The sequence below is a fragment of the Rhinolophus hipposideros genome (genome assembly GCF_964194185.1).
Source record: "Rhinolophus hipposideros genome assembly, chromosome: X".
NCBI lineage: Eukaryota > Metazoa > Chordata > Mammalia > Chiroptera > Rhinolophidae > Rhinolophus > Rhinolophus hipposideros.
This window is the reverse complement of record NC_138046.1, coordinates 8,079,115-8,367,472: the sequence shown is the minus strand read 5'-3', so window position 1 is coordinate 8,367,472 and position 288,358 is coordinate 8,079,115. Positions and strand designations below refer to the sequence as shown.

At 39.2% G+C, this 288,358-nt stretch overlaps 3 protein-coding genes and 1 pseudogene across 6 annotated transcripts in view; 1 reads left to right on the top strand and 3 right to left on the bottom strand.

Annotated features, from left to right (window-relative positions):
- The window catches only part of GABRE (gamma-aminobutyric acid type A receptor subunit epsilon), a 17,824-nt gene extending 15,353 nt beyond the window's left edge, over positions 1-2,471 (bottom strand). Inside the window, exon 1 of the mRNA XM_081042448.1 lies at positions 2,305-2,471. Coding sequence (XP_080898574.1) covers positions 2,305-2,360 — 56 coding nt within the window. The 5' untranslated portion in view covers positions 2,361-2,471. The remainder of the gene's footprint in view (positions 1-2,304) is intronic.
- A 36,373-nt stretch (positions 2,472-38,844) lies between these two features.
- LOC308494508 (nuclear factor erythroid 2-related factor 3-like) lies at positions 38,845-40,694 on the top strand (annotated as a pseudogene). Its single transcript has 2 exons — positions 38,845-39,033; positions 39,119-40,694. The product of its transcript is annotated as a nuclear factor erythroid 2-related factor 3-like (transcript).
- Positions 40,695-50,502: 9,808 nt separating this feature from the next.
- On the bottom strand, positions 50,503-51,591 carry MAGEA10 (MAGE family member A10; the record flags this gene model as incomplete). The annotated part of the gene is made up of 1 exon (XM_081042280.1): positions 50,503-51,591. The coding sequence occupies one exon, from the start codon at positions 51,589-51,591 to the stop codon at positions 50,503-50,505; it is 1,089 nt and encodes a 362-aa protein (XP_080898406.1).
- Positions 51,592-79,771: 28,180 nt separating this feature from the next.
- GABRA3 (gamma-aminobutyric acid type A receptor subunit alpha3) lies at positions 79,772-271,541 on the bottom strand (the record flags this gene model as incomplete). 3 transcript variants are annotated; one of them, XM_081042973.1, is made up of 10 exons in its annotated part: positions 79,772-80,867; positions 94,357-94,568; positions 103,878-104,030; positions 116,546-116,689; positions 128,981-129,063; positions 154,367-154,587; positions 168,019-168,086; positions 190,538-190,659; positions 201,602-201,767; positions 271,346-271,541. In XM_081042973.1, 9 exons carry the CDS (start codon positions 201,739-201,741, stop codon positions 80,532-80,534), a joined length of 1,479 nt encoding a protein of 492 aa, XP_080899099.1. In that variant the 3' UTR covers positions 79,772-80,531. The 3 variants fall into 3 exon arrangements, with proteins under 3 accessions (XP_080899099.1, XP_080899097.1, XP_080899098.1); XM_081042971.1 differs by lacking the exon at positions 271,346-271,541 and adding an exon at positions 249,539-249,665; XM_081042972.1 differs by lacking the exon at positions 271,346-271,541 and having other exon boundaries at positions 201,602-201,780.
- Between the last annotated feature and the right edge of the window lie 16,817 nt (positions 271,542-288,358).

The following is a 288,358-nucleotide window of genomic DNA, read 5'->3' as shown; positions in this document are numbered from 1 at the left end:
AGGGGCCTGAGACCTCAAAAAATGAGTGCTGTGGATGGGAGTATGGCAGACTCCAGAATGGTACTGCCGGCCAAGACCACCCATGTACCTGCAGTGGCCCCTCCCAGATGTCTGGAGCCAAAAACAAGAACCCCGAGGTTCAAGAGGCAAACAAGTAAACAAGCAAAAGCCCAGAACTAACAAAGCACACCTGCTCCCACACTAGTCTGCAATGAAAACGATATCAGAGGGTCCTGCGGTTGCTGTAATCCTACAATTCACTTTTCTCAATAAAAACAAAGTGATCCCCCTGATAAGTCTAGCACCACTTCGTAAATTATAGAAATGTCTAATCACGATGCTGTACACTTGAAACTAATATAAAATAATATTGAATGTCAACTGTTAACTGGAAAAAAATAAATAAATAAACAAACAAGCAAACAAAAACATGCTCATCCAGGATCCTTGGGGTTCAGGAGCTGCTGGCAATGCATACTTATCCTCAACTAGCCATTAAGCCCACTTTCAGGACAAGAAACAACAAAAACTTGAAAAACACTCATGCTCTGGACTAGCGGGAATCTTTCCATGGGGGCTTTTCAGGCACCCACATCCCTCTAGATGTGATGGTCCAAGATGGAGGTGAATTTCTGCAGCCCTCCCCCCACTGAGGATGTTCATTCAGCTGGCTGGGGGGAGGGAAGGGAACCTGAGAAGAGCCACTGCGTTGTTGTTGCTTTTTTATCCAAACAGCCCTGGTTTTCACCTTACAGATGGAGAAACTGAGGCCCTGATGAGGGAAGGGCTGTGGCCAAAGTCACACAACTGATTTGATGCTGAGCCTTGACCAGAGCAAGTATTCCTGGTTCGATGTGGCCCTTGCCAGCACACCCTACTGCCACCTCCCCAGCTCTTTCTTGACATCATGGGTTTCCATGTTGACTGTTTGAACATCAGTTACTGCAGCGCTCCCTCCCCAGCTGGAAGGTAGTTACCATCTCAATAGCCCCTCTTCTAGGCTGTTTTCCTCTCTGCTCCCCCTTCCCTCCTCCAGATTCCCTCCTACCCCTCTTTTGCCCTAGCCAGTCATCATGTCGGTTCTCCCAACCACTATCCAGTCGATTTCACATCTGGATAGATGTGGATGACTGGAAATTCGTAGCACGCATTTAGAAATATTTACCAAGCCCCTGCAGAGGCCAGCCGCCCCCCCCCCTTTCCCCAGTCAGGGCACCAGTGAGTCAGCAAGGAGCCATACAGCCCCTCCCTTGAGGAGCTAAAGCACTCTAGGGTGGGGAGGGACGCCATCTTCCCTCTCCCCAAAACAGATATGCAAGAACATAAGCCCAGTGCCATGGAGACTTCGAGAATATTCGACAGATCAGGAAGCTTAGGAACACTTGATAGTTCACTGTCAGCGGGAAACCGTCTCAAAAAATGTGAAGCAGTCATGTTCCACCCTACAAAGCCAGAAATGCAGGGGACAACCTTCTTAGCAAAGTCCTAGGGCCAGAAGAAGGTGTGAGGGAAGCTCTCTGCTCAAGGGAAACCTGCTGCTAGCTTTTGGAAAAGTGGGGAGGGATTGAAATACAGGACCCAAACCACAGACCTCAGAGAATAACATTCCTGGCCTCGGGCTCCAATCCGCCCAAGACCTAGCAGGGTGTCAGCGGTGGGGGATGAGGAAGTAAAGGGTAGGCTAGGGGCGGAGGAATGGGGTGGATAGCTGGGGCCTAGCTGGGGTCGGAACCCTGAGATTAACTAGGGCTCATGCCTGGGACTGGCACCAAGAGGAACGGAGGGAAGGTAAGTAAGTAAAGTCAGAGTTTTCTGGCACAGTGCCTAATACTCGGTAGGCAAGAACCAAAAAAAATAATGCGACGACAGACTAGCCAACCCTTAAACATTTTGGATGCAGTTTTGCTCCCCTAACCCACGCGCCTTTCTGGATGCCACCTTCGCAAAGACCCCACCGCCCCAGTCCCCAGAAGCTCGAGCCTGCCCTGGCCGGTGGCCCCGCGGGCCGCTCGCCTCTTCCCACGGAAGACACAGAGAGAGAGGGTGGCGTGCTCGTTCCCCGGCCGCCTCACTGGTTTGGAGCCAGGGAGTGCGGGCATGGGAGCAATCAGGGGACAGGCGTCCCGCCTTCCTTCCTGGGCGCCCTTTCGGAGGCTCAGCGCGCCCGTCCTAGAGGAAACGGGGTGAAGGCTGGCCGCACAAGGACCGGGGCAAGGGGGGCGCGGGGCTCCCGGGAGCCGGCCTCGCTCCGGGGGAGACGGAGCTGGGCGACGAGGGCTCCTGGGTTCCAGGATGGAGACTCACCTCGACGGAAAGATTATGGACATCCACAGGAGGATCAAGAGAACTTTGGCTAACATCGTGGCGGAGACCGGGGCGACCACACGCGCGGAGGTCGCTGCGCCAGGTCTCGCAGCACACAGCGCGGTGTGGAGGGTTTTGTTGGGCTCCAACTTTCACTCCTCCCACTCGCCCCGCCCCGCCCTGCGCTCCCCACCCTGGTCCCGCCCCCTGAGCCCCGATGGAAATCTCCGACGACTTGTTCACTGCTGCGGCGGAGAGTGGCGGGGTAGGCGGGGGCGGCAGGGGGAGGAGGAGGGAAAGGAGGAGGGAGCCCAGTTGCCAAGGGCCCCCGCCACCCCCCGCCGCCACCACTGCGGCGCTGCCAGACAGCCAAAGCGGGGGACGGGGGAGGGAGAAGGAGGTGAGCAAGAGGCGCGAGGGCCCCAGGCGGGGGAAACCGGCGGCCCGCGACTGCGGCAGGGGCTAGATGGGCGGGCTGGGGGGGCTTCTTCCTCTATGACCCCCTCCAGCCCTTGGCTTCCCACCACCAACTGTTGCATCTTATCGCTTCCCCAAGTCGCCTGGCCTCAGAGATTTCCCCCACCCTCATTCCATACCTGCCAATCCTTCAGAGCACATCTGTTGGCATTGAAGGCAGCAGGGTAACTCAGCACCTTCCTTGGCACAGGGCAAGGAGAGAGACTTGGGCTTCTCCCTAGCAAGCTCCGAGCTGCAAGATAATGAGCTGTTACACAGGCCAGTTTTCCCAGGTATTTGGGGGTGGGAGAGGACCTGTCAACAGGACCAGGCTGAGGCACTCACTGGAGGATTTTTCTCAGCACTCAGCAGACATTGACAGTGGCTTCTGGTTCAGCCTGGGGGCCTGGGTGTGAGATGGGCCACCTGGAGTGGAGTGACCTTGGAAATCTCCTCTCCTAGACCAGCTGCTCAAATCTTTCTGGAGACTTGGCTTCTGGTAATGAGAGAAGGAGAAGTAAGAAGACACTGGGGGCGAGGGTGGGGCTTAGTGCCCCTATTCAGGGGGAACATCTGGAGAGTCTCAAGCATCCTTAAGCTTCATCTTTCTTGCCTAGACCCTCATGGTTCACTTCAGAGGGGAAAGGATTGCAGGGATTTCCGTATCAAGCTGATGCCAAACATTAACGGCACTCTCACCTGTTGCTCTGGAAGGGTCTATTTGCATCCCAGCTCACCTGGCTCCTTGGAGAGGCTTTGCTGTACCAGGCTAATCTAATATACCCTTTTCACCACCCACCCCCATCCCATCACTCCGCTTTGTCATCTTCACAACACCACTCACTAACTAATGATTCCGGGCAATTCTTTGTGCGCTTGTTGATGGTGGGTTTTCCTTACTGGAGTAAGAAAACAAAACAAAAACTGTGTCTGTCTGGTTTTTCACCATCTCCCTGAAACTTACAAGAGTTCTGGGCATACAGTAGGCACTTGCGAGGATTTGTTGCTGGCCTTTCTGCAGCTGTGTGTCCAAGTGCCACTGAGTTCACTGTGACCTGGGCTCCCTTCAGACTCCGTGCAAGAGAGATGAAAAGGCTTCAGGACTCATGCAGTTCTCCTGTGTGTGTGCACTTCCTAGCCCAGCGGCAGGGCCGCCTTCATGGCCTTGTGACCCGTGCACTTCCACAGGGCTCTGTATACAGAAAGGCCCCACACTTTGTTTAATGCTTTGCTGTCTACCTTTTGAAATTCTTAATAATTTTTTTCCTGTAAAATGTTTTTTATTTTTTTTGCTTTTTTTAAATTAAAGTTTATTAGGGTGACAATTGTTAGTAAAGTTACGTAGCTTTCAGGTGTACAATTCTTAATAATTTTTGAACAAGTGGCCCTATATTTTTATTTTTCCCCGGGCCCTGCAAAGTACGTAGCCACTCTCGCCCTGAGCCTCCAGACAGAAAAAGCTACCTGGCTATCTGCCTGCCTTTCTGTGCAGCACCAGACTGCTGCAGAGGGGGTGGTTCTGCACTTATTGGAGCCAGCCTTGCACTTGAAGTGTGTTATATTCATGTCTCTTCCTCCATGGACACTGGAGCTCCGGGAGAAGGATGTTTGTCTGATTTACCTGTATTCCCCTGGCTTGAGTGCAGTGCCCAGTGACCGGCATTAGTTAAATTTGCTGAGTGAATGACTGAATCCCAGGCAGCCAAGAGGCAAGCTGTTAGAGCCTCCTCATCGGAGGACACACCCAGGGCACCTTTCTCCTAAGGGTTGAGATTAATCACAGTTTACATTCTCCAAGTATTTTGCACATGCTCGTTTGTGCTGAGCCTTGGACTTGGTGATGAAGGAACATAGAGAAAGGCCTCACATGTGTGGTGCAAGACAGGAGAGGGAACTTCTCTTGGAAATTACTAACACAAGGTAGAAAGTCATGATTGCGCTGGAGTTCCCAGGAGGACGGGCCCACCTCTGGCTGGGCAGTCCTGGAATCTGCATGCAGACAGGAGGAGCATGGATTTGATCTGGTAGCAATAGATGGCTCTTACAGGCAGAGGTGCAGAGAGGGGCACTCCAAGCAGAGAACCAGCCAAGGTGTTGAAATCAGAGATGCGTAGTGCTTGATAGGGAACAAGAAGTTAGCCGCGAGCATTTGTATTATGGGAGACAAACCTGCAGTGGGAGGGAGGACAGGATAGTGCTGAGCCCTGAATGCTAGTCAAGAACTTGCACTTTATCTTATAGGCAAAGGGGAAGTTACAGAAGAGTTTTGAACAGGGACATTGCAGGTCAGAGCCGTTCTTCAAGAAGATCCCTCTGGTTGGGGCAGGCAAGAGTGTTTGCAGGAAGGACAGACTGCAGCCTCTTTTCTTCCAGAAAAGGAGTTGTGCAAATCTGAATGAGGGCAGAGCCACAGGGGTGATTGGAAAAGAGGGAGCAATACGGGGCAGGTTTAATCGATGTAATTAATGGCTCATGACATGGAGTGAGGGACGAGGCCAAGGAGAGAGGGTTGCTGGAGAAGATGCAGGGTCTTCCTCATGTAACCAGGGTGGCAGAACAGAAATGCAGAAGGCAGCGTGAGGGGAAAGAGCTTTAAGTCACAGTTATGAGAACAGTCCCCTGCATTTTGCATCTCACTTCCTAATGTTCCAAGAACCTTCACATTTATTGCCTGTGTGTGTGTGTGTGTGTGTGTGTGTGTGTGTGTGTCTCCACTTCTCTGTCCTGAGTCATTTGTACTCCAAACATGTCTCGCTTCAACTTGATATTCAAGCTGGATATAAACAGAAAAGTTAACATAGAAGCTGCATTTTCATAACTAAACCAAACTACCCAGTGATCAGAATAACCGTGAACAACCCCTTTGTCAGTTGTGAATGATCGCATTTCATAACCAACATCAGATCACCATGTGTCCTGCTAGACATGTGGTTTAGGGGTCAAACCAGAGCTTCTAGTCCTAAAGTCTGTGTGTTCCTGACCTAGTTAGGCCCAAACTGTAACCCATGTACAACATGCTTTTCCTATTAGGCCGAGGAAAATTTCCAGCCCCAACAAGTTCTGCAAAACTCTTAGCTTGTGAAGTGTCTGGGTTTGCAGCAACCCTGAGCTGGAGAAAGGACTATCTATCTCACAGGGCATCTGTGACGATTCAATGTCATCGCCTATGTAAAGCATTTGGCACAGTGCCTGGCACATGGTCAGTATGCCATAAAACTTACGTGCCATTCTCAGCAATACTATTATGTGATAATAACTGGTAAGTAGCAGTGCATGCGCACCTGGTATTCCTGAGGTCTTGAACAGCACCTCAGACGTGTCTGACCAGGGAGCAAGAGCCCAGTCCCAGATGTACACCACAGAGCAAGGCTCCTGTCCCAAGAAAGTGGAAATGGAGTGGACAAAACAAGACTCTGGACTTCAAGGAACTGGACCACTGAGCAAGCCCCCCAGGCTGGTAGTAGTCAGATGCAGTTTACAAGGGAGAAGAGAGTCATGGCTGGAAATGGAGATTGAGAGTCACCAGCACATGGGTGCTAGTCAAAGCCAGGGGACCGGATGTGATCACCCAGGGAGAAAGAGTCCCGAAAGGGCTTTCCCAGCAACCAATTGAAGAAAGGGACATTTCTATTAGGATAGCGGATTCAATAGTGTTCTAGTAAGATGAGGATTGAATGGTACACACCGGATTTATCAACATGGAGGTCCTTGGTGAGCTTGGCATCAGCTGGAGCAGTGGAGCAGTGGTGAACGGCCACTGTCTCCCAGACCAAGTGTTGGGAGTGCAGCGGCTGTGTCTGATTATTCTCTGGGTCCTTAGAGCCTGATCCAAAGCCTGATCCAAAGCAGAAAAGAAAGAGATTCAAGTAAGGAGTTAACAATAGTGGCAAAAGCTGCTGGGCAACAGTTAAGAATGACGAGGTCTGGGAAGTGTCTTCTGTGAGGAGTGAATGTGTGAGGTGAGGATATGAGGTCAGAAAACAGACAACTTAATAAAAGGTGTCCAAATTGGAAAGGATGAAGTAAAACTGTCATTTGCAAATGACATGACACTCTACATAGAGAAGATTCCACCAAAAAACTATTAGAACCGATAAATGAATTCAGTAAAACAGCAGGCTACAAAATCATTATTTAGAAATTGGTTGCATTTTCATACATCAATAACAAACTGTTAGAGAAATTAAGAAAAAAATCCACTTACAGTTGCATCAGTAAAATAAAAATAAAATAAAATAAAATAAAATAAAATAAAATAAAATACCTAGGGATACATTTAACCAAGAGGGTAAAAGATCTGTACTTGGAAAATTATAAGACACTGAAGAAATAAATTGAAGAAGATACAAATAAATGGAAGCATGTACTGTGCTCATGTATAGTAAGAATTAGCATCATTAAAAGTCCATATTACCTAAAGCAATCTACGGATTCAATGCAATCCCTATCAAAACACCAATGGAATTTTTTACAGAACTAGACTATGTAACCCTAAAATTTATATGGAACAACAAAAGACCCTGACTAGCCATAGCAATCTTGAGAAAGAAAAACAAAGTGGGAAGTATCACACTGCCTGTTACCAATCTATACTACGAGGCTATAGCTATCAGAATAGCATGGTATGGGCATAAAAACAGATACATAGATCAGTGGAACAGAATAGAGAGCCTGGAAATAAACCCACACCTATATGGTCAATTAATCTACAACAATGGAGGGAAGAATATATAATGGGTAAAGACAGTCTCTTCAATAAATGGTGCTGGGAAAACTGGACAGCTACATGCTATTAGGTTGGTGCAAAAGTAATTGTGGTTTAAAGGTTAAAAATAATTGTAAAAACCGCGATAACTTTTGCACCAACCTAATAAAAAAGAGAAACTAAACCATCTTCTTATACCATATACAAGAATAAACTCAAAATGGATTAAGGGCTTAAATGGAAGACCCAAAACTATAAAACTCCTAGAAGAAAACATCAGCAATAAATTATTTAACATTGCTCTTAATATTTTGGGGGAGATATATCTCCTCAAGCAAGGGAAACAAAAGAAAAAATAAACAAATGTGACTACATCAAACTAAAAAGTTTTTGCACAGCAAAGGAAACCATCAACAAAATGACAAGACAACCTACCAATTGGGAGAAGATATTTGCCAATAATAAATATGATAAGGGGTTAATGTCCAAAATGTATAAAGAACTCATACAACTTAACACACACACATGCACACACACATGCACACACACACACAAACAAACCAATGAAAAAGGGCAGAGGACCTGAATAGACATTTCTCCAAAGAGGACATACAAATGGCCGATAGACATATGAAAAGATGCTCAAAGTCACTAATCATTAGAGAAACGCAAATGAAAACCACAATGAGATACCACCTCCCACCTGTTTGAATGGCTATTATCAGCAAGACAAGTAATAACAGTATTGGAGAGTCTGTGGAGAAAAAGGAACCCTCATCCACTGCTGGTGGAAATGTAAATTGGTGCAGCCGTTATCGAAGAAAGTGTGGAGGTTCCTCAAAAAATTAAAAATAGAACTACCTTAGAACCCAGAAATCCCACTTCTGGGAAGAAATCCAAAACACTAGTTTGAAAAGATATATGCACCTCTGTGTTCATTGCAGTATTATTTACAATAGCCAAGATATGGAAGCAACTTAAATGTCCATCGACAGATGATTGGATAAAGAATAGGTGGTACATACATACAATGGAATATTAATCAGCCATAAAAAAGAATGAAATCTTACCATTTGGGACAACATGGATGGACTAGAGGGTATTATGTTCAGTAAAATGAGTCAGACAAAGAAAGACAAATACCATATGATCTCACGTACATGTGAAATCTAAAAATCAAAAATAACAGACAAAACAGGAACAGATTCAGGGATTCAGAGAACAAACTGGTGGTTGCCAGATTGGAGGAGGGGTTAGGGGACTGGGTAGAAAAAGTGAAGGGATTAAGAAGTACAAATTAACAGTTACAAAATAATCACAGGACGTAAAATACAGCATAGGGAATACAGACAATAATGTCGTGATAACTGTGTCTAGTGCCAGGTGGGTACCAGACTAATTGTGGGGATCACTTCGTAAGTTATATAAATGTCTAACCACTATGCTGTACACCTGAAACTCATATCATATTGAATGTCAAGTGTCATTGAAAATGTTTAAACATTTTTTTAAAAGGAAACGGACCACTTCTCAAGACATTTACCATGAAGGAGGACGTAATGCAACAGGTAGAGGGAAGCAAATATTTTAAACATTTTGACTTTTGCATTTTAAAGATGAATGAGACATAAGCATGTTTATAGGCTGAGAGGGAGAAGCCAGTTGAGGAGAAATGGGTGAAGCTCTAGAAGAGGGAGGGGAGGAAGAAAGTCCTTAAGGAGTTAGTTGGGTACAGTCAGAGCCCAGTGTGCAAAATTAATCTATAGTGGAGGACAAGTGCTTCTTCCTCAGAGGACGGAGGGAGGAGGGAAGGAAAGGAGAGGAAAGAGACAGTCATTCAAACAACGTTTGTTACTACTACATACCAGTCACTGTCCTAGACGCTAAAGAAAGGAGAAAAACAAAAGTCCTGCCCTTGTGGGGTCTACATTCCAGAGGGAGGATGCTGACCATAAAAAATACATAAAATAAGAAAATTAATAGCACTTTAGAGGGTAATAAATAGTTTAAAGGAAAATATCAAACAGAGCAAAGTAAGCAGGATTGGGAGTGCTGGGGAGAATGGGTTACAATTTTACATTGGATGGTCAGGGAAAGTATCACTAAGAAGGTGGCATTGGGCTATGCAAATGTCTGACAGAAGAGTGTTCTAGTTCAAAGAAACAAACAATGAAAAACTACCTTAAGGTCAGAACATGCTTGGCATGTTTCAGGAACAACAGAAAAGCCAGCGTGACTGGAGTAGAGTGAACAAGGAGGAAATACTAGATGAGGTCAGAGAGATAATGGTGAGTAGGTGGTAAATCATGTAGTGTAATGTAGTCATTGAAAGAAATGTAGTCATTATTTTGCTTGAAAACAAGAGCCATCGGGAGGGTTATGAGCAGAGGAGTGACATAGTATGGCTTACTGTTTTTTAAAGGACCACTATATTTAGAATAAAGTGATGATGGCAAAATATAAACAGGAGGCAATTGTAGGAATCCAGAAAAGACAATTGTAGTAACCCAGAAAAGAAATGATGGTAGCTTGGAACAGGGTGGTAGCAGTGGATAGATAGTGAGAAGTGTTCGGGTTTGGGATATATCTTGAAGGTGGAACCGACACAATTTCCTGACAGATTATATATGACGTGTGAAAGAAAGACAGAAGTCAGCTGAAATAGGCAAGGCTATGAATAGAACATGGTTTGTTTGTTGTTGTTTGTTGTGTTGGAGTTTTGTTTTTGTTTGTAGGTCAGAAGTTCAGTTTTGGATATGTTGAGTTTGTTCTCCAAGTATAGATGCATTTATGAGTCTGAATTTTCGGTGGGAGAAAATTGTAGCCTACAGGTATAAAATTGAGAATCATCAGCATAGAGAAGGCATTTAAAGCCATGGGACTGGATGAAATGAACACGGGAATGAGTGTAGCCAGACAAGATAAGTGAACCAAGGATTAAGCTCCCAGGTAATCTGACATTAAGAGACTAGGGAGAAGAGAAGGAACCATCAAAAAAGAGTGAGAGACTTGACCAGTGAGGTGGGAAGACAATCAAGAGAGCAAGGCATCATAAAAGTCAAGATGGAGGGAGGAATTCAATTGTGAACAGTTGTTGGTAGGTCCGTGGGCTAAGGCTAAGAATTTACCATTGTGGTTAGCAACATGTCATTAATAACCTTGACAAAACAAGTTCCTATGGTATGGGGACAGAGTCCCAGAGAGCAGTTTCCGGGCTCTCAGCCTCAAGTGGAAAGGTGCTGGCTCGGGTAGTAGATGACCATCAACTGTGACTAGTTGGCCATTAGCTGTTACCAGTTAGCCATTAGCCACTGATACAACTACCGTGGCTACGTTGGTTGGTGGGTTGTTTGGCAGAGAAGCTGACGGCAAGTTGTGGATCATGTGGCTCCTGCTTTCTGTGTTTCTAACCCAGCCGCCAGTGAGACTATAGTGGTATGACTAACCTATCTCTGGATCCGTTGGTGTTCCTTTTTGGCCTCACCATATCCTGCGTTCTGGTGCGGGGAGTGGGACCAGAGTCCCTGCATGACATATGGTGTGTGTATTTTGGGAAGGGTGAGGAAAGAAAAAGACTAATTAAAGTAGGTTCATCAAAGGCTAGGGATTGGAGATAAGGAGCAAAGACAACTTCTTGGGGGAGGTTTGTTGTAGAGGACAGCAGCAAAATGGGGCAGTTGTTGGAGAAGGAAGGAGCTTCAAGAAAAGGTTATATGGGAGGAGTGACAGCACGGGTATATGCTGATGGGAATGCTCGAGTACAGAGTGAAAACTTCGTGCCAGAGGGGAGTGGAGATGAGGGTTGTCGGGATATCTTTGAGTGAGCAAGTGAGGATGGGATGTAATGTTTCGGAAGCAGCATTGGCGAAGGTGATAAACCTACCTCAGACCCTGAGGGAAATGGAGTGTAGGAGGATAAACTGCTTCCAATGGCTCCCAGAGCTGGTCCCCAATCACAATGTATTGACCGGATTAATGACTAAGTACATGAATGAGAAGATTTCTGGGGAAGCCATGTCCTCCAGGTGGAAAAGGAGCTAAGAGTAGGATTTGGACAAACAGGTGGAGGTAGTGTTCATCAAGAGGTGGGAAGATGGAGGCAACTGTGTCATACAGCAACATGCTGGTGGGCTAGTGGGACATTTGGAAGATAGGGAGGTGCAGCCAGAGTGGTCAGGGGTTCAAGGGAAGTTGCAGGAGCACACAGCAGTTCAGGGACAGGTGTGCTAGCGAGCAACAAGCACACACGCTTACAGTGGAGGACTGGGTTTTCGAGTGTGCTGGATCTTGTTGAGGTTTCAGGGAAATGGTTACATGCAACCCTCTCTCCTCCCCTCCAAATTCAGAGTAATTTAAAAATAAGATATAGAGGTCAGACAGACACAGGACAGATACTTCTCCACATCCCCTAATAAAGGAACGGAGGATCCAAACTGTTTTCCAGAAATACTGCTCCATCCCTCACCCTTAGCTATACTTCCAGAGGATAGGCAGCTGCAAAAGGCAGGTGACCCTCCTGTGTACCTCAGAAGCCTGGCACAGTAAAACCAAGGAAAGGGGATCACTGCATTTCTTACTGCATGTGCTCTGTCTTACCAATTAGGTAAGCGATCGCTTTTCCCTGGGGAGGAGTAAGAGAAAGAGCAGAAATGTTTCTCTCAGAGGGCAGGAAACAGATATTTCTTATTATATGGGCAAATGGGAGACACTAAATAGAAGTGGAATCATTTCTATTACAATTTCCAGTTTTCACTCCTTTTTAACTTAAGCTTAATAATGAAGTCTGTGATTAACCAGAGGTGAAGCTGCGACCCTTGTGCGTAGCAGGGGTTGGTGGGAATGAGTCAGGATATAGAAAATCCCCTGGTTACAGAGTCCTGTTCTCGCCTTCTTGAGGCCCTTCCCATTACCAACCTCTGTCCCCTTTGTAGAGAAGGGGTAACACTTCCAACCTCCCCTTTCCTTTCTCACAAATGCTGTCCTGGGGCCCCAGGATATGGTGACAAGCTAGACTAAGTCCCTGCCTTCACACAGCTCATATTCTTATGCAAGGAAACAGGCAATACACAAATGAGGAAACAAATCTGATAATTTTCCAGAATAAAATGCCATGAAGCAGTTAAAATTGGTAATGTAGCCAAAAATGACTACAGGAGAAGGACAGGGGACTGTCAATCTGGCCAGGGTAGAGGGACTGTCCTGGGCTCCTCCTGCGCTTTCGGGGCAGCTTGGAAACTCAGGGCAATCAGTTCTGAAACCACTTTTGCCACCTACAATTCTAATGTGGAATAAAGGGTGCAGGAGGTAGGTAAAATGACAAGGCTATTAATATACGAGAGGCTGTCAAGCCATTATTGTTTATTTCAAGTGGTGGTAAAAGCAGATGACTCATTCTTCAGAGCTGCAGGACTTTGCACCAAACAGTCTGGTTTGCCTATTTTCAGGGGACATGTTTTTTGAGCATGAATAACTCTGAGGATCCATATTTCTTCACCCCACCTCTAAGAAAAAGTTTCCCAACTGTCAAAGGTTCCAAGGGAACAAACAGAGGCTTCAATAATGACTGGCAGCAGGGTGATTTCCTGGTAGAGATGGAACTAAGCACCTAGATGGAAAAGTCTGTGTTTTCCTTGTACTCCCTCAGCAGACACAATCCCTTGCCTTGTTGTAGGTTAAGGGGGAAAAGAGGGAGTCTCTTGTTGGAATTCCGAGGAGGAACAGATTTTCTGGGCAAGTGTAGCCCATATAATGTAAGACCTTTCTCCTCCCGGGGCTTAGAAAACCAATTGGTGCGTTCATGATGCCTGCTGGGCCTAGTTGCCAATCATGTGTAATAATGGGAATGCTGAGCTTGGTCAAGTGCTCCAAGAGGCTCCTTGGATGGAAATTCTGCCATTGAATCTACCACACAAAGCAGTCTCTTCTACAAAAGAGATTTGTTCCAGCACATTGGGAGGTGCACTCAACAAGGAAGTATGTAGTTTCCATTTAAAAAGGTCGTTGTAAAGAGCAGATGTTCTCTTTTTTCTGATGCATCCTCAACAATATGATTGGTTGAGCCTCAGTTCCAAAATCATTAGGGCTAGTGCTCTTGTATGAAATAAAAAGGGGTTCATGGTGGGCTAAATCAATTTGAGACATTCTATTTCTGTGGCCAACTTCCTCCTGAGAGAGTAGAGGGGCCAATTGGAATCCTCTTGCTTTTCAACTCTAAGTTGGCCAGGACAAAACATTTCAACTTGAACTTAGAGAGCCTGTCCCTACCAGTCTTTTGCCCTGCCACAGAAGCAGGCGTGGTTTGAGTCCCCCTCTATAGGCATCCAATCTGTGACATTCAGTAATCATTTTCACATGCAAAAATAAATAAATAAATAAATAAATAAATAAATAAATAAATAAATAAATAACAGATTATCTTAATACTATGTGGACCAATGATTAGGTAAAAATATAGAGACGTCACACGCATCTGGGTGCCCCCAAGTCAACACTAAGGCTTCTGCCATTTCTTCATAGGCAAGCCCTTAGGACTTCACTCAGACCCTGTTTACACTTAGTCTACGTACAGTTCTACATATCCTATGGGAATCTGGTTACCCAGCCCACAGCAGCCGAACAGCACAATTAGAAGGAAACAGAGCTTATTCACCTGATAATCAAGCCTGCAAGTAGTTTTTTGTATTGCAACAATAACGCAATTAGCCATAGAATTTTTACTATGTTCTTGAGGAAATTGCTTTTCTTCTCTGAGCCTCAGTTTCTATATTTGTTTGTTTGTTTCATGTGAGAAAGATGATAGCTCCCTGTGCATAATTCACAGGCCTGTGCGATTGCTCAAGTCAGCTATTGTGTTGGATTATTTACAGTGCTTTTAGCTTCAAGTACTGAAAACACTTACTTAGACTGACTTGGACAACAAAAACATTTATAAGAGGAAGTCTAGAAGTACATCGGCTGGCTGCTGGGTTACTTCATTCAGCAGCTCAGCAACAACACAGTGTAGTTGGCTCTTTAGTGGCAGAACTTGAACAAGACTGGCACCTAAAGCCATCTAACAATTAATTCAGAGTTCTGTATAGTGCCTGTGCTCTATTAGGATTGTGGATATTCCAAAGTCAGCAACTGCCTTCTGTGTGAGGCTTTGTTGGAGAGAAAAAATGACCAGAAGTTGGGGCTGTGAGGGGAGCTCTTGCTGTCCAATTGGCTGCAAAGCCCCATAACTCCAGGAAGGATAAGTTCTATGATAAGAATCAAGGTATATCAGAATGGAAAAGGATCAAGGAGGCTGGAGAGGACATGGTCTGTTTAAGATGCTTCTGATCAGGAGTGGTGAGGACATTGGATACTTAAGAGGGAAAGAGTGGGAAGTGAAGCTGTCATGTATTTCTAGTGACAAGGTGCTATGATTGGGTTTTCTCTTTTAGGGGACATTGCACAATACAAGTAGAGGAGTTTGACATGGTCAGATTTATGTTTTTGAAAGACTAGTACGACTGTGATGGAAAGCAGGGATTTGGGGAGGTGGGATGTGAGACCAGGGTAGCTGGTTTCTTAAGATGCTGTCGCAACACTCCAGGACAGAAATCTGACCTATGTCAGGGCAGAGGGGCTAAAGAAAAAAGGCTGAGAGTCCTTCAGTTATTATTCTCAGACTGGTAGTTGGTGACAGATTGGATGTAGATGGTGAGGAGTGTTCAGGCTATGGGGACCTTCAAATTTCAGGTGTGGCCCCCAATTTCCTCTAGTGCCCTTCGCTGAGATGGGCTCCATAGGAGAGAAAGGATGCCCGGTGATAGAAGTTAAGATTTTGGTCACTTGGGATGTGTTGACTCTAAGGTGTCTGTGGTAAGTCTAAGTGGAAATTTCCAGGAGGAAGTTGTGTATATCAGAATGGAGCTCGGGACAGAAGGCTAGGCTAGAGATGGACTTATCAATAGCATGGATGGTATTATATAGCACTTAGTGTTTTAGAAAGCACCTTCATGCTCACGATTTTATTTAATCCTTACCCCAATTCTGTGAAGTCGACATTAGTTTTCCCATTTCTCAGCTGAGGCAACTGAGTCCGAGAGAAATTAGATGACTTGCCTAAGATCATGCACTCAGGAAGTAACAGAGCTGGGGCTAGAATGCAGGTCCCCTAATGCTGAATGCCACTTTTCCCATTGTTCTTCAAATAGCAGAGTCAGCTGCACAGAGGTGGTGGGAGAAGCCATGGGAATTGCTGAGGACCCTCAGAAAGCTTACAGAGAACACAAAGAGAGTTGGGCACAAGATGGAACCGTGGAGTTTTCATGGTAATAGATGTGAACTGCTTTGTAGCTGGGCCTACAGAATTCTGATCAACGGAGCATTGTGATTGCACTTGCCTTTGGACCTTGCCTGGGCTCTTGGCCCTGGACATGTTGCAATTTCACCTTCCCAGGTTTCCTCCCATACCTACTTTACCCCTCCTCCCTGTATTTCTACTGAAGTCACTCAGTTTGTAGTTCAGATCTTGGCTCTGTCACCGGTATCTTGAGGTTCTGAACCCTGGCTGCCTCCCTACATTGTTGAGTCACAAGACAAACCCTGGGCCTCCCTATTTGGGTCTTAGACTCTTTCCAGGGTTTAAGTTGGCTTGGTTTCAAGTTCTGGGTGCCAAGGCCCAGGGAATGTTACAAGGGAGAAATGAGTTCAGACATTTCTTCATCCCCTCTTGGGCTTGCTTTCTTGCCCAGTAGGTCATGGAGGAATGGCTGTGACCTGCTTGATTGACAAACAATCCCCAGTGAAGGTACACATGGCACGTTAGATAGAAATGAGGGCTTTGTAAACTGGAGGGCAATTTTCCAGATGGTCCTTGTGGGGAGGCAGTGAGGGAAATCCAAAAGGCAAGCATCAAGTCAGAGGCGAGTCGGAGGAGGGATAGTGCCGAGGAAGACGACGGGAGCTTTGGTTTCTGTCTTCAGGTAAACCAGAGGTAATGTCTTCCTGTCCTGAGATCGGGGAAAACTGAACAGCAAGACTGTGCTGAGGACAAAAATACTTCTTATATCACATTTTCTAGCCTGAGGAGTAAGGGATCTGCATGAAGGTGTCTAAAGGAAGTTCACCACTTTAAGCATCAAGGCTTTTGAAAAGAGTTATTTAAAACACACATAGGAAGGGAAAACCCTGCAAATATCTGAAGTATGGCACATTTTTCTACCTTAGCAAAATGAAGCACACCGGACATATCTAATGTCTTCCTAATGCTCCTAGTTCTTATTGTGAACTTCATGTCATGTCCTTGGCCACGACAGTTGTTTTCTTGGTGGCTACTTAGGTGTAGTCACTCTACTCCTATGGGAAAATGGCGCCAAATGGATGTGTGTTTTGAGTGAGTGTATCTCTTTTGACAAGGTGTCTTTTCTTTCTTCACTGTCAATCATGCCGCTTCATGATTGTCAGCAAGCCTGCTTCTTGCATTAAATCACTTCTTGCTATTTCTCATTTACTTTGAGATTGGAATTTAGATGCATGTTTTATAGAACTTTATGTGAAGTTCTGGGCTAAAATCCTGAGGGACCCTCCCTCTGAAAAAAGTAAGGAGCTTGGGCTTCATGATGGCCATTTCAGTTGTTCTGAGGCTTTCCTTACCCCCACCCCCACCCCCGTTGTGTTCTCATTAAGCACGGCTTATTAATTCTTTTAGGTAATATTTTCCAAGCACCGACCATATGTCAGAGATTCTTTCAGAGGCTGGGGATACAGAAACAAGCAAAATAGAAAAAAGGTCCCTGGCCCCATGAAGCTTGAATTTCATCGGAGGATACACTTTAAAAAATAAATATGTCACGTGATATTAGAAGACGGAAAACTACGCAGAGAAATAAAGCCGGGGAAGGGAATGAGGTAGTGCTGAGGGGAAAGCATTCCAGACAGAGGGAGGAGGAATGCAAAGGTCCTGAGTCAGGTGGGTGCATGCCTGCTGTGCTGGAGAAGAAGCCATGGGGCCAGTATGGCTTAAAGGAGGTCCGGCAATGGGAGAGTGGTAGAGGGATGAGGTCAGGGAGTTGCCTGGGGGCTGCATCCTGAAAAACCTTCAGAACCATTGAAAGAACAGTAGTTTGTACTCTGAAATGGGGGATTGTTACAGAGATTTTGAGCAGAAAAGTGGTGTGACAGACTGAATTGTGTTGATGTCCTAACCCACAGTACCTCAGATTCTGACTGTTTTGGGATAGAGGGTCTTTAAAGAGATCATTAAGGTTAAATGAGGTCATTGAGGTGGGGCCCTAATCCGGCATGACTGATGTCCTTAGAAGAAGAGGAGATTAGGACACAGACACACACAGAGGGACGACCATGTGAAAACAAGATGGCCATCTGCGAATGAGGGAAGGGATTCTCAGAAGAAAAGAACCCTGCTGACACCTTGATCTGGGACTTATAGCCTCCCAAAGTATGAGAAAATAAAAATCTTGTTAAAGCCACCCAGTCTGTGGTACTTCTTGATGGCAGCCCTAGGAAACTGATACAGGTGGCATGATCAGCCTTAACATTAAAAACAGCGCTGTGACCCCTGTGTGAAGGAGGAACTATTGAAGCACAAGGGTGGCCACATAAGTGGCCTGTGGATATGAACATTGAGGAGGTGTAGCGAGTGTTGTTCAGAAGTGTGTACTGGACCCAGACTGGAAGATGTTGATGGACAAAGGCTTTCCCAGAGCAGAATGGAGGGTACGCTAGGGAGTGAGTGACATGTGCAAAGTGATTGAGAACCTGTTTTAAGCAATAGAGCAAAGGACATAAAACATCTTGGTCTGGCTATACCTACTGATCCCTATTGGGAGCACATGCCATCTATCTGCCAAGGTAAAGAAGGTGCTATTCTGTGGGTCTTTGTCCATGCTCTGGGAAGTATGAGGAGGGGGCAGGAGACAAGTCCAAAATGCAGGTGAATAGCTAAGAACCATATAGCAGATAATGATTAGAACGGCGGAAAGATAGAATATAGGATAGTGAAAAAAAATTACAGGTGCTTGGAGTTGGAAGATCGGGATTATGATCTCAGGTTTGCCACTTGTCGTGCAGATAACTTCTTCTTTGAACCTTGGTTTACTTCTCTTTCCATTGAGGCCCCAAATTCACACTTGCTTGCCTCGAGTGTGCTGGGATGAGCGGGTGGAATAAAGGCAGAGGAAGTTCTGGTGTCTTTCCCCTAACTCCCTTTGGTGGAGCACTCCAAACCACTTCCAGTTTGGCACTGCCTGATTTTAATGGATTTTTGCTCAAATAAACTCTTAGATATTTCAATATGCCTCAGTTTATCTTTTAACGGCTCTATTATTAGTTCTTTCTTTAGTAGCTTCAGTTGACCATAACTAATACAAAAGATAAGGGTCTTCAGTTTTGTGCTCCCTCTCAGCCACCAATCTGGAATCTGGAAGCTCACACTTAAACATACTGAAGGAAGAAGCCACCAATTCCTCAAGATTTGTGGTTATCACCTCATTACCTGGCCTCACTCAGAAAAAAAGGGCCTATATGTGGCACTTCCTGTCATGCCAATAATTGGCAGTTGGCTTTCCAGGGAAGTCACTCTTACCAAAAACGCTCCCAGTAGAGTGAACAAAATTAGGCTGAAGGGATTCAGGCCTGGTTCTGAGATTGGGGTACTCACTGCGAGATACTGAAAGGTATCTTCTCGACTTCCAGCTTTCTTGACTTCTCCAAGGTTACTAAAGATTTTGTGTCCTCCAAAGTTTATGTGCATGGTGCCTCAGGCTTTGAAGTAGGGAGACCATACTCTTTCACTCAGATGAAATAACGCTTTGGTGTTAGGAAGGCCCCAAGATGAAGACTATCTCCAAATTCTTCAGGCTGCTTTATACTTTCCAAGAGCATCATGCCTTATTTCAAGAAAGTTTAGGGAGCTAGAAAAGAAGCGAAACAAATACTCACTGAGCTTTCTTAGAAGGAAAGGAGGTCTGAGCCGGCCTGGTGACTCAGGTGGTTGGAGCTCCGTGCTCCTAACTCCGAGGGCTGCCGGTTCGATTCCCACATGGGCCAGTGGGCTCTCAACCACAAGATTGCTGGTTCAACTCCTGGAGTCCCACAGGGGATGGTGGGCTCCGCCCCCTGCAACTAAGATTGAACATGGCACCTTGAGCTGAGCTGCAACTGAGCTCCCGGATGGCTCAGTTGGTTGGAGCGTGTCCTCTCAACCACAAGGTTGTTGGTTTGACTCCCGCAAGGGATGGTGGGCTGCGCCTCCTGCAACTAGCAACGGCAACTGGACCTGGGGCTGAGCTGCGCCCTCCACAACTAGGACTGAAAGGACAACTTGAAGCTGAACGGCACCCTCCACAACTAAGATTGAAAGGACAACAATTTGACTTGGAAAAAAGTCCTGGAAGTACACACTGTTCCCCAATAAAATTCTGTTCCCCTCCCTCAATTAAAAAAAAAAGAAGGAAAGGAGGTCAAGTTATGAGGGTTGTTCAGTTTTGTAAAAGGCTGCCTCTGGAGACTGGAACAGACTGGCACTTGAGTTAGTAGCTCACTGAGGGAATTTTGGAATGCCACTGCTGATGGACAGGGCTCAGAATCCAAATTCATTGATGTAACAACTGGGATATCAATGCCCAGAGAGGGCAAGGGAATTGCCTGTGGTCACCCAGCAGGTCAGTGTTAGAATTGCTATAAGAACTAATTTGCCTACCTCCTGGTCTCTTCACTGTCCTAGCCCAAATCCAAACATAAAATCTAGCTTTCTGGAAATGATTTGTTATGTCTATGGATTTTACGCAAAACTTTTTCCTCCGTCAAATTCTTGCTGCTTGGGAAGCTTAGAAGAGTTACTAAGCAAAAACCATGAACGGCCTCTAATCAGTGGGGCCGATACTTCGGGGACATGTGTGAGAATGGACTTTGCTCTATTCTGCTAATCCTCTGAGTTAAAATTGTTGGCCATCCTTCTACAAAAGCACCTTAAAAACACTATGTCTCGTGCTTCTCATGAGTCTTGTCCCTTCCTGCTCCTCCAGCCCGACTGGTATTGTACCTGTACATGTGAGATGTGGGATCTGGCATTGTATTTGGCAGACATGTCTTTGTCTGTCTCTGACGACCCTCAGCAGGAGCCTAGCATAGTTTAAAGGCTGGAACCTCTCACCAACTGTGACTCTCTAAGGGAATATATGACAAAGATCATGCAAATGAGTCAGCAATGTCTGGTGAGCAGTTCTGAAGAGCTTCACCTAAGGCTGAAAACTGGTAAATAGACTGTTTAGCAAGCAATCGGACTATTTTTTCACAATTAATAGTGCAGTTTGATCTGTGTGACAGTTCAAGATGGGTTTGAGGGAGTGGGGCCCACCCAATTTCTCCAGAAACAGGTGTTCTCTTTAATGAGTCAGACCATCAGCAGAGCCAAGTATTAGAGAGAAATGAGCCCCAAAGCTAGGGAAAGTGCATAGTATGTAGGCAAACAGACAAAGCAGGTCTCCAACCTCTGTGGCCATCAGGACCATCTGAGGGGCTTGTTCAAAATGCAGATTCCGGGCTGGCCCTGTGCCTCAGGCAGTTGGAGCTCTGTGCTCCTAACGCCGAAGGCTGCCAGTCAAATTCCCACATGGGCCAGTGGGCTCTCAACCACAAGGTTGCCGGTTCGATTTCTCGACTCTCACAAGGGATGATGAGCTCCACCCCCTGCAACTAAGATGGAACACGGCACCTTGAGCTGAGCTGCCGCTGAGCTCCTGGATGGCTCAGTTGGTTGGAGCGAGTCCTCTCCACCACAGGGTTGCCGGTTGCCAGTTCAACTCTGGCAAGTGATGGTGGGCTGCGCCCCCTGCAACTAACAACAGCAACTGGACCTAGAGCTGAGCTGAGCCCTCCACAACTAAGACTGAAAGGACAACAACTTGACTTGGGAAAAAGCCCTGGAAGTACACACTGTCCCCCAATAAAGTCCTGTTCCCCTTCCCCAATAAAAAAAAATATTTTTAAAAAATGCAGATTCCTGGACCTTGCCCTGGACATTTTATTACAGTGGGTCTGGGGAAGTTAATTCCATTGCTGATGGCTCAAGGGAGAACTACATGTTGGTCTCAATTACCCAGAGACTCACTTTGTTGGTCTCAATTATCCAGAGACTCACTTGAGCCAGCAGGATCAGGAGAGCTGGAAGGTTCTTCTTTCCATCTTCTAATACATCCAGTTACTCCAGTTGGCCAGCTAGTCCTTGGTCAATATGCTACCTGAACCTGTGAACAATAGCCTCTAATACTGTACAGGCCTTCTCAGTTTTTTAAAATTATGTTTTTTAAACTGCAGTTGGCATTCAGTATTATTTTATATTAGTTTCAAGTATACAGCATCATGGTCAGACAGTGATTCCCCTGATTAGTCTAGTCCACCTGTCCCTGTGCATAGTTATCACAATATTATTGATTATATTCCTTATGCTTTACTTTACAACCCCCTGAGTATTTGTAACTACCCATTTGTACTTCTTAATCCCTTCACCTTTTTCACCCAGCCCCCCAACCCCTCCTCCCCTCTGATAAGCATCAGTTTGTTCTCTGTATCTGTGAGTCTGTTTCTGTTTTGTTTGTGTATTTTGTGCTTTAGATTCCATATACATAGACCTTCACAGTTTCTAAAACATCTCCTGGCCACACTTTCATCTGATCCTCGTGTTAGCCATGGCGTGGGGCTGGCTTACTGGCATGAGTATCTCATTTTACAGACCCAAGGCTTCATAGGCAAAGTTGCCAAGCTGTGATTCAAACCCCAGTCTTCAGATTCTAGCTCGAGTGTCCTGCTCCCCCAAGCTGTAACCTGTGTAACCAAGAGGCATCGAGCTTCTGGTTTTATTCAGCTGCAACAGGATTTGCCATTTCATCTAATCCCTCAAGTATGTGGAAAGTGACTTTGAAAAGTTAGACTCAGAGGTGCTCTTGGCAGTGAGAACTGTGGAGCAATCCCTTGAGGCCAAATCTCAAGAAAATACTCCTTTGTCACTAGGCCACCGATCGCCCTCTCATTACCCAAGATCCTCCCTGAACAGGGCACCACGTGCCATACCTCTCCTTACTTCTTTCCATCAAAGCGTGCTGTCCAGGACTGGGCTCCTTCCCCTGGAATCACCAGGTCTAATGGTGTACACTAGATGACTGAGGTCAGGGAAGTCTAGCAGGCGTGGCTTAAAGCCCACCTAGTCCTCAAGGAGGGGCTTTTTTCCATGTCTGCCAATCATCTTTCTAAGACTTACAATCCAACTCTGTATTTTAAGATATTGGCCCCAAACATGGGCTTCAGAGTAGGTCCCAGCTTCCCCAATCCCCTCTCCCAGCTCTGAGGGGTTAAAGGCTCTCCTGTCCTTTCCCATTTACAATGTGCAATTTGCTTATGGGGAAAGTCTTTGGGGCTTGTTTGGAGCCACTGGTACTTGCACAAAAGCCCAAATGAGGTCATACTCCTCCAGTGTGAGAAGACAGTTTGCCAATTGACTTCTCTCACATTTCCCTTTCCAAGAAGGTCCTCGTTTCAGCCTGAAGATTACTTCTTTGTTTCACAAAATTTTATCGAGAGCCTGATATGTTCGTTCCAAGCACTGTAGCAATCTCTGGCAATATAGCAGTGAACAAAACAGAAAAAAATCCCTGCTATTGTGAACCCATTCTACTCAGGAGGTATGGACAATGACTGACACATACGATGTGTAAAGTATGTACTACTTTTGAAAGTGATGAGTGCTAAGGTGAAAAGGTAAAAAAGACGAAGGGTAAGGTGCCTGGTGAGTGCTAGGTGTGTGTGTGTGTGTGCGCATGCGTGTGTGTGCATGTGTGTGTATGTGTGTACATGCGTGTGTGTGTGTGTGTGATTTTTAATAGATGATCAGTGAAGGCCTCATTTAGAAGGTATCATTTGATGATGACCCACAAAAGATGAGAGGTGAGCCATGTTGTGGATATCTGAAAAAACTGTACTGCAGACAGAGGGAAGAGTGAGTGCAAAGTCCCTAAAGTGAGAGCATGCGTGGCGTGTTCCAGAAAAAGCAAGGAGGCCAAGTGTAGCAAACGTGGAAGGAGCAAGGCCAAGAGTATTAAGAGTTGGAGTCAGAGAGGTTGGAGCAGGGAAGGAAGAGCAGATCATTAGGAACTTTTAGGCCACTGGAAGGATTTTAGCTTCTACCATGAGAGAAAATGGGGAGCCATTGTATGACATGACAAGGGAAAATGACAATCTGGCCATTTTAAAAATCTACTTCATTGAAATATATATATATATATATATATTTGACATTCCTGTGAGTGTTTTATAGTTGTCACATTCATGTGACAATTTATAGTTGACATTCAATATTATTTTATATTAGTTTCAGGTGTACAGTGCAGTGGTTAGGCATTTATGTAATCTATGAAGTGATACCCCCGATAAATCCAGTACTCATCTGACACCATATAGAGTTTTTACAACGTTATTGATTATATTCCCCATACTGTATTTCATGTCCCTGTGACTATTTTGTGACTACCAATTTGTACTTTCTAATCCCTTCACGTTCTCCGCCGTCCCCACAACCCCCTCCCATCTAGCAATCATCAGTTTTTCTCTGTATCAATGAGTCTATTTCTGTTTTATTCGCTTGTTTATTTTGTTCTTTAGATTTCACATATCAGTGAGATCACATGGTATTTGTCTTCTTCTGTCTGACTTATTTCACTTAGCATATTACTCTGCCATAAAAAAGAATGAAATCTTACCATCTGCGTTGGAGTATTTTTTATATACAAGAAAATGCACCCAGTTTCAGTATAGTACAGTTGAATGAGAAATTTTTAAATGTACACAGTTATACAATTACCAGCACAGTCAAGATACAGAATAGTGCATCACCCTAAGAAGCTCCTGAATGCTGTTTTGAAGTCACCACTCTCCCCTCCCATCCCAAGTAATGCCATTTATCTAATCACAATGCAATAGCTTTGCCTATTCTAGAATTCACTTAAGTGGAATCATACTGCATGGATTCCTTTATGAATGCCTTCTTTCGCTCAATAGCATGTCTCTGATGTTCACCCATGTTGCATGCAGCACTAGTTCATTCATTTTTAGTACCAAGTAGTATTCCACTATATAGATATACCACAGTTTGTTTATCCATTCACTTGTTGATACATAGGCATATCATTTTCAGTCTGGGGCAAACTTGAATAAATATGCTATGCAAATTTGGGTACAAATTATTTGTAGATGTGTATTTTCAATTCCCTTAGGTAAAAATCATACAACAAAGTAAACACTTTTATTATACTCCCATCTAGATTCTACCATTGTTTTATTATATTTGCTTTATCACATCTGTTCATCCCTCTATTGATCCATTTATCTTATTTTCTGTGTGCATTTCAAAGTAAATTAGAGACAATAGTTATTCTCCTTATAAATATTTCATTGGGCATTTCATTAACCAGAACAATATTTGTGTAGAGACTTTTTCTTTCTATTTAAAATTTACAGACAATGAAATGCACAAATTTAAAGATTTGTGCCAAATCTTTAATTTAAAGTAAGCCAAATCCTCAGAAAGATGTAGAATATTAATTATCCTTACCAGTACCTCATGCTCCTTCCCAGTCGATCCTTGTCTATGCCACCGTCTGCAAGCAACTACTGTTCTAGCATCTTTCCAGGATGATTATTTTGACTTTCTAGAACATCATATAAAGAGTCATACAGTATGTACTGTGTTGTGTACGTCTTCTTTTGCTTGGGTTGAGATTGCTCTTCTTTGCTCTATTTCTGAGACTCATTAACGTGTTTGTATGCACTAGTAGTGCTTTCCTTTTTAATCACTGAGTAGTCTTTCATAGTGTGAATATGCTATGTTTAGTTTATCCATTCTCCTACTGATAGACATTTGTTTTATATTTCAGTTTTGACTATTATTAATAAAGTTGTTATGAACATTCTTGTACAAGTCTTTTTGTGAACATTTGTTTTCATTTCTCTTGGATAAACATGAGTAGAATGGCTGGGTCATATTGTAGGAACACGTTTAGTTATAAGAAACTTCTAGAAATTTTTCCAAAGTGTTTGTAGCCTTTCACATTACAACCAACAATGTACAATAGCACCAATTTCTCCCTATTCTTTAAATTTTAGCCATTCTAATGTGTGTGTAGTAGTATTTTCTTTTGGTTTAATTTTGCATTTCCCTAGTAACTACTGATGTTGAATAGTTGCTTCATGTGTTTTAGGGACTTTTTTTTTCTTGCAAAATGTGGGTTTAAATATTCTGCCCACTTTTGGGCCGGCCCAGAGGCTCAGGTGGTTAGAGCTCCATGCTCCTAACTCCGAAGGCTGCCACATGGGCCAGTGGGCTCCAACCACAAGGTTGCCGGTTCAGCTCCTCGAGTCCCGCAAGGGATGGTGGGCTCCGCCCCCTGCACCACCTTGAGCAGAGCTGCCACTGAGCTCCCAGATGGCTCAGTTGGTTGAAGGGTGTCCTCTCAACCACAAGGCTGCCAGTTTGACTCCTGCAAGGGATGGTGGGCTGCGCCCCCTGCAACTAGCAATGGCAACTGGACCTGGAGCTGAGCTGCGCCCTCCACAACTAAGACTGAAAGGACAACAACTTGACTTGGGAAAAAGGCCTGGAAGTACACACTATTCCCCAATAAAGTCCTGTTCCTCTTCCCCAAGAAAATCTTTTAAAAAAATATTCTGCCCACTTTTAAAGTAATGTATTTGTCTTTTATTATGTTGGGTTTTTTTTGTTTTTGTTTTGTTTTGTTTTATTTTAGTGGGGAATATTGGCAACAGTGTGTTCCCAGGACTCATCAGTCGTTTTCCTTCAATCTAATTATGGAGGGCGCAGCTCAGCTCCAAGTCTAGTCGCCATTTTCAGTCTTAGTTGCAGGGGGCGCAGCCCACCATCCCATGTGGGAATTGAACCGCAACCTTGTTAAGAACTCACGCTCGAACCAACTGAGCCACCCAGCCACCCCTCATGTTGTTTTTTAATATATACCCTGAATAATAATCTTTTGTTAAATATATGTTTGGGGAACACTTTCTTCCAGCCCCAGACTTGCCATTAATTTCATTAATGGTGTCTTAGTATGAGCAGAAGTTTTCATTTCGATTGAGCCCATTTTATTAATTTTTGTTTATCGCTATTTCTTTCTGTGGCCTAAAGAACCTTGGCCTACCCCCAATTCTTAAAAACATTCTCCTTCATTTCCCTTTAAAAGCGTTAGGGTTTTAGCTTTTACATTTAGGTCTGTGATCCATCTTGAATTCATTTTAGTTTATGGTGCATGATACAGGTTCAAGTTTATTTTTTCAATATCAATATCTGGTTGTCCCAGTATTGTTTGTTTGAAAATTTTTTTTAATTTATTGGGGTGACAATTGTTAGTGAAATTACATAGATTTCAGGTGTACAATTCTGTATTACATCATCTATAAATCCCATTGTGTGCTCACCACCCAGAGTCAGTTCTCCTTCCATCACCATGTATTTGATCCCCCTTACCCTCATCTGCTCTCTTATATTGCTTTGAAACCTTTATTAAAAACCAAATGCCTTTGTATACATATGTATACATATGCCATAAGTATACATATGTTTCTCGGCTCTGAATTCTGTTCCGTTGATCTATGTGTCAATCCTTATGACATGTCTACACTGTCTTGGTTACTGTAGGTTTATAAGAAAGTCTTGAAATCTGGTAGTATAAAAACTCTAAGTTTGTTCTCATTTGTGGAGGCTTTTAATTTTGATAAAGCTTGATTTATTTTTTTTATTTTTTTATGGTTAGTGTTTTTTGAATCCTGGATAAGAAATCTTTGCCCGTTCAAATTTATGAAAATTTCTCCAACATTTCCATTTAGAAGTTTTACAACTTTGGCTTTTATATTTAGGTTTATGCTAAATTTTAAATTAATTTTTGTGTATGGTGTGAAGGGTTAGAGTTCATTTTCCTCCCATAAAAATATCCAATTCCTATAGCACCGTTTATTAAAAAGACGTTTCTTCCTCATTGAATTGACTTGATGCCTCAATCTAACATCCATTATATGTATGTGTGAGGGTCTATTTCTAGACTATCTCTTCAGTTCCACTGATTTTTATGTCTAATTGTTATGTCAATAACATACTGCCACTTTGCTGCAGCTTTATTTTATTTTTAAACTACTTTACTGGGGTATGGTTGACATATAAAAATACTGTACATATTTAATATATACAACTTAATGAGTTTAGAGGTAAGTATACACCCGTGAAATCATTATTGCTATCAAGGCCAAAAACAGATCCATCACTTCCTTTACTTGTGTGTGTGTGTGTGTGTGTGTGTGTTAAGAACTCTTAACATAAGATTTACCCTCTTAGCAAAATTTAAGTATATAATACAGTATTGTTAGCTATAGGCTGTGTGCTGTACGATAGTAGATCTCTAGAATTTACGAACTTTACATTACTGAAACTTTGTACCCTTTAACCATCACCTCCCCATTTCTCCCTTGCCCCAGCCCCTAGAAACCATCATTCTATTCTCTGCTTCTGTGGGTTTGACTATTTTAGATTTATCTTTCTGTGTCTGTCTTATTTCACTTAGCATAATGCCTTCCAGTCCATCCATATCCTCATAAATGGCAGGATTTCCTTCTTTTTTATGGCTGAGTAATATTCCATGCCTGTATATATCACATTTTATTTATACATTTATCCATCAATGGACATTTAGGTTGTTTCCATATCTTGGCCATAATGAAGAATGCTGCAATGAACATGGGAGTGCAGATATCTCTTTGAGAGCCTAATTCCAATTTCTTTGGATATATATGCCCAGAAATGGGATTGCTGGATCCTATGGCAGTTCTATTTTTAATTTTTAAGGAACCTCCATGCTGTTTTTCTATAATGGCTGTACCAATTTACATTCACACCAGCAGTGCATAAGGGTTCTCTTTCTTCCATATCCACACCAAGACTTGTTATAAATTGGAAGAATTAATGTTGTTATTGTGGTGAACACACAATGCAATATATAAATGATGTATTATAGAATTGTATAGCTGAAACCTATATAAATTTACTAACCAATAAATTTAATAAAAATAAATAAATAAATAACAGTGCTTTCTATTTAAAAATGTCAATACTACCAAAAGCCATCTATAGATTCAATGCAATCCCTAGCAAAATTCTAATGACATTTTTCACAGAAATAGGAAAAAAATCCTAAAATTCATATAGAACCACAGAAGACCCTGAATAGCCAAAGCAGTATTGAGCAAGAAGAACAAAGCAGGAGACATCACACTTCCTGATTTCAAATTATACTACAAAACCATAGTAACCAAAACAGAATGGTACTGGCATAAAAACAGATGTGTGTGTGTGTGTGTGTGTGTGTGTGTGTGTGTGTACCAGTGGAACAGCATAGGAACCCCAGAAATAAATTTATGCATATATAATCAACTGATTTTCAACAAGGATGTTTAAAATACACAATGGGGAAAGGATAGTTTCTTCAGTAAATGATGTTGGAAAACTGAATACCCACATGCAAAAGAATAAAATTGGACTTTTAGCTTTCACCATACACAAAAAATCAACTCAAAATGGGTTAAAGACTTAAACGTAAGACCTGAAACCCTAGTACTCCTAGAAGAAAATGGGGAAATCTCTTTAACATCAGTCTAGGCAATGATTTTTTTGGATGTGACACCAAAAGCAATAATAAACGAGAGGGATACACCAAAATAAAAAAAGCTTCAGCACAGCAAAGGAAACAATCAACAGAATGAAAAGGTAACTTACAGAATGAGAGAAAATATTTGCAAACCATATAACTGATAAAAGGTTAATATCCAAAATACACAAAGAATACATAAAGCCAATTAACCCAATTTAAAAATGGGCAAAGGACCTGAATAGACATTTCTCCAAAGAAGACATACCATTGGCCAACAAATATATAAAAAAGTGCTCAACATCACTAATCATCAGGGAAATACAAATAAAACTCACCACACACTCATAGGGGACACCCATATGGGCTCCTGGGGTCCTCTACTTCACGCAGCTTCCTCCTCTGTGGTACTCTGCCCCTCAAATTTCAGCCACTTCAGATACCCTTATCTCTGTAGTCTGCCTTCTCTATGAGAATGCCATGCTTTGCTTTGACTCTAGTTCACTGCACAGTGATGGGAAAGCTTTCTCCAGGCCAAGAGTTAGGTGACTTGAGGCTTACCTTGTCAGTTTACTTTATCTTTGTTAACCAAGTCATGTGCTTTCTGCTCTCTAATGCCTGCAAACAATTGCCTCGTATATTTTGTACATTTCTACGGTTTTTAACAGCTGGAAAGCTTGTCTATTATACAAAAATTGTGCTTATGGTATAAAATGTATAACATATCAAAAATATGGAGAAAATAAAATGATCACAACATCACCACCACTCAGGGAAATACACTGTTGCATTTTGGGCTCTCCTTTCAGGCACCTTCTTATATATACAAACAAACTTTTATGCAAAAGCGAGATCAGAGTATATACATAAGTTGCATCCTGAGTTTTTCACTTGACATTATATGTTGACTTATTAGAAAATCAGCACATGACATTTATGTAAGTTTTGGAAAATATACAAGGATAAAAGATGAAAATAACAACTACTCTAATCTCCCCATCCAAGGATAACCACTGTGGGTGGCCAATTTTCAGTGACTGAAACTTTCTGTGTCTGGCTTATTCTTAGATAATCGAAATCAGTAGTGTTCATTCCTCTTCCTGTTCCACGACACCAAAGGAATATAAAGCACTCCCCTGCCTGGTTTGCAAGGTCTTCTCTCTAATCTTGTTCTAATCTCTTGTTTTCCAGACGAAAAACTGAAACCCAGAAAAGGTAGCTTCTTGCCCATGATAATTGAGTCTACTGCCCAGATTTTCTATTCCTTGAAACACAACTCATATTGCTACATCTGGCTGCTTCCTCCTCTATAGACAGGACAATCTCCAGTGTCACCCCCCACCCCACCATCAGTGCCCTGAGCGACTTGAAGAGAGTGTAAGGAAGTCAAATTCAGCTTGAGTGAATTTGTGGCAGAATAAAGGGCAACTTCTAGGGGACGTGGGAGGTAACAGTACGGCTGCTTATTTGATTGGTGAGCAGGCCCGGAGGTCTTTCAGAGAGGAGAGAAGATGGCTTCTTCATTCGATTATTCATTTGTTCATTTACAGGAGGAGGGAAACAACGATTGTTTTAAGAGCTAGCTGCAGTTTGAGTGTGTTGGCCCTGGAGGGAAGCTGAATTTTACAAGAAAAAAATTCCTTGTTTATAAAATCATTGTACAGGGCCACATGGCCATAAGAGGCAGAGCCTGTGGCCAAAGTGGTGGTGGGAGAGACGAGATCAACAAGAATTAAATAACTCGGCATAATAAAGTAACAAGTGTTTTCCCCTCTCGTCTAGTGAGCCAGGAAGAATGGAGTTTGAAAACAAAAACTGATGGAGAACCTTGGAGAGAGAAGGAAGAATTTAGAGAAGTAGCAGACAGGGTCATAGGGTGAGGGTGAGATGCTGTGGTACTGTACACTACATGCCATGGTTTCACAGAAGAGTCAGGTCTCATATTTACTTTTAATTTGTTACTGTGCTGGGCTATAATGTCTCTCTGCTTCCTGCCTCCACCCCAGGTTTTTTTCTTTTTTTGGAATTAAAATTTATTGGGGTGACAATTGTTAGTAAAGTTACATAGGTTTCAGGTGTACAATTCTGTATTACATCATCTATAAATCCCATTGTGTATTCACCACCCAGAGTCAGTTCTCTTTCCATCACCATATATTTGATCCCCGTTACCCTCATCTCCCTACCCCCACCCCCCTTACCCTCTGGTAACCACTAAACTATTGTCTGTGTCTATGAATTTTTGTTTCTCATTTGTTTATCTTGTTCTTTTGTTGTTTTTGGTTTATATACCACATGTCAGTGAAATCATATGGTTCTCTGCTTTTTCTGTCTGACTTATTTTCCTTAGAATTATACTCTCAAGATCCATCCATGTTGTCACCAATGGTCCTATTTCATCTTTTCTTACCGCCGAATAGTATTCCATTGTGTATATATACCACAACTTCTTTATCCATTCATCTATCGAAGGACATTTTGGTTGCTTCCATGTCTTGGCCACCGTAAATAAAGCTGCAACGAACATCAGAGCACATATTTCTTCTCCTCCTCCTCCTCCTCCTCCTCCTCCTCCTCCTCCTCCTTCTCCTTCTTCATCATTATCATCACCATCATATTTATTGAGCATGTATTACATGCAGGCACTGTGCTATTTAATGTGCATTATATGATTTAATCCTCACAACCGCTCCATGAAGTACAAGTTATTGATATTCTCATTTTTCAGATGAGGAGCCAAGCACAGAGTAGCTAAATAACTTGTTCAAAGTGAACCATCTAGTAAGGGGTTCAGTTAGTACATAAATCTACGTCTGTGCTCTAACACAGTAATCTTCACACTTTCATGATTTCCCATCCAATCAGTTAAACATATTTGATCATCTATCCCCAATATATAAATATTTATTTATAACTTATATACATGTACCTCTGGACAATTTCTATATTATAAATATATTGTATATCTACATTATAAAGCATATTTAAATCTAGAATTTTAAGAAGGACGATATAAATATGAGCTAATTAATACCTGTAAATATGTAAATCCTAATGGCTTTATCCCACAATTTGCCGATTTCTCAAGGCATACTATACAGTTGATGCAAGGTTCATCATTTACAATGGTGATGAAATATCACATTTCATATTGTCTTGATAATTTCCACTTTTTGCCATTTTTTTTGTCACATATGATTACCTTGTCATGTAGCTTACAAAGGGTTTGTTCCCAGACTAGTTGAAGTGTCAGTGGTGCCATTTTCTTGTCATTCGTTTATGCTTTTATTGTTAGTGTTACCTTCCATCTGCTGTTTCATTGCAGAAAACTTTTTAAAGTACTTATCTACTTTATGAGGATGATTTAAGTTCAAGTAAGATGATGCCTTTGTGATTTTAGTCATTCTAGCGTGTGTGATTCAGTACCTGACTGTGGCTTTGATTCATACTTCCCTAATACCTAATGATGTTAGCATCTTCTCATGTGCTTTTTTGGCCACTTGTATATTATCTTTGGATAAAGGTCTACTTGGATATTTTGTTCATGTTTTAGTTAGACCATTTGTCTGTTTTGATTTGTGAAAGTTCTTTTTATATTCTAGATACAAGTCCAATATCAGATACATATTTTGCAAATATTTTCTCTCATGCTGTGTGTTGGAGAGAATGTGAGGAAATAGGAATCCTCATACATTGCTGATGGGATTGTAAAATGGTTCCGCTGTTTTGGAAAACAGTCTGACAGTTAATCAAAAAGCTAAACATAGTTTTCATATGACCCTGCAATCCCACTTCATTTACCCGAACTGAACTCACCCTCAGCACTCAAGGCCCAGCTTCAAGGTCAGCTACTTCATGCTTCCTCTACTGAATGCTTTGGGAGGATTTAATAGCTCCTTTAGCTGTGGTTCCCTTTTGCTTACCCCTCAATCTAGCACCATATCCATAGTCATCTTTTGTGGTCTTCTTGTCTCCCTCCTTAGACTGTGAGCTCCTTGAGGGCAAGAACTAGGTCTTGTTCTCTTTGGCATCTCCTCCAGTGCCAAACATGTTTCCTAAGTGGGTTTTCAGAATGTGTTACGGATATGTAAGAGGGCTTGATGGCATAGGCCCCATTCCTTAGAGGGAAGGCAATTCAAGGAAGGTAGGCAGAAATGGAAGTTGTGTCATGGTGAGATCAGGTTCACCTGGTATTTATTTATAGGAGTAGTGAGGCATCTGTGTACAGGGTTCATTCTCAGGGGCAATGTGTATGACGAACCTTCCCTAAGGATTGGGTACAGAGCAGGGACCGTGGAGATTCTTGAAAAAGTAGATCCTCAGAAAAGAGGTCTTTCCTTCTTCAGAGAATCTCCCATTGTTGTTGTGAGATTTACAGAGTTCTATCTGGTAGGGGATTGGCTGCTCAGAGTTGATAGATCAGAGCAAGTGGGCAGCTGCGGGAATACACCACCATGTACCACCAGATGGTTAGGAGTTTGAAATGGCCCTTCACATATGTCCTCACTTGATATGCCTGGAATGAGCTCTTGAACATATAGGCCTGGAAATCCTGGCTTGAAGGTTATGGGGTCAGAGAACAATGAAACTCAGAGAGAAGGAGAGAAAGAGGGAGAGAGAGAGAGAGAGAGAGAGAGAGAGAGAGAGAGAGAGAGAGAGAGAGAGAGAGAGAATGAGAGACAGACAGACAGACAGACAGACTACTATTGTACTGTAACATTTACTTAAATGGGCTCAGTTCCTCCAGTCAGTCTTTCAAGCCTGGGACCTGATTTACAGTTCAGCATGGATTATGACTCTTCCTAGAAATTCCCAGCTCTTCCCCAGGATGCAGTGAGGAACTGTCAGACCTTCTGCCTAACTCCTGAGGCATGGCAGCCTGACTTGTCACATGCTCTGAATAAGACAAGATCTTAGTTTTCCATCTGTAAATCGTGAGGCCTTGGCTGGCTGGTATCTCAGGCCGTGCCTCCATCAGCAGTGGCTGGAACTGAAACGGAGCCTGTGGCCTCTCCCTCTGAGGAGGCTCTGGCTCCTGGCAACCCCATGAAACTGGGCATTGGCAGGTTTCCAAGGACAGATCAGGACTTCTGTACTTGGCAAGGCCAGGGGGCCAATTAACAGTAGGTTAATCACAGTTTAAAACGCCCAATCTACTTATTTACTGAGTAATTATTTGATGAGGACAATTAATAGCTTTTGAATGGATTTTTAATCCCTGTGAGGCACCCACGATGTGAAGGTACAATTAATTGACAATGTGCAATGAACAAGGCAAGAGGTGATAAATGGCAGTGAACTTACAAGGAGAAGATCGTCTCATCACCAGACCCCTTGGTTCCATATACAGAGTTAGCATTTTGAGAAAGTCACAACTGGGGATAAAGGGGATGCCAAGAGAGAAAAACACTTTGTAAACCTCATCGTAACTGATGCAGCTTTAGAAAACTCAAATTTTTCTCATCTTTGTGGCATTATTAGAAATAGAGCATCCAGACCAAGTAACTATTAGGTGTAGCCTTTTGTGTTGGAAGCAATCAGACTCTTCCAGTCACGGTGTCTCCAAGAGGTCCAGGAGCCAATCTGGGGTCAGCGCTGTGGGTATTTGGGGGGAGTTCGAAAGGCAGGTATCAACATTGTTAGGGGGAAGTATCTGTCAATCTCAGCTCTTCAGTGGAAGAAAGCATTCATACAATCTGTCAGGCAGACACCCTGCATGCCAAAGATGTGTGCATCCTAAACTCTCAAGGTCCTTCGACCACGAGAGTGCTGGAGTCCACGTTTTAGGAAATGCCCTTTTCTGTAAATAAAGGCTAGGGTAGGAAATGGCCTGTACTGTGGCCCAGTGGGAAAAGAATGAGATCTTGCCTCTCTGAGCCCACCTCATTTTATTGGCAAAATGGCTGTGATAATAACCCCTAGCTCTCAATGATTGCTGCCAGGGCAGCCCAAGCTTAGGGAGAACCAAGAACCCACTCAGGAAGGCAAAGCAAGGAAACATCTGAGAGGCCCACAGTTCTGGGGCTCAGAATGCACATGGCTTAGATTTTCCACTCTTCCTCAGGCCTCCACTTGAAGCAGGCTGTTCTGTTGATGGCACTAAGTCTGGTGGGCTTGCCTGCCCTGCAGTCTGAGAGCATTGCACGTGTGACACAGCAGTTGCCAAGTCAGGTTCCAGGGACAGAGTAGCTTTGGAGGCTTCCCATAGAAAGACCATTAAGCAGGCAAGCCACCATGGGGCCATTCAATTGGGGAGAGGCAGCTTGCATTTTATCAACAACCACACATCTGTGCCTTAGTCCATCATGCCCTAACAGCTCTTAATCTGTGCCTAAAGCCAGATGATTACACATCTGCCGCAGGCTGAATCCCAGGTAGGGATCTATGCTACCCAAGGCATTTATCCTTTCCAGCAATTTGCTGTCAGATATTAATGAAAAAGTTATTTTCAAGATTTCCAAAACAAGCCAGCTTAGTTTGAAAAATTCTCGATGGAGGAACGCCAGATTTGCAACATACACTATAAAGTGCCTGTGAATCCCCTGGGGATCTTGTTAAAATGCAGATTCTGACTCAGAGGGTCTGGGGCAGGCTTGAATTGCTGCATTTCCAACAAGCTCCCAAGTAATCCTGCTGCCAGTGGTCCCAGGCCACAGCTGGAACAGCCGAGATCAAACAAGGTCCAAGCCAAACCCTAGCTGGGTCAGGCCAGGGAAGCTGCTGGGTGCCTGGTGGGAAATGCCCAGGTGGGAGTTCCATCCCTGGGCACCAGGTAAATAATGGTCATGGCAATGATCACAGTACTTAGCTCAGAGTGCTGGGACCTGATCTGTAGCCTCTCTCGTCCCCTATGGAGTTCTGGGCTGGAGAAGCATATATATGAGTCAGGTAGGTAGAGATGGAAGTAACAGCTCCACTGCTGGTAAAGCTTTGATGAGAGGCCTGGCCTTAGATGAGCAATTACCATGAGCTTGCCAGTCCCTCTTGCAATTCTGCAGGTGAATCCACCCAGGCATTGACACAGCTGGTTAATCCCCTGCTTTCTCCTGATGGCCAGATCCCTTTCTGCTTGGCAGATAGCAGATCATAAAAACGTCACTGCATCCTGTGAGAGGGTTAGCCTTTAAAACAGAGAGGGAGAAGGAAGCTGCTGGGGAGGAAGGAATGTGCTCAGCTCCTCCTCTTAAACCTTCCAACCTCGAAAAGGAGAGAAGGAAAAGCTGAGGAAAATGGCCATGAGTGTCACCTCTGAAGTTTCTCAACAAGTTACCATGAAGCCAAGGATATGGAGGTTCCTGCTCACCCCAATCAAGTTTGAATGTATTCTGTGTGCCAGACACCGTGTAGGGTCTTGAGAAGCAGCAGCTTTCTTCTTGCCCCCCTGAATCTCCCCTTATCCCTCTGCAGTCTATTCATTTCACAGTGGGCAGAGTGGCCTTTGTAATCATGATCAGATCGTGTCATGCCTCTGTTCAAAACCATCCAGTGGCTTCCAAACACACGGGGAATGAAGTTTGAATCCCTCAGAGAGGAATCCCATACCTGACAAAACTATCTTTTAAAAATGGATAAGTAATTGTCACATTCCCAGATTAATAAAAGAAAAACTTGACAGAATGTATCCCCAGTAGACCCACCTATAAGAAATGTTAAAGGGTCCAACTTCCAAAAATAAAAGGAAAATTTTATTTTCTAGATTTAAAAAAGAAAGAAAGAAAGAAATGTTAAAGGGGGTGGCTAATGTGCTCAGGGTTAGAACACAGTGCTCACAACACCAAGGTCACGGGTTCGATTCCCACATGGGCCAGTGAGCTGCGCCGTCCACAACTAGATTGAAAACAACGACTTGACCTGGAGCTGAGCTGCGCCCCCCGCAACTAGATTGAAAAGAACAATTTGACATGGAGCTGATGAGTCCTGGAAAAACACACTGTTCCCCAATATTGCCCAATAAAAATTTTTTAAAAAAGAAATGTTAAAGGGAGTCCTTCAGGTTGAAATGAAAGAAAAGTAAATGATTACTCAAAGCCATATGAAGAAATAAAAAAACTCTAGAAAAGGTAACTACATAGCAGTATATATAAAGCATACATTTTTGTATATTTGATTTGTGACTCATCTTTTTTCTCATATAATTTAAAAGACAAATACATAAAACATTTTAAATAAATCTATATTAATAGATATACAATGTATAAAGATGTAATATGCAATAATAACAGTATAAGGGGGCATAGACCTGTATAGGAGCGGAGATTTGTGTGTTATTGAAGCTAAATTGCTATCAATTCAAACTAGATTGTTAACAAACTTAGAATATTAATTGTAACCACTAAGAATATGGTTTTTAAATATATATATACAAAGAAAGGAAATGAATAGGGAATCAAAATGGTACACTAGAAAAAGATCAACACATTGGGGTGTTTTGGAGGAACTGAAAGAATAGTAATGAAGGAATTAATGAACAAAAATGATATAGGATATTTGTCTTTCTATGTTTGACTTATTTCACTTACCATAATACCCTCTAGGTCCATCCACGTTGTTTCAAATGGTAAGATTTCATTCTATTCTATGGCCAACTAACATTCTGTTGTATATATGAGGTCGGACAATTAAGTTTGCCAACTCATGCTAGAAAAAGTGCTACATACCTCATTGCTGAATATCACTACAGTCACCTTGGAAGTTCTCCCCTTGGGAAGTTATGCACTGATGCCAGCGCCTAGTCCACCTTCAAAGCAATTTGGAACTCTTTTTCTAGAATGGCCATCAGAGCTGTCATCATATTACCCTTGATGTCCCGAATGTCATCAAAATGTCTTCCTTTCCATATTTCCTTTATCTTCAGGTAAAGAAGAAAGTCATTGGGGGCCAGATCAGGTGAGTAGGGAGGGTGTTCCAATACAGTTATTTGTTTACTGGCTAAAAACTCCCTCACAGACAGTGCCACGTGAGCTGGTGCATTGTCATGATGCAAGAGCCATGAATTGTTGGCAAAAAGTTCAGGTCATCTAACTTGAGATTTCTTTTATATATTCTGGATTCAAGTTCTTTATCAAATATGTAATGTGCAAATAGTTTTTCCAAAGCTGTGCCTTGTCTTTTCATTCTCTTAGTGTCCTTTGAAGAGCAGAAATTCTAAATTTTGATGAACTCCAATTCATCAAATTTTCACTTATGGTTCTTTCTTTTTGTGTCCTAAGAAATATTTGTCTAACCTAAGGTTTCAAAAATTTTCACCTATGTTTCTGATATAAGTATTACAGCTCTTATTTTTGTATTTAAATCTATGATACAAAGCAAGTTAATTTTGTATATGGTGTGAGATAATAATCGAGGTTTATTTTTTAAATGTCCAATTGTTTCAGTGTCTTTAGCTGAAAACATTATCCTTTCATTGTTGAATTTCCTGTACATCTTTGTCAATAATTTCTTGACCTGATTTTTGTGTGACCTTGGAGTGATACAATCATGGTAACTTCTGGATATTAATGCATATAACTTGTCTACTTTTATGTATGTGTGTAATACTTTTTTCAAAATATTTTAAAATGAGAATACAAAATGATAATAAAGAAAATAAGGGTGGGGCCTGGCTCCAGCAGAGCTTCGAGGCGGCTCGAAAGACTGGCTCCACACGCAGGTCGCTTCTCCTTTTCTTCTCCTAAGCTCCAGGCACCTTGCGGACCTATGAAGGAGCACTTTTGTGCCCTGCTCCGGGAACCCTCCGCAAACCCGTCCACGACGTTGGACGCCTGGGTCCATTATTTAGCTTCTCTGTCTCTTCCTGGCAGGTGCCAGCTGCTGCAAGAGGAGACCTCAAGTGCCACAGCCACTGCTGGAGTGCTGGGGCTTATGGGTGCCAGCAGGGGCACCACTGTGTGGCTGGGGATAAAGTGCCTGAAGCTGTGGTGGTCCGTTGCTGGTGGCCTACTCCACCTCACCATTCTGCTGAGCTTGGCAGGCCTCCACCTTGACCTTGACCCCTGGGGAGGAGGAGAAGACACCCGCGGAACCCATGACTCAAGCACCCAACACCAGCGGACACGTGAGCGAGGAGAATGAGGTACTAACAGCTGTCACAGTTCCCAGCATGAGGAAAATGAGCAGTGTCCCAGAATGAAACATCAGTACAGCAAAACAATGAAGATGAAAATAAAGTAGCAGATAAATCTGAGTGGGAGACAGAAAAGACCACCGAATCTAGAAATGAGACACATCTAAATGAGACCAGCACATCTTTCCTTCTGGAAGACTTATTTCAGTTGCTTTCATCACAGTCTGAAAATTCACTGGAGGTCATCTCACTAGAAGATAGTTCTTCTTTTCTAGGAATTGTCAATGATGGCATGAATTCTTGAGCACATTATAACAAATTTTAGCCAGGTTACAAGTCACGATGTGAGTGTCCATGAGTCTATATTTCTGTATCCTAACAACACATTTAGAAGAGATCCAATAGCAAGGACTTCACGGCCAGAAGAACCGCTTCTGCAGTTATATTCTCATACCACAGAACCTTCCTGGAACTAATTTGACAGGATTTCCTCCACTTAACCGTCAGATGAGGAATCTAACAAGCCAAGACCTTCTATGTGACCTCGATATAAACATATTTGATGAGACAAATTTAATGTCTTTGGTTACAAAAGAAGGTTTTGATCCAATGGAAGTTTCTTACCTTTTTAAAGAGCTAGATTCTGATCCTGGGCTTTCCTGAAATTCAAGCCACAATAGCACCTCTGCCACCAAGTCTAATTCCTCTGTTTGTGAAGAAGAAGGTGCTATAGTTTCTAGTAGTGACCTTGAATCTTTTTCCCATCATGCCTTAGAAGAGGCTGTACCCAGAGCCCAGAAAGCTTTATCACATGGAGCACAGGAATTATTCTGGTTTTCATGGGGGTCTTGCATTTCAACACATATTCCATAACTACAGTTATCAATTACAGTCAAGTACACTGGAATGCACTCCTGAATCTTTTTCATGGCCTAGGAAGCTCATGGGAAAATAAGAAGCATGTACCTCAGTGACACCAACAGAAACTTAAGCTGTGATGAACGCCACACTAAAGCTCTGCACATCCCTTTTTCTGTAGATAAAATTGTCTCCATGCCTGTTGGTTCTTTCAACAGCATGCTAAGCTGGTACTACCTGACAGAGTTACAAGTGTCACTCATTTGTGATATTAGAAGAAGAGGGAGGAATAAAGTTGCTGCTTAGAACTCGTAAGTGTAAACTGGATATAATTTTGAATCTAGAAGATGATGTATGTAACTTGTAAGCAAAGAAGGAAACTCTTAAGAGAGAGCAAGCCCAGTGTAGCAAAGTTATTAACATAATGAAACCGAAACTGCATGAGTTTTATCATGATATTTTTAGCAGGTTAAGAGATGAGGAAGGTAGGCCAGTCAATCCAAACCAATATGCTCTTTGATGCAGCCATGATGGAAGTGTCTTGATTGTACCCAAGGAACTGGTGACTTCAGGCCACAAAGAGGAAAACCAAAAGGGAAAGAGAAAAACTGAAAGAAGAAATTGAAGATGGATTCCATTAATGCCGTGTTTCCCTGAAAATAAGACCGACCTAGCTGGACCATCAGCTCTAATGCGTCTTTTGGAGCAAAAATTAGTATAAGACCCGGTATTATATTATATTATATTACATTTTTTATATTACATTACATTACATTATATTATATTATATTATTTTATATTATTTTATATTTTTTATATTTTTATATTTTTATATTTTTATATTTTTATATTATATTATATTATATTATATTATATTATATTATATTATATTATATTATATTACATTATACCGGGTCTTATAGTAAAATCAGACTGGGTCTTATATTAATTTTTGCTCCAAAAGTCGCATTAGAGCTGATTGTCCAACTAGGTCTTATTTTCGGGGAAACACGGTATGTATAAAGTAGTGCTGTTCAGAAGATGATATATGGATCACAAACCACTGAAACTGCTTTAACTTTTACCTGAATTGTTATGTAAGTACTTTTAAGTACTGCTACTTGAATTACTCAGTTAAGGCTACATTTTGAATCTTACATGGACAGAAGTTTAGGACTTCAAGATCAGACTTGTGGGAAATCTGTGGAAAGTCACAATTTTTCATGAAGTCCTGCATTATATGCACAATTCATAAATATGTACAAACAATAGGGTGGCCTAAAAACTTGACATGACTATGCAGTCATTTTGGTAGCCATTTCTTTAGTAAGATGATTACTTCAAAGAGAGCAAACAATGAATGTAATTATTTTAAAATGTGTTTCCGTTTTTATGACTTGAGATGCAAAGTAGCCTTAACATTTTCATTTAGTTTGCTAGCACTGAAGCATGGTGAGCTTTTCAAACACTGTTTTAGTTTAATTTTTATGAATACTTAAACTATAGCTTTTTCTGGGGAAATAAATTTTATGTTTGAATTTATAAAAAATTAACTAGGGCAGCCAGTTAGCTCAGCTGGTTAGAGGGCGGTGCTCTTAACAACAAGGTTGCCGGTTCGATCCCCGTAGGGGCCACTGTGAGCTGCACCCTCCACAACTGGATTGAAACAACTACTTGACTTGGAGCTGATGGGTCCTGGAATAACACACTTAAAATAAATAAAAGCTTTTAAAAAATTAACTTTTACAGAAATTCTAAGCAAATTTACCTTGAATATTTTTTCTTCAAAACACTTATATTCAGGAATACAGGTGTGTATCTAGCAGATGGGGCTGCATAACGCTAGACTCAAGTCAAATTGAAGTCCATATAGTATGCTAAACTGATAAAGAAAGCCCCCTTCTTGGACTTAACAGAATGCTACTGTGTTTCTCCAAAAATAAGACCGGGTCTCATATTAATTTTTGCTCCAAAAGACACATTAGGGTTTATGTTCAGGGGATGCCATCCTGAAAAAATAAGCTAGGGCTTATTTTCCAGTTAGGTCTTATTTTGGGGGAAACACGGTATATGAAATAAATAAAACTATAAATAGCCAAGCTCTAAACCAAGGTTTCAAAAACAAAACATAAAGGTTTAAAATATTGGAGTGCATTGGGTTTTAATGGCTGAGGACAAAGACCTCTACAGTCAGAGAAGGTTTTAAAGACAGAACAGAGTTACCTACATACAGGAAAATAGAACTCCCTGGCAAGTAAAGCCAGCCTGTAAGGATGGTTTCACATCTATAACATTGATGTCTTACAAAAAAATTCATATACCTTAATGTGAAAATATTACAAGCCAAATAAGAACACAAACCAACAGTCAGAGAAGAGTCAATCAATAAGCATAGACTCTATAACCAAAGAATTGGAAATACTGAAACCGTATGAAACAAGACAATGAGAAACAAGTGGAAATGGGGCTGGTCAAGACGGCAGAGTAGGTAAACGTTATGCTAACCTTCTTTCACAACCACATCAAAATTACAACTAAACTACAAAACAGCCATCATTCAGAATCTCCTGAAGTCTTGATGAACCAAAGCCCTACAACTAAGGACATACAGAAGAAGCCACCTCAAGACTGGCAGGAGGGACAGAAACATGGAATGGTCTGGTCCCGCACCCCCGTGTGACCATTAAAAGTTGGGAGGGCTATCTCAGCTGTGGAAGTCCCCCCCTTACCCCCAAAGGAGCAAAAGGTTCCAGCGCCACACCAGGTTCCTCAGCCCAGGGTTCCAGAGACTGGGAGAGAAGTTCCCATAATTTCTGGTTGTGAAAACCAATGGAAATTGTAGCTGAGTGAGACGGAAGACGGCTGGAGTCCCAGGTGCTCCTTTTAAAGGGACCACGCACGGACTTACCAACAGAATCACTGGGTCTAAGCTCCAGCACTGGGTCAGCAGCTGAAGAGGTGACAGAAACATACAGGGGAGGAACTAAGTTGTCTGACTTCAGGATAAGGGCTGGAGGGGCAGCTTTCTCCCAGACGGAGCAGCACATGGAAACCATTGTTTCCTTGCTGAGCCCTCCCCCTTCCCAGAGTGCAGACACAGGTGGCTGCCATATCTGAGTCTCCATCAAGTTGGCTAATGCCGTTTATTTGCCACGCCCTGTTGATTCTGAGATCCTGCCCTACAGAACTTTCAGGCACACCTAAGCTGCTTCTAGTGGCTTTTTCATACAAACTGCCTGCGTTAGCTCATGCTACAGATTTTCCTAGGGTCTCTCAAAGGTTTATGGAACCCAGGCAAGCATTGTCTGACTAGGGCATGTCCCATATCTCTGGCTGAGCAACCCTGGGCCCAGCACTAGCAGCAGCTGGCCTCGGTTCATAGCTTGGCCTCTTGAGGCACTTCCAAGCAAGGTGTGGGCAGTGGCCATTGTTAGATTGCTTTGGGGCTCCTGCCAGGTGGCCCCAGGTGGGGCATGGGCTGCGGGTGAACCTGACCTGCAGTGGGTCCCCTCCCAGGTGGCCCTGGGGCTGGCGTGCCTAGTGGCCAGCTTCAAAACAAGCTGGAGCCTCACCCAGCCACCTCCAAGAATGACACACCCAATGGGAGGATTGGACAGGCACCAGAGCCCTGCGGAGGCAGATCCTGCTCTGTAGGGTCAGTCCCTGCACCACAACTCCTCCACTGTAGTCACAGCCAGTCCTCACAACCAATCAACTGAGGGTCAATCCGTCTCATTGACGTGTAAACAGCTACCTCAGTGTGTATGCACCTAAAAGCAGAGTTTCAAAACACATGGAACAAAAACTGAAAAAACGAAAACGTCAAAGTCAAATCTACAATTATATGTGGAGACTGTGACACTCCTCCTTGAGTAAATGATAGAAAACGTGGACAGAAAACATGCAAAAATACTGAAGGACGCAAACAGCACTATTAACTAAATTAATCTAATTGGCATTTGCAGAACACTCCACACAACAGAAGAATATACACTATTTTCAAGTACACATGTAATAGTCACTAAAATAAGCCATAAAACAACTCTTAACAAATGTAAAAGAATTTAAATCAGACAAAGCATATTCTCTACTTATAATGGAATTAAAGAATACAACAAGAAATATCTACAAATTCACCAAATACTTGGAGATGAAACAGCACATTTTGACTAACTCATATTTCAGAAGAAATTGTTCAGGAAAATTAGAAAATATACCGAAATCAAAGAAAATAAAAATACAACATTAGAATTTGTGGCATTCAGCTAAAGTAGTGCTTAGAGAGAAATTTATGTCATTATATGCTTATATAAAAAAATGCTTATATAGAAAGCAAGACAGAACTCAAATCAATAATCTTAGCTTCCACTTTAAGAAACTATAGAAAGAAAAGTAAATTAATCCCTAGGCAACAAAAGGATGAGAATCATATAGATAAAAGTAGAAACTGATGGAACTAAAATTAGGAAAACAATAAATAATATCAATGGTAAGCTGTTTCCTTGAAAAGATCAGAGAAACTGAAATATCCAGTGATATTTAAAATCTCTGGATATTGTTACAGTATGTATGATATACGAGTTTTCAGACAGGGTAGAAATGACAACTTATATTGTAATCATATAAATAAATAAATGTCTTATGATCTAGTAGTAATGTGTAATTATTTAAAACTTTGGAATAGCCGGCAAATCATTTAGATCTATAGCAAATGCATAAAAAGGAACAAGGTGATAATATGCAAAAATAAGGAACAGTTATAATTTTGCAAGGGGAAAATGCTGATTAAGTATAAAGGGTTGGTAAAAAAAAAGGTATTAGTAAAGATACTGGTGTTTATTATTTTCATTTTATTCTTTTTTGGCAAATGTCAACCTATATTTTAAAGGGAAAAATAAAAACATAAGATTATTTTACTGCAAATGAGTTATATGCAGCCTTTTTATAACTGAAAACTGTAGAAATGCTGTAGAAATTTAGATCAAAATCATTTGGTAAAAATCAGAAATTAATGAGTTTCAAAAGAACAAACTACAAATGATATACTGATAAGAAAATTCTTGAGGCTCAAGAATAACATGAAATCATAATATCAGAGAAACCATTCATGACTTTGTTAGGACAGTGTGTGAATGAAACATTAAAATGGAGGAATTGTCGATGCAGAAAAAAGGATGTGAGATATAACTACCAATGAAGCACGTATTACCTACAATAGAGAAGTATTAACAAAAAATAATGAATCACAGTACACTTTACATGGTGTTCAGTTTGTGAAGATAAGTACAAGTTAACTTAGAAGCTATGTGTTTAATCATAGTTCATTAAAGAAAATGTGGGTCATTGTCATGAAAATAGTGCATCATTTTTATGAAAATCAGTATTTTAAAACAGTACATTTTCATTCATGATTCGGAATTAGTGGCATTAATGACTGTAAAACATATTTTAAATAACAATTTTATTGTGCGCTGTTACAAGAGATATATAAACAAGTTTCGACAAGGCACATATAAACAACACTTATAATAATGAAAGTAATCATGATAATTCTTCCTTCTAAGATTGCATACATACAAACTTTCCTATAAATATTGGATTTAATATCATGTCATTAGGAATATGACTTAAATATAAATATAATCTTCCCTTTTAAAATGTTATTTGTTTTTCTCAAGGGATGGTTTTCAAAACGAAAAAGATGCTTACCTGTGAAGCATTGTATTTGTAAGTCTGAGAGTATGGGGTGGCCAGTTAGCTCAATTGGTTAGAATGCAGTGCTCTTTACACAAAGGTTGCCGGTTTGATCCCCACATGGGCCACTGTGAGCTGCACCCTCCACAACTAGATTGAAATAACTACTTGACTTGGAGCTGATGGGTCCTGGAAAAACACACTTAAGTAAATAAAAGTGAAAGAAAAAAGAAAGTCTGAGAGTATGTTAGCTATATTTTAATAAAAATCTTTAAAAAAAAAAAAGAAGTCTGAGAGACCTTGCATGACTACATATAGCTGGCTAACTGGATTTCAAAGTTTTTTTGGTTGTTGTTTCTTTATTGTTACATAGCCAGCCAGTATGGCAGGTGCTCAAAAGAATCCAGCATGATGTTGGTCAATATTACCAACAAAACATATAAATAATGAGCATTTATTTTTGATAGTCAAAATCATATTTTAAAATATTTACAGTAATTTGTTTGTTATTATAATGGCAATTTTTATGTGCCTTAGAAATGTTAGAAATCTTGAAAACATAAATAAGAGAATAAAAATTGCTGATATTTCCATAAGCAGGAGAAAAACATTGTTGCTATTTTGCTGTATATCCTCTGTTATTTGTATGTATGTCTATATTAATGTGTGTGTGTGTGTGTGTCCCACAGTCTTTTCAATCTGGTTTTAATTTGAATAGCTTGAAATACTGGGACAGCTCTCATATGTAGATAATTTAGGTTTTAAATTTGGATTATTGGACTTTTGATTCTGGCCATGATGGAGCAATGGGATGAAATTTGCACACCTAAACAACTAAAAAATAGGCAAAATACATGAAACAATGATTTTCAATTTATTAGCTTCAGGCAATGAAAAACAGTGTTCCCTGAGATTACAAACAAGTGAGGTGAGCCCTATGATTGCCCAAGCTTACCTCCTAGGAAGAGTTTGAGGACCTCAATGCACAGTGGAGAAGCCTGACCATCTCCTTGAGTTGAGATGAAGCTGGGTGTCTGGGAGTATTAGGTGGATAGAGTTTGCAGGGCAAAATTCCAGAGAGGAGAGAACTCCAGAGATCATGCATGTCTGGGAATCCTTCTTGCCATTAGAGTGGAAAACCTCCTAATTCATGGGGCTCAGTTAGAATACACAGAATGGCTTTGCCTTAGAAGGGAGAAATACCAGCCATAGTCTAAATACTGCTTTTATCCCACCTAAAAAGTTTCAAATCAAGACCCAAAAGGATAATACTGTTTCCAAGTAACTTGTATTCCAGAACAAAGCTAAAGAATATTTATTTATAGAAACACAAAAATATCCAGTAGTTAACAAGTTAAAATTCACCATGTCTGACATCCAGTCCAAATTATCAGCCCTTCAAAAGAATCAGGAAAGTAGGATCAATGATGAGGAGAAGAATAAATTAAAATTGATCTAGAAATGATACATATGATAGAGTGAATAGACAAGGACATTAAAACAGTATTATAGGTAGGAGATGGGGAAAGCCGAGGTTTGGGAAGTTTGAGGGCACCAGGCCTTTTGGGGAGAGTAGGGACGTGGGGAAGCCGAGGTTGTTCCACCTGGAACTTTTCAGAACCCGGCAAGATTGCTGCGTGAATGATAGGGCCTGGCCCGAGCCCTAGAGGCCTGACATGAGGTAAAACGTGTGTTGCCACGCATTGTGCATAATCAATAACAACTCTGTAGATAAGCATGTATATGCATGCTTTTCTTAATGGAAAATGTAAAAACGATTATTAAAATAATAACACTTCCTACCGGACAACGGGATTAAAGTGGTTTTTAAAACTTTTTGGCTCTTAGTATTGAACCCTCGTTTAAAATACATGCACATGTAAAATAAAGTTGCTGGAAGGAAAAAAAAACACAGTATTATATATAACTGTATTCCATATGTTCAAATGAAAACAGGAAAGGTTAAACATGTTAAATGAGGCCATGGAAGATATAAAAAATACCCCAAGTAAACAGAGCATTGGTGAGTAGTGAAGCAATTTCAAGTGGCCTATGCACATAAATTTGGAGACTCCAAAGGAGAGGGAAAATGGGGGCATGGGAAAAAATATTTGAATGAAAAATCTCCAAATTTGATAAAAACTAAAAATCCAGAGATTTGAAAAGCTAAAAGAATGCCAAGAAGAAGAAATATGCAGTAAACTATACTCAGGCCCATAATAATCAAATTACTTAAAATCAGTGATAAAAGAGAAAATCTTAAAAGTACCCAGAGAAAAAAGACCCTTTACTACAGAGAAACAAAGACAAGGATAAGAGTAGATTTCTTGTTAAAACAATGAAAGCAAAGAAGAATGGAGTAATATATTTCAAGTACTGAAAAATTAAACTGTCCACATAGAATTCTATATACAGTGAAAACATATTACAAAAACAACAGTTAAAGGATTTTTCTGAAACACAAAACCTTAAAGAATTAATTACCAAGATACATGCACTACAAGAAATGTTAAAGAATGTTTAAAAGAAATGTCCAAGTCCTCCAGGCAGAGAGAAAATTACACCAGATAGAAAGGAACAAAGAGCACCAGGAATGGCAACTTCATGGATAAACATATAGACGAGATAGAAGGTTGGCCACAGGCTGGGATGGGTGGGAACAGCATAGACTCTAGATGAATTCAGGCCAGGGGTCCGTCTCCGCCCTGTCACTTACTAGTCACATGATCTTGAGAAAATTACCAGGCCCTAGGAGCGTCAGGTTCTTCATCTGTGAAGTGAGTGGGTCTCATGAGCCCTGTCCTGTAGGACTGCAGGAGAGTATGGAGTATTTGTAAAGTGACTCGCACAGTGCCTGGTGTACATTGCAACTTTGGTGAGTGGTATTTATTTCTAATAGTGGTATTTATTTCTAATATTGTTTTGATCCCAGACACTTCCATTCTCTCCTCTGGGACTTTGGTTGTTTGTTACCCAGGTCATATTAGAGACTATTAGAGACTATGAAGCTCAAAAGGACATGGACTAGCCAATCTTCCAAAAGTGTTGTTTCATTAATAAAACTAAGTAAATTTTCCCATTTAAAGGATATAAGCTCAAATTCAGGTGTGGGGTTATCCTCTCAGCTGGATAAAACACAAAGCTCCTAGATGGAAGTAAAGAACCAACCTTTCCCCCCCCCCTCCCATCTGCTCTTCCATCCAAAGCACCCCTTTTGTTCATTCCCCCCCCCAAAAAAAATCTAGCCCTTGGTTATAATTGGCCAAATTATATTCAAGACCATTAAAATCCTAATTAAAACCTAATTAATGCTGTGGGCTCTGGCTCTCCCACACCACAGAGAAGACTGCCTGTCCAATGACTTCTGGGCCACACCAGAAGAGAGAGTGACCGTATTTCTCCAGAAATCCACGCACATGATGGGGATAAAACCCCTGGGCCTCTCACTGGGTCCAAAGGCACTGGGACTGAGTGCAGGCACCCACCCTTGCTACCCAGGTGGAGATTTCTCTCTGGTTTCTCCATGATCCAAGGGAACTTGTCAGAGCAATTTTCCATTTCAAACTTTCCTCTCGCGCCCAAGACACACCATCTGCCCACTCTGGCCGCTTCCACCACCAGCTTCATCACAATCATCTCCCACACAGGGAACCAGTTTCCCAAAGCCCCAAACGGCCCTGGCTCGGGCCTTTTACACTTGAGTGCTCTCCCCTGGAGCCCCACCGCCTCTCCCCTTCTTTCACTTGTTCTCTAGGACTGAGGGGACCCCTCACCACCTCCCTCAGAGGACTGGGGCTCCCACCCTATCATTCTATGTGTGGGTGTGGCCTGCTGATCTTAGTGTCCCCACTACTAACACAGGGCCATCCAGAGGACAGAGGCTCAATGAACCTCAGGTGATAGAAATGAGCCAGTGAGCAGAGATTTTATTTATTACTATTTATTTTTTCTACATTGTTGAATAAGCTGAGAAAATCCAGGTATATATATTTTACTTTAACAGAATGACAGACTAAAAATATCTAATCACTATGTTGTACATTTGGAACTAATACATTGTAATTTAAAAATATTACTCTGCCAAATGTTATAAGATTTTTTATAAGATTAACTGGAACATTATACATTAATTAAAATGATCCACCACAAATGCAGAGAATCATTAGGAAGAACAAAGTTTGCTCAAACTAGTTATTTTTTTACAACTTCAAGAATATTTGAATAAATGTCATATTCGATTCCAAAAAAAAGAAAAAGAAAACAATTATTTTTAAAAGAAACACACATACATAAAATCTTTTAAAAAACAAACTGTTTTCTTACATTTAAAAAATTAAGTATTTAAATTTTTGTCTATTTACTACTAAGTTCTTTCACATTTTCAAAAAAAAATTCCTATTCCAATGCCATGTTATCTTGTTACAAACTACAAAGAAAATGTAAGGTTTCCCAATTTGTTTTACAAAATAGCAAAACTCGTTCTCTTAAACTGGATAAATAGCAATAAATGTGCAACCTATGTAATTTATAAAGTTAGATTCTGAAGCTAATAAGCATTATACTTAACGTAACATTTAAAATACCACAAACAAAAGATACATTACTAAGTCACCCATATGGAACAGGAACGCAAAAATGTTATTCATTATGACTCCTTCAGCCCCAGCCTAGCTAGCCCTCCACTACTTAGATCATTGACTGCCCTCTTAAAACACAAAATAAAGAATCTGCGTTGGACTTTACTCAAGGCAGGAGAACCTACCGGACATGGCACTAGAACTTGCACTGGCCATGTCGGTGGCAATTCTGGCCTGGGCTCTCTCTTCCTGATCTCTTACAGCCTTCGCATACAAGATTGGGAAGGATCTGGGGTCACGATTATTGACCTCAGCCAAAAATTCCAGGATTTTCATCTTGCTAGTTTCAGCGTGGGCCCTGGGACCCCACAGGAACTCATAGCGAGCAGGATCACTATTAGGCACCTGCTGGTACTTCAGATACTGTTCCTGCACCAAAATTCCAGTAATGAGCTCCCTGGGCTCCCCATAGATGGAATGCTCACTCCCAGCATAGATCCCTATGCCACTTAGCTTTTCCCAGATCTCCTCTTCAGGGACACGGTCACCCTGCATGAAAATTATGCTCAGGATAAGTATCAGGAGACCAGTCTTGGGCATGCTGTGCTCATCACTCCCCATCCCATCATAGGTGAGGCCCAGGTTGGTGACCAGGACATAGGAGTGGTTGATGGGGTCCACTTCCTTCACATCAACGCCAAAGACCAGCTGCAGGCACTCACAGGCTTCGCTAAAGATCACAGGGAAGTGATCTTGATGCTCTCTGATAACCATACTTAGCATTTCCGCCTTTGTGGTCAGCTCCTTTGTGCGATACTTCAGGAGCAGGAACCACACCAGGGCACCTACCTTGTTATCCATCACACAGGTGGGCAAGGACTCGGTGTCTGGCAGGGCCTGCAAGGTGCTAGAAACCTCCACTTCTTGGCTGCTGGATTGGCTCAAGGGAGTGGGGGAAAAAGGGCAGGAGTAGCTGGAACTTACAGGGCTCTGGGGAGGACTTGGTGTGCCAAAAATAATACAAATATCCTCCCAGGTGCTTGGAGAGGTTGAAATCAGAGCATAGTAAGGGGAGGAGGAGGAAGAGGAGGAGGAGGAGGCGGAGCAAGAGGAGGAGGCAGTAGAGGAGGATGAGGAAGCATCCTCTTCCACAGCCTCGGGAATCTGTGCACCCAAGAGGCCCTGGGCCTCACTTTCGGAGTCAAGGTCTTCCTCAAACACGTCGCGTCCTCGCTTCGGAGCTCTAGGCATGATGACTCGTGTCAGGCAGCCACAGGAGTGTGGGCAGGAGGTGGGTGATGGGGACCCACGGACCTGGGGGAGACAGGGAGTGTGAGTGGCCTCAGCTGAGAAACCCACCTTAGGAGCCTCTGACAAAGGCGACTTACAGGTCTCCTCTTTGTGGGTGCTCTCGGGCCTCACTGTCTCTCCTCAGCGGGCTGTCCTGTAAGATCCTGAAGGAGGAAGTGAGATGTCTCCTCAGGGTGCAGCCAGCACTCCCAAGATCCTGGGGCAGACACTGGGGTCCCCTCTGTTCTGGGGTGGGGGAGCTCCTGGGGACACATTCAGGGTATGTACCTCACGTTGACTTCTGACACTGCTTGGGCCTCCTCTGCTCTAGGACCTGCGGCCACGTGCCTCAGATTAAGGTCTTCACTTCCCAGTTCCTGGAGCCCCTGTAACAGGAAACAAGGGGACTCCTCAGCTTGCAGGTGGCATGCACAGCCCCGAGCCCCCAGTGCTGACAAGAGGGGTGAGCTGGACTCTGTGAGGTACCCACTGGTCTGGGGTGTGGGGTCCCCTCTGTGCTCCCTTAGGGTCCTCACCTTACTTCTGGCAGGGCCAGCTCACCCCTCTGCTGGCCTGAGGGGACACTCTCAGAAGAAGACCACACACCCCTGATGCTGAACAGAAGGAAGTGAGGGAGCCCCACATGTAGCCACACCTGCTCAGGGCCTCCCAGGGGGACCAGCGAGGGATGAGCAAATACTGTGGGGTCCATCTGTCCTGGGATGGGGGTCCACTCACTCTTGAGCTTCATGCCTGGCAGGCCTTCCCCCGTTTCCCTGAGGCCACCCTCCTTAAACAAAGGTCTCAGCTTTGTGTGAGACCACAGATGGAAATGAGGGGTCACCTAATGCAGCCACACAGCTTCAGGTCCCCTCCTGGCTGACAGAAGGGACGGGGCGGGCGGGGGTGCTGGGCGTTTGTACATTGCCCTGTGGCGCACTCAGTCTTCTCTCAGTGGTCGCCATGACTCCTCAAGAGGCCTGGGCCTCCTCCCTCTGCGTCCCTTAGTCGAGCCCTGTGTGCTGCCACCGCACCTTCCTCAGATGCCCAAGCAGGAAGTCAGGAAACGTGACATTGGGAACCACCCCCCACTCCCAGCTGTACCTGCCCAGGGTTCACAGCAGGGGAGCATTTCTGTGGCCTCCCCTCTGTTCTGGGTCCCGGGTCCCTTCCTTCCCCTCTGCATTCTCACCTGGACTCCCAGCAAGACCTGGGCCCCACCTCTGCCGACCTGAGGCCCTGCTCCCTCCCTGTACCAAGCGGGCAGTCTGGCTCAGACCCGGATGTAGACGTTAGGGCAAGCCTCGTGTGGTCATGCCGCCCTCGGGGCCTCCCAGGGCTGATGGCAGGGGCGGGCTTCGGTGGGTCCCTTCTCTCGTGGGGCCCGGGGACCCTCAGTCCTTCCTCTGTGTCGTCACCTTGCCTATGACAGACCCTGGGTGTTCCCACTGCCGACCTGAGGCCCTGGTCCCTCCTTGTACCAAGTGGGCAGTCTGGCTCAGACCCGGATGTAGACGTGAGGGCAAGCCTCGTGTGGTCATGCCGCCCTCGGGGCCTCCCAGGGCTGATGGCAGCGGCGGGCTTCGGTGGGGTCCCTTCTCTCGTGGGGCCCGGGGACCCTCAGTCCTCCCTGTGTGTCGTCACCTTGCCTATGACAGACCCTGGGCCCTCCCTGCTGTCAATCTGAGGCCCCGCTCCTTATACCAAATTGGTAGTTTTCTCAGATCCGGATGTGAAATTTAGCAAAAGCCAAGTTTGGAAATCCCATCTCGGGGCCCCCCAGGCCCGATTCTGTTCTGAGGTCTAAGGTCCCTCAGTCCTTCCCTTACGTGCTCGCCTCGACACCCGGATGGACCTCGATCCTCCCCTCTGCGGACCTGAGGCCCTGGTCCCTCCCTGTACCAAGCCGGCAGTCTGGCTCAGACCCGGATGTAGACGTGAGGAAAGCCTCGTGTGGTCATGCCGCCCTCGGGGCCTCCCAGGGCTGATGGCAGGGGCGGGCTTCGTTGGGGTCCCTTCTTTTGTGGGGCCCGGGGCCCCCTGAGTCCTCCCTCTGTGTGGTCCCCTTGCCTATGACAGACCCTGGGTGTTCCCACTGCCGACCTGAGGCCCTGGTCCCTCCTTGTACCAAGTGGGCAGTCTGGCTCAGACCCGGATGTAGACGTGAGGGCAAGCCTCGTGTGGTCATGCCGCCCTCGGGGCCTCCCAGGGCTGATGGCAGCGGCGGGCTTCGGTGGGGTCCCTTCTCTCGTGGGGCCCGGGGACCCTCAGTCCTCCCTGTGTGTCGTCACCTTGCCTATGACAGACCCTGGGCCCTCCCTGCTGTCAATCTGAGGCCCCGCTCCTTATACCAAATTGGTAGTTTTCTCAGATCCGGATGTGAAATTTAGCAAAAGCCAAGTTTGGAAATCCCATCTCGGGGCCCCCCAGGCCCGATTCTGTTCTGAGGTCTAAGGTCCCTCAGTCCTTCCCTTACGTGCTCGCCTCGACACCCGGATGGACCTCGATCCTCCCCTCTGCGGACCTGAGGCCCTGGTCCCTCCCTGTACCAAGCCGGCAGTCTGGCTCAGACCCGGATGTAGACGTGAGGAAAGCCTCGTGTGGTCATGCCGCCCTCGGGGCCTCCCAGGGCTGATGGCAGGGGCGGGCTTCGTTGGGGTCCCTTCTTTTGTGGGGCCCGGGGCCCCCTGAGTCCTCCCTCTGTGTGGTCCCCTTGCCTATGACAGACCCTGGGTGTTCCCACTGCCGACCTGAGGCCCTGCTCCCTCCTTGTACCAAGCGGGCAGTCTGGCTCAGACCCGGATGTAGACGTTAGGGCAAGCCTCGTGTGGTCATGCCGCCCTCGGGGCCTCCCAGGGCTGATGGCAGGGGCGGCTTCGGTGGGTCCCTTCTCTCGTGGGGCCCGGGGCCCCCTCCGTCCTCCCTGTGTGTCGTCACCTTGACGATGACACACCCTGGGCCCTCCCTCTGCCTATCTGAGACCGTGCTCCCTCCTTATGCCAAGTTGGCAGTTTTCTCAGACCCGGATGTGAAATTTAGGAAAAGCCAAGTGTGGAAATCCCGTTCTCCCACGCCTGATTCTGTTCTGGGGTTTAGGGTCCCTCAGTCCTTCCCTTACGTGCTCGCCTTGACACCAGGATGGACCTCGATTCTCCCCTCTGCCGACCTGAGGCCCCGCTCCTTATACCACGTCGCCAGTCTGGCTCAGACCCGGATGTAGACGTTAGGGCAAGCCTCGTGTGGTCATGCCGCCCTCGGGGCCTCCCAGGGCTGATGGCAGGGGCGGGCTTCGGTGGGGTCCCTTCTCTCGTGGGGCGTAGGGTCCTTAAGTCCTCCCTCTGTGTGGTCCCCTTGCCTATGACAGACCCTGGGTGTTCCCACTGCCGACCTGAGGCCCTGGTCCCTCCTTGTACCAAGCGGGCAGTTTGTGTCAGACCCGGATGTAGACGTTAGGGCAAGCCTCGTGTGGTCATGCCGCCCTCGGGGCCTCCCAGGGCTGATGGCAGGGGCGGCTTCGGTGGGTCCCTTCTCTCGTGGGGCCCAGTGCCCCCTCAGTCCTCCCTCTGTGTCGTCACCTTGCCTATGACAGACCCTGGGCCCTCCCTGCTGTCAATCTGAGGCCCCGCTCCTTATATCACGTCGCCAGTCTGGCTCAGACCCAGATGTGAAATTTAGGAAAAGCCAAGAGTGGAAATCCCCTTCTCGGGGCCTCCCACGCCCGATTCTGTTCTGGGGTCTAGGGTCCCTCAGTCCTTCCCTTACGTGCTCGCCTTGACACCAGGATGGACCTCGATCCTCCCCTCTGCCGACCTGAGGCCCCGCTCCTTATACCACGTCGCCAGTCTGGCTCAGACCCGGATGTAGACGTTAGGGCAAGCCTCGTGTGGTCATGCCGCCCTCGGGGCCTCCCAGGGCTGATGGCAGGGGCGGGCTTCGGTGGGGTCCCTTCTCTCGTGGGGCCGGGGGACCCTCAGTCCTCCCTCTGTGTCGTCACCTTGCCTATGACACACCCTGGGTGTTCCCACTGCCGACCTGAGGCCCTGGTCCCTCCTTATACCTCGTTGCCAGTGTGGCTCAGACCTGGATGTATACATTAGGGCAAGCCTCGTGTGGTCAAGCAGCCCTCGGGGCCTCCCAGGGCTTACTGTTGTGGGGCCCAGGACCGCCTCAGTCCTCCCTCAGGGCCCTTGCTTAGCTTCATGTCTAGCAGGGTCTGGGTCTCTACCCTCTGCTGACCTGAAGACACACACCTCAAGCCAAACACCCGCGCTTCAGTATCCCAAGGTGGAAGTGAGGTAATACTACATCCGACCAGACTGCCATGGGCTTCCCTGGGCTGATAGCAAGAGTGGGTTTCTGTTGCAGGTGGGGATACTCTCTGTTGTGGAATCTAGGGTTCCCTCAGCCCTCCCTGGGTTCCTCACCTTGATTACTGATAGGTCATGGGCCCTCCTCTTTGATGACCTGAGTCCAGTGCATTCAGGTTAAGATCTTCCCCTCCTTGAGACCTCTATCCCCAGCATAAGTCAGGGCCACAATACCTATTGGGTTACGTCTTTCTGGGATCTCCCAAGTCTGATAGCAGGGACAACAGTTGGGTGGGAGGTAGAGGTAGGGGCTGAGGATCCCTCTGCTCTGAGATCAGGGTCACTTCAGTCCTTACCTTGGCTCTTGGCAGGTACTGGGGCTCATTTTTCTGCTGATCTGAAGACACATCCTCTGTCCAAGCCTCACTTCCTTGAGAACTGCATCTCCTCTTGCCCAGGAGGAAGTCAGGGGCCTCCAGGGACTCCTAGTACGGACAGGGTGTAGATGGGACCCTCTTTTCTGGTTTGGGAGGTTTCTTTAATGCTCCTTCAAGATTCTCACCTTGACTCCTGGCAGGGCCTGAGATTCCTCCCTCTGCTGACCTGAGTCCATCTAGTTCCAGCCAGGACCCTCACTGCTCTGATAGCCCCCACAGGCAGTAATGAGGTCAGCTCTCAGCCTGATAGCTATGGGGTGGGAGGTCTCCCAGGGCTGTCAGCAGGAGCTAGATTCTGTGGGCCCCCTGAGGAGGGTGGACTCAGCAGTCCCCTATCATGAAGGCCCTCATCTTGGCTCCTGGCTCCTTGAATAAATGCTAGCAGTGATCTGCCCTCTCCCTGTCAGCTCTGAGTATTTGCCCAGCTGCAACGCTTGCAATTGCAGGTCACACACAGACTAGATGCTAGATGGAGAACTGTAGTGCTCATGACTGTGGGGAAGGGTTAGAGAGGAAGCACACCTTCCAGGGGGGTCTCTTCACCAGCCAGCAGACTTTGGAAACATTTTATTTTCTACATAGAGGCTGAGCCAAAGGATTTCAGGAGGGCCTGCTGTTTCAAGGTTATCTAACATTGTATCATCAGGTACAGAGGTTTTCATTTTCTTAACCCTCATTTCTAGTAAAAAAATATATTTTACATCTCCACCAAATGTACACTTGGAATATATATACAATTTCATGAAAGAATATCTGATCACTCTGATACTTCCTATTCTATTTCCAGTCCATTCTTCATCTTCTATTAAAATAATTTTTTGAAACGCCAGTCTTCACCCACTGTCGAAAGTTCAGAAATAGCAGGAGTAAAACCAATGAATCACCAAAGTAGTAATTAGTAAAAGTTTATTGTGCACACACCAAAAAGACAGTTTGTGAACTAGGAGCACCGAAACCAAACATGGAATGAGGCTCAGGGGTGTATTGTTTAAAACAGCTTAAATAGTGAGAAGGCACTTATTATTCTTCACAGAGAGAGGTTACAATATTAGAATTTTCTTAAATGATAGGGAATTTGTTACTGGTTACCTGGAATCAATTTGGGGCAACAGTTCAAGTTTTCCTTATGATTTCCAGAGGCATAAGCAAGAAATGAACCAGGTTGTTAGTCTTGCAAAATAAACTGAATTAATTTTTGCTTGTATGACTAAACTGGATTTGTCTGCTCGGGAAATTTTCAAGGCTGGCCTCCATTTGTTTATTTTAACACACTAAAATGGTTTCAGGTGGTTATTAGCACAGACTTTGGGGTCCTACTACCTCAATCATCCCATCTTTTATTGTGCTTTGCTTTATTGTGCTTTACAGATGTTGCAGAGTTTTTGGTTTTTTTACAATGAAGGCAAAACCCTCCACCAGCAAAAAAGATTACAATTAACTTTATTGCGAGATTTGCTTTATTGAGGTGGTCTAGAACTGAACCTTCAGTTTCTCTGAGTCTTGCCTGTATTACCCAAGGGCTACCGGCATGTGTGGTCTGAGGGCCTGCCTCAGATTTCCACAAGAAGCAGGGGCAGATGTTTAAACTTTTCCTCCTACCTACCCTGTCATCTGCAACATGGAGCCTACAGCTCCACCCAATTTCCCTGTTGCTTTCCACGCCCCCACCCAAATATAAGTACCAGCTCAGTACAGTCTTCAGTTTCCCCCAGGGCTTTCTTAATGTTTCCGTTGTTTTGAGTTTGTTGTTGGTTTTTTTCCTCTCCCTTCTGTAGTTATTGAGGTTTGATTTGGGGAGAAGAAGTCAGCAGTCTGAACTTGATGGTCATCTTGGTCATCACAGGTAAGGAACTAAATCTGTAAATAATTGAAAGAGAATTCACATCTTTATAATATTCTGTTCCCGATTAATAAATAGGTTTTACTGCTTTATTTGGGAATTATTTTAGCTAACTCTATCAGCAAACTTTTATATTTGCCTCCATTAATATCTTGCACATTTTTGTTGGGATTCCTTTTAGGTAATTTTTTTTTGGATTTTGTCGTCATTGTGAATGGAATATTTTCTATTCCATGTACTAATTAGTTATTCATTTGAACATTTCACATACCTATTCCTTTGACTATAGATAATATTACAGATAAAAATATTTTATAGATGATATCGTCACCAGATATTATCTTTTCCCAAAATTCATATCTCTTATTTATTTTGACACCCATAGCTCTATGTGTTCCAGTGCAGTTTTGAAGAGGAGAGAGCATACATTTTTTGTGTTGTCTGTTCATGGCTTTAACCGGAATTCTTCTAACATTTCACATTTAAGTGTTTGCTATAGACTTTAGGAAATTTAAGTGCTAACATTAGTTTGCCAATTATTTTTTATTACCATGACCTTGTGTTGAATTTCTTTCAAAGGCCCTTTATGTATCCATTGACATAATGAAGTGGTTTTTTCTCTCCTAATTTGTACAGGGAATTATAATTGAAAGTATTTTCTAATGTTAAATCATATTTGTATGCTTCAGACAGAGCCTGTTTATTTAATTCACTGCTATGTTGAATGTGCTATTAAATTATTTAAAATATTTGCTGCTGTTTGAGTGAGCATGTCTCAAGTGTTCTTTTCATGGGGTGTTCTCATATGCTTTTTGAATCAAGGAGCATTAGCATGGCAAAATGAGTTGAATAATTGCCCATTTCTGTATGCTTTGGAAGAGTTTACATAAGGTGGTAATTTGTTTTTCCCTGTTTTGAAGAACTGGCCTCCAAAACTGCCTTGTTCTGGAATATTTGATGGGGGCTTGAGTTTTGAATAGTTTCAGACTGTATCGTTTGATTCAACTTTTAAGTGGTCAATGTGGGGACAGAGTCCCAGAGAGCAGTTTCCAGGCTCTCGACCCCACGTGGAAAGTTGCTGACTCAGGTAGTAGATTGCCATCAGCTGTGACTAGTTGGCCATCAGCTGTAACCCATTAGCCATTAGCAACTGATATAGCTGCCATGGCTGCTTTGGTTGGTTGGTTGGTTGGTTGGTTGGTTGGTTGGTTGGTTGGCTGGCTGGCAGAAAAGCGGATGGCGGATTGCCGCTCCTGCTTTCTGTTTCTCCAACCCAGCTTCCAGTGAGAATATAGTGGTATGACTCCCCTATCTATGGCTCCATTGGTGTTCTTTTTTGGCCTCACCATATCCTGCGTTCTTGTGCGGGGAGCGGGACCAGAAATCCCTACATGACACCAACAAACAGGATTTGTGCTCTGTGCAGTTTCCCATGGTATGGATTTTGTTGAATGCAACATTTGTGGTGTCCCTTAACATGTTCTTCAAACCTGACTTTCTGACACTACAAGATACCTCAGGCTCATTTGTATATTTACTGCCCAAATTCTAGAATCAGCCATTTCTCCAGAAAGCCCTAGTTCCTTTTATTGGATGACGGTTTTAAGTGACCTAGATCTTAGTGCAACTATGCTTATTGCTACTGGGGAGTTGTTACTTATAGGTCCTCTCAGCTAAGAGACCAATGAAATATGTATGTGTATATTAACCTGTTTATATACATATACCTATGAATATATATATGTAACCCATTTGTGTCTACAAGGTCTGACAATTAAGTTCGCGAACTCATCCTGGAAAAAGTGCTACATACTTCATTGCTGAATATCACTATGGTGACCTTTGAAGTACTCCCCTTGGGAAGCTATGCACTGATGCCAGTGCCTAGTCCACCCTGCAAAGCAATTTTGGAACTCTTTTTTTGGAATGGCCATCAGAGCTGTCGTCATATTCCCCTTGATGTCCTGAATGTCATCAAAATGTCTTCCTTTCAATATTTCCTTTATCTTCGGGTAAAGAAAGAAGTTGGTCTGGCCCGGTGGCTCAGGTGGTTGGAGCACCGTGCTCCTAAATGCCGAGGTTGTTGCCAGCGTGAATGCCACATTCTGCATTCCATCCTTTAATTCCTTGACCTCCTAAATTAATTTTTTAGAGTCTTTAGGGATTTTGTACATTAACTCTTAGTGCTTTCAAGTTCCTTTTTTGACAAATACGTGTACATACTGTCATGTATGAGCCATTGTGGTATCATACAAAATAGCTTCACTGCCCTAATAAATCTCCTGTGCTTAAACTATTAAACCTTTTTCTATATGTTTACCACATCTATGATTTTTCTCTTTCCAAAATGTCATATAAGTGGAATCTTACACTCACTAGCCTTTTCCAACTGGCTTTTTATCATTTAACAATATGCATTTAAAATTCATTCATGTCTTTGTATATCTTATAGGTCATTCTTTTTTATTGATGAGTTGTGTTGCGTTGTAAGCTTGTGCCAGAATTTGTTTATCTATTCATCTATTGAAGGACATCTTGGTTGCTTCCAGGTTTTGGGCGATTATCAAATAAGCAGTGGTAAAAATCCATGTGCAGGTTTTTGTGTGGACATAAGTTTTTAAATCAGTTAGGTAAATACCCAGGGATGTGCTTGTTAGATCTTAGATCTCATGGTGAGACTGTTCGGTTTCTTTTTTTTCAGTGCTGGAAGTACTGCTTTTGCTACAAAATTTTGTGGTTTTATTTTAATTTAATTCAAAACATTTTAAAATTTATATTGCGGTTTCTTCCCTGACCCAGAGGTATTTGGAAGTGTGTTGTTTAATTTACAAATTAAATTATCTTTCTTTTCCTTCTGGCATTCCAATTACTTAAATGTTACACCTTCTGAAATTGCCCCACAGTTCTTGGATATTCCGTTCTGCTTTTTTTTCACACATTTTTTTGTTTTTAATTTCAATTTGGGTGTTTTCTATTGACATATTTTCAAGTTCATGAATTCTACCTCAGCCATGTCCAGTCTGTTGATGAGCTCATCAAGAGCATTCTTCGTTTCTTACAGTTATTTTTTATTTCTAGCATTTCCGTTTGAATCTTTCTTAGAGTTCCCACATCCCAGCTTACATCTGATTACCTATATCTTGCATATTGTCTACTTTTATGTTACAGTCGTTAACATATAAGTCATAATTATTTTAAATTCCCTGTCTGATCATTTCAACATCTTTATCACATCTGAGTCTGTTTCTGATGCTTGCTTTGTCCTTCAGACTGTATTTTTTCTTGCCTTTTAGCATGCCAAGTAATTTTGTTTGTTTTGTTGAAGAGCCAGACATGTTATGTTGGGCAGTAAGGACTGAAGTAAATAGGCCTTTGTAGTGTGAGGTTTTATGTCAGTCTGGCTAGCATTGCAGCTGTAGGTGCTAGAGACTTAAAATTCATATAGCATCCTTGTTGTACTTTTCTCCGCTGTTGTTTTGGGGTTTCCCTAGGAACTATATCTTATATTCTGTCTCTTGAACTTTTCTCAGCTATAATCTACTGTTGTTACTATAATGGAGACATGTAGATATGATGGTAAGTTATGGGAAAAGGGAAGCCTTCTAGAATATTATGATTAAATCTGAGTCTTCTAGTTTGTCTGTTTTCTTGGGCTGTGTCCTTCAGAAATTTTTCTTACTTCTCCTCCCAGCTTATGTGCGACAAGAGTGCTAGACATAGGCTGGCCCGGTGGCTCAGATGGTTGGAGCGCCATGCTCTGAGCTGCTGTGAGCAGCCTGAGGGGAGCGCATGGCTCATAATACCAGCATGGGCCAGGGAGCTGTGTCCTACACAACTAGACTGAGAAACAATGGCTTGAACTGGAGTGGGGGGCCAGGGAAGAATGCTAGACAAGGCTGGAGTAGGATAACTGCCCTTCTGCGTATGTGAGATAGGACTCTGGTACGGTCATTATTCAGTAGAGAGTAGGTCTTTGTTGTGGAAAATGCAGTATGTATATTTAATTTAAAAGTGGTTATTTTCCCCCTCCCACTGCCAGAGACAGGGATTTTCTTGGCTCCTCACTGTGAGAGTCTGATGTGGTTCTTGAAGGTAAAAGCCATGAAAATGTGCCCCCTCCCACAAAGACTGTACATCCAGGAGTTTCTCAGTCTCATGCTAGTTCACATTCAGCCTCCAGCAATTTGTCAATGTTTCCATTGTTAAAAGATAAACTAAGGCATATTAAAATTAAGAGTTTATCTGAGTAAAAGTCAATTTTGATTGGGCAGCGCCAAACCAGAAGTAGTTAGGAGCACTCCACTGACAGGAGCTCAAAAAGTCTTTTACAGAGAAAAGGCAGAAGCCGACTAAGGAAATTATTGATTGGCTATACCTTCAAGCCTAGTTGGATGTTTGCAATTGGTTGTCCTTAGGTTTCAATTTTGTAGCCTTGAGGCGTTTATAGGCTTATATTTTCATGTGCTTGCATAGGCTGCCACAACGTTAAAGACCTCCTTGATAATATAACACCATTTAAGTGTTCCTACCAGTTTATAGCTCCAATTTCTACTACTAGTAAGCTGCTCTCAGCTGTATTTGGCTTCATACAACTGTCTTTCCCAATTTTGGAGTAGCAGGTTTACATGCAACCTCAATTCTCTGATGAGCCAAGGAAAGTCATTGATTTTCAGTGTATTCAGCATTTTTCTTATTGCAATGATGGGAGTGAAAACTGCGAAGCACTTTACATGTGATGTCTGAAATGGAAAGGCTACCACATTTTTAATGAAAATTTAGAACATTTTGATAAATTAAAAAAAAATAAGTATAAAATTATGATACACACACCTGTGAACCCACTACCAGGTTGATATTTTGAACAGATTATTATAACCAACAGCTTATGGCTTAATTTGAGGGGCTGAGACTGTCTCAGGCCAGTCAGTCTGTAAGTCTTTCTGGGTCTGCACTAAGGGAGGTCCAGTATTATCAGAGAAGTTATGGCTTCAATACATTATTAGGTTATTTCTATTCTTTTGCTGTTACAAACCTTGGCACTACCAGTAACCTTGCATGTGTTATTTTGCATATATGTGAGTACATCTTTATTATTTTTTAATTAACATTTTTATTAGTGTCAGGTGTGAGTACATCTTTAGAATGAATTCATAGTAGTGGAATGTTCCTAGATCAAAGGATATGTGCATTTTCTTTTATTTTCCATTTTAAGAAACCATTTTATATATACTTATAGAAAAAAGAAACATATGTACAGAGCACCCCGATTACTGTGTATTTCCTATTCCTCAGTCAACCTTGGTTATATATTAGTGATTTCCTAAAATATTGTCTATTTAATATAAATTGTCAAGTCTTCTGGCTACAGGTGGTTCATTGTATTACCTTAAGATTTAAATTCTCTAATACATTTCTGTATGTCACTTTTTCTTTTTCATGTCCATTTGAGTTTTATTTCTCAAGATTTGCCAGAGGTTTGTCTTATTATTTTAAAGAACTACCTTGACATTTGAGTTTATTTATCACGTTTATTTTTCTTGTTTGCGTATTTTCTATTTCATTAGTGTCTGATATGTTTCCTTTGTCCTATATTCCTTTGGTTATTATTGTTGTTCTTTATCTAGGTTCTTAAATTGCATTCTTAATTTATTAAATTTCAGTGTTTTATGTTTTATAAATAATTTATTTTTTATTAGTTTCAGGTGTACAAAACAATGTAATAGGTAGACATTTACACCCTTCACAAAGTGATAGCCCCCTCCCCGAATCTACTACCCCTCTGACATCGTATATGGCTGTTACAGTTCCATTGACTCTATTCCCAATGCTGTAGTCCACATCCTGTGAATATATATATATATATTAAATTATAGTTGACATTCATTATTATTCAGCTTCAGGTCTACACTGTATTGGTCAGGCATCTACACTGTCTGTGAAGTGGTCTCCCTAATAAGTCCAGTGCCCACCTGATACCCTATAAAATCTTTATGACATTTTATTCCCCAAGATAATATTCCCCAAACTGTCTTTCATATCCCCATGGCAATCTTTTTTTTTTTAAGATTTTATTGGGGAAGGGGGACAGTGTGTACTTCCAGGACTTTCCTCCAAGTCAAGCTGCTGTCCCCTCAATCTCAGCTGTGGAGGGTGCCGTTCAGCTTCAAGTTGTTGTCCTTTCAGTCTTAGTTGTGGAGGGCGTAGCTCAGCTCCAGCTCCAGTCGCCATCGCTAGTTGCAGGTGTCACAGCCCACCATCCCTTGCGGGACTCGAGGAGTTGAACCAGCAACGTTGCGGTTGAGAGCCCACTGGCCCATGTGGGAATCGAACCAGCAGCCTTCGGAGTTAGGAGCACGGAGCTCCAACCGCCTGAGCCACCGGGCCGGCCCTCCCCATGGCAGTCTTGTGATTACCAATTTGTGCTTTCTAATCCCTTCACCTTCTTCCTCATCCCCAACCCCCTTCATTCTAGCAACCATCAGTTTTTCTCTGTATCTCTGAGACTGTTTCTGATTAGTTTGCTATTTATTCTTTTCTTTAGATTCCACATATAAGTGAGATCATATGATATTTGTCTTTCTACATCTGACTTATTTCACTTAGCATAATGTTCTCTAGGTCCATCCATATTGTTGCAAATGGTAAGATTTCATTCTTCTTTATGGCCAAGTACTACTCCATTGTATAAATGTACTACAGTTTCTTAATCCAGTTATTACTGATTGGCCTTTCAGTTGTTTCCATGTCTTAGCTATTGTGAATAGTGCTGCAATAAACATAGGGGTGCATATATTTTTTTGAATTAGCATTTTGGATTTCTCTGGATAGATACCTAATAGTAGAATTGCTGGGTCATGAAGTAGTTCCATTTCTAATTTTTTTGAGATACCTCCACACTGTTTCAATAGTGGCTGCATCAATCTGCAATCCCACCAACAGTGCACGAGGGTTCCCTTTTCTCCACATCCTTGTCAGCACTTGTTGTTTGTTGATTTATTGATGATAGCCGCTCTGACTGGAGTGAGATGGTTTCTCATTGTGGTTTTTATTTGCATTTCTCTAATGATTAGTGAGATTGAGCATTTTTTTCATGTCTGTTGGCCATCTGTATGTCCTCCTTAGAAAAGTGTCTCTTTATGTCCTCTGCCCATTTTGTAATTGGGTTGTAATGAATGCATTTAAGACTATAAGTTTTCTCTGAGTATTATTATTTGCATGCATCCCACAAGTATTCATATGTGGTGATCTTATTGTCTTCAATACTCACACATTCAGATATTTTATTTTTTATTTCCTTTTTATCCAAGAGTTATTTAGAAGGACAGAGGTATTGTTAATCTATTTACCTACCCACCTACCTATTTATTTATCAATCACCTGTCACTTATCTATAATTCATCTACCTATCTCATTATCAGTCCATCAAATGTTTGTTTAGTTTTGCTATTCGTTATTGTGCAAGAATATGGTTTGTATGTCTCTATTTGGGAAAACTGAGGAATTTTGGGTGCCTAAGTACATCATCATCATCAACTATTGCAAATGTCCCATAAGAACATATTTTGTACAGTTTGGGTACAAAGCTCTTTCTATTTAGGTATATCTAAATGTCTATCATCTGTTTATCTATCACCTATCTATGGTAGCCCAAGCTGCTGTAACAAAGATATCTTGAAACATCACGACTTAAGGAAAATACTTATTAATTTCTCTTTCATACAGCAGTCCTAATTGATGTAACCCAGGTTTGGGCACAGCTTTCCTTCACCTGGTCATTCTGATGCCCATCATCCTTTCATTTTGCTGCTTTACTCTCCCTGGAACATTATCCTTGTTTGTATGATTTGAGCTGCGACTCAAGCATGTCTTTGTTCCAGGTATTAGGAATGTCCAAAGCAAGGTTTTTCTTCTTCTTTTTTTAAAATGTCATTAACTCAGGCAGGATTTGGACACATCACAGCCACTTACATTGCATTCAAAAGAGCTTAGTCACATGGCCTCACCTGGATGAAAGGGAGGCTAGAAATGGACCTTACCAGATAGCCAAGTGTATTTACATTTTTATACCTTTGTACATATGTGAATTCAGATTTACTAAATGATATTTATCAAATCTTGTATGTTTCTGTTATTAGTTTCACTTCTTTAACCTGATCATTTCTGAGAAAGAATTGCTAAAATTTCCCATGATAGTTATATGTGTCCATTTTTCCTTGCATTATGTTTTTTGCTTTGCACATTTTTTAAAAAATTATTTTTTTAATTGAGGAATACTGGGGAACAGTGTGTTTCTCCAGGGCCCATCAGCTCCAAGTCGTTGTCCCTCAATCTAGTTGTGGAGGGCGCAGCTCAGCTCCAAGTCCAGTCGCCACTTTCAATCTTTAGTTGCAGGGGGCACAGCCCACCATCCCATGCGGAAATTGAACCGGCAACCTTGTTGTTAAGAGCTCATGCTGTAACCAACTGAGCCATCTGGCCACTGCTTTGCACATTTTAAAGTGATATTGTTAGGCGCATAAATGTTAAACATTATCAAAAACTAGGTTTCTAACATGTTTAATGAAATTTACCTTGACATCTAGTCTGTATGATGATAATGTCTCTACTGTTTCCTTTGTTTTGGCATTTGCCTTGAGACTATTTCCCATTCGTTTATTCTCCTACTTTCTTAACCATTTTGTTTTAGCAATGTCATGAAAATGACATGCAACTAGATATAAAAAAAATAAATCTGAGCATCTGTTTCTTTTAATAGGATAAATTTAATCAGCTTACCTATATTTAAATCACACATATATTTGATGTAATTTTTGTGACAGCTTTATTGATATAATATTTTAAAAGTCACATGCCATACAATTCACCTATGTATATAATTCCTTGATTTTAGTATATTCCCAGGTATGCGCAACTACCACCACAATCAATTTTAGAACATTTTTATCAGCTCAAAAGAAACCTTATACACTTATTACTCCTCAACCTGTCCTATCCCTGCTAGATACAGAAGACATTCTGTCTTAGAAGACATCTACACTCTGTCTCTATAGATTTGCCTACTCTGGACATTTCATGTGTGTAGAATTGTATAATATGCAACATTTTGTGACTGGCTTCTTTCATGTAGCATAATGTTTTCAAGATTCATCCATGTTGTAAAATGCATCAGTACGTCATTCCTTTTAATGGGTGAAAAATATTCTATTGTATGGCTAGACCATATTTTTAATCCACTCATCTATTGGTGGACATTTGGGTTGTTTCCACCTTTTGGCTATTATGAATAATGCCACTTAAACACATACACAAGTTGTTTGCGTGTTTTTATTTCTCTTGGGCTTATACTTAAGAGTAGAATTTCTCTGTCAAATAATACCTATATGTATAACTTTATGAGGAAATGCCAAACTGTTTTCCAAAGTACTATTTTACATTCTCACTAGCAGTCTATGAGGGTTCCAATTAGTCCACATGCTCATTAACGCTTGTTGTTGTTATTATCTGACATTTTTATTGCAGCCATCCTATTAAGTGTGAAGTGGTATCTCCTTGTGGTTTCAATTTGGGATTCCCTGATGACTATTTATATTGAGCATCTTTTCATGTGCTTGTTGGACATTTGTGTATTTTCTTGGGAAAAACGTCTATTTAAGTCATTTTCTCATTTTTCAAATTGAGTTATCATTTTGTTGTTGAGTTGTGAGTGTTCTTTATTCTAGATGCTTGTTATCAGATACGTGATAATATTCACTATCAAGAAATGCAAACGTTTTAAATTTTGAGGAAGCCTAATTTATCTACTTTTTCTTTTGTCGCTTGTGCTTTTGTTGTCATATCAAAGAAAACATTGCCAAATACAAGGCCATGAAAACTTACCCTTTTGATTTCTTCTAAAGGGTTTCAGAATTTTACCTTTTACATGTGGGATTTTACTCCATTTTGACATACTTTTTGTATATAAAGTGAGGCAGTTATCCAACTTCATTTTTTTTGCATGTGGCTATCTAGGTAGTTGTCCCAGGACCATTTATTGAAAAAACTGTTTTGCCCTTCTAATTGATCACTCTTGGCAACCTTGTCAAAAATCAAATGAACATATGAGGTCTGACAATTAAAAACTTGTTGCAACGATGTTGCTAACTTTCTTTTGATATCAGAGGGATTATTCATCATGAATTTGTACCAAGGGGACAAACAGTTCACCAAGTTTACTATCTGGAAGAGCTGAAAAGGCTGTCTTGAAAAGTTAGATGACCTTTACTTTTCGCCAACAGTTCATGGCTCTTGCATCACGACAATGCACCAGCTCACACGGCACTGTCTGTGAGGGAGTTTTTAGCCAGTAAACAAAACACTGTATTGGAACACCCTCCCTACTCACCTGACCCAGCCCCCAATGACTTCTTTCTTTACCCGAAGATAAAGGAAATATTGAAAGGAAGACGTTTTGATGACATTCAGGACATCAAGGGTAATATAACAGCTCTGATGGCCGTTCCAGAAAGAGTTCCAAAATTGCTTGGAAGGGTGGACTAGGTGCTGGCATCAGTGCATAGCTTCCTCAGGGGTGTACTTCGAAGGATAGTGATATTCAGCAGGTAGGAGGTATGTAGCACTTTTTCTAGGATGAGTTCGCAAACTTAATTGTCAGACCTCATAGATGTAAAAGTTTGTTTCTGGACTCTCAATTCTGTTCCATTGATCTCTATGTCTATCTTTGTACCACACACTGTCTCAATTACTGTAGATTTGTAATAAATTTTAAAATTAGGAAGTGTGAGTCCTTTAACTTTATTTTTTCTTTTTTCAAAATTGTTTTGGTTATTTGGGGTCCCTTATGATTCCATACAAATTCTAGGATGAACGTTTATATTTCTGGAAAAAAAGCATTTGGATTTATGATCGGGAATATATTGAATCTGTAGCTCAATTTGTGTAACATTGCCATCTTAACATTATTAAGTCTTCCAATTCATAAACATGGTTATGTCTATTTATTTAAGTCTTCTTTAATTTATTTCAGCAACGTTTTGTAGTTTTCTGTGCACAGGTATTACACCTCCTTAGATTCATTTGTTCCTCAGTTTTTATTTTTTATGTTCTTTTAAATGAAAATTCTTCTTAATTTCATTTTCAGATTGTTCATTGCTGGTGTATAGGAATAGAATTTATTTTTGTATATTGATGTTGTATCCTGCAATCTTGTGAACTCATTTATTCTAGTAGTTTTTTATTTGACTCCATAAGATTTTCTAAATACAATACCATGTCATCTATAAATAAAAGATACTTTACTTATTTCTTTCCAATCTGGATGTGTCTTTTATTTCTTTTCCTTACCTAATTTATCTAGTTAGAGTTTCCAGGACAATGTTAAATGGAATGGCAAAAGTAGACATCCTTATCTTACCCCTGATTTAAGGAGAAAATTATCCAATCTTTCACCATTGAGTATTATGTTAGCTGATTATATGTTAATGACAGGATATAATTGGATCTCTTAAAAAATTCTAGTATGACAATTCCTGCCATTTGACTGGATTATTTAATGCATCTATATTTAATGTCATTATTGAATCATTGAAATTATGTCCGTATTTCACTTTTTTTCTGTAAATCTCATGTTTCTTTGTCCCTCAATTAATCTGTTATTTCTTTCTTTTTCATTTAGTGAATATTTTCTAATGTGACATTAATTTCTTTAATAATTTTTCATTATATTCTTTGAGTTACTAATTTTTAAAATGTTTTTATTAAAGTATACTTAGAATACAATACTATATTAGTTTCAGTGATTCAACATTTGTACATCTTACGATGTGAGCAACACACTAAGTTTAGTAACAATCTGTTTTCATGCAAAATTATCACATTATTACCCTTCACCTTTTTCACCCATCCCTCCACCCCCTCCCCCTCTGGCAACCATCAGTGTTCTTAATATCTAAGAATCTGTTTTTGTTTTGTTTGTTGCTTTGTTTTGATTTTTTTAATTATACATATAAATGAAATCATCTGGTATTCGTCTTTCTCTGACTTATTTCACTTAGCATAATACCCTCAATTCCTTTATGAAGAGCTTCAAATATCTTTTCTAATGGATTGCCTCTTCCTGGTCAAAATCTCTGAGCCATGACTCCGGAGCTGGAAGCAGGGACCATGGAATACTTTTTTCTAAATTACTTTAGTAGCTAGGTGCTTGGCACAGAGAGGGGGTGGTAAGTAGTCTTGGGTATTTTTGTCTTGCCACTTCTGGCATGGTAACTCTGCCAGGGTGAGGAAAATTGAAGTTTTAGTATTCACGGTGTACTGCTCTCAAAGTAGAGTCTCCATCCCACAAGTGGGTGCTGGGTGGAAGAAAGGAGTGTCTACTTCTCAGTCTCACTCTCCTAGAACTTAGCTTCTGCAACAGGGATGGATGAGAAATGCTGATTCGCATCCTACCCAGGAAGATACTAGAGCCCTTGACTGGGAGCTGGGGGAGATGTGCTTGACTGCACCCATCTGGAGTGGAGTTTTCTTCACACTGTGCTGGGAGGGAGGAGACAGAGTGGGCCATGGTTCAAATGCCGTAGATTCTCACTGTCCTTACGAAGTGTCAGTAAACATTCTTGAATAAGTGTTCCTTCATTTGTATATGCCCTTAGGACCATTTCCAGAGATTTTAAAAATAATTTGCACAAATTCCCCTGGGATGTGGATCCATGGAACTCTTCATGTTGCCAGTACAAAAAAATGGAACTCCCCTGATGTAATTTTTGCTACTTGGTTTTAATTTTTATGTTTATCTTAGTTTCCTTATAATTTCTTTCTCCATTTTCTTTTCCCTTCGCATTTGCTAGATGGATAGCATTGTATTTCTCTCCTCTACCATAATCTACTGTTTCGTAAGTTTTTACTATTTCTTTCCATTCTGCAAGTTGTTGCCTTCCAATTTCTAGCAAACGTATTTAAACTTATAACCTCCCCTCACCAAAGAATATTAGTCAAATTTTGGCTTCCCTCCCCAATAAGAGTTTTAGTAAGCTTTTATTTTCTGCCCCTCCCACATTACCCAGGCTTCACTGATATCTACTGAATTTTTATTTCAAATTATTATTTTCAATAGTATGTCACTTTTATTTGATAAGCCATTACATACGATATTATATTAATTTTATAGCCTTATTGTCATTAATTATTCATTGTAAGCTGCCAGTTTTATTTTTTGCTCACCATTCTTTTCTATATTCTGCCTCTCTTTGCTTGGATTCTGTTTTCCTTTTTGCCAGAGTATGTCTCAGAATAATTGTTTCAGTGAGAGATGCTGGACGGCTTGTCAGTTACCTGAGCCTTTGTATGGGTGAGAAGGGTACTATTATGTCATTATACTTGATTGATAATTATCCTGGCGAGGGAATTCTGCTTTAAAAATCCTTCTCACTTGGCATTTTATAGGCATTACTCCACTGTTTCTAACATCCTGCATTGCATAAGAAATCTGATATGAGTCAAATTCACTTTTTTTTTGGTCGGTACCCTCTTTTTCCTCTGTAGAAAATGTCAATGGTTTCTCTTTGTCCATGGAGTTTGAAAAATGATCTAGAGTGTTCCTAGGTTTCTTGTGATAAGTCATTAGTGCTATTGTCCAAATGGTACCGTGCAAAAGGTCCGGATGCTTGCCGCACAAAAGCCAAAACTCAAGAAGTGAGACTGGTGGAAAGAAAAGCAGGTTTATTCCAAAATGCCAGCATTAAAGGAAGACAGTAGACTCCCTGTCGCAAAGACTGCTTTCCTGCTCTTAATACCACCAAAAGGTTTTAGAGGCACACAATGAGAGGCAGAGCAAAGAAATAAAGGAGAAGCTGGCCTCGCAGCTCCAGGAAAAAGATGCTTCCTGGAGGCTGGTCAGCCACAGGGTCAGGAACAGATCCCTTACAGATCAAAAACCTCCCCCAAATCTCAGGGCCAGGCATGCACTCAAAGCAACCACACTGTCAAAATGAATTACATCAGAGGTTTAAATCTCAAAATAGGAGATATAGGGTCACCGTTACACAAATGTTTTTGGTTCTCCTCCTTGGTACGTGATAGATTGTACTTTCCACACCTCTTGAAGTTACTTGTGGCCATGTGACATGTATTGGCTAATAATATTTGAGAAGAGGTGACACAGAACTTCCATAAAGAAGCTTTTAAGAGCAGTACCCAATTTGCCACATCCCCTTCCGTGTGCAATAGCAAGTGTGAAAACCCAGGTTGAGCTAAAGCCTCTGGAAGCTTGTTCTCTGAGTAACTACAAAGCTCTCTTGTCCAACATTGAACAGGGAGCATGAGAAAGGAATCCTTTGTTGTGTAAAGCCACTGATATTTTGGGGTTGTTTACTATTACAGCATAATCTAGCCTATCCAGACTGCAACAGGAGGCAATAATAATAATAATAATAATAATAATAATAATAATATGTAGCATTGGCTGAGGTATCAGAAACACAATGGAAACACGGACCCAGAGAAGCAAAGAGTTTTTAAAAGAGGATAGTGTTATTGAAAGCAAAGGGGGCGAGGGTCCCTAATGGGGGTGCCCGCTGACTGAGGCAAATCTCTTTTATACCTTCCCTTGCACTTCCCTGTTTGGGGAAGGGGGCGGAGCCTTCTAATGGAATTCGTCTACCAGGTTTGTTCTGCTTGCCCATCCTGAAGGAATTAGCAAAGTAACCCACTCTTCTCTATCAGATCTGCTTCATCTCTTGGGCCAAAAGGAATTTTATGATTAACCTCAAAGCACTGTTACATTTTGTCCTGGAGCAAAGGAGTGATTTCAAAACCTGTAATATGTCTGTCTTTCGTTGATTCCACCAGGGACCTCCCTGTCTACCTAATGCCATACTAACTAACCTGTCTCAGAATCAGGGCTTAAACAAGGAAAATTCTCACTCCCCAGGCAGCGAACTCTTTCGGGATCTGTCTAGCAAGATTTAAGAGTTGCTGTTAACCAGCGATTATTGTGATTCCTGTTTTTCTCTCCAGAAGGGGTTGTTTATTGTGGTTATCTTTCCCTATTCCACCACTGAATATTGGATGTGAGGGGACAACTATTCTTTTTTACTTCATAGTCATCTGGATTAAGAGGGCACCCCTCCAGAACAGATAAAGAAACTTTTAAATACCCGTCAGAGACCTGTAACAGACTGAAATGCTCGGTCTCTCTGACTCTATTTTAATTCTAGCCCACATTTTCCCATGGCCTTCAGGAAAATAGCTCCTGCTATGGATATGCTAAGCATTAGAGGAATTCTGCCTGTGGCTTGAGTTTTGGGAAGAACAGCCCCTGGTCAGAGCGTGCCTCTACAGAGGCGGTGGAAAATTGTTCATCGAAGATTTGCAGGAACCTCAAGACCAGAATCAGATCAGCAGGGGTGAAAGGACCTGGAACAAGGAGGCTTAGAGATTTCTCGCTCTTCCTTGGATCCCTGTTAGTGTCCAGATGTCTGGTCATCAATCACCTTTTACCCCTCCCATTCTCCCTTCCCTTGACATAAAAGAAGCCGAATTCTGGGCTCTTTTAAGATGGATTTGAGGAATCTGTAAAGGCCTCCATCTTCTCGAGCTGGCTTCTTCTTGATCAATAAACTTTTCCTCACTCCAAACTCGGACGTTTTGAGTACTGGCCTTTTGAAAGGTTGGGCACATAGATTTTAGACCAGTAACAATCCTAAAATTGGAGAGTTAAAGAGTGATTGAACGCGACTTTTTTATTCCTCTCATGGGGAAGGGGTACACATGTGTTTTGCATGAAGAAAGGCAAGTAGACAACATATTTGGTGACAAGAAAGGAAGACTGAGGTAGAGATTCGTACTATCGAATGAATACTCAAGTTTTATTCTCAAGTGAGTGGTAGGATTACTCTTCCCCACCCCCTGAATTTAGGTGTTGCCATGTGATTTGCGTTGCTTAAGAAATGGGAATCATAGTTATATGTTTCACCCAAAGACAAATTTTAAGAGCCAGTGTGCAAGTTTCTACACACTGTTCATTCATTCTTTTACCCTGTTATGTGATCATAGAAGTAGGTGTGATGAAGTCTCCATCAGTGTGAGTCCCTAAGCAATTATGATGAAGAGTCCCTGTGTTGACCTGTGATGTACACATAGTTTGAGAAGGAAATAAACCTTTGTTGGGTTAAGTTCTGTGGTTCAAGGTGGTCTACTACCACAGCATAACAGGCACTAGCCTGACTAATGCAGTTTGCTCTTTTGTCTTCTCTTCAGTACTCTTCCCCATTTCAGCTGTACTGTGTGCCCTTTGAGTGGCCTTTCCACCCATTCTGACTCTTTGGGTAAGCATGGTTCTCCTTAGTGGCAATCAAGACTGTCATAAACAGTCAAAGCAGCAAGACGCAGACAATTCTTGTTTATCCAAGGCAATCCACAGAAGCTAGGAGGAGAATATCTCCCATCTTCCATCTCTGGGATTTCCTGCTGTGTAGCAAAGGAACTGGTGGAACACATGAAGTAATTAACATTGGTGCACAAACATCTGATCTACTTAGAGTCACTGTTAATGAGGGGTGAAGAAGGTCCAGAATTTGCAGGCTGTTAAGTTTTTAATATCCCTATTTATTACTGTTATCCTGAATGGACATATGAGATTTCTGGGGCAGAGTAGATTAATTATTATTTACTTTCAAGCAAATAATAACTTTGTAGTTCTCCTGTGCCCCAGTTTCTTACACTTGAGATGACAAGATGAAAGTTGGATGTCACCCTACAGACACAATTTATATTGCCTGCAAGGAAGAAAGGGGGTTGGCTGTCCCCATGGAAAGGAGGGAGAAAATCCTTTGCTCCTTGGGAAGAATCTGGTGTTCTTACTATAACCTTTTGGAATGTAAATAAATCTCTTTAGGGTAAAGAAAAGACCATTGTCTCTAGCTTCACAATCTAGGAATGAAATGTAACATACCTCTGATGCTAAATCTCTCTAGAGTTCTCTGTCTATATAGTTGTAAATTACCTTTCCAGGCTTGCCCTTTTATCCCAGGTCCCAGGTTTCAGGAAGATTTGCTCAGCAAGCCCTCGCTGTTCAGAAACATGAACTATTTCTCTACAGGTCCACATAGGCCCAGTAAATCCCTTTCATTTACCCAAGAACATACCCATGTGATCTTATCCTCTCTCTACTGCACAGTTCTGGCCAAACCTTTTGCCCTGCCCTTCCTCTAAAGGGAAGCTGGGTAGATTATGTGATATTCTCTCCCTAGTTACTGTTATTTTACTTACACATGGCTCTTCTCACTGTAATTCATAAAGAAGAAGCCTAAAATTGGGACATGTAGCACTGATACGTGTATAGTCAAGTCTTGCTTAGACACTCAAGTTGAACTTCAATTGTGTTCTTGGCTTGTCTTGGTTACAGGGATAAGGACACATTGCAGCCTCCTTATTAACTTATCTATTTCTCTCTAGATCTCTCTTGATCTCTCAATTCAACACATTCTGCTTTCCTTAACCAAACCTTTCCCATTTTCCTCCTCACATAGATCTATTTCTCCCAGGTCAACACTATCTAATGAGATGGACACTTTCTATTTTAAGACAAGTCTCTCTCTAATACAGGGAAATTTTAGCTCACTGTTATGTATTTAGTTCACCGTTATTTCATTCTATTCTCTCTGTTCCCTCCTTCTGGAACTCCTATTATAAAACCGAGTGGCTGCAATAGGATCTTGCAATGTTATTATCCTTCATGGACCTCTGTTCCATTTGATCCTTTAATGATCTTAGAAAGGGCCTATAGGCTTGGGAATAGTGTGAGTGAATGTGCTTGTCACACAGCAAGGCTGGATAGTGGCTTCAAGGAAGGGAAACTATAAAACGCTGGGTCTGGAGAAATGCCTTTCTCCTCTTTGCCTAGCAAATTCTGAATCATCCTTTAAAGCCCAGCTTAGAAGTTGTTTTATTCAATAAGTACTTGCTCAATTCCGACTACGGTTTTGGCCCTACCAAGTGTGTACAGGGGCAACTGGCCCTCACAGGGCTTAGCCTGGTGGGTGATTGCCATGAAATGTGGTCAATGTTGGGATCATGAGAGCAACACAGAGTGGAGTGGAGGCAAGAACACAGCTACTTACTATGATGGAGGACAGGCACGAGAGACATGACCTCTCAGGTGAGAAATGAGGGATAAGTAGGAGTCAGCCAGGTCAAGGCAGGAAAGGAAGAAACATTCTAGACTAAGGGAATATCCTACATCAAGGCCCCGAGACGTATTTAGTACTTGATATGCAGTTGTTATGGCTGTTGCATTGTGAGTAAGGCAAGAATTGTGGTAATAGGAGGCTGAGCAGGACTTTTGAGGCCAGGGCTAGATTTTGGATTTTATTTTAGGTACAGCAGGATACCATTGAAGGGTATTAAACAGACAAGTGATCTGGTTTACAGTTGCAAAGGCTAGCTCTGTAGTGATGCAGGTGAGAGATGATGGGCCTGGGTGTTAGCAGTGGACGTGCAGAGGACAGAGTACAATATCGGCTTTAAATTCGAGGCTGAGCACAAAAGACTGTCAGATGTGCTGGAGGTAGGGATGAGAGACAGGTGTCAGGAGTTCCTCGTAGGTTTTTGGCATGAGCATCTGGGCGAATGATACTTCCATTTATTGACGATGAATGATCAAGGGAAGAATTGTGTGGGTTGAGGAGTCAAGACTTTGGCTTTGCACATGTTCAGTTTGATGTGAAAGAACTAGGCGAGAGATGGTGATTTGGCAATCACCAGCATAGAGGAGACATGGAGGTTTTCATATATGTCTGCAAATTTGTAGGCACTTCTCCTGTTAGGAGGTGAGGCCTGTGCCCTCCTCTTGAATCTGGGCTGGCCTTAGTGGCACTGTTGTCACCTATAGAATGTAGCTACTTCTCAGGCTGGACAGTAAACACAGCTTCCACCTGATCCTCTTAGAATGCTTGTTCTCCAGAGGCCCCTTCTGGAGAAACTCACTTTCAATCCCTAGCTGCCATGCTGTGAGAAGTTGTAAGGAAAGGCCATGTGTAGATGTTCCAATCAACAGTCCCGGTGGAGCGTATCCTTCAACCATCACAGCCCCAGCATGTGAGTGGAGGACCCCACCGCCTGGTCTGGCACCCAGAACCTCCTTCATATTCTCAGTTTTAAGACCCAATACTTTCCCTGCTGAACAGGACTGGAGCAGGGCAACTAATACGTCTGCGTCTCCGCACAGAATCTCCTTCCACATGGAGCTTGGAAGTGGATCCTCCATGCGCAGAGGTTGCAGTCAATTAAGTCATCCCCGCTTGTTTGAGAATCCCTATCTGAGGTCCCGGGCATTGTGGGGCAGATACAAGTCATCCCTGCTGTTCCCTGCCCACATTCCTGACCCATGGGAATGATAAAGAGTTGTTTTATGCCACTACATTTTGGGGGTGGTTTGTTACATAACAAAAGATAATTGAAATATGCAGTTACTGAAGCCATCAGGACAGATGAGATCATTTGGGGGGAGTGTGTAAGAGATGGGAGAAGTTAAGAAAAAAACAACAGAAAGGTAGCAGGGAACAAAAAGGCTATCATGTCATGAAACCCAAAGAATAGTCATCGTGTATAATGTTAAATGCTGCTCACAAGTGGAGATAACTGAAAAACACCTTTCTGTTTTAGTAACCAGGGCAGTGGTGACTCAACAGAGCAGCTTCACTGAGAGCAGGTAACAAAAGTAGAATTCTTACATTAATAGACAAGAAGTAGGGATGAAGAACAAAGGAGGATTGGTCTCAGACAGAAGGGGGGCCAACTTTTGCCTATGACAGAAGGGAAGGCAGAGACTGTGCAGATCCCATGAATTCTTTTGATATGGGGAAAAAAAATTTAGGGAGTTCCCTTCTGAGGCTTTTTGTTCTTCCTTACCCTAGACGGTTGGAGGTGTGTTTTGTTCCCAGTCTGTGCTCTTGGCTTACCTGGAGGCCCCTGCCTGGCACCAGCACCACTTAATCCTCTTAATTTAGGATCCAGCTTTAACCACACTGGGCCTGGGGCTTGGCAATGAATCTCATCACAGGACACGCTGCCCCATGAAGCTCAGGCCAAGGATATGGTGGGGGAATTGAGGTCACTACCAGACCTGAGAGTTTGGCCTCCTAGCTGTCCTTCATTGGTGTTTAAGCAAAATTTTTTGAAGCTGCCAACCCATCTGGTTTGTGTGACAGGCAACCAAAGAATGGGGGTTTGTATTCCTCGGTTGGGCTAGTATGGGGGCCCCAGGACGTGGTGACATTCAGGAGTAGAGCGGGACGCCAGGGCAGCTGCTGGAAAGGGCACTCTGTTGACTTGGCTCTGATCAGAACCCCATTTTACCAATGAGGAAACTAAGTCTCAGCTCAGGGGAGGGACTTGCCCCACATCGCACAGCAACTGTGGTGGGATTGAGCCCTGGTTAAAATCCAGGTGTTCATTTTGAATAAATTTCAAACTCTCGGGGAACTCAGCAATGGAAGCACTGATGGGAACAGCGTGAGCTTTTCTCTAAGACTAGGGGAATGGTTTTCAGAAGCAAAGTGATTTCTGCAGTTTCTCAAAGAAACAAATATTGGTATCAGGCAGTTTCCCTAGGGAGGCGGCCATGTGTGCCTCATGTGCTTGTTCTGGGGGTATGGTGAAATTGGGCGGTGACTGGGATTGCTGCAGATGGCATCCATCAGATGACCACAGGGCTGGACATGCCCTGAGGGTCAGACTGTCCAAGTCCCTGATTGTATTTCAGACCAAACAAACTTCTATATGATTTGAAATGCTCTCCCAGGAGATTTCCCCCATCTCTTAGGATTCAGGTGATTTCCTCAAGCAGATCTCATGAGATTATTTCCCCAATTTTTCCCAAGTCTGTAGTAAGGGTCACCATACATTTCTCAACACATGGATCAACCAACCAGATACTCATTCTCCCTCTGCCTAAAAACTATTTCCTAAGGGGATTCTTTCCTAAGGGAAATAGTAATCAATGGAAAAGAGAAAGCCTTTAGAATTGCAATGAAAATATATTTTTCTATTTCCTGGGAGTGGGTGAAATTTGCAGAGCAGGCAATACAGGCATTTCCTTCTCTGTCATATTGGGTAATAAGACCCCTGAGTTAATCAAGCTGTATTTTCACCTGGGTTCCATTTTGGATCACTGTAATACCCTGTTCCCCCGAAAATAAGACCTAGCCAGACAATCAGTTCTAATGCGTCTTTTGGAGCAAAAATTTATATAAGACCCGATATTATATTATATTACATTACATTATATTATATATTATATTAAAGACTGGGTCTTATATTACAATAAAACAAGATCAGGTCTTATATTAATTTCTGCTCCATAAGATGCATTATTGCTGATTGTCCACCTAGGTCTTATTATCGGGGAAACACGGTAGGTGCCTTGTTCTGGGTGGGTATACATTTTTTTCCAACATATTCTAGTGGTATTAAAAAGTGGAAAGTAAGGGTGGCACAAGAGTGGAGGTGAATGCCAAGAACAGAGGACCACCTGTGTTAGGAAAAGAGTGATCTCCAGCCTGAGTACAATTCAGAAAGAGTTTAATAAACAGCCGCGGAACATTGCACCAAAGCATTTGGAAACACAATTTCTACAAAGAGGCAAAGGTCAGGCTTCCATTCTAATTCCTTAAGACGATCATCAACAGCCCCACCCCCACCCCCCACCCCCCCATCCCCACATAGCCACAACACTACACTCTTCTAGTCATGAAGTTACTTACAGACACAGTATTAGGAATAATGGGACGGGCATGCATTGTCCCAGCAATGGCAAGGAAGCAGGGGATGGGGAAGGATGGGTGAAAAGGCATCCGGCAGCTCAGGACAGACCCCTTGGGAGCTTTGTTCAGGGGGTGGACAGGGAGAATCTGTTTTTGGTACCATCTGTGGCTTTACTTTGGGCTTCTAGGATACTCTGGATGAGTGGCTGCGGCTGCCATCTTAATCTCATTCCCTTGAGCCGAGACTATTAGAAGTGGTCTCCTTGGGGTAACACTCTGTAACTTTCTACAACTACATTTGAGACCCAGCAGGCTAAGAAGAGCAGCTGGGCAAACGGCAGTGTTTGGCTCTGTTGGGGGAACACTCAGCAGTGTTAGCAGGACAAGTCATTTTTCTGTTAATTGTTTTTGTCATTGAGATTTATACATATGAATTGACAGTCACAGTTTGCTGAGAGGGTTCAAAAGAAGAGTCCTGAAACACATGAAGGGGAGCCCCGGGGTCTGGGTGCCTGGACGCTTCCTAGGGTATCCAGTGCTCTGGTTGCTGCGCCTTCACTATCTACTGTTTGCGGATCATGCCCTTGATGGCCGTCTCCCGATTGACATAGGTGGCCCAATAGACCAGATTGAAAATGGCGAAGAGCACAGGAAAGATGATGCGGGAAATTTTGTCAACCTTGCTGACACTGTTGTAGGTCTTGGTCTCAGTCGGGATGTCCTGCACGTAGGTGGTCTTGGGCGAAGCAATGAGTGTCGGGGTTGAGGAGGCACTGGCAGTGGCGGCCTTGGAGATGGTGGCGAACTCAGTGTCCTTGGCCAGGTTGATGGGATAGGTGGTCCCCACGATGTTGAAGGTGGTGCTGGTTTTCTTTGTCGGGGCTGCTGGTGTTTTCTTCTAAGGGCCAGAAAAGGTAGGGGAGAAGGGGGCACAAAAGAAAAGCTAATTAATTCTTTACACAGACCACCTTCAGAGGCTGTGGGGAGGAGGAACCACGAGGAAAGGTAAGAACTAGGGGCCATGAAGCCAATAGCATTGAGTAGCCAGGTTTGTCTCTAGGGCTAATTGAAGATGAGTTTGCTAAGAGAAAACGTGCATCGTCCTGGTTTACTAGCTATGTGGCTTTGGCCAAGTCGCTTCTCCTTTTTGAGCTTCCGTTTCTTCATCTGTAAAATGAGAATCACAATATTTGGCAGACTTGTTGAGAGGATCACATGAGAGAATGGTGGTAGAAATCACGTGAAAACTGTAAAATGTTAGTCACATGGAGGGTCCTATGTAATCATGTGATTTGATCCTCGCAGTAACCCTAATGAGGTAGGTGGGTCAGATGACTCCCATTTGACAGATGAGAAAAAGCCTCAGACTGACTGGCAGAACCCACAAAAGCCACCTGGGCTCCTGACTTTTCCCCGGGGCTGCACTGTGCTGTTTTCTATAGACGCGAGACCCTTTTTGGTTACCCGAGAAATAACTCCAAAAGGCTTCAACCATCAAGTGGCACATCTCCTGTGGGGAAGAGAGCTCGGTGAGTCTGAAAGTCATTTCGTCTTAGAGACACAATAAATACTATGGCATGTTTACATGCATCATTACAACAGTACGTCACCCGTCATGCACCGTAAATGTGTTCAATAAGCTGGGGGGAGCACACCAGGGTTTTCCACACTTGCAAGGCTTCAGGCAGGAGCCACAGCCTCCCCAGGGAGCTATGCAGATGCTCCCTCTGCCACAGCAAAGGCAGGGACCACTGGGGGAGTGCTAGGATATTCCCCTTTGGATTTACTTTTCCAGAGTAAAACAAAAAACTCATTGGGAAACAAGCATGCACACATGTGCCCATTTGCTCTCACATCTATGACCTGTGTATACGTGGACCCTCCATGTAGGAAACAGAAGAAGAGACAAAGCTCAGGCCTGGATTAGAAGAGAGAGGCTGAGGAGGGGAGGCCCTGGGAGCAGGCCAGTCCCAGCCCCAGGCCAAAGGCAGCGGCCCAGCGCAGTCTGCCGTTTGCTGCCTCACTCCCCACTCTGGCCTTTTCTTCCTTCCATCCCTCTTTGTTTCTAGGGAAAAGTGGAGACAGATGAGCTTCAGAAATGCCCAACAATATCTGATGAAAAGTGTTGCCTAGTTGTATCGCCCGAATTTCACACATCTCACCTTTCCTCAGTGTTACTTTGCTTCCCAGCGTCTGCGTTTTATCTCTTTACTCCCCTTCTTCCTACTTTTTTCTTTCCTGGGTTTCTCTGCTTCCACCCTCTTACTGACTCCTTTCTCCTAATCTCTTTCAATTTCTTTTCTTCTTTACTTTAGTATCCCCATCCCTTTAATCCTTTTTTCCCCCTTTAGAACTCACTGCCATTTACTTTCCTGATCGTAATAATAACTTTTACCAAATATTTACTGAGTATCTACTGGGCCAAGAACTATGCTAGATATTTATGGACAGGTGGGAAGGTTAGAAGATGAGTCAGTTTTAGCCCCTTTTTTCCGGGAGCCCACAGTCCAGCAGGGGGGAGAGCCTTGTGAACACGGGATTGCCACACAGTGTGCTCAGAGCTATCAGACTCGAGCAGAGTGTGATGGGAATTTAACAGAGGGCGGGACAAAGTACCTGCAGGTGTTGGAAATGGTGGCTCAGAGAAGGCAATGACCTATGTGAGCTGGGCTGCAAAAGAGGAAGACGCAGCACAGGCCGAGGATACTGCTTGTCTGAGGTGTGACGTGGAGTGTGCTTGGCTAAGTAAGGCCTTGGTTGTCATGTTCTCCTCTTCTGCCTGCCTGCGCTGGCTTCAGGGTTTTCAATCAGCGAGGGGGAGTGGGGCAAATGAGGGTGTGTTAGTTTAAGTAAATGAACAGTCTGACTAATAGGACATTTAAAAAGCAGTGCTTTGAGGATTGCAATCACATTACAAGTGGAAGGGGGCAGGAATAAGGCTTCCAAAGGTCTTGTAAATGCTTTAAATACTACATGGGACTCCTTTATAATTAGCAAATTCATTGTGTGACTAGACACCTGCTGCTAAATGTCCCTGCTATTAAATAAAAGAGCATTTTATGTGTTTGCCCACTTACTTATTACTTCGCTTGGTAATCTTCTTTTTTCATGGATAGACAGAAAAAAAAAAAAAGGAAAAAACCTACTACCCTGACTTTGCTGGAAGCTTTCCCATGTTATTTCCTTTAGTTATCTTATAAACTGGTTATGACCAAGTCTCCGAAACAATCATTCTGAACAACAAACACTGTCTTCAGCTCCATGGGCACTTTGTATTCTACGGGTGGGGAAAAGCAGCGGTTGATTTAATTGCAGATTTTATAAGTAATAAAGGAAATGGACATTTTGATTTCCCTCGCACTTTCCCACATGGTACATTTTAATCAGCCAGTATAATTTTTTTTAATAAAGTTGTCAAAGAAGGAAATCAAAGCAAAAGTTGTAAGTGTCTAGAAGACAGGGGGAGGAGGCAGAGATTAATGGTTAATATTTCTGCATTTACTTTTCTGATACTTTACTTTTCTAATACTTCTCTATGCTCTGGAATTTGAGGCATACAAATTCAAGTGACTTAACTTTGAGTTGCAATTCCATTCCTACCTCCTTGTCTAAGTGCCTAGTTCTTCCGCACATGATAGATGTTCACTGAAAGAAAAAACGACCCCCCACCCACTGAAGATTCTCCACGTGATTTGCAGTTTGTTCCTCCTGGGTCTTGACTTCTATACAGAGAGCACATCTATATAATTCAGCCTGGAGCGATTCCCCTACCACAAAACTGAAACTGACTCATCCAAATTCCCCCAAGCAGTCTGAGCCCAGGACAAGGATACTTTCCCTTCTAGAAAGCTACCTCATGTGGGTTTAGGATGAGGCAATGAAAACTTCTATGGACCAGTGCATGTCCAACTCAAGAGTTTTTCTATTGTTTCCCGAAGTACACTTTAGCTGTAGCTCTGAATGTCCCAAAGACCCAGCCAGAACTGCAGAGTATATGCAGATGTCGCCCAGTGCCTCTTTGTCAACCTCCCAACAGCCACCCAATTTCCGGAACTCCAGTTTTCAGAAGTGGAGCAAAGTAATAGAGTGTATGCTATGTGGGATTCAAAGACGAATCAGAACAATGACAACAACCCCCCCCCACCGCCAGTTTTTTAAATGGGCAAAGGACTTGAATAGACAGTTCTCCAAAGAAGATGTACAAATGATCAACAAGCACATGAAAAGACACTCAACGTCACTAGTTATTAGGGGAAAGCAAATCAAAACTATAACGAGATATCACCTGGCACCCATTGGGATGCCTACTATCAACAACAACAACAAAACCCAGAAAATAAGAAATGTTGGCAAGTATGTGGAGAAACTGGTATCCTCAGGCAAATATTGGGAATGTAAAATGGTGTAGCCACTATGGAAAATGCTATGTTGGTTCCTCAAAAATTTTAAAATAGAATTGAGATATGACCCAGCAATTCCACTTCTGGGTATATACCTCCCCAAATTGAGAGCAAGGTCTCAGATATTTGCACACCTACTTTCACAGCAGCATAATTCCCAATAGCCAAAAAGTGGAAGCAACCCAAGTGTCCATAGAGAGAAGAATGGATGAACAAAACATGGTCCATCCATACAATGGAATATTACTCAGCCTTTAAAAGAAAGGAAATTCTGACACAACTTGGATGAACCTTGGGGATATTATGCTAAGTGGAAGAAGCCAGATACAAAAAGACAAATACTGTGATTCCACTTACACGAGGGTACTTAAGAGTAGTCAGATTTATAGAGACAGAAAATAGAATGGTGGCTGCCAGAAGAAGGGTAGAAGGAAGAATGGGGATTTGTTTTTTAATGGGGACAGAGTTTAGGTTTTGCAAGATGAAGACTTCTGGAAATTGGTTGTACAACATTGTGAATATAGTTAACACTACTGAACTGTGCACTTAGATTAATTAAAAAATAAGAGAGAACTAAAATATAAGGGAGAAAGCACAAGAAACATATGGAGAGTCATAAATGAGTCACAGGAATTCAAAAGCAGAAAGGAGCATGCGGAATTAGGAGGGCGTCAATCAGCCAGTAGAAAGGGGAGAAAATGCAGCTAGAAGAAAAGTAATCCCTTGCACCAGTTTTCTGAGAGGGTGGGAGGTATCCAGAGTATAAGTGGCGAATTACGTGGGGCCAGATCACAGCTAAGGAAAGCATAGATGAGATTCAAATACTATCTACGTATGCTTTGGTGGGAAGAAAAGTAAGTTAAGGCAAATGTCATACAATGGCTTTTACATTCCCCATGGAGAAGGTGTAGGGGCTAGTCAGGATTTAAAATAGATTATAGGGAATAGAAGACAGAACTGCTTAGGGACACAGGGAAGGGGTACAAGGCACATGTGAAGTAGCAGCAGAATCTAAGAGCATAAGCTCATAAATGTGAGCAATAGTACGTCAATGTCTGTGGATTTTTTCAGAGAGAAGCACCAGAGTTGAACTGAAGTGAGTGAGGAGAGTGCTGGGGAGTGACAGCAGTGTACTCCATGTAGCCAAGACTGGACAGAAAAGCAAGGAAAATAAGCAACTGTGGATTTTGAGAAACTATAGAGATCATTCATTCACTTGGTAAGTATTTACTGAGTGTCTACTACATGGCAGGTTCTGTGCTAGGTGCTGGGGGTACGGCAGTGAACAGGAAAACATGGCCCCTGCCCTCAAGGAGCTCTCGCATTTCAGAGAAGGGGGTCATGTGATAAACATGTAAGCAACTAAATATATGCAGCAAATGCTAGTCAGAGAAAGTCTCTCTGAGAAGGTGAGCAAAGATCTGAATAAAGTGAGAAAGCAAACCATGAAAAGATCTGAACAACAAAACTTCCAGAGAGAAAATAGTAGTGACAAAGCACTTGTGGTTGGAATGAGAATGGCTTGTACAAGGATCATCAAGGAGGCCACTTGTGACTTAAGTGGGGTAAATGGGGGGAAAAAAAAGTTAAGAGATAGTATCACAGATCTGGGGACCAGATCCTGTTAGGCTTTGAAAGCCATGGTAAGGATTATAGATTTTGATTTCAGTGTAGCGGGAAGCCATTCAAGGATTTTGAGCAAAAGTTTTCTAATTTACCATTTTATTTTATATTTTTTAAAACTTTTATTTATTTTAAGTGTGTTTTTCCAGGACCCGTCAGCTCCAAGTTAAGTAGTTGTCGCAATCTAGTTGTGGAGGGCGCAGCTCATAGTGGCCCATGTGGGGATCAAACCGGCAACCTTGTTGTTAAGAGCACGGCACTCTAACCAACTGAGCTAACTGGCTGCCCCAATTTACCACTTTAAATGATCATTCTAAGTGTTGGGCAGAGAATGGACGGTTATGAAAGTAGAAGAATAAAATTAAGAGGCTAATCCAATGAGGATAGTGAGAGATATGGTAATTGAATGCAAAGGAAAATATCAAGGAACTAAGGGAAAAACAGGCAATCTTAATGTATGAGAATCCAGGTGAAGATCTGGAGCTTCAAAGGAGACATCTTTAGTGTAAAAGATGGATGATTAATGGTCTGAAAGCAGTATTGGAGACCAAGAGGATGAGAACTATACTTGTAGGAAATGGGAGTGAGACGATCAGCAGCTTCTGCCAAGCAGTGGGACGGATATCTCAGCTCAGAAACGGCTGTTAGTTAAGAGAGGGTTAGCTGCAGGGGTCATTCAGTCAAGAAGCTGGTGGAGCCGAATGGCATATTTTCCAATGAACGGGAGTTCCTGGGGGAAGTTAAGGAAAGTTTATGAGGGGTAGGAGAATAGATAAGTCTAGAGAAAGGCGCAGCAGAGTACAAGGCTATGAAGTGAGGGGAGGACACATAACCACAAAGGGACTGACAATTTGAGCACTGACCAAGGATGACATGGAAGTGAGCCCTGTAGAAGAGATGACCTCACGTGTCCACAAAGAAGTTATCGTGAGGCTTTCTGATACCAAGTAACAGTTCCAAACATACTAATGCCATTGGCTGACTTAACTGTGGTGGCCTTCCTAGCAAAACAAAACAAAAACCAAAACAACAAAACACTAGAACAAGTATTACAGGTAGTCCGGTTTATTCATTTCCAAAGCCCTTACCTACTAGTGGAAACAGTAGTTGTGACTGGTTGGGGGCACAACTCAGAGCTCATGTGATAGAACTGATGTCAGGCTCAATTCTAGTTTGTGACGTCAGATGGGTCATTGAATTGAAAAACAAAGACAGAACTTAGAGTGGTTGCGAATAGTGTAACGCAGTTGTGAAAATCCTACATATGAAATGAGCATGGAGAGAATATTGTTGGTAAGGTGATGAAGAAAAATAGAGTGAGATGGCCAGGTGGGGTGAACATCAAAGTTCAAGGCAATTTGTGTGAAGTCAAGGAATAGGTAAAGCCCTGGACGCAGCAAGGAAGGAATGGAAGGGTGGCTTCCACTTGCAATGGCAGCTAAGGAAGTAGTTTCCTCAAAAACCCAGCCAGCTTACGGTTAAAAAGAGAAAAAATATTGAGAGAGCATTGGTTTTCTCTCTCCTATGACCCTGAGCACTTGGTCCTGTATCAGGGCTCTGTGTGTATATATGTACATATACCTTACTTTCCTCCTTAGACCATCAGCAACTGAGTACTAGGGTCATGCAATGTTTAGTCTGCATCCCACAGATATTCCAGAAATGACTGTTGGTTTTGTTTGTTTGTTTGAATTGATTCACCAGTGGTGGAATATGATTGTTTTCAGGGCATTTATGTCTACTATAGAAGAGGATGGGAAGACAACTTAATCCACAGTGACTTTCATTCATCCCAGAGAAAATACCAATGGGTGACTTGATTTGTGGCTATGCTCACAGGAATGACCCCATAGGTTTAAAAGCATGCATGGTAAGAAACGAAACTTTTTCAAGATCTGGACAGAAGTCGAGCATGTTCTCTAATGTGAAATATGATAAAATATCATTCCACAGCACTCAAATAGTCGTATTTGAAAATTAGAAAAAGAGCCTAAGAATGACTGTTTCCAAAATTAAGGTAAGAATTGATGAATATTTTAAAAGCAGCTCTAAGAATAATAATTATATTCTTGTTAAATATACAGATTTATTTTTTCTTTTTAATTTGCTTTCATTTTTAATTTTCAAAAATTTAACCAAAGTAATAATATAGTTTTTACTAAAATAGAACTTAAAGGCTTACAATGAAAACCAGGAAACCCACACCCCAATGCCCCCCAACCTTGTCCAGAAACAAGTAATTATTTTTAATTCTCTTAGTTGATACTTCTAATAGTTATTTCTATACTTCTAAATAATGTGCTTTTACGTTTATCAGTTTTACACATAATCATCTTTTCATGATAATGATTTGCCTCAACTTGTGCAACCTTTCTTCCATCCTCCAATAAAATTATAGCAATATTTTCACTTCAATCAATAATCAGTGGTGATGTCATTATAGAGTACTATATAAATATCTCTAGCCTCCTGCTCCAAACTTAGGACTTGCCCTCATTTATCTCCTCTGTCAGACACTCTCTTTTCTGGATCCAATGTCTTTCTCTTTATGTTTTACTCTCGTTTTAACAGAACATATCCTCCAATATCTTCAGAAGGTGGAGTGCTGGGGAGTGACATTTCTGAGTTCTTCTAGGTCCAAAGATGACCACTTATTTACTCTTTACGTAACTGATACTACTTTGGCTAGGCTTAGGATTCTAGGTTGGAAATCATTTGTCCCTCCAATTGATGAGATTTCCTGCTCCACTATCTTCCGGCATCCAATGCAGTTGAGAAGTCTGATGCCATTCTGCTAATAATTTCTTTGTAGATAACATCTGTTTTCTCCTCAAATCTTTTTAGACTGTCGCTTTATCCCTGATTTTCTGAAAATTCATGTTGATGTGCCTTTATGTGAACGTATGAGGGCACTTTCAATCTGGAGGCTTATGTCTCATTTGTAACAAGTGTCTTGTATTAGTTCTTTAACTTCCTTCAGTCCCTTTCCTCCGTTCACTGCAGCTTCTGAGTTGGATGGCCTTTCTGGATTCATCCCTATGTCTCCTAGCTTTTCTTTTACATTCTCTCTCTCCCTCTCTCTTACTCTTTGCCCTGCTTGTAGGGAGATTTCCTCCAGTTTATTTTCCCACCTCTCTATTGAAAATTTCATTTTGGCAATTCTTTTTAATTTTAAGAGCTCTTTCTTTTCTCTGATTTCCTTTTATATTAGCATTGTATTCCTGTTTCACAGATATATTTACAAATATAAGATACCAGTTAGTTTTGTTTTTCTTAAATACTCTTTAATTCCCTAAATTTTCTCTCTTCCCTCCAAGATGAGTTGGTTTTGAGTTTTGGGTTGTTTTTTTTGTTGTTGTTGTTTTTCAACTTTTGCTTTTCTCTTTCACATCGCAAACTTCACTTTGGTAATCCTTGCTGTCTCAATATTATTTGGCAAATAAAAGATATCTGTCTCTGCTCAGTGTCCCTGAGCTGGATTTGTTGATTGGTAGACTATGATTTTAAGACCATCAGTTGGAAGCAAATCACTTTATGGGGTATTCCCAATATGTTAAGGACTTTTCTTTGGAGACATTCAGCTTCTTTAGAAAGAAGAGAAACTTCTGCTGTTCCTCTGGAAAGTATACATCTGGTTGCAGACATTTCATGTTGGGCAGGCTCTGAGGTCTTAACTACTCTGTACACAGACTTTTAACCAACCCCCTTAGTTGTTTTATTCTCTGCTGTACCTAGCACCTCCAACACCCAGTTTCTCTGGGATTCTATCTTATTCCAGATTGCTGAATCAGTTCTTATTCTCCTTCCACATTTATTATTCTAAAAAATGCATTAAAACTCTTGTCTAACTGCAATCCCTTCTCCAGTTCTTCTGGTGGCTGTGGGTTTATATCTATTTTATTTCTTTACTCTTATTGTAGTGGGATCTTTAAAACAAGCAGTGCTAAACATGAAGTCGATCCTCAGAAGCCCACACATCATCTATTTTTCAGAGTGTTATCATAAGCTACTTTTTTGTCTTCATTTGAAAATCAAGTTATGTCTCCACCTGTTCCTTCTTTTCCTTTACAATATCCCCTGTTACATTTTATCTTATTCTTCATCATAGTACAGATCAGAAATAGATTTTTAAATCATTTACATTATTTTTAAACAGTTTCATGCTTACCCATTCTAGCTCTATGAAGTAAATAAGGTCTAATATGTCTCTCTAAAGTAAGAAAAAAGAAACTGAAGTAAGTTAAGATTAAATTCCAAAATGTTTACTTTCAGTGCACTTCATTTTGTTTTCTGTGGGTCAGTGGTTCTCCGTGTTCGTTCCTTCACATTGTAGCAGTGTAGACAAAGTATAGCATCCTCACATTAGAGATCTGTTTTTATACATTCCATAGGTTTTTTTTCAAATCTCATAATTAACTTCTTTTAGATAAATAAATTGACATCAGAGAGGGACTGAGGAGGAAGACTGAGATCATCATCTTTGCAGAAGAGTTTTAGACAATTCTTTTTTTCATTCTCAGCACTCTTTCGAATTGGGAAATGGTCATCATTTTTGACATCTACAGCCTCTTAACAATCTACTCTAGTTCTCTCTCTGCCTTCACACCACCCACATACTTCTTCTCGGACAGAAAAGTACAAATCTATCACATTTTTCACAAGACATCCCTGATAGCCCTTCAGAAATCTGAAATGAGCAATTATCATTTGAGGCATTTCTTCCTCCTCCATTGTAGTAACAACCAAACTGGAACAGTGTGTTTAAACATGGCCCAACCAGTACAGAATAAAAAGAGCTTCCCAACTCATTTACTCTAGGTAATTCTTAACTCAATCTCCAATCAAATTTGCCTTTTTGAGAGGTATATCATGTGGAAAGCTTACATTAAATTGGCTTCCCCCTGTATCTCAGCATCTTATTTATAATATACAATTATTAAGTTTTTCTATCCCAGAACTATTTCTCTATCTATGTGTAAGAACTTGTTTGATTTAGCAAATGTTAATCTTTAGATTTTAGCCTGTTCTCTCAAACTTCAGAAATGTTTTGATTCATAATTCAGAAGATACTCCTCTCCAACCAATGTTCACTAACGGCAGCTTACAAATTTGAATCTGCTGTCTTATATGTCTTCATTTGAGTCATTGATGATCACATTTAAGAGGGAAGGGTCAAAGATGAAGACCTGTGGATTATCACAGGGACATCCATTTAGGTTGATGTCCACCCAACTGTCAATTCTATTTGACTCCAATTGATCAACCAACTACATCGGCCTGAGTGTAATATTTTTTCAACTGCTGTTTCTTCTTCATGAAGGCATAGTTTAAAAAGTTATGCAGATGTCTTGATAAAGTCTATGCTATTTCCTGTCACCAGTCTAGCAGACTTTTCATATAATTTCTTAAGATTAGTTTGGCATAATTTCTTCTTAGTGAACTCAGGCTGGATATCAGTAATTAGTGCTAATTGGTCTTAAAACATCTATTTAATGATATAATCTAGGGACCTTTCAGTTTAATATGTCAGAGTGAAGACATCTTCCCTTTCTTCTCCTCTCTGGAACTAACCAAAAACTACAAGGAAAATGAGATAGAAACTAAAACTCCATCTTTGATGAAACTTGAATTTTTAACCCTGATCCCCCAAAGTAAAAGCTCCCAAATACAGTAAAACTTGGATCAGGGTGAAGAAGACACTGGATTCCAGGCTAAGAATAGAGTCCTGACACACTGGAGGCACGATCTGAGGAAACAAATGACCCCTGTTTTGAAACAAATCAGTTTTTTGGCTGGTAGTGAGACTAGCCTGGAACACGGTTTGGCTATCACATAATGGCAGAGGAGGTAGACACTGAAAAAATGAAAGGATATAATACTACACTCACTCACAAGCATACACCCCTGCACCTAACACAGAGGGCTTTCCTTTGAGCAAGGGAAATTTCTTGCTAGTTAGAAGCAGAGTTACAACTACAAAGAGGCATACTCATAAGAATTTATGTAGACAACAGATGGTGCTCCAAATACTCACTCTCAAGTATTCACTCTCAACTACTCACTACTACCCTACTCACTCTCTCAGTCCCTCCGCAAAATGATACTTTCACACAAAGCAGGGCTAGTAAAGAACTTCTCTAATGAAACTTCAAGTAATAACTGAAAACAAACTAATATGGTACTGATGCAAAATATAAAGGATTGTGGAACAAGACACAAAACAAACATAGGACAGATTAAAACTAAGTCAGCAGAGATCATAAAATTAATGTAAGGAAAAATAATACTACCATAGAAATGAAGGTGAATAGACACTCGTGAAAATGGTCACAGGCATGGAAGACAGGCTTGAGATAAATGAGCAAAATGAGAGTTAAAAATTATTAGAGCAAAGTGGTAGACAGGGAAGACAAAGTTCTATGATATGTGTACTTCATGCTTCTAGGAAGAGAATACAACAAAGATGTGTTTCAGGAAAGCTTTCCTGAAACAAAGACAATTGTGAATCCTTTGGCTTAAAGGGCAAAATGCTGTCCTGGGAACAATTCACACAGATGGATCAAGATATATCCTTGTAAAGTAACTGGAATTTGTAAGTAAGAGAAACATACATATTGGCTTGTAGGCCATAAAATCAAGTCCCCTATTATGTGAGAGATTCTCGGGCTGGTTTTAAATTTCTCCATAACAACATTCACTGCTAGAACTGAGTCTAACCGTCAATGTCTACATGGACACCAGAGAAAGAAAATGTGACCCACGAACTGTAAAATAGCCCAACTATCATTCAGGTATACATACAACTGACAATTTTACACATGCAAGATAGTAGGAAATATGGTTCTCAAGAGCCTTTCTTAAAGAAACTTCTAAAGCATAGCCCAAGGGAACCAGGCAATGAATGGGAAAATCAATAAAAGGAGTATTTTGAGAAGAGAGCCATTTAAATGCAGAACTATGACTAATCAACTATAGGAATTATGGCTGCATAAAAGCATGTAAATTATATAAAACTTGACAATTTAGAAATAGTATAACAAACAAAACTTAGGAGATGACACAGACTGGTAGAGAGAGAAGGTAAAAGGTAGGATAAGTATACTAATTTCCTTCTACCTTGTAGTGGGTGAGGGGTCTTCTGTTCATAGCTGATAAATCAAGTATTAGATAGGTAAATATGCTTTCAGGACACAAAGGTAACAACTAGACTAAGTGTAATAAACCAACGAAAAAATTCCTATGGTAGAGTAGATGAAGTAGAAATACGATTATTTCTTCATAATTTGTAGCAAAGAGTTGATAAATTCTATCAAAATAAATAGCTAAAATCTATTCTAAAATTTTGCCAACTCATCGGTCTGTATTCTATGGAAGACACATCTTTTCGTCCAGTTTGAAAAAAAATTTTCATGATCTTTTCTCCGTGATTCTTCAAAGTACTGGAATGTTTCTGGGATCACATCTGCCAGATTTTTTTTTTTCATCTCTGGATAATCTTCATCTAATCTATATCTAGAGATCTGAAATCTTTTAAATCAGCCAAAGACAATTGAGTTCACTGTATTCGTGTTTTATTCTTACCAATTCCAGTTGGTTTATTTTTTTCTCTCTCTTTTCTTCCTTCCTATCCATCCACCAATCCAACTAAATTTGTTCTGTTTTTACTATAAGTCAGATGCTGTACAAGGATGCTGGCTAGTTAGAAAGATGATGCAGACAAGTCTTTGCCCTCAAGAAGTTCAGACTAGGGAGTAGGCAAATAACTCGAATACAAATAAATGCTTTTAATATCAGGGGCACCTTCCCCACTCTGCTCCCCAAGAAAAGCTAAAGCTATCTGGATGATTCTGGAAAGACTCTGTGGAGAAAATAGCATTTCATCTGGGTCTTAAAGAATGAGTAGGTCTTCACCAGGCAGGAAAAAAGAAAAGAACATTCCAGGTAGAGTAAAAACTAAACAAAGACACAGAAGGAATGATGATCACTGGCTTGACTGTCATGGGAACATACTGGAAAGTGAGGGGCAGAGGTGACCCTAGAGATTGTTCCTGGGGTTGAAGACAGAGTCTACTCTTCTGGGTGACTTTGTCAGTACAAAGGGGTCCCCTTGAGTCTAGCAGTATCGCACTTAGGTTTGGTCCCTCACCACGAGACATCAACCCTCTACAGTACCCACCCTCCTTTCTTTGCCCCCAGCAAACACTCCACGTTGCCAGGAAGCACTCCAGTTGAGAACTGGATTGATCACCCCAGTGAATAGCACACAGCCCTGGCCAGTTCCCACAAGCTGCAGGCTACCCACTCCTGGTTCCAATACAGTTCTCGCAGGGAGTGCTTCCCAGCCCCCATCCTTGCTTATCTCACCTTCATCTCCAGGGCTTCTGGCACCTTCTTGCCTTCCCAAGCCCAGCTCCGTTTGGTGAAGTAGTTGACGGTGGCAAATTCAATCAGCGCAGAAAATACAAAGGCATAACAGACAGCTATGAACCAATCCATGGCCGTCGCATATGCCACTTTAGGTAAGGAGTTTCTAGCACTGATACTCAAAGTGGTCATGGTGAGAACAGTGGTGACACCTGGGGAGAGAGAAGAGAACCAGTTGCCTCTTACAGACACTTATGGCACATCTGACGAGATCACCAATTTCCTACTTAAAAGGAGGAGCTATACCCCACTGGAAAAGCACCTTTCAGGTGGAAACCAGAGAATGTCAAAATGGGGTGGTTCTACCCCATCCCAATTCTCACAGTAATAGGAATCTCCAGTACAGCATTACTAAAAGTTGTCCTCTGGCCTCTGCTTAAACATTTCCATTGGAAAGTCAGTAACATTTCATTGGAAGAGAGCATTTTAATTAGAAAAACCCACCTTATGAGCTGAAACCTGCCTTCCTCTAGCTCCTAGCCCACTGACTGATCTCAGTTCTTTGTCTGGCAACACAGGAAAGAAAAGCCCGTTCCCTCCTCTTTGGCCACAGTTCCTCATGAATCTGTTCATCTCCAGAATGAACACAGCCAGTTCCTTCTCTTGCTTCTCCTCCTCCCTCATTCTGGTATTTCTCTTCAGAACAGCCCAGAGCTGAGCCCAAGACTCAGGACATGGTCTGAGGTCAGAAGGATATTCATTCACGTCCCGAACTGTGGACACAATTCGCCTTAATAATGCAAAAAACTATTGTGGAAAGTGGTTCTTTAGATACATCACAGTCTAGGTCCTATTGAGCTTCGTGGACAACCAAAGCGACTCCAATATTTATTTCTTGTGAGTTTTTGCCAAACCGCAACTTGCGTTTAGATCCATTGATTCTTTTTCTTGGTATTATTAACCTAAACTTAAGGCTTTCCTTTATTCACTTTTAAATTCTATTTTAGTTTTTTCTAAGCTGTTCATATTTTAGATATACAGCTGAGTTATATAGGGTTGTGGTTAACAGTATGAGTTTTAGAGTCAGGCTGAAACACTGGCAATCCCACTTTCTATGATCTTGAAGAAGGTGTTTTACGCCCTCAGCCTCAGTTTTATCATGTAGAAAATGTGCGTCATGATACCAGACTCAGAGATTTGTTTGGGGTCCGGTGAGATGATGTTTACAAAGCCTATGGCATAGTATCAGGCACATGGTAATCACTCACATAGTAGCTTCTATAATGAACATTAATCTTATTTATAGTATTGTCATATGTTTAATTATAGTAGTATAATTATAAACACATTTTCACAATATTGTGGTAATTTTATAATTGTTAGCAACAGTAGTCTAGTCTTGAATACCTCCACTAGAAGTTAGAAGTCCTGAGTTCTGCCACTCACTTGCTTTGTATCTTGGGCAATTTCCTTAATTTCGCTGTGCCTTCATTCCTCTATATAGCTATATAAGTGCAAACCCAGACTGGAAAAGTCTCAGTACAGTTTCAACAGACACCCTAAAGGAGCACTAACGCATAAACTACAGAGCGTCATCAAGGCTGATTAGCAAAAACACGTTTTAAGCCGTGTCAGGATTCAGCCGCAGGGCTGGTGCCTATTAACGAATGATCAGAATTGGTGGCCTTGTAAGCTCTGAGAGTGGACCAAAGGCTCAGTAACCTGCTGACCACACTGAGCGAGGAGTAATTCATGGGAGAAACAAGTCGCCGCATTTCTGGTTTTGAGTGGATGCGGTTGTCCCCTCCTGGCACATCCACAGCAGTTTGCCAAATGCATGGACAGAGAGAACTACACTGAAACACAAGTGTGTCTGTGCCATATTTCAGCAGAGACTTTTAGAGTGCTAGCCTGTCTGGCTTAGAATTGTTATCCTGTGACAAGCTCTTAGCAAATCCGAGCTGGGAACACTCTCAATAAAGCATTTGGTACACTTCATGGATGGACAAAGAGGTTTGGCATTTTAAAAGAGATCCAGGCCTGCCACTCAGCGCTTCTCTTTCCAGACGCTTCTGCATAGTTATTTTTTGGTGACTGCCCCGCCTCACTTCCTTTGAGAGCTTCTAAAAGTCTAGTACACTTCCTTGATAACACATGTCTGTTCCACCAAACCGGGGAGTTGCCTGAGAGCAGGGGCCGTGGGTAACCCGTCTGTATGTCCTCAACCCCAAAGACATACATGAGTGGGACTGCCCGTGCCTGCTCCCATCAGTGAATAACGCCCTTTTCCCATAGTAACTATAGCGCTGTTATTCTTATCATAATATACCATATTTCCCTGAAAATAAGACCTACCCCAAAAATAAGCCCCAGTTAAGAAAGATCTCAGACAGATGGACTCATTGAGTACGTCACGACAATGTTCCAGAAGAAGATGACGTGACTGTAATTGAATAAATGTAGATTGTTGTACATGAAAAAAAATAAGACATCCCCTGAAAATAAGGCCTAATGGAGCAAAAATTAATATAAGACCCGGTCTTATTTTCGGGGAAACACGGTACTTCTGCTTTCCCCCAACATTAACTGTCTGTTTTGTGTCTTGCAGAGTTAGGCCCTAGGGATACAAAAACTCAAACATTTCAGACTGCAGCATTCAAAATGAGCACTCACTCTTCCCAGGAGACAACCTGAGTTAATCATACTTCAGAAACCTGTTGAGCTCAGATACTACCACAAGGAAAAGGCTTTTTGTGAATTCACTGTCCGTCAGGCTTACTCCTGTTTTACAAATTATATTACCAAATATGACCTTCTTTTTTGTTTTCTTAGATAACAAAATTTTATTTTAAAAATATATATCAGTGACAATGAAATACCAAAAACTGGTCATTGTAATAAAAAAAAGAGGAATTCGATTGTTGTTGTTTTTTTCTGAAAAATACAAAATTATCACTGTAATATGCTGCCACTCTCCTTGATCTGTATTTGAACTATTCATTTGATGGATACCTTTCTCCCAAGCTCTTCTAATTCTACAACTCTGTTGGTCTGACAAGCAAGTTCACCTGTTTTCTCAACCTCTTCTCCGAATGCATTCCTCTTTTTATATTAACTGAAATCCGACTTGCCTATTGAGTGTACCATTTTGGTTCTCAAAAGGTGGTGATCTTTCAGAATCAAGAGTTCAAGAGGTAGAGCTCCATATTTTCCTTGACCTCTATTACTCCTGAGACCATTGCACTATCATGTCATAGTTATGTGGTAATCTGTGCTCCTGTGATAGTTCTACTATCTGGTGATACCCCTCTTTACCCTTTCTCATAAGTACCATCTATAGAATCCTTCCATCACCCCAAAGGTTCCTTTGAGACGATTCCATTCTTCCTTTGGCCCCAGGTAACCACTTCATTCTTTTTATAATGCACTGCTGTTTTCTTTCACTGTGGATCAGATTTTTCCCCCTAGAGTTCATATAAATATCATACAGTATGTACTCATTTGTGTCTGGCTTCCTCCACTCAGCATAATATTTTTTAGGCTCTATTCATATTGTATCTATATTTAGTTCATTCCTATTAATTTCAGAGTATTCCATTGTATTGATATAACATAATTTGATTATCCATTCACCTATTAATGGACATCTAGACTGTTTCCAACGTTCAAGTATTATGAATAAAGCTGCTAGGAGATTTACATAGAAGTCTTTGGACGAGAATATGCCTTCATTTCTCTTGGCAAACACCTAGGGATGGGACTACATGAATGCATGATAAGCATATGTTTAACTTTACATAAGACTGACAAATGGTATTCTAAAGTGGTTGTTACCATTTAACATTCCCATCAGATGTATGAGTTTCAGTCAGCATGAATCTTTGACTTAGGAAAACTAAGTATTAGTTGGTACTTATACATTTCCCTGACAATGAAAGTCCTTAGAACGTTTCATCTCCATTTCAACTTATACAGATTGCGTTATGGTCTAGTCTTTTATTCTAAATACATTTTATACCCAATAAGCCACTGTTATTATTTTATACATTCAAGTCATTTAGCGTTACCCACATATTTATTATTTTCATTCTTTTAAAGTGCATCTTAAACCTTCCTTCTGGGATAATTTTCCTTTTGCTTGAAGACTGCCTTTAGTGAGGGTTTGATGATAATGAATTTTTAGTGTTTCATTTTTTTCTCTGAAAATGTCTTTATTGTTTATGTTGGAGTCAGCTGGTAGTCTGTTGATGATTATGACTTTAAAGGCAATGTACTTTTTGCTCAGGCTACTTTTAAGATTTTTCTATTTTATTTTTTCCCCGTAAGTTTCACTATAATGTCTCTCTGTTTGTATGTCTTTTAATTTATCCTATTCAGGTTCATAGGGCTTCTTGTAATTGTGCCTTTATGCCTTTCATCAGGCTTGAACAGTGTTCAGCCGTTATCTCTTCAAAAATTGTTTCTGTACCATTCTTTCACGTATCTCCTTCTAAGATTCCAGTTATTCTTAGACCTTCTCCATAAATCATATGTTGTTTCTCTCTTTCAAGTATCTCATGCATTTTTGTCTTTCTGGGCCTCATTCTAGTCTCTTCCAGTTCATGGCTTCTCGATTCAACAGTATCTAAACCGCTGAGTTTTTGGTCTATATTTTTCAGTTTTAGCATTTCCAATGTGATTGCCCTCTCATGTGTGCTCGCTCCCCACACACCATTTATATGAATGGAATTCTCATGTTTCTTTCATCCACTTAAACATATTCATCATGACTATTTGAAAGTTTGATGTCTCAAATATCCGTAGTCTGAGAACCCAGAAATAAAACCACATAAATATGGACAGATAATTTTTGACAAAGAAGCAAAAAACATACAATGGAGGAAAGACAGCCTCTTCAATAAATGGTGCTGGCAGAATTGGATAGCTACGTGCAAAAGAATGAAACTGGACTGCTATCTGTCACCATGTACCAAAATTAATTCAAAATGGATCAAAGACTTAAGCATAAGACCTGACACAATAAACGGCATAGAAGAAAACATAGGTACTAAACTTATGGACCTTGGGTTCAAAGAGCATTTTATGAATCTGACTCCAAAGGCAATGGAAGTGAAAACTAAAATAAACGAATGGGATTATATGAAACTGAAAAGCTTCTGCACAGCAAAAGAAACTATTAACAAAATAATGAGGCAACCAACTGAATGGGAGAAGATTTTCGCAAACAGTTCCTCTGATAAGGGGCTAATATCCAAAATATACAAGGAACTCATGAAACTCAACAACAAAAAAACAAACAACCCAATTGAAAAATGGACAGAGGACCTGAAGAGACATTTCTCCAAAGAGGACATACAAATGGCAAATAGACATATGAAAAAATGCTCAACATCGCTAATCATCAGAGAAATGCAAATGAAAACCACAATGAGATATCACCTCACCCCAGTCAGAATGGCTTTCATCAACAAAACAAATAGTAACAAGTGTTGGAGAGGCTGTGGAGAAAAAGGAACTCTCATACACTGTTGGTGGGAATGCAGACTGGTGCAGCCGCTATGGAAGGCAGTGTGGAGGTTCCTCAAGAAATTACAAATGGAATTACCATATGACCCAGCAATCGCTCTCCTGGGTATCTACCCCAAAAATATAAAAGCATTTCTCTATAGAGACACGTGTACGCCAATGTTCATTGCAGCTTTGTTTACGGTGGCCAAGACATGGAAACAACCAAAATGTCCTTCGATAGATGAATGGATAAAGAAGTTGTGGTACATATACACAATGGAATACTATTCGGCGTTAAGGAAAGATGATATAGGAACATTTGTGACAACATGGATGGATCTCGAGAGAATAATGCTAAGTGAAACAAGTCAGACAGAAAAAGCAGAGAACCCTATGATTTCACTGATATGTGGTATATAAACCAAAAAGAACAAGACAAACAAATGAGAAACAAAAACTCATAGACACAGACAATAATTTAGTGGCTACCAGAGGGTAAGGGGGTGGGGGGTGGGTGATGAGGGTAAAGGGGATCAAATATATGGTGATGGAAGGAGAACTGACTCTGGGTGGTGAACACACAATGGGATTTATAGACGATGTAATACAGAATTGTACACCTGAAATCTATGTAAATTTACTAACAATTGTCACCCCAATAAAATTAATTAAAAAAAAAAAAAAAAAAATCCGTAGTCCCAGTACATCTGTTCTTTTAAATTGGGTTATACTTTATATACAATAAAATAAAAAGAGTTTGTACGTTTCAAAGTGTTTGGGCAAAGGTATACAGTTGTATAACTACTATCCCAGTCAAGATGTAGAATACTGTACTACACCAGCAAGTTCCCTTATGCCCATTTGCAGTCAATCCACCACCCCAGAAGAACGCACTATATATCCCCGTGACTTTTAAAAAAATTATAGTTGACATTCAATATGATTTGATATTAGTTTCAGGTGTACAGTGTAGTGGCTAGACATTTATATAATTTACGAAGTGATCCCCTAATAAGTCAACTGACACCATTATAGTTTTTGCTCTGCCATAAAAATAGAATGAAATCTTACCATTTACTACAACGTGGATGGACCTAGAGGGTACTATGCTAAGTGAAATAAGTCAGACTGAGAAAGACAAATGCCACGTGATCTCATTTATATGTGGAATCTAAAGAACAAAAGAAACAAAAAAACAAAACAGGAACAAACTCATAGATACAGAGAACAAACTGATGGTTGCCAGATGGGAGAGGGGTTGGGAGGCTGGGTTGGAAAGGTGAAGGGATTAAGAAGTACCAATTGGTAATTACAAAATAGTCACAGGTGTGCAGAATACTGTATGGGGAATATAGTCAATAATGTTGTAAAAGCCATTCTAGTGTTTATTAAGTGATGTCTCCGTGTGGTTTTAATTTGCATTTCCCTGATACAAAATGTTAACTATCTTTTCATGTGCTTATGGGCATTTATATATTTTCTCAGTGAAGTGTCTGTTCATGTCATTTTCCAATTTTTAAAATTGGACTCTTTGTATTTTTATTATTTAATTGAAGGAACTCTTTATATTTTTGCAATAGATGCTTTGTCAGACATGTACACATATATAAAATATATATAAAATATATTCTCCCAGTCTGTGGTGTGCCTTTTCATTTCCTTCATGTTATGCTTTGATAAGTGGAGATTTTTAATTTTGATGAAGTCCAATTTATTCTTTTTTCTTCAGTTATCACTTTGTGCACTAAAGAATTTCTGCCTTCCAAAAGTTGCAAAGATATTGTCTTACGTTCAGTTCTAAGAGCATTATATTTTTAAGTATTTATATGTAAGACCCTGATCAATCTCAAATTACTGCTCTGCAATGCCATCTCTGTCATAAATCAAGTTTTTATATACCTAGGTCTACTTTTACTCTCTGCGGCATTTCATTTATTTATTTTTCTTTTTCCTTGTGCCAGTAGCACATTGTCTTCATTACTACAGCTTTTTAATCATTCAAAAATGATTGCTCCATTCTGTGGAGCAAGTTTTCCACTCTGTTCTTCTGTAGGAGGATACTGGCTATTCTTGGCTCTTTGCTCTTACATATAAGTTCAGCAATCACTTTTTAAATTAATGTTTTTATCTTGGAGGCTCACATCACTCCAGTTAGCATTTGTTTCTTACAGCTGTTATTAACTAATTACTACAAATTGAATGGCTTAAAACAACAGATATATTCTCTTATAGTTCTGGAGGCCATAAGTCAGAAGTCAGTTTTACTGGGCTCAAGTCACGATGTCAGCAAGGTTTTACTCCCTCTGAGGCGCTAGGGGGAGAATCCAATGTTGTTTCCAGTTTCTAAAGCTGCATTACTTGGCTTGTGGGCCCCTTCCTCCTCTTGTCTTGCGCTCTGTAGTCAAGTACCCTCTGCTTCACTCTTATAAGGACGCTTGCAATTACATATAGGGCCCATCAGATAATCCAGGAGAATCTCATCTCAAGGTCCTTAATTTAGTTCACATCTTCAGTCCCTTTTGCCATATAAGGTAACACTCACAAGTTCCAGGGGTTAGGACAGGGATACACATATCTTTGGGGGCCATTGTTCAGCCAACTGCAGTCCTAATTCTAACCCTTAACTTCATTTAGGTGCCAAGCCTTTCTTGTGTAACCTTAAATCTCAAACTCTTACTCACCAAGACTACTAGTAGTCCATCTACCCATCTTTCTGCTATAACAGTATCAGCTCATGTGATGAACACTCCAGTTTTTAGTTCCTTCTTCAATTTGGGTCCATGAGTATTTCTTTTAATTTCTTATGAGCCCAGATATTTAAAAAAGAATGATTTCTATGTGTGTTTCAGCTAGCCTTTCTAGGATTTTGTTAAGGAAAGATTTTTTTTAGGTTAGCTAGTTTGTTATATTTTCAAAAATGGGCATCTTTCACCTGCTCGCATATAGATTCTGCTCCTTCTACTTCACTAGAACTGTTCTTTTTCAAGATCACTAACAACCAAGCAAATCACCATACCCAACAGACGATTTCTATCCACATCTTACCTAAAGACACAGTAGAATTCACCCCAGATCATTATTCCCTGCTTCTTGAAACACTCTCCTATCTTGGCTCCCATGATATCACACCCCTCTGGTTTTGGGTTTTTTTCCCCCCTACTTTACAGGTTACTCTTTCTCTTTCTCTATTGCTGTCTCCTCCTCTATCTGACCTAAAATGCTCCTTCTTTCTGAAACATCATTTACTATGTAACTGCACAGTATAGCTTCAGGATATTGGCAGGGAATATTGACCTTCTGCGTGGGCACTCAGCACATCAAGTCTATGAGTCATAGCCACCGCGCCATGGAGGCAGTTTAGTAGACCCAAAGAGTTAATTAATGTTTATCTCCTGAAAAACAGGCAGAAAATGTTTTCTATGCTGTAAGTCGCCCAGGGAAAAGTGCTAATGATATGCAAGTCTCTTCCTAGACATCAGTAAATTCACATGGAGGAAAATTTCTCCGCTTGTAGGCACTATTGAAAAACCCTTCAAACTTGTGTAGCCTTTACTGAATATCAGATAATTCATACTTTCAAAAAGACTAGAGAGGAAGCAGCAAAATTAGATTCACATACCAAACATGGGTCATAAAAAAGCCCCCAATCCGCTTATCTGTTGTCCGCTTAGTTTCCCACCCTTCACCTGCTTTCTCCAGCCTTGCCCACTAATTTCCTCTCTTTTCCAATGAAGGCTCCATCCCTCCTCAGCTCTTGGAGCAAACCTAATTGAGACAGGAAGCATCTCACACATAACCTTACTACTCCCACACTCTTATTATTCCCACTTCCTTGTTAAGGACTCAGTTGCTTGAAATACCAGGACCCAATGACTCAGTAAGTAACGCTGGGCTCAGGTGTTGTTCCCATTATCTCCACTAATGGTTCTCCTTCCTTCTTCACACCTACTGTGACTACCATCATAAGACTTTGCAAAAGTCTCCCCCCTCATTCTCCACAAAACAACACTCACCAAAGACCGTGCGTGCAGGGACCGACTCTCGGTTGAGCCAGAAAGACACTTGTGACAGAATGACAGTCATAATACATGGCAAGTAGGTCTGGATCACAAAGTAGCCAATTTTTCGCTTGAGATGGAAGTGGGTTGTCATGACGACGTATTCTCCTGGAGAGAGAGTAAAATTAGGTAGTATGTAGTCAAATGAACATTGTTTGATCCAGGTGGGCTCCAATTCAGTTCACAAAGCTCCTTTATATTCAGAACAAGACATCCCAGCACCTCCCAAGTTCATGTCACCAGATCTCATGAAATAGTGAGGGGTGTGTGTGTGTGTGTGTGTGTGTGTGTGTGTGTGAAAATATATGCTACCAGTGTACCAATGCAGCTTGCTCAGAGCAATTTTGATACAAAAAAAAGTCATTCAGAAAAATTAAGGTTCTCATTTAAATAAACTTCATAAGAAATAATGTCTTCTACAGCATTTGCTATGTAATTGGCACTCTTCTAGCACTGAGTCATTCTTAAACCACTTAATCTTCACAACCCTATGAGGTAGGTACTACGTATTTTTTTCCTCAGTTTATAGGTCAATAAATCGAGGCAAAGAGAGATTAAGCATCTTGCACAAGGTTACCCCGCTAGTAAGTAGTGGAGCCAGAGTTCAAGGTCAGATGGGTTGGCTCCACAGTTTATGCTTTCTAACCACTATGCTCTGCTCTTTCAATAGATTTATTGAGTTATAACCAAAAGTTCGCAGAGCAGGGTGTGTGCCTACATCACTCCACTCCCAAAAAAGAGTGAACTTACTGAGATCTTACTATGTGCCAAACAACTTTGAGTGTCTGGGGAATATTAATTTTACACCCACTCTCCCAACAACCCTGTAAGATAAGTGATTATTACCCCTTGTTGTTAAATTCAATAGTTAATCATCAGTCATACTGGATTTGTCAGCAGCATTTTACACAGTTGAGCACGCCACCCTCTTCACCAAAGCTCTAGGTCATGTTCCTTTTCTGGTGTCCCTCCTGTGTTATATCTCCGGTCTCCTTGTTGGTTTCTTTACATTTCTAAACACTTGAGGATATCAGGACTCATGCTGTCTCACTCACCGCTTTATTTCTTCTCAGCCTGTGTCTTTAAATAATACCTTAAACTCTGATAACTGCCCAGTGTATATCTTCTGCCTGGGCTTCCTATTCGTTATGAGTTGAATTGTGTCTCCTAGAAAAGTATGGTGAAGTCCTAACCCTGATATGTGACCTTCTTTAGAAATTGGGTTGTTGCAGATATAATTAGTTATGATGAGGTCATATGGGAGTGGGGTGGGCTGTAATCCACCATGACTGATGCTCTTATAAAGAGCGAGATGCATGATGACAGAGCCAGAGATTGGAGTGATCAATCCACAAGCCAGGGAATGCCAAAGATTGCCAGCAACCTTCAGAAATTAGGAGAAAGGGGCACGGACAGATTTTCCTTCAGACCTTCCAGAAGGAACTAACCCTGACAATTTGCTGGTTTCGGACTTCTAGCCTCCGGAACTTGGGGGACAATAAATTTCTGTTGTTTTAAGCCACCCAGTTCATGGTACTTTGATACAGCAGCCCTAGGGTTCCCTATACTTCTCTAGATCCATCTAATCAATTACCTATTAGACAGCACCACTTGGGGATTTAATAGGTATCTTGACCTAAGATGTCCAAGTCTTAGCTGTGACTCTCCCCATCTCCCAACCCCTCCAAACTGGCCCCTCCAACAGACTGTTTTTTCCACCTTAGTAAATGGTAGCTCTCAGGAGCACAGGACAAAATCAAATTCTTCAAATTTGATCAGCATCATCACTGATTTCTCTCTCTCTCTCTTTCCCTCTCTCGTGTATGCCTTGACACATGCATGCAAACAGATACCCAATAAATCAGCAAACCCTGACCTTTCTTCAAAATAGATCCATAATTTGACCACTTGTCACCACCTCTGCCACTACCACTCTGGTCTAAGCCACCTATATGTAGTACTATAATAGCTTTCTAACTCATCTTCTGTTCTTGCCTTCTTTAATGCATTCTTAACACAGTAGCCAAAATGGTCCTATTAAAATATAAGTCAGATTTGGTCTCTCTTTTGTTCAAGACCCGGCAATAGTTTCCCATCTCTCAGAGAGTAAAAGCCAGATCCCCCAAATAGTCCCCAAAGATCCATTCAATCTGAATGCTCTACTGCCTTTCTTGTCAGAGATTCTTATTTCTCACTTCTCTCCCTCCACCCACATTTAGTTTTGACAGGTCTCCCAAATGAGGCAATTTCCCACTTTCCTACCCCACATACTACCTTCTACCTAAGCCCAGGAAGAAGCACCATCTGGCCATCCAAACCTCAGTGTACAATACGTATTGCGTGTGTATTCACTACCTAGCTTCTTTATGTGAACATTAAAAATATAAGTAGGTTTATTTTTAATTTACCAAAGAATTCTCATACAAAATTATGGAATGTGTTCTTCATTATTACTTTGGAGTTTCTCTTTTCTTTCTCTCTGTTTCTTTTTCGATCCTTTTATTTCTGTCTTTGTTCCCCACTGCCTCCTGCTCTCTCCTTCTTCCTCTCCACCTCCTGTCTGTGTCCATTTCTATTGCGTTTTCTCCCTGTTCTCTCTCTCTCCTCTCTCTCTCTCTCTCTCTCTCTCTGTCTGTCTCTGTCTCTGTCTCTCACTCACTCTCCCCACTGAGAAAGCATTGAGGATTTATTTTTAAGGAAAGTTGGACTTTGATTAGCTTGGGCAACTCCCCCCTTCCCTATCTTCCCTAACACCCCTAAACTCCTGTCTGTTAAACTATATCTGATCATGTGAAATGTTCATTATATATAAAATATATAGTACATGTTATTCATAAATTAGTTATATTCTGTAGATATGAAAGGAAAAGCAAGTGGAGTTTGCAAGAGCTTATCAAATTAGCCATTTGTTTTAATTAACTGAATATATTTTATTCAATCCTCTCCTTTCATTCCTCTTTCCTTCACTTTCTGTCTTGCTGTCTCTCTTCCAAAGAAGCAAAGAGAGTGATTAAGATCAGCAAGATGGTGGAATAGGACATCCCGGTTCTAGTACCCCATCACAAAAATATGGATTAGCAAGTATCCACAGACAAGAATGCCTTTGTGAAAATCCCACAACTGGTTAGTAAGGCTAAAGCACCCTCTTAGAGCACAAAACAAAGCCTCCCGCCCTCCCAGGCCAGCTCGGTGTGGTACCTAGAGAGTTCCTCTAGGTCTGCGGTTTCTCCAGTGGGGAAAGGAGAGCCCACGTCAAATATCCAGCTTCCCCAGCATTCTGAGGCATTCCCCTGGAGACCCATTTCTGTCTAGCCTCATGGGGAACACTGGGGGCGCTGGCAGGGCTGAACCACTTCAGGTTAGGTAAGAACAAAGAAGAGGAGTGAAACTTACAGCCACCAGTGCGCAGATCTTTCGGTGGTACCAACTCCCTGCCAACAACTTCTGATCAGACTCCAGCAGTCTGGTCTCGCCTGTGTAGAAACTCAACCTCTGAAAGCAGCCTGCGGCTCCCCAAATAGATAAGTAGAGGCGGGGACCCCGCCCAACAGCGGAACTCTGGCCAACAGCAGAACTCCAGCAGAGGCCTCGCCCAATGGGGGTGGGCCAATTAAAAGGGGCACACCCCCTGGAGTCCTGGCACCCCTCCCATGGCTAAAACGGCGACCTCTGGTGGTCAAAACCTGCCAGCCACGCAGCCTAGGGTTGGTGGTATATCTGCCCGCCAACCGGGCCATCCCTGGTAATCAGCACCCACTGCCAGCGCAGCCTGGGAGCAGCAGGTCCTCTGTCCACTGGCAAGGTGATCCCTGGGGATCAAAAAATACCTGCCGCGGAGCCTGGGGGCGGCAGCTCCTCTGTCCATCGATAAGACAATCCCTACAGGTCAAAACCCGGGTTGCACAGCCTGGGGGCGGGACGCCTCCACTCCCACCCACAAGGCGATCCTTGGGGGTCAAAACCCGCTGCTGGCTGTGCAGCCTATGGGCAGCAACACCCCTGTACAACCCACAAGGTGATCCCAGGGAACAAACCACGCTAGACACACAACTTGTGGGCGGCAGGTCTGCTGTCCGCAGACACGGCAAACCCTGGGAATCAACCCTGCCTGCCGCGCAGCCTGGGCGTGGCAGCAATCCAGGTCCACGGCAACCCTGCCCACCAACACGGTGAGCCCTGAGAGTCAAAACCTGCTGCTTGCGCGGCCTACAATCAGCAAGGCCAACTGCCTGCCGCAGACACAGCAACCCCTGGGAGTCAAACCTGCCGGCCATGTAGCCTGGGGGTGGCGGTGATCCCTGTTTACAGAAACGGCAACCTCACTTGCCAATATAGGGACTCCTGGAAGTCAAACTCGCGGCCGTGCCGCGTAGAAGCGGCAAAGCCGCCTGCCGGCACACAAAACGATCCTTGCAGAACAAAATGAGCCAGTGATGCAGCTTGGGGACGGCAGCAATCCTGCCTACTCAGTAACCCTTGGGAGTCAAAACCATTGGCCCCAACAGCCTAGAAGCGGCAAGGCCGCCCGCCCGCCCACCGCAGACAAGGAATTCCCCTGGGGAACAAAACATACCTGGACGCATGGCCTGGGGGCAGCTGCGCCCGGGCCTGCAAACAAGGCAAACTCGGGGCGTCAAAACTAGCAGGCCGTGTAGTCTGGGGGGTTGGCGACGGGCCCCATCCTCCGACAAGTTGTCCCCTGGGGGTCAAAACTCTTGAGCCGCGCAGCCTGGGTGCCACCCACAACGTGGCGTGACCCCTGAGAGTCAAAATACTCTAGCCATGGAGCCTGAGGGCGGCAGCAACGCCCTTCCACAGACACTGCAACCCCTGGAGGTCAAAACCCGCCGGCAGCAGCACCCCCCACCTACCAGAACAGCCCATGGCGGGCCGCTGAGCTGCCTGAGGACCGCCCCCCACCAAAAAAAAGTGGAGCATGCCAGAGGTAGCCATTTGCAAAGCAGCTGGTGTGGTGAGGGTATCCAACAGCTGCAAACAGCTAGTCCCCCATCTAACAGAGGACATACAAATGACATGCATGTACATGAAAAGGAGCTCAACATCACTAATCATCGAGATAATGCAAATCAAACCACAATGAGGTATCACCTCACACCCCCTAGTGGCCAAGTGGAGCATGGCCCGTTGAATCTTAAAGAAACAGAAAACCTGAACACATCAATATGGTGAAAGGAGACACTGTAATCAGTAATTAACACGCATTTGATTAAAGACTTAAATGTAAGCTCTAAAACCATAAAATTCTCAGAAGAAAATATAGGAAAAAAATATCCTTGACATTGGTATTGACAATGAACTTTTAGAGATGACACAAAAAGCATAAGCAACAAGGTCAAAATAACAAGTGGGATTACATCAAATTATAAACCTTCTACATAGCAAAGGAAATAATCCAAAAACTGCAACGGCAACCTGCAGAATGGGAGAAAATATTTGCAAACCATGTATCTGATAAGAGATTATTGAAAAAAAATTAAGAACATCTACAAGTCAATAGCCAAAGGAAAAAAATTAATTAAAAGATGGGCCAAGGACCTGAATAGATATTTTCCCAAAGAAGACATACAAATGGCCAGTAGGTCCATGAAAAGGTACTCAATATGCCCTATCATGAGAGAAATGCAAATCAAAACCACAATGAGATATCACCTCACACCTGTTAGAATGGCAATCTCAAAAAGACGAGTTAACAAGACAAGAATAAAGGAAACCCTTGTGCACTGTTGGTGGGAATGTAAATTGGTGTGGCCATTATGGAAAATAGTATGAAGGTTCCTCAAAAAATTAAAAGTAGAACTACTAGCGTAGGGTCCAGCAATCCCTCTTCTGGGTGTATGTGCAAAGGAAATGAAATCAGTATCTAGAAGATATATCTGCACCCCCATATTCATTGCAGCATTATTCACAATAATCAAGACATGGAAACAACCTAAGTGTCTATCAACAGATGAATAAAGAAACTGTGAATACACACACACACATACCTACAATGGAGTATTATTCAGACATAAAATATAAGAAAATCCTGCCAGTTTTGATAACATGGATGAATCTAGACATTATGCTAAGCTAAATAAGCCAGACAGAGAAAGACAAATAGTGCATGGTATCCTTTGTATGTGGGATCTAAAAAAGTTGTACTCATACAAAACGCAGAATGGTGGTCTCCAGGGCCAAGGAGTAGGTAGGAGAGATGGGGAGATGTTGATTAAAGAGTATAAACTTTGAGTTCTAAGATGAATAAATTCTAGGGTTCTAATGTACAGTTAATGATGACTATAGTTAATAATACTGTATTATATAGTCGATATTTTCTGAGAGTAGATGTTTAGTATTCTCATCACACATGCACGCAAAAGATAACTGTGAGGTGGTGGATATGTTAGTTAACCAGATTGTTGTAATCATTTCATAATGTATACATATACCACCACATTGTATCTTAAATAAGTACAATTTTATTTTTCACTTATACCTTCATAAATATGGGGGAGTGGAAGTGGAGGCAAAAAGAATTCTCCTTAGAACTGAAGCCTTTTGCTCAATTGGGAAGATTTCCCATTTCTGCCCTCGAACTGCAGACTACCTGAGTGAAAGGGACAATAGAAAGCCACTTTAAGCCCCTTTAACACATTCACAGGTATTCACAGTCTAGAAATTTTCTGTGGGCAAAATTTATAAGTGGACATTTAGAAAGCTTTAGCAAATTAATTCATTATGTCAATTAACTGAATAGGTTCTGTTAAATACAACTCTGATTACTTTGTATCTCTTTATATCCTCTTCTCCACCAAATTGGAACTGAAGCTTTCATCAGATTAGAGATTTTTTCCAAGTTCCCCATCCCATTTCTACCCTTTTGTCTCAGCTTATTAAGTACCATGTGTGTTGTGTGTGAAAAACGGTAAAATAAATGTCTAACCACTATGCTGTACACCTGAAACCAATATAAAACAATACTGAATATCGACTGTAAAACTGGAAAAAAAAATAATTAAAAACATACAATATCAAGGGTACAATATAAAACGTATAATGCTTATGTATTCACAAATTAGTTATTACCTATGGATCAGAAGTGCAGAACACTTTGGCAAATTAATTCTTTATATAACTGCACATATTTTCATAAAGATCACTATATACCCCCTCTTCTTGCCTCTGTCACTACCTTTCTCTGTGTGTCTTATTATGAAGGATAATCCATTAAGTGATTTGGGGAATTTCCCCCTGCCTTTGCACTCCATCATATTAAACTCCATCTGCGTTAAGTGTGAAATATTTGAAAATACAATATAAAATACATTCATAATTTAGCCAGTTTCTAAGTTGTGAAGACACAAGAGGATTGTTTTAAGAGCTTGGCAAATTAACTTATTATACTGAGTGGATGTATTTGCTTAAATTAATGTTTGGTATTTTTCCAACTCTCTATGTTCCTTGAACTTTATCTTGCTTCCTGTATTCTTTTAACCTTCATCTCTCTGACTTCTCTTTATGTCTCTTTCCCTCTCTCTCTCATTTCCTGCTTTGCCTTTACTTACCTATGCTACATGTCTAAATAAATAATATATACAATGACAGTAATAAGACTTATTCTAACAAATGGTCAATTTTCTAGGGAGATGGAAAAATAAGATCATATATCCAACTGCTCTTCTTAGAAAATTAATGCAATAATTTTCCAAATGAGGGAACATGAAATCAGTGCTGAAACAGGGAATGATGTGAACAACTAGTCAGAGATTTTGAGGAATTTCGTTCATTTATTGAACACACGTTTGAATCTGGAGCAAAGAACAGGAGACCTCTGCTTAGAATTACTTCATACTGAGGACTGGCAGCATTCAGAGAGAAAGCCACTCATATAAAACAGAACTTCCACGGACTTCTGGACTTCCCCTGGCCCAGCTTCCCATTAATATGCTGGACCCCACAGAGAGAGTAGCATATTCAGAATTCAGAAAGGAATAGCCATAATTTGTAGTGACATAAAACAATATACATATACAAGGGGTGCCAAAAAATGTATACAAGTGGACACTTTGGTCAACGTTGCCCAAGCAGTAGTTTGCCATAATCAGAAGTGTCTGGACGCTGACGGTAACCACTTTGAGCACCTCTTGTCATTGCAGAAGTCAAACGTGACTTGTGTTCATCTTTTGTTATTGGTGTATATTGAGTATTACAATTTGAGTACAGTTTTCCTTTCTTAAAATATGTATACATTTTTGGCACCCTCTGTACTCGTATGTGACGTAATAATATTTACATGGTTCCCAAACCAAAGGGTATCAAACGATGTACAGCAAAAAGTCTCGCTCCCATAGCTGCCCTAAACCAGCCATCTCATTTCTCCTTCCTTTAAGTAACTACAATTAACAGCTTCTTGTGTATTTCTAGAAATATTATCCCATACAAACATATATCCCTCTGCTGTTCAGTGTTCTGTGCTTTGCTTTTTTCACTAAACAATATATCCTGCAGATATTTCCATTGAATAATAGCACATAGAGAACTTTCTCATTCCTTCTTATAGCTGCATAGTATTGAATTGTACGAATGAATTTTAATATATCAAATCACCTTTTTACTGATGTACATTGTGTCATGTTTTCAAAACTAATTTGAGATGTAATCTAATTACATCTGCAATGACCCTATTTCCAAATAAGGTCACATTCTGAAGTACTGGGGGTTAGGACTTCAACATATCTTTTGGAGGGGACATAATTCAACCCGTAACATCTGCACTGCTAAGAGTGCAGGGGAAGTGACATGCTCATACACTGATAATGGGAGCATGAATTGTTTAACCTTTTACAATGGCAATTTGTCAATATGTATTAAAAAAAATTTTTAATGTGTCTACTTTCTGAAATAGCAATCCTGATATTTTGCCTCTATCCTAGGCAGATAATTACACAGGAACAAAATGCTATACAGAAAAAAGGTCTATACAGTGTTGATTATAGCATTAAAACACAGAATAGTAGATAATAGGTTAATGGATTATGATCTACATATATGAGGCCATTAAAATGAAGATATTATTTTACTGACTTTCACAATGAAATGCTACACTTCCCAGTGATAACACATTGCATCATCGTCAAGAATGCTGTGGCCTCGGAGGAGGAGGGTTTTTAAATTTTATTTTTAAACTTAAAGTACCTAAACAAAGGTAATAATTAATGTATGTGCACTCCAGTTGTTAAAATATTACTATTTGTAACTAACTAACAAGAAACAACAAGTGTTGGTAAAGATGTGAGGTAAAAGGAACCCTCGTGCACTGTTGGTGGGAATATAAATTGGTGCAGCCACTATGGAAAACAGTATGGAGGTTCCTCAAAAAAATTAAAAATAGAACTACCTTATGACCCAGAAATTCCACTTCTGGGTATTTATCTGAAGAAAACAAAAACACTAACTTGAAAAGTTACACGCACCCCTATGTTCACTGCAGCATTATTTACAAGAGCCAAGAGATGGAAGCAACCAAGTGCCCATCAATAGACGATTGGCTAAAGAAAGTGTTGGTACATATATACAACGGAATAGTACTCGGCCATAAAAAAGGATGAAATCTTACCCTTTGTGACAACATGGGTAGACCCTGAGGGCATTATGCTAAGTGAAATAAGTGAGACAGAGAAAGACAAATATTGTATAATCTCACTTATATGTAGAATCTAAAATAAAACAAAACACAAACAATCAAAAAAAACAAGCTCAAAGGTACAGAGAACAGGTTGGTGGTTGCCAGAGACAGGGGTGGGGGGAGGTGTGGTAGGTGAAATGGGTGAAGGAGGTCAAAAGGTACAAACTTCCAATTATAAAATAAATGGGTCCTGGGATGTGATGTACAACAATACTGTATTGCTTATTTGAAAGTTGCTAAGAGAGTAGATCGTAAAAGTCTCATCATAAAAAAAAAACAGTTTGTAACTATGTATGGTGATGAATGTTAACTAGACTATTGTGGTGATCATTTGGCAAATGGTCATTTTGTAAATATCAAATCATTATATGGTACCCCGAAACTAATAAAAGGTTATATGCCAATGACATCTCAATTTAAAATATTACTAACTTGTTTGTACATTCTATTTGGATGCTATACATTGATTGATAAGAAAACATGCTTATAAAATTAAATAAAAAACAGCTTGTAAAACTCAATAAATAGTATGTCCCCTTTTATGTCAAAAAAAATGTAAAGGGAAACTTCTTAAAGGTTATATACATACTAAAATGTACAATAATCATTTTGTACCAAAATCTTCTAAGATTTTTCTAGATGGTGTAATTAAAGAATACTTTAATTTCAATATTTTGCTCCTCTGTATTTCTAATTTTCCTATCATGAACGTGCATTGTCTGTGTGCTGAAGACTAAACAAACAGTGGTTTAAGCGAATGAAATGGGAGCTGGGGCTGCCTGGACAGCTAAAGGTGGGTCTCAAAAGTTGTACAGGTGAGCGGTGCTGAGGAGGGGTCCAGATGAGGAGGGCGAACGGAGGCAGTGACCCTGGGAATTCTCTCTCTGGCTGGGTGGACATCCCAGGGGCAAGGGGGACGATGCCCTGGGCCTGTAGGGCCCGATGTGTGCCGAGCTGCTTGGTGCCTTGCTGAGGGCACACAAGGCCTCCTGCAGGAGCCTCCGTCCTCTTTGCCCTGGAGCTCAGGCAGGGAGGGAGAGCAGGTGGTGCGTTGAGGGTCTGATCTCAGAGCAGGAGGTCGCAGCAGCGGCAGCTGCCGGCAGCACAAAGCCGAGGCACCCCAGGGAGCAGGAGGCCGGCCTCCCTCAAATGTAAGGGGCATGGTAGGACAGAATGAATGCACTTTGCAGGTGCTGAAGACACTCCCCATCCCAAGGCCTCCCCCACCTCCCATTCCCCGATGCAGGCTGTGGAGCACTGTTCCCAGGGAGAAGGAGGCCATGGAAGGGGGTGCTCTGAGCATGGGCGTTGGCAGCGATGGTGCCAGAAGACCCGAGTACAAGGATGGGTACCTCGGCCCTGCCCTTCCATGGGGCCCAGGGCCGTGGATTGCGAGCTCGCTAACAAGGCAGGGGCCCAGTCCAGGGGCCAGGACACGCAAGCCTGGCAACAGGTCTGCCACCGGCTGGCCCTATACTGTCATCCCCGCTTTGCCATGAGCAAAGGAGCCCGGGGAGATGGGGCGACTGGCCCCACTTCCCACTTCCCGGGGGCGGAGGGCACAGCCGGAATCTCAGCTGCAGCCCCACAGTAGCCCTGCTGCCCCCATGCTCCCCGGCTAGAAGTGCTCCTCGCAGCAAAGTGCCGGGGGGTGCAGGTGGCCCAGGCACACTCCCTCCTCCACTGGCACCTGTACACATGCTCCAAAGCCAGGCACTTGGCCTCAGCAGCTGACTGCTGGAGGGAGGGGACTCGAGAACTCCAGCCGGCCACCCACTCAGTGTCTGCCTGGCTGCTCAGCCTGGTCCAGCCACTAGTGACTCCAAGCACCGGACCCCAGAATCCCCTCCGAGGAGGGCGGCCCACACCCCTGCGGCCCCCAGACTTTGTCTCTCCTTCAGCTTTTCCAGCAGGTCATGCTCTCTTGTACCTCTGGCCTCTTCACACCTTGGTATTGCCTTTCTCAAGAATAGCCTTTCCTCGAACCAAATTCCAAAGCTCTAAATCCTATTGTTCTTTAAATCCTTTTCAAATGCAGATTTTTTAAGGTACTCCTTGACGCCGGTCCAGGGGTGGAAGGAGACTACAGGGGTGCAGACAAGATGACATGCTACAGGATATCACAGGGAGATGGAACAGCAGTGGCGAGGTCATGAAATAAAAGGACAAGAGTACCCCACTTCATTTATAATTGTGGATTCAGAGATCTTTCAGGGTGACAAGTGGTGAAAGCGCCCATCCTTTTACAGCAAAAAATATTCTAAGTGGGCTCCAAGATCTACTCCATTTTACTAAATACCCTGAGGTTAGTTGGGGATGAGGAGGCCTCCTGCAACTGGAGAGTTTCTAAATAGACAGGACTTAAGGCTACGGAACAAGTTTCTATGTTTTCTTTGTCAATATCCAAGGATTAGCCATTGAGAGGAGTTGGCAAGGTTTGCCTCACAGACTTGTTTCTGAGATGGCTGATTCACTTAAGGAAACAATTTCCTGGCCCTCCGGGTTGTGTATCTGGCCTCTCTTGGGATTATTAACTTGCCACCTCAGTATTGGCACCGTTAAGCCAATGTCTTCGCGAAACCTTTAGGATCAAAGTTCATCTCTCCCACCATCATGGCTGCCCTCTGCCTTCTCTTCTGCTAGAATCCAGTCCTCATTGCCTTGATCGAAATCCACTCCCCGAGAGACAGCAGGGCATGGTGGTTAACAGCATGGGCTTATAGGAGCCAACCTGCCTGGGTTCAGATCTTGGCTCTGACATTGTATAACTGTGACCTGGGGCACATTACTGAATATGTCTATGCCTCAGTTTCCTTCTGATAATAGTACCTACATCACAAGGTTATGTTGAGGATTCCACAGGTTATTATAAGCATTTAGAACAATGACTGGTATGTGGTACAGGTTACATAAAATGCTTGTTAAATTAAATAAATACCTGTACTAGAGCGGATTATCTCTGTCCCAACAACGTGGCCCAGCAGGTCATATTGATTCAGGCGAGAGCCATCCTGTGCCACTTCCACAGATTTGTTCTTCCCAAGAGTCCAAGAATAAACCACTTCGGCTGTTGTATAGGCATCTGAAGCAGAAAAGGGTCAAGAAGAAGAAGTTGAAAGGAAAGAAAATTGATTATCTTTGACACTAAACTTGCATGAGACTGAAATACAACTTCCATCCCAAAAGATTTCTTGGTATGTGCTCCCTCTTCAATTGAAGTACAATTAGCCATTCATACAATAAGCAATCACTGTATAATGACTACAGTTTATGCTGGGTACACAGAAATGAACCCAAAGTGGTCTCTTCCTTCAATGGCTCAGTCTTTTGAACTGCCAACAAATTGTTAAACCTTTCCTTCTCTTGGAGGGTAGAGAGTAGGAGGAATGGCTAAAATATCTAACGCAGTTGTCACAAATTCAAATGCTTCAGGAGCTACAGGGATATCGTAAACGAGTAAGGCAGGCTAGTTGTAAGAAAAATTAACTGCCAGAAATGTAACAAATTTTTTTTAAAATTAATTATAGGGTGACCATCTGAGAGAAGGTTTAGAAAATCATACTAGGGATATTAAATTTAAAAATAAAAACAAAAAATTCCAAATTGAAATAGCAATAATTAATGATTATAATTTTCTTTTGAAAGTTAATACCACTTTGATTGGCAAACCAGTAACCTGCCACCTTTTTTTCTGCACCGGACTGTTAATATCAGATCTTGTATTTAGAATTCCAGTGTGGAGTATAGAATTTAGTACAGTTAGTTTTAACAGGAGGGTGGGTAAGGGGAATGGTGAGGTAATGAGGGATGAGTTTCTTTAATTTTAGTCAGTATCTTAAAGGAAGAGACTTGCTTTCTTTCCAGACATGGATTGACGCTTTGCACAGTGGGCTTTTGATTTGGGGTGAGCATCTTGCCCTAACTCAGGCACATTGGCTCATAAAAGGGAAGCTGACTACCATACTATTCACCCAATTCATCCAAGTTTTGAGCTGTCTGTTGTTCAAGTCAGTGGAGGGTCTTCAACTCATGTGGCAGCTGCTATGTCTATAATATGCTCTATTTAAACCTTTTACCACAAAGCAAATAATTCCTAGTGAATATACCAATGAACAAATATAAACTCTCCCTACAAAACCTTGCAGCGTTGGATATACATTTCATGACAGTATGACATTAACACTTACATGTACTAATTGTGATCTGTTTATATAACATTTCTTAGGACTTTAAAAAGATATATAACCAAGTAGACCATTTCCTGATTTGCTTATCATGGGCAACACACCAAAAAGTTCTTCATTCACATCGAAATTCTCACTGAAATCATGAAAAAATATACATAACTCTATGGTAGTTTTTTTACGTATCTGTGACCTCATCAGCTACAACAGAAAATACCACAAGAAATCTAACTTTTCCATATAATATGTCCTGATCGGTCTCAGTCATTTCTTTAGCACACTAACAAAAATACTTCTAGTTCAACATATAATTTCTGCTGCGATTAATAGACATTTTTATGAATTTTGCATCTATAAAATATTTTGATACCTGGGAAGCTTTGTTGTTTTATGCATAATTGCATTTCCGAGCAGCAACACTTAGTGTATGTATTCAAACACAAAACCTGTTGAACTTTCAGGTTCAACAAACAAACAATAAACACACAATAAAGAAATCAATCTGGATTTTTATGGGACATTTCCCAAATTTCAAATCTTGGCAAATAATTTTGAAAGTTATAAACACTGCATATGTTAAGCAAATCACATCTGCAAACCACCAATTTGCATGCAACCCCTGGTCTGGAGACTATAGATGGCTGTGGTCTTTTATGTGATTCAGCATCCTCTACAGTCTAGGGCTGCCAACTGGAGTTGCAGATCTTTCCACTACTATTACCAAGAAGAAAGGGATAATCTCCTCAGGACTCTTCTCACACCCTTACCCCAAATTTATTCTAAGACTATTAAGTGAGGAGTATAACAGGCTATTAGTAAAATGTGAATTCACGAGGCCCTCGTCTTCTCATTTTCCCCAGTGCCTTCCATCTTTAGTATACATGCTTAGGGTTCCACGACTTCAGAGAATTACCTGTATGTCTTCTTATATTTGCTGTGTAGGTGGTTGTAACTCCCTGTGTTTAAAGGACAATGCAATATTCTGCCCAATATACCCAAGAGTTTGGCAATGTAAAAACTACAACAGGTCTGTCCAGAAAAAGGGTGATGAATGGAACATATTTTCCACCCCTAAGAAAGAAAAGGAATTTCTTGCTGGATGTCTTAACTTAAGCTGAGTACCTTGAGCAGACAATGTTGAATATTAGCCCCTGAAATCCTAACGTGTTCTAGTACAGATGTGGCAATAAATTGTGCAGTTACCTGTACCTTAGAAATGTCACTGGGCCTAGAGTGGCAACTTGCTTTATGCAAAGTGTAAAGGTTTCATCTCTTTGCAAATAATATATAGGAACAAAGGGATTTATGGAGGAAAAAAATATTCTTTTCTCATGTGATGGAGGCCAAAGCAGGAAAGGCATAAACTAATAAAGGAAGAAAAAGAAGAGGGAGAAACATTTTTTTTTAATGACAACTACTTGATTGTCTGCTCGTACACAAAGGTTAATAAAGGCTCAATAACTACCATCAGGGTGCCCACAATCTATTGGGGGAGACAGTGAGCATACAACAGTCATAGTACAAGCCTGAACACGAAAAGTATGCACACTAGTGGAACAAAAACAAGTGTTAAATGAAACCAGAGGAGGGCGCTATGGCTTCAGCTCAGATTGGAGTGTTAGAGAAGGATTCAAAAAGTGGGTGATACTTAGAAGATGAGGCCACCTTTCGGAGGTGAAAGGCCATTCATAGCAAAAAACAACAGAGCAAAGGCAAAAAAGCTGAGATAATATTATAACGTATCCTAATTGCGCACACTGAGAAGTAAGGGTTTGAGTCCATAAGTTGTTGTGGACCTGCCTGAAGTAGAGAGGTGACATGGCCAGATAACGTGCTGGGGAAGGATGCTCCAGCTGCAGTGTGGATAGCTGATTAGAAAAAGTGTAACTGAAGCCAAGACAACAGTTAAAAGGCCATCACAATACTTGGAGTGAGTGACCCTTAGGGCATAAGATATAGGCTGAACTGAGTGCGACAATGAGGATATTTCAGAGGTAGAACAGATTATTCATGACGGTTAAGGAAAGAAGGAAGTTTAAGGATACTAGATGCCCCCGAGACTGTAGCTTTTGCAAGTCCGTGGATAATGATGGAATTCATTCACTCCTGGGGAACAGAACTCTTTCCCTTCAGGCCTTCTCTTTCTTCTTTCCTTCCTCCATGCCCCTTCAGTTCCTTTAACCCTCAGCTTCCCTCCCAAAGAGTCCTGCCTCTTTTCAGTTCCAACTGTTCTATTACTATGGAGGAGCAGAGGAAGAGTGGTATGGGGGTGGACACTGCAGAAAGGATATCTATCAGACCATGAGAACTACTGCACTCCCAGAATGGCCCCCTGGCAATGTATGTTGTATGGGCTCTGATGGCTCAAGCATCTCCTTGCCTTTAGTTGCTTCGCCAAATATCTCCTGTTACTTGAGCATTGGTATGTATTAGGGCTTAGGGACATAGGAAGGAAGAAACAATCGTGCCACAATAGCTCCAATGAGAAAACATTCCCTTTGAACTCATATTGTCAGAGATTGCATGCTTGACTCAGTCAGTCACTCATTTAACACATATTAAGAAACTTAGATTCAATAGTGGCCATAAAATACTTGAGGTCACATCCCTTCACTGAGCTTATAGTTTAGTTTGGAAAGACAGAAAATAAACAAGAAAATAAATAAAGAAGTTAATATCAGATAAAACAGAGTTTATGAGGTAGGGAGGGGTTTCATTAAGTACAGTGATCAGAAAAGACCTTTTTGAGGGGGTAGCTTTTAAGCTGAAACATGTAAAAGGAAAAAAGCCCCAGAGATTGATGTAGAATATTTCAGGTCAAAAAAACAGCAAGTGCAAAGGTTTCTAAGTGAGAAAGGTCCTGCAGTGTTCTAGGAACTGGCAGAAGGCCAATGTAAAGGGGGGAGAGAGAGATGAGATGAGGTTAAAGAGGTAAGTAACAAGACTGCAGGATCTAAACCAAGAAAGGGAACACAAAAGAAGCTTTTAAAGAAAAAATAATCAGTTTAATTTGGGCATATTCAGTACAAATACAGGGGTTTGGTGAACCTAAAAACTACAGCCTAAGGCAGGCATACATATGAAATCAAATGGAAACAGACACTGTATAGGTTTATAATTAATACAAATACTTATAATTCTTAGAACTTGAAATTATCCAAAGTGACAGGAGATGTTATAGGGACCAGTTATGGGCCAATCAGGACAAATTTTTGTATTCTAGCATGGGGTGTATATATTTTTGCATCTATTAAGATGATTGTGTGGTTTTTGTCCTTTACTCTATCAATATGGTATATTACATTGACTGATTTTTAGATGTTACGCCAAGTTTACATTCCTGGGATAAATCCCACTTAAAGATAGTATATAATCCATTTATAAGTTACTTGATTCAGTTTGCTAGTATTTTGTTGAAGAGTTTTGTGTCTGTATTCATAAGGAATATTTGTCTGTGGTTCTTTTCCTGTGATCTTTGGTGTTGGTGTCAGAGTAATACTGACCTTGTAATGGTGACACTGTATCTTCTATTTTGAGATTTAAAGTTCTAGTATAATTCGATTTTACAGTGTAGTTTAGCTTGGGACTTTTTGAAAGTTTTTCTTTGCCTCCCTTCCCTCCCCCAAGCCTTAAGGACTCTGTTTACTATACAATTACTATGCATACCAGTGTCAATGGTTCTGTTTACTCCAGAACGTATGCATACCAGGCTCAATAGCCCTGCTTCCTCAGGAAACCTCCAGGCCACTGACTGGCAAAGAAGTTTTTACATCTGCATAAGATCCACTCCCTGAAACAAAACAGCCTCTGGGCAGGGCCTTTTTCCAGGAATTGCCTAACTTCCCCTTTCCTTTCTTCTGCTTCTAAAACCTTTTCGCCGTGCTGGGTGGCACGTGGGGGTATGGAGGTGGCTTTTTGACCTGGGGCGGCTATCCTCCCAGAGTGCCAGCTTTCTGAATAAACCTACTTTTCTATTATTATTATTATTATTTATTTTTTTTAAAACCTGCTTTTCTTTCCACCAACCTCCTCTCTCAAGTTTTGGCTTCCGTGTGGCGAGCAACTGGACCTTTGGCACGGTAACTACCTGATCTAATGAGTTAAGAAAGGCCACCTCTTCTGTATTTTGTAAGACTTTGTGGAGATTTTGTAGTAATTCTTTAAATGTCTAATAGGATTCAATGGTGAAGTCACCTGGGCCTGGGCTTTTCTTTGTGGGGAGTTATTAAATTACTAATTTGATCTCTTTACTTGTTATAGGTCTAATACAAATTTTATTTCTTCTTCAGTCAATTTCAGTAATTTGTGTTTTTCTAGGAAATTTTCCATTCTATCTTGACTATCTAATTTGTTAGCATACAGTTGCTCACAGTATTTCTGTATAATCCTGTTTATTTCTGTAAGGTCAGTAGGGATGTGCCCTCTTTCATGAGTTTAATAATTTGATTTTTCTCTTTTTTTAAAAACTTGGTCTGTCTAGCTAAAGGTTTCTCAGTTTTGTTGACTTTTTCAAAGAACGAACTTTTAGATTCTTTAATTTTCCTTAGTGGTTTTCTATTCTCTATCTCATTTAATTTCACTCAAATATTTATTATTTTCTTACTGTTTTGGGTTTAGTTTGCTCTTTTTCTAGTTTCTTAAGGTGGAAGGTCAGACTATTGATTTTAGGTCTTTCTTTTAATATATACTTTATAGTTATAAATTTCCCTCTGAACACTGCTTTAAGCTGATATATTCCATAAGTTTTGGTATGTTGTACGATATTTTCATTCATTTCAAAATATTTTCTACTTTCTCGTGATTTCTTCTTTGACCCATTGTTTACTTTCCGTGTTTCCCTGAAAATAAGACCTAGCCGGACAATCAGCTCTAATGCATCTTCTGGAGAGAAAAATTAATATAAGACCCGGTATTATTATATTATATTACGTTACGTTATATTACATTATATTATACCGGGTCTTATAGTAAAATAAGACCGGGTCTTGTGTTAATTTTTGCATTAAAGCCCATTGTCTGACTAGGTCTTATTTTCGGGGAAACAAGGTAGGAGTATGTTGTTTAATTTTAATGTGTTTGTGAATTTCCCCAATTCCCTGTTAATTGTTTTCTAATTTCATTCAGTTGAGGTCAGATAACACACTATACGGCATCAATAATTTCAAACTCACTGAGTCTTGTTTCACAGTCTATCGCAGAAAAATGTTTCACGTGCACTTGAGAATAATGTGTATTCTGATGTCACTTGGTAGAGTGCACTATAAATTGCTGTTGGATCTAGTTGGTTTATAGTGTTCACATCTTCCATTTCTATGTTGATATTCTGTCTAGCCATTTTATTGAAAGCTGGAGTATTGAAATCATCACTTATTATTGTTGAACTATTTCTCCTTTCTGTCAGTTTTGCTTTATGTATTTTGGGATTCTGTGGCTAGGTGCATGTATATCTTTATAATTGCTACATCTTCCTGATGGGCTGACCCTTTTATCATTACAAAATCTTCAAGGCTTCTACAGAGTGGGGGAGAAAAGGATGAAAATAGACTTCCTGGTCTTACTGGAAATCGTGTTGGGTTTTTTTTTTACCTTTTTAAATTATTATTTATTTTATTTTTAAATTAATTTTTTCTGTTACACTTGACATTCAATATTATTTTATATTAGTTTCAGATTGTTGTGAGCCTTTGGTTGGAGTTTAGGGAAAGTCTATTCTGACAGTTGATGGAGGGGGTGGATTTTCAGAAGTCCTTACTCCACCATTCCAGAATTGCTCCCTCATTAGAGATTTTTTAAGGTTAATTTTAACTGCCCACTTCAAAATTTAAGAATTTAAATCACTCTCTCCTTCTTGATGCACTTTGTCTTCCAGAACAACATGTTCCCTTAAGTTTCCTAATACTTCAACTGTCCTCTCCTTCAATACATGGAGTTATTCTCTTCTCTGTAGCCTCTAATTAAAGTGATTCAGGAAATAGTCCTTAATACTCTTACCTACATACAGTATTTCCTTAGTGGTCTCCAGCCTTATGGCTTTATACACCATCTATATGGATGACACCTAAATTAAGCCTCCAGTCCAGATATCTTTTCCATACACCAGACTTATATCCCATATACTCAGTATCCAGAAGCACTATTTGTGTCCCTTTTCAAGTACAACCCCCACCAAGGGTAACCAGTATTCTGACTATGGTTTCTACGTGGAAATTACTTCCTGGAATTTACTGGGAAATTTATGTATTTTTCTGAATATCAAATACTAAGAAAAATAGTTGAGAAATTAGCAAAATGGAAAAAGTATTATAACTTTTCCTGTAAGAATTAAAACTTTACAATAGAAAGAGACACGACTGATTTGAAAGACAAAAGCAGGAAATGATGGCACATTGTGTCAAAAGGTTTTACATTTCCAGCTATCAGTACAGGAGTACACATTGATCTGCTCAGTTGATTTTGCTTATTGTAAGTGTATGTGGCCCTGTATGCTGCTAATCGTGAGCCATTCTTGCAAATTATATATTAATAAGTCTATATGCGCAGTATACAATATACAAACCCTGTGAGTGTTCTTTCAAGAAATAACAAGTTTGAGAAGCAAAATAAACCCTCAAATTGGCAATTTTGATTTTTGATTCAGTGTGGTGCTGTTTACCTTGCTGAGAGATCCAAATATTGTTATTCAAATACTATCCAATAAGATTTACTGGTGTTTTCCAGTGTTTTGAGTATCTTCTATACACTACTGGTCTTTGCTGTACTTCTAAACTTATTATCTCTTGTTTATTAAAAAAAAAAATTGGATATCCATAATAATGAGTAAAGAGCATGAAGAAGGTTCCGGGTGTTATATAAATAACACTCAATTTACAAAATTCCTGGGAATTCCAACTCTTATTCCTGAATCCCATGTTTTAATATGTCAGAAATTTGCAAATAACTATCAATAGCAATTATAGACAAAATATTAATATTTTTGTTCAGTATTAAATCTGTGACCTCATTCATGTTGATAAGTGTAATATTCTTAATTGTTATTGTGTAGCATTCCATTATGTGACATGTAAAAGACTTTTAATTCATTCGGATGGACGTTAGGGTAGTTTCCAGTTTGGGTCTGTCTACTAAAATTAGCTCTGCTACGAGTACTCATTATATGCCTTTTGGTAGACATAAATACTGATTTATGTCAGAAATGTACTCAGGACTAGAGATGCTAGGTGATATGATATGTGTATGTTCAGCACTGGTAATTACCACCAAACAATTTCCCCAAACCTGCGTACAAATTTACATTCCTATCAGCAGTACGTGAGAGTACACTTGTATTCCACATCTTCACCCACATTAGGCATTTTCTTTTTTCATTCTACTCACACGACTGGCTGTGGAGTGGTACCTTCTGTATTTTAATTTGCATTTCCCTGCTGACTAACGTAATTCATCATTTTATATGTGTGTGGGTGATTGGGAAACTGTCTTATAGGTGACTATTCAACACTTTGGCCTTTTCTTCTATTGAGATTTCTGATTACTACTTAGAGATTTGTAGGGGATCTTAATCATTAGAGATTTGAGTCATTTGTCATACGTATGCAATACATATCTTTTCTCCCACCCTGTGGCTTGCCTTTGTACCATCGTCTTTTGATAAAGAGAATTTCTTAATTTTAATATATTACAAGTCATTCTCTTTTACCTTTATGGTTAGCACTGTTTCTATGTGCTGTTTACATAACCTCTACCTCTTCCAAGATCATGAAGATACTCTCTTATGTTTCCTTTCAAAAGCTTTATTTATAGCCACATTTATATTTATATCTACAATCCATCTAGAATTTATTTTTGTGTATGATGAGAGATAAAAGTCAAAAATGATCAATCAATCCCCACACCTCCTCTCTCTCTCTCTCTCTCTCTCTCTCTCTCTCTCTCTCTCTCTCTCTCTTTCTCTCTCTCTCTCTCTCTCTCTCTCTGTTTTTGGACTTCTGTTATGTCCCATTAGTCTATCTTTGAAACAACAATACCTATAGCTTTAAAAATTTTAAATAGGCCTTGATATCTGGTATTGAATTTGATTTCATTATTAGTTCTCCAGTTCTATTATTTTTCTTCAAGATTGTCTTATTTATTTTTGGTACTTTTATATTTCTATTTAAACTTTAGAATCAGTATTGTCTTCTTTGTATTTATTCTGCTTGGTGTTTACCAACTGTGTTAATCTTTGCATTGATAACTTTCATCAGTTTTAAAAATGGTTAGCCTTTAGTTATTTATTGCTTTTGCTCCCTTCTCTTCCTATTTTTCTTCTGCAAAATTACACATTACACGGTATTTTACTGTGTCCCACATTTTTCTTATTCTTTACTGTATTTTTGTCTGTACTTCAGTTTTGCTCTTTTCTATTTACCCATCTTTAAGTTCTCTAATCCTGTCTTCTGCTTGTTAAATCCATCCATTGAATTCTGAATTTTGGATATTGTACTTTTCCATAAGTAATTTCCAATTTATTTTTTATAGATTCTAAATTTCTATTGAAATTCCCTTTTATCTATTTTATTAAATTTTCTCTTTTTACCAGAGGGTAAGGGGGTGGGGGGTGGGTGATGAGGGTAAGGGGGATCAAATATATGGTGATGGAAGGAGAACTGACTCTGGGTGGTGAGCACACAATGGGATTTATAGACGATGTAATACAGAATTGTACACCTGAAACCTGTGTAAATTTACTAACAATTGTCACCCCAATAAATTTAATTAATTAAAAAAAAGGATAAGAAAATTTTTTTCTTTTTAATTGAATATATTAATCTTATCCACAAACTCTGATATCTGTAGGTCTATTTTCATATTCTGCCTTTTCATTATTAAATCTTGATTTTAGGTCATATGGTTCTGCCTATTGGTATGCCTAATGCTTTTTTATTGAATTCCAGACACTGTGTAATAAAACTGTGGATTTTTCAGGGACTGAGCTGGATTATGGTTTTGGTTAAACTTGACCCGTCTCTGCTGTAATCTTATAACTAGGACACAGCTTCTCCAGGGTTTTAAAATGATAGCCTGGCATGTCTTCCTTTTTATAGCATCGGGAGACCACAGGAAAGCCAGCTCTACTTTTCAAAGGTTCTCATATTAGTTTTAAGCTTTACGATTTTTATAAATTCAAAATTCAGCAATAGTATTGAGAAAAATGTCAGCCAAGCGTTTGAGATCTTCTAGATCTCCACTTTTATCACTTTAGCTCTGTGTGACCATCAAAACCATTGCTTTTTTTTTTTTTTTTTTTTTTTTTTGCAGCCTTATGCCTGGGGCCAAACTTGTAATTCTAAGCTGCAATCCATGGCCAGAACTGGCAAGTGCCACTGTACCACCAGGAATCCAGAAGCTGAAGGTCAGAAATGCATCTATACGAGGTTCTATCCTTTCTCCAGGAGGCTAGTCTCTTCAATCCGTGTTGCTTCTACAGTTCTAGGTTTTCTAAGTGCTCGTGAGGGGAACGCTGTCCATCCACAAAGAAGTCTGTCTTACCCAGAGTGGAAATAATACTCATTTAATTTGATAGTCTACCTATTAAAACAAAAACCTACAAGTCACCCTTGAGTCCTTTTTTTAATGTTCCACATCTAAGTCTTTGAAAGGATCCTTTTGGACAATCCTTCACAATATACCCAGAATCAAGCTGCTTCTCACCACTTTTGTTGTCACTCTGAACTTAGCCATTATCAGCTCTTATCTGAAATATCATTAATAACCTCTTAGACTCCCTGCTTCTATCCTTCCCATACTGATATTTTTAACAGAGTATCCATCACGAATTTTTTAAAACACAAGTCAGATAATTGTTTTATTCAAAATATTCCCATCCCTCCCCATTTTTCCTCAGAATAAAATTCAAAGCCATTGAATGTCCTACAAGACTCTAGATGGCATGGCCTCCTCTTTGATCCCATCCTTTCCTAGTGCTTTTTCCCTTACTCGCTCTGTCCAGCAACACTGACCACTTCGAAGTTTCTAAAAGAAATCAGACACTTTTCTGACTCAGGGTCTTGTCCCTGGCTGTTCCCTCCATCTACAGCTTAGTTTCCTTAGAGGTCTGCATTGTTAACACCTTTATCTCCTTAAAATTTCTGTTCAAATGGTCATTTTTTTCAAAGAGGCTTATGCTTATCACCCTATTTTTAATTTCAGTGGCACCTGCTATCCTCCACATAGACATGACTTATCCCCATTGTTCCGCACTTTTATGTCTTCTCACGGTGCTTCTAACTTTACAACATATTTCTTACTTTATTTTTTTTTTACCCATTGTGTTACAACATACTTCAAAGTTTACTTTTTTACCCATTGTTTATCTTTCACCATCACTCTCTTTTCTACAATATAGGCTCCACGAGGGTAGGGTGTTTGTTTTATTCATGGATGCATTCTAAGCTCCTAGAATAGAGCCTGGCACACAATCTGTAAATATTTGACAATGATTGAAAAAATGTCATACATAATTATTTCGGTCTTTTCAAATGTGCTGTCTACTTCAAAATACCGAGCTCCATCTAATTTAGACATGATCAACGCGGACCTTGCTATATGGCTCTAATGACTCCTTACAAGAAACTTACTCTGGAAGTCTTAGAGTAAGAAACTCACTCAAACTGGTTCATTTTGATTTTCCTAATTCATTTGAAAATGGGCTTCTCATTTCTCTGTCAGATTTGTAGCTACCAGAAAAGGAAATACTTTCTAAAAATGAGAAAATCTCCAGTCTCTTCCTGTCTACCATTTCCTGTAGAGAATTGGATAGAAGTATATGATGATGCAGGTAGAATAGGCATTTCAAAAATATAGTAATAGTCAATTTGAGGGACATTGTCCTTAGGAAACTGCTACTATATGCCAGATCAGCTCTGCCTTGTTCTGTCTTCTGGACAATTTAAGAAACAGATGCTAATGTTTCAATCTAATGACAGAGAAATTAGTCTGAAATGGTGAAATGAGGTTTGCTGTCTAGAAAGAAAATCCTATTAAAGGCAAAGTCTCCAGATCAGTTAGTAGTCAACCCCACTTCCTCTTCCCCATTTCCATACCCGCGGGATGAAAGGCCTCAGCTTTAGAAACCAGTAGGGGACAGAATAGGAAATAATCAGTTTCTTTTGGAAGAAGATCAAGCAAACAGAAAGTGAGAAAATACATACAGCTTCCAAACTTCAGTGGGCAGGCGTGTACATCCATGGGAAAATCTTCTAAATGCATGGGACACTCGGCATGAATTGTTAACCTGAAAGAAAGGAGAACAGAAAATGAAATTAAGCTAGAATGAATGGCATCAAACACAAGGCTGGGTTTCCGTTCATCAACAATGGCATGCTCCTAAGAACAATGGGACTTCAGGTTCACTGCGATTCAAGTCTATATGAACATAAGGGGAGCATTAAACGCACTAGATAGCCTCTCCAAGTAGTACCTGGTATTTAGATTTTGATCAGATTGGACTCCCACCTGACCACCTTTAGAAAAACAAAGACAACTTATCTGCCTTAGCTGATCTCCCTTAGCTACCCCTGCTGAAGAAGCCTAAAGACAGCAGGTTCTGACTCATTTACTCCTGATGGCAGTTTACTTATTTCTGAAATTGTTCTCCTCACAGGATATCATGGGAGTTACTCAATTTAAAGATTGCACTGGAGATGAGAGATGTGTAGAAAGATCATCCTGATAATCAACAGGAACGAAAGACGGCTCTGCTGCTCACAGTAACTGCTGTAGCTTTGCTAAAGGAGATGGCTCTTGATGGATATCCAGGTCGCTTCCATATCTTGGCTGTTGTAAATAGAGCTGCAGTGAACAGAGGGGTGCATACATCTTTTTGATTTAGTGCTTTGGGGTGGTTTTTTTTGATAAATACCTAGAAGTGGTAAAGAAGATGTGGTGCATATATATACAATGAAATATTACTCGGCCACGAAAAAGAATGAAATCTTACCATTAGTGACAACATGGATGAACAAAGAGGATATTATGCTGAGTGAAATAAGTAAGACAGAGAAAGACAAATACCATATGATCTCACTTATATGTGGAATCTAAGGAACAAAATTTAAAAAAAATAGAAACACTCATAGATACAGAGGACATTTTGATGGTTGGGAAGGGGTTTCCGGGGCTGTGTGAAAGGGGAAGAGATTAAGAAGTACAAATTGGTAGTTAGAAAATAGTCACGGGGATGTAAAGTACAGCATAGGGAATATAGTCAATAATAAGTATGGTGCCAGGTGGGTACTAGACTAATTGGGGGCCATCACTTCGTAAATTGAAAATCATAAATAATAAAAAAGGAGATGGCTCTTGGAGAACAGATACACACAGTTTGGTGGGGAGAAAGGGTTGGGGAAGGGAGAGAGAGAGAGAGAGAGAGAAACTTATCAGAAAAAAATACAAAGGTAATAGAGGACATTGAAAACCTCAGAGGTCAAATTTGAAGAGCTCGTGCTATACTTAACAGAGACAACATACGGGAGAGACTGTGCATGGATTCCTCAACGGAAATCTGGATGGGGTATGATTTTGCCATGCTCGCATACTCATTCCCCTGCATTAGTCTGTCCAAATAATCTATTCCAAGGTTTCCTCTCTGATTTCTTTCAAATGTTTGTGAGCCTGAACTTTCCTTGGCCTAGATAGTAGCCTCCTATGTAGAAGTGGGACCCACACAGCAAATTTCAGTTTTTTTGGAACCTACCATGTTTCCCCCAAAATAAGACCTAACCAGAAAATAAGCCCTAGCATGATTTTTCAGGATGACATCCCCTGAACACACATCCTAACGTGTCATTTGGAGCAAAACTTTATATAAGACCCGGTCTTATTTTCAGGGAAACAGTACCTCTGAAGAGCTATTTCTAGTTCACCTGCATACCTCCTGGTTATATTGGATTCAATCCCTGCCATCCTCTTGGAGTTTTAGATGGCCAACTGGGCAGCATCTCCAATCCTGGCTAATTGTTAAACCTGATGAGTATGTTACACCTTACAAATGATCAGAGCAGCAACACTTAGATACCTCTCAAAGCAGGCTGTCTAAAGCAAGCACACTACCTAGGCCAGAAGGCAGAAACCAAGTGTGTGCCTTTCAGCAAATATTTACTCGTCTCTTTCAGGTTCCCCATCTAAGCAATAAAAGTTTGGAACAAGTGTCCTTGCAGTTCTTAAATAATCCCTTAGATATTTACAAAATTTCCCATGTGTTTTGGATAAAACCTCAGTTCTCAAATCAGCCTGCAATTATCTCACCAATTCACCCTTATGCTTAAGGCATAAAGGGGTTTTTATGACTCAAAGAACCTGACGCAAGACAAATGTATTTCACTGAGAAACCTGCCCCTTGTGTTGGATATTTAAAAGATTCCATGAGAGTAAAATAAAGAAAATTGTGTTCCTTCTCTCCATTTAGATTAGTATTTCCAAGACTCTGCCTCTTATGAGTAATGCCAAGGGGAAATTACTTTATGTATACCAGCAGTCCTGGGGACATGGAAAATAGGAGCATGACAAATAGATAATCAAAGCAGAATTCAAAGGTACTGATTTCTGATTACAAGCAGAACTGATTTATAATAACGCCTATCTTCCTTCCTGTCCACTTCTTGCCCATCCCTCCTAAGCAGAAAGGAGAGAGCAAAGCAGTTACTGGCTAGGCCAGGATACCTCACAAGCCAAATTATGCTGTGCTCTTCATTTCTGACCTCCTAGTTCACACTTATCCTTTCTTGCCTTCCATCTACCTTTCTAAAATGTACTTTAAAAAAAAAATTTCAATTTTTGGGGGTGACAATGGTTAGTAAAATTACATAGGTTTCATTCAAGTGCACAATTCTGTAATACGTCATCTATGTATCACATTGTGTGTTCACCACCCAGAGTCAGTTCTCCTTCCATCACCATATATTTCACCCCGTTTATCCTCATCTACCATCCCTCTGCCTTACCCTCTGGTAACCACAAAACTATAGTGTCTATGTGTCATAATGTCTGTGAGTTTTTGTTTGTCTTGTTCCTTTGTTGCCTTCAGTTTTATTTCTCACATATCAGTGAAATCACATGGTTCTCTACTTCTTTTGTGTGACTTATTTCTCTTAGTGTGGTAATCTCAAGATCCATCCACGTTGTCACAAATCGCACTATTTCATTTTTTCTTATGGCAGAATAGCATTCCACTGTGTATATGTACCACATCTTTATACAATGATCTATTGAAAGATACTTTGGTTGCTTCCATCTCTTGGCCCCCACCATAAATAAAGCTTCAATGAACATCAGAGTACATATATCTTTACAAGTAAATATTTTCAGATTGTTTTGGGTAGATACCCAGGAGAGGGATTGCTGGGTCTTATGGTAATTCTATTCTTAATTTTTCAAGGAACCTCCATACTGCCTTCTATAGTGGCTGCACCAATCTACCTTACCACCAACAGTGTATGAGGGTTCCTTTTTCTCCACAGCCTCTCCAACACTTGTTACTATTTGTCTTGATGATAGCCATTCTGACAGGTGTGAAGTGATATCTCATTGTGTTTTTTTTTTTAAGTATGGAAACTTCTATATGCTTTGTTTATTTTTTTTTTTTTGAGGGTTGATTTTTATTTCAGTTTTTACTAAAGTAATAGGTGTACAAAGTTGTAAAAATAAAATTATATTGAAAGGCTTATCTTGAAAAAAGAGTTGTCCCCTGCCCCTTTGATATAGCCCATATTACTGCTTTCCAGAGGCAACTCCTTGCAACTCTTTCACTCGTTCTTTTGCTATTTGCCTCCATATTTCTTTTTTTTTTTAGTTTTATTTTATATTATTTTTACAGCCCTCACACCGTGAACCCCCCTCCCCCGATCCACCACCACCCCGACCTCACACCGAGCCATCACATTATACACATAAAATTATAGTTGGCATTCATTAATGTCCACTCTCTGGTGTACAATGCCATGACCAGGCATCCACAGCATCCCTGAGGTGGTCTCCCAAACAGGACACATATCCATCGGACACCCAACAAAATCCCCAAACACTATTGAATAAGTTCCCCAAAGTAATTCTCAAAAAACCCTGAAGCCATCCTGTGGTCACCAGCCGCCCCCCAATCCCTTCACCCTTCCCCCCATCCCCAACCCCCTCCCCCCCACCCATCTAACAACTCTCGGTTTTTTGTGTCCCCAAAACTGTCTCCGATTAGTTCATTCACATATTCTTTTCTTTAGATTCCGCATATAAGTGAGATCATATGGTACTTGTCTTTCTCTTTCTGAATTATTTCACTTAACATAATGTTCTCTAGATCCATCCATGTTGTTGCAAATGATAAGATTTCTTTTTTCTTTATGGCTGCGTAATACTCCATTGTATAAATGTACCATAGCTTCTTAATCCAGTCATCGACCGATGGGCATTTCGGTTGTTTCCATATCTTGGCTATTGTGTAAAGTGCTGCAATAAACATAGGAGTGCATACAGATTTTTGAATTGGAGTTTTGGATTTCTCCAGGTAGATGCCTAGGAGTGGAATTACTGGATATCTCATTGTGGTTTTGATTTGCATTTCCCTATTAGCTAGTGAAGTTGAGCAAATTTTCATGTATCTGTTGGCCGTTGGCATGTCTTCTTGGGAGAAGTTTCTGTTCATGTCCTCTGCCCAGTTTTTAATTGGATTTTTTTGTTGTTGAATTGCATGGGTTCCTTATATATTTTGGATATTAGCCCCTTATTGGAGGCATTGTTTGCAAATATCTTCTCCCATTCCATTGGTTGTCTCTTTGTTTTGTTGATGGTTTCTTTTGCTGTGCAGAAGCTTTTTAGTTTGATACAGTCCCATTCATTTATTTTAGCTTTTACTTCCCTTGCCTTTGAAGTCAAATTCATAAAATCCTTTTTGAACCCAAGGTCCAAAGTTCAGTACCTATGCTTTCTTCTATGCGGTTTATTGTTTCAGGTCTTCTGTTTAGGTCTTTGATCCATTTTGAGTTAATTTTGGTACATAGTGACAGATGGCAGTCTAGTTTCATTCTTTTGCATATGGCTTTCCAATATTCCCACCACCATTTATTGAAGAGGCTTTCTTTTCTCCATTGTGTGTTTTCCTTTGTAGAAAATGATCTGTCCATATTTATGCGGGTTTATTTCTGTGTTTTCAATTCTGTTTCATTGGTCCATGTGCCTGTTTTTCTGCCAGTACCATGCTGTTTTGATTACTGTTGCCCTGTAGTACAAGCTGAAGCACAAGGTCTGTATTGCTACAACCTTCAAGACCTTGTCAAGCTTTTTCTGCAGTAGAAAGCACCTTGACTGTACTGAGACTATTATACTCATCACCATAATCTATGCCATAAACATCTCCATCCCCACCGGAAGTTTCTTCCTGCCCTCTTTGTAAATTATTATTAGATAGATCATTTTCAGAAAATTGAAATCTATAAATACCGAGTCTTCTAGTACAAAAATTTGGCATAACCTTTTAGTTTTACAGGGTGTTTGAGTACTTCTCACAATATTTGATTGATTTCTGCATTGAGAACTTTCACATATTTTGTCATATTTCCTAGGTATTTCTTTTTGTTTGTTTGTTTGTTTTTTTTGAGAGCCCACTGGCCCATGTGGGAATCGAACCGGCAGCCTTCGGAGTTAGGAGCATGGAGCTCTAACCACCTGAGCCACCGGGCCAGCCCGGTATTTCATTTTTTGATGCTACTTTAAATGTCTGTTTTTAGTTTTAGTTTTTAATTGATAGTATATATAAATACCTTCAATTTTTTTATATTGTCCTTTTGTGGAAAAACATTGCTAAAGTCTCTTACTAGTTTTAATAATTTAGCTGTATACACTTTCAGATTTTAATGTATTATCATATAAACTGTAAATGAGCTTTATTTCTTCATTTTCTACTCTGAACATTTTCTTTCCTCCCTCCCTTCCTTCCATCCTTCTTCCTTTTGTCTTGTCTTTGCCTTTATTGCACAAGTAGGGACCAATATGATGGTGAATATCAGTGGTGATAGAGTACATCTTAACTCATTCCCAGTCTCAGGGGGGAAGCTTTTAATATTGCAGCATTAATATGAAGTTTTCTGTAGATAATTATTTTATAAATACCCTGTAGCATATAAGAAAGTTTTCGTTTGCTAAGATATTTTAAGCATGGTGCTTAATTATTTTGCATGCTTTTTTTGCATCGACTGAAATAATCATATTTTTGGGGTGGCTGGTTAGCTCAGTTGATTAGAGCATGGTGGTAATAACACCAAGGTTGCTGGTTCAGTCCCCACATGGGCCACTGTGAGCTGTGCCCTCCTTAAAACAAAACAAAACGACAACAACAAAAAACACGCCATGAAATAACCATATTTTTCCTCTTTATTTTGTTAATGTGGTGAATTACTTTAATTTTAAAATATTAAAGCAACCTTGCTTTTTGGAGTAAATCCAACTATGTGGTAATATAATATACTTTTTATATATATTTGAATTGGATTAGCTCATATTTTTTCAGGTTTTGCATTTTGTTTATGAAAGACACGGGCTTGTAAATTCCCATTCTTAGAATGAACTAATCATTTGGTATCAAGATATCATTGGCCTTAAAAAGTGATTTGGTAATTGCTGTTATTTATTTATTTGTTTATTCATTTATTTATTATTAGTTTTAGGTGTACAAAAACAACATAGTGATTAGACATTTATATACCTCACAAATTGATAACCCCAACAAGTCTATTACCTATCTGACACTGTACATAGCTATTACAATATCATTGATCATATTTTCTATGCTGTACCTTATATACCTGTGACTACTTTTTTTTTATAGTTGACATTCAATGCTATTTTGTACTAGTTTCAAGTATATGGTGTAGTGCAGTTAGATACATACATAATTTATGAAGTGATATTTATTATGTCTCTGGAGTAGTTTGTATGGTTGATTGTTATTTTTATTAAAGTGCTTGGAAGGAATTGCTAAAAATAAATTATTATTATTATTATAATTATTATTTTGTGTGACAAGCACACTTAATGTAAGATCTGCCCACTTTGAAAAATTTTAAGCATACAATACAGTATTGTTAATTGGCAAAGGATATGAACAGACATTACTCCAAAGAAGACATACAAATGGCCACAGGTGTGTGAAAAGGTAGTCGATATCACTAATCATCAGGGAAATGCAGATGAAAACCACAATGAAATATCACCTCGCACCTGTCAGAATGGCTGTCATCAATAAACCAACAAACAACAAGTACTGGCGAGGATGTGGAGAAAAGGGAATCCACTGCTGGTGGGAATCTAAACAGGTGTAGCCACTGTGGAAAACAGTGTGGAGGTTCCTCAAAAAATTAAGAATAGAGTTACCATATGACCCAGCAACCCCTCTTCTGGGTACTTGTTTATATCCAAAGGAATTGAAATCAGAATCTCAAAGAGCCATCTGCACTCCCAAGTTTGTTGTAACATTATTCACAATAGCCAAGACATGGAAACAACCTAAGTGTCCATCAATAGATGAAGGGATAAGAAAATATATATACATATAATGGAATATTATTCAGCCTTTAAGAAGAGGGAAATCCTGCCATTTGCAACAACATCAATGAACCTGAAGGACATTACGCTAAGTGAAAGAAACCAGACAGAGAAAGACAAATATCATACGATCTCATTTATAGGTGGAATCTAAAATAGTAAAACTCTTTATATTCCACAAATAAGTGAGATCGTATGGTATTTGTCTTTCTCTGTCTGACTTGTTTCACTTAGCATAATACCATCTAGGTCCATCCATGTTGTTGCAAATGGTAAGATTTCATTCTTTTTAATGGCCAAGTAATATTCCATTGCACATATATGTACCACCTCTTCTTTATCCAATCATCTACTGATGGTCACTTGGGTTGCTTCCATATCTTCGCTATTGTAAATAGTGCTTCTGGGTGAAAAAGCTGAAGAGATTAAGAAGTACAAATTGGTATTTATGAAATAGTCACGGGGATGTAAAGTATAACAGGAGATTATAGTCAGTAATGTTGTAATAACTATGTATGGTGCCAGGTGGGTACTAGACTAATGGGGGTAATCACTGCATAAATTATATAAAAATCTAAGCACTATGAAAAAAAATAGTCCAACTCATAGAAGCAGAGAGTAGAATGGTGGTTTCCAGGGGCTGGGGGGTGGGAGGAGATAGGGGGTAATTAGTGAAAGGGCACTAAGTTATGCAAAATAAATAAGTCCTAGAGATCTACTCCATAGCAAACAGTCTTTAGTGGGCTTTTCTATAAAGGTCGGAGACCCCTCAAAATGTAACATTCAGATCACAGGGCCTCAGTCCCAGTCCAGGGTCTGACCAGCTTTGATTTCTATGCAAAGACCAGACAGGAAGTAGGTGGTGATCCAGTAAATCCCCTTCTTTGGGGATGAAAGATACAGATGGGGATACAGACGGGAAGGAGGCCCTTTTCAGCCTTGTGGGTACGCACACACACACACCCTTCTTCCCTCAGTTATTGCCTTCATTTCACTGTGCTTTGCAGTACCCTGGCTCCCTCGTCACCCTATGGTTTCCTGCTCAACAGTTGGTTTTTGTTACACCACAGTAATGAGTTACAGGTTGACTACTGCCATGGCCTCCTAACTGGTCTCTGCTTTCACCCTTTGCTCTTACTGTATACTCATATTCTCTGCACAGCAGTCTTCTAGTACTTAGTCATCTCACACAGAGTGAAAGCCAAAGTCCTTTGCCATTGCTTACCACATCCTGCATGAGCTTGTCTTCTCTTCCTCTGGCTGATCTCCTACTAGACCTTCCCTTACTCACTCTGCTCTGGCCACAATGGCTTCCTTGTTGCTCTTTCAACATGCCAGGCTCTCTTACGTCACGGCCTTTGCACTCGCTATGCTCTCCTACCTCTTTCAGGCCTTATTATCTTCTAAATGAGGCCTACCCTGACCTCCAGTCAGTTTTACTATCCACACTATGGTTAGCAAACCTTACCATGCTCTTTCTTTTCCCATAGTACCTAACATATCACATACCATATAATTTATTTCTTCTATTTATTATCAATATTTTTCTCTCCTCACTGTAAGGTTTTTGATTTTCGTCTTGTTTTCTCTTTGATGTGTGTCAGGAACCTAGCATAGTACATAGTACATATCCATCAAATGAATGAATGAATGAGTTTTCTTTCCTAAAAGCAGGTATTTCTATGGGGACCTTGCAGAGAGGAGGTGTAGATTGGGCAAGGTAGCATCCAGGTATTCCTTGTGTTCCAGGCAAAAGAACATCTTAATAAGATTTCTTAACAACATAATACCTCAATCCATCCTCTTCAATGGGCAATAAAGCCTCTTTCCGAGAATTTCAGAGCTGGAAGAGACTTATAGAAAGCATCCAGTTTTATCCCCTCATACATTTTACATAATGATAAAACAGGAGAGAAGGAAATTGCCCAAATCACCTGACAAGTGTGGGACAGAGCTGACTAAAAGTTTCCTGACTCATTGGTGTAGTCAACAAGTATTTTTGGTCGCCTACTATGTGAGACATTATTCTAAACAATGTAAGTACATCAGTAAACATACCAAAATTGTTGCCCTCTTAGAATTTACATTTGAGTAGTAAGAAGACAAAACATAAACAAGATAAATAAATAATATATATTGTGTATTAAGAGGGAATATGCCCCAAGAGGAAAAATAAGTGAGTAGAAAGTACTGGGGAGGGAGTGCAGTTTTCAATAGCGTGTTCAGGAAATAACCTGCTGAGTAGATGACATTTGAGGAATGACCAGAAAGAAATGAGAGTGAGCTTTGTGGAAACCTGGAGAAAGAACATTCCAAGTAGCAGGAGTAGCGAATGCAAAGGGCCTGAGTGCCCAAAGTACTCAAGGACTAGCAACTCGGCCACCATGGCTGAAGTGGAGAGACCAAGGGGAAGAAGGATTAATAGAAGATGAGGTCAAAGAGAAAGCTATGGGGAATGGACTAGATAGTGTGACACTTCCTGGGATATTTTGGTTTTCGTTCTAAGTGAAATATGGAGGTAATGCATGCTTTTGAGTAGAATGGTGACTTGATATAACACATTTTAGGATTATTCTGGTAGCTACCATGTTTCCCCCAAAATAAGACCTAGCCAGACCATCACCTCTGATGCGTCTTTTGGAGCAAAAATTAATATAAGACCCAGTCTTATTTTACTACAGTATAAGACCGGGTCTTATTTTTGCTCTAAAAGACACATTAGAGTTGACTGTCAGCTAGGTCTTATTTTGGGGGAAACACGGTATGTAAAGAATACATTGAAGGAAGGGAAGGGCAAAAGCAGAAAGATGAAATCTAACACCCATTCATCACACAAAACTCTCAAAAAACTAGGAATAGAAGGGACATTTCTCAACAGATAGAGGGCATTTATGAAAAATGTACATCTAGCATCATACTTAATGATAAAAGACAATTTCTCTCTAAAATCACAAAGAAGACAAGCATTTCCACTCTCTTTTATTTAACATTGTCCTGGAGATTTTAACTAGTACACCAAGGAAAGCAACGGGGAGTGACTGCTAATGGGTACGGAGTTTCTTTTTTGGAGTGACTCAAATGTTCTGAAATTGGATATTGGTGATGGCTGCACCGCTCTGTGAATACACTAAAAGCTATTTAGTTGTACACTTTAAAAGGGTGAATTATATGACATGTGAATCATACCTCAATAAAGCTGTTTAAAATTTTAGGCAAGCAAAAGAAATTAAAGACATAAAAAATGAAAAGCAAGAAGCAAAACCACTAATTGCAAATTACACGTTCAGACATTCCATGTTGATTCTCTCCAAAGTAATCTATCAATTCAGCACACTCCTTAAAAAAATCGCAGAAGCTTTTCTTTTTGTAAATATGGCAAGCTGATCCTAAAAGGGAATACAAAGGATCTAGAGTAGCCAAAACATTAAAAAAAAGAACTGTGAATACTTTCACTTTCCAATTTCAAAACATACCATGAAGCTACAGTAAACAATATAGTGTGGGTTTGAGCTAAAGGTAAACAATATAGACCAAAGGAAAGGAATAGAAAGTCTAGAAATAAACTTTCACATTTATGGTCAATTGATTTTTCACCAAGGTGCCAAGGCAATTCAGCGGAGAAAGGATAGCTTTTTCAGTAAATGGTGCTGAGAGAATTTGATATCTACGTGCACAAAAAACTAAATAAAAAATAAAAATAGATGGACATAGACCCTTAGCTCACATCCCAAGGAAAAAAATCAACTCCAATGAATCATAGGCAAATATATAAAACCTATACATTAGGTTACAATATATAGGCAAATATATAAAACCTAAATATATAGAACTTCTCAAAGAAATCATAGAATAAAATCTTTGTGACCCTGAGTCAAGCAAAGATTTCTCAGACAACATACTGAAAGCATGATTCATAAAAATCTTAAAAAATACTATAAATTGTACTTCCTCAAAATTTAAACCTTTTACTCTTCAAAAGACACCATTAAGAAAATGAAGGCAGTCATAAAGTAGGCAAATGTATCTGTGAATCATATATTGATAAAGAACTTGTATCAAGAGTATATAAATAACTCTTACAACACAAAATAAGAAAAACAGCCTAACTTGAAAATGAGCACACTGTTTCTTTAAATGCATATATTTTTTTAAAATTAAAGCAACACTGTGATAAGAGAAAGAAACCTGGTTGAGGTTGTAGATGTGCCTTTAACGGGCTGTGAGACTTTGGAGAAATCACTTTATTTCTCTTGGTTTAATCTTTCTTCCTATCAATGACTGAGTCTGGCTAGGTAACATACCAGTACTAATTTAAATGTTACATGTTGCTATAATGATGTCACCATGGCACAGATATAAAGGGCAGACCTCTGACATGATAGGGAACCCAAAAATGCATAGAACAATTAGTTTAGATGACTTTATGGAAGTAAAATTTTAAAATAAAGGAAAAGCAAAATGCCACAAATGCCTTTTACTTTTCTGTATCCGTTCGTGTGTAATTTAAAATCCTTAACACATTTCTTTTTCAGGATTAAAAAGTGTTTGCAGACAATGTAAGCAAAATATTTAAATACACATTAATAAAAGATATTCTGCTAATAAGGACTTGAAAATATACTCAACATCATTAGTCATTAGGGAAATGTAAATTAAAACCACAATCAGATACTACTACATGTGAACTAGAATGGCTAAGATAAAAAAGACTGACAATATCAAGTGGTGGAAAAAATGGGACCTCATAAATTACTGGTGGAAATGTATAATACTAAAGCACACTTTGGAAAACATTTTGGCAGTTTCTTAAAAAGTTAAACATAAACTTCCTATAAAACCCTGTAGTTTTACTCTAATTCTCCATTACCCAAGAGAAATGAAACGTGCCTGCAGAAAGATCTGTTCATTGTAGAATTATTTATGATAGCCAAAAGGCAGAAACAACCTAAACATCCATCAAATGATGAATGAATAAACAATATAGCATATATATACAGTTGGGAGAAAATATTTGTAATATATCATAAATAAGGGTTAATATCCCTATTACATAAAGAACTCTCAAAATAAGGGGAAATTGCCAAAAACTTAATATAGGCAAAAATCATGGACAATGTACAAAACGATATGGAAGTGGCCTTTGGACATAGGAAAAGATGTTCAAGCTCACTCGTAACTAGAGATGCAAATTAAAACTATACTGAGATACCATTTCTCATCTATCGGATTGGAGAAAATTTACACATTTAATAACTCATTCCACTGGTGAGACTGTAGTCTCATACATTGCTGGTTAAAATATAAATTGGTGCAACCTTGGAGGAAAATTTGGCAATATCCAACAAAACTCCACATGCATTCACAATTTGAGTGAGCATTCTCACTGTTTGAAATTTACTCTGAAAGTACACTTCCAACAATACAAAAATACATAGGTACATGGTTATTCATTGGCTACCTTGTTTGTAATTATAAATTGTTACTTAAAATGTCTCTAACTCATACTTGCTCTCCATATATTCCTTTTTGTCTGTATTTTATGGCTTGTCTTATCTTTTGAGTTGGATTATAAACGGCTATTTAACTTTGTGATCCTTCATGGGCAGTTACTACACTATTTGCTATATAGTAACACTGAATGAATGGTTATTGATTTGAAAATTACTAGGGTTAACCAGTGATTTGTTATAAGAAATTTTATTTTGTAATAAAGCTCTCATACAACTTAAAAAAAAAGGATCCCTGCTATTGACTTAAAGCCACTGAGTAAATAAATAGTTTCTTTTCTACTACTTTGGAATTGAGACAAATGAGTGACTTGGTTATTTGGTGTCCTTATCTCCTCATTGGAAATATCTAAGTACATTTTCAAAATAAGCACACATATCTGACATTATCCTTACTGTGCTATTTGATAATTATTTTTCTATTGTATTATATCACTGACACAAAACCCAGTATTTATTTGGCATTTATTATACAGTGCTTTGCATTTTTAGGATTTTTTGAGGGAGAGGGGGGCACATGTCTGCAGAACTAGATTGAATACCACATGTAAGTTGTCTGCTTTTAGATGGAAACTCACCCAGCACACTAACCTGACAAGAAAACTTCCAACGCAGAAGCTATTACATCCATGCCCTTAGTGCCCATTTGCCTTAGGCACAGTGAAAGTGACCTTTCTAGAAAATGAAGCACTGGTCCCCATATCTTTATAATACCTTTCATTTTCCTAAGCCACTTTCCCATTTTATTACCCTTATTCTATTGCCGAGTCTAGAACACATTCCCTTACCCAGAATGCTGTGGAGTTAGGCACATAATGTTTGCACATCTTAAACTATGCATGCCATACCTCAATTAAAGAATTTTAAAAATTATAAAATGAATATGAATGAAAATAAATTACCTATTAACAACTGCCCTATAGAAAATATCAAATTATTTCTAGACTTTTCCATATAGAATAAAAAATGGTTTCGGTGGGAGCATAAAATAGGGAGAAAATAAAAACCCTCCAGAGAAGAAAATGTTCCTGAACGAACTGGAGTCCTAAAGGTTAAAGATCTAAATTGTGCTGAGTATATGCACTCATTGTTCAGTGAGATTGTCAACATGTTGAGAGTAATGAAGGAAGGAGCGGCTTAAATTTAATAAGGGACAAGAATCTCTGGAGTTCAATATGAACCCCTAGGCAATAGGTCACCTAGGCCTTTCAGAAGTGGAACAAGCTGCTCTGCCTACTGAGGAATGTTCTTTCTAAAAACCAAAGGGTAGAAAACATTAGTTCGGGCATGATTAAGGTTCCAGGCAGGTTATTTCTATAATGGAGTAAAGGGCAGGATCTGGGATTTATGGTGAAGAAGAAAAGATAGTAAATCGTTAATAGCCATTATCAGCAAAGGATGAGTCACTTGAAATATACCACCACCAAACCCCCAAACCAAGCAGCACATTAGTCACAGGAATCCCAGTTGTCTACAGGCTTCCCATTAAATCCTCAAGCTATAGGCAAAAGGCTTCATCACACTCGGAGGCCAGCACCATACTACTGCATTTAGCCTTTACAGGGAGCTCATCTCAGTTTTAACAATGACCTCAGACATGATGCTCCAGCCTCATTTTCTGACATGCACACTGCCCCCCACTCTCCAGCCATCTACAAATACTTGTGATTTCATCAAACAAAGCTTTCCCACTCAGGTGTCTTTGTACACATTTCTGTGTGTGTGTTGCCTGGAATGCCCTTTCCTCTTTATATGTGCAACAAATTTCCTTCAAGTCCTTGCTCAAATATTACCTCTCCCATTATGCTGTCTTTGTGCCTTATGGGCACAGTGAGTTCTCCACTCACGGAAATCCCAAAGCACTTTGGGCAAATACTTGAGTCCTCAGCACTGTTGAAATAACCTTCTAGGCCCAGGATGGAGTCACTCCTGCTCAGGGGAGGGGATGGGGTGGGGAGGAGGGTGAGTCAACTAAATAATTTTCGTGTCCCTATAAATGCTCAGGTTAACCAAAAATCCAGTCTATCCAGTCAGCCAATCCCCAAACACCAAGACAACTCTGGCTTCTCACCCAAAACAAGATTGATTATGTGGCCCCCACCAATCAGACCTTGTCTGTGTCTCTTCCTCATTCTTTATTCTTCATCCTATAAAAGCTTCCGGTCTTCCCCCCAATTTTGCCGTTTTCCCACTGGAGACCGTTCACTTCATGAAGGATTAAATAAAGTTTATATCATCTAAATTGTTTTCTTTAATCATTTTTAACAGTGCATGACGTTATCTATCCTTGTCATCTCATCCCTAGTATGGTGGCTGGTCCATGGCAGATAGTTGACAAATGCTTCTTGACTTCAATATTTCTGCAAGATAGAGCAGGCTTTTTTTTTAGCCCATTTCCCAGACAAATAAACTGAGGCCCAGAGAGGGGAAATGCCTTGTCCATGGTTACACTGCTGATCTGGGCCAGAGCTGGGACTCACACCCTGAGCTCCTAATCCCTCCTTTGAAGTCCATTTCACTACAACATAAAGTCTCCACTCTGTTTAGGAGAAGCACCTAAGACAGCTGGGTTCTTTGGAACTAGAGAGTCCCTTCTGTTAATCTGTAAATGTCCCTTGTGTTAGAATAGGGGCTTTTAAACACACTCAATCTGCCTGGAGATCAGCTTCTTGCCTTTGAGAATAAAGACGAGTCTTGTTATCTCAAGACCCCAATTTCCTCCTGCAGCTGGCAAAAATGAAACAAATGAGAGAAAACCTCTTGGAAATACATTCTTCCTTCCCTCCCTCCAGCACAAATGCCAGTTCCGCTGTGATGCCCTCTCATATCTGGGCCCATGCCTCCAAGTCGTAATGAAACCTGTAATTTTTAGCTCACAGCACTTCATTGTTGGCTTTTTGTGAAACGTCTATTATGCTTTCTAATACAGTGAATAATGTGTCCTAGCTTTCCTGCAGGACTCGGAGGGTACGGATTGATATCACCATGCAGAATGGCACAGAGTAATTTATGTTGGACCGAGGACTTGTATTATTACTTGCTTCTCACCTCCCTGTAAGCTTTCTCAGAGCACCAAATGAGCCACTCTCTTTTCTGCTCTTCTGTTCATTAGAGTAAGGCTTACCAACTGTGGTAAGTTAGTGAGTTAGCTGGCTAGCTTAATGAATAAGGAACTACAGGTGGAATCCCCTGGAGCAAAAGCCTTTACAAAAAAGGACTGTGTGAAACAAAGTCATCAATGCTTGGTTGATTTGATTACATTAAATACTGTACAATTAACAATGTGACCCAAATGCATTCCCCTGGTTCCTGGCCATTTCAGAGGCAGTCTCTAGAAGACTCCAGTGCAAGCTTTTTCATCTAAAGTAAGAAGAGAGGAACTTCGCTGTTAACATTTTGGGATGGGGGAAGTCCTGGCATCAGGCACAATTGATCTTTCAAATCATTTGTCTTTGGAACATCCCAAGCACATAAGCAAAACTGACCCAATCATGCAGCCAAAGAATGAAGGGAAGGCATGGAGTTCTGAAGACTACAGGAAGCCTCTTAATTGGTTCAAAGAACAGCTCTCTCTTCCTGATGCTGCAACATGGAGAAATGAGTGCTTGCTTTCTTTACTTTTCAGTTAAATGTAGGACACTTCCTGTGTAGCCTAACACATAGAAGACACTTCATGCAGTGTATTCAATTGCACAAAATCCCATTGTATCAAAGTTCTGAGTTCCAGACCTGCATTTCCAGTTACAGTTTGTCATGTCCACCTCAGACTCATTATGCTTAAAACTGATATCCCCTTGGCTGGATGGCTCAGTTGGTTACAGCGCAAGCTCTTAACAACAAGGTTGCCGGTTCAATTCCCACATGGGATGGTGGGCTGCGCCCCCTGCAACTAAGATTCAAAACAGTGACTGGACTTGGAGTTGAGCTGCGCCCTCCACAACTAGATTGAAGGACAACGACTTGGAGCTGATGGGCTCTGGAGAAACATGCTGTTCCCCAATATTTTCCAATCAATTTTTTTTAAATGGATACGCCCTACATTCCCTTCTTAGGGGAAGTGATGGTGAGATGCAGTGGGGGAAAAAGTTTGCTTTAACATAAGAGTGAGTTGGGTTTCTGTACCAGCTCTGCCACTTATTAGTGGTATGAATTTGCCTCTATTGAAACTTCAGTTTAGTAATTATAAAAATAGGGATATTAACACAAAAAGGTACATTAACACAAAAACCTCCGCAGAGTGGACATGTGCCAGGACAAATGTCAAGCAATTGACATGGTTTATATTTACTCCCCACAACTGCTTTTATGAAGCAGGCATTGTTATGATTCACCCCATTTTAGAGAAAGGGCCAGGAGTACTCTTACCACAGAACCTACCTTCTTAATCTGTCATGTTTGAACTATAACACGAATGCTCTCATCATGTTGCTCACTTTTTAAAAACTAATCATGCTTCCCTGTAACTAAAGGATAAACACTGTGGGTGCCAAAAAATGTATACAAATGGACACTTTGGTCAACGTTGCCCAAGCAGTAGTTCGCCGTCATCAGAAGGGTCTGGACGCTGATGGTAACCACTTTGAGTACCTCTTGTCATTGCAGAAGTCACACGTGACTTGTAGTCATCTTTTGTTACCTGTATATATTGAGTATTACAAGTTTAATACACTTTTCTTAAAATGTGTACACATTTTTTGGCCCCCTCTGTACATTCGGTATCACCTCCATACTATTATCCTTCATCTGTCATGTAGAAATCCTTCCAAGTAGGCATGCTATTTGGCGATATTTTCCACTACCCCTCCTTATCACTGCCATTTTCCAAAAGCTTATTTTACTGCTCCACATTCAATGGAAAAGTTAACACGGGAATTCTCATTTTTCCTAACTTGAGTCCTAACACTCTCCTAGGGGACTTCTTTACTTCAAAGGACATGCTCATACAACATCCTGATCCCCACCAACTTCCAATCAGGCACCAAGAACCATCAATGCTACCTTTTGGACATACAGATTCATATCCTTCTAAAAAACCATAGTTAGTGGCAAAAGCAGTCGCTTCAAGCCAGGCAAACCAGGATTTGCCTAATAACTGAGTCATGTTGGGCAAGTCATTTTTAATTTTTAAGCTTTACTTTCTAGATCAGTTTAATAGAAATAATAATACCTATATTGAATAAGTTTGTGAAGATTAGAGATGTTTTATGTAGTGTCTGGTACATAGTAGGTGTCCAATACATAGTAGTTGTTATTCATGTTATTATTAGAGTTCATAAAATTAGGGGTCTCGCCTTCCTCCAATCTACCTACCCTCCACACTGCTCCCAGCGTGATCTACGTAAAAGGCAAGTCTGTGTCATCCCCTTGCACTAAACTCTTTAATATATCCCTATCATTTGTATGGCAACATAGCTCATGAGCACCCCTTCTCCACCCCAGGCCGCTTCCCTGCACTTGACTCTGTGCTCCACTCACACTGAACTTCTTTCAGTTTCTTTACTGTATGACCATTCCCCTGGCCTTCATTCTGTCCCCCGCTCCAAAACACTTCCTCCCTGTCTTTTACTTTTTTTTTTAGTTAAAAAAAACTTTTTTACTAAAAAAAGTCTCTTGCTTTTTTTAAAAAAAAATTAAAGCTTATTGGGGTGACATTTGTTAGTAAAATTACATAGGTCTCAGGTGTACAATTCTGTATTACATCATCTATAAATCCCATTGTGTGTTCACCACCCAGAGTCAGTTCTCCTTCCATCACCATATACTCACTTTATTGTCCCTGCCACATGATCCCATCCCACTCTGCTTTCCTGGTCAGAGCACTGATTTCACGTCATTGTCATGGTTTATGTAATTGTTTTCCCCACTAGCATGTAAGTCATGTGAGGGCAGAGACCACATCTATTTTTGCTGACCACTTTATCCCTCATTTTCTGACACATGACGTCAATTCTCGAATGCCATTTCCTCTGCCTGGAACACCCTCCTACACCTCCCCCAGGTCCTCAGCTGTGTCACAGTCACCCACACTTTCTTCAAGATTCAAGACTCAGGATAAGCATTGCCTCCTTTTGACAACTTTTCTTAATGCTGCCACGTGATTTGCGTGCTCCTTACACTGTAATCCCATCACATTTTGCAAACCTCTCTATTTAATTATTGTGCAGCTATCTGTGCAAATGTCTGCTTTCACACTAGTCTCTAGGGTCATTAAGAGCATGATCAGTGTCTTATGTATCTCTGTAGCTCTGCACATATCCCAAAGTCTTAAACATAATAAGCGCTCATAAATGTGTTGAATAAATGATTCAAGTCAATGGGATACAATCTAGTTAAATTCAATGAGTACTTGTCCCTCCTACTGAAATAATCAGTGGGACTATTTTACTGTATTATATATTATGCAACATTTATATACAATAGGTATAAAGAAAAATGCAATGAGCCTATTTACCCATACCTTCATCAATAAATAAGATGTCATTAAGAGAAATGCAGTTCCCTATACATTCATGTCTGAAAAAAATGAAAGTCATTCATAAGCATGTGTACCATCTTAAACAGCGCTCTGTTCATCTTCTCTTATTGTTCTACTTTTAGTACGTGTGGTGCTTGGAGCAAGCAGCAGCTAATGAGCTTTGGCCTGCGTTTTTATGGTTGTCTTGAGGTCTCAAGATGAGACAAGGCAAGGCTTCATTCTAAACCGCCCTAGTTACATAGCCATGCAATCCTTGGTCGGATTTTTCTCAAAGGCTGTCCTGCTGTAATTTTCCCATGGAATCCAGATAAGATTTCTGCAGGTCAAAATAATTATCGGAATGATGTAGAATAAGGAACACTTTCTGAAAAGCTCAAAGTGTTCTTCGGCCTTTAATTTGTGCTCTTTATGTGTGTGCAAGAAAGGCAGCTGCTACATTGTTATCAGAATAAGAAAGCCAATAATTTGCATCTTGCAAAAGGCCACTAGATGAATAAATTTGCTCATACCCTATTTCCCTGAAAATAAGACCTACCTGGACAATCAGGTCTAATTTCGCATCTTTTGGAGCGAAAAATAATATAAAAAAATTAATATAAGGCCCAGTCTTAAATGGCAAAGCTTTTATTTTTAGTTTTGATCCTAGGTCTCCCTCCAGACCCACCTTCCTGGGTCCAAGGTAAAGCATGTACTGTGTAAGGGAACCAGTGGCTTCACCATGCTTCTAAATTTCTGTACCTCCTCTATTCTGTACTTGAGAATATGCACAGGGGCATTCTGCATGGACTCCTATCTTCCCAAACTCCACTTTCTTGTCCAATTCAGACTAGAATGAAGGGCCCAATGGTCACCTTCTTCCCATTCACCCAGTTCTGTTTTCAGGTGACTAATCCTTTGTCTGTGTCATTTTCTACCCTCCTCAATCTGCATCCTCAGCTTTTTTCATAGTCCAACATTCTTACCCACCTTCCTTCTTTCTTTTCTACCCCTCCTTCAAAACTCAAACCTATCCTCTATCCTCTTTCTCTTTTATTATTCAGTTTCTCCACTATCCTGTTCTCCTCATTTAGTCTGTATTCTTTGTCACGTACTATTCTCAATCTATGTGCTCATTTCTTTTCCTGCCCATCACTTTCTTCCCTCTAGCTTCTCTTTCACATTCTTACTGCCTTTTACCCATCCATATCTCCTCCTCATCATTCTGTCCCTCCAACCACTTCATTCCATACATCCTCTTTTCTTTTGATCTACTCAATTCTTCTCACAATTGTGTACACTCCCACTGCCTTTTCAAACCCTTCCCTTTTATGCACTTTATTACAAGTATATCTCTCTTCCATCTATTCCTTCACGTGTGCTCTATTCTCTCCAAATTCTCTTTCATACATTAGAACCACTTATACTTCTATTCTGCCCTATCCTCCCCACCTTTTTTTCAACATTTATGTATTACCTCATATCCTTCCTTTACCTATAAAGGAAGGTGCCCCTCTTTCTACTAGCCCCTTTCTGTTATCTCACAAATATGTGCCAGTCTCTCCACTCAAAAAAAAAAAAACAACCACAACTATTTTCTTTTACCGCTGAGTGTATCTATTATATACCCATCCCTTTCATTTTCAAACAAGCTCCCAGAAAGTATTTTCTTTTTTCTTTTTTTATTTTATTTTATTTTATTTTTACATCCCTCACACCGTGAACCCCCCTCCCCCCATCCACCACCACCCCGACCTCACACCGAGCCATCACATGATACACATAAAATTATAGTTGGCATTCATTAATGTCCAGTCTCTGGTGTACAATGCCATGACCAGGCATCCACAGCATCCCTGAGGTGGTCTCCCACAGAAAGTATTTTCTATGTTTACTATCTGCACTACCTTTAAGACAATGCCTGAAAGTTTCCCATTGCTCTAACCAATCCATTGACACAGTATATGTGAAGAACACCAATGTCTGCTATGTCACCAAACCCAATACATACTTCTAATTGTCTATATTGTATTTATTGATCTCTGTAATAACCAACAATGTTGTAGAAATGTATAAGTAATAGTAAAGAGTATGAACTCCAGCCGAAGTGCCAGAGTACGAATGCTGGCTCAACTATTTACTACCTAGGTGATCTTGAAAATTTGTCTTATCCACTTTATCTCAGTTTCCTCATGTGTAATGTGGGAATAATGGTACCTATCTCATAGAGTTGTTACAAAGATGATAAAAGTAGAATGATTACAACAGTTCCTGGCACATTGTAAGTACAATACTGATGTTAATTAACTATTGTACTTATTACTGCTATTACTGGTATTATTCTTATTGATCACTCTCATCTTTTTCAAACGCTTTAGTCCTTCCATATATCAGTCAAAATGGGTTATACTAATATGCAGTAACAAACAGTCCCACAATCTCAGTGTCCTAAAGCAACAAAGGTTTATTTCTCACTCACACTATTTGTCTACCTCAGGTTGTGGGGAGGGCACTCTTTTCTATGTCATCTTCAATAAGGGACACAGAAGAATAGAGCCAAGACTACCCGGAATAATGCTACTCACTGTGGCCAGGAGAGGTACATGGAAAACCTCTTAAAAGTTTCCTGTCCTCCCTCAGAAACAACACGTTATTTCCACTCACATTTGGTTAGCCAAAGCAAGGCAGCTCTCCTCGCCTCACTTGAAACCTTTATGGAAGTGCAATAAATACTACCACATCCCCAGGAGGTGAACTGGAAATAGTGGAAATAGCAGTATTGACGACCACACTTAGCTTTCAAGATACTGCACATGAATGGTTCTATGAACACCTTCCTTACTTTTCCTTTTTGGTCTCCTTCATAGGTTCCTCTTTCTCCCTTCTGCCTTAATGATTGTGATGCTCTGTGACTGGATCCTTGGCATGATTTTCTTATCACTCTAAATACTTTCCTAAGTGATCACATCCATTCAAATGGTTGTCCCAACATACTGACAATATGAAACTTTACATTTCTAGCTTGTACCTCTCTCCTAGTCTTAAGACTTGTACATCCAGCTGCTTTTAGACTTCTATCCCTGGATAATTTAAAACTTTCTTAAAAAAAAAAACTTTCTTCAACTTGTCTTGACCAAAATTAACTTCACAGGTTTATCCGATCTAAATTTCTCCTAACTTTCACATGATCTACCCCAGTTTGTATCGTTATCATTAACCCATGTTACTTGGGCACCTACCATGTTGACTTCTCCTCGCTGTCATTCTGACATTGGCTGCTTTTACTATCTTCTTAATCCATCTCCCTTTCTCTATCTTAATCCACTGCTCTGAATTAGACCTTCACTACTCCTCACCTAGACTACTTGAGCTGTCTCCCAACTGGTTTCCGTAATTCCAGTCTTGTTCCCTGCAAATGCATTCTTTACACAGTCAGTAGGGTTTAAATATAAAATTTAAATATAAATATAAAATTTTTTTAAAAAATGATCATCTATTCTCTTGCTCATAATAAATCATTCCATTTTCTGCAACTGCTCACTTGGTTTTCTCTGCCTGGAACGTCCTTCCTCTCTTCCTGCCACTTTCCACCTACAATTTTCATGACTACATTCTACTTATCTAATAATACAAAACAAATGCTAATACTAATTATCAGGAACTTATGTGTTGCCTCATCCAGAGACTCTGCTCAACCTGACCCAAAAGAACAAGTTAGATGACCCTTTTTACCTCCTCATAATTACCCATATCTTTACCATTTCAGTTAATAGTTTTATGATTATCCATTAGTTTTTCTTTACTATTACACTTTGATTATCTTAAGGACAGAGACCTTGCCTTATTAATGTTTGCACACCCAGAACTTACTCCAGGGTCATGTATGTACTAGAAAATCAAAACATGTTCGACAAATGAATAAAAACGACTCATCTTTCTTTCATCCACAATTTCTTTTCCTCCAGTGTCCTTTCCCCTACTTCTCTATGTCTTTTGTTTCTACCATCTACCACATCCTTTTCTCCAATTTTTCCTTCTTTCTTTTAGGATATCATAATATCTCGCCTCTTTATTTTACTTCATCTTCTTTATCTCCTCAACTTTTCTATTCTTTCTCTCCTGTCATAGTCTCTCTTTACCATCTTCTCCCTGATAATCTCTGACAATCTCTCTCTCTCTCTCTCTCTCTCTCTCTCTCTCTCTCTCTCTCTCTCTCACTCCTTCCCTTCCTCCATCTATATACTATATATATATATATATATATATATAATATAGATTCACATGCATATACAAATATACAGATAGCATATACATATACAATATCTAGGAACAGATCAATAATATATATATATATATATATATATATATATATATATATATACATACATATATTTTTAGTGACCTCTTCTCCAGATTATTCCCTTCCCTTCTTTACCCTCTTCTTCCCATTCCTATCCATTTTATTTCTTATCTCCATCATCCTTTCCTGTACTCTATTTTCATTTCTCTTCTAGTCTCTTAGCTCCTCCTCTCTAAATTCAACTTTCCTCTTAAGTATCCATTTTTTATCCATTCTTCCTTGGCCATCTTCTTCTCTCCCAAATTCTTTCAGGAAAAAAAACATCGATAAATAGCAAATTTAAAGTAATGAGGGAGTAACATATAGGCAAGCACACTTCGTGTATTCACCGTGTATTTACCAGGCATGCATTATTTGAGTTTCATTTCACATACTGGAAATCCTTTAAAAGTCACTCTCTTTAAAAGCAAAATTCAATACCTAAAAACTCTAATGATAACAATGAGTCATGAAAAACAAAATTATGATGGTTTTTATGCTTTGAGGGTCAAAAAGTATGAAAAATATATACATATTGCTTAAAAGATATATAAGTTGTTTGGAAACTTCATATATATATCAGACTCCTTAGCATTCCCAGACAATGGAGCTTTAAATATATGTTGTATATATAAATACAAAATTATAGCAACATTGTACGTTTCAGAAAATACCCTTCATAATTCTGCATCATATCAGTAGTTTGTTGCTGCAGTTAAAACTAATCTATTGTGATTGTCACAGTGTTCATGCCTGTGTACCTGGTTGTGAATTTGTGTATTTAAGGGTCCTTGAATATGTATATGTCTGTATGTCAGTTCACACGTGTCTTGGAGTATGCATACATTTATACATCATGAACATATATATCTGTGTGTCTGAGAATGTTCATGTGGCCAGCTCTCTATATGCATAGCTATAATACTGGGGGTGCCAAAAATGTATCCACATTTTAAGAGATGTTATCTATATATTACTTTTCGAAGTTGAATTGAATTACGGTGGCCATGTGTAGTATGACATGCACTCAAAAGACGGTATTAATCAAATGAATGCTAGTGTCACCAGGCGACAGGCAGGGCAGTCAAAGAAAATGGTGGAAACACGATTGTTGTTTGAGGAGCACAAGACCATTTTGAAGTGGTATTTGAAATTTGAGAACGTTGTGGAAGTACAATGACAATGGAGATGAGAGTTTGCAACAGAACCTCCAACTTAACACCTCTTGACTTCTACTTATGGGGGACCTTAAAGGATGTGGTGTACCGTAGAAAACCGGCTATACTGGTGGCACTTCGGGAATTAATTGAAATGGCATGTGCAGCGATACGAGTGGGCACTTTGGTCAATGGTGCTCAAGCAGTAGTTCGCCATCATCAGAAGTGTCTGGACGCTGATGGGAACCACTTTGAGCACCTCGTGTCATTGCAGAAGTCAAATGGGACTTGGATTCATCTTTTGTGATCAGTATATATTGAGTATTACAATTTTAATACAGTTTTTTCCTTTCTTAAAATGTGTATACATTTTTTTGGTACCCTCTGTATATATGTCTCTGAGTGTGTATTCCTGCAAATGTGTTAGGAAGTATACACCTATATATGCATCAACAATCTGTAAACTTGAAAGAATTTCAATGGTTAGCCTAAAACATGCTGCTTTCAACCCCAGTCCCACCCCTGGGATACTTTAGATGGGGGTACCAGTCTCTGACCTCATCGTGTAGAGGAGAGTTCCATTGTCCACCAGTCTGAGCAGCTTGTTAGGTGTGGTCATATTATGGGCCACAGACTTCTTGCCATTGTGAAAGAAGGTGTCAGGTGTCCAGATCTTACTAGCCAGGAGATTGTTCAGTGGAAGGATTTTCATGGGTCCATCAAATTTCAGTCTTTCATCATGCCATGTCTGTCGAAAAAACACATCGATGGTGTACTCCTAGGGACAAAAAAGAGGGAGAACACGTTTCAATAGAGTTCTGGTAAGGATTCATAGTGTCCTTAGCAAATATTAAATACCTTGTATTAGTTCCTCTGATGCAGAGAAGCAGCAGTCTATTAACAGTAGTTATGGCATGGTTATGTACAGAGTTAACATATCTGACAAGATTTTGCTTAGGAAGGTCACTGCCAATACTGCCCTGGATACCATATACAATAACCACAAGACCTTGCCTTATAAAAAGGCAAGAGCTCCCTTCTCTATGCAATGACATCTCTAGTAAGAACAAATTCCTTACCTTGTCTACTAAATGATCCTATATGAACATCAAAGGCCAATATAATAATCATTATAAATCCAAAACCTTAAATTTTAAAACACATTTGATTTGAGCCTCAAAAGAACAGTATGTCTGATGAGTTAATATCTTATTATCTTCAATAAATAAGGAACTCTTACAGATAAATAAGATGAACACAAATAGAAAAAAGGGGTAAATGACATGAACAGAAAGTTCAGGAAACAGATAAAAGAGGCAAATAAACATGAAAAAATGTTTCAAAATTGCTGTGCATATAAACACAAATTAAAATAACAATGAATGTTCCAGGTTTTGGTAACAGCAGACTAAATTATTTGGATATACCTTATAGCTACTTACTATAAAATTTGAATTAAAAAATATATAGCTATAGAGAGAGACTATTTGAAAGTAATGGGGAGCGACTGAAAGCAGACAGAAAATTGAGGAAAGTCTACCCTTGAAAGATGGCAGTAGCAACCGGTTAAAATCGCATTTGTGGCTTTTTCTTTTCTGAAAGTGCTCCCCCCAACCTAGAATTCACATGGTAGACACCACAGTCTTATTGGCTCAAGGTGGCAGATAATCTGGAAATTTAAGAGTGGGAGTCCTAAAAGCATGAGAGTCACAGTAGGGATGGGACCCCAAATCTGGGTATTTATACTCTGCCCCATATCCTAGCAGACCACTAAATGATACACACCAGTAAGAACTCATGTTTAAAAACTACAGGCAGAAACAATAGGAAAGTCCTCTACTACATACCACATCAAAGAACTTTTCTGGGTGACGTTCATTAATTTGGCAGAAATCTGAAAACTTACTGGCTTAGTATCTCACAGGATAGAGCTCAAGGCTGGCCAAAGAACTGAAAATTCAGGGTGAGGTCCTGGAAGTAAGAGAAGCACTGAGAGGGTAAACCCCAAAATGTGAGGTTTATCCCAAATTCTGCCCAAATCCTTGACTGACCAGCAAACTATACAAGACCTGTGGGACACCTCTAAGTAGACAGGCAAAATAAAGAAGCAGCCAGAAGCTGCTAAAATCCTTCGACTTCAAATCCATTAATGGCTTCCAATCATACCTGGAATAAATTCCAATATCCTTCTCTTATCTAGAAAGCACTTCATAAACTGGCTCTTGCCTTTCTCTCTGAGCTCTTCTTTAACTGTGCTTCCCTCTACGGATTACCCAGTCTGGCTTTTCTCTTCCTCTAGCATACCAAGCACATTCCTGTCTAAGGATAAGGAGATTATATACTTTACTGTCTAAACTAGAACACTTCCAAGAGTGAGAGAGGCTTTATCAATTAATCAATACCACGACAACAAGTGTAACCAGGACCGTGCCAGGTAAAAAGCTGGAACTAGACTCTCACATAGAACCAAGATCCTGAAGGCCTCCAACCTCAGCAAAAGGATTAATTAGATAAAATGAATTAGACAAAACCAGTCCACAACATGAAAGATCAGAAAGGAAACTTATCTATCCAAGCATGAATTCTGAATGGAGGGGCTTCAAGGGAAGCATTTCTACTGAGATTTAGCAACCTCAAGCCGAATTATGTATGGGACTAATGCTTAAATGTACCCTATCTGTCTGGTTTGGGGCTTGTAAACTGAGAAATTAACATAAAAATGGTCTAAGGATGGGGATACCTCTAGATTGACTTGCCAAAGCAAATACAAAAACACTCGGGAGAGATATGACCACAAATAAATGTTTGCTGAAAATAAACTTACAATTCACAGTGACAAAATGCCTAAGGAAATGGTTGTGACTGACAGTTAACACAACATATAACTGCATCAGGCCCCCTCCAAGAACTTAACATTACAGAATAAGCAAACAGAATAATCAAAATTATAAACGCACCATAATTAAGATGATAAAGACATCAAAGGGAAGATTGAGAATGTGAAAAAAGATCCAGACATTATGGGGTGAGAACGAGAAAAAACAGATTTTAAAAAGGTCTATTTGAAGTAGACTTTCTGTCAAAGAATAACAGTCATTGAAAATAAATGGATATGTTACATGGAAGATTAGCTATCACTAAAGTGAGATTAGTGAACTAGAAAATACAAGTGAAGAAAAATTGCTCAGTGTGTATTTCAGACAGATAAAAAAAATATGAAAGATATGTACCATGGAGGATAAAAGGTAAAGGTTCATTCAGCATAATCTAATAAAATTCTAAAGTAAGAGAGAAAATGGGGGAGAAACAATATTTAAAGTACTAATGGATGACAGTTTCTCAAAATTGTTGAAATATGTGTACATGCATCCTTAGCTTCAAGAACCATGAGTAGTGAGCTCAATATAATAAAACAGAGCCAACACATAGTGGATTTGAAGAATACCAAAGAGATCTTAAAAACAGCAAAATAGAAAAGGCATATGACCTACAAAGAAATAACAATTTGACTGATAGCAAACTTCTTGAAAACAACAACAGAAGCCAAAAGAATTCTATAGTCAACTAGATTATCATTGAAGAGCAAGGTCAAAATAAAGATAATTTTAGACAAAATAAGACTTTCTCCTGGCTGGGTCACTCACAGCATTCAGGTCTCATTCAAAACTCTCCATATCCAAGAAGAACTCCTTGACCATCCTATCATAAATAGTAATCCCCCTTCTCCTTATCATGCATTATTTTTTCTTCATACATCATTTTGTCAAACAGCACTGACAAAATTTTTTTCCCTACTGTTTCATTCATTCCACTAACCTGGAAGCTCCATGAGAGCAGAGATTTTATTCTGTTTGCTGCTATATACCTAGCACCTAAAACTCTACCTGGCATATAGTAGGTGCTCTATAAATATTTTCGAATAAATAAATGATTGAATGAATCCTTAGGAAAAGAACTACTAAAAGAAGTTCTTCATGTGGTTGAAGATGAAACCAGCAGGAAGATGCAAGAAGGAATGGTGAGCACAAGTGATGACAATGTACGGGTAAACTAAACAAATAATGACTCTCCACAAATGGTAATAAGGTCTATAAAAACAAGGTGGAACAAATAACTAGAGTCAACCAAGTGGAAGGAGGGAGTAGTGATGTGTGATTTGCATTCTTGTATTATTTGGGATGAGAATGGAGATACTAGACTTTAGGCCAAGTATGTGTGTTATCATTTAAGGTAACAACTAAATAACATACTAGAAACGAATGTAAAACTTAAGACACAGTAGAGAAAAACTAATGGTAATAGAGAAGATCCTATAGAAGGCAAGAAAAAAATAAAGCATAGAAAAACATGGGATAGGGCTTGACTCGAAGGAATTAAGAAGTACAAATTGGTACTTACAAAATAGTCATGGGGATGTAAAGTACAGCATAGGGAATATAGTCAATAATATTTCAATAACTATGTATAGTGTCAAGTGGGTACTAGACTTATTGAGGGATCACTGCATAAATTATATAAATGTTTAAACACCATGCCGTACACCTGAAACTAATATAAAATAACTTCAAATATAAACTGTAACTGAAAAAAGAAATAAATAATTTTAAGAAAAGAAAAATGCGTAAAAACACAGGGTAAAAATAAAGTGATGGAAAGATATGTTTGGGCAAATCCTAATCAAAATCAAGTGGTAGAACTACAAAATACAGACACAGTGGACTATAACACAAACATTTTTCTTTAGGATAAAATATTATTACACTATAAAATGGAATATCTCTGGGTGATGAACACACAATGTGATATATAGATGATGTATTACAGAATTGTACACTTGAAACCTGTGTAACTTTACTAAATATTGTCACCCCAATAAACTTTAATTAAAGAAATGGAATATCTCAAGTGGAAAAAAACAATTCTAAATTTTTATGTATGAATGACATGGACTCAAAATATGTAAGGCAAAAAATTGAATTACAAAGAGAAAATGATAAACCCATAGACTCTCAATAAATGAAAGACCAATCAGACCAACAATTTGTATGATCAAAATATGTGAACAACCCAACTGACAAACATGAGCTAAGGAACACACATAGACCTATCCACTTAACAGTTAGTAAAACACACTTTTTTTAATCAAAAATAAATGATCACATGCTAAGCCATAAAGCAAATCTCAAGAAACAAAAAAGATTCCATATCCTATAAGACCATCTCCTTTCAAAACGAGGTGTTAACAATAGCCAAGATATGGAAACAACCAAAATGCCCATCGGTAGATGACTGGATTAAGAAGCTGTGGTACATTTATACAATGGAGTATTACGCAGCCATAAAGAAGAAAGAAATCTTATCATTTGCAACAACATGGATGGATCTAGAGAACATTATGTTAAGTGAAATAAGTCAGAAAGAGAAAGACAAGTACCATATGATCTCACTTATATATGGAATCTAAAGAAAAGACTATGTGAATGAACTAATCAGAGACAGTTTTGGGGACGCAGAGAAAAAACCGAGAGTGGTTAGATGGGTGTGTGGGAGGGGGTTGGGGATAAGGGGAAAGGTGAAGGGATTTGGAAGCAGCTGGTGACCACAAGATGGCCTCAGGGTTTTTTTTTTGAAAATTAATTTGGGGAAGGTATTCTATAATGTTGTAAAGATTTTGTTGGGTATCCGATGGACATGCGTCCTATTTGGGAGACCACCTCAGGGATACTGTGGATACCTGATCATGGCATTGTACATCAGAAGCTAAACATTAATGAATGCCAACTATAATTTTATATATATAATGTGATGGTTCAGTGTGAGGTCGGAGGGATAGTGGATGGGGGGAGGGGGGTTCACAGTATGAGGGATATAAATGATGAATGTCTAAGTATTACCTTGTTTTGTACACCTGAAACTAATAAATTAATTAATTAATTAAAAAAAAAACAAAAAAAACCGAGGTGTTAAATTATAAATTAATAACAAAGTTTTGCATTTGGAAATTGAAAAACCCACTAAGAAACCATGAAAAGTATTAGAAAAAAACAAATACCATATGATCTCACTTATATGTGGAATCTAAAGAACAGGAAAAAATGAGCAAACAAAACCGAAATACACTCAGAGATACAGAAAAAAAACACTGTTGGTTGTTAGATGGGAGGGGTGAGGGGATAAAGGAGAAGGTGAAGGGATTAGAAAGAGCAAATTAGTAGACACTGTGTTTCCCCAAAAATAAGACCTAGCTGGACAATCAGCTCTAATGCGTCTTTTGGAGCAAAAATGAATATAAGACCTGATCTTATTTTATATATATATATAAAAGTATATATATATATATATATATATATATATATATATATATATATACACACTGAAGGTGGAGTATAGCATAAAGAAGATAGATAGTTAATGGTATTTGTAACAGCTATATACAATGTCAGAGGGGTAGTAGCTTGGGGGAGGCAGTTATCACATGAGAGATGTAAATGTCTAACTAGTATGTTGCTTTGTACACCTGAAACTAATAAAAAATAATAATAAAAGAGACTCACACAGACACTCAAAAACGTTTTAGTGATATACAAGCAGTGAAAATGCTTGTACATGAAATCTTGTAGTGGGTGCCTCAAGTGTACTTGGAGGGAAATTGGCAGCCATAAAGAAGCCTTAAAGATATCCTTAAGAAAAAGGAAAACCCTAAGCTAATCTACCTCAAGAAACCAGAAGGACCACAGAGTACTCCAAGAAAAGTAAAGAAAAAGATGATCCAGACAAAAGCAAACATCAGTGAAACACAAAACAAAAAAGAAATAATACAGATGATGAATAAAACCAAATCCAGTTTGCTATAACATGAACAATAGAAAACAAATGATAAGTTTAAAAAAAAAGAGAGAGAGAAAATGGAGAGAACAGTTGGGGAGGGGTGATTGGAATATAGATTAAATAAGATTGACAAAAAAATGATGATAATTTTTGTAGCTGGGTAATGGGTACATGAGGCTCCATTAAACTATTTTCTCCACTTTGGTGTGTGATCAGTGAGGGGCTTTTTATAATCGAATATGTCAGAGACAATGGTGGCCTGAACCAGAGGAGCAGTAGTTGAGGTGATGAGAAGTGGTATAATTGAGGAACAGCTGTGAAGATAGATACAAAGAACTATAAATAAAATAATGTAAAACAAACCAAAGATGTATTAGAAACATCATTATCAAGTTTGATTCGTCCCAGGTATGTGAAGAAGCCTAATAGGAAAATCTATTAATGCAATTAACCACATTAGGATTCAAGGAGAAAAATCATGTAATTGTCTTAATGGGGGATGAAAGAGAAGTTGCAAAATTTCAAGTCCATTCATAATTAAACACACACACACACACACACATACACACACACCTTAGAAAACTAGAAATAGAATGTGAAGTAGATATCTGTCATGTTCATTACTGCTCACCATTATTTGTTTGGCCTTTCCAGGAAATCTTGCAGAAATCCCCATAGTATGAGTTCTGCCTTCCTAAATTAAGAGTCAAAACTCAAATTGCCAGCCTTTCTTGGAATTAGAATTAAACTAGTGACCTAGGAACCACCAATCACACACATATACACACACATGCGCATACCCCACAAGAAACTTCAATTCAGAAGTGGCAACGTGAGAAAACAGGATCTGCATGGGTTTGCTAATGCAGGTGGTGGCAAAGGCATCTTGTGGTTAGTGGCACAGATTGGCCACTAACATAAAAAGATCCTTAACTCTACAGGTAAACAAGAAAATGCAAATACTATCAATTAGTACCATTTCACACCCATCAGAATAGCAAAAATAAAGTATGACAATACAAAGCATTAGCAAAAGTGCAGAGAAATGGGGCTCTCCTACACTGCCAGTTAGGATTATGAATCGGTACAACCCATCACCAGGGTAATTTGGCCCTCCCTGAAAAAAGTTACAAATGTGCAAACCTTACAACACAGAAATTTCATCTGTAGATAGACACCCTATAGAAACTCAAACATGTTCACAAGAAGATGTGTACAAAGATATTGGTTGTATCATTGTCCTTTAATAGCAAAAACACTAGAAACATGTACATTGACAAGAGAACTGGATGGGTGTATGAATAAGTATTTGTACACCATAATAGTCTATGGCAGTTAAAATAAGTGAATTAAATGTATCAAAAATAGCTTTAGTACACGGTTGACAATTAAGCTGCAAAATGATACGCAAGGTATGATGCCTGTTATATAGTTTGAAAACATGAAAGCCACTATTTGCTATGTACTGTGCTATTTGCTATTGTGTGGACTGTATACTGTACACCCTTAGATACAAGTCTGTAGTGTGCGTGAGAATAAGAATGACACACAAAACAAGCAAGTCGTTGTTTTGATTATCTCTGAGGAGGGAGGGAGAGACAGGAATGGGATCAGGATAAGGTATACAGGGGACTTCATCTGTATCTTTAGATTTTCTTCAAAAATCAAAGAAATATGGCCAAATGTTTAAGATTTTAAAAAGTCGGGTGATGGGTACGAATTTTGTAATATGTTGTTCTCAACATAGTTAAAACTATCGGGGGGGGGGGAATCGCATCGTGATTATTTGCTCCATAAGTATCCCATGACCTTTGGCCAAAAGCAATCCGATTTTGACTTGACTCTTCTAGAAATGCAATCAATTTCTTCCTTGCAAAGTGACCCCTTGTATACTCTCCAAGGATGATTGCCTCCAAATTGACAAATGAATTCTGTTGTTTTGTGAGGCATTTAAATCAAATCTTCCAGATAATAAGACTAAGTCTGTCTCCTGGGAAAGACACTTAATACATTTCCTACACTGGGCAGAGATAATACATCGCTCTTGGGGGAGAATTTCTGGCTGGTGTTAGATCTTGGATGTCTTCAACTCTCTGACACTGTAGTGTTTCAAAGCAGGCCCCAGAAACATTGTCACATAAGCAGGTCACCCTCTCCCTTATTTTGGCCACCCAGTCCTCCCTTTGCTCTTTGCCTTCTCTCCATCACTCTCTGTTTTGGAGAATCTCAATCCATATGCCTCATTTAGCCCCTGAAATTGTCTTATTAGCATTGTTTGTGCCTTGTCCATTTTACATAAAAGTAGCCAGGAGATTCCTGGTCATGGAATCTTAGTCAAAAATCCACAGACATGGACCTTCTTTCTATATTGCATCTGGGAATGTGGTATCCTATGGAATAAGAGGAGACTGACAGCCTAAAAGGCTTTCAAAATACACAAAGGCCGTCCTCCATTCTATGCCCCAGACCCTACCAGTAAATAAGGGCTTGAAGTGGACATAGCCACTTTTTCCAGTGCTGGGGAGAAAACAGCTGCAATAATTTCAAACCCACTGCCACCGGGAAATGATGTGTTGCAAAATAAAGTGCACTGATCACCTAGGAAATATCCTAGCAAAAAGGTGAACTGAAACCTAATCAAATCCTTTAAGTAAGTTAACAGACATAACAACCAAATGTAATGAGAGAACCTTGTCTGGAGCCTGATTTGAAGAAACCAACTGTAAAAGACATTTTTAGGACAACTGGGAAACCTGAATATGGAATGGTGACAATCTTTAAAGTGAGGGCTAAAACATTATTGTTAACTTGCTATATGTGATACTGGCATTGTAGTTATATAAGAAAATGCATATATATTTTAAACATGTATACTAACGTATGCAATGGTGAAATTATATTGATTGATTGCAAATAAAGGAGACTGGTGAGAGGAGGCATAGATGACGAAAGTATAACAAAATCTCGAAAACTGACTGTTTTTGGAGGCAGGTTTGTCTGTGTTCTTTCTACTTTTGTTGTGTGCTTACACTTTTCATCATTAAAAATAACAAAAATTTTTTAAAAAGAAAGAGGTTTTTGTGCTTTCTTTTTAATTAACACCATTCCCCCACTTCCACCGTGCAGTCTCTGGATATTCTGGTAACTTTGAATGATTTTCATAAGCAGTTGTCAGACTCAAATGTATTTCCCCTGAATCTGTTACCAAGATTTATGATTATAATGTATTTTATGGGTTTCCATTCCTAAGCCTCCATTTTATTTTTCTCATCAAGCTAGACTGTTAGTTCTCTTATTGTATCATCATCTACTTGCTTCATTACCCAGCTGCCGACTACATAACCTAGGAAGTTTCTCTGACAAATGGCACCTGGCACTCGTTACCTCGCAGGTATCTAAGCAGTTAAAGTGTCCATGGGAAAAGGGTGAGGTTGGCAATACCTAAAATTAGCATTTTAGGTCTTCCAGTTGTTCTCTCTCTGACTACTAACATCAGTACGCTTCGTCCTCTTGATTTTCTCACTAGCTTGATCAGTACATTCAGATAGATATTTATTGAGCCCATAACTCCGGGCCCCAGGCCCCTGCACTTCTGGCATGCTCAAGGACCAGGGCGGAGGCTGCGTCTTAAGACAAGAGCTAGAATGGAAACTTTGGCAGAAGGTGGTTTGGACCAGGAGAATATCCAAAGTTTCTCTCAGCTGTTACGTTTCTTTTTTCCCCAGCTTTACTGAGGTGGAATTAACAAATAAAAATCATATATATTAGGCTGTAGAATGCAATTTTTAAAGATGCACAATGTGATGGTTTAATATATGTATACATTGTGAAATGATTAACACAATCAAACTAATTAATGCACCTATCACCTTAGTCACCATTTTTGTGTGTGTGGTGAGAATGCCTAAGATCTACTCTTAGAAAATATCAGCTGTCACCTTACTACCTTCCTTTCTGGTCACTGACCATATGCATAGCATGCCGTTCTTAAGCCAGAATCCCACTTTCTCTGCATTCAAATTCAAAGGATCTTGGGAGACCAGGGAAAACTGCCACTTGCCAAGAGCCATTGCTCATTGGTAAGAAATGGGCAAGAACCAATTTGAGAGAGAAGTGACAATGAAACTGCGTTCTGACGAAATCTTTTGCATCCTTCCTCTCAAGAAAATAGAAAATCATAAAAGGTCACATGGCCTCACTTTATTCAAATTAGGATTGTCTCCCTCATTCTGTTTCTGTCCTGGGATACCACTGACACAGGGTGGGTATTACTGCTGAGGAGCTAGGTATCATGGGATCATCAAGCTCCATTTGTTGCAAATGGTTAATACAAGCCTTTCATTCATGATGCCTGTAAAATTCCCATTGTAACACGTTTCCAACTTATGTCTTATACTCTGCATTAAGTTTCTTTTTTTCCCTGGCTTTCCCCTTAGAAAGATCTACTACTCTTCAGCTTTCATCTCTGCTGAATTCCCTATTATCACAGCTCCTTATTTTCATGGATGGAGAAGCCACCAAAATTAGTAGCCCAAAGCTTGGAGCCACCAACCAGTGACTCATTACTCTTGCTACTCAACAGTGTCTCCTGAAGAAAGCTACTTCCACCCTTTACCTGCAGGGCTTGCTACTAATGTTTCATAACATTTCAACAAACAAAGAGAAGCTGTGTCAGGTCCTGTGCTAGGTGCTGGAGATGCAGAACTGTGTCTGACATGTTTTCTGCCTTTGAAGAACTTTCTGTCAAGTGGAGGAACACAGTCATAACTTTCCCCTCATATTTAATTTGTTCTATCTCATTCATTCCTGCATTTAACAAATAGTTGAGAGTATACCAAGTATCAAGCACTAAACTAGACAATGGTGGTACTGAGATTAACAAAACAGACACAGGCCTTCACAGAGTTTTCTGTCAAACTCAGGATCTATGTCTGTGGGCGTCAGTGTTTTGACCAAGGAGTGCAATGGCTTCTGGGTGGTACAGGTTCAATGCTCAAAATGGCACCGAAATTGCCCCGCTTTGTGAACAAAAGATTGTCTCTATTTCCTTAAGAAAGTATTCTGGACAAAAACTCCATGTTCAGTGGTAAGTGAGTCAAGAACCCAAGCAACCCTAATTTTCATCTATTTTTTCCAAGTAGTCTGTGCTTTCAGGGAAGCCTGTGTTCTTGCTTCAACTAGTTGCTAAAGTACGATGCTTCACGCAAAGTCATCACTGACCCTGGGTCAATTGCCACAGTCTACCAAGTAGTACATGAAGGAGAAACATTTTAAAACCATAAATGTGTCTCCCAGTCAGACTGATCATAGCTATTCTGCCTTGCGACAAGATGGAAGTGCAGCTGAAAAATAACCGGAAATTTATGTGATCAAAGTCTGCTCTCCCTTTTGGGAAAAAGCCATTCTGTTGCTTCTGCTTAATCATTACAGAGAAAAACAAACAAGCAAGTGGAGCATGAAACTTCAAAAGAGATAGAAAGTCTGGATTGTTTGAAATGGCTGCAAGCCTCTGAACACTCATGTGTGCCTGCTTGGGTGGGGAAGGCGCAAGGAGAGGAGCTGGTTTGGGCAGGGGCATGTGTGTGTTTTTGTAGTACCCCTGGATTGAGGTACCTATGTGCACGTGTGTGTCTATAGAATGCCTAGGATAGCGTGTGGGCTGTTTGTATTCTGTGTGTATTTTCTTGCATGTGTATACATTTTTCTGAATGTATTTGTGGATGTTGGTGCATGGGTGAGAGTGAGTGTGTGTGTGTGTGTGTGTGTGTGTGTGTGTGTGTGTGTGTTCAAACAGCAGCTTCAGTTGCTTTCTTATAAAAATCTAATCCATCACTAATTCCCAGCAATACAAAGAGAGAGCTGCATATTCCTGGTGAATCTGGTTATCCCCAATGGCCTATGAGCTCTCTGAATAAAGGGGTCCCTAGAGCCCTTTGATGCAGAGTTGGGCTTTTCAGGAGTACATGTTGAATTAGCAACTGGTAACAGTTTTAATGCATGTCTGGGTCTGAAGCTGGGGGAGTTAGTAGTCAACAGGGTCAAAAGGGCACCTAGACATACAGGCTTTCCTGCTGCCCCTAAGGTGAGAGAGCCATCTTCTCTATCCCTTATATGTCAAAGCTGCCCCTCGTTGAGCTCTCCCTATGTGTCAGATACTGTATTAAGTGCCCAGGAAGCCATGAAGACTTGGTGCCGGCCCTTAAGGAATTTACAGGAAGTCTACTATATCTCTGTACTCTTCTCTTCATTCCACACTTGAAAGACAAATTCAGGCCTCTACCTTCCCTCTGCCTGGTCTCACAGTCACTCATGACTCCCTCTCCTGGGAACTAGCCTGCTTCTTCAACTGACTCCTAGATCTTGCCTGATTGAAAGAAGAGCCACGTAAAATCCACATGCCTAAATGAACTCTCAGCCTCCACTCTTTTCCCCCATGCAGACCATCCTGTATGAGTGCCGGCTCAATCATTCTAAAACGATACATATTTGTACTGACCTACTGAAACGCTCAATGGTTCTGCATTACCTACAGGACAAACTCCATCGCGTCCCTACACAGCCATCGGTATTTACCCAACAGGTCCCAAGAAGCCTTGTCCCCTGCTAAGTAGTAGTCTCACCGAAGATAGAGCTACAGAAAAAAATCTAAGTAGTGAACGTGGACATTTCATATTTTTAAATATCTTTTTCTGATTTTAAGATTTTTATTTTCAACACAAAGTCACTGGTTCAACAAAAAAATTACTGAGTATCTAATAACTGTCAGGCATACTGAGCAGATAATAGCTTTTGTGTATGTTTTTTTTTCCTATGTAATAATTATTCAGTCAGATATCTGATACTTAGTAGGTCTCCTGTTTCAACTCTCCAGTGCATGCTTTGCTTTGGCAGCAAGGGAGAACAGTAGAAGGGAAGTCCTTGCAGAGAACGCACGAGTCTTCCCCTTTCTGGCTCCGCTGTTTTCTGCCCTATTCCTTGGATCTGCTCCAAAGCCCTCCCACTGCTCACATCCTGGAAACACCACCCTGGAAACTATGGTTGGGTCTCTCAGTCAAGCAGCCAGTGGCGCTGGCAAATGTGAAGGGAGAGGTCAGGGAAAGTTTAATTGAGGATAGGGAACTGACAATTTTGAAAGATGTGTTGTGGAAAAAAGGGAAGAGTACTTCTGAAGGGGGTATGTATGCTTTATATGCGAATAGGTGATAAGAGCAGGGAGAGAGATGGATTTGGCGAAATGGAAGATGGCGAGGGTGGGGGATTTATCTGAGAAAATATTTCTCCGTAGAACATAGCTACAAGGCCCTGCCATAAGAAAACCCCAATTTATTTTCTTTGATGTGTGGCATCATCTTTCACCTTTACCTTAGCAGGAACTACTTACCATGTCAGTGTCTGACACGGGGCCAAAACTGGTCACGTAGATGTCAGTCTTCACTTCAGTCACTGCATCTGGGCCAAAGAAAGCAGAAAAGCAGAGTGTTGTGAAAGCCTGTTCCCTAAGCTCAGACAGAGACCAGTGCAGTACCCCGAATGACAGCCAACTGGCTACTTCTGAGAATGGATACTTGGCACAGTCACAGGAAAACCCCTGAAAAAACTCTCACCTGTACTATTTCTTCATGGAGAACATGCTAAGTACAGGTGCAAAGTCCATCCTTTGATGCATGCCTGAGAATGACAGCGGAATTCCCAAATTCCAAAGCTTAGGGAGAACCCTTAGAGATATCTGGCATTCACACGTGCTGGGCTCTCACACTGAGATTGCCCTTACCTGTGGTTCCAATATCCAAATCGCTTCCACTTTCAGGAACACAGGGTAATTGCACTCCCACTCCCCTGCCCGCTTGAAGGAGGGAGGGGTCACATGAGTGGTTTCTGTTGTGGGAGGAAGTAATATGTGTTCCCCCCTGGCTGGGCCCATTAATGTCCAATGCAATCCCCTCCCTGCCATGTCATCATGGAAACATATGTTGATATGAAGCTCCCTTAAGACTGAGACAGCCTGGAATGATGAGCCAATACACGGAAGACAGCTGTCTCAGAGATTTGCCTTGGATCTGCAGTAGACTTCGCATGAATGAGAAATGAACTTAGTTGCGTTAAGTGGCTGACATTTGGAGATGACTGATATCACCTGATATAATCTTTTTGATTTGATCTTCCTTTCTTGTAGCTGTTTACTTGTCCACCTTCTACCTAACCCAAGAGACCCTGCAGGGCAGGGTCCCTGTTTTGTTACCTCTGTATCCTCAGGACCTAGAAAAGGGGCCAATTACTGAGTGCTCACTGAACATTTTTGGTATGAATGAACGAGTCTCATCACATATTTGCCAAGTTGGAAAGTGATACCCAGAGAAGTGAAGTTATTCAACTGCTACGTTTCTCTTTCCCTGCTTTTGGCAGCCCTGTTTCCCCCAGATGAGCATACCCAGTCCAGCATACCTCACACGGAGCACAGAGAAGCCTACTCCAGCCTAGCAAAGCCCACTCCAGCCTACCAAACACCTCATCATTACAATACATTCAAACAAGTCCCACTGCAGCCCAGCACACCTGACCCCAGCAGAGCACACCAGTAGCAAGGAAAATATCAACAAAGCCCACAGAAGACCTGATGTATGCATATGATGAGTCTGCCTAACGCAGTCTACAGCACTATTTCCTTTCCCTCATGGAGAGGTACGGGGTACGCCTACTTCATCTGTAGCATATTCACTATATTCACCTAGTCCTGGATTCTCGCCCAGATGTGCTTTTGATCTGATTGACTTCCCACTTTCCAGAACCATCACTTAGGCTTACTACACTGTTTCCCTACTGAGGTACTGAGTATACTCAAGGCCACTGCACACATCCACAAACATTTCATTTTCAGAAGAGGCTTTGAGTATCATTTAATAATAATCAACACTATAGTCAATTCACCAGAACACACAATTTATTCCCAAGCTTAATCAACAAATAACATGTCTCTGAAACTAGAGCTGTGTTTTAAATAGTTAGGCTCTCATCTAGAGCACAGGCTTCCCTCGGAGCCATTTCTGTGCTCGAAGAAGAAGAGACAACACTTCAGAACCCAGAGCATGCCCCCTAAGGACTTGTCCCTTCAGATCCAATGCCAGGTTCATTGGCTGGAGAAGCATCACCCTTCCCCCAGTGCATGAAACAAAATGAATCGCTTAATGGGCGAGACTACAATTACATTTGAATCCAATATTCCTGGCAGGACATAGTTAGACAGAGAACAACGTTCTAAGCCAATGTAATTGTAAAATTGTAAGATAGTTATGCAGCCTAAAAACAGGGAACCCAGACTACAGGGAAAAAGGCAGAGAGAAAGTTGTGGTAAAGTCAAGTGGCAGGAGACTGCTCTATTTCCAAGGGGAGAGACTGTAGGCACTGTAGGTAGAAAGGGAAATGGTGAGAACAGTCTTCGGTCAGGATGGGAAGGCTTGGGTTCTGGACCTCTGCCCGACTTGCTAAATGCCTTAAACAAGTCTGTTTTCCTTTTGGCTGCTCTCTTGTGCAGTGAGGGATTGGGACCAGCCAAATGCTGAATTCTCACTCTGTTCTGACTAGGAATTCTGACTATAGGGCCAAGCAAAAAGCATCTGACGAGAGGCTTCCGATGGCAGCAGAAGGCATGCTTTCTCTGCTGCCTGAGGAAGATAGGAGGTTTTGCGCAAATCTGGGGCTCCTCCATTTTCAACTGTTTACTTTCATTTAAAAAGCACTCATTGACTGCTAAGAAGGAAACAGTGTGGGGAGAGTCTGCTTTTCCAAATTAGGGCTTACCCAAGCTTCAGAACTTTCTCTGGCTTTACAGCAGGGAAAGAAAGTTGGGAAGTTTAGTGTAGTACAGTGGACACCGAATCCCTTCTTCCTCCATTTCTGTCCCATTTGGAAAGAATCTGGCAGACAAAAGAATTTGGGGAAGTGGTGTAAAAGGAAAGGGAGGGAGAGTAAAGAAAGGGGGTTAGAAAGTAAAAGGAGAGAGGTAATTAGAAGAGGATTGGAGGAAAAAGCCGGAAAGAAAGAACAGGAAGGAGTAAGACAAGAGAACAGTGGAAGAGAGAGCCAGAAGAGGAAATAAAACTAAACAGAGAGCTAGAGAGCAAGAGATAGCAAGAGCCAAGAGTGAGAGAGGGAAAGAGAAAGCAAGTGAGAAAAATGCTAAGAGAAAAATAAGAGGTAATGAATGCTCTTTTCATCAGAGGAGCCAGAAATCTCGCATGTAGTGGGATGTGGAGACAGGGATTGTCATTTGCATCCTGGCAGCACAAACAAGAGAGGGATCTGAATGTATCACCATCCTCACATCTCTGGCCCTCTACTCAAAACCAGGCAAACACAGGGATATTTGTGACATTGTCCAGTGGTCCACACAGCGACCACCAAGCCCCGTTGGCTAAATCCTGTTTTCAGACTAGGAAATGCAGCTGCCCTGGAGCAGGGTATGCGATGGTATTCAGAAGTACCCTGCAGAAATGCGGCAGAGTGGCTCAAAGCATGACTGACTGGGTTTGAGCTTAGGTTCTGCCACTTGCTCTCTGCGTGCCTTTTGTCACTTAACTTCTCCGTGCTTCTTTCTTCATCTGGAAAACTGGGATAATGATAGCAACTACCTCAGAACTTTTCTGAGAACTGGACTTAAAGACATGGTATTTAGACCAGGAGTTAGAGAAGATCCAGGGTTCAGTATACATTCACTGCTGCCGCTGCTGAATACTATAACAGAGGCAAGACGGTATAAGTCACCCATAAGGACAGGGGGACAGAACTCACCCAGAAGTCTAAGGTCTTGGGTCCCAGACATAGAACAGAGTATTCACCCAGAACTACAGCTCCTTTATGTGAAGGAATGATTCGGAGTTTGCTATTTCATTTAAGTAAATGAAAAAAACGACTCGAGTAGACTGCTGAGGGCTATACTTTATATTCCAGCCCCTATTCACAGCCTTCTCAGTAGGGACAAATGTGAAACATAAATTCATGGGCAGATAAGTGGGATTGTTGTTCCTTTTTCTAACAAGTGTTTTCAGATGCTCCCTGGCTCTTTATTTACTTTGGGGGCCCAATTTCCTTCCAATATTACACTCTGAAACCAAAGATAAGTGGAAATTATCTTTTCCTTTTGTAAATGTACTGTAGCACTGAAAGTGCTTGAAGGCTCCTGTGTTTACATGAACATACATGCCCTTAGCCCTCAGGGGGACTCCCACTGGTGGGGAACTCATCAAGCAGTCCTTATGTCATTTCTGCTTGCTTTTGATCTGAAAGAATAAAGATAAGTCAATAAGTGATCACTGTTTATACTGAATATGTTGCTCATAACAAACTGTATTTTCCAGCTTGACTTTGAATAGACCCCCCAAGAAACTGAATTTTCCCCTTTGAGCAGAAACCAGAAAGCAGAGTAGGTTCCCCCCCTATAGCTGCTCCACCCCAGCGTACACATAAACAGGTCTTAGCTCTGCCCTTCGGAGCCATACAACAAAATCTGCTTCTTGTTCTTTGGAGATATAAAGACCTTCAGAGGTTGAAAGAAAGTGATCGTGGTACCCTTTAATCTGTACTTCTTGTTCCTTTCCAGACTAAATAACCTGCCTTCCTTCAACTGAGTTTCCCCTCTTTTGACACGGTTATAAGTGTCCTCACTATCCCCACTCATGTTCCTCTGGCTCAGGTCTGATTTTTCACAGACACTCCTGATATATGTTTTGTGGTGAAAGTTTGTCACAATGCCATTAGAGACAAGGTCTTAAGATGAATGACATACACTCCTTGATCTCATTATAGGTGATGATGGGCTGGTCAGTCCTTTCCCAATGACAGTCTCCCTAAGAATAGTGAGGCTTTCAGGAGTGGGACTTTGGCTAAGAAAACAAAGCCTTGACTTTTCTTTCTTACTTCCAGATCACTGGAAATTTTGGAGAATAAGTGCTTATTGTTTAGCACACTTTTCATCTTGAAGAAAGACTGAGCTGCTGGCAATGAGCTGCCTTGTGACTAGCTGTCTGAATTTGCAAGCTGCGTGAATGTAGGGAGTGGGTTACATTGACTTATGGACAGGCTTTCACAGATCTGAGAGCTGGACCACTCTGTTCTCACATTAATGGCCTTCCCATTCTCTTTGACAATCCTTGGGGACTGAGATACTGTAAGTAATCACTGAGCCACCCCCCCCCCCAATAGCATTAATCACAGATAAGCTCTCCAGAGGAATCACAAACAGGTGGCTTAAGGAAGCAGAAATTACAAGAGTCTGTCAGAGGTCCTGAGCTCTAATCTAAGCTCTGCCACTGACTTGCACCCCCTTTTGCGGGCTGTTTGGGCAGAGCTCATGACTTTTGATTTTTGGTAGGCTAGAAGTCTAGCATTGCATTGATGCTACTCCATCTAGTGTCTGGTACCTATTAGGTTGATGCAAAAGTAATTGTGGTTTTTGCAATTATTTTTAACCTTTTAAACCACAATTATTTTTGCACCAATCTAATAGAATGTACAGCAAATCTCTAATACCCAGCTACACACAACGTATGTTTTTAACACACCCATAAAAAAATAACACAAGATTTAAAAGAGACCAACCACAAACATCACCCATTTAACCACTGTGGGTTCTCATTAACTCCACGATTGCTTGAATCTCAACCGTCCCAAAGGTAGTACAGAAAAAAGTTCACTGCCTGTTTCCCAAAATTCTCAGGAATTTCAGTCTCAATAAGGCCCCAAAATATGCCTTTCAGATCCAAGCCAGATACAGTTGGTGGGCAGTAGACAATACTCAGATCATTACATTCCTTTCACTGGTTCCACAAAAACACTGATTGCTGTACCATTTCCTCAGCATTTCATCTTCCTCATCATTATCTGATGTTTTAATCTGGCATTTAATACTTACACTGTAGAGCACCAACACATATTTTATGTGTCAATTCAAGTGGTTGCACCTGTCTTTTACTCATTCATTCTAGATGTTTCCCTCCTGCAACCTTTCCCTTACACTTATTATTTGTTACCTAATCCAATACTTACTTGGAATGTAATGTAAAAAAAACACTGAATCTTATTTCGGAAGATCTTGGTAGAAGCTCAAGCAGTGCTACTGACAAACTCTATTATCTTAAATGAGACTTTTGTCTCCTCGAGCCTCGGTTTTCTTATCTATAATATGAAGGGTTTCAGCACAAAGATCTTTAACATCCATTTAAATATCACTATAGGAATCTTTGTTTTCCTGGTTTCTAAGCCCAGAGTAGATCGGAAGCACCAAATGAGAACTGAAGAGATAGGCCCAGTAGCAGAAACAAGAAATAAGCACTAATGTGGTAAACCAGGACACAGAAAAAATAATGATATCCAGGCTTCGGTCCATGGAAAGAAAACACTCAAATGGTATTTTTGACTTTTCTCAAGAAAGGAGGCTGTGCTCAATGCTCCCAGTGGTGTTACTATAGGTCTATAGAAGCACCTTCCCAGAATACCTTTGCCCTCAGACCTTTCTAGTGATATCTCTTCCTTATGATGGGGACCAAAGGCCATATTTGGATGTGTAGCTCCAGAAAAAAAGAGCAGAACTGTGGAACTAGTCATCCACATGGAAAGAAATATCAGTAACAGGTATAGAAGAAATAAAAACTTCATAGCGCAGCCTCTTCAGTGGTTCATAGCCTTTTTCTGCAAATAGAGTCCACTCCCAAGAGCTAATGGGGTTTCCGTGGGGCAACATTATGACAAAATTAGAAAGGGAAGTTGATGTAGTGCCCAAATAACGATCTGGAAATAAGTTGGAGGCTCACTCCACAATGTCTTCTCTACCCTCGAGGCATATCCTTGAGCCACAAGTTTAAAAAAAAGAGAGAAGCAACCGACTCTTTAAAACACCTGAAATATCCCAAAATGTTACAAGGATGCTCTGGTGTTTTCCCAGGGCCTACTGATTTTTAGCTTCAACATAAAACTAATAAGTGCAAAAACCACTGGTATAGGAATCTGGAGACTCGGATTCGTCCCAGCACTACTTCAAGTTTCTTATACCTTCGTTTCCTTATCTGCAAAAAAGGGAGTTGCTTTTGTTATGATTCCAACATTAAAAATATGGTTTTCAAGGCCATAATAGATTAGAAGGAGCTACCAGAGGCACATCCACTGCCATCCTTAAGAAGTGTTTGGGACTTCCAGATAAGATGGCACAGGTAACTTCACATCTCAGCACAACCCCAAACACACAGAAATGAGAGAGAAAATACAAGGGGTGCCAAAAAAAGGATACACATTTTAAGCGATGTTATCTATGCTCAAGCAGTAGTTTGCCATAATCAGAAGCATCTGGATGCTGATGGTAACCACTTTGAGCCCCTCTTGTCATTGCAGAAGTCACACGGGACTTGTATTCATCTTTTGTTATCGGTATATATTGAGTATTACAAGCGATAGTTTTTTTCCTTTCTTAAAATGTATATACATTTTTTTGGCACCCTCTGTATATAACAAAATGATAGTTATTTCACATTTGCGACAACACGGATGGATCTAGAGGCCATTACGCTAAGTGAAATAAGTCAGACTGAGAAAGCCAAATACCATATGGTCTCACTTATATGTGGAATCTAAAGAACGAAATAAATGAACAAACAAAACAGAAACAGACTCATAGATACAGAGAACAAACTGATGGTTACCAGATGGCAGGGGAGTTAGGGGGCTGGGTGAAAAAGGTGAAAAGATTAAAAAGTACAAATTGGTAGTTACAAAATAGTCACAGGGATGTAAAGTACAGCATAGGGAATATAGTCAATAATATTGTGATAACCATGTATAGTGCCAGGTGGGTATTAGACTTATTGAGGGGGGCACTGCATAAATTATATAAATGTCTAACCACCATGCTGTACACCCGAGACTAATATAAAATACTGAATGTTAACTGTAACTGAATAAATAATTTAAATAAATAAATAAAGCATTAATCTAAAGTGCAAAAGCCAAAGCTCTTTCTTCAAGTTCTCCACTGTCATTTGGGGGAAAGGACACCTAATGCATTATGTTGGATGCATGTGGTCTTGCCCTCACTGTAAAAAGCTTTTAGAACGCACAGGGCAGCATTCAAAAAAATTTTAACTTTAAATAAGTTCAAGGTGCTCATGACAAAAAAAAAAAAAAAGATATATTTGTTTCCAATAACAGATCAAAATCTGACCGAACAGAAACAAAACAAAACTGTAAGCAATGTTGAGACAGAGTTCTGGGTCTGGAAAGTAAGTGTAGTGAAAGAGACTAAAACATTTCTCTGTACAAAAGAGGGGACAGGGAATAGGCCGAGTATTTGTTGCTCAGAGCTGGAGCTCTCCTTGTAAAGAGGACAGAAAAAGTGAAGCTGAGCTGCTGCCTGGGGTACGGCTCTGTTTGAGGCTATAGGCTTGGGTTGGGGGGGGGTGGGATGTTGTAATATACACAAAGACAGTCTTGGGATTAGGAACTCAGGCAAGTGGCTTGTGGGACCAGGAATGGATCGCCGAAATCACATTGGAGAAGAAACTTCAAAATACTATTATAAATCCATTTTGGAATGGGATTAGAGTAGAAGCAAACCACAAAACCACCAGACAGCAAGAAAAAGAAGGAGAAAAACGAAACCTAAAACAAGACTAAACTGGTTTCTGAGTATGGCAGAGTAAGTGCTTTCCAGCCTTTCTCTCTCGCTAATTATAAATAAAATCTCTGAACAAAATATAAAAGCAACTACTCAAGGACACTGAAAAGTGAAAAAGAAGAGGCGGATTATGGAGGGGAGTCAAAACTTGGAGAAGCAACGCACAGGGTAATAAGTTTCCTGGATTTTTTCCCTCTTTTCTCTTGCAGTTCTGCATCAAAGACAAAGCTACATAGTGGGACAGTGCCACAAACAGCCAAAACTCTGATTAAAACACACACACACACACCAAAAAAAACCCTACCTGTCTTGCCAAAGAATCAAACTAAAGGCCCCTGCAGGCCAGAGAGTGTGAGGGAATCCCAGAATGTGAAGGGTTATATGAACCCCCACAAATCATAGGCGCACCCTGGAGCATATGCATAGGACAGACCCAAAACTTTGAGAAGTACACTGTGATTTAAACCACTACCAAAATTTCCGACTAATCCTGAGTAGTACGAGTATAGTACAGACTCAGAGCAGCATAGCAACGATTTTGATAACTGAACTATGAACTAATATGTGAAACCATCACCCAAGACTTAGACTATTCATTATGTGACAACATGTGTGAGATAAGCCAAATGCAGCACAGCAAAGGTTTTGAAAACCGAATGCAACATAGACCTTGTGGACTGAATTTAACCAAGATGATTGTTTAAACAAACAAGAACAAATTTCTCCAAAGCATGGGCCCAAACTCAACATAATATTCAAAATGTCCAGAATACAATCCAGCATTATTTGACTAACAAAGAACCCGAGAAATATTACAAATTTTTAAGAGAAAAGACAATCAATAAATGGCGACTAGAAGATGATTCAGATGTTACAAGTATCAAATACTTTAAAGCAGCTATTATAACTATGCTCCATGAGGTAAATGAAAACACATGTACAACAAATAAAAAGACAGACATTCTCAGCAGAGAAATTAGAAAATTTAAAAATAACCAATCTGAAATTTTAGAAATGAAAAAAATGCAATGATCAAAATAAGAAACTCACTGGATGGTCTGGAGATGACAAAGGAAAGAGTGAACTTGGGGAGAGATTGATACAAGTTATCCAATGTGAAGAACAGCAAGAAAATGACTGGAAAAAAATATCAACAGAGGCTCAGGGACACACTGGACACTATGATAAAGTCTAACACATAGAACATTGGCGTTTCAGAAGGAGAGGAGAAATACTTTTGTGAAGAAAATATGTATTTGAAGAAATGGTGCTCAGAAATTTTCCAAGTTTGCTAGCAGGTATAAATTTACAGAATCAAGATGTTCTCCAGACCCCAAACAAACAAACAAAAAAAGGAAAATAATGCATGTGACATATAATCAAACTGCTAACTACCAAAGATAAAGAAAAATCTTTTAAAAAGTTATTGGAAAATAACACAGTACGTGAAGGGGAGTAATCATTTGAAAGACTGAAGATATATCATCAAATCACTACATAAGACAGAAGAAAGGCATCTTTAATATGCTTAATGAAAACAACTATCAACCTCAGAATTCCATATCTAGTGAAAATGTTTCAGGAATGAAGTTAAAATACAGACAGTTTCATATTTAAAAAGACAATAAAATGTCACCAGCAGATTTGTTCTATAAGAAATTCTAAAGAAATTCTCCAGGCTCAAGGAAAATAATGCCAGAGGGAAATTAGATAGGAATATATTATAGAAAGAGCAACAGAAATGGAAATTCTGGATAAATGTAAAATAATTTTCCCTTCTTAAGTTGTTTAAAATAGTTATGACTGCTGAAATAAAAGTTTACAACATTGTCTTGTGTGGTTTTTACTGAATGTTGACATAATAGATAAGACAACTATAACATAAAGGCCAGTTGGATGGTAAACAGACCTATATGTTTATAAAGCTGCTACACTGTACTGGAAGTGGAACAATATTAACTCTAAGAAGACTGTCAAATATCAGCTATGAAGACTGCAATCTTTACAGCAACCAGTGAATCTCACATTACAAAGAAATACTTCTAAAAAGGCAATAGATAAATTGAAACAGTAAAAATATTCAAGCATTCCAAAAATATTCAGGAAAGGGAAAATAGATGAACATAAAAACAGAGGGGACAAACAAAGCCAGTGATAAAATGATGGATCTAAGCACAACCATGTCAATAAATATATTATTTGTAGATGATCTAAACAAATTAAAGCCAGAGATTGTCAGATTAAAAAAATAACAATAATAAGGTCAACCATATTTGTATATGGGAAGCCCACTTTAAATGTAAAAATATAAATATGTTAAAAGTAAAAAAATGGAAAAAATATATAACATAAACACTAAACAAAGGAAGGATGTAGTGGCTGTATCAAACAAAGTATACTGTAGAGAAACTAAAATTACCAAAGATACATAGGGATTTATACAATAAAATCACAAGTAAGATTACAAGACTAAATGTGGCATCTAACAATGGAGCTTCAATATATATGACACAAAACCTGACAGAATTCAAGGGAGAAATAGACACATCCAAAATTCTTTTTGGACACATCAACATTCCTCTTTCAGAAATTGACAGAATACATACAGAGAAAATGAGTAAATGAGAAGACCTAAACAATACTATCAAGCAATGTGACCTGACATCAGTGAAATTAAAAACAGGTTCCTTGAAAATATCTATCTATCTATCTATCTATCTATCTATCTATCTATCTATCTATCTATCTAGATCTATCTATCTAGATAGATAGATAGATAGATTAGATAGATAGATAGATGGATGATAGATAGATAGATAGATAGATAGATAGATAGATAGATAGATAGATAGATAAAACTCTAGCCAGACTGACCAGAAAACTAAAAGAATGATGTCACCGAAATTGTTAGACTAAGAAACTCCAGAGCTCTGTCCCTCCCTCCAGAAAACAACTAATAAGTTTGGGAAAGCTGTCAGAATCAACTTTTACAGAACTCTAGAATCTAGTCAAAAATGTAAAACCACCAGGGGAAGATGTGGAGAGGAAAAAAGCCACTGCACTGAGGTAAGAGAGCACGTTGGATTTACATTAGTGCACAACCCCCAGATTGGCAGCAGCCATAAAGCTGGCAGCCCATACTCTTGCTGCAGGTTACTAGTACTAGAGGCAATGTGCAAATCTTAATCTCAAAGAATTGACCTGAATGGCAGCGCTCTGAAAGACTGACGCAAGGGCTTGCCTTTGTTTCTCCGACTGGAAGTCTTCCCAGGGCTGGGGCTGCTTCCTGACAGTCACTGCCAAAAGTATTTAAAGGCAAAAGTACTGACAGTTGCAGCCCGAGGCTAAGGATAACAGTTGGGAAAAGCAGTAAGACAGATAGAAAATCCAGAGAAGAAAAAGGTTGGAAAAGGAGAGTCCTGGATGAATAAGGATTTTTATAAAGCTCCAACATATACCAAGGTATTGATAAGGACACATACATGCCCACGGCTGGACATATGCTCAGAAAAGACCTGAGAAGAACCTAAACTTTCACCTCTGGCTGACTTTCAAACTTCAGGCAAAAGCCAAGTGGATGCTAAGGCAGAGCCAATTATCCCTAAACAGATCTACAGATTAAACACAATCCTAAATAGAATCTAAGGGCTGTTTTCGTTTTTGTTTTGATTTTTCTTTTTTTTAGAAATTCATGAGTCGATTCTTAAATTTGTATGGAAAGGAAAAGGAGCTGAAATTGCCAAAGCATTTTTTAAAATGTGTTCTTAATTTGGAGGATTCCCATACAGAATTCAATGTCTCAAGATTTATTAATACTATAAAAATACATCAATTAAAAAAGTGGAAAGATAGACACATCAATCAATATAACAGAATAGACAGTTAAAAAAATATGTCCAGACATATATACTCAATTGATTTGCTGTGATGATTTCCATGGGTGGTTCCATGACGATTTCCAACCATTGTGATAATGCAATGTAGAAAGTAGTCTTTTCAATGAAGTGTGCTGGAACAATTGGATAGCCATAAGCCAAAACATGAACTCCAAATCTTACTTCATACCTTATTACAAAAATTAACTCAAAATGGATCATAGACCTATTGCAAATAATGCTACAATGAACGTAGAGATACATACATCTTTTTGAATTAGTGTTTTGGATTTCTTCAGATAAAAACCCAGAAGTGGAATTGCTGGGTCATAAGGTAGCTCTGTTTTTGATTTTTTGAGGAACCTTTAAATTGTTTTCCATACTGGCTGCACCAATTTACAATCCTACCAACAGTGCACAAAGTTTACCTTTTCTCCACATCCTCACCAGCACTTGTTGTTTGTTGATTTATTGATGGTAGCCATTCTGATAGGTGTGAGGTGATTTCTCATTATGGTTTTACTGTGCGTTTCTCTGATGATTGGTAATTTTGAGCATCTTTTCATATGTCTGTTGGCCCTCTGTATGTCCTCTTTGGAGAAATATCTACTCAGATCCTCTGCCCACATTTTAATTGGATTGTTTGTTTTTTTTTGGAGTTGAGTTGAGTGATTTTTTTTTATAAATTTGTGATATTAACCCCTTATCAGATATATCGTTAGTGAATATCTTGTCCCATTCAGTAGGCTGTCTTTTCATTTTGTTGATGGTTTCCTTTGCTGTGCAAAACTCTTTAGTTTGATGTAGTCTCATTTGTTTATTTTTTTTCTTTTGTTTCCACTGCCCAAGGAGATAGATCAGAAAAAATATTAGTAAGAGCAATGGCAGAGAGCTTACTGCCTAAGCTTTCTTCTAGGAATTTTAAGGCTTAGGGTCTTACATTTAAGTCTCTAATCCATGTTGAGTTTATTCTTGTATATGGTGTAAGAAGGTGGCCCAGTTACATTTTTTTGCATGTATCTGTCCAGTTTTCCCAACACCATTTATTGGAAAGACTGTCTTTACCCCCATGTATATTCTTGCTTCCTTTGTCACAGATCAATTGACCATATAGGCATAGGTTTGCTTCTGGGTTCTCTATTCTGTTCCATCAATCTATGTGTCTGTAAGTGTCCATAGATAGATTATTGGATAAAGAAGATGTGGTACATATATACTCAGCCACAAAAAAGAATGAGATCTTGCCATTTGTGACAACATGGTTGGACCTAGTGGGTATTATGCTAAGTGAAACAAGTCAGACAGAGAAAGACAAATACCATATGATTCCACGTATATGTGGAATTTAAAAGGCAAAATAAACAAACAAAAAAAAAAACAGAAAGAAACTCATAGATACAGAGAACAAACTGATGGTTGCCAGATAACAGATGGATTGGGGAGATGGGTGAGAAAGGTTAAAGGGATTAAGATGTACAAACTGCCAGTTATAAAAACAGTCTTAGGGATGTAAAGTACAGCATAGGGAATATAGTCAATAATATTGTAATAAGTATGTATGGTGCCAGTGGGTACTAGACTTATGGGGTAATCACTTCATAAATTATATAAATGTCTAGTCTCTATGTTGTACACCTGAAACTAATACAATATTATATGAGGTGTGATTAAAAAATATGGTGAATGTCTAAATGAAAAAAAATTATTATAGTAAAAGACACATTGCCATTAATCTCCCTCAAAATACTCCCCCTTGCTTCAAATACACTTATCCCATCATTCTTGCCACTTTCTGAAGCAGTTCTGGAAGTCCTTTTTCGTGTCTTTACTTCATTCTCCATCATGACAACGCTCCGTGTCACATGCCGCTTCTGGTATAAGGCAATTTCTGTCAAATAAAAACGTTACGCTGTGTCCTCATCCACCTTATTCACCGGATCTGGCACCATGTGACTTCTGGTTCTTCCCCAAAGTCAAAATGGCCATGAAAAGAAAACATTTTGAATCGATTCAGGATATGGAGGCAGCCACGACAGCACAACTAAAGACACTCAAGAAAGAGGACTTCCAGAACTGCTTCAGAAAGTGGCAAGAACGATGGGAGGAGTGTGTTTGAAGTGAGGGGTCTATTTTGAGGGGGATTAATGGCAACGTATCTTTTACTGTAATAAAGTTTTTTTTAATTTAAACATTCACTGTATTTTTAATCAGACCTCATATGTCAATTGTAATTGAAAAAAATTTTAAATTAAAAAAATGAATAAAATAGAATGATTATAAAAATTCACATACTTTAGATTGTATGCTACACATTACTTATCTGTTTAATAATGTTAAGATTTAAGCTAAATTATCACACATAGTTTATATGTTTTCTCACAGTATGTGAAGAAACATCAACTAAAATAACTTCTTGTGATTATGTAAAAGTGCTTCATATTAACATTAAAAGTAATAAAATGCTGGATTAGTAAGGAAAAAAGGAAAATCAAACAATGTAATTCACCATATTAACAAACTAAAAAGAAAATCCATATAATCAACTCAATAGGCACAGCAAGAGCATTTGAAAAAGTTCCAACATTCATGCCTGTTAAAAATTTTCAACAACCTAGGGGCAAAACTTCCTGAACTTAATAAAGCACATTTAAGTAACATCATACTTTCTGGTAAAAGTCTGGAAGCTTTCTCCCCAAGATCAAGAACAAGACAGTGGTGTCTGCTTTCACCTGAACTGTTCAACATTGTACTCGTATGTGAGGTCTAGTTAGTTCAATGAGGCAAGAAAAAACGCATCCGCATTGCACAGGAATTAAAACTGTCTTTCTTCTCATACGACAATCATCTATGTATATAATCTGATGAAATCTAAAAAAGTTACTAGAAATTCCACTTCTGGCATAAAAGCATGAGGAGCTTACAAATCCGCTCTTTAGTGAAACTGGTGAAATCTATTTTCAAAACAGCCATTTAAAGTTTCTGGAAATGGTGCTAAGGATGGACAACAAAAGAGAAAAAAAACTATTCAAGAAAATCTACGAAAACTTGTAAAGCAATCAAGAGTCCAGATATTTAAAACAAGACCTGTTCCCATGCTCCTCCTTCCCAGCTCAGTGAGGCAGAAACTACTCCAGACTGGTGCAGCCAAGAAAGAATTCAGGATTCTCTCTTCTCCCAGCTCCCAGTTGGAGGGCTATCTTTCTGAGAACGGCAGGGTGCCAGCATTTCTCATCCTTGAGTAAGCTACCTATTGCTGAGGCTATATTCTGAGCAAGTTTGGGACAGGTAGGAGATCCCTTCATCCTCCCAGTTGCTACGCATGGGATCCAGGTTCTAACTTGGCTATGGCAATGCTGAGATTACTATGGTCTAAGGTGCCCTTGATCTGGATCATGGGTTAGTGGTCCATGCTGGAAAATACAAGTTAAGGAGACCTAGGGGTGCTGCCAACACCCCTCCACCAAGTGCTCAGCAACTAAAGTGGGGCTGGGCTGTCCCTCAAGAAAAGAGTACCATTGTTCTCACCCCCAGAACCAGAGACTTGACTCACAGATTTTGCCCCATTGATTCTTGCTCTTATATTTGTTATATTCCATTATTGTTAGCTCTTCTTTTTCTCTACTTTCTTTCTTTATTATTATTATTAGTTTCAGGTATGCAAAACAACAGTGATTAGACATTTACACCCCTCACTAAGTGATAACCCCAATAAGTCTACTACCCATCTGACGCCATACATAGATACTGCAATACCATTGACTATATTCCCTATGCTGCACTTTATATCCCTGTGACTATTTTTTTTAAATTATAGTTGACATTCAATATTATTTTATATTAGTTTCAGGTGTACAGCATAGTGATTAGATATTTATATAATTTATGAAGTGATCCCCCCAATAAGTCTAGTGCCCATCTGACACTATTATACTACAAGAAATAAGTCAGACAGAGAAACACAAATACCACATGATCTCACTTATATGTGGACTCTACAGAACAAAAACAAACAAACAAAACAAAAACAGACTTATAGATACAGACAAGAAACTGATGGTTGGTAGATGGGAAGGAGTTGAGGGGATGGGTGAGAAAGGTGAAGGGATTAGGAAGTACAAATTGGTAGACTTTTTTTCTAGTTTCTTAAGGTGAAGCATTGGGGCATTGATTTGAGGTTAATCTTTTTTAACATAGCCATCTAGTGTTATAAGTTTTCCTCTTAGTACTGCTTTATATCATTTTTTTAAATTTTGTTTAATTGAAAAAGTTGTCAATTTTCCTTTTGGGTTCCTCTTTGACTTATGTTTTATTTATAAGTAAATCATTTAGTTCCCAAGTACTTGGAAATTTTCCAGATACATTTCTGTTTTTGATTTCCATTCCATTTTGTATGCTGTAAATTATTTTAATTTTTTTATGACATTGAATATGGTCTATCTTGGTAAATGTCGTAGGTATATTTGAAAAGAACATGCATTCTGCTGTTGTTGGATGAAGTGTTCTATGAATGCCAATGAATTTAAGGTAGTTAATAGTGTAGTTCCTGGTTCTGCTACCTTTACCTATTTTGTCTACTTGTTACTGTATTTTGCTGTGTATAGTGTGCACCAACATTTTTGGCCCAAACTTTCAGGGAAAAAAATCTTTCCTTTTACTTCTTTAATTCAATTTTTTATTTGTTTACATTTAGGTACTTTTTTTTGTATTATAAAGGAATTTTAGCATTTATTTTTTAACATATTGTGGTACATGAAATTTTATGTACCGGTAAAAAATTTATAATATTTACGCATCATACAAGGCCAAGAACTCTTCATTGTTGCAAGTTTGTCGTCAGTTCAACAAAACTGATTATCATATTCCAGGGTATTATTTTGCATATGGATATAGTTATTGATTTCTAGTTACACTTTTAACTCATAAACATAAATAAAAGAATTAAAAACATTTTTATAGATACGGAATTAGCACTACCTATGTATAATGTACATCTTAGTTTTCCCTCACAAATTTGGGCAAAAAAGTGTGCATTATACATGGCAAAATATGGTATATTGCTTATTGAGAGGTAAGCATTGGAATCTCTAACTACAATCATAGATCATCTTTTTTTTTTTTTCCAAGTCAAGTTGTTGTCCTTTCAATCTGAGTTGTGGAGGTCGCAGCTCAGTTCCAGGTCCAGTTACCATTGCTAGTTGCAGGGGGCGCAGCCCACCATCCCTTGCAGGACTCGAGGAATTGAACTGGCAACCTTGTGGTTGAGAGCCCACTGGCCCATGTGGGAATCGAACTGGCAGCCTTCAGAGTTAGGAGCACAGAGCTCTAACTGCCTGAGCCACCGGGCCGGCCCTAGAGCATCTTTTTCCTTTCAGTTTCCAGTCTTTGCTTTACGTGTTTACAAGTTGTGTGATTAGCTGCATAAATATTTAGGATTGTTATGTATTCTTGATGAATTGACTCCTTCGTTATGAAATGGCCCTCTTCATTCCTAGTAATATTTTTGCTCTTTTTCTTGCTCTTATATTTGCTTTTTCTGATATTCAAAAAGCTACTCCAACCTTTTTTTGACTGGTGGTAGTAACAATGCTAACACCAGTTAGCAATGCATCTTTTCCTTTTTTTAAACATTCATATCATCTTTTATATTTACCTATGTTGTTACAATCAATGGTACTTTTATTTCTTTTTGTGTATTTGAGTTACGGTCTAGTGTCCATTTCTTTAGGTCAGAAGGACTCCCTTTACTATTTCTTACAAGCAGCAAGAGAGAAGTTACTCATCATATATAAGAGATCCTTAATAAGATAACCAGCACTGTACATCTGTTTCCATCCTTCTAACATATTTGTGGCTTTATACTTAAAGTGGGTTTCATGTGCAGCATAAAAACCTTTCAACAGTATATGTCCATTTCATCTCTTCCTCACCTTTGTGCTATTATTGTCTTACATTTTCTATATATAAATAAGTAGTCATTTATCATTTAAAGAGGTTTAGAAAAAAAGAAACTATATTTACCCACACATTCTCCATTTCAGTTGTTCTTCTTTGGCTATGGCCAAGGAAATATGGATCTATAACAAATCTTTGTATAGATCCATATTTCTATCTGGCATCATTTCCCTTCTGCCTGACACATTTCTCTTAACATTTCTTGCAGTATAAATTTGCTGGTGGTGAATTTTTCAGCTTTTATGTGTCTGAAAAAGTATTTGTTTAGCCCATGTTTTGGAAATGTATTACCTCTGGTTACAGAATTCTAGATTGAGTTTTTCTCAGTACTTTAATACTTTTGCTAACTACTTTCTTGCTTGTTTGTTTTTGACAAGATGCCTGCTGTTTTTCTAAAATTTTCCCTCTCTATTTAACGTTTTATATTACTCTGTTTGCTTTTAAGATTTCATCAATTTCACCGGTTCAAAGCAATTTGATCACTACCATTGGTGTAATTTTCATCATGTTTCTGATCTGTTGAGCTTCTTGGATTCTGGGGATTACCATTTTCATCAAATTTAGAATATATTTGACCAGTTTTTCTTCAAATATGTTTTCTGCCTTCCTTCAGATAATCCAGTTAACACGTTAGGCCACTTGAAGCTATCCCATAGTGTACTAATGTCCTCTTCATTTTTCAGTCTTTTCCCCCTCTGTGTTCCATTTTTGCTACTTATTGATTGCTATGTGTTCAAGCCCATTAATCTTTTCTTCTTCCTTTTCAATCCACTGTTAGTCCCATCTAGTATATATTTTACCTCAGATATTGTATTTTTTAATATCTAGAAGTTTAGTTTATTTAATTTATATGGCTCTACTCAACATGCTCATGTTTTCCTCTACCTTTTGAACATATAAAATGTATATATAAGTATTTTAATGTACTCATCTACTAATTCTTTTATATGGGTCATTTATGCATCTGTTTTTATCGATTCATTTTTCTGCCCTTTTTAAATTGTATTTTCTTGCTTCTTTGCAGGCCTGACAATTTTCAGTACCATGTTTCCCTGAAAATAAGACCTAGCCGGACAATCAGCTCTAATGCATCTTTTGGAGCAAAACTTAATATGAGACCCGGTCTTATTTTACTATATATAAGACCGGGTCTAATATCATATCATATCACGTCACATCACATCTCATCTCCTCATCTCATCTCATCTCATATCATATCGGGTCTTATATTAATTTTTGCTCCAAAAGACTCATTAGAGCTGATTGTCCGGCTAGGTCTTATTTTGGGATAACAGGGTAGATACCAGCCATTGTAAATTCCATCTTTAGATACTAGGCATTTGTTGGTATTGCTATAAATATTTTTGAACTTTGTTCTGAGATAACGTTAAGTTACTTGGAAACAGTTTGATTCTTTTGAAGCTTGCTTTTAAGCTATTAAGTGGGAGCAGAGCAGCCTTTGTTTGGGGGATGAATAGCCACGGAACTAATGCTATATCCTTCTGAGCATTCTACCCCATGCCCCATGTGTTACAAGTTTTTCCACTGTGGTTGGTGGGAACACAAATTATCTCCAAGCCTCTTGTTCCATCTGATGTTTTCCAGGGTCCTTTCCCCAATCCTGGGTTTTTTCCACCTACGTATGAGCTGAACATTACTCACCTGAAAACTTGAGGGATATCCTCTGCAAATTTCTGGATCTCTCTCTCTCTCTCTCTCTCTCTCTCTCTCTCTCTCTCTCTCTCTCTCTCTCTCTCCCTCCCACCCCTCCTTCCCCCTGCAACTCTCACTTCTCCATGCAGCTCTTCCTTCTTCTCTATCCTACCAATTTTAGTCAACTTGGTCTCCCCAAGTTCACAACCCTTTCTCACCAAAAGACAGAGTCCACCAGACACTATTTGGATTTCCCTCCCTGCACTGAAGCTTGAAATTCTCTCCACCAGTAAGCTGTTAACAATCACAGGGCTCACCTTGTTTTGTTCCCTTTTTCAAGGATTACTGTCCTGTGCTTTGTTCAATTTCTGAAAACTTCTAGGCAATATATTTGTTGTTTTTTTCAAGCCTGAAAGCTAAATCCGGTCCCTGTTATTTGCTGTTAATCTGAAGCAAAACGCTCCACTCATATTTTTCACTTGTACTCAAAACACTACCTGTCTACAACTAATTAATTTCCACCTCCTCCCTGTACCTTCTTTGTTCCAACCACAACTCCAAAAAAAACAGAATAAAATAAAATAGGACTGTTCCTCCTCCAATGATCCCTATTTTAGAAAATAGCACCAACCTGTCATCCAAGCCAGGGAACTAGAAGTTATCCTTTTTTTCTCCCCTTTCCCTAACCCCATAATTTAATCAGTCACCAAATTCTCTACATTCCCATAGTTATCACCTTATCCTGGAAAATTGCAATTGATTTGTGTCTAGTCGCCTTTTCCGCCAATACTGCCCTGCTCCAATCCATTATTTATCCCAAAGCGTCATACAGTTTTCATCTGAAGACAAACAACAACAACAAAACTGCAAACATATCTTTAACTTTACTTAATAAGTGAGTCTACTATCGTGGTATGGGTATAGTAATTCCAGTACTATTTTACGCATATTGTAGAATTGAGCAAATGAGTCAATCATTGAAGAATACAGTTGGCCTGGAATTAGTTGTTTGATATCAGTATAAACTCTTTACACATGCACACACACATATAGATGTATATACACATATTTATATATATGCACATATGTGAACATATGCAGGTGTATGTACATATTATATATGTGTGTATATATACATGTATATATCTATGGATGTATACGTGTGTGTATATATATATATATATATATATGTATAATTTGCTATTTTTCCAATTCTGTGCACTGAAAGGTCCTAGAAGCAATGGCACCCCACTAGGAATGAAAACACCCAGCACTCAGAAGTTGAATTTTAAATATAATTTTCCATAAAAAAGAGAGACCATTTCTTCTTGGGGAAAAAAAATGATTGATTCCAAGGCTGAAGAAGGGGGAGTACAAGATAAGTCTGGAATACAGTGTTATGCCATAAAGTGTAAAAGTGCTCAAAAAATGAGAACATATCAAAAGGAAACAGAAGCCACCCTGAATAGGCTCGAACTAAGCAAATATGGGAACTGATGGGGGAAATGGTTAATCAAAATGAATATTAATGAATTTTAATTCATTGAATAAGAATCCATCTCTTTATGCCAATAGTTACCTAATTAATTAAACAGAAGGAAAGGTTTTTTTCTTACAATGGAATACCATGTAAAAAAAATGTAGAGGAATAATGAATTTATAAAATCACCATTTTGCAGTCGTAACAGTTTTTATTCATGCAATAATAATCAATAATTGCTAAAACTATTGGATGCAAGCTGAAAGGGGAACAGAATAGTCTCAAATCACTTCCCCACAAATTACTTTTTAAGTACAAACTGAAAAAATGGTAATTTTTGAGTGGTATAACCTGGTGAACATTGAAGCTAATATTACTGATAATGGGGCAGACAAACATCATGTTCCTTCTTGAGTAATGCACTGAGAAAAGCACAATTAAATCCTGTGATATTTCTTCCAAATATGAATAAGGAAAATCTAATCTGTTATAAAAGACAAAGAAAGGCTGAGTAACTGTACCAAACTATAAGTTAAATAGATGTGACAATAAATGCAGTGCGTCATCCTGGATTGAACCCTATATCAAGGAAAAATGCTATAACGATCGCTTTGGGGATGATTCACAAAAATTAAATATGGACTACAGATTAGAAAGTTGATGTCAGGTTACATTTTCTGAATTTATAATTGCATTGTAATTTTATAAAGTAATTTTCATTCAAAGGAAATACACATTGAAGTATTTAGGCCAAAGGGGTATGATATCCGCAACTGATTCTCAAATGGTTCAGGAAAAAAATTAAACACATACATGTTTGCATACTGGCCCTTTCAACACAGCCATGACGTATTATAATGAATTTACTTCACTGTGATCATATTGCTGATCATACTAAACTGGTAGCCAACTCAGATCCAATTTAGCCAGCAGATTGGTTTTCTTTAGAATGTCAGGCTGATATGTACTCAGGGTCTTGAGACCAAAGTCATGTTTCCTAGCTGTTCCTGGGCTACACCTGCCATCCAGGCAGGGATTGGTATTTCATTACCAGAAATGGGCTTGGTCAAACACATACATACACCTAAGTGAAATTCAGAACCTTTCAACATCAGACCAGAGAGATTGACCATTGAACTGAAGGATTCAAACTAAATTCCAGGGCTCAGAAGAAAGAAACAGCTTTATCTTAATCTATCTCATGCATCACAAGACTACTGAAGGTGGTTTAAGAATATTTTTTGATGATAAGAGCCAAGCAGAAGATCTTAAAATAGGAACTGACCTCCAAGCCCAGGTCGCAGCCGGTTATCGTAGCCATCCAGAAGACGATCCAAGATTCTGGTGAAGATGGTAATATTATCGGTGCTGTCATCAGGAATATCTGGGGCGTGCTTAGGAGAGAGTCTAAGGCAGTGGAAGAAAATGAGAGGATCAATAATAGTTCTTAATAGGAAACAGTTAAATGTATAAACACTTTAATTCAAGATTTTGATCAATAGACAGGGCCAATTCAAGACCCCTGTATCTTAACCAAACCAGCAAACACTTCCTATTGTCCACAATGATCACCTGTGTAAGAGGCAGACAGCGGTCACTATACCTAAGCTGGGACTCCAGCACTGGCATGAGCTTTACCAAACATATAGTCCAGCCCCAACCCAGCAGTGGAGAAACACAAATCCTGGACAGAATGGCCTTGGGAACAGTACCTGACATAAAGTTGATTGAGCAAATTTTGTTGTATGAATGAACAGGCTTCAAAATAAAAAAGGAAAATTGTGCTACTAAGAACTGATTTCTCGTCTAGCCTAGAGATACATGGGTTCACAGAACAACAGGGCCAGACAGACCCTTGAATTACATCTAGTCTATCTACCTCCCACCCTATGGAGGTAGGACAACAAAGCAATAGTAATCCATTTAATGCTAAAGCTACCAGGACTCTTAAGAGATTCCCTAATCTCTCTCATTTTATACATAAGAAAATAAGATCAGGGAGCACACCAAATTTGCCCTCAGTCATATTGCCAGTGAGAGGCAGAGATAGAACAATAAGCAAAGTCTTCCAGTTTTCTCGTGATCCTTAGCTACCTCCTGCTTCTCCACTTTGGACACCCTCTGTAAGCCTTTCCAAGCACTAAGCACTTTACTAAGCACCTAATCAGGCCTAGGCTGCGACTAATACTTCCTCCCCTTCATGAGGAGGAGCTTGATGTGGTTTGACAGGACTAGAAATAAAGAAAGGCCCAGGGTAGTTTAGTGAAAAGAGGGATATTGTGAAAGAAATGGCTGTCAAGAAGCATGGTGTGAATCCAAGTAATCAACTAGGAGTAGGAAATCTAGGGTCCTAGTGCCAGATGTATTTGGATTTGGAGTAGACCAATAAACAAGTTACAGTACTGTATCTCCTTAGGTCTCACTTCTCTCCAATCTTACCTTGGACCCAGAAGGTTGCTATTAAAGATGTACAATAATTATACCTAGCATCCAGTTAATCAGGGCTATAAAAGACGTAAGATAACAGTTAAGAAGGAGTCTTGAGAGACAGTCACTATATCTTCCCACCAATATTTATCCCTAGAAGTAAGAAAGGTTCCTGTTCTGAAAAAGACACTGAGAAAGATCTACAGAGTAGTAGAAATGTCTGAATTGAATAGTTCTCACTCCAAACTGCTACTCTCTATCTAATAACCTTGGAAAAGTAATTTTGAACTTCAATTTCCTTAATTCATAAACTTACTTAAATTCACTTAATCATTCAATGCATCTTTATTGGGCATCAACTATATGCCTGTTATTGTTCTATCTGTAGTGATAGAGCAGGGGGGAAAAGGTAAAACAAGGTGAATAATCTTTCCCCGCTCACAGGGCTGCTGAGAGAATCAAATGATAAAATACATACACGTGCAAGGAAAAAGGGAACTAGGCTTAGAGAGTCTGGAGAGATGCATTTGAATTATTAGGTTGGTGCAAAAGTAATTGTGGTTTAAAAGGTTAAAAATAATCGCAAAAACCGCAATAGTTACGTGATCTTCAACAAGTCACATAACACTCTAGTAACAGTTTTCTCACCTTTAAAATTAAAACAAATTCACAGATATGTTGTGTTAATATTAAATAATATATTAAAATTGCCAGGCTTAATGCTTAATCTCTAAAAGTATTCAAAGTTTCTTTTCTCTTTTTTTTAAAATAGTAGTTCCTACACTCAAACATATTATTCAAATGTAAATAGTAACAACAAAACATTGGCACCCCCACAAGCCAAAAGCCATAAAGAAAGCTTTAGCCATAGAGGCACTGAAAGCCAGTGAAGAGTAGAAATGATTGGCTGGTTTAGTGGACAGAGTGCTAGAAGTGATACAGATTCATTTGGGAAGGGGGGAGAAAGAAGGGAACTGTAGTGCAGAGATAACCAACTGACATCAATATGCTGAAGAGATAAACAGAGACACAGTGGATTGACTGCCTGTACTTAGCTCAATCCACCCAATATTCTGAATCCACCTTCCATGAGCTGTGGGGAGAAAGGCTGTTGGAGCTCAATTGATTTTGTGCAAAACTCTTTCTCATTATCTCTTAACTCTCACTGTGGGAAATCTTGACCCTGGTTAGCCTAATTTGATTTCTGGGAAATAGGTCTATGAATTGAATGAAAAACCATTTCTTGGGTTACTGGAAAGAGGTAGAAAGGAGAATCTTCACAGAGTTATAGATGAGCTATAAAGGGCTTCAGAGATTATCTAAAACCCTAAAGACTTTACAAAAAAACTGTTAGGATAAATAAATTCAGTAAAATTGCAGGATACAAAGTCAACATACAGAAATCAGTTACATTTCTATACACTAACGATGAATCATCTGAAAGAGAAATGGTGAAAGCAATCTCACTTATAATAGCACTAAAAACAAAACAAAACACTTAGGAATATATTTAACCAAGGAGATGAAAGACCTGTACAGTGAAAACTATAAGGAACTGATGAAAGAGATAGAAGAAGGCACAAAGAAATGGAAAGAGATCCCATGTTCCTGGATTGGAAGAATCAATACTGTGAAAATGTCCATGCTACCCAAAGCAATCTACAGATTCCATGCAATTCCAATGACATTTTTTTTTTTTACAGAAATAGGAAAAACAATCCTAAATTTTGTTTGGGACCACAATAGACCCTGAGTAGCCAAAGAATCCTGAGAAAGAACAAAGCTGGAGGCTTCACAATACCTAATTTCAAGCTATATTACAAAGCCATAGTAATCAAAACAGCATGGAACAGGCATAAAAACAGGCATATAGATCAGTGGAGTAGAATAGACAGCCCCGAAAGAGATCTGCATATTTAGGGTCAACTGATCTTTCACAATGGTGTCAAGAAATAACAATGGGGACAGAATGTCTCTTCAATAAATGGTGTTGGAAAAACTGGATATCTACTTGCAAAAGAATGATATTGGACCCCTACCTTACACCACTCATGAAAATTAAATTGAAACGCATCAAAGATTTATATGTAAGACATGGAACCATAAAACTCCTAGAAGATAACACAGGGGAAAAGAACCTTGACATGGGTCTAGGCAATGATTTCTTGAATAAGTTATCAAAAGCACAGGTACCCAAAACTAAAATAAACAAGTGGTACTGTATTAAACCAAAAAGTTTCTGCACAGCAAAGGAAACAATCAAATTGAAAAGATAATCTACAGAATGGGAGAAAATATTTGCAAACCATATATCTAATAAGGGACTAATACCGAAAATATTTAAAGCACTCATACAATTCAATAGCAAAAGATAATCCAATTAAAAATGGGAAAAGGACCTGAATAGACATTTTTCCAAAGAAGATATACAAATGGCCAAAGGTTTGTGAAAAGGTGCTCAATATCACTAATCATCAGGAAAATGCAAATTGAACTATGATGAGATATCACCTCACACCTTTTAGGATGTCTTTTTATTGAATAAACAAGAGATAACAAGTATTGGTGAGGATACAGAGAGAAGGGAACACTTATACACTCTTGGTAGGAATGTAAATTGGTACAGCTATTATGGAAAACAGTATGGCAGTTCCTCAAAAAATTGAACTACCATGTGATCTAGCAATTCTGCTTCTGGGTATATATCCAAGGAAATTTAAATAAGTATCTCAAAGGGATATCTGCATACTCCCCATGTTCATTACAGTATTATTCACAATATCCAAGATATAGAAACGACCTAAGTGACCATCAATTAATGAATGGATAAAGATGTTTTGTGTGTGTGTGTATATACATATATACATTTGTACACATATATGTCAGTTGTATCTCAGTTAAAAATAATTTTTACATCTCAGTTAAAAAATAATTTTTTTCCAGTTCCTGTTCAGATTGTCTCTGCACTGCTCACAAACTTTCTATAAGTCTTCATGCCTTAGCAAATAAAATGCAGTTCCTTAGCCTGACATTCATGGCCTGCTGTAAATCTGCAATCTGCTCCCAATCTACTTTTACAGCTGCAAATTCCACTACTCCTTCTGACCAGAAAGCATGGCCAAATCAGATTACTCACCATTTCCCAATCCTCCCCATGTGTTCATTTTCCAAGCCCAGTCATTCCCATAAGTGGAAAGGGCTAGCTAAAGATTCAGTTCTGGGGATGCTAGTTATATACTGAGAAGGGAATGAGGAACGCCTGGAATTAAACAGCACACATTCTAGTGTCTTTACTGAAGCCATTTAAAAATAAGCTGAATTTTGGGTAGAATATGCAGAATCCACCTTAAAAGGCAGCTGTGCTTTTCTTAAATAGCTTCTGTAGACTGGTAATGAAACTAGAGAAGTATTGGCTTGACATACCCACTCAACACGTGTCCCACCTGTCCACACTATTTGCTGAGTTAAAGTAAAACAAAAACTAAGATTTTCACGCCTTACTAATAACTGAAAGCCACTGTGCCACAGACCTCACAAACACATGGGAAGATTTGACTATTATGTTGGGAATGATTCAAAACAAGGCACTAGACCTTAGAGACATGATCCCATACGTGAACATAAGCAGACGTGCCCCAACGTAAAATGGGTTGTGTGCCAAAGCTTGCAAGTAGTTAAAAGCTCTTCCTTTGAAAACAACGCTTCCTTTGAAACAACACCACATAAAGGGTAGCTTGTTTTCTAGGTAAGGCTACACAAGTCTTTATTTCTCATTCCTTATCTGAATGATTGTAACCATATTGCCAATGCATGAACACTGTTTCAGCAATATTTCTGATTAAATGGACTTTAATAGGTCAGTCTGAGAACCATTTATAACACTACCTATGTGGAGACAAGAATATGACACAAAAGAAGGGGACACTACATACCAGGAATATTTTCTTCCCCACCATTATTTACTGTCTACCCTTCTCCCATGGCCATGGTCAAAACAATGAGCTGGCCATCAGCTCAAATCTCTCAGTCAATCCTGGTGGCTGGTATCTTTACAGTGGAGAATGCTAATGGTCACCACCTTAACCAAGAGACCACATTTAGCATCAGTAATACTGAGACACACGTGCCTTCAGGCAAGATGCAGTAGGAAATCACAGCATCACTTATCAGGTATTCGTGATCTTAGCTTCAAATGCCCAGCCATGACCTGTGTCACAAATGCTTCACTTGTACTTCAAAGAGGAAAATGTATTTCTTAGTCCTCTAAGTCCTATAAGACAATTGTACTTGCCCCATTTTAGCATAGGCCAGCCAGTCATGTGGCTGAGTTATTAAGTATTCAGAGATTGAGGGATTACTAAACACAAGTGTTCATGTCCATCAAAGAAACAGGCACGTGCCTAATTCTTACTTAAAAGTGACCAAATGCATGCAAAGCAATACATTGCAGCAGTTAATAACATGGACTTTGGGGCCAGACTGTCTGGGTTTCTGTCCTGTCTCTGCCACTTTCTGGCTGTGTGAGCTTTCGCAGGTTACTTGACTTCTCTGTGCCTCCATATCTCATCTGTGAAATAGGAATCATAGCAGCACCTAACTAGTAGGTCTGTTATAAGGGCTATATGAATTGACAAATGTAAAGAACTTAGAATAATGCTTGGTACCTAGTAAGAGTTACATATAAGCTTTAAGCAAACATGATGGAATATGAAAATTATAAATAAAAATAAAGTCCTAAGTTGAGTTTCAAAAAAATCTAACTAGAGAGCAAAGGAGAGTTTCCTGTTTGAAGCAATGTCCGGAAAACCATATTATGTGTGAATCGTTGAAAGTAGTGAGAGTTACACTGTAGACAAGAAAGCTTGGAGTAGTTCTGAGAGCAGTTATATGGAAAAGGAAACAAGTGCTGCTAGGCATTAGAGGAAGGTAGACTTCCGCTCAGTACCGGAAACACTTCCCAGCCCCTAGAGCTATGCCCTGTGGTAGTAGTGCAGTTTATCACCGGAGGGGTTCAACCTGCTAGGCCAATCATCAAGCGTAATGCAGGAGGGACTCGACTCGGGGTAGGAGCTTAGGATTGACAGACTCTCAAATTCCACATCTGGTTCTGAAAACGTACCATTTGACGACTGAACGGTAAAAAGTATTAATGAATCGATTCCATAATAGATATTGCATGTACATGGAAGCGATTGGACTTTTCCTACTTATAGTTCAAGTCATAATTGGCCTGAGACATACCCACCCCACATGTGCTCCACCTGTTCACACAATTTGTTGAGTTAAAGTAAAAGAAAAACGAAAGCCTTCATGCCTTCTTAGTATTTACATGTGCAGCCACCAGGTGCCAATTTATTCTGAGATTAAGAGGACAGAGAAAATATCTTTCAAGATGAAAAGAGATGCAAGGACCTTTGGTACAGTGGCACCAAGTCAGGCTATGGATGTGACAAGGAAACAAATAAGCAACCCCCCAACCATTTCTTCTTAAGTTCACAGTATCTGCTGTCACCACTGCTACCACCACATAATCCTGAAGCAGACAAAGTGCTGATATAGGGTCGTGTCCCTCCAAAATAATGATCTCCAACCTATTCTTAAATATGCAAATGTGAGGCTTTGTGCCCAATGCCTTTCATTTCCCCTTCCATATATTAGGTTGGTGCAAAACCGTAATTGTGGTTTAAAAGGTTAAATATAATTTCAAAAAACGCAATTACGTTTGCACCAACCTAATATAGTCTCCACCCTTCTCCACCCTGTTCTCTTTCCTATAAAACTGACTTGTATGAACTACATCTACAGGTCTCCCATGGCCTCTGGCTTCAACTTGGGTTTGGCTGAAGGTCAGAAGGAGGAAGACTCAAATCTGGTTATGTAATCCCCTGTCTCTCCCTCCCTCTCTCCCTCTCTGCCTTTCTCCCTCTCCCCCCCCGCCCCCCCCCCCGTGTAAAATCTCCTCCATTAAGGGTCTCTGCACCTCTTAAAAAAGCTTGTTTTACATGACATACCTGCTGTTGGCCCTAGGTTCTTTTTCTATCCGTTGGGTTCCCCTATGCCCAGACCTTTACAGTTAGTTCCTTTGCAAATCTACCCTCCTCAAGTAATCTTAACTGAAAGGCCTCATGTGTTTTCTTTGGGATCCTGACTGATACACATCTCAAGTTTCAACAACTTGCAGTCAGATCTGGACAGAGAGAGGATCCATTTGGCACTTGTTTGCTACTTACATTTCTCCATTATGAAATTGCTTATCTTCTGCCATTTTGGCTCAGAAAAATGACAGTTTCATAATGATCCTACTTAACACTGTTCTCATTTGTTGATGGTCAAAATACTGGACCAGAAAGCAGGAGTAAGAAATGTTTTATTACATGACGCTGAAATTGTTCCCTGTAGCTTTTCCTTAAGAATGTGAGACTTGGATCAGAGACTGGCGTTCTAGACCTATCTCTACTATTAATTTGCTGTGAGGTTTTAGAAAAATCAGTTTTCCTTTCTGGACCTTAATTTATTCATGCACAAAATAAGGGATCAGACCAGATGCTGTCTATGGGTTTCTCCATGTCTGCTATTCTAAAACCAAAATTCCATATCCCTAGCTATCCTGTCAAGAAGGTATGAAAACAAGCAAACAAAAAGAAGTAGCAGCTCTGTTAAGTATCAGAACTACCAGCATATATCACCATATATTTAAAAGTTGTATTGGTTCCTTTATTTCAAGTCAGTGGAAATACAGTGCCAAGCCTAATCGTCAGAGCCAGGCTTTCAGTAGTCTCATCCCTTCAAAGTATGAATTGCATTGGACTTGGAAGAAAGTAAACAAAGAAAGAAAGAAAGAAAGAAACAACAGTTTCTAATGCCCCTGTATTAAATCCAAGCACTTATCTCTGCTTTTCAAGTAAGATCTCTTGGCCTCCTCTTTAATATAATTATAAAAAGGCTTGACTATCTGATTTTCTGAGCACCAACAAGATGTAAACAACCCAATGTAAACAGGAGAGGTGACAACATCGATGATGGAGATACAAAAAGAAAAAAAGCAGATATGGAATGAAGATTACAAATGGTCTTTTTTTAATGAATGTTCTTTATGATGATTATAAAGTTCCCAAGAAAAGGGACTATTCTGTTCAAAATCCTTATTTTGGATTATAAGAGGTAATACACTTTTAAAGAACTGTAGTCTCAGAGCTAAAATTTTAAAGGCTTTAACACTAGAAGAGGTAAGGTTCATTTATTTAGAACTTCCATCTTATTTAGAACATCTATCATGGCCTAACGAAATCAGATACACGAAGAGTTAATAAAACAGAATGAGTCTGTTTTTCCAGACTGGGGTAAAGAACAAAAAGGGACTCACAGGCTGTTTCTAAGGACATATCAGTCCAGTTCTATAGCCCTCAGCCCCAGAGATTACTGTTGAAAATACTGATAGGATATGGAAAGACTCAGAGTACTTTAGGACAGTCAACCCTGCAGAAATAATTAGGAACCAGTCTTTATGCTTCTAAGAATATGGGACAGTAGCCAAATGTAAAACAACAGAAAAGCCATTACTGAAGAACAAGATATCCTGTGTAATACTGAAATATTTCAAGGTTAAGGGGATCATTTCTAGTAAAGACACTTCCTGAATGAAATGAGATTTTAAAGTAAAAGGAAAAAAAGTTCAATATAGCTGAAGAACACAGAATTTGGTGACAGGAGGACTAAGAAATAAGGCTGACAAGACGGTAAAGAGTGGATCGTAATGGGTCTCTTAAAATCGTGTTAAGGAGTTGAGATTTTAATCTAGGGACAATAGAAATCCATTAAATCACTCTAAACAGGGTAGATACGACTCAACCTGCAACATAGAAGAAACACTGGCTATAGGGTGACAGTTTGGATGGGAGTAAGATTTTAGGAAGCCAGACCAATTAGAGACCCTCGCAGTAGTAAAAGTGGAAGATGACATTGGATTAAACCAGGGTGGTAACAGAAAAGTTGGGCAAAACTAGGTGAATCCAACGGACGTGGGAGGTAAAAATGACAGATCTTGGTGATTGAGTCAACCTGGAGAGTGAAGGGTAGAAAACTGGCAAAAATGATAATAAGTTTTCGGCTTGAACAAGGGGTGCATAGTGGTTCCACTGACTAAAACAAGGAAAAATGGAAGGGGAACATGGTATGTTTGTTGTTTTTGTTATTGTTGCTGTTGTTTTTAGAGTTCAGGGAGGGAGATGAATAATGAAAACTAGTTTGGACATGCCTCATTTTAAGTACTTCATGGAATAGTCAAGTGGACACGTCCAATACATAGTTTTATATAGAGGTCTGCCACTCCAGAAAAGTTAGGAGCAGTGATTGAGATGAGAATCATTGACATATATATAAGGTAACAATGTCATGGGGATGAACGAAATCACTTAGTCTGTATAGTAAGAAGAGCACCTAAGCACAAAGGAAAACACCAACACGTGAGCAATGAACAAAAAGGAGAAGATTAACAAAGAGATTACATCAAAGGCCTTTGATATAGCTGTGTAGTATTGTGAAAAATATTGTAGAAAGCGTAGCCATAAAAGCATGAAGAAACTCAGGTGTAGTATTTACTGTTGGTACTAAGTGCAGATCTCTTTCACTGGGCCAGTGAAACCACCCCCCAACTACTTCAGAGTAGTATCAATAGCAGGAAGGGGGCCTAGGAGGTTGTACCTTCCTCCAGTCAGCCCTCAGGCAATTACTGATTGAGATGAGGCTACAATACCCCAGGCTCCTTTCCTGGAGGTGGGCCAAATCTCTAGTATCATTCCTGTTACATATCTCCCGGTGGGGGCAAAGGAGGCTACACTTCAAATGAAATTATGCCTTTGCTTTACTTCTTCCCCTCCCCAACTCACTTCCCTCAGTTCCTTCCAAGTTTCTCCGAGAACACTCTCTCAGCAAATCATTTGGTTTCGAATCCTTGAAACTAATATAAAATAATATTGAATGTCAATTGTAATTGAAAATGTTTTAAAAGGGGGAACAAAGGTGAAGGGGAATAAGACGTTCCAATTTTCAGTTATAAAATAAATAAGTCATGGGGATGTAATGTACAGCATAGGGAATTTAAAAAATAATCCTTTGTGGTGTCTGAAGTCAAAGAATTATGTTTAAATTTACATTTCTATTTTTATGCGTACATGTGGATATTTTATTTCATATTAAAAAAAGAGTTAAGGAGGGAGGAAAGAGTCAAAAATGTTGAATGTTGCCACATGTTACTAAAGAAACTGAGTTACATAAGAACAGACAAGTGTCCATTTTAGCAACAGAGCCATCTTGGTTGCAGAAGCTGCCTTAGAGTCCTGGGGTTGGAGTCAGACAGCTAAGGTGGTGGATCAGAGCAAGAAGTAAGCAGAGACAATAAAAAACCCACTTCTTCAAGAAATATGACTGTGAAGTGGAGGAAAGACTTAAGGCATTATCTAGAGGGAAGATTTTTAAATTTAAGGTGGAAGATTCTTGATCACATTGAAATGTTAATGGAACAGAGCCCATAAAAAGGGACAGGTTGAAGATCTAAGAGAGACTGAGAGCAAATGGCTGGAGAGAACTGCTTTTAAGATGTTACCTAGGGAATTCAAACATGCGCAATGGAGTTGCCCAACAAGACCTTTGAGATCTCTTTCTCTCTTGAGATCTGAGCTGATGATGTTTTTTCCAAATATAATACAATGCAATGTCTAAGTATCAGGGACCAGAGTACTTTAGTTCACCTGGGGGGAAAAAAATCAAAAGTTTTGGTCCAAGGCAAGAATTTATCAGAGCATTCTTCTTTTTTTTAATTTTAAAGAACAGTCATTTAATGTAAAACCAAAGTCATGTTTCAAAAGTTAGTAAAGGTATTTTAAGAAGACAGTATTCTTTTGTTCCAGGAGTTAAGGGTTCTTACCCGCCGATATCCTGCTTCACAAAATCCCCGGGTTCTTGTCGTCTTGATTCCCCTTGGCCAGCTGTTCCAGGGAGAATATTAATCAGGATGAGAAGCCCAAGGTTGATCAGGTAGAATTGACTCATTTGTCTGATTATCATTTTCTTCGGCACCAACTTGGCGAGTCCTGTGAGATACATGTTCAGGGAAAGAAGAAAGGGAAAGGAGTGGAAGACAGGCAAGGGAGAAGGAGAAATTTTAAAAAGATTTCATTCAACTCTATTAGAGCCATTTCATTTCCCTAGTATCCAGTTATTAAATGCTGAAGGTGACGGTCGCCTTGCCCCAGTTAATGCCACCAAAATTCACTACCAACACACCCCTCTTTGAATATATCAGAGCCTGACCAAGAAAAGGTAGTATAAAGAGCTCTAAATCAGTAATCACGAGTCCGAGGTTGCAGTTCCATTTCTTTCCCTGTCTTCCTATGACTAGGTGAGTCACAGAACTTGTCTCAGACTCACCTCTCATAATCACCAAACTCTTATAATCTCTCATGTCTTCATTTTATCTTTCCCCAGGTCTGTCTGATCTTTACAATCACAAAAGCTTTTGTCATAGTTAACTGTGATACTAGAAAATACCAGAATGTTGAGACCTGGAGTCTCTCTATAGCATATATAAGATTGATTCTCACCATGATACAGTTAAGCAATTTTCCAAAAGATCAAATAGTGTGGAGCAAATGGACTATTTCCTCTGAATCGGATTGAGAAAATGCTGAATGATGAGACACCATGGCTCTCGAACAGGAATGCAGTGTCTCCCCATAAAGAGACGTGTGAGGGCAAAGCCAGCCCTATATAGGGGCCGTAACATAAAGAAGAAATCCAAGCCTAGCCTTAGTACAGAAGTCCTTAAGAGGTCAGTAAATTATACTGATGGTAGAATCATGTGATTTACAGTTGCCTGTATGCAAGGCTGTTTTATGACCTCTGGACTGGTGGAGGTATAACCAACACATGGGGTTAAGAAAATAGTGTAAAGTGGCATTTGCTTGCTGTCTCTAAACCTTATGGCTTCTTTGAATTTGAGACACTGACCACTTGAAGACCTAACTCTGACCCAACAGCACTCTTTTTCAGTCATATCAGTGGTTTAATTTTCAGAGGGAATGGAAGAATATGAAACTACTTTTTCCAAGGAAAGTTTATGCAAGAGACTAATGTAATATGTAAAACAGGTACATGCCGGAGAGCTATTGTGGTCGATGAGAATATGAAGAACAAAAGTCTTTCTAAATTGATCCCATCCCCCCAAAATCAGCCAGTAGGTTCTACGTTAGATCATCTAGAATCTGTGTGAGGAGAAAACAGCTATTTGGAGTTACACGCTCAGCATTTTACAGTCTGACAACCCTGCTCACACCCAGAGTCCGGACATTTAGATAACGACCCTAGTTTAAGATTCCCACCACAAATTCCTGCTTTGCTTTTCCTGGAACACGTATGTATGTATGTATGCATGTATATGTGTATGTATGTATTTTATTGTAGTTTATGCAAAATGTTTTTATTTAAATTATTTTTTCAGTTACAGTTGATATTCAATATTATTTTACATGATGTACAGCACAGTGGTTAGACATTTATATAATTTATGCAGTGATCCCCTGGTTAGTCTAGTACCCACCTGGCACTATGCATAGTTGCTGCAATATCATTGATTATATTTTCTCTGCTGTACTTTACATCTCCGTGACTATTTTGTAACTACCAATTTGTACTTCTTAATCCCTTCCCCCTTTTCACCAGAGTGCTTTTTAAAATAACCACTTAGATTTGAGCCCACAAAAAGTTGTGACTTCTGCCCCAACCACCTTGTAAGTAACAGGTGCTTGCTACCTTGTTCTCGATCTTCTGCTTGCTCATCACTTAGCATGGAGGACCGCCTTTTCCTCAGCTCATTGCCCCACCCCCTTTCTGGGATCTGTAAGTAATAAATTTTGTGACTTTACTTCTTCTGTGTGAGTGTATTGAAACTGTGCCTTCAGTCAAAGTAACCCAGGGTTTTCATTTCCCCAAAGCGGGAGCTTGGATGCTGAGGGAACTATCTGCCAACACCACATGGATGGCTTGTGCCTCCTGTGCATATTTTTAACTTAATACACCAGCTACAGGCCCCCCAACACAATATGACATAGACATAGAACATCATGATACTGGAGAAAATGGACTTCTGATCTGAGGAAATGTCCAGAGCATAGATATAAATAGTCCTAGTATTAAGTTGTAACATATAGAATCATGGACCAATATGCAACAATTTTTGTTTTGCAAAACAGCAATTTCTTATGGTCAATCTAATATCTGTGCTGGGACATTCATGATTCATAAGCTGTGCGAGAGTTGATGGTCATTTTACAGAAATGAACAGAAACAGAACAGTTCAGAAAACCATAGCATATGAGTAAGAAAACATGGTGCCTGAGCAGGCATCTCTGGAGCATGAGAAACATCTGTAGTATGGGCAGTAACCATGATTTATGCTCAAACATCCATAGTCCTTTGGATGTATGTTGCATGATCATATGACAAAGACTGATGATTAGATAATCATGATACATGATTGACAACTACTTACAGGAACGAAGAGATTTGGTACAGGATGTGAAGTCCAAATCAGAGAAACGATCCATGAAATATAAGACAGAACCATGATGGATGCTCAGAAAACATCAGTATGAGTGCATGAGTAACGATCCTGGGTATAGGAGAAGATGGCCATGCTGCATAAGCAAAGAGACTGAGTGTGTGTTCAGCTATGTTATTCTGGCATGGAAGTATGGGTTATGTTCAAATAATCATGATACGCAAGCAGTAAACCTTTACACTAAGAATAGGTGCCAATGAACAGAAGCAAGTACCAATGATTTGGAAGGATAAAACTATGATACATAGTATGATGTATAAGAAGACAAGAATGTTCTATGAACTCATGACTAAGGTACTTGTTCAAATAACCATTATGTATGAGAAAGCTATGACACGTAGAAGAGGTTGGACAGAATACGTGCCCTCCAACTACCATGACACTTTGTCAGTGAACATTATTATAATACATGTGAAGACATTTATGGTATAAAGCCATACGACCATGGTAAACGCCAGAAAACCACAGCACATGAACGTAATAATCACTGAACAAGAGAAGGGGTGCTTCGTACACACTCCATTAAGACACTATACAGGATCAAAAGCATCACTGGACTATTGTACAACAACATGAATAAATTTAACACTACTTAAAATGACTAAGATTTGTTATGTGGTTTGTTTGGTTTTTACCGTGATTCAATTTTTTAATTAAAAAAAAAATCATGCGACTGGAATAGGTAGTCTCAGCAAATTTCTACAAAATAGGACCCAATCCTCGTCTGTGTACAGCAAAATATAGCACATTAGCAGATATTAGCATTAAATGAACGTACATACATTCATGGCTCATGCTCAGATGACCAAACAAGTGCAGACAAGGACTGTAGGTGAGAAGAAACCCCATATTCTTCTCAGGACAAACTTGGTGAATTTTCAAGTTACAATAGTGCATAAACTGAAAACCATGACTCTTGAACCCAGAGCCTTCAGACATGATAAAGTATCCACGTAGCTGGCAACAGTGGTGGTACATACACTAACACCACCAAGCTTGTGAAGAGGTATTTGGTATATCCGTCCTTACCATGACGTGGCCACATACAATGTGTGTATCATGGCAACCATGATACAGGAATTAAGTGACATGGTTGAGGAGCAGATGGCCAGAAGACACGCTAGGGGAATAGGCTGCCATGACGCAGGAACAGAGGGCTATGGTCCAAGACTAAGAAGATATGCTCAAAATATTTTCATTGGAGTAGAGAGGTAAAGATGCCAGCGGCCACAGTGAAGAATTGATATCTTTCAAGTAATGATGATCATGGTGGGTAGCTATCTATAACATAGGAAGAAACAAATATAGGACACACATCATTGGTGAATAAACTAAAAATTACAGCAAAAAAACACCATGAACAATGTGATTTATAGATGATGTAATACAGAATTGTATACTTGAAATTTATGTAACTTTACTAACAATTGTCACCCCAATAAACTTTAATTAAAAAAAAAAAACACCAGGACCGGCCCGGTGGCTCAGGTGGTTGGAGCTCCGTGCTCCTAACTCCAAAAGCTGTGGTTCGATTCCCACATGGGCCAGTGGGCTGTCAACCACAAGGTTGCCAGTTCAATCCTTCGAGTCTCGCAAGGGATGGTGGGCAGCGCCCCCTGCAACTAAGATTGAACACGGCACCTTGAGCTGAGCTGCCGGTGAGCTCCCGGATGGTTCAGTTGGTTGGAGCGTGTCCTCTCAACCACAAGGTTACCGGTTCGACTCCCGCAAGGGATGGAGGGCTGCACCCCCTGCAACTAAGATTGAACATGGCACCTTGAGCTGAGCTGCCTCCCGGATGGCTCAGTTGGTTGGAATGCGTCCTCTCAACCACAAAGTTGCCGGGTTCTATGGGCTATGCCCCCTGCAACTAGAAAAACGGCAACTGGACCTGGAGCTGAGCTGCGCCCTCCATAACTAAGACTGAAAGGACAACAACTTGACTTGGAAAAAAGTCCTGGAAGTATACACTGTTCCCCAATAAAGTCCTGTTCCCCTTCCCCAATAAAATCTTTTAAAAAAGCAAAACAGAAAAAAAAAAAAACCCACCACACCATGTAATGACAGGAATATTCAAACAGCTACACTGCGTGAGCAGAATGTAAAACCTAATACTAGTTTTAAAGTTAGTGTAAAGAAGCCAGCCTACACTGCAAAAGTAGACAACCACAGTGTATGTCCATATAAGTACAGCACATAAACACCGATGAAATATGAGCTTACGACCAATGAGCATATTCAGATAACCATGGGCACAAAAGCAGATGCCTGTGGTACGAGCAGATTGGCTATGAAATAGGAGGAGACAACCCTTGTGCAGGCTCAGACAATCTTGGTGTTAGAATGGATTACCTACGGTACATGAACACACAGTCATGACACATGTTTCAGCCACCCTAATATGTGATTGCATAGCCAAAACAGCAAATGGTTACTCAACCAATTCATTCTGCTCAAGAGCTAAAGAGAGTACAAGGAACAAACCAGAGGGAAATATCATGTGTAGGCTGATGACTTGGAAATTAATATCTCCAACCCGGTTCTCTCCTATAACTCATATCTGCACTTAGCTGTCTGGGAAGCATCTTAAACCTAACATGTTCAAATCTGAGGTTCAGACACACACACACACACACACACACACACACACACACACATACACACACACACACTCACGGCCCTGGTCCTTCTGTAGTCATTTCCGTCTTAGGTAATTATAATTCCACCCTTCCATTTACGCAGAGGAAAAACTCTGATGTCATTCTTGTCTCCTTTTCTACTCTCACACCTCACATCCATCCATTAGCAAGTCTCACTTGCTAATTCCATTCAAAAGGAAACCTTTCCAGAATAAAACCACTGGTTCTCACCTCTGCTGCTATGACTCTAGCTCTTCATCTCTTGCTGAGATCATGGTAAAAGCCTTTTAATTGGTCTTGCTGCCTCTGTCCTTGCTCCCCTACAGTTTGTTTTCCGTACAGCAGATTGAACTTTTAGTGTTAAGTCGACCATGTGTCTCCTTTCCGCAAAACTCTCCAGTTGCTTCCCATTTCAAAAGCTTTATTATGATCTACAAGGACCTACCTGATCTAATCCCCAAATAACTGGCTCACCTTATCCTCAACTACCCTTCTCTGTCACTCACTCCACTTCGGCCACTGTGGCCTCCTTGCTGCTCACTGGATATGCCAGGCATGCTCTAGCTGTAGGGCCTTGGTTCCTGCTATTGCCTCTACCTGGAATGGTCTTCCATACAATTTCCAGATAGTTTGTTCCTTCTCTCACTTCAGGTTTTTATTCAAATATCACCTTTCTCACTGAGGTCTTCCTTGACCACCCTATATCAAATTTTAATCCTTCTGCACATCCTGGATACTTCCTGTGCAGTTCTCTGCTCTATTTTTCCTCCTTTGCACTTCTAACATATATTTTATGTTTTTATTATTGTCGGTTTCCCTAGTAGAATATAAGCTCAACGGGGACAAGGAATTTTGCTTGTTTTATCCACAGATATACGCCCAATGCATAGAAGAGCATCTGATAAATAAGGTGCACTTGATAGTTAATTGATGAATAAATGAGTGTTATTTTGAAAAAATCAGAACCTTAAATGAGGTAAGACAGTATAACGGACAGGGTGTAGGATGGGCTTTGGAACCCATCAGATCGAGAGACTACTCGGCACTACCAAATACTAGTCGTGCCTAGGATTTAAAGAACCCCTTCTTCCAAGTAAACTGCAGCTAATACTCCTCCCATAAGAATTCTAAAGATTAAATAATAGAACATATATAAAATGCCTGGCTAAACACCTGCAACCAAGATGAGTCTGCTATCACATCCTCTCCAAATGCAACGTTATTTTATCACGAACATTGGAGAACCTACTATGTACAAGGCAGTGATACAGCACATGTTTCTATTAGAAGTCCTAAAACTTCTTTAGCTCACTGTCTAGAAACTACCAGATACGGACACTTTGCCCACCAACACTCCTGCTTGGATGCTGTGAGGCGCTATCTGCCAGAACTTAACCTGAAATGAACAGAGGCACCCCAAGTGCTGTTACCCAGATAGTACAAAGCCAGTTCTGTCACTTCCTTGCCTCAGTTCAGACTCCAGAGTTTCATTTGAGGCCATCTAATTCCACCCATGCAAAAAGCACTGCCTTTATTAAAGGTTTTGCGTGTAGAATTAGTTCCATGTGAGTTCCAATTCTTGATATACCACATAGGAATCTGACATTCAGCGAGTGATTTGACTCAACACTCTCATGTACAAAATGCTGATGATACCGGTAATAATAATACTGCCACATAACTGTTATGAGAATTAAATGGCATAATTCATGTACAGCATTAAGCATATGTTTGACATATAGTCATCCTTGGTCACTATAAGCTACACATCAATTCCTTGACCTCCAATGAGCCTCAGCTCCACCCTAATCCAGTTACTCATGGTCCTAATCTTATTATTACAAATCCATGATCTCTCTCTTACTCTGTTGTAACTGCCTGGGAAAACATAAACCCTGTTTACATCCATCTCTTTGCCTGTAAATGAGTAGCAAAATATAGCTAGAGAAAAATGCGTAATTATGCCTGACCGGTCTCTCTTTCAATATTCCTCCACATACTTCAAATTTCCCATGATCCTTTTACATTTGCCAAACAAATTTACTCTCCTACTTTTTGAAACAACTATTTTTTTTAACGTTCTGTTCTCTCCTTACAGCTCCAATAACTCTTCTCCCAGACTCTCAGTATATGGGTCTGCTTCTTATTTAACCAAGAAAAATAAAACAATCTCAAGACCCCATCTTCCTAATATCAATTATATCAAGCCACCGGAACCTGAGCCGTATAATCTACCTTTCCCTTTGTTATCAGGACTGTGTGTGCTCCTATCTAATGCTACCCCCCCCACACACACATATGCTCTGTATCCCATTCCCTGTCTCCCGCTTAAGGATTTTACTTTGATGATGTTCTTATCTCTCCCACACTTGTCAGTTTTTCCCTCTCTACTGGCTCATTCTCTGCAGCATAAAAAAAAAAAAAATGATGTAATATCATCCATCACTAAAAAAAAAAAAAAAGCCTTCCCAGGACTCCCCTCCAACTCTTTCCCAATTTCTCTGCTTCCTTTATGGTGACTCATTTCAGTAATTTTTTATATCACTATCTCAACTTCCTCACTTCTCATTCTCTCATACCACTTATACTAATCGGGCATTTTCACCTATTATTCCACTGAAACCACTCTTAGTATTCATTTGTTCAAAATTATGACTCACCACATGCACCAGGCACTGTTTTAAGTGCTAGGAGTACAGCAGTGAACAAAACACTCCAAAAGTGAATCAGCCAAGAAAGAGAAGAACACTAGACCAAGAATTCCTCTTTCGCACACCCCACATCAAATCCATCTATATCCAATCCACATATACACCTTGATTTCTCTCTTTGACACCCTAAATCCAAACTATCAGCTTATCCTGTTGCCTTCAAAACAAATTCGGACTCTGACCACTTCTCACCACCTCTAATGCCCACAGGCTGGTCTAAACCATCATCTCTCACCTCCATGACTGCGACAAATGGCCTCCTAGATTGTCTCTCTGCTTCCTCTCCTACCCTTGATAGTCTATTCTCTGTACCACAGCCAAAGTGAGCTTTAAAAAATATAAATCAGATTATATCTCCCTGTTCTCAAAAATTTCCAGTGGATTTTCATTGGATCCAAAGTACTTGCCATGACCAATAAGGATCTACTTGATTTGCTCACTAGCTACCTCTGGATCTTACCTCTTTCTATTTTCCCTCTACCCTACTCATATCAAGTTAAACTGATTTTCCTACTATTCCTGGAAAACACCCAGCATGCTCCTGCCTTAGGGGCTTTCACTTGCTTTTCTCTCTATCATAAATGGTCTTCCCCCATATATCAGTTTGGCTCACTCCTTCACTTTATTTAGGATTCTAGTCCTGCATCAGCACTTCAGAGAAATGTTCTCTACTCCCTCTTCTCTAAAACATCATGCTTCTCCCTCATCTCTCTCTATTCCCTTACCCAATTCAATTTTTCTTATAGGATATAGCACGACCTCAAATTACATTACATATTTATTTGTTTATTTTTCTGTTTCCCCCACTAGATAGATATAAGCTTCATTAGCACAGAGACTTTATCTCTATTTCTAGGCCATAAAACAGTGCTTGGCATATAGTAGCTACTCAATAAAATATATGTTGAAAACAAGAGTGAATGCTTTCTGGAGTTCATGCCCACACTACTGTTGGCATCCTTTCGTTCTCAGAGACAAATTCTCAAGACTATTTCCCCCTTCTAATCCTCCCTCCCATGCCTTTTCAATCCTTCATTGTACGGGAAACAAATGCTCCAATGTCCTCAACCGCTTAACAGAAAACTTTTTCCTTCTTCTTGCCTTAAATAAATTGGGGTTTACATCAAAGACACTATTTTGTTAACTTTCCTCTGAAGTGTAGCATGTGCATATTGCAGAAAATGAGGTTAATCTATCCCCTTTAAGGATACTCCCTCAACCTAAGCTCCTGATCTCAACCCCTTTCCCCTCCATTGACTGTCCTACTATGTACTTACCTGCATCCTATTTATTTATTTTACTTACCTGTATTTCAAATCTCTCCTCTAATGACTCCTTTCTCTTAGACTATAAACATAATCAAGTTCCTCCCAGCTTAAAAAAATATTCTATTGCTATGCTCCTTTCTAGTTATCTTCTTTCCTCTCTTTGTCAATCAAGCTTCTTAAATGAGCAATGTATAATTGCTAACTCCACTTAACACATCTTCTATTCAGTCTTTTATCAACTACATTCTGCCTTCTTCGCTGATCATTTCACTGTAAGATACCATGTCAGTGATCACCAATAATGATGGTATTAAAAATATAACCCACACTTTAAAGCACCTTTTGGGTTGAACTTCCTTTCTTTCTCTTTTTGATTTTTCACATTTTTTGACAGCACTGACCACAACTTCCTCCTTTGAAATTCCTTGGATTCCATGTTACCATCCTAGTTATACCACACCTCTGTCCATTTTTACTCTATCTCCTTTGTGGGCTTCTGTATGGATACCTCTAAAATTTGGGGATCAGTGGCTTTAGGATAATACAAGTCAAGATCTATTTTTTTCTCAATTTCTCATTAAAAGAGGTACATAGCAAAATAAAACAGTGGGGGAAGGGACTTTGATTGTGAAAGGTAATGAAAAAGCAGGTAAAATCCAATTTCTAAGAGAAATTTCATTATATACGTTGTTGTTAAGGATGGATTAAGACAAACATTCTTGGACTATACATGTTCCATCCTCTAAAACAGAACATATAGACCCAAAGACTGTCAGGGAAAGACAAACTACTGTCACAGAAATATCATAATTTCGAAACCTAGAGGCTGAACTAGCCAAAAATGCATGTGGTCATTCCCCAGTATAATGTATTTTGTTCTTTGGGGCATATATAGGTACAGACACTATTCTTTCCCCATCCCTAGTATTAGCAGCAACTCATGAAACTTCCTGCCTTCGATAGCATTATTTCAGAATAAATAAACACTTAGAAATAAAAGAAAAATGAAATAAATTGGATTGAGGGAAATTACCACACTACTCAGTTTGCAATAATTAAGCTACATTATTCAGTTTGCAACAGATTAAGCTGACAAAAATGAAGAGAAATCCAAACATCATAATCAATACAACTAAAAAACAAACTGACATTTGTTCTCTAAATAACACATAATACTAATTCTTTTCAAGCACCATCTCAAGGAAAATTTAAGCAGTAAAACTGTAAAACAAAACTTTATTTTGTGGGGAAAAATGCAGACGTGGACAGATGAATAAATTCATAAATTGACATTTTCCAATGTCTTTATAATTAAACAAAATAGCAAAGTAATTCAAGAAAATGAAAGTAATAACGCAAGGAAAAGTAAAAGAAAAGCAGAGTTACAAAACTAAGTTGTGGCAGATACGCATCAAAGCCTTAAAGACACGTATGTACAAATACTTACGTACAGTATAACTGTGAATGTAAAAGAATGTTAATAGCAGAACTGTTCTAAAAAAATAACTGGAAACAATCTTAGTGTCCACTTTACAATAAAAGGGATAAATCACGGTATATTCACACAATGGAATACCATGCAACAACGAAATAGAATGAAGTAAGATTACATGTAACAATTTGGATACATCTCACAAATCTAATGCTAAGCCACCAAAGCAAGGCACAAAGAACATAGTATTGTTCTATTCATATACAATTCAAAAAGAGGCTAAACTAAGCTGTACTTGGATATAACTACTATGATAAAGCTATACAGAAAAACAAGTAAGATCCAGGATAGTGATTACTTCCAGTGGGGAAAGAAAAGGTTGAGATGAGAAATGGGACCAGGGGTGCTTACATTTTGGATAGCGGTTGTATCGACTCGATACACTTGATACTTATAATGACTATATTAGAATTATTCTTTTTTTAAAATTTATTTATTTAAGGGTGTTTTTCCAGGGCCCATCAGCTCCAAGTCAAGTCATTGTTTCAATCTAGTTGTGGAGGGCGCAGCTCACAGTGGCCCCTGTGGGGATCGAACTGGCAACCTTGTTGTTAAGAGCACCGCGCTCTAACCAACTGAGTCAACTGGCCACCCCTAGAATTATTCTTAAACATCTTTATATTACATTTCTATATATGTTATATTAATATCTCATTTTTAAAATTCAGAAAATAAGTCTTATGCACACTTAAATGCTAAAAGTTTCAGAATGTTGACTACATTGATACATTTCTTTAAAACCTTCGCCTTAAAGTTGATTCAAGAAATGCAATTAAAGCAATGAGGCACCACTTTACCAATCAAATGAACAAAAGCTTTTTAAAAGATGCTAACCAATTTAATTGAAGATAGGACAAGACAGGAATCCCATATGTAATATCTGCTAATGAGAGCATAAATCTACACAACCTTCCTTGAAAACAATCTGGCAATATTAATAAAAAGCCTGCACACACAAAAAAATGTTCTGATTCTGGAACTCTACTTCTAGGAATCTCCAGGACTGAAAAAAATCAGAGATGCAAAAAACAATTCACGTTCAAAGGTGTTTATCACAATATAATACTAAACTAGTGAAATTTTAAAAATAATTTAAACGTGTATATTAAGGAAATGGTGAAATAAATAATAATCATTGAAACATATGAATATTAAACAGGTTAATATTGCATTTTAAAACTTTTTATGTGGGGAAAATGCACATGGTATATCAATATGTGCAGAAATCAGGATATATAATCCAGAAAGATAAGTTTTTACCCAAGGAGACTGAGTGACTTGCCAACGGTCACAATAGCAGTTAAAACAGAGAATGGAACAAATTGGTAGTTATAAAATAGTGCCAGGGATGTTAAGTACAGCATAGGGAATACAGTCAGTAATACGGTAATAACTATGTATAGTGGTAGGTGGGTAGACTAATCAGGGGGATCACTGCATATATTTTATAAATGTCTAACCACTATGTTCTTCACCTGAAACTAATATAAAATAATATTGAATGTCAATTGTCATTGAAAACAAAAAAAACAGAATGAAATGGAACTCAGAACTGCTCAAAGAGAATAACTATGGTATAGGAGCATATAACCAGTATGAGTGCCCACTTGATCGTACATAGGGCATTGTCTATATGAAATTGCTACAGTGGATAAATAGATATTACTCAGAGCTTAGCCATAGAACCACATGAATTAGTGGTCTGCCATGATAATCAGGACCCAACTACGAATTATCGACTTGCACATGCTCAGATAGCAGTGACCACAAAGGAGCAGATGTCCATATGCATAAGTTGACAACCATTATGTATCAGAAGACATCAATATTCCAGGATCACTCGGAGAGGGTGCATGGTAAGGTGGCAGTGGTAAATAATAGACAGCCCCAGTGAAGGAAAGAATCCATGACATTACCACCAATAGTGCGAAATCATTCAACCATGGGACACGTCATAATGTGTTGGAGCACACAATTATAGAATGGTGATTATTCAGGCAGATGTTGCATATGATTAAAAAAATACTGAAACAAATGAATTTGCTTCAGGAGCAGATGCAAAAATGCGAAAGAATACACTGGTGCATGCTCAAGCACCCATGGTGCACAAACTAGTTAAGTCTGAGCGATTTATCACAATCTACAACCAACCCTGCAACACGTGCTGAAAGGCATGAACACAGTAGATATGTGGACGTGAAAGAGAAGCAGAATAGTGATAAAAAAGAAAAGTAGGTAATCACGGTACATGTGCCAATTACCTAATGGTTGTAATACTTCATTCTCAGTGCTGGTGTAAACAATCATGGTTCAGGCACAGATACACATAGTAAATAAGTACATTCCTACAATTTAAGACATAAGGAAATAACACTGGCTATCTGCCTACTGAAGTATAGGTGTTGCATGAATTAAACACGCACGCACTAAGCATGCAAAGAAATGACTTTGGTCCAGAAGTACAGAGTAATAGTGGAAAAGGAAATACCCAGGCACAGATCAAAAAGGCACATGAATACCCACCAACGGGTTTGGAGAATTTACCAGGATGCATCCCGAACAATCTCTGAACATGAACTGAAACTTATGGAACCTGAAGAAGCAGCCACAGTGCAGGAATAAATGGACAAAGTACAGATGCAATCACAAACGCTGTGTCATATGATAAAGTCATGCAGCGTGAGATTTAAAAACATGGCTTTGGGGGTCAGCTTTCGCTCAAGCGGTTGCTTCATCACAGCAGACTACTAAAAAATGGCTTTGGTCCAGGAGCTAAAGGAATTGATACAAATGAAGATCCCCTGGTACATTCACAATTGACCACAGCATATGATGAAGAGGCACTCCTGGAGTCTGAGCTTTTGATTAGATGCATCATTAGAAAGCCCTGCAACATGAGCTGATAGCCATTGTGTAGGAGAAGACAGCAATGATTCAAGAGCAGATGTATATGGCCCACAAGCAGGCCGGAATTAATATACAAAGGAATAGAGCAGATGGCAATGACGCAAAAGGAGACTACAAATACCATATGATTACAACGCACCCTCAGACAACGGCACAACGAGTTGTTAGCCATGATACAGGTAGAGGGCATAGGAGCAGACAGCAGTGATGGAAGGGAACAACACCTCCATGCAGGATCTGAAAAACAACATGATAAGCTAATGCATGGCCCAAGATACAGAAGATGGCATTCTCAGTACAGGATCAAACTATAATGGTTCATGCTAAGAAAAGTGTGATATGTCATATAAAGTAAGCGCAGAAAAGCACAGCGAATGATCAAAAAGTGAAAGGAGCAGAGAGACATGATTAAGAGCTCACTCACGTAGATATAGTATGAGATCAAAAAAAACTATAATACAGGAACAATGATTTGGAGGTAAAAGCAAATGGAAATAGTGAAAAGGATAACAACACAGTATATGATCAAAAGCAATGAAGTATGAACAAACATCACCGGTATTTGAGCTTCCAATGTACAATCAAATAACTTCAAAATATACGCCGAGAGCCAGGATACAGAGGCAAAAGTACATAATACAGAAACTCTCAGCAATGATGGGAAACTATAAAAAGGGAGTTCAAAATGAAATAAATTTGCTATGTAACCTTATTTCCATAACATGGAGAATGGCAATCTCATTACAACCGTAGACACAATTTTGTCAGGCACAGAAAACCATGGTATATGAGCAAACCAGATAATCACGGCGATGTACAGACAAGTATGTTATAGTAGCAATTAGAAATGGTGGGTAGAGAAAACCACCCATCGTTTCTGACATGCACACGGTACAGTAGTTAAGAAATTGTAAAATAAGGTGACAAGACATGGCCCAGGAGCAGATCGCAATAATCCAATAGGTGACATCATGGCAAGTGTTGGGACTACATTTGTGTGTTATAAAGATACCACTGGTGCTTTAAGCATTTGACTAGAATGTAAACCAAGACAATCTCAAAACATAGGCTGTCACTCATGATAGAGAACAAAGGAAAATAGTACTAGTATAAAAATAATGACAAGGATGATGATGATGATGATAGTTTATATGGTACTTATATGCCAGGAAGAAAGAACTTCACATACAATAAGTATTTTACTCTCACTTATATTGCTGAAACAGACAGTGAGCACTGTGGCATATGTAGACACGGAGCCCATTATCAAACATGTGTGGTGCATGGGCTGTCACCATGGTGGTCAGAACATCTGACCACAAGGCACACTTCAACGATCCCGCATTATAAGCCAATATCCAGAATAATGGAAGGGTAGGAAAATTAGATGCTGTCACAATTAGTAGCCTGTTATTCATGATACAGAAGATTCCATTCTCAATTCAGAAATAGACAATGACAGCATTTTCACAGAATCATAGCATATGAGCAGAAATCTATAGTACAACCCAAAATACAATATACGAACAGAAATTCTATATGCATGTTCAGACTAACATGGCAAATGAGCCAATACCGATACATAGGAGAAGACAGACTAGTACAAAGTAAAAAATCACATAGTGGACATTGCATACACAGTCACAATCTATAATGGAGAAGCTACAATACAAAAAGGAATTACTTGGTCCAGGAGCAGAGTAATGGTGAGACACACCATAATCCATGCCCAGGTGATCACAAGGCAAAAAAGAAATAACTAAATAAATCACTGCTGTTTGAGTATTTGAACATGATACACCTCAATATACCTCGAAACAGGAGCCATCAATTATGATGCAGATACAGGTACAAATGGTACAGGAGTCACCCATTGTACTATTCTTGCTCGGGGACATGTGATGAGTAATGAAGACCACAACACCACAATGAATAGCTTTGCTGAAGGAGTGGAGACATTATTGGAAAAGGAGAAACCAAGGCATGACATCAGATGACCATGTTGAAAGGACAGCTACCACCAGCAATTTAGCACAACCAGATGCAAGCTGACAATCAAGAAAGAAACAAGAGACATAGTCATGTAATATTATCAGCAAGTACTTCACATTTACCACGTGTCAGGCACTGTACATGGCGCCATGCTTCCTCCATTGGATGTGGTACAAGATGAAAAACCCAGCACAGGAACAAATGGCCTTGGTCCAGAAGCAGACAGCAATGTAGCAAAAGTAGACACCATAGCACATGCTCAAACATCCGTGGTGCATGAGCGGCCACCACAGGAGTCTGAGCATTTTACTATGATGGGCACTCAGAAGGTCCTGCCACATGAGCTGACATCCAGGGCATCGAAGTAGATACCGAAGACGAAAGAGGAAGCGAACACATTGAAGTAACAAATAATCACGGTGTATAAAATATTTCTTTTTCTTTTTAACTTTTCTTTATTTTAAGTGTGTTTTTCCAGGACCCATCCGCTCCAAGTCCAGCAGTTGTTTCAGTCTAGTTGGGGAGGGCGCAGCTCACAGAGGCCCATGTGGGGATCGAACCGGCGACCTTGTTGTGAAGAGCACCGCGCTCTAACCAACTGAGCTAACCGGCTGCTCCTAATGATATTTGTGGTACAGAAATTTCCATTCTTAGTACAAAGCAGACAATGAGGGCACACTTTTACACACACGATGAATGAAGATTGTAGTAAAATTTCACACACAATAAAAGAGCAGAATGAAAAAAAAAGAGCAGAATGCCTTACGCACATCCATATAACCATACGTAATGAGCCATAATGACGCTTTTAGAGCCAAGGGACAAGGTACAGTAGGAAACAACCATGAGTGGAGACATCACAGAGGGATATAGTACATGATCAAAACGTCTCAATATGTAAATGATTGTTTCAGAAGCAGATGACAAAGGTGCACAGAGAGAGGCCAAGGAACATGTTCAGACAACAGATGATAAAAGCCACCAGTGCTCTTTGATCATTTGATCACGAGGTACACAAATAAACAAAAACACTCTGTACTATGTCATAGCAGTCATGACACAAGAGCTAAGTGATGTAGGATATGGTACACAAAATGGTTTTCTGAGAAGAAAGCATTCCTACAACTTAAGGCCTGAGGAAATGACACTAATTATCTGCTTACTGAAGTATATGTGTTGCCTGATACTGGTACTCACGTTATCTGGTATTCAGACAGGTACTGTGCTCTACACAAGAGCCATGGTACAGGAGTGAAGAGCTTTGTTGTTGAGTAGCTGGCAGGTGTGTCAAAGGACACCTGACTCACAGAAATAGAGAACAAAATGATGGTTGCCAGAGGGGACAGGGACGGAGGGGATGGGTGGAAAAGGCGAAGGGAAATTGTTTTAAAAGGATAAATAAATAAACTTAGCAGTTTCACATATGGAGAGAAATAAGAAAAAGTTAAAGTCTAATTTGAAGATCCAGAACTTTCCTAAGAAATACCAGGCTTGATTTGCATTGCCCATTGCAAAATAAGTATGCCTCATTCTTGGAAATCGTAGTATTTACTACATAATTGGGGGGAAAAAGAGTTCACACCTGCAGAAAATTTGGAACAGTGCCTAGAACACATTCCCCATGAATTGCAAAAGAAACAAAAAAAACAAAGACCTGACACCAAATGCTCAGATGACCATGGTCCATTTTGGGCCACAACTAGTATTTGAGCATTTGAATTGGATGGTTACCCACACAGCCCCATGACATAAACTGAAAGTGGTGACACTGAAGCAGGTCGACGTGCCACTATGACTCCTGACATGAATGTGGCTGGTGATTTAAAAAACACAACAAGCTCCTTTAGTTTAGGAGCAGATTCTTACAATGAAACAGGTGAAATCACGGTAATGCTTAAACAACCAGGTGCATGAATAGCCAACGTAGGCGTTGAGCATTTCACTCTGACGCACACTCAGACAAGCCAATGACATGAGATAGCATCTATCATTTTTGGATCTATAGACTCGGTGCAGGAAAAGGCAGGAGTGATTGAGAAGTGGACAGCCATGGAATAGGAGGAAATTACCATAAAGCACAAATTGATATAGACGATGTGTAAAACACCATTTCCCCACAGAGCACTAAGCAATAAAGGTTCCTGCCCAGGAACTATGGGGTATGAGCAGACAGGCATGCTGTGTGAGCAAAAACTTACAATACAAAAGTACAGGGATGTGATACTGGAGCAAACAACAGGTCATAGGATATGCTCAGATCAACTGGGCACACGAATACAGAAACATAATACATGAATACATTTTCTTTAGGCCAGCAGCATACAGCAATAATGCTAGAGGGGCCACCACGGCACATGCTTAGACAATCATGGTGCATGAACAACTACCACTAAGGTTTGAGCATTTTTCTTTGAGATATATATATATATATATATATATATATATATATATATACACACACACACACACACACACACACACACACACACACACATACACACACACACACTCAGACACCCCCAAAAAATGAACTGATGACCACAACATTGGAGGCAATGAACAAGGACATTATGGAAGAGAGTGATGAGCGAAGAGCAGAAAACGATAGTGCAGGAGCCCACAGAATAGTACAGATGGCAATGTTTCAAAGGGAGACCCCATGGCATATACTCATATCATGGTTCTTTAAACACTATAGCAAGTATCAAAGCATTTTACCATAATGCACACCTAGAGGACCTCAGAATCATGATAGAGAATTGAGGGATACAGTATCATCATTGCCATTCCCACATACATCTTAGTACATGGCAGGCAGTGTTTGAAATATTTATGTATAGTAATTCATATAATCCTAACAAACTTCTGAGGTGTCGGTTTTGTCATTTTGCAAGAAAATGAAGCCTGGAGATGTGAATTGATATGGCCAATATCTCCCAGCTATTAAGCAGTAATTCAAGACTCAAATCCACTCATTTTGGCTCCACTATGCATTCTCTTAACTACAGCAATAAATGACAATGTGCTGTGATTCTTCTGACAGACATGATATAAGATTTTAAAACAGAGTAATGAATGGCTTTGTTCCAGAAGCAGATGGTGATTTTGCAAAAGTAGACACCATAGCACATGCTCAAACATCCGTGGTACATAAGCAGCCACCCCAGGGGTCTGAGCGTTTTACTATGATGTGCATTCAGAAGGTCCTGCGACATGAGGTTACAGGAGAGACGGCGATGATGGGAGAGAAAGCTTCCTGCAATTGCAAAACCACGGGCACATACTAGTACACAGGTTACAAAAGATTAATTCCCAATACCAGAGTAGACAATGCGAGTGTGTTTTCACACAAGCATAGTGTTTAAGTGGAAATCCACAGTACAACTTCAAACACAGTATATAAACAGAAATTCATTATGCAAGTTTAGACTATCATGGAGAGTGAGTCAATTCACATATGAAAGAGGAGTGATGTGGTAGACCAGGAAAAAGAAAACAGCAAAAAATTGCTCAGATGATTTTTAAAAATTACCAGGATGTATGGCATTGGTCCAAGAGCAGATTACATCCACAGGACATAAGCTGTCAATCACGACATAGGTACAGAAGGACATGGTATAGACATAAACTGTAGAGTAATTCTTACTCAGACAGATATGGTGTATAATAAAACATCACCATGCAGAAGGTGATAATAGTACAAAAGGATATTCAGATGGACCTAATGCTTAACTATTCACTATGATTAACTTAAAATAATCATAGTGAATAACTACCCAGAATTCATCTTTGAGCCTGTTTGACACTCAAACTATGCCATTATATGAGTTCACAGCTATGAGACAGTTAGCAGACATGTTACAGGAGCAGACAGAAAGTATGGAGGAAACGACCATTGTGCAGGAGCTAATGACCACAATCCAAGAGGCAGTATCCATGTTATAGAAGTCATCATTCTCTACATAGAAGATCGTGATACTTCTGTTGTACATACTCATGATAGATGAGCATATACATATATGTGATGTATCTTATACATACACAACTACCATCAATTAGCAAACGCATATAATACATAAACAATCGTATATCCCGCAAATAAATACTGAATGACGTTTATTCAGATGCACATCACTATCCAATATCCAATATAGAACCAAGTTATTTCAGTCAAGGATAAGATGACAATGGTGCGAATTGAGACTCCATGCCAGATGCTCAGATAGCTATCGTACAGAAACAGCCTCCCCTGTGTTTGAGCATTTGACCACGATGTACATCCTGTCAACCCCAAAATGTGAGGCACAAATGATGATACAGGAGCACACATCACAAGAAAATATCCAAAATATAGGGGCAGTTGGACGTGGTATAGGAGCTGAGCAGTGCTGAAGCAGGAGACAGATGTGGCTGACGTATGAGTTAGTAATGACGCTGTCCATTATGATAATTATGATATAGAAGGTAGACAATCACAGATCAAGCTTAAACATCAGTGGTATATGAACAATCAAACTGTGGCACTTAGTCAGAGAGACATAATGCCTAATTAAAAAGCCATAATACAAAAGCAAATGTCAAAACAATTGAATATCAGTTGATAGTGATTGAAATTATATTATCTTAATCACCATATTTTCTCACTTCAGTACGTACCTCACATCTTTCAGCAAGATGGACTCTAAATCTAGATTGCCAACAGTCTAAAAATGTTGGTACTATAAAATTCTATTCAATGTTTCATTATGTGTAAAAATTTTAGATTCTTTAAGTAAATAAGATTATTCGAAATTTTTTTTTTTTAAAAAAAGCAAGTGTCTTCACGTGTATATGCTGTTATGGGTTGAATTATGCTACCCTCCAAAAGAGACGTTGAAGTTCTAACTCCTTGTACCTGTAAATGTGACCTTATTTGGTAATAGAGTCTTTGCAGATGTAATGAAGTTAATATGAGGCCATGCTGGATTAGGGCCCTAATCCAATCAGAAGGGAGAAATTTGGAGAATGTCATGTGATGACAGAGGCAGGAACTGGAATGACGAGGCCAAAACCCAAGGAATACCCGCATCTACCAGAAACTGGAAGAGGCAAAGCTAGATCCTCTTCTAGAGCCTTCAGAGGGAGTACAGGCCTGTCAACACCTTGATTTTGGACTTCTAGCCTCCAGAACTGTGATAAAATAAATTTCTGTTGTTTTGAACTACCTAGTTTGCTGTACTTTGCTACAGCACCCCTAGAAAACTAAAACAAAGGGCACTGTTGCAAAAGGAGATGTCAAGGCACATGTTTAAATGACTCCATGACATACAAATACCTCTCCGGAATGTTACCACCTCAAGAAAACGGACACTCAGAAAACTCCCAAATATTATCGGTCAGCCACGATCTATGAGTAGATATCCACAGGAGCTGACAGTCATCTACTAGAAGTAGTCACTTACAAGCATCTAACTAGCTTGTATCTGTAGTCAACATTGTATGTGAGAAGACTGCATTGATATGTAAGTTTAAATAATGTCACATATCAAGAAAATAGTGATTCATGAGCTAGTAATCATATTGCAGTGGCTTAAAGTCTCAGTACAAGTATACAATGTCATGGTGAATGTTGAGGTAAATTATAAACAACATAAATCGTACATAATGGAAGTTATAGGCCCTGGCTCTACCCAAAGAATCATGATAATCAAGAGAAGATGACCATGGTAAGTGCCCAAGTAACCAAGATACATGGGCAGACACAACTGACATATGCTTTTCAATCATGATAATGACATCATGACCATAGTTCAGGTTCATGTGCACGAGCTCTTGGTATATAGGAGCAGATACTTATGATTTAGAAGCAGGAGACCATGGTCCTTGCTTGGATGTCTCAAGTAAAGAGACTCATATTAGAGTGGCAAAGGCAAACTGCAGGGGAGGAAAACCATAGGTATAACTCAAATATTGGACCAGTTGTCTATGATTTATGCCAAGATGACCATGGTATGTACTCAGGTCATGGTATGACCTTGGCACAGGAAATTATTAAGTTCGACTGCCACGACACATAAATCTTGGAATGTGCTCCCATCACCAGGCTGCTGAATAAGGTGCCATGATACAGGAGCAGGTGGCTACACTGAATGCTCAAAGGATTATAATGTACTGGCAGCTGACCACGTTACGCAACCAAACATGACATTTGTTTCCTTTGATGTCCACGATGCAGGAACACTAAAGATACTGTAACAGAAACCATGGTAAAAAAAAAAAATAGCAGAAGACAACTAAGCAGAAACCAAAGGCCATAGTGAAGAATCAGATTATAATGAAACAATCATGATACATGAACCTAAGTCCACACTTTCATAGGGAAAAAGCCATAATGCAGAAGCAAACAACCATGGTGTTGGAGCAGGTCATCCTTAGGTGGAAGTAGACAACCATAATACATATATTTAAAAAAAACAGATTCGTGAACAGGTATCTAAAGTATATGTAAAAACATGTTTAGACAGCCATGGTGCATGAAAAAGAAAATTGCTCTGATACAGGAGTAGGTGGCCCTACATATAAAAGCATACAACCATGCTGTGTGCTTAGAATACCACAGTGCACAAACAAACATGGAAAGGGATGGATGGCCACAGTTAAGAACACAGAAAAGAAAGAAAGCACCATGGTGCAGGAAGTATCTCCAAGATGCTAGTGGAGATAGTCACAATATACCAATATTCAGTCATCGTGCAAGGGGAAAATCTTTAAAGTCTCAGAAGACAAGAAAAGTTTGATTGCTGACTTGGGGAGAACTAACCTTACACCTAAAGGAACTGGAAAAGGAAGAACAAATAAAGCCCAAAGTGAGTAGAAGGAAAGAAATAATAAAGACACCATAGAAATACAGACGAAAAAGGGAAATAAAAGTAGAAAAGATCAATGAAACTAAGAGATGTTTCTTTGAAAAGATAAAATTGATAAGCCTTTAGCCTAATTCATCAAGAAAAAAAGAGAGAAGGCCCAAATAAACACAACAAAAAATGAAAGAGAAGTGACAACTGACACCACAAGAATACAAAGAGTTATGAGAATACTATGGACAATTATACGCCAACAAATTGGACAACCTAGAAGAAATGCATAAATTCCTAGAAACATACAATCTTATCTTTTCAACCTTCCAAGACTGACTTAGGAAGAAACAGAAAATCTGAACAGAAAATTACTAGTAATAAAATTGAAGCAGAAATAAAAAAAAAAAAAAACACCTCCCAACAAACAAAAATCTAGGACCAGATGAATTCATGCTTGAATTGTACCAGACATTCAAAGAAGAATTAATGCCAATCTTTCTCAAACTATCCTATCCCCAGAAAATGAAGAGGAGGGAAAGAGTCCAAACTCATTCTATGAGTCCAGCATTACCCTGATACCAAAACCAGACAAAGACAATATAAAAAAAAAGAAAAAGAAAATTACAGGCCAATATCCCTGATAAACATAAATACAAAAATCCTGAACAAAATATTAGCAAACTAATTCAGCAATACAGTAGAAATATCACATTCTATGATCAAGTGGAATTTATTTCAAAGATGCAAGGATGATTTAACAACTAGAAATCAATCAACTGAACTAATAAATGAATTCAGTAAATTTGTAGGATACAAAATTAATATTCAGAAATCTCTTGGTTCCTATATGCTAACAATAAAATATCACAAAAAGAAATTAAGAAAACAATCTCACTGACAGTTGCAACAAAAGAAAAAAATATCTAGAAATAATTTAACCAAGGAGGTAAAAGTCCTGTACTTTGAAAACTAGAAAACAACTATGAAAGAAATTGAAGAAGATACAAATAAATGGAAGGATATACTGTGCTCATGGACTGGAAGAATGAATATCATTTAAATGTCCATATTACCTAATACAATCTACAGGTTCAACGCAATCCTGAACCAAATACCAATGGCATTTTTTTACAGAACTAGAACAAATAATCCTAAAATTTATGTGTAATCACATAAGACCCTGAATAGCCAAAGCAATCTTGAGAAAGAAGGACAAAGTTGGAAGCATCACATTCGCAGATTTCAAACTATATTACAAAGCTACAGTAATCAAAACAGCATGGTACTGGAACAAAAAAGGAAGAATAGGTCAATGGAACGGAATAGAAAGCCAGAAGTAAGCCCACTCTTACATGATCAATTAAGTTATTACAAAGGAAGCAAGAATATACAAAAAGGAGGCTGGCCCGGTGGCTCAGGCGGTTAGAGCTCCATGCTCCTAACTCCGAAGGCCGCCGGTTTAATTCCCACATGGGCCAGTGGGCTCTCAACCACAAGGTTGCCAGTCATCCAAGGGATGGTGGGCTCCGCCCCCTGCAACTAAAAATTGAACACGGCACCTTGATCTGAGCTGCCACTGAGCTCCCGGATGGCTCAGTTGGTTGGAGCATGTCCTCTCAACCACAAGTTTGCCGGTAGACTGAAAGAACAACAACTTGAAGCTGAACGGCACCCTCCACAACTAAAACTGAAAGGACAACAACTTGACTTGGAGAAAAGTCCTGTAAGTACACACTGTTCCCCAATAAAGTCCTGTTCCCCTTCCCCAATAAAATCTTTTAAAAAAAAGAATATACAAAAAGGGATGGTGAACACACAATGTGATATATAGATGATGTTTTATAGAAATGTCAACTTGAAACCTATGTAATTTTACTAACCATTATCACCCCAATAAATTTAATTAAGAAAAGATAAAAGAAAGAAAAAAAGAATACGCAAAAGTGTAAAGACAGTTTCTTCAATAAATAATGTTGGAAAAACTGGACAGACGCATGCAAAAAAAAAAATGAAACTTACACCACATACAAAAATAAACTCAAAATAGATTAAATACTTAAATGTAAGATGTAAAACTCCTACAAGAAAACATAGGCAGTAAAGTCTCTGCATCCATCTTAGCAATATTTTTTGGCTATGTCTCTTAGAGCAAAGGCAACAAAAGTAAAAACAAACAAATTAAATTTAAAAAGCTTTTGCACTGCAAAGGAAACCATCAAGAAAATGAAAAGACAACCTACTGGAGGGGAGAAGATACTTGCAAATGATGTATGCGATAAGAGGTTAATATCCAAAATATATAAAGAACTCATACAACTCAACATAAAAACAAAAAATCCTATTTAAATAAATGGGCAGAGGACCTGAATAGACATTTCTCTAAAAAAGACCTACAGTTGGCAAACAGATACATGAAAAGATACTCAACATCACTCACTAATCATCCGGGAAATGCAAATAAAAACCACAATGAGATACCACCACAAACTTTTCAGAATGGCTATTATCCAAAGATACCAAAGAATAAGTGTTGGGGAGGATATGGAGAAAAGGGAACCCTTGTGCACTGTTGGTAGGACTGCAGATTGGTGTAGCCTGTATGGAAAACAGTTTGGAGGTTCCTCCAAAAAAAAAAATTAAAAATAGAACTGCCTTATGACCCAGCATTTCTACTTCTGGGTGTTTATCTGGAGATATCTGAAACACTAATTTGTAAAGATATACGAGGTCTGACAATTAAGTTTGCAAACTTGTTGCACCGATGTTGCTAACCTTTTTTGATATCAGAAGGATTATTCATTATGAGTTTGTACCAACTGGACAAACAGTTCACCAACTTTACTATTTGGAAGTGCTGAAAAAGGCTGCGTGAAAAAGTTAGATGACCTGAACTTTTCACCAACAATTTGTGGCTCTTGCATCATGACAATGCACCAGCTCACACGGCACTGTCTATGAGGGAGTTTTTAGCCAGGAAACAAATAACTGTATTGGAACACCCTCCCTCTTCACCTGATCTGGCCCCCAATGACTTCTTTCTTTACCTGAAGATAAAGGAAATATTGAAAGGAAGACATTTTGATGACATTCAGGACATCAAGGGTAATACAACAACAGTTCTGATGGCCATTCCAGAAAAAGTTCCAAAATTGCTTTGAAGGGTGGACTACGCGCTGGCGTCGGTGCATAGCTTCCCAAGGGGAGTACTTCAAAGGTGACCATAGTTATATTCAGCAATGAGGTATGTAGCACTTTTTCTAGGATGAGTTCACGAAGTTAATTGTCCTACCTCGTACGCACCCTTATGTTCACTGCAGCACTATTTACAATAGGCAAGATGTGTCCGTCGATAGATGATTGGATAAAGAAGATATGGTACATACATACAATGGAATATTACTCAGCCTTAAAAAATAAAGTCTTGCCAATTTGTGACAACATGGATGGACCTAGAGGGTATTATTTTAAGTGAAATAAGTCAGATAGAGAAAGACAAATGCCATATGATTTCACTTATATGTAGAATCTGAAAAACAAAACAATTATAGAAACAAAACAAAACAGAAACAAACTCATAGATATGGAGAACAAACTGATGGTTGCCAGATGGGAGGGGGTGGTGGAATGGGTGATAAAGGTAAAGGGGATTAAGAAGTATAAATTACCGGTTATAAAATGAGTCACAAGGATGTAATGTGCAGCCTAGGGAATGTAGTCAATAATATTGTGATAAGTACGTTCAGTGACAGATGGGTACTAGACTTACTGTGGTGACCACATCATAAGGTATATAAATATCTAATCACTAGGTTGTACACCTGAAACTAATATAATGTTGTATGCCAACTATAATTAAAAATAAATTTTAAAATAAACAAGTAAAAGAAAAGAAATACAGTTCTTAAAATGAAAGCACTTTCTTAGTGTAGTAGCAAGACTTTTGCCCCCATGATCTTTACCCCCTAGTATAATGACTGTGTATCTGTTAACATTATATAGTCCACAAGACTTTACAAATTGAATTAGTTAAAAAACTACCTACCTCAAAATAGAGATCACCCTGGGTTACCTAGATGAGCCCAATGAAATCCCAAGGGCCCTTAAATGCAGAAGAGTTAAGGAAGAAGAGGAGGCAGGAGAGATTTAGAGCATGAGAGGAACTCAGTCCTCCGCTGCTGCCTTTGAACATAAAGGGAAGCATGAGCTAGGGAATGCAAGTGACCTCTAGAAGCTGAGAAAAACTTTGGCCACCAGCCAGCAAGGAAATGGGTACCTCAGTTCAACAACCACATAGAACTGAAATTGAGCAATAACCCGAGTCAGCTTGGAAGCAGATTCATCCTCAGAGCTTCCAAAAAATAAATTCAGTCCTGACAACATTTATTTTTCAGCCTTGTGAGGCTCTCTAAGCAGAGGGCCCAGTCAGTCAAACAAACTTCTGAGCTCTAGAATGGTAAGATTTAAAATGTGGGCTGATCTAAACTGCTAGATCATTAGTAGCTTGTTACATTAGTAGTTTGTTACAGTAATAAACACTCATATATTAGTTTCTTCATCTCTAAGAGAAGGATAATAATAGCTGTTTCTTTTGGATTGTGTGATGATTGAATGAGAAAATTATCTATATCTATATCTATCTGTCTATCTATCTATCTATCTATCTATCTATCTATCTATCTATCTATCTATTTATCTATCTATCTATCTGAAGAGAGATTGAATTTATTAGAGTACAGAGCATATAATGGGCATCCAATAATGGTTGCAAATGATGTTACATTAATAATAAATTCTATGTGTACACTTCTGATGTATTTTGCCATTCATTATCAGATTTTATCCTTATAACACCAATAGGTGAGCAGGGTAAGAATTTTTTAAGCTGTAAAATGAATAAGAATCTAAAACATTAAGAGGATTTCAATAAGTGTCAGAGAGGGACTGAACCCCCAACTTCTGACTCCTGATTAAGTGTTATTACCATAGCTTACTTACAAAGTGATAACTTCCTGAAGGAGTTATTATGATGGTGAGAATTCCGTTACACTACTGGGATACAGGGAAGCATACTGCGGCCAAGTTGTTGCTTAATGCCTCCCACGGCTGGCCTAGGCTCTGGGAATGAATGCTGAGTATTAGCAAGAAATATAATTTCACAGTGGGTCTGCTTTGGGACCACTCTCTAGGACAGCAGCGGAAACTACAGGTTAGAGAGATTTGGATAAGACCATGTAGAAACCAGCAACAAGGGATTTAGGAATCTGATATAGCTGTCTGAAGTGCAAAACCCGTGTAGTTCTTAAACCCAGACTGTTCTGGTGTTAGCCAAAGCCATTAATCCTCTCTGCTCCTTGCTTCTTCAGCTCATTCACACACCCCTCCCCAAAGCTCTACAATTCAGCTTTATTTCAAAGTTCAAGAATCTCTGATATAAATCCAGCATGATACCTGAAGCAAGAAAGCAACTGCCGGTAACAAAAACAAACTCTATCTGAGATATTTTCCTATGTCCAAATCCAGAAACACAACAGTACAGAATCCTCCTAAAGAATATTGTTCCTACCTGGATAAATGGTGAAGCACGGCAGAATCTACTATTCCAGAAGCTGATGGAAAAAAAACAAAACACTCGTTTCTCTCTCCTGCCTTAAGCAGATTGCTGATCTTTACTCAGCCAATGTCTATGTGTCAAGAGGAGGAATGACAGTAGGAAATTCATGGCAATTACCACACAGCAAAGACAAGATAATGTCTGTATGATGCCATCTCTTTCTCCTACACAGGTAAATTTATGGAATACATTTAATATTAGCTCTGAGTTTGAAGCAACTGACTCCCTCTACTGGGCTTCAGTTTTCTAAAATGAATGGGCAAACTAGATGATGACTAAACTTCCAGGTCTAACAGTCTATAATTCAGAAAAATATCAACTGAGAACAAGGCTGGAGCATAAGCAGTACTGGGTCCTTATTTACCTTTCTTTCCCTGGTCTAAGCTTTGCTTAGGATTAGAAACATCCAACCTTACCAATTCTATAGTCATAGTAAACGAATAGAGAATGAATTGTCAAATACAAGGTCTGACAATTAAGTTTACGAACTTGTTGCAATGATGTTGCCAACCTTTTTTTTATATTAGAGGGATTATTCATTATGAATTTGTACCGACTGGACAAACAGTTAGCCAAGTTTACTATTTGGAAGTAGTTAAAAAGGCTGAGTGAAAAAGTGAGATGACCTGAACTTTTTGCCAACAATGCATGGCTCCTGCATCGTGACTATGGACTAGCTCACGTGGCACTGTCTGTGAGGGAGTTTTTAGCCAGTCAACAAATAACTGTATTGGAACATCCTCCCTACTCACCTGATCTGGCCCCCAATGACTTCTTTCTTTACCCGAAGATAAAGGAAATATTGAAAGGAAGACATTTTGATGACATTCAGGATATCAAGGGTAATATGATGACAGCTCTGATGGCCATTCCAGAAGAAGAGTTCCCAAATTGCTCTGAAGGGTGGACTAGGCGCTGGTGTCAGTGCATAGCTTTCCCAAGGGGATTATTTCGAAGGTGATCATAGTGATATTCAGCAATGAGGCATATAGCACTTTTTCTAGGATGAGTTTGCAAACTTAATTGTCTGACTTTCATATTATGACAAAGATATCAATGTATTCATGAATTCCATAAAAATTATTGACTATTTAGCATGGGACAGATACTGTACCAAGAGTAGGGATACAGACATTTTTAAAAGGCAAAAAGTCCTCAAGGGGATAAACAAAAAATAAGTAACATTTACTTTAAGACAGAATTAAATAACTGAAACAACATTATAACACTGTGCTGTTAGCTAATTGAAAGATGAGAAATGAATCATCATTTGGAAAACCCAGAGACAGTGTAAAACTGGAGAAAGAAGGTTGCATTTTAGTGAAAACTTTTAAAAGATTTCAAGAAGAAATGGGACCGATGTTTATAAGCATTAATTCTTACGCTTGTGAAAAGGAATAACTTGTCTTAAAAAGGAATATATATTTTTTGAAACGGCCAAATACAATAAAAGATATTTATATGAAGTCTACAGAAAACTTCATATTTAATTGTGAAACAGTAAAGAAATTCTCAATAAAGTGAGGAAGGAGATAAAATTAACTAACATTGCTACTATTCAAATACTATATTATTATAAAATCCCAGCCAATGAATTAAGCTAAAAAAAAAGATGAATAAACATTAGGAAAGAAGAAAAAAAGCTATCAGTTTGCATAAATAAATAGAGCGATGGATCAATAGTAGATTAAAATACTCTAGTCCACATCATTTGTAAACACCAGCAATAACCAATTAGAGAATGTAATGGGGAAAAAGGACCATTCATATTAGCAACAAAAATATAAAATTTGAGATATACTTAACAAAGTATACTTAAAAATCTATTTAAAGAAAATGATAAAACTTTACTAAGAACTTCTGCTATGGCTGTGACAGACAACTTTATACAAGAGACCACTTCATCCACCAAGAAAATCTAGAAAATTGGGTGTGTGTGTGTGTGTGTGTGTGTGTGATTTCATCAGAGAGCTGCGAAGGCAAACAGAGTTTGAGGGGTAAAGATCCTGGAATGAAGGGAAACTCACTGAGGTGAGCCTGACTGCTAAGAAACACTGGTGGAGAGGCTAAAGCATTAAGCAGAAAGCAGCTACTAAGAGAGAAACTGAGCAGAGCATTCCATTGTCTCAGGGAGATGGCGAGACAAAAATCAAAGCTTAGAAATTCAAGTAACCAAGTTTATAAAACAAGGTTTGGGAGAAAGCAGAAGAGCAGAGAAATAGGTCTGATAGTCCGAGCCACATTTTTCATAGAGGCATTTACTTCTTTCTAAATGGCTGTGTGGGAGAATACAAGCATAAAAGAGATGTTAAAATGATGACAAGCGAAGAAGACTTATCAGCAGTGTCAGGGAGCTTGGGGCTCGAGAAGATGAAGAATCTCTGATAACCCTCCCAAATTTCAGCTGGGATACTGCAGGACTACACAAAAAAGTAAGGGTGGGCCACAAAAATATAATGCCTTACCAAAACAAACAAAAAAAACCCTCAATCTCTGATTGAATTAAGTTGGTCTGCTTCCACTTTAACTGGCTGACAGAAGCTAAAGTAAATAGCACTCTCTAAAAAATATAACAGAGGACTTCTGTTACCAGATAAGAATGGATTTACTTCTCCCTATCTCTTCCAAGTCATTACAATTAAAATCCTAGACATGATACAAGAGAAAATCATTAGAGGGCGCCGAGAGGTGGAATGAGAAAGGCAGACCTTGGGATTTATAGAACAACACAGCTATGAAACGATGAAACGAAAACACTAACTTGAAAAGATATTTGCACCCCCATGCTCATTGTAGCACTATTTACAATAACCAAGGTATGGAAACAGCCTGAATGTCTATTGACAGCTGAATGAATAAATGTGTATATACCAGGGATGACCGGGGATGCCAAAAAAATGTATACACATGACTTGTATTCATCTTTTGTTATTGGTATATATTGAATATTACAATTTTAATGCATTTTTTCCTTTCTTAACATGTATGTACATTTTTTGGCACCCTCTGTATATACAATGGAATATTATTCAGTCATAAAAAAGGAAATCTTGCCATAAGCCTATATGTGATAACATGGATGGATCTTGAGGGTGTTGTGCTAAGTGAAATAAGTCAGAGAAAGACAAATACTGCATAATCTCACTTACATGTGGAATCTGAAAAAAAAATAGGAAAGAAAACCAAGCACATAGATACAGGGAACAGATATGTGGTTGTTAGAGGTGGGGGCATGAAAGGTGAACAAAATGAGAGAAGGGAGTCAAAAGGTACAAACTTCAGTTATAAAATAAATAAGTCCTGTGGATGTGATGTACATACAGCATGGTGACTATACTTAATAATACCACACTGCATATTTGAAAGTTGCTAAGAGAGTAAATCTTAAAAGTTCTCATGACAAGAAAGAAAATTTTGTTACTATGTATGGTAACAGATGCTAAATAGACTTATTGTGGTGATCATTTTTACAAAATACACAAATATCAAATCATTCTGCTGTACACCTGAAAGTAATATCATCCTGTATGTCAATTATACCTCAATTTTAAAAAATCCAATGAAAATGAAAAGTCACCAGCAAGAGTGATGAATAACAAAGAAGAGAAAACAAATAACCAATATTAGGAATGGAAATGAGTATATCATTAAAGATCCAATAGACATTAAAACTATAAGAGGATGTAATTTTTTAAAGACTTTAGGCCAATAAATGTGAAAATTTAGAGAAGTGGACATTTCCTTAAAAATATAATTTAAAACTGATAAAAGAATATAATAAAAAATCTGAATAATCCTATAACTCTTAAATTGAATCTGTAATTAAAACTTCCCCCAAAAGAAAACTTGAGACCCTGATGGCGTTACCAGTGAATTCCTCTAAAAGTTTAAAAAATAAATGGCATCAGTCTTACATAATCCTTTTCAGAGTATAAAAAATTAGTTTTGTTTCCCAATTCATTTTTGAAGCTAACATAACCTCAATACCAAACCTAACAAACACTTGACAAATAAAGGAAAATTAAAGACCAAGCTCAAACAGGGATGTGAAAATTCTAACACACACACACACACACACACACACACACACACACACACACACTCTCATATATATCCTATCCTGTAATGCATAATAAGTAGAAAATCAGGGTTTATACCAACAACAAAATATTGGTTTAACACTTGAAAATCTATTAATGCAGTTTACCACATTAACAGAACAAAGGAAAAAATGTGATCAACTTATAAAATGCAAAAATAATCTGATAAAAATTAACACCCATCTATGTGTTAACTAACCTTATTGTGGTAATTATTTCTCAATATATATGTATATCAAATCATTGTGTTGTGTACCTTAAACTTACACAATGTTATATGTTAATTATATCTCAATGAAGCTGGGGAAAAATTCAACACGCATTTAATATTTTAAAAATCTCTGCAAATCAAAAATAAAATGATAGTTTCTTAATCTGATGAAGGATACCTGCAAAGAAAATCTTCCTTAAAAATTTACCATTAAGCAAAAATCATACTTAATGGTGAAATAATGGAAACTTTTCCTCAGGTCGGGAATAAAATAGTAGATGCCTGTGATCTCCACTTATATTTGGCATTGTACTGGAGGGCCTAGGCAATATAATAAGGCATGAAACAATTAAATATATATACATTTGAAATAAAGGAGAGAAAATACAATTATTTGACTATTTCATGAAACAGTAGATAAATTGGTAGCATTAATTAATGAATTCATCAGTATCTCTGACTATAAGGTTAATATTCAAAAATCAATTGGACTTCTGTATAACTACAAAAATATTTAGAAAATGAAATTTTTAAAAAGATACATTTATGATAGAGCATTGAATAACAGTATCTAAGAATTAAAAATTTGTACAAGATCCATATGCAATAAATTACCTACAAATATTGAGAAAAAATAAAAATCTAAATAAATGGAAGATATACATATGCACAGATTGGAATACTCCATTTTGGAAAAACAACAATTACTCCACATTAATCGATAGATTCAGTGCAATTGCAATATAAATTCCAAGAGGTCCTTTACTGTATGGAAATTAGAAACTTGATTCTAAAATTTAGGAGAAGGACACAGAGGATTACATTACTAGATTATCAATACTTATTAAAAGATGTTTTAATGAATTGAATATCTATTGGATATCCACACAGAAATGAATGACTCTCAAACCCTATCTAACATGACACCTACACATATACATATATGTATATGTATATCTCAATTTGCATATTGATATGCATATCTCTCTCTATATATATATGTATAGAGTGTGTGTGTATATATACTATATTTATAGCTTCTAGAAGATAACATAGGATAATATCTTGATGATACTGGGGTACGCAAGAATTTCTTAAATGGAATAAAAAAGTATTAACCATGAAATAAAAGACTGATCAATTAGCAAACCCCACAGGGTGGGAGAAGATAAATGCAATACATATATCTAACAATGGACTAGTACTCAGAATATTAAGAGCTACAAATCAGTAAGGAAATTATAAACAATTGAATAGACAAATGCACAAATGATTTGAACAGAATTTACAAAAGAAATTTTAAAGATATTCAAATGGTAAACAGCAAATGAAACCATAATAAAACTCATAAGGCTTAAGGGAAATACAAACTTAAACTACTATGAGATACCAAAACATGTATATTATAAGGGTACAAATTGTTGAAAAGGATGGAGAGCCATAGGAACTCTCGAACAGTGTTGGTGGATGGGTAAATTAGCACAAAAACTTATTAGAAACTGCCAAGGAGTTTCCAAAGTTGAACATATACATACCTTATGACCCAGCAAGTTTACTCCTAGTTAAACAAACAACAAAAATCAAGACACGTATTCAGCAAAAAAGTATGCACTTGTTTTACTGCAACATTACTCATCATAGTATAAAATAAGACACAATTCAAATCCCCCTCACAGTAGAATAAATATATAAATTATGGTTTATTTTTAAAATGGAATACTACTACACAACACTGGAAATTAATGAAGTAACTCTAGCTAGTGCAAAAACATGAATGAATCTCAGAAACATTATGTTGAATAAAACACACCATATGCAAAGGAGTACATACTGTATTATTCTGCATATATAAATTTCACAAACAGGTGCAACTAACCTGTCGTATAAGAAATCAGGATATTAGTTGTCTTTAGGGAGGGGAGTATTGACAGTGACTGAGAAAGAGCACGAAGGGATTGTTCAAAGTATTAGTTTTCTATTTCCTAATCCACCTGGTGGTTACATGGGTTTGTACATTTGAAAAATATTCATTGAGCTGAACACTTATGATTTTGCATTTTCCTATGTACGTTACACTTCAATAAAAAAGTTTAAACAAAAAACTGCTGAAAAGGAGATCTAAATAAATGACAATATAGCCTGTTTCTGGCTGGGGAAAGCTAATTAACGAAAAAATACCAATGTTTCCAAGTTTGTTCATATGTCAATGTAATACTAATAAAAGTGCCAGCACAATTTTCTTAAAACTTGTCAAGTTTATTTTAAAGTTCGTAAGGAAATGTTTGCAACTAGTTTAAAAAAATATGTAAGACGGCATTTGACCTAATAAATAACAAAACATACTATAAATCTAACAAATAAAACATTGTACTACAAGAATATTTGCATGTTGATATGTGTATGCATCCAAACACTGGAAACACATGCTGCCTCCTTAGAGGGGAAATGGGTGGCTGTTTGGGTAATGAGGAGATTTACATTTCACTATATCCCACTTTGTGCTCTTTGGATAATAACCCTTGTTCATGAGTTACTTATTTAAGAAAGCAATTTTTAAAGAAATTAAAGCTTACTACGGAGGTAAAAATAGAAAAAGAATCAGTGAAATTAAACATAGGTTCCCAGAAGCAGATCCATGTGTATACAGGAATTTAGTGTGGTTCAAAAGAGCAATTTATGATCAATGAGGTAATTATGGACTTTTCAATAAATTGCACTAGACAAATGGCTATCCATTTAGAAAAAAATGTGAGACCCATTGTGTACAATGGAACATAATGCTACTACATGTACAAAACAAATACTGAATGTATTCCTGAGGTGAGGAAGAGCTTCCAAAGGAAACCTAAAACTCAAAAGCCTTAAAAAGAAAGACCAAGAGATTTAAGTACACATTAATTCTAAACTTCTCTGGAAGAAAAGACCTCATCAATAAAGTTACAGCAACAGACTAGGATTTAGAAACAAAACATTAACATTCCTGACATATAATCTAATATGAATCAGTTGTAAAAGATGAAACCAAATACAAAATTGAGCAAAAGCTGTAGACAAACAATTCACAAGAGAATATTACAAATGCATAATAAACATATGAAAATATACCCAACCTAACAGTAATCAGAAATACACGCACTGAAACAAGATATTTGCATTTGAAAACTATGGAAGGATAATTAATACATTAATTTAAAAGGCAGCTGTTGTAGGGTTGGGGTAAGAAAACAGGATTGATGAGGATTCAGATAGGAGCCAAATTTCTTATGTATATCTATTTTATTTTGTTATTTTATTTTTGAACTATGCACTTGAATTCATTTTCTCTGTGTCCCAGAATTCTTCCAAAACCAACTACTTTTCCATTATTCTGTATCTCAGTAAATGATACCATCATCCATCCAACTGCAGAATCAGAAACCTAGACGTCATCTTTCACACCTCCATCTCCAACGTCCCCCATATTACTCTAAAGTTCTACTAATTTTATCCCCAAACTTGTTTCAGAACATTTATTTTTCTTCACGTTTCACCACAATCCTAGTGCAAGCAGTCATGAACTCACTCTTGACTACTGCTAAAACCTAATTCACATAAGAAATATTTACTACGCATCTACCTGGTATTTGATACCATGCTAACTGGTTGCCAAAGTCTACTCTTGTCTCCTTCTAATCCATCCTACACACTGCAGCCATGTTTAGCATTTCAAAATCTGATTTTGTCTGTAGCTCCCCCACCACTTCACTTCAATGGCTTCAGAGGAATCTTAAGGAAATTATTAACCTAGACCAAAATTAACTACGTGGTTAGGTACAAACTGCTTCTTCAGACCTATATTTACATCAGGCTCAAAGGAAAAAAAAGTCTACCATAATTTCAAGCCATATGTTCCTCCTTTCAGATCCCACAGTGCACCATGTTGTCTATCCTGCATAGACATCATATCTCCATCAACAAAATAGCCCTTCGCCAAGTAAACTCTTTAAAAAAATCAAGAAAGCAATCAGAATATACAGCATTCTACAATAATGTGTATTTATAATTAAATGTGTGAATGATTACATTAACATATACACAAACTGATTAAATACTCTGATTAAAGGCAAAATTATCAGACTGGATATACAAAGACTATATAAGACACATATCTAAAATATAAGGATGCAGAAAGTTTGAAAATGAAAAGATGGAAAAAGATACACCGATCAAAAATTAATCAAAAGAAAGCTGGTGTGGCTAAATCAATATCAGACAAGGTAGACATTTAAGGCAAAAATCATTACGAGCAATAAAAAGATACTTTAGAATGATAAAAGATTCCATTCACCAGGAAAATATAAAAATTCTAAATATGTATGCTCCTAATATTGCTTCAAAAGATGTGAGGTAAGATAAGAGATGAAGAAAAACCAGACAAAATAAGAAATAAACAAATGCAATATCATAGTGAGAGATTTCAATACATCTTTCTCAGTAACTGATGGAAGAAGGAGAAGAAAAATCTCAGTAAGGATATACAGCATCTGAATAACATGAACAAACTGGACCTAGATGACCTATATGGAACACTATACTCAACAACTGCAGAATACACATTTTTTTCATAAACACATGGACCAGTGATATACAGTGAACATATTTTAGGCCAGAGGTCAGCAAACTCTTCCTGTAAAGGGCCATATAGTGAATACTTTAGGTTTTGTGAGTCTCATAAAATTACTATCACATATTTTTGTTTTCGGAACCGCCTTTCAAAGATGTCAAAATAGATTTTTAGATCAAGGGCCATACAATAACAGTCCATAAGCCAGCTCTGGCCTATAGACCACAATTTGTTGACTTGTTTTAGGCCAAGAAGCAACACTCAACCAATTTCAAAGAATTGGAATTTTATAGAGTATGTTCTCCGGCCACAGTGCAATTAAGCAAGAAATACATAATCAAATGACAATTAGAAAAGTCCTATTTGAAAACTAAGAAATACATTTCTAAAGAACCCTAGGTACTAGGGGAAAATCACATTGAAAATTAGTGATTTCAACTGAATAAAACTGAAAATAATGCATATGAAAACTTGAGGACTACAGCTAAATTCATGCTTAGAGGGACATTTGTGAGCTTAAAAGCATATTATTAGCAAAGAAGAAAAGTTGAAAATCAGTGAGCTAAGCATCATCTCATTAAGTTAAATCAAGAAAATCAATTCAACCCAAAGAAACTAGAAAGAATAAGAAAGATGAGATCAGAAATAAATGAAACAGAAAACAAATATATAATCAAGAGGATCAAGAAAACCAAAAGTTGCTGCTTTAAAAATAACAAAATTCATGAACCTCTAGAAGGACCAATGAAGGGAAAAAAAAAAGAAAGCATAAAGTGTAGAAGGAAAAGGGATGTAACTACAGGTCCTACAGATATTAACAATATTATAAGGTACTTTATGCCACTAATTTGAAAATATAACTAAAATGTACAAAGTGCTAGCAACACACAACTTAGCGAAACTGACTCAAGTCAAAATAGAAAATCAGGACAGTGTGATATTAAAGAAATTGAACTTTTAACTTGTAACCCGCTTAAGCACGACACCAAGAAGGCAAAGTAGAAGACCCTGGGCTCCATACCCCACAAAGATCAACAGCTAGATAGCTATCCATGAATAAAAATAGCTCTGGGAGAGGTCAGGAGTCCACTGAAGAAAACAACAATACAGTGAAACAAAACACCTGAAAATAACACACAAAAAGAGAAGGATGAACAGCTTCATTTGGCTGGCATCATCCTGTCCTCCAGGCTTGCACTGCGCAGTGCCAACAGGGAACTCCCCATCTAGAAAGAGTTCCCCTTTCTGGGAAAGGAAGACTGGGCTTTGGGAGTATTCCCCAGCCTTTTAGAGCCCCACACAAAGGACCCACTTTGATTTCACCCCACCCAGAAGGCAAAGCTAAGACATATGCCATGTAGAGATGATTAGGAAGAAGAGTAGAGGCTACCAGTTTCAGCCACACGGCACAACAAAATGTGGTTCTTAGTGACCTGTTCTGCAGAGGACCCCAGCAGTTTTACCCACTGAAGAAATCAATGGCCAGAACTGCCACCGCAAACCCCCCGCACATTTTACCAGTTATTGCACAACAGGTAATTGCATTCACAGATGGCAGTTCCTCCCTGTTTCCTTCCCCCCGCCCAACCCCTGCCAGTGACCAGAATCCACACTGGCAGCCAGCTCAGGCCTCTGCAGCTGTGTGAGTACAAGACACCAGCCTAGACCCTCACGGCTGACCCCCATTGCTGTGTGCACACTTGGAGCTACCCCTACAGCTGTACACCACTGGCCTGCCTCCTATCACTGGCCTCTACTGCCATATGTGCACCTGTGGGGAGGCTCTGCAGCCAAAGCAGCACACACCAACAGCCAGGGCTCCCACGGGTTCTTGTGGGCCTAGATTTGGCCATTTCCTGTCACTGGAGTGTCTCCTGTCACTCCTATACCACGAGGGTCATCTGCAACTAGCCTTGCCAGCTGTGCCTCGGCACCACACTGGCCCATCTTCCATAACCAGTCTCCACTGCTATGTATGAGCTGAAATGGAGACTCTGCAGGCACATGAGAGCACATGGATAGCCAGGGCCCTCACAGCTGCCAGTTGGCCTTGGCCCTTCCTGCTAGCCCTGGCCCCTACCACTATATGTGTGTCTGCAACCAGCTCCCCCCACGACACAGGATCCTGCGGCTCACTGTGTGCACACCGCTGGCTCGGGCCACTATCACGGGCTGCCCTGGCCCCTACCCCCTACCACGAGGTGCTTCTGAGGACACTCACAGCTCCTTGCAGCCACTGTGGACATCCCCACAGCACTCACAAAGGACCATGCAATGGTCCAACAGCAATAGAACACGTATTTTTTTTCTCAAGTACACATGGAATATTTTCCAGTATAGATCATACAAGGTGTTATCAAACAATATGGTGAATCTTTAAACTAAAAAAAAATTATTACAGTAAAGACACATTGCCACTCCTACCTCTCAAAATACTCCCCCTCACTTTGAACACACTTATCCCATCCTTCTTGCCACTTTCTGAAGCAGGTCTGGAAGTCCTTTTTTGTGCGTGTCTTTAGTTGCGCTGTCATGGCTACCTTTATATCCTGAATCATTTTGACTTTGGGGAAGAGTCAGAAGTCGCACGGTGCCACATCCGGTGAATAAGGTGGATGAGGACACACTGCAATGTTTTTATTTCACAGAAATTGCCATATACCAGAAATGATGTGTGACACAGAGCGTTGTCATGATGGAGAATAATTTACAGAACACTTTAAAACACACCTTCTGTCAACCACAGCTCACACCCGACTGACTGCATCGAACAAGTTGAAACTTGTCACACACTGTTACTAAGGTTCAACGCTCTGCTTCCCATATTGGAGATCCCTGCCTTTCTGTTGGATGGCACTCGGCAGCAGCATTCACTGCATTTTTTTTATTACAACGCAAAGACTCCGTGTCACACATTGCCTCTGGTACGGCAATTTCTGTCAAATAAAAACATTACAATGTGTCCTTATCCACCTTATTCCCCAGATCTGGCACCGTGTGACTTCTGGCTCTTCCCCAAAGTAATGAAAGAAAAATGTTTTGAATCAATTCAGGATATCGAGGCAGCCACGACAGTGCAACTAAAGACACTCATGAAAGAGGACTTCCATAACTGCTTCAGAAAGTGGCAAGAATGATGGGGTAAGTGTGTTCAAAGTGATGGGGAATGTTTTGAGGGGGATTAATGGCAATGTGTCTTTTACTGTCATAATTATTCTTAATTTAAACATTCACCGTATTTTTTTATTACACCTCAGATGGTAGGTTACCAACAAGTCTTGGCAAATTTAAAAGATGGGATCATACCAAATATTCTTTCCAACCAAAATGGTATGAAACTAGAAATCAATAACAGGAGGAAAATGGAAAATTCACAAATACATAGAAACTAAACAATATACTCCTGAACAACCAGTGGGCCAAAGATGACATCAAAAGGGAAATAAAAAATGTCTTCAAACAAACAGTGATGGAAAGACAACATACCAAAACTTATGAGATACAGCAAAAGCAGTGCTGAGAAGTTAATAGCAATAAATGCCTATATTTAAAAAAAGAATGATCTCAAATTTTAAAATCTAACTTTAGACCTAAGGAAACTAAAAAAAAAAAAAAGTCTCAAGTTAGCAAAAAGGAGATAAATATAAGAATGAAGATAAATAAAACAGAGATCCGAAAAACAATAGAAAAGATCAGTGAAACTAAGAGCTTGTTTTTGGAAAAGATAATCAAAATTGACAAAATTTTAGCTAGACTTACCAAAAAAAAAAAAAAGAGAGAGATAACTCAAATAAATAAAATTACAAATGAAAGAAAAGACATTATGAGTGATAACACAGAAATACAATGGATCATAAGATACTGCTATGAATAATTATATGTCAAAAAATTGGGCAGTGTAGAAGAAATGAATAAATTCCTAGAAACATGAAAACTACCAAGTCTGAATCATGAAGAAATGGAAGACGTAGACATACCAATATCAAGTAAGGAAAGTGAAGCAGTCATCAAAAACCTTCCAAAAAAGAAAAGCTCAGGGCCAGACGGCTTCATGCATAAATTCTACCAAACATTTAAAAAAGAATTAATACCAATTCTTCTCAAACTCTTCCAAAGAACTAAAGAGGAGATAATATTCCTAAACTCATGTTACAAGTGCAGCATTACCATGGCACCAAAGTTAAATAAGGACACTACAAGAAAAGCAAACTATAGGCCAGTATCCCTGAGGAATATAGATGGAAAATTCTCAACAAAATATTAGTAAATTCAATTCAACAGCACATTAAAAATATCATACAACATGATAAAGTGGGATACATCCCTAGGATGCAGAGATAGTTTAACATATACAAATAAATAAATGTAATACACAATATAGTAATAAAATGAAAGACAAAAATCATGTGAATATCTCAATACCTCTAATGAACACAGATGCAAAAAACTTAAAACATTAGCTAACCAAATTCAGTAGTATATGAAAATAATAATACATCACAACCAAGTTGGGTTTCTTTCAGGAATGCAAGTTTTGTTTAATATTTGAAAAATCAATATAATCCACAATAATAACAAGGAGAAAATTCATATTATCATCTTGATGAATTTTATCAAATCCTTTTCATGCAGTATCTACTTCTTTCTAATTTATGTTTAATTATGGTTGACAAACAACATACTATATTGTATTAGTTTCAGGTGTATAACACAGTGATTCAACATTTATATACCTTACAAAGTGATTACCACAATAAGTCTATTGTTTTTTATGCAATATCCATTTCTAATAAAAACTAATAGCAAACCAGGAATCAACAGAAACTCCTTTAATCTAATAAAATGCATCATCCAAAAAATCTATAGCAAACATCACACTTAATGGTAAACTGTTAAAAGCTTTCCTTTGCAACATCCGCAGACTCAGTGTATATTTACACATTGATGCTTTGCCGATATAATTTTAATCTTGCCACACCCCTATGAGGTAAAGAGCACTATCCTCATTTTATATACCAGCAACCGACTCTTGGAACAAAGTTCAGTTACTTATCCATAGTCAAACATCACATAAATGACAGCAGGAATTTGAACTCTACGCTTCACTGCCTCTTGTAATAGCAGTCCCTCGATTCATTCTACTTTATCTCCCATATCTACACCATTTTATTAAAAGTAAAACGGGCAGGGCACGCTGCCCATTTTATTTCTAAATGATATTCCAAATCAGTCCAATTGTACTTTCCCCCTGCTCCAGTCTCATGCCTCTGCCAAAGCCATCACCATCACCATCACCACCACAACCACCCTGGTACAAGCTATCATTATCATTCATCTAAACTATTGAAATAAGCTTTTAATTTGCCCACACTGGTATGATATGGAGTTTTCCTCCTCCACTTTTAACAGTTTTCTTTGTTTTTGCTTTTTATTTTGAAATGCTTTAAAACTTTCAAACAAGTTCGAAGAATAGAACGTACTCTTTGTCCAGATTCAGCAAATGTTAACATTTGTTGTGCCTATATACCCATAAATATTTCATTGTGTACTTACTAAAGAACAATATTATACTCTTATATAACAATTTATATACAATTATAAAAATCAAGAAATTTATCATTGATATATTATCTAGAATCCATATTAAAAATTCACCAATTATTCCATTACTGCCCTATAAAGTTATCATTTCCCTGTGCAGAATCCAATCTAGGATTGTACATTGTCATATGTCTTTATTCTCTTTTAATCTGGAACATTTCCCCAGCCTTGCTTTGTTTTTCATGGCATTAACAGTTTGGAAGAGAAAAAAACAGTAATTTTGTAGAACGTTTCTCAATTTGAGTTTGTCTAATGTTTTCTTATGATTATACTGGGGTTATGGGTTTGGGGCAAGAATACCGCATAAGTAATTTTGTATCCTTTCTAGCACATCACAACAGGAAACACACAAACACGTGATTTTTTTATGTTCCGATGTTAAGTTTGATCAATTGGCTAAAACATTGACTACCAGGTTCTCCAGTACAGTACAATACATTTTATTTTTAATTTTTTGCATCAATTTTTTTATTAGTTTCAGGTGTACAAAGCAATGTAATAGACATTTACACCCCTCACAAAGTGATCTCTCCCCAATCTACTACCCCTCTGACATCGTATATATCTATTATAATACCGTTGACTGTCTTCACTATGCCGTACTCCACATATATATGTATATATATATATATATAGAGAGAGAGAGAGACAGACAGAGACAGAGAGCGAGACAGAGAGAGAGAGAAAGACAAAGAGAGAGAGACAGAGAGAGAGAGATTTATAGTTGACATTCAATATTATTCTACTTCAGCTTCAGATGTATAGCATCTTATTCAGGCATCTACACAGTCTATGAAATGATCCCCCTAATAAGACAAGTGTCCATCTGACACCCTACATAATCTTTACAACATTATTGGTTGTATTCCTCATACTGTATTTCATATCCGGTGACTATATTACGCCTACTAATTTGCACTTTCTAATTCCTTCACCTTCTCCCCCATCCCCACGCCCCACCCACCTAACAACTGTTAATTTTTTTCCCTATATCTGAGTCGATTTCTGTTTTGTTTGTTTATTCTGTTCTTTAGATTCCACATATCAGTGAGATCATATGGTATTTGTCTTTCTCTGTCTGACTTATTTCACTTAGCATAATATTCTGTAGGTCCATCCATGTTGTTGCAAATGGTAAGATTTCGTTCTTTATGGCTGAGTTGTATAAATGTACCGGTTGTACCATTGTATAAATGTACCAGTTTTGTTATCCAATCATCTATCAATGGGCATTTTGGTTGTTTCCATATCTTGGCTATTGTGAATAGCGCTGCAATAAACATAGGGGTGCATATATCTTTTTCACATTAGTGTTTTGGATTTCTTTGGATTGATACCCAGGAAATCAGTACAATACCCTTTAAATTGCTTTCCTGGCTTTTGTTTTTACTTCCGCAACTGGAGGAGATCTGCACCTATCTACTTCGCCATTCCTATTCTATATTCCTATTTTGCTGTTCTTAAACAAAACATGTTTGCTCCTGTCTCAGAGTCGAGTCAATGCATAGGCCCAGAAAGCTCTTCCGCACCTTGCTTTGCATCCTTTAAATTCAGCTTAAATAGTGTGTTCTTAGAGAGGCACCTAGTGTTGCCCTATCTAAATTAGATGTCCTCTGCTTTCCCCTCCCACAGAATCTTGTGTGTTTCCTTCTGATTACTTCTCATAGTTTCCAATTATTTATTTATGAAATTAAAATTACATAGTCTATCTTCCCCTACTGGCTTATAAATTCCACAAGAGCAAGATTCTTTTTCTATTTAGTTCCGTCCTGCATCTCTTACTCCCTACATATTGCCTGGCACATAAGCGATCAATAAATGTTGGTTGAGTAAATGAGAAAGAAGTATTCATTTTTATTATTTTTTTAAATTTTATTTGTTACTAGTTTCAGGTATATAAAACAACATAATGATCAGACATTCACAACCCTCACAAAGTGATAACCACCCCCAAGCCTACTACCCCTCTGACACCGTACATAGCTATGACAATACCATTGACTCTATTCCCTATGCTGTACTTTACATTCTGTGACTACATATATATTCAATTATAGTTGACATTTAATATTATTCTACATCAGCTTCAGGTGTACAGCACAGCGGTCAGGCCTCTACACAATCTATGACGTGACCCCCCCCCCCCATAAATCCAGTGCCCATCTGACACCAGACATAATCTTTACATTATTGATTAGATTCCCCATACTGTATTTCACATTCCCATGACTATTTTGTGACTACCAACTTGTACCTTCTAATCCCTTCACCTTTTCCTCATTCCCCAATGCCCCTCCCCATCTAGCAACCATCAGTTTTTTTCTCTGTATCTCTGAGTCTATTTCTGTTTTGTTGGGAGGAATTAGTATTCTTTAAAGCCATTCAAGAACAGGTCAGATTCTCTCCCTTAATTCAAGAACTGGCATCATAAGAGAAAGCATGGTCTAAGCGATATTCTGGAGTCACACCAACTCAGGTTCAAATTCAAGATCAGAATATCTGTGTATGATCTTGAACTTTCAGAGCCTCGGTTTCCTCAGAGGTAAGTTGATCATACCATCATTTACTTCACAGGGCTGTTAGGATTAAATTCTTGTAAAACAAACTAGAGTCATTCTTGGTGTGTAAAGGAAGTTGCATAAATGATAGGGTTAATCTTTCTGGATTAACAGATAATCAATCTTTACAAGAAACAGTCTTGCAAATCATACTGGTTAGTTTGATATGTAGTCACAAGTACAGGTGAACTGATTAACTCCCAAGGGAACTCTAGTCTCTCACAGACATTTCTTCATACTCAGTTCTACTCTGGACCCAGCCCTGTGTTGGGAATAGAAGGGATTCTAGCTCACATCTAAGAAGCACTACCCTAATGAAAATCAATTTTTTTCCAACAGGTAGGTATATTTCCATTGCATTTTCTCTGTCACTGTTACATCCTTTATTGTAAGTGGTTTTGTATTAGTTATTTCTAGGCATCTGAGTTTATCTGCCATTAGGTTTTGTAATAATAATAATATAATGTTAGCAGCAAACACTATCCAATCTAAGATGCCATCAGTTTTAAGACATACCAATATTTTATACACCACTAAGAAAGTAGAAGTGCTGCCAAGTAAATACAGTATGGCAGTGATAGGTAAGACTCATCCTGATTTCAGAAACATTAAAATATGGAAAGAAAGTGCGCTTCCTAAAATTGAAGAAACATGGTCTAATGTCAGGAACTGTTCTAAGTACTTCATATTTATTAAGTTATTTTAAAAAGGGATCAAGTATATGGTGATGGAAGGAGAACTGACTCTGGGTGGTGAACACACAATGTGATATATAGATGATTTATTACAGAATTGTACACCTGAAATCTATGTAACTTTACTAACAATTGTCACCCCAATAAACTTTAATTCGAAAAAAAAAAACTAGAAAACCTCACAACAACCCTATGAGGCAGGTACATTATATTGCCTCTTGATTAGTCCTCTCTGATTGAAATATCTTCTAAATATCTCCACTCACTCTTCTCCATCCCCTCTGGCACTTCTATCACCTGAGTTACCGTCATAATTTCTCATCTCCCTCCATATCTCTCCATCATGAATTCTCCGTCCATATCTACTTTTGATTTCCTTGAGAGCCAACCCATTCTCTGTCGCCAGAATTAGCTTTGAAAAATGCAATTTGGTCATGTTATTCTCTGTTGAAAGCCCTTTAATAACTTTTCTATGACCCTGGAATAAGGTCCAAACTTAGTACGGCCTAAAAGACACCACGTGATATGACCTGCATAATACTGTGTCTCTATATTCTCATCCCCCCCTGTGTCTACACTCCAGCCATAATGGCCTTCTGTTTCTTACTTCCCAAAACGGAACATGAATTTTCTCATAATCAGGAACTTCCCCAAAGCTATTCCCTCTCCATGAACTATTTTCTTCTCCATCTCCCACCTCCCGTCCCCAACACTACTGGAATGGCTAACAGCTACAGATCTTTATTTTCTAAGCTTAAGCATTACTTCATTCAAGAAACTTTGCCTGTTATGCCCCCTCCCCTCCACTAAGCTAGGTCTGCATTTTAATTGCTTTATAACACTCTACTCCACAGCATTCATCTCACCTGCAAATTACTTGTTCATAGTATGCTTTCCCTTTTAGATTGTGAGTTCCAAGAGATTAAGGGCCAGGTTTATCGGATTCATCCTCATATCCTCAATATCTAGCATACTGAACTGATATAGTTCACATGCCCAATAAACAGATATTAAAACAAAAACGAAAATCTTTTTTGCCTCTCACTAATAAAATAAAATAAAATAAAAACAAAGTAAAATAAAATAAAGCAAAACAGAGTGAGATAAAAAAAAGAAACAAAGTAAAATAGAATCTGCTTCTAAAGTTCTGTGAACAACCCCTTTTAGGATTTTGATTAGCATTATATTGAATTTTTAGGTCAATTTGGAAAGAATGTCATCTTTATGATATTATGTCTTCCTAATTACGAACCTGGCATGTTTCTCAATTTATTTAGGCACTCTTCAATGTCTCCTAATAAAGTTAAAAAAATTCAAAAATAAAGAAAAACTAAAGGCTCAAGAAAGGGGTTCATGAAGTGGAATTTTAAGATATCTGAGAAGTTCTTCAGAGACTGATGGGACAGGAGCCCCAATAAGCAAACACTGAATTTATCAATTCTGCCCACAATGTTCACAGCCAGTTCCTGCCTGGAGTTGCAGCACACCAAAACATCTGGAGATCTGTCAGTCATTCGTATGTATGGCTTATACCATGCTAACCATCTTTATATGATAATACAGGTTATAGCGCAAATTATGCTTTTACTTACCCCTAGGAGGTACTTGGCAAAGCAACAAAACCATTTATAGACAGAGACTCACAGACCCACCAATTAGAGACAGTAATTCAGAACTAAATCACCAGGGAAGGAGAGACACCCCATGTCATTCCCACAATCGCCTCAGGCTGCTGGCCTGATTTACAACTGGCCCTATTCGAAGAGTGTACTGACTCATAGTCCCTTCCAACTCGGCACCCAGATTCCAAAGCACAAACCCTGCAGACAGTGATTCAGAGCCCCAGCGCTGTGCTGAGGCTCCTGCCTCTCATCCAAAGAGCTACTCTCAATAGTAGTCCCTCGGGCTGCAGGCAGACAGATGAAGCTGTATACTGAAGAGTAAGTGCAGATTTGTAGTTTGTCCCCAGGGAACAGGAGCTCTAATCAGGAATGTGCAATGTACATTGTTCAGACAACCTACCTTTATCTAAAAATGGGGAATCTGCAGACCAGACACAACAACAGAGGAAGGTGACATCCATATACACCAATTTCAGCTTCCAGCCTCCACTGAGCATATGACTAGGAGCATTGTTGTAGCATGGATTCTGCCCAGGATCTCCAAATGCTTCTGAAGACTGCGTCATTTATAGATTTCTAAGCAGGCATTCACAAAGCAGGAGGAAATCACTCCTCCAGTAAAGATGAGAATGAATTCTAACACTGAGTATTTACTTCTTTCAGCCTGGGTGATGATGCAGCTGGAATACCACTTGTAACAATGAGATACTTTTGCAAACATTTGGCAAGCATATACCCACTCCCCTAGAGCAAGAGTTTCTTAAACTAATCCCAGCTGAAAAGTGAAGATAGTTTGAAAGCAAGCAAGGAATGGGGGAGGGTTACAATACATACCACTGAAAATGAAGAATGCTCCTAATGAATCACCAATGTAGAAGAAAGAAATGGAGAGGTTGATTAAGGAATCCAGGCACAAAAACAGCCGAGCCCTCGAGCCCTCGTGTCAGTGAGAGAAAGTAGAAACTTAAAAGTTAAAGGAGAAGCAGGAATAAAATTAAAGGAGAGGGGAGAAGAATAACTGCATACATGGGCGAGTGAGACAAGTCAGAAAAACTGGTATGAAATAAATTTAGTGAGAAACACAATCAAAAATACAAGTTCAAAGGTCAGCCACATCAGACTTCTTAGTGTTTGCTAAACATTCCATTCACTATTCATACCAGTGTACCTCCAATTTATCTGTCAAACCCATCTTCTCTCCCGGCTTCTCTCCCTCCCTATCTCTCCAGACATCACCTTATCATCATTATTTGCCTCCTCACAATCACTAGGACTATCCTTAGGCTGCATTAATCCATTCTTCACACTGCAACCGGAGAGGGCCATTAAAATGCAAATCAGATAGCTCCCGGGCTTAAAACTATCCAAAGCCGCCCTACTGCTGTTGGGAAGAGGCTAAACTCTTGAATCTGGCCCACAAGATTCTTCTAAGAATTAGCAAAAGCCTACCTCTCCAGCCTCAATTCCTATTGCTTGGCCCCTCACTGTCAGTGCCACCCCAGCTTCCACTCACTATCTCTAACGCATTGGCACCCTGCCTTCCTACTGTAGGGATGATTTACGACCATGGCAAAGCCTCCATTAGGCCATTCACCCCTCTGGAACCGAGCAAAATCATCGTCTTCAACCCAAAGATGAGTTGCTTGCAGCACATCCCTTTTCTCCATTTCTGTTTCAAGTTCTAGTATCAACCTGGGAATCATGACTTTTCCTACACTCTTATTCTCTTTCCCCTATCTGTTACAAGATTCTCCTGCTGAGGTAATCATTGCTTCTCACCTAACCTGCAAAAATTCCTCTGCTATCAGTCTGGGGCCCTAGTTTTAGCCCAATCCAATGTTCCTGCCTTCATATTCAAAAACACCTGCCTGCCTGACCCAGCCTGAGTGGACCCATGTCTCCAATTGCTTCACCATCTACAGTGATATTCAGATATATGACTACTTGAATCTATGATTACAGATTAAGCATGGAAAACTAATCAAGGAAAACTGTTCATAATAACTAAGGCCCCAAATGCTGAGAAGTCATTACATGAATAGAAATATTTTACCCATCTAGAAATCCCAAGGTATCCATGTCAAGCTAACACTGTGTAGGTTCACACAGGAAAAATCCCCTCCCTCAGCTCCAAAAGTAGAATATAGTAATGACAGCTAAATCACAAAACATACTTTAAGAAATAAAAACACAACCACAATTGTTTAAAAAAGAAAGAAATATGCCCATGGAGCTTAAACAAAAAAAGAAACTTAGGAATAGAGAGACCTAAAGCCACTCACCTACTAGGAAACAGGCAGACACAGCCAGGAGTTCAACTCCTATGGGGTAACATAAACCAATAGTATTGACTGTGTCAGAGGATAGCAAAGATAGATCACTGCAGAATCAGAAGGTGAGGCAGGGATTTTTCTGCCTGAAAAATGCTCCGATGAGTACACAAAGCTGAGACTGACAATTGAGGTACTACGCGGTTGGTAGAGACAGCTATGCAACTGACACTTGCATTACGCTACCCACTGGCTCAAAAACTGAACGCTTGGTATCTTCATAGAACAAGCTGCCAACATAAGAACTGGGTAGCTGATCCATTTGAATTAGGTAGCTGATCAAATAAACCATAATCCAGCCAGATGTAAAAAGGATGAGTATAACAGACATAATAACTATGAATTTTCTCATTTAAGGTAAGCTGGCAGCAAATTAGAACTCCAAGCTTACAAAAAAAATTTTTTTAAATAGTAAACAAATTCAACAAATGTGAGGTTAAAGTCACACAGAAATACAGTAATTTGAAAAAGAACTTTAATATACACATTTAAACATTCTCAAACAACTAAAGGAATAAGCTTATAAAAAAGACAGAACAGGGGGCCAAGGGAGGGAGATGAGGGTAAGGGGGATCAAATATATGGTGATGGAAGAACTGACTCTGGGTGGTGAACACACAATGGGATTTATAGATGATGTAATACAGAATTATACACCTGAAATTATGTAATTTCATTAACAATTGTCACCCCAATAAATAAATTTTAAAAAAGACAGAACAAGATGTTATAAAATTAAAAAGATGTGCATAAGAAATGGTAGAAAATAGAAATCCTGTAAATCAAGCCTATAGTCTCTGAAATAAAAGCTAAAAGGACAGCATAAACCCTAGACTGGATATGGTCAAGGAAATAATTAGTGAATTTTAAGATGTTTCTGAGGAACAAACTCAGAATGAAACACTGAGAGATAAAGAAATTGATAAAGTGAAAGTGAGAGACCTGCATAACAGACTTAGAAGCTCCAACCAAAGCCTAATAGCAGTTCCAGAGGTAGAAAATAGCGAGCATAGAAGAGTGATAATGGCATATATACTCGTGTGTATATGAAATTTTATACTAATTTAAACCATCACATAATAGTGTTGGCGAAAGAAAGACATTTGCATACATATTAAACTAAGAGTTTATTACCTACAGATTCTGAAAAGACAAAATAACCACAAAAAATTACCATAAGGAACTATACAAGAAACTACAAGACTTTTTAAAATCTTAAGAGTCTTTCCCAGTTAGTCAATTGAATATAAGCATTTGCTTCTGCTTCATACTGAAACCCCATCAAAGTGGCAGTAAAAGGATTTATTTTAATTCACAAACCACCAAGGACAAAGAGAAAGGGAGATGTGACAATAAAAACATTTCACAAGACACCTCCAACCCTGTTTATCATCCAGGATACAAGAAATTATATCTGTATCTCCAATGAAGACACTTAGACTATCCATTCCTGTTGAATATTCTCAGTCCAAGTAAAGGACCTAAAACATTAATTCTCAACAAAACACCCTCAGCAGATAATATATGTCCTCACTCAGCATTTTCAAACAGTTTTTAATGCTCCACTTTTAAACATGAACAAACAATCAAGGAACAGAAGACCCATGAGGAAAGCCTCTAACATGAAAGATAAACAACAAAAAATTTTTCAAAAACCCAGAAATTTGGAAAGAAAAGGCTCTTCAAGGAGACAAAACACATAAAAAGTTATATCATTAATAACCTTGGAGAGGTCAGACAAAATATTGCATCCAGGAAAACAGAACAAGTTTCTATAAGAAAGGATAATTTAAAGAATAATTTAAAAAAAAACATTCAAAATTAAAATCATGATAGAGGAAATGAAAAACCCAATAGAAGTGTTGGTGGATAAAGTGGAAGATACCTCCTGAAATATAGAGTCTTTAAACAAGGAGATAGAAGACAAGAAAAAAAAAAGGAAAGAAATTAAAAAATCCTGCCTTGGAAGGCCAACATTTAAATAGTAGGAGGGAAGAGGAAGCAGAAAGAGATTGAGAGCTAGGAAGGTTTGAGCGGGACAGAGAGAGAGGGATGGAAGGAAGGATGAGTGGAGTGTCAGGGGAGAGGAAAGGGGGAGAGGAACAGAGAGCAGAAAATGGCAGTAAGAAAATTCTCATAATAGAAGAATCAATTGAGTACTCAGCACAATGGATGAAAATAGATCACAAGAAGACATAACATTGTCAGAACACTAGGGATAAAAAGATTATCCTACATGTTTCGGGAGAGAGGCAAAGTGTCAAGCACATATGTTCAGGAATCAGAATAGCTTTGGACTTCCTAACAGCAATTCTGGAAGCTGGAAGGGAATGAAGCAATGCTTTCAAACTTCTGAAGGAATATAATAGGACATAAATAACAAAAGCATTACCTGAAATTGTTGAAAATGGTGGCTTTCTGGGAAGAAGTCAGGGAACTACTGTTCTTGTTAACAAACCTTAAAATATTTGACTTTAAACAAAGTTCCCACATAATTTTGATAAAGATCAAAACAAATTTTTAAAAATCATACCAAAATATGATTTAGGCCATTAACATTCAAAAACAGAATAAATAGATAATGTCGTATGAAAATAATAGAAGACATAACAAACTGGAATAGAACAGAAATTGAATCCAGAGGTTAAACATGAAATCTCCCTCCACACACCTGTAGTGAGGGTGAATGGGATCACACCAGAATTAAAAGTCAGTTTTATTAAACTGTCATGAATGTTAATCTTACCTTTTGCAAACTGTTCCAGAAACTGGAGAAAGATGAAAAACTATGTAATCTATTTTGTTAGCTAATATAATACCGATTTCAAAATGGAATAGAAACAATAAAAGCAATTCATAAACATAGATAAAATTTTAAAGGGCAAACACAAATAAATATGGCCACATATAACCCTAATCAAGCAGATTTATCCCAGGAATGAAAGGGCAATTTAATATCAAATAATCTATCAATACAATGCATAATTCTGAAAAAGAAGGTAATGAAAGGGGTTGAGTTACCTACAGTAATTTAAAAACATATAACATATTATATCAAAGGAAGTATATGAAAATCTCAATAAACGAAGAAAAAAGCATGCAATGAAATTCTCTTCTTACTCATGATAAAAATTTTAGCATATTAGAAATACAAGGGAATTACCTTCATTTGATGAAGAATATCTACCAATAACCTATTCCAAATACTGTATGCAGTGGAGACACTTTAGTAACAATCTCACTCAGGTCAGGAAGAAGGCTAGGACTGTGCCATCCCTATCACTAAGCCATATTATATTGTATGTTTTAGCCAAAACAATAAGAAAAGAAATAATACATCAATATAAGAATTTTAAAAGGAAGACAAAATTGTTGATATTTGCAGGAGATATTAAAAAATATAGAAAATCCAAAAAGGATCAGTAATAAATTATAAGGATAAATAAGAATGTTTAAATTTGCTAGACATAAAACCAACTTACAAATATCAATTAGAAAATCTAATAGAAAAAAGGGTTCTAATTAAAATGGCCATAAAAATAAAAGGCACTCATAGTTCCAAAATAGTCATGGAGATGTAAAGTACAGCATAGGGAATATAGTCAATAATGTTACAACAATTATGTATAGTGCCAGGTTGGTACTAGACTAATTGGGGGATCATTTCAGAAATTATATAAATGTCTAACCACTATGCTGTACACCTGAAACTAATATAAAATATTGAATGTGAACTGTAACTGAAAAAAAGAAATAAATATTTTTTAAAAAATTATAAAACATAGCTAAGTACATATTGGAGTTTGTATAGCTTTAAATACTTGTAATAGGCAAGAAAAAACTCAAATCAATGATCTAAGATTCCACCTTAAGAAACTTGAAAATGAAGAGTAAATTAAATCCAAAGCAAGCAGAAGGAAGGAAATAATAAAGATAGAAGAATTCAATTAAACAGAAAAACAATAAGGGAAAAAAAATCAATGAAACTAACAGCTAGCTGTATGAAAAGTTCAATAAAATTAGTAAACTTCTACCTGGATTGATAAAAAGAGAGAAGATAAAAATCACCATTATCAGTAATGAAAACAAGTATGTCACTACAGGTCTTTCAAATATTAAAAGGATAATAAGAAAATATTATGAACAAATTTATGGAAATAAATTTAATGTAAATGAAATGAATGAATTTCTTGAAAGACATAAATCACCAACTCTCATTTAAGAAGAAATAGATACCCTGAATGGTCCTTTATGTATTAAATAACTTAAATTTATAGGTAAAAACCTTACCATAAAAAAATTCCAAATTAAAAATCTTCAAAAAGCCCAGATGGCTTCACTAGTGATTTCTACCAAGCACTTAAGGAAGAAACAGTGCCAATTCTAAACTTTTACAGAAAATAAAAGAGGAAGGTACTCCCCAACTCATTTTATGAGGCCAGAATAACTCTTTACCAAAACGAAACAAATATAAAAAAAGAAAATTAAAGGTCAATATCCCTAATGAAACAGAGACACCAAAAGCAAAACAAACAAAAAAGCCCCATAGAAAACATTAGCAAATGGAATCCAGAAATATATAACAAGCAGAGTTTTATCCTAGGAATGCAAAGGTGGATTAGCACTTGAAAAATAATCACTGTGATTCACCATACCAACGGACTTAAAAAGATCATTTCAATAGATACAGAAAAGCATTTGAAAAATCAACCATACATTCATGATAAAATCCCTCAGCAAACTACAGATAGAAGGGAACTCCCTCAAACGTATAAACGGCATGTAAAAAAAATCTCAAGCTGACTTCATATTGACTGGTTAAAGAAGGCATACTTCCCCCTATATGATCAGGAGCAAGGAAAGGAGATCTGCTCTAACCACTTCTATTCAATATTCTATTAGAGGGCCTACCAAGTTCAAATACAGCAAAAACAAAACAAAACAAGAAAAAAAGTATACAAATTTAAAAAGAGGAACTAAAACTCTTTATACCCAGACAACAAAATAATCTACATAGAAAATCCCAAGAATCTTAAAAATTATGAGAATTAATAAATGAGTTTTGTAAGATCATGGGATACAAAGAATATACAAAAATTAACTGTATTTCTTTTATTCAACTATATTGGCAATGTTTTATTTAATCTCAGTGGTGGATACACAGGTGTTCTTTTCTTGACATTCAATATTATTTATACTAGTTTCAGGTGTACAGCATAGTGGTTAGACATTTATATAATTTAAGAAGTGATCCCACCGATTAGCATAGTACCCACCTGACACTATACATAGTTATTACCATATCATTGACTATATTCCCTATGCTGTATTTTACATCCCCCATGACTATTAACTGTATTTCTATATACAATAAACATTCCAAAGTTGAAAATTTTTAAATGCCTTTATAATAGCACCAAAAAAATGAAACACTTAAGATGAATTTAGTAAAACATATGTTAAGACCTATACACTGAAAACTATAAAAACATCGTTGAGAAACTTTAAAGAAGAAATAAATAATGAAAAGCTATACCATGTTCACGTATCAGGAGACTCAAGATTGTTTACATGTAATTTCTCCCAAAATTGTTGTGTAAATTTAATTCAATTCCATTAAAACTTCCAGCAGGATTTTTGGGAGGAAATATATCAGGAAATATGGATAAAAAATTTATGTGGAAATACAAAGGACCCAGGATAGCCAAAATATTTTCTTAAATGAAGAACAAAGTTGGAGGATTTACAATAGCTTACTTCAGAATTTATTATAATGCTATAGCAGAGTTTCTCAGCCTCAAGAGTATTAATATTTTGGGCTGGATAATACTTTCTTGTGAGAGGCTGCCTGGTTTCTACTCACTAAATGCCAGTAACACCACCCTCCAGTTGTGACAATCAAAAATATCTCCAGACATTGCCAAATGTCCCCTAAGGGGGAAAACGCCCCAGTTGAGAACTACTGAATGACAATAATTGATAGAATGTGGTAATGTTGCAAGGTTATACATGTAGATCAGAGACAGAATAGAGTCCAGAAGTAGACCCACACATATGTGGTCAATTGATTTTGGACAAAGATGCCAAGGTAATTCAATGAGCAAAGGATAGTCTTGACAATAAATAATGCTACAAAAATGACAAACTATCGGACATCCATATGAAATATATATAACTAACTTTACCTTGCCCCAAAGACAAAAGTCATCTAAATATGCATCAAAGATGTGAATCAAAGAACTGAAACTATAAAATTCTAGAAGAAAACAAATAAAAGGATCATTTTGAACTTAGGCAAAGACTTCTCAAAATATAAAAGGTAAAAGTCACAATAGAAAACCCACATAGAAAATGAAGATATGTCACAGAATGGGAGAAAATATTTTCAAAACCCACATCTTTTTTAAATGTGTATGTATGTCATGTGTATGTATTTTTAAATATGTATATAACCATCTATTGTATTTCTCTATACAATTAGAAACACTATCATTCAACAACAGAAATACAAATATATCCATTTTAAAATAGGCAAACAATTTTAATGGACATTTCTTCAAAGACTATATACAGATGGCCAATAAGCACACGAAAAACTATTCAGTATCATTAGTCAGAAAGATCTGCAAATTAAACCACAATTATCCACCACTACACACTCACTAGAATGGCTAAAATACTGACGAGATATAAACTTAATATACAAAAGTGAAATTACTTTCCTATGCACCAACAGTGAACAATTCAAATTTGAAATTAAAAACATAGCACTATTTATATTAGTACCAAAAGATGAAATACTTAGGTAAAATCTTAAAAAATACATAGATTTATATGAGGAAAACTACAAAACTCTGATGAAACAAAGATCTGAATAAAGGGAGAACTATTCCACATTGATGGATAAGAAGGTGCAACATTGTTATGTTCAGTTCTTGCCAACTTGATCTTCAGATACAACACAATTCCAATCAAAATCAGCAAGTTGTTTTGTGGATATCAACAAACTGATACTAAAGTTTATATGAAAAGATAGAAGACCCAGAATAGAAAAAACAAAACAAAACAAAGGCAAGGACTATGGTTGAAGGACTAACACTACCCAACTGCAAGAATTACAGTAAAGCTACAATAAACAAGACAGTGTGGTATTGGTGAGAAGAGACAAATAGATCAATGGAAGAGAATGGAGACACCCAGAAATAGACCCACACAGATACAATCAGCTGATCTGTGACAAAGGAGCAAGGGCAATTCAATGGAAAAGGGATAATCTTTCAACAAATGGTGCCAGAACAACTGGATATACACACACACACACACACACACACAAATAAATCTACACGCAGGCCTTTCACAAATATTAACTCAAAATGGATCACAGACATAAATGCAAAATGCAAAACTGTAAAATTTCTAGAAGTATAGAAGAAAAGCTATGTGACTTTGGATTTGGTGATGAGTTTTTAGATATGATTCCAAAAGCATGATGATCCATGAAAGAAAAACTGATAAATTAGACTTCATTAAAATTAAAAATGTATGCTGTGTGAAAGACACTGTTAAGAGAATGAAAATACAAGACATAGACTGGTAGAAAATATTTTAAAAACACATAAAGGATTTATATCCAAAATACTCAAAGAATGCTTAAAACTCAAAAATAAGGAAACAAACAACTGAGTGAAAAATAGGCCAAAGATCTGAACACCTCAGCAAAGAATATATGCAGATGACAAATAAGCATATGAAAATATGCCGAACTCATACGTCATTAGGGAATTGCAAAGTAAAAAAAAAAAATGATATGCCACTACACAATAACTAGAGTAGCTAAAATCCAAAATGATGACAACACCAACTGCTAGTGAAAATGTGGAACAACAGGAACCCTCATTAATTACTGGTGGAAATGCAAAATGGTACAGCCACTTTGGAAGACAGTCTGGCAGTTCCTTACAAAGTTAAACATAGTGTTACCATATGATCCAGTGAGTGTGCCCTCAGTATTTACCCAAATGAGTTGAAAAATATAATACTGAATGTCAACTATAATTGAAAAAGAAAAGTCATGGGGATGTAAAGTACAGCATAGGGACTATGTCAATAATATTGTAATAACTATGTGCAGTGTCAGATGGGTAATAGACTTATTAGGGTGATCACTTTGTGAGGTATAGAAATGTCTAAACACTTTGTTATTTTGTACACCTGAAACTAATATAATATTGTATGTTAATGGTAAATTGAAAAATAGATTTTAAAAAAATTTTTTAAAGAAAATACATATTCACACAAAAAACTACACATGGATGTTTGTAGCAGCTTTATTCATAATTGCCCAAACTTGGAAGCAACCAAGATGTCCTTCTATGGTAAATGGGGGAAAAAGACTGTGGTCCATCCAGATAATGTAATATTGCTTGGCAATAAAAAGAAATGAGGTATCAAGCCATGAGAAGACACGGAGAAACCTTAAATGCATATTACTAAGTGTAAGAAGCCAGTCTGAAAAGGCTACATACTGTATGATTCCAACTCGATGACATTCTGGAAAAGGCAAAACTATATAGAGACAGTTACACAGGGGAGAGGGAGGGATGAATAGCTGGGCCCCAGGGAATATTTAGGGCAGTGAAATATTCTACGTGGTACTATACTGGTGACATACACTTGTTAAGACTTACAGAACTGCAGGACACAAAGAATGAACCCAAATGCAAACTATGGATGGACTTTGGTTAATAATTACATATCCAAATCAGCTCATCAGTTGTAACAAATGTCCATTAATGCAAGATGTTAATAATAGGGAAACTGGATGTGGGTGGGTATATAGCAACTCTCTGTACTTGTTAGTCAACTTTCTTGTAAATCCAAGACTGCTCTAAAAACAAAGTTTATTAATTTAAAAAAGGCTGAATATACCAAATGTTGGCGGGAACGTTAAGCAACTAGGACTCTCACAGGCTGTTAGCAGGACTATAAAATGGTATAGCCACTTTAGAAAACAGTTTGGCAGTTTCTTATAAAGTCAGACATTCACTTCCCATATCACCCAGCAATTCCCTTCATAGGTTATTTACTTAGTATAAATGCAAACATATGTGCAAACAAAAACCTGTAGAAGAACATCTATAACAGCATTACTTACAATAGCCAAAAATGGAAACAACCCAAAAGTCCATCAAGTAGTGAATGGCCACACCACTCAGCAATAATAAAGAACAAACTACAGATACATGCAACGATATGCATGAATCTTAAAATCATGTGCTAAGTGAAAAAAGCCAGTCACCAAAGGCTACATGCTATATGATTCCATTTATATGATAATTATAGAAGAGACAAAACTATAGAGGGTGCCAAAAAATGTATACACATTTTAAGAAAGGGAAAAATGGTATTCAAATTGTAATGCTCAATATACACCGATAACAAAAGATGAATACAAGTCATATGTATATATTTTTTCGGCACGCCCAGTATAAAGACAGAAAATAGATCAATGGTTGCCTGGGGTTGGGTTGGGGAAGTTTGGCTGCAGTGGGCCACAAATGAACATTTTGGGGTGAGGGAAATTTTCTATGTTTTATTGTGGTGGTGGTTGTGGTTATATGATCACATATGTTTGTTAATATTCTTTGAAATGTATATTCTCAAAGGGTAACTTGTATGTAAATTATACTTTAATAAACTAACTGGTAAAGTAAAAGATGTCTAGGACTATGTCTCATATGTAAAAGTATTATTAATAAAATTATAAACCTCCATCTAAGATTATAAAAAGAGACTTGAATAAATACCAAGAATAAAATAACATTTAGGAATATGAAATTTCTTTACCAAAAAGATATCAATTCTTCCCTAAATCATTCCACAGATTCGATAAAATTCCAAGAAAAACCAACATGATTTCCTTGGAATTTAAAAATCTTACTTTAAAATTAAGAGAGCAAAGGGCCAAAATAATCAAGACAATTCAGAAAGAACAGAAAAGTGGTGTGGATGTGAGTGAGGGCAGAGAGTGAACAATAACCAACCTTGCAAATATCAAGATTCATAAAGTATTCATAATTAAAACACCACAAGTGTAGACAAATAGCTTAATGGCGCATATAAACAGCCTACAAATAGACCCAAGTATGTGTATTATAAACACTGGGCAATATGATGGAGTTTGAATTCTAAACCAGTTATGTATAAATGATATTGAAAAAAGTGACATTTGACAGAGAAAAAATCGGCCCATATTTCACATCACATGCAAAAATAAAATCCAGATGGTTTTCAAAGTAAATGTAAAGCAAAATTTTAAAATACTTCAAAAAAAATTTGGAGAACATTTTTTTGATCATGGGATAAGAAAATGTTTCTTACATATGATACAAAAATCACAATTCATAAAAGAAAAGATGAATAAATTGATCGTAAAATTTTAAAATTTCTATGATAAAGGACCCCATAAACAAAATATAAAGCCAAGGTGATACATTAAAAGCAGACATAAGTAACATATATAACTGACAAATAATTAGTATCCAGAATGTATAAAGAACTCTTACAAATCATTAAGCAAAAAGTGACCAAACAGAAAAATAAACAAGTGTGGGTGGCTCGGGGTGCTGTGTTTTGGGAAGATGTGGTGACAAATGAAGGTGGGCCTAGACACAAGGAAAGATAAATTTTACCTGTAATGGTTTATTTACTTAATTAAAAACATATCCTAAACAGAAACGACAAAAAGCTAACACTTGTTCATTAGGAGCAGTATATGGGTGATTATTTACTCATTGTTTTAGATGCTTCTCTGAGTTCCCTTCTAAATATTTTAAATTCTTCAAAATGAAAAAAGATAAAAATAAGATAAACTTGTAAACTATAAATTTTAATAATAAATTTGAGCAAAGTGAAAAAATAGAAGTTAAAATTATAAATAACAATTTCTCTGTATATCAGTCATAATAAATTAGCAGAAATAATGATAGAAAGATCCCCTTAAAAAAAATGGGCAGAGGACCTGAATAGACATTTCTCCAAAGAGGACATACAGATGGCAAATAGACATATGAAAAAATGCTCAACATCACTAATCATCAGAGAAATGCAAATGGAAACCACCATGAGATATCACCTCACACCAGTTACAATGGCTTTCATCAACAAGACAAACAATAACAAGTGTTGGAGAGACTGTGGAGAAAAAGGAACCCTCATACACTGTTGGTGGGAATGCATATGACCATATGACCCAGCAATCCTTCTGGGGATCTACCCAAAAAACCTGAAAACATTTATCCGTAAAGATATATGTGCTCCAACGTTCATTGCAGCTTTATTTACGGTGGCCAAGACATGGAAACAACCAAAGTATCCTTAGATAGATGATTGGATACAGATGTGGGATATATACACAATGGAACACTATTCTGCCATAAGAAAAGATGAAATAGTACCATTTGTGACAACATGGATGGATCTTGAGATTATTATGCTAAGCGAAATAAGTCACACACAAAAAGTCAAGAACCATATGATTTTACTGCTATGTGGGATATAAAACTGAAAACAATAAAGCAACAAGACAAACAAATAAAGAAACAAAAACTCTTAGATATAGACAATAGTTTAGTGGTTACCAGAGGGTAAGGGGGAGAGAGGTGGTAGATGAGGGTAAAACTGATCCAATATATGGTGATGGAAGGAGAACTGACTCTGGGTGGTGAACACACAATGCAATATATAGATGATGTATTACAGAATTGTATATTTGAAACCTATGTAATTTTACTAACCATTGTCACCCCAATAAATTTTAATTAAAAAAACAGGTCCAGCAGAGAAAAAACGAGAGTGGTTAGATGGGTGTGTGGGAGGGGGTTGGGCATAAGGGGAAAGGTGAAGGGATTTGGAAGCAGCTGGTAACCACAAGATGGCCTCAGGGTTTTTTTGAAAATTAATTTGGGGAAGGTATTCTATAATGTTGTAAAGATTTTGTTGGGTATCCGATGGACATGCGTCCTATTTGGGAGACCACCTCAGGGATACTGTGGATACCTGATCATGGCATTGTACACCAGAAGCTAAACATTAATGAATGCCAACTATAATTTTATATATATAATGTGATGGTTCAGTGTGAGGTCGAAGGGATAGTGGATGGGGGGAGGGGGGTTCACAGTATGAGGGATATAAATGATGAACGTCTAAGTATTACCTTGTTTTGTACACCTGAAACTAATAAATAAATAAATTAATTTAAAAAAAAAAAACAGGTCCACTTCACAAAGTTAAAAGCATAAAATAAAGGTTACTGCTATTATTAACTCTATACAGATAGACAAATAGAGACCTAGAGACCACACAGCTAGTAAGTAGAAAAGCTGAGGTGATAAAAATTCTTTTAAAGCTACAATAATATTTAAACTTTGTAACTAGGACAAGTGACAGACTGACAGAATGGAAAAAAGATGAATCCAAAAGAGAAGCTACTATATATAACAATTGATATATATTAAATGTGGCATCAGAACAGTGGGAAAGGATGAATTATTCAATATTCGGTGTTAGGAAACACTTGAAGGGGGAAACAATTTAGATAATTACCTCATACTACACACCAAAATAAATTCCAGGGGGATTAAGCGATTAAACATAAGCAATAAAAACAAAATTCACTCAAGGACTTATCCAATGTTGGACGAGGAAAAACTTCTCAATCATGAGCTCATCCCCCCAAAATTACCCATGTAAAGATATATATGTGTGTGTGTGTGTGTGTGTGTATGTGTGTGTATATGTGTGTGTGTGTGTATATATGTAAAGATATATAACATATTAATTAATATACATACTAATTAATTCGTATATATTAATTTATGCATAAAAGTTAATTTAAAATACAAACCTGGAAAATATGTTCCATCTATAACCGCAGAAGAAAGGTCTAATGTCTACTAAAAGGATACATTGTTCATATAAATGAGTGACGGAAGGAGAACTGACTCTGGGTGGTGAACACACAATGCAATATATAGATGATGTATTACAGAATTGTACCCTTGAAACCTATATAATTTTACTAACCAATGTCACCCCAATAAATTTAATAAAAAAGAAATACGTAAGTTCTCAATACAAAAACATACCCAGGTCATGAATATATGATCATAGGACAGAAACAAAAGCGACCAAGAAATACAAGAATGTATTCATGTTCACTAAAATAAAAGAAACATACTAAAACAGTAAGGTACCATTTTGCCTCTATCAGATTGGCAAAGCTTTTTTAAAAATGGCAATAGTCAGCACTGGCAGAGGGGTATGAGCAGAAATCAGCGATCTTCCATTGTGGGACAACTTCACACATACCTCAACTTTAATATCCTTAGGCCCATTAATGCCTCTTATAAAAACCCATCTGAATAAAACCATTCACTCAACAAATATGTAGTAAGGATCTGCAGTGTGTCAGACATTGTGCTCTAGGGGCTTACATTTTAATACAAGAATCCAGACAATAAATAAGTAAAATATCTAGTCTATTAGGTGATAATACAGACCAAGGATAAAAACTAAACCAAGAAAAGAAAAGAGTGACAGTGTGAGGGAGAAGGGTTTGCATTTTTAGGTATAGTCCTTATAGAAGACCTCACCAAGGTGACATCTGAATAAAGATCTAGAAAGAGGTGAAGATCAGAGAAGCAAAATATATACCTTTATGTATAAAGGTATACATTGCAGGGCTATTCATGAGAACTTACAATTGAAAACAACTTACATGACCAATTTCAGGTCTGCTAAAAATTATGGTGTAAATTGTACAATGAAAACAATGCAGCTGTCAAAAATTGTTTAAAGGCTATAGAATGACATGGGGAAATGCTCACAATACAATACCAATGGAGAAGCCAGATATAAAATAGTACATATAAGGTGGGTTCCTAAATATGTAAACATGGAAGCACATCTGGAAGGAAGCAGAGCAAGTTATCTTTGGACTAAGTATTTGGAGGTTATTTGTGTTAACTTCTCTCCATTTTCCAAATTTTCTGTTATGAGGCTGTTTTATTTTTCTAACTAGGAAAAAACAGTGTAAAAGTAGATATTACAGTTTTAAGGTAGATTATAAAAGTACAAATATTTTTAAATAGTGGTGCTGGTCAACCATGCCTAGAGGTACCAGGTCCAGATTTGGACATTATGTATTAAGGGTGATACTGAAAACTGAAGCATCTTCTATAGAAGATACTCAAAATATATGTCATATGAACTCAAGAACTGGTAATATATGGACTAGAGAAAAGATCAAAAGAACAAACTATCTTTAAACTTTTGAATGGCTATTTAGGGAAGGGAAATGGAAATTACTCAACATTCCAGTTGCGCCATGGAACAAGATCAATGGGTTGGATTCAGAAGACAAATTTCAAGTTAGTATGGAAAAGAATTTGCTAACAATCACAACTATTATCGGGTGGTGTTAAGCAACCTTTTCTGGAACTACTCACATTGACAGTAGATGACCATGTGTACTGCGTGATAAGGCTGCCATTACGTGATTGGTAAGGACTCTGCTATTTCTGAGCTCCTCTTGAACTATTTAAGAGGTTATTTTATGCTATGATCACATTCACCTCCCCTTCTGTTGAAAAAAAAACAACCATGTAATACTTGATTCCTTCTAAGAAATCATTTTTAAAGAGAAAAGCACCCTTCAAAATATGTATCCTAGATTAAGAAGTACAAATTGGTAGTTACAAAATAGTCATGGGGATGTAAAGTACAAGCATAGGGAATATAGTCAGTCATATTGTAACAACTATGTACAGTGTCAGATGGATAATGGATTTATTGGGGTTATCACTTTGTGAGGTATATAAATGTGTAATACACTATGTTGTTTTGTATACCTGAAACTAATAAAAAATAATAATATTGTAATAACTATATATAGTGTCAGATGGGCACTAGACTAACGGGGAGATCACTTCATAAACTATATAAATGTCTACCCACTATGCTGTACACCTGAGACTAATATAAAATAATATTGAATGTGCACTGTAATTGAAAACTGAAAATAATTTTAAAATATAAATAAATTAAATTTTAAAAATACACATCCTGGAGATTTTTCTTTTTCTTTCTGTATGTGGTGAGAACATTGATGTGTACAAACACCAATACCTTTAAAATCATGTTTTAAGTATAGAATATGTTTTTCTATGACCAATCAATATTTCCCTTTACCATACGTCTTCCCCCCCGGGAAGAGATTACCTGGACCATTCCATTTCACGCCATTTTATTTTCAGTGCCCTTAGTTTATTTCAAACCAACAGCAGTGGCAACGTCACCCAATACTGAGATTTACTACAGATTTTAGAATACAGTAAGTTCTTTCCTTAGCTTTCAGGACAGTCATGATTTCAGTGATGGCAGGAATGAAACAAGGAAGAGGCCTTCCTGCGATATTTTCGAAACCCTGTAAATACTTCCAGCAAAATTAGCGATCTTCAGAATGCCATATAAAATCCTTAGTGTTGCTTAAATAAGTGACTGAGCCTGCACTACCTGCACAGGACCACGAGAATATGGCACAGAACAGAGCATGAACTGTAGAACCTTACAGCTCGAAGGTTCTTTATAAATCATCTAGGTCTAGTCCAACCTACCCCATTTTACAGTTACAAAAACTGAGACTCAAAACTAGACAAGTGATTTGTCACAAGAAACCAAGTCACCATCCAAGCCAGGATGAGCATCGAGACTAGGCAACCTGAAATCCCATTTTAAGAGAGATTAATGTTAAAATCTTCATGTGTTTCTTTGTTCATTTTCTCAAATTCACCATACTTCTCTCATCTCAGTGGTCTCGTGCATGCCTTTCCCTTCATCTGGAAAACTATTCTAGCCTTCCATCACTCCCACTCCACTGCCATGTTTCTACTCAGCGGTAATGCCCCTTCCTCAAGGCAGCTTTTCTTAAACCCCAAGCTAGATCAGTTCCGTGTTATATGCCTTCATAGCCCCCACCCACATCCTTTGATTTATGACCTCTTCCCCACCAAACCACAAGCTCCAAGCAAGCAAGGACCATGTTTGTTTTGTTCATCTGCATGGCGCCTAACCGTATCATTGAATAAATAGCTGACTGAATTGATGAATGAGTTACAGGTAAAGGCTTGGGGTTTAGAGCGTACAGAATCTTTGCCTGGCTTCCTATAGTTCCTTCCACATAAAATTCGGATGCCACGGAGCTCTCTGGGATGGGTAAGCTGGCCTTCCACTCCCCGTAAGAAATTTATAGAAAAGTATAAATACCATCTCACACATGCTGGAAGGAAACCAAAATTACCTTTCTTTAATAACTGTATGACCTCAAAAGGCATAACTAACACCAAGTGGTTTTATTCACTCTCTTCACAAACATTTATTAAGCACCTACTCTGTGCCATGCACTAGGCTTGTGGCTGATACCACAATAAACTGGACTGATACAGCCCCCTACTTGCTTGGAATATTTACTCTAAGAGTGGAATATACACAAGCCTCAAAACAAAACCTTTACGACAGTCACGACACCTACTTTGTGAGGACAATAAGTTCTCCATCAAAGAAGATATTTAACCTGAGGGTGAAAGATCACCTGGCAGAAATGATTTAGAAATTAGAACTAGGCCCAATCTGGGCCTCTTAAATTAAATAGGGAGGCAGCCTAGACCAGTGCTGCTAAAAATGTGGTCCACACATCAGCGTCTGTCTGTGAACATTGATTACCAAACAGCAACTGCCTAAGTGCGGAGATTGAAAATAAGCACTTACAAAATGGTATAGCATTTGACAAAAATAATTTAATGTCTGTTGAAACTAATAATAAAACTATGAGCTTATATTTTGTATGTTTTTTTTTTTCATTTTCTAGTAGTTCACAGTTAATGTATTTTACTAAAATAATAGTCTGTGATGGACTGGAAAATTTGAGGGGGGGGAAACAAACTGATCTTTTTCTCCAGGATAGTTTGAAAAGCACAGGAATAGCAGGTTCAGGATTACCTGGCAGCTTGTTAAAATGCAAAATCTCAGGTGCCACCCCAGACCCTCTGAATCAGAATTAGCATTTCAACAAGATCCCTAGGGGATTCTTTCTCACATTAAAGTTTGAGAAGCACTGGCGAGATGATTTCTGATGCCCCTTAGCACCCTGAGATTTCATAATTGACTTCAGACAGAAAGCTGCAGAGCTGAAAGACCCTTGGTGATAAAGTCCACCTCACCATTTTATAGATGGAAAAACTGAGGTCCACAGAGGGAAAGTCATGTGTCCAAGGCAACGGGCAAATTAGCAGAGGCAGGAATAGAACTCAAGCTTCCTAACACCCAAGTTAATTTGCCACTCTAGCAGACTGCATGCTCACTCCTATTCCACCCAGTCCCACTGTGTACCATCCCTCCGTGATGTCATTGTTTTATCAGAATGTGTCTCAAGCAATTGATTCTCCTTCCTTCCATATACTGTGTGAACCTTGAATCACCACTATTCCAAGTATCTGCTTTATGGTAATTGCCCTTAACCCCTGCTTCTCAAATCTTCCCACAGGCCTATTGTCTGGCTGCTGGCTGGACATTCTGGGCTTCAGGAGGACTAGTACCAACTGATTCCTGGGATTTAAGAAAAGAGAGTTTCTTTGTTCCCATTAGTCCACTTGATACCAGACAGTAAGCTTTTCCAAGGAAGTGAACATACACCATCAAAGCTCAGTAGGATCCGTTTGTAGCTGACAAAGAAGAGAATGAGATACTAGACCATATTAACACAAGTCTAGTCTCCCAAATGAGGCAAGTGACGATCCTTTACTTGTGTTTTTGTCAGATCCAAGGCTTGCGGGGAGAGGCGTGATTGCTGTAATTATCTGAAGAGCTATTATTAAGAACAAACAAATTTGTTCCAGATAGTCCCAAAGAACCAATGAATAAAGGTTACAGGAAGAGAGATATTGGCATATAATGGGGATCATTTTTGGACAATTGGAGTTGCTCAAAGATAGAAAGAGTCATCTAATGAGCTCTCTGTCACTGACGGAGTTCACATAGAAATCAGTCGATGAATTGAATGCTTGGAACAAATTCAAGAACTGGGTGGAGAAGTAAAGCTTCACGACCTTTAGGGATCCTTCCAGTTCCACGGTTTTAGTATTCTAAAAATTTTCGGACAGGGTGACTCTACACTCTCTGAAAATAAGAGCGTGATCCTAAAAGCAATAGTGTTTCACTCAATGTGAGATGGATGAGGATATGCCAGTGGTAAAGTGAAGTCTTTCCAGGCATCCTTTTCAAAGGAAAAGCCTTGTGGGTAGCTTCTTCAGGAAACCCAGGTGAGGCTTGGTGTCACAATGGGCAGCCACTATGCCTCAAACTAAGTTCTGTTAGGCTACTACTTTCCAAAAACTAAGACCTTGCCAAGCAGCACCTTTGCCTACCAGACAAAGGTACGAAATCCTCCTCAAGGAGGTAGTAGTGTTTATGGTCTAGACCACCTATTCTGGAATCAAGTTGCTTGTGTTTCAATTCCCAGTTGGGACATTTAATTCCTCTAACTTTGGACAAGTTACTTAACCTCTCTGTGTCTCGGTTGCCTTATCAGTAGATCAACGATAACAGTAGTATCTGCTTCATAGGATTCATGTACATATTAAACCCACAGCCCAAGATCCAAAACTTCCTAAGTCATCAGCGGTGTTATCTATTAGTATTGTAGGTGCTATAATTACTATCATTGGCAGGCAGTGCTGACAACTCAAAAAGCCCCCATCAAGCATCCAGATCCCTTCCCCTACCAGTGTAGAGGGGCTATACCACAAGAGCTTCAGCCATCTCTTGCATAGCTCCAGACATCTGCTGACCCTTGATAAACCATACCATTCCCAACAGGAATCCTGGTTCCTTACACTGTCTCTCTAAACCCAGCAGTACCCTTCCCCCAGTCCTGCCTAGGCCACCCTCAGCCAGTCAGAGGAGCAGCAAACTGGGAAACCAGTTCCAGACAAACCATCAGGTGTTTCTCCCCCCCCCCACAAGGATACAGCTGGATCACATACCATGCCTGCCAATGGGATGGGGTAGGGTATCTGAATCCCTGGTCTAGCCAGTCAGCTCAATTACCTGGGATGGGGAGTGGGCAGGCAATTGGGTTTCCCACAGGGAAGCAAGAAAAGCCTCCCAAGTTTGGGAAGGAACTCGGGCCCAACCCCACAATGAGCCTCTTAAAGGCAGGGGGGAGGTCTCAATCGGTTTTTAAAGGAAGCAGTTATTTACAACTTTCTATTCACTTGCAGCTGGGGGAGGTAATAGGGAGACGGGGAAAGGGGCTGCATGGTATTCTCCTTCTTTCTCATTTCCAGCAGTGAGAAGCAGCTGCAGAGAAAGAGTTAAAAGAGGAAGGAAGCTCCAGCCATTACCCCATCCCCGTGCCTAGGGCTGTCTGGGGGGTCATGACAGTGCTGTCTGCTCTGGCTAGGGGCCACTCAGTGGCTTTCTGCAGCAGCTGCTGGGCCCCCCAAGCAATTTGCAAGGTCAATGCTGACCTGCTTCCAAAGAAGAACAAAACAATTCACTGCCAATGAAGCAAATCATGCATACACCACATCGCAAACCCTCCCCTCCCCAAATCAGGCTTTACCTCAGTGCCTCCCAGCCCAGATGCCCACTCTGGGCTTCCACCAGCCCCACTGGGTAACCCAGGATAGCATCACAGCTGCAGGGCATGTCTCGCCTCCCCAGCTAACCCAAGGAGACTCTCAGTACGGGAGAGATGCTATCGCTAAAGGAGACCTGAGCTTGGGGGAGGGGGAAGGAGGGACATCTCTGTTTCTTACCAAGAGCCACAGTCACTTCCCCGAAGTGGAGAGAAGAAAAGGATGAATGAACTGAAACAAGTTGGAGGTCCAGCCCCCACAGAGCTCGGCTTCCTCTTCTCTTTCTCTGGGTCTCTATTCTGGTCCCTCTCTCCTCTGTCTCTCTGGTTTGCTTGCTGGCTTGCGCGCGCTCACGCTCTCGCTCTCCCTCTGCCTCCCTCCCTCTCTTTTCCTCCCTCCCTCTCTCCTCCTCTTCTTCTCTCTTCTCTCTCTCTCTCTCTCTCTCTCTCTCTCTCTCTCTCTCTCTCTCTCTCTCTCTCTCCCCCCTCCCCTCCCTCCCTCTCCCCCGTCTCTCTCTCACCCTTCCCTCCTTCTCTGCTCCCCTCCCCCTTTGCTGGCTTTGGATTCACCACTGACTGGTGCTGAGCACGCGGCTGTGCTGGGGCTCTGAATACAGCGCTGCAAGGCTTTGGATCTGTGGTTGTTTTAGGAAAGACTAAAGTAGTATTTTATTCTGTAAGGTATCCAGCAGAGAGATGGAGGGAAGCTCAAAGAGATAGGGAGGAGCAGAGGAAGCAAAGGGAAGAGAAAGCAAGCCAAAGGACAAGAGCAAATAGGAGGATAAAGGAAGTATGGATTACCAGAGCTGATGTGTGATGCTTACTAGCTGCTCTGAGACAGAGAGAAGTGCTCCCTTACCTTCCTACGGGTGTGCCTCCTTAGCCCAGACTCCAAAGAAAGGTCTGATAATCCTGCCTGTTCACATTCCATCTCTGAGGACAAAAATGAGTTTTAAAAAATGTACCTCAAAAGGTTGTCATTCCCACCCCACTAAGAAGAAAGGGTTCTGCCACACTGATCCCCTAATAACCTAACTGCTAACCCACCCCTAACCAACTAGAAGTATGGACCCAGTTCAGAACTGTCAGCTGGAGCTTTCCTTCAGGCAAAACAGAAAAGCCACAGAACCACAATGCTTTCCTTTCAAACCCCTCTGATGGGAATATAAGTGTACATAAGTGTGTGAGCCTACATGTGAGTTTGCACAAGGGGGAAGAGAAGAGGAGGAGAAGGAGATTAATTAACTCAAAGTGTAAAATTACATTCTCATTGGGGAAAAAACACCCCACAATCATGGGCAAAATACAGTAACAATGTAACAGAGGGTGGAAAGAGACTTAGCCTAAAATAAAGGAGCTTACGTTTGAGTCCTGCCTCTGCAAATCACTCCACTGTTACCTTCAGCAAGTCATTTCTCCAGTTGGCCCTCATTATCCTCAATGGTAAATGAGTGTCGATCTTGCAAGACCCCTTCAAACCCAACAATCTAGGCTCTAAGACAGGAAAATCCCAGGTGGGTGAGGAATTGATCTGTGGAAAGTGAATATACAGACTACCAAATTTCAAAAGTTCTCTAAAGGTGACTCCCCAAATCACACTGACAGGCCTTCCATTTTGAGTGTTTGAATTTGAGCATATGTGGAAAAATCTGCTCCTATCAAAGAACTCAGCTTCCACCTACATATCACTATTATGATTAAAGTTTTCTTAATCAAATCCCTCACACTGATTTCCAGCCCATTTAGTCAGACAATCAAAAGAGTCATTCAGGGCATTTGACTGAACATGAGTTACGTTGTGTGTGATAAGAGTACTTGGCAGCAATATACATACAGTGACTGGGACATAGTAGGCATTTAAAAATGTGCCCACAGTGTGCTATTTCTACGTAAACTACTATCCTGTTGCCCCCCCCCCGCCCTAAAAATATCCTCATACTCTCTACTCCTATCCAGTGAGGCACATGTGCTCCACTCGGAGTATATACTTCTTCAAGAGCGTACACCCAAACATTGAGGAGAGAAAGAGGCAGGCATACATAGGCTCAGGGTCACTGAGCTGACAGGACCCATAAAGATAACCATCTCATTGTGCACCAAGAGAAACTGACCGGCAGACAAAATACAGTCCACACCATGTCATAATGAATCAGTGACCGACTCAAGACCAGCATCCAGACTGCAGAGCCTAGCTACAGTATCTGTGTCCACCAAAGCAACATGTAAGTTGTACATAAAGCAAGTGTGTATGTGGGAGCAGAGTTAACCACACTCCTTCCTGCAGAGGTACGCATTTTTGTTGTGTACATTTGTTTGCATAAATGTCCATTGAATTTAATGGATTAGCAAATGGCGAAAAGAAATGTTATGAACTGGCATACGGTTGCTGTATTATTTCCCAGGGCTGCCACATCAAATTACCATAAATTTGGTGGCTTAAAACAACAGGAATTTATTGTCTCACAGTTCTGGAGGCTGGAAGCCTGACATCAAGACACTGGCAGGCACTAACAATTGTCACCCCAATAAATGAAAAAAAAAAAAAAGACACTTGCAGGGCTGCACTTCCCCCAAAGGCTCTAGAAGGAGACTTTTCCCTGGCCTCTTCCCCGCTTCTGGGGGCTCTTTCCATTCCTTGGCTTGTAGAAGCATCACTCCAATCTCTGCCTCAGTCTTCAAATTGTCTTCTCCTTGGCATCTCTGTGTGATCAAATTTCCCCATCTTTTCTCTTATAAAGACACCAGTCATGGGATGTAGGATCCATCCTAAATCCAGGGTGATTTCATTTCAAGATTCTTATCTAATTACTTCTGGTGAGAATGCACATTCAAATAAGATTCATCCTTAGGTTCTGGGTGGACATGATTTTGGGGGAGACACTATTCAACCCACTATAGTGGCCAACTTTCTTTTTTTTTTTTTTCAAATAAAGACACTAAACAAACACACTGTCATGCGGGAGACCCTGCTCGCTGCGCCATGTGTCGTGTGGGGCGGCCTGTGGGGTCTCTGGTCCCGCTCCGCACATAAGAACGCAGGACATGGTGAGGCCAAAAAGGAACACCCACGGAGCCATAGATAGGGGTGTCATATCACTATAGTCTCGCTGGCAGCTGGGTTGGAGACACAGGAAGCAGGAGCCACACTGTCCACAACCCGCTGTGCTAACTGCAATCCACACTTGCTAGCTCAGCCACCATCTCCTTGCTAGCCCCCATTTACTGCTAGCGTAGCCACGGCAGTTATATTAGTGGCCAATGGCTCACTGGTTACAGCTGACGGCCAACTAGCCACAGCTGATGGCCATCCAATCACAGTTGATGGCCATTTACTACCTGAGCCAGCATCTTTCCACGTGAGGCCGAGAGCCCAGAAACTGCTCTCTGGGGCTCTGTCCCCACAACACCATCTACGGTACCATCATTTTCCAAAGAAAGGATATGTTAATACAAATAAGTTAGATGAAGATATTTTCATAACACAAACTAGTCTCTAAATTATACAATTTCAGCTGTGTGAAAACTTAATAGCATTATTATCAATGTCCTCAGTTCACTGCAAACCACAGAAAAACCTTTACTCGATTCTGGGAATGGTGGAGCAATTTCTATCAAACCGATCCTGTTGCAGGTAACAAAACGACCTGAAGGCACTGGAAAGTAATCATAAGCAGAAACACACTGGAAGGGAGGTGACAATTGGAAGAAAGGAACAATACTAGGTGAGCTTCCCCTTTTTAGGAATCTTTGCCTGAGGGCAGGCCCCAGGCCAAAGTAGTAACTAAAACTCTAGCGAAAGTACAAGTGTTTCAGCTGTTAAATGTTTAAAAACTGGCTCTCCAGGAAAAATAAATAAAAGCCAGATTCATAGCATTTCCCAATTTTCATAGTGTAAATACTACTTCCGCCATGGCCAATTCCATCAACATGAACTTGGGAAGAGATGGGCACACTTGGCCATTTGGCCACCTAACACACCCGCTCACAGTCTTAATGGCTTGAAGAACCAGCAGAAGGAGTTCAGAATGACCACCGAAGCTGGAAAGTGATAAGAGAAATCTAAGAATGCACAGAACTAGAGTGGGAGACCCTAATTCCATGTATAAACTGCCCAAATCTCTGGTGGAACCGTAAATTATGCATGTGGGGGCACATTCCAAAGAGACTAAATAAAGCTGAAAAAATTCAACAGACTTATCAGGGTTGCCCACAGTATGGTTATAATAGTCTATTTTAAGCTAATAACTTTGACTGCATACATAAATTCTATTCCTTTACTCCCCCTACACCCACTTTATATTTTTGATGTCACAATGTACATCTTTTTACATTTTGTATCCATTAAACAAGTATTGTAGTTGTATTTATTTTTATTAGTTTCATCTTTTAACATTTATACTAGAGTTAAAAATTGTAAATAGCAAAAAATTGAAAGAAACTTCAATAGACTGCACAAAACAAGAAATGTAAAGATACACAAATGGCCAATAAGTACAGAAAAAGGGGTGCAATTAGTCATTATAGACAGTCAAATTAATGCTACAATGAAATATAACTACACATTCAGTAGAATGGATAAAAGTTCAATGTATATTCACTCTTGTGAAGTATGTAAAACAAATGGAACTCTCATACATGAAGGGTGGAAGTTTAAAATGGTACAACCATCAGTTTGTTCTCTGTATCTATGAGTCTGTTGCCAGACGGAAGAGGGGTTGGGGGGGGCTGGGTGAAAAAGGGGAAGAAATTAAGAAATATAAGTTGGTAGTTACCAAATAGTCACAAGGATGTAAAGTACAGCATAAGGAATATAGTCAATAATATTGTAATAACTATCTATAGTGCCAGGTGGCTACTAGATTAATCAGGGGAATCACTTTGTAAATTATATAAATGTCTAACCACTGTGCTGTACATCTGAAACTAATATAAAATAATATTGAATGTCAACTGTAATTGAAAAATAAATTAGTTAATTTTCAAAAAAAATGAAATCTTCCCATCTGCAACAACATGGATGGTCCTAGAGGGTAAAGAAAAATGGTACAAGCACTTTGAAAATACTCTTTGTGAGTTTCTCATAAAAGTTTAAATACATCTATACCTACAGTCCAGAAATCCTATTCATAGGTATATAACCCATAGCTAGGCAACCATAGGTTCCCAAAAAGAAGTGTAGAAGAAAGCTCATAACAGCTTTATTCACAATAGCTTAAAAAATGGGGGAGAAACAAAGCCCACAGTAATAGAATAGATGAACAAACTGCGGCATAGTCATACAGTAGAGTTCTAGTCAGCATTTAAGAGAACAGACTACTGATGAACACAGCTACATGCATGGTTCTCAAATACATGATGCTGAGCGAAAGAAGTAAGGTAAAGAGGAGTACACACTCTATTATTCCATTTCTTGGAAGTGCAGTAATAGGCAACACTAATCTATAATAAGTCACAGCAATGGTCACTCACAGGAGTGACTGTACAGTGCACAGGGAACTTTCTGGGATAATGGAGTGTTCTTTCTCTCAGTCTGGGTGTTGGTTACATGAATATATCCTTTAGGTTACATTCATCTTTTTGTTTAAGATTTGTGGGTTTTCTGTATGCATTTTACATCACAATAAAGCACTGTTACAAAACAAAAACAAAAGGACCACCTGAATATTATTATGAACTACTAAAGCAATGCACAACTAAAACTTTCCCACAGAGACACATTAGGCCAAAATGGCTGTGCTTCAATTTCTACCAATCATTTAAGAAAGAAGTAATTACAATCTAACAAAAGCTCTTCCATAGAGTAAAGAGAGGTGCGACATTCCCCAAATAATTTTGTGAGGTTAGCGTAACCTTGAGACCAAACCCTGACAAGGACTATATGAGAAAACAAAATTACAGGCCATTCTGATTCATGGTCATGAATGAACAGATCCTAAAAAATGTCATAAATCATAGCCAGCAACATATAGCCAGCCTAATACATCATTACCTTGTTGGGTTTATCCCAGAAATGCAATTCTCATTAAAATTATAAAAATGTAATTCACCACATTAACATTTTAGAAGAGAACAATATTTTGATTATGCAGAGAATCAGAAAAGCATTTGATAAAATTTGATATTCATTCTTTCCCCAAAAAATAGCAAACAAGGAATACAAGGGAACTTCCTTAATACGATACAATGTATCTACAGAAATACTTACTGAAAACATGACACTTCTCTGTAATATATTAAAATACTTCTCTTTGTATTGGGAATACGACACAATGGCTGACATCACCACTACTATTCAACATTATAGAGGAAGTTTTAGTCAGTTCAATTCGTTAAAAATAAAAACAAAGAAATAAAAACACAAATACAGGAAAAGAAATATAAAACTGTCATTATTCATAGATTATATTATTGATTACATAGCAAAATCTAAAAGAAATCTATGGATAAGCTATTACTTTTAAGAAGGGACTTCAATAAAACTTCTGGGTACAAAATGATGTACAAAAATCAATTTTCTATATATGAACAAGAAACATTTAAGTCATTAAAAGATCCCAGTTGTAATAGCATCAAAAATATCTATTCAGAAATGCCACTGAATAAAAGGTCATGAAAGTAACAACCCTCTAGAACTAGAGAAAATTAGGTGATTTTCAAAAATCGTAATTTTACTGGATATGGGAGAAACAACAAGGATTAAATAAATTCACATTCCACGGAGGAGAAAACTTTTCAAAAGTTAATTTACAATCCTCAGTTGTTTTTCTCCTCTGGAATATGTACCAACTCTGAGAACAGGCTGAGGATGAGCCTTACCCAGGCAGAAAAACCTCTTTTGGGAGAAAGAAAAACCAACAAAGCTTTTTAAGTTTGACAGGGCTGGTTGAAAAATGGAAAAGTTGATGAGACTTAAATGTTCAGCAGATTTCCCCTACCAGACATTTGCTGACTTCTGGTACTGCACAAGAACACAGGGAGCTAGGTCAAACACTTCTAAAAGGTAAAGTGAAATCTTTAACAACCACCCAGTTCTTAGGAAAGAGACAGGAGGCTGCAAAGTGTGAGTGGCAGTTCTAGATCTTCTGCAGTCTTTCAGGGATTAAAAAACAGACTCAGCAAGGTTTTACATCCAAGAGAAGAAGCGCAAACCAGAAGTAGATTGAGTTTTACTAAAACTGCAGTCCAGCCCTTACTCAGCTCAATATCTGATTGGATTGAGGTAAGCATCCCCTCACCTTATCTTCCTAAAAGGTGAAAGGTGGAATTCTCTCTAGATTATCTCATCTAGAGCCTCTATGGTACTTTTCCACATGGTGCATGACATGAAATAAAAAGTACTAGAACCACTACACACCTATGAGAATGGCCAAAATCTGAATGCTGACAATAATTGCTGGCAAGGATGTGGAGGGCAGGAACTCTCATCCGTTGCTGGTGGGAATGCAAACTGGTACAGCTGCTTTGGAAACAGTTTGGTGGCTTCTTATAAAACTAAACATAGTCTTACCATACAATCCAGCAATCACTCTCCTTGGTATTTACCCAAAGGAGCTGCAAGCTTAAGTCCACGCAGAAACCTGCACACAGATGTTTATAGCAGCTTTATTCATACTTTCCAAAACCTGAAGCAATGAAAATGCTTTTTGTAAGTGAATAGATATGTAAACTGTGGTAATCCAGATGATGGAATTTTATTCGATGCTAAAAAGAAATGAGCTCTCAAGCCATGAAAAGACATGGAGGGATCTTAACTGCTGATTACAAAGTGAGAGAAGTCAATCCGACAATGCTACACACTGTATGACTCAACAACTATATGACACTCTAGAAAAGGCAAAACTGAGACAGTAAAAAGATCAGTCATTGTCAGAGGTTGTTGGGAGGGAGGGATGAATAAGTGGAGCCCAGAGGAGCTTTAGGACAGTGACACTATTCTGCATGAAACTACTACAGTGGATCCATGTCATTATACATTTGTTCAAACACATAGAACGTGCAACACCAAGAGTGAATCCTCAGCTAAACTATGGATTTTGGATGGTGCTGATGTATTAATGTAGGGTCATCACTCATTCCAAATGTACCACTCTGAGGGGTGGGGGTGGGTGTTGATGGTAGGGGAGGCTGTGCATGATTGGGGGCAGGGGTTACTGGGAAATCTCTGTACCTTCCCCTCAGTTTTGCTGTGAACCTAAAACTGCTCTAAAAAATAAAGTGTATTAAAAATAATAAAATTAAAAATGGTAGATATGCAAAGAGTTAAGGTGATATGATATATACACCAAGAGAAAAGAGATACAGAAGCACAGATGATCTGGATATTGAAATCCTCAGAAAATTACTTTAAAACTAGCAATGAAGAACATTTTAAAAATATAGAGGGAAAGATAAACAAAAGAGATGAAAGAATAAAGAACTTCAATACAGAATTTTTTTTTTATAGAAGGAAGATTTATTAAAGAGAAGAGAGAAGGATCTGCTGGGCAGAGTCTGCTGGAAACTACTGCAAACTACTGCCTCAATAGAGAATTTTAATTAATGAAAATAAAAATATGTATGCCATACTGTTAAACAAAAAGACAGAAAATAAGCTATAAATATAGTGACTATGCATAGAAAAACAGATGGGAAAAATAATTTATTTGGATAATAGAATTATCATTGATTTTTTTCTTCTCTCTTTCTATATTTTCCAATTTTTTTGGCAAAGAACATTTTGTAATGGGAAAAAATATTTTACAAGTTGCATATTCTGGAATACTGTGCATTTATTTAAAAAGTATTTTAGAAGAATACTTAATGTGAGAAAATGTTCACAGTATATTACTAAATAATAACAATACACTGGAAATCCTACTTCAGTGTGATTCCAATTATGTATATACACACATAGACATACAGAGGAAAGAAAACTCTAAGGTTATGGTTAAATAACAAGAGCTTTATTTCTGGATAGTAAAACTGTTTTCATTTCTTCCTTTTGGTTTTCTGTATTTTCCAAATTTTCTACAAAAGAAAAAAAATCTCTCTTTTGTAATCAGGAGAAAGGGCAGCAGGAAAGACAGCAGGAGATGTTTTTGCTTTCAAGAAATGAGAAATAAATGAATGGACTGAAACTATCAATCCTTAACAGATTCTCTCAGTTTTGTGAGAATTCATTCTCAATGATAAACTTATTTTTCCCTCAAGCACGTATTTTCTACAACTGTTCATGCTCATGTCTCTGAACACTATTAAAATATTAATTTATTCTTCTCAAAAAAAGAAAAGAATCACTTGGATATCCTAGAATGAAAAAACAAAGGCCTCAGTGCACATGTTTAACAGGATAATGGACACAAAAGAACAGGATTATACAACTCTGAAATAAGTTCATAGAAAATCCTGCAACTGAAACACAGAAACAAAATGAATTGGAAAACAAAAAGAACACAGTATAAGAGACACATAGAACACAATCAAGGTTTAACATATATGTAATGGGTGAAGAAAAGAAATGGAATAGAAGCAGTATTCAGAGAGATAATAGCCAAAAAGTTTACAAAACTAATGAAAGACATAAATCCACAGAATCAAGCAGCTCAGTGGACCCTAACAGAATAAACAAAAAGGAAACCACGTGTAGACCCAATTATAATCAAGCCGCTAAAAACCAAAGGCACAGATAAAAACTTTAGAGCAGTCAGAAGAACAACAATAAAACTGAAGGTGTACTTCTCAAAAGAAACAACACAAACCAGAAGGCAATGTTATGACATTTATAAAGTACTAAAGTAAAAATAAACAAACAGAACTACCAACATAAAATTCTATGCCCAAAGAAAAGATTTTTCAACAATGTGTGTGAAATAAAAAGGCTTTCAGATCAACAAAGACTGGAGGAATTTCCTCCCCAGCAGACCAACAATATAAGAAGAAAAAGAAAATTCCTCAGGCAAAAGGAAAATGATCCAGACAGAAACATGATAAATATAAATGAATTCTAACTGTAATTGAAATGTTTTGTGTAGTTTAAATTATATGTGAAACTAAAGTGATTGATAAAAAATAATGCAAAAAGGTACAAAAGGGATAAGTGGAGTTTAAAGATTCTAGTAGCATCAGAGAAATAGTATAAATAATCTGTATCAGACCGTGGTAAGTCAAAGATTCCTGCTGCACTTTTTAAGGTAATTACTAAAATAGAAGAAGTTATAATTAATAAGTTAGTAGAGGGAAAATATGTAAAATAAAAATACTGATTAATATAAAAACGGCAAGAATGAAACAAAAAGGAATATAAAACAAATGATTCAAATAGAAAATGCAGGGATAAGTGGTAGATATATTCTAAACCAAATTATATGAGTAATTAAATTACATGTATAAATAAACTAAATATTTCCAAGTAAAACACTAGGATTGTCAGGTTGGATTTTAGAAAACACAAACATATGCTAATTGTAAGAAGTACCCTTTAAATGCAAAAAAGTTGAAGACAAAAAGACAAAAATGACATACCATGAAATCACTGATAAAAAAAATTCTTGTTTTATTTTATTAATATCAGAAAAAGCAAGCAACAGAGCTAGACATAAGGAGGGATATTTTTCATAATTTTAAAGGGGATCAATCCAACAGGAAGACATTGTAGTCCTCTATGGGAGATGTCAAATAATTTGTGGACATCTTTAACCTACCTCAAATCCCAATCAACATACCAGCAGACATTGAAAAGCCGATTCTAAATTCATATGTTAATGCAAAGGGCTAAAATAGCAATCATGAAGAAAAAGAACAAATCTGGAGGACCTAATGTATACATTAGGTATACAGTATCACCTAATTTTTTTTATAAAGGTGATATTGCAGTGCAGAGGTGAAAGTATAGTCTTTCAAACAAATCGTGTTATTTTAAGTGGATATTCACATGGAAAAAAACTACAATTATATTCCAAACTCACACCACATGAATTGCAAATGAATTGTCAAGTTTTATGTTAAAATTAGAATAATAAATCTATTATAGTAAAACATTTCTAAGAAAAATCTTGTGACTTTGGTGTAGACAAAGATTTTTTAAAACAGGTCAGAAAAAGAACTAACCATGAAAGAAAAAACTTGGTAACTTAGACAACACTAAAATTAAGATCTGTTCATCATAACATACCAATAAAAATTAAAAATCCAATCCACAGGATGAGAGATGACATTTGAAATACATGTCTGGTAACAACTTATATCAAGAAATCATAAAAGACTCCTACAAAACAGTAAGAAAAAGACAATGCATCTAGAAAAATAGGATATTTAAATATTTAAATATCCAAAATACATTTGAAAAAGGTGTTTAACTTCATTCTCATCAGAGAGAAGCAAATAAGCAAATTAAAGCCACAAAGAGATACCATGAAATCCTCACTTAAATGGCTAAAATATAAATGAAAAACATAAAAATATAAAATATCAAATGGTGGCAAAAATGTGTAACAGTGGTATGCTGGTAAATGTTTAACAAATGGATCTCTAAAAAAAAAATAAGTAAAAGCCCTGATATGTAGGATTTTCTGGTCTCCACAGTGTAAGTACTGTGTGTAGGGTGCCAATTTCAAGCAACCATCCTGAGGTCACTGAAGGCAGAGTTGGGAAGAGATGCTCATGATTGGCTCTTAAAAGACAGTATGGCTTGGCTCCAAACACCACTGGTGTAGAACGACGATAATTCTCACATATTGCTGGTGGAAGTGTAAATTGATACAACCAGTTTGGAAAACTCTTTGGCAATTTCTTCTAAAGCTGAAGACATGCATACCCTTATTACACAGCAACTCTACGTTGGAGTATATACTGGACAGAAATGCATGCATATGTTCACCAAAAGATAAGTCTGAGAATTCTCAAAGCACTATTATATGCAAGAGCCAAGCAATTTGGATACTGTCCAAATCTCTATCAACAGTTTAAAGGATAAACAAAATGTAATTTAGTAATATAATGAAATAATATACATCACCAGTCAACACACTGTGACCCACAGACAAATCTGGCCAGCCCACTGTTTTTATAGCCTCTAAGCTAAGAATGTTATATTTTAAAATAATTACATTTTAAATAGTTATAAAATTACCTACATAGTATTAGTATTTTTGCCTCTTGGCCCAAAAGGGTTGAGATATTGCTATCTGGCCCTTTAAGAGAAAGTTTGCTGACCCCTGCTTATAAATCAATAGGAGCGAATGATCTACAACAGAGATTTCCGGAACAGCAACAGTAGCAACTTGTTAGAAATACAAACTCCTGGGCTCTTCCCCAGATATATTGAATCACACTCTGGTGCTGTAACCCAGCAACTCCTGCTTTAACTAGGCTTCCTGCTAATTCTGATGCATGCTAAAGTTCAAGAACCACCAATCTTGAACTCTTATTAAAAACACGAATGGATAACCCAAACATAATGTTGAGTATAAGAACACAGATACAATAAAGAACATACTGCATGGTTCCATTTAAATAAATTTCAAAAACAGGTAATATTATTAAAAATGAGAACAGTGGCTATTCATGGAAAGGGATTAATTGCTGGATGGGAGCATGTGGTGGGATTTTGGAGTACTGGTGATATTATGCTTCTTTTTTTTTTTCATAATTTTTTTTTTAAAGAAACTATTGGCTTTTTTATTTTTCATTTATTTTATTTATTTTTTTGTTTTTTGTTGAGAGCCCACTGGCCCATGTGGGAATCGAACCCGCAGCCTTCGGAGTTAGGAGCACAGAGCTCTAACCGCCTGCGCCACCGGGCCGGCGATATTATGCTTCTTTATGTGGTTGCTGCTTATCCACAATTTCCAGAATATATTCCCCCATTCCATAGGATGCTTTTTGTGAAAACTCATGGACACACACACACACACACACACACACACACACACACACGAAAGTTGGACAATTAAGTTTGCAAACTTTCCACCGTGTAAGTGCACTTCGTATATGATATGTGTAGGATGACCAACTGTCCTGATTTCTTAGGACAAAGGTGGGTCCATGGAATGTAAAACTGGGACACTCCAAGGAAAATGGGGAGAGTCCTGGGAAAACCAGGACAAGTTGGTTACCTTAGGTTATGTGCGAATCTATATCCATATTATATTCTAGAAATTTGTCTCAGATCAAGTATCTATAAATAAACTCCACAAAAGACGATCTAGACTTTTACAAAAAATGTAAAACACTGGGACACATCAATAAGATTTAAGTAAATTGGAGTACGTATTCATTACATAGTTTGGATATTAACCCCATATCAGATGTGTGGCTTGCGAATATATTCCCCCATTCCATAGGATGCTTTTTTCACTTTATTCATGGTTTCCTTTGCAGGTGCAGAAGCCTTTTAATTTGATGTAATCCCACTTGTTTATTTTGCTTCTGTTGTCTTTACTGCTGATGTCAACCCCCCCCCAAAAAAAATCCAAAACCAATCACATAAAAAATAAATAGATAAATAAATAATACATTAAACCACCCACCACAATTTTCTTAGTCACACTAGTAATAAAAATAGCAATAATTGTGAAACTATTTTTGAGGTTTTACATATATATATATATATATATATATATGTATATATATATACATATATAGTATTGTTTTAATTACTTTACATGGATTAATTATCTCATAAGACTTATAAAAACATATTCTGTGATTGCCATTATTTATTCCCATTTTACAAATGAGTAAACTGAAGCTTAGAGTGGTTAAATAATTTGCTCAAGATCAAAATGCTATTTATGGGTATGTGGTTCATGCCTGTCTGTCTCCAAAGCCAATGTGTCTTTGCTCAACATTTTGTTTGTGAGATTCAGGTTGCTGTACACTGTATGTTTTTACAAGTACTGTGATTGTGGCTAGACAAAACAAAACAAAACGGAAAAACATAATCAACTTGGCCTGTGTAAACACAAGTAGGTCTCTGGTGCTACTCCACATTTTCTTTCCATCCAGTTCCCCACTCTCCTTAGAAGACCCTCTTCCTCTTCCTCTTTACTGGAACCACCAAGCACATCTTCCCATTCTCCCTCTCAGTTGAGGACCTTGCTTCCTATTTTACTGAAAAAAGATGGACAATCAGAAGAAAATGTCTACAAGCTTACCACATACACTCCCCACCAGCATCATGCCTATGTACCGTGTTTCCCCCAAAATAAGACTGGGTCTTATATTAATTTTGGCTCCAAAAGACGCATTAGGGCTTATGTTCAGGGGATGTCCTCCTGAAAAATCATGCTAGGACTTATTTCCGGTTACGTCTTATTTTCAGGGAAACACAGTATGCATAAACTATCCCTCCTTCTACCCCTCCACTTATGCACTGGTTGCTATCTATGTCCCTTCCAGGATAGCACTGCAGAAATTCTACTCTATCGTACATCATAATTTCTTCCTCTTTACTAGATCGTCCTCATCAGTATTCTGTAACATATCCCATCTTGAAAAACTTTATCTTAACCCCATATCTCTTCTCAGCTACAACCTCATTTCTTTGCTCTCTTTTACAGTAAAACTCCCCAAAAGACTTGTCTACACTCACTATCCCAAATTTCTCTCCTATTGTCTCTTGAATCCTCTGCACAGATTCTTTTATATAGGGTACCACTTAACTCCATCTTTGCAAATCCAAACCCTATGGACAATTCACATGACTTTCCAGCAACCTTTGACATAACTGACCACTCACTCCTTGAAACATTTTCTTTATTTGGATTCCAGGACACCACACTCTCCACTCTTTATTTTCCTATCACCTGGCTGCTCATCATTAGTCTTCTTTGCTGGCCACTCTTCATCTCTCCGCCTCTCATGTTGGAAAGCTTAGCACTTAAAACTTGTCTTTTTTCTCTGTACTCATTCCTTAAGTGATCTCCTCTAGTCTCTTTACTTTACATGTGTTTATATGCTTATGACTCCAGAATTTATATTTCTAGACCAGATCTCTTTCATAAAGGATGTCTCCAAAACCTAAATCCAGATTTCCACCTCTAAACTTGTTCTTTCTACAATTTTCATAATCTCAATAAAATGGCAACCACAACTTTTCCATTATGGATGCCACACAGAACTTCAGAGTTATCTTTAGTTTTTCTCACATCCTCCATCCAATCAATCAGCAAGTCCTGTTGACTCTGCCTGCAAAGTACATTCACAACCTGACCACATCCATTTCCACTGCTACTACTCTAGTTCTGATCACCATCATCTTCAGCGTGGTCTATTGTAATAGCCTCATAGAATCCTGCTTCCACCTTTGAACCCCTACTGTCTATTCATTCTACAACCAGAGTGAGCCTTTTAAAACATACATAATATTATGTCACTCTGCAGAAATTCAGTCTGTCCAAAAAACAGTCTGTTCAAAACAGTCTGCCACATCACTCACAGTAAAAGCCAAAGTCTTCATGATGGCCTACAAAACCCTAAATAAGTTTGTTTTCTACAGGGTTAGATTCCGTCTTTATTTAAATTTTTGGTAGTTTATTCATCATGCATTTTTTACATTAGTTTAAAAAATATTTATTTATTTCAGTTACAGCTGACATTCAATACTATTTGATATTAGTTTCAGGTGTACAGCATAGTGGTTAAACATTTATATAATTAACAATGTAATTTCCCTCGATTAGTCTAGTACCCACCTGGTACCATACAGTTATTGCAACATTATTGACTATATTCTCTATGCTGTACTTTACATCCCCATGACTATTTTGTAACTACCAATTTGTACTTCTTGATCCCTTCACTTTTTGACCCAGCCCCCCAATCCCGCTCCCCTCTGGCAACCATCAGTTTGTTCTCTGTATCTGCCAGGTAGGACAATTAAGTTTGCCAATATGTTGCAATGATGTTGCTACCTTTTTTGACATCAGAGGGATTATTCATTATGAATTTGTACCAACTGGACAAACAGTTCACCAAGTTTACTATTTGGAAGTGCTGAAAAGGCTGCGTGAAAAAATTAGATGACCTGAAATTTTGCCAACAATTCATGGCTCTTGCATCATGACAATGCACCAGCTCACACGGCACTGTCTGTGAGGGAGTTTTTAGCCAGTAAACAAATCACTGTATTGGAACACCTTCCCTACTCACCTGATCTGGCCCCCAATGACTTTTTTCTTTACCCAAAGATAAAGGAAATATTGAAAGGAAGACATCTTGATGACATTCAGGACATCAAGGGTAATATGATGACAGCTCTCAAGGTCATTCCAGAAAGAGTTCCAAAATTGCTTTGAAGGGTGGACTAGGCGCTGGCGTCGGTGCATAGCTTCTCAAGCGGAGTACTTCCAAGGTGACCACAGTGATATTCAGCGATGAGGTATGTAGCACTTTTTCTAGGATGAGTTTGCAAACTTAATTGTCCAACCTTGTATGACTCTGTTTCTGTTTTGTTTGTTCATTTATTTTGTTCTTTAGATTCCACATATAAGTGAGATCATATGGTATTTGTCTTTCTCAGTCTGACTTATTTCACTTAGCATAATACCCTCTAGGTTCATCCATGTTGTCATCATGGTAAGATTTCATTCTTGTATGGCTGAGTAATATTCCATTATATATATATGTACCACCTCTTCTTTCTCCAATTGTCTATTGATGGGCACTTGGGTTGCTTCCATATCTTGGCTCTTGTGAATAATGCTGCAATGAACATAGTGTGCATAAGTCTTTTCGAATTAGTGTTTTGGATTTCTTTGGATAAATACCCAGAAGAGGGATTGCTGGGTCATAAGATAGTTCTATTTTCAATGTTTTGAGGAACCTCCACACTGTTTTCCATAACGGCTGCACCAATCTGCAATCCCACCAACAGTACATGAGGGTTCCCTTTTCTCCACATCCTCCCCAACCTTTGTTTGTTGATTTATTGATGATAGCCATCATGACAGGAGTGAGGTGATATCTCCTTGTGGTTTTTATTTGCATTTCCCTGATGATTAGTGACACTGAACATTTTTTTTTCATATGTCTATTGGCCATCTGTATGTCCTCTTTGGAGAAATGTCTCTTCAGGTCCTCTGCCCATTTTTTAAATTGGATTGTTTGCTTGTTTTGCTGTTGAGTTGTATGATTCCTTTATAAATTTTAGATATTAACCCCTTATCAGATGTATCATTGGAGAATATCTTCTCCCATTCAGTAGGCTGTTTTTTTT